The following is a 288,358-nucleotide window of genomic DNA, read 5'->3' as shown; positions in this document are numbered from 1 at the left end:
TGTAGGATGATGTGGACATAGAGAGGGGAGAAGGAAATAGACAGGAAGGGAAGGAGATGTACAAGAATAGGTGACAGGTGAAAATGGACAGAGAGAGGGGAGGGAAGGGGATGGACAGAGAAATGAAAAAGGAGGAAATTTACGGAGAGGGGAGGGACTAGGAGAGAGACAGAGAGATGAGGGAGGAAGAGATGGACAAAGAGAGGAGGAAGAACGAATGGAGCGAGAGGTGAGAAAAGGAAATGGAATGGAGAGATGAGCTACAGTAGATGAACAGGAATGTGGGTGGAGGAAGGGGCAAAGCGAGGGGAAAGGGGGAGATAGAGAGGATTGGAGAAAAAGATGGACAGAGAGCGGGGGAAGGAGGAGATGGAGAAATAGACAACTGGAATAAATACATACCTAGGCAACGTGAGGTACTGCACTTGTGCAGGGTGTAGAAGCACATGTAACCACAGGAAAGATACAAACGGCTTGGAAGAGAGTATGAATAGCAAGAGCTAAGATGGGAAATTAGTATTAAGTATAAAAGGAAAAGCTTCAAGTTGGATGGAATACATAAAGGGGCTGAACAAGGAAAATGAATTTTAAAGCAACATTACAGAAAGGGAAAAGGGCATAGACGAATATGAAATGGGGGATATGATGCAGCACTGAGCACTGAAAGATCCAGTCTAAACAGTTCCCTGGAGCAGACAGCTTCTGTCAGACTAAGTGATATCCTTGGAAGAGCCAGAAAGTACAAAACTATTCTATCTGGTGTGCAAGACGTACAAGGTAGGTGAAATACCCTCTTAATTGAAGAAGAATGTAATAATTCCAGTTCCAAAGAGCACATGCTTATGGGTGCGAATATTACCAAATTATGAGTTTAATAAGTTTTGTTGCAAAGTGTTAAAACGAATCATTTTGTTGCAAAATACTAATACGAATCCTTTATGGCATAGTGGAAACACCCTGCCAAAGATGTGTTTTTGCTACAGAGAATTGTTGTAACTCGTTTATAGCATTTGTCGATCCAGAGAAAGTTTTTATGAATGATGACTGGAATGCATCATTTGAATTTATAAAGGTGGAAGGGTTAAAACACTGGGCCCAAAAGGCTATTTACAACTTGTGTTGAAACGGTAGATACCACAGTCGAGGAGCATAAGAGGGAGGCAGTAGATGATAAAACTAGCAGGGGTAAATCACTGGGAGCGAAAGGCTATTTACAACTTGTACAGAAACGGTAGATACCACAGTCGAGAAGCATGAAAGGGAAGCAATAGTTGATAAAAGAGTGAGACAGGGTTGTAAACTATCCTCGATGTTATTCAGTCTGTGTATTGAGCAAGCAGTAAAGGGAACCAAAGAAAAATTTGTTGAGGCTACTCAAGTTCTGAAACAAAAACTCTCAAGTTTACAGACGAAATTGTCATTCTGTCAGAGACAGTAAAGGACTTGGAAAAGAAGTTGAACGGAAAGGGCAGTGTCATGATATAATATGAACACCAGCATAATCAAAACAAGAGAAATTGGACCTAGTCGAATTAAACAAGTCAATACTGAGAGAATTAGAATAGGGAAAGAGGTACTAAAAGTAGTAAAGGAGTGATGCTATGTAAACAGTAAAATGGCTAATGGTTAATGGCCGAAGTAGAAAGGATATAAAATGTTGTCTGGAAATGGAAAGAAAAAAGTTTCTGGAGAGAAGAAATCGAACATAGATTCAAGTTTTAGGAAGTATTTTCTGAAGGTATGTGTTTGGAGTGGAGTCACGTATGTAAGTGAAACATGGATAACAAACTGTTCAGACAAGAAGAGAACACAAGCTTCTGAAATGTGATGTCAAAGGTTAGGTGGATAGATCATGTAACTGATGAGGAGATACTGAACAGAATAATGGAGAAAAGAAATTTGTGGCACACCCGGACTACAAGAGGGGATAAGTTTTAACAAAAAATTCTGAGACGACAAGGACTTACTAGTTTACTACTCATTCGGAGATGAACAGGGCTGAAAACGATAGAGTAAAGATGAACAGGGCTGAAAACGATAGAGTAACGCGGACAGGTGCATCAAACCAGTCTTCGAACTAAAGGCCATAACGAAAATATCAACAACGAATTTTATTCCTACAGTTGGTCACACACAGTTTGCTGGGGCCAAAATGTGATCACGTTATAAATGTAACTTTGCACTTTCGGTCTGAAGTCCGAAAAGGAGTTACGACAGAAATACGTCCTAGCTAGCGGAATTGACCGTGCAAGATATGCCGTACGGTAGTCAACACATCATTCCTCTCTGCATTGCATATAGGTACCTAGTGCATAACAAGCAGATCAGATTTCATCACGTCAGGGAAAAGAACAACCTTAGCTCCGCGTAGGCCACGATTAATTCATCATCATCATCATCATCATTTAAGACTGATTATGCCTTTTAGCGTTCAGTCTGAAGCATAGCCCCTTATAAAATTCCTCCATGATCCCCTATTCAGTGCTAACATTGGTGCCTCTTCTGATGTTAAACCTATTACTTCAAAATCATTCTTAACCGAATCCAGGTACCTTCTCCTTGGTCTGCCCCGACTCCTCCTACCCTCTACTACTGAACCCATGAGTCTCTTGGGTAACCTTGCTTCTTCCATGCGTGTAACATTACCCCACCATCTAAGCCTGTTCATCCTGACTGCTACATCTATGGAGTTCATTCCCAGTTTTTCTTTGATTTCCTCATTGTGGACACCCTCCTGCCATTGTTCCCATCTGCTAGTACCTGCAATCATCCTAGCTACTTTCATATCCGTAACCTCAACCTTGTTGATAAGGTAACCTGAATCTCCCCAGCTTTCGCTCCCATACAACAAAGTTGGTCGAAAGATGAACGGTGCACAGATAACTTAGTCTTGGTACTGACTTCCTTCATGCAGAAGAGAGTAGATCGTAGCTGAGCGCTCACTGCATTAGCTTTGCTACACCTCTGTTCCAGTTCTTTCACTATCTTGCCATCCTGTTTGAATATGCATCCTAAGTACTTGAAACTGTCCACCTGTTCTAACTTTGTTCCTCCTATTTGGCACTCAATCCGTTTATATTTCTTTCCCACTGACATTACTTTCGTTTTGGAGATGCTAATCTTCATACCATAGTCCTTACATTTCTGATCTAGCTCTGAAATATTACTTTGCAAACTTTCAATCGAATCTGCCATCACAACTAAGTCATCCGCATATGCAAGACTGCTTATTTTGTATTCACATATCCTGATCTCACCCAGCCAGTCTATTGTTTTCAACATATGATCCATAAATAATATAAACAACAGTGGAGACAGGTTGCAGCCTTGTCTTACCCCTGAAACTACTCTGAACCATGAACTCAATTTACCATCAACTCTAACTGCTGCCTGACTATCCATGTAAAGACCTTTAATTGCTTTCAAAACTTTGCCTCATATCCCATAATCTCGTAGAACAGACGATAACTTCCTCCTAGGAACCCGGTCATATGCCTTTCTAGATCTATAAAGCATAGATACAGTTCCCTGTTCCACTCATAACACTTCTCCATTATTTGCACGAAACTAAAGATCTGGTCCTGACAACCTCTAAGAGGCCTAAACCCGCACTGATTTTCATCCAATTGGTCCTCAACTAATACTTGCACTTTCCTTTCAACAATACCTGAGAAGATTTTACCCACAATGCTGATTTAAGAGATACCTCTGTAGTTGTTACAATCTTTTCTGTTTCCATGTTTAAAGATTGGTGTGATTACTGCTTTTGTCCAGTCTGATGGCACCTGTCCCGACTCCCAGGCCATTTCAATTATCCTGTGTAGCCATTTAAGACCTGACATTCCACTGTATTTGTTGAGTTCCGACTTAATTTCATCCACCCCAGCTGTTTATTACACTGCAATCTATTGACCATTTTCTCCACTTCCTCAAATATGATCCTACTTCCATCATCATTCCTATCCCATTCTACATCGAAATCTGAAACATTGCTGATCGTATTTTCACCTACATTGAGCAACTCTTCAAAATATTCCCTCCATCTGCCCAAGGCATCCACAAGGATTCACCAGCAGTTTTCCTGACCTGTCCAAAATACTTGTCACTTCCTGCTTATCTCCCTTTCGAAGTCTGTTAATTAAACTCCAGAATGGTTTTCCAGCAGCTTGATCTGTAGTCTCCAATCTGTTTCCAATGTCTTCCCAGGTTTCTTCTTGGATGCTGCAATTATCTGTTTGGCTTTGTTTCTTTCTTCAACATAACTTTCTCTGTCTACCCGAGTTCTAAAATGTAGCCATTTTTGATACGCCTTCTTTTTCCTTTTACAGGCTGCCTTGACTGTGTCATTCCACTAAGCTGTTTGCTTCATCCTAATTTTACATACAACTGTTCCAAGACATTCTTTAGCCACTTCTAGTACTGTGTCTCTGTACCTTGTCCATTCCTTTTCCAATGACTGTAATTGACTACATTCAACTACCTGGTACCTTTCTGAGATCGCTGTTATGTACTTGTGCCTGATTTCTTTATCCTGAAGTTTCTCCACTCTTATCCTCCTACATATGGACCTGACCTCCTGCACTTTCGGCCTCACAATCCCAATTTTACTGCAGATTAAATAATGATCAGTGTCATCAAAGAATCCCCTGAATACACGTGTGTCCCTCACAGCCTTCCGGAATTCCTGACCTGTTATTATATAGTCAATGACAGATCTGGCTCCCCTGCCTTCCCAAGTACACCGGTGAATGTTCTTATGTTTAAAAAAGGTGTTTGTGAATACTAAGCCCATAGTAGCACAGAAATCCAAGAGGTCTTTCCCATTCCTGTTGGCATCTATATCCTCTCCAAATTTACCCACAACCTTTTCATACCCATCTATTCGATTTCCAATCCTGGCATTAAAATCACCCATGAGCAGAACACTGTCCTTGTCCTTTACTCTAACAACTACATCACTGAGTGCCTCATAAAAACTATCCATCTTATCTTGATCTGTCCCTTCACAATGCGAATATACTGACACAATCCTAATTTTCTTGCTAGACACTGTCAGATCTATCCACATCAGTCGTTCGTTTACATACCTTACTGCAACTACGCTGGGTTCCATCTCTTTCCTGATGTAAAGGCCTACACCCCATTGTGCTATTCCTGCTTTGACTCCTGACAGGTAGACCTTGTATTCTCCCACTTCCTCTTCTTTCTCACCCCTTACCCGAATGTCACTAACAGCTAAAACGTCCAGCCCCATTTTACTTGCAGCCCCTGCCAGCTATACCTTCTTCCCAGCTTAGCCCCCATTGATATTAATAGCTACCCATCTCATTACCATTTGTTTGCCAAGACGTATCTTAGGAGTCCCTGGTTTGTCAGTTAGAGGTGGGACTCCGTCACCTCCAAAGGTCTGAGGCATTTTGCTCTAATTGTTGCCAGCATCATATTTAAAATATCGGGGAAGCAGGTTGCTAGCCTTACTTGTGCCGAGTCCTATTGCGTTTTACCCCTAACGGTTGAGGGACTAACAGGTGGATTTAGTAGTCTTTGCTGTCTGAGCACAAAGGTGACCACGACTCAGAATATGTACGAGATGCCCAGCCTTATTCCAAAGAAACTGGTTTCCCGACTGTCGAGACCACTTACTTGCCGGCCGCGGTGGTCTCGCGGTTCCAGGCGCGCAGTCCGGAACCGTGCGACTGCTACGGTCGCGGGTTCGAATCCTGCCTCGGGCATGGATGTGTGTGATGTCCTTAGGTTAGTTAGGTTTAAGTAGTTCTAAGTTCTAGGGGACTAATGACCACAGCAGTTGAGTCCAATAGTGCTCAGAGCCATTTGAACCATTTTGAACCACTTACTTGGCCACTCATACGTTGCCCGTGGTTCATGAACTAGGACATGACTACAGGAACCCACAGTATGAACCACGCCACGATTAATTATAATGTTTAGTTATTTTCCTCTCTTCTTGATCGTTTTCGATGCACTTCTCATTACCTCTTTTTTAACCTGAATTAAAGATTCAGAACAACCATGAATCCTACTGAAACGTCCCCTTAGAAAAACTATACAAGAGTGTGCTTAAACTGACACACAACAATTTTTAGCGCAACGCAATCTGACTTTCAAAAATCCCTACAAAAGAATGGCCCTGACTAACATTAACCTATACGTTTCACATATCACTTACCTCACAAAAATCTTGGTTACTCGAACTACTGCAATACAGCGAGCACCACTACTGCGAGCTAAATAACAGATCCAAACTACGGAAGGCACTAACTACTGATAGGTATAGTTAGCAAATGAAAGATTTTAAAAGAGAATAAATAGTGTATTTGCCTTAATAGTCATAATATATATATCAGTTCATGACATCAATTCTTACAAATTTCAAAACTCCGCCATATCTCTCCCCCCGTCACCACTGGTGGCGGCTCACCTCCAACTGCGCAATGCTACGCGTTGTTAGCATCCAGCTGCCGCTGCCCAAAACTACAATGGCAGACAACAATGCAAACCAGCCATAGACTGTACACGGCACAGCCAGTGATTTTGATAAAGAGCGCTACGTGGCGGCGGCGTTACCAATAAAAAAACCTAAACAGCCAACATACACTACATACGTACACCTGTATCTCCTCGATCATCTACTCGTTCTCTCCGTTTCGCAGGTAACTGAAATGTCCCATCGTAAGATTTATTTTCGCTCTACCATTAGTATAATCTCTTTACGATGACAGCTCTGTTCTTTCTAAGTCTGCCAGATGCAAATTGTTATGAATGCCCATCTTCACCACTCAAGGAGCAACCTCTTCAGGGCTATTTATACTGACCACCCACACAGTACGGCGGCATCTCTACTTTGATGGCTGCTGTCTCATAATGCCAGCTTTATGTAGTAGAACATTTTTGGGTTATTGACATGCCCCCGGATATCCGGTTATACGGGATGGTTTTTGGATGGTTACGGAATGATCGGCTGCACAAAGCACAGATAATTTCCACATGAAAATTTCTACTTTTTTCTTGTCCTATCATTTAATCAATAACCTTGGGGATGAAATAATGAAAAATAAGAACGATTTCCCGAAATGAATTATGGTATAACGCGCAGGTGTGCTCCATCCGAACAGACCACAGAAGAACCGGTGGTACAGATCGACCACTGTGTAATCCTCAACCAGTAGTCGTCACTGGATGCGAGTGTGGAGAACAGATTCGAAACAGAGCGAGTACGAGTATAATGTTCGAGTTGCATACCTGATAAATACAGGCGGCATGTTAAATCAGTGCTAACGGGCTTTCTACGTTCCTGCTGTAGTACAGATCGCTGCTGTGGTACAGATCGACCACTGTGTAATCCTCAACCAGTAGTCGTCACTGGATGCGAGTGTGGAGTACAGATTCGAAACAGAGCGAGTACGAGTATAATGTTCGAGTTGCATACCTGATAAATAAAGGCGGCATGTTAAATCAGTGCTAACGGCCTTTCTACGCTCCTGCTGTAGTTCCCGAGTGCGACGAGTCTGAGAACTGTGGCGCGGCGTTTGCTTCCTATTCAGTGACTCGTTCTCTTACTGAAGCACGCATGAGTGTGGGGCTAGTCGTGACTTAGTACTGACGATAAGCACACATGCTTGCTGCTGTTTGCAGCACTCACAGGGTGAAATGACCGGTTGTCGGAAAGCTTGGATCTGAGCATCGTCACTGTTATAACCCTGCGACAAAACAGTGCGTTATTTCCTTGTTCCTTTGGTCGTGGCATGGTCGTGTGAAATACAAAAAATAAATAGTGATTTGCAGTTTAGTGGCAGAAATTTCGTTCAAAACTTTTGTGCATGTAGCGGGAATGCCGCAAGTCCGCGACTATACTTGCGAACTCTTGTACTCCATTTCCTTTCTGAGCGGACCGAGACCACTTGTAAAATTTGTAAATTTTTGGTAAGGTAATATGGGACCAAACTGCTGAGGTCATCGGTCCCTAAGCTTGCACACTAACTTACACAAAGGACGACACACACACCAATGCCTGAGGGAGGACTCGAACCTCTGACGGGGGGAGCCGCGCGGACCGTGACAAGACGCCCCAGACCATGCGGCTAAATCGCGCGGCCAGTCCACTTGTACCCAGCCTCGGTCTCAGGTGTGAGTGGACCGTAGTGGAGACGCACGAGTCAGTTCTACAGGCACACGGAGACGGCGAATTGGGATGTGACGTCACAGAACTCCCTGGCGAATTTAAAGCGAATATACAGGGCTCATTTCTGATCTCTGGTCTGGAATGGCACGTGGCCAGCACACCACTCTCCGGGCAGGTCGTCAGTTTTCACAACTGGAACCGCTACTTCTCAGTCAAGTAGCTCCTCGATTGGTCATACAAGGGCTGCAGCCACCCTTCAGCTAACAACTCTCGGCAAATCTCTCCGTGACCCATCCAAGTGCTAGACGATCCCGACAGCACCTAACTTCAGTTATTTTACGGCATTCGGGGTGACCACTGCGGCAACACAGTTGGTAAGCAGATGTGCACAAATGTCTTAACAAGAATCCGTGTGGAAGTTTTTATGGTCCATGTTGACAACATACGGCAGGCAGATACTGACTTTTGCCAAGAGGCGCTTCCAGCTAAGCCCAGACGTAACGCCTTCCAAACTTACAGCTCTCTTTTGCTTGATTCACTACTGAAATGGTTTTGCGACCTTCACGCTTCTTTTAGACGAAGTAACTCAGAGCAAAAGAGAAGTAGTGATAGCTAATTAATATCAGTTTACTTGAAAAATGGCACATTTTTTTAATTCTGTCAGTAGTAGGACTTTTTATGTTCTGGACCACTAGACCAATCTTATAAAAAATAAAAACATACTCGTTAACACTCGCAATTTTTTATTTTCCATAAGATTGATCTAATGATCCACAACATACAAAATCCTACTACTATCTCTTTTACCCAATAATATAATAATAATAATTATAATAATAATATAATATAATATAATATAATAATACAATAACAGCAATAATACAAAATCATTTATTTTATATACATTTTCCATAGGTGAACGTAATGTAATGAAATAAATTACAGAATTAACTAATATGTAAAAAAACTATTTTTAAAAAAGCATTTTTATAACTTTTTCTTAACCCCCAAAAAATGTCCCATTTTTGACTTTTGTGAAAAACATGTTTTTTAAAATATATTAAAGAATAAGTATATATAATTATTTACTTTCCATTTTAGCAGTCATAAGATTATTATGCACTGTTGTTTGTAAATGTTTTTTGAAAGAAGATTTATTTACAGTTCTACCACATTTACAAGAAACAATTAATTAAAATGTAATAGTTAACAAACGTAAATTTTAGTAAATTATAAATGGACAGCAAAAAGTGGGCAACAAATTATAATAAACAAACGATTTGTCTAAAATACAATACGATTAATTTAAAAAATAATATGCTTTGTAGCACAATAACATACATTAGTTAACAGAAGTAAATTTTAGTAAATTATAAATGGTCAACAAAAAATGGACAACAAATTATAATAAATAAACGATTTATCTAAAATACAATACGATTTATCTAAAAAATAATACGATTTGTAGCACAGTAACATGTATTCGTTGACAGAAGTAAATTTTACTACATTATAAATGGATAACAAAAAATGGACAACAAGAAAATAAAAAAAATAATTAGTTAGCTTAGGTAAATTGTATTGTTTGTGTAAGTAAATTTTAAGTTAACAAAAGTATATTTTAATAAAATATAAATGGACAACAAATAAAGGACAACAATAAGAAAATGAAAAATGAATTAGTTAACTAAGGTAAATTGTATTGTTAACGTAATTAAAATGCATTTGTTTACAAAAGTAAATTTTAGTAGCTTATAAATGGACAACAGTAAGAAAAAAATGAATTAGTTAGCAAAGATAAATTGCAGTGTTAGTGTAAGTAAAATATATTAGTTCACAAAAGTAAATTTTAGTAAATTATAAATGGACAACAAAATATGGACAACACTATTAGTTTTTATGTGCATTAAATAGAGAACATAGATCTAAAGAAATGTGCTAAATGCTGTATAGTTAAAGTTATTACAGAATATGGAACAAAGTTAGATAAATCAAGATCGATTTGTGAAAAGTGTATAAATAATGATGAACTTCATAGATATTATTAAAAGAAAAAATTAAGAACGATAACACATTGAACAGTACAAATGATTTAAAAATATGTACTAAATGTGAAACAGCAAAAAGTGTAACAGAATATGGAAAAAAATTAGAAAAACCTAGATCAATTTGTAAACAATGTTTAAATAATGGTCATATTAGCAGATATTCTATGAAAATGGCTAATATGAAGAATAGTATGGAAGAAATGCTGGACAGAACACAAAAAAATGTATAAAATAGTATGGACAACAAAGGCCAAAATGAACAAAATTGTATGGACACTAAAGAACAAAATGAAAAAAAATTCTACAGACAATAACTGTTCAAAAATATGCAATTTATGTAATATTAAAAGAATTTAGATTGTTTTACAAGAAATCATGGAAAGATACTATCAATCTGCACAGAATGTAGCAAATTAAGATGGTCAGAAAATAAAAAAACTAAAATATATCACCCAAATCTAGTTTTTTGTTATGGTATAATTCCATGTTGTCTAACAGAAAATGAACAAATCCAATGTAAATGTATACAAATTAAAATTTTAAAAAATGTATTGTTGAGATTGTAAAATATAATCAGACACATAAAGCTTTTAAAGAAATTGATGAAGATGATAAAAAATTATTAGAAAATTTAACCCTGTCCAATTTAAATGTATTAAAAAGGCAAAAAACACTGTATTTGTAAATAAATACATCTATTTCCTTAATTTTGTCAACAGATACATCTGTTTTCTTAGTTATGTAAATAAATTATTGATTCACTTAGTTATATAAACAAATACATCTGTTTCCTTAGTTACGTAAAACACAAGCATAATTGTATACAACAACAATAAATTAAATACAGAATATATACCAGACTATTATTGGTTGGAAGAAGAAATCGAAAATAAAAATGTAGATCTAAATTACAAGATTAAAGTTAAACTAGATAAAATTAAAACAACACCAACTAAGAATAAAGAAACACTTATGTTCGTCAGTTCATCTATATTTATGAAAACCCGGTAAATTGCCAGGTTTAACTTATAATGAAAAAAGAACTATATTTGTAAACAAATATATCTGTTTCCTTAGTTATGCAAGCAAATACATCTGTTTACTTGTTTTCATAAGCAAATGCAACTGTTTCCTTAGTTACATAAACAGAAAGGTAATTGTATATGATAACTACAAACACTAATTAAATTAAACATAGAAAATAAACTAGATTGTTATTGTGCTAATTATATAGATCCAAATTACAAGATTAAAGTTAAACTAGATAAAGTTAAAACAACACCAAGTAAACATAAAGAAAGGTTTGTGTTTGTTGTTTAATCTATTTTAATTGTTTTGAGTTTATCTGGAATACCTATATTATTCTGTTTAAAAAAGTCTAACATTAATGGTAGATATTCGTAATTAAGTCCACCTAAACTTGGTATATATTTACGAATGTATTATTTTCCAAAAGTATAAATAGAATAAATTAAATTTCCATCCTCTGCAGAATGAATATGGTAAACATTATGTCCTAAATATCTAAATAATAACAGAAACCATTCTTGTTCTATAGTTTTCTTAGTTATATATCTGTTTCCCAAGGAGCAATATCTTTAGGAATAATTAATTTATCCATTTAATCTAAATAAATTTATTTATAACTTATTAAAAATCTCTAGTAGTAAATGGAAGAAGGCAAAAACGCTAAAATTATAGATCTATTTTTTCAAAATAAAATGCATTACCAAGATACAAGAGAAAAATTAAATAATTATTAGACGAAGAATACCAAACAGAATCTTTAGATTTAGTTTTACCTACAAATGGTTGTGTAAAAATTACAGTTCACAACAATCAAAAACATGCTTTTGTAGAATTAAAAGATTTAAATAAACAAAGTAGAAAGAAATATATAAAAAAGATTCTTAAAGCAATTAATAAATGTTACTTGGAAGAAAACGATTTAGATTCTAATGACGAAAGCGAAGAAGATAGCGATAAATATTATAAAGACGATTTTCCACATAAGGAAGTTGTAAAATAATCCGCCAGTGATCGGACGATAACAGACAGAAGCCTACTTGGAAGTGAGAACTACAGCTCTCGCCCACTTATAGAGCATCGTCCAGGGCTGACTTAGACAGGGAACATCGTTTAGTGAACTCTTAAAAGGGAACAGATAGTTTTGCAAATTGCATTTGCTATTTGATGTGAAGTTCGGCTACGATTATTTTCACTTAGTCATTGAGGGGCTTTTTGTATTATATTATATGCAGTGCTGCAGGTTTCATTAATAAAAGTCACAAAGACAAATAAACCTTTTAACTCTTTTGTGTGACTTTGTTACTGATTTGTTGGAGTGTTGTAGAACCTTTGTTCTCCTGTTTTGTTACCTGACCCTGGATAGCTGTGTAATAGTCGCAGAGAGGAATTGTCTCACTTCACCAGAAGCCGTTTCACGAATTCACAAACTCGACCTACCGTAACAACAGCGACAACTCGGCCTCCACAGCAGTAGCGAAGAGGTCTTCACAAAACTGACAACGAGGATGTACAAAAACATTGTTCAAATGGCTCTGAGCACTGTGGGACATAACTTCCGAGGTCATCAGTCCCCTAGAACTTAGAACTACTTAAACCTAGCGAACGTAAGGACATCACACACATCCATGTCCGAGGCAGGATTCATACCTGCGACCGTAGTGGTAGCGCGGTTCCAGACTGTAGCGCCTTTTATCAGGCTTAACACATATCAAAGCTTTCGTGATTTCATTTTATTTTTTAATTTTAAAGGTCGTGTATAACTTTCCCGACTCGAAGAGGAAACATAGTGATCCTAAGAACACTTTTTGCTTCGAGAAGGCCCCCAAAATATAGTTCAATGGAACAAAGTACTGGGCTGTCACATCCCATTGCGTGCTCTGTAGCACAACGGTGTCTTGTAGTCCGCTCGGACGAAGCTGCTACTCCATTCGCTACACGGGCTGCATAATGCGTATTTGGCGGGAGTCCGCCGCGCCCCACACCGCGGCTGTTTATAAAGGACGCGCGCAGTGTCCATATTGACAGTGCACCTGCCACGCGCGTCCCTATTTGCACACCAACAATAATTCAATTACGGCAGAGGAAGAACGTCCCTGCACTCCGCCACTGCTCTGTCTTCTGCAGGACAAATTTACTCAGCGGAATACATTTGCCCTCAGTAATGCATTATTGCACTGCATACACAAAGTAATTTATGCGCACTATGTCCTGTGAGATTCACTAAAACCATCTCCGAATTACTGGTAAACTCGTAAACAACAATATGCTAACCTGCACGTGGACACTCCCAGCTTTTAAGCGTAAAATAATCAACTAAGACAGCTAGGTTTTGTTTCTGTACAGTGCTGTGAGTACTTCAAAGAGCCGGCCTGGGTGGCCGGGCGGTTCTAGGCGCTTCAGTCTGGAACGGCGCGACCACTACTGTCGCAGGTTCGAATCCAGCCTCCGGCATGGATGTGTGTGATGTCCTTAGGTTAGTTAGGTTTAAGCCTTTCTAAGTTTTAGGGGACTGATGACCTCCCATAGTGCTCAAAGTCATTTGAACCATACTTCAAAGAGTATGTAAACGTCGTAGACAGCCTCAATTTTATTTCATTGGGATGCAGAAATAAACTCTTTAAAGAAACTAATGGTATTAGAGATATCTCGCCGAGATTATATTCATATTATCCGGAGTAACTGTCACGTTGCAAGGGTCGTTCGGCAATATTTTTTGAGTATTTTCATATAGTAGTCCACTGGTCTCCCTTGAGTAACAGAGTCTTACATTTCGTGTGATTTCTTACACCCATTTATCAATGTATCTTGAGCCGTGCCGGAGCTGCTGTAACAGTCTTTCGAATTCCTAGCACCACTAGTTCAATCTAGAGTAAGGCCTTGGCGCAGTGGATACACCGGTTCCCGTGAGACTACCGAAGTTAAGCGCCGTCGGGGGTGGTCGGCACTTGGATGGGTGACCATCCAGGCAGCCATGCGCTATTGCATTTTTCGGGGTGCACTCAGCCTCGTGATGCCAATTGAGGAGCTACTCGACCGAAAAGTAGCGGCTTCGGTCAAGAATACCATTATACCGACCGGGGGAGCGGTGTGCTGACCCCACGCCCCTCCTATCGGCATCCTCCACTGAGAATGACACGGCGGTCGGTCCCGGTAGCCCACTTGTGGCCTGAAGACTGAGTGTTATCACTAGTTCTGTCGTATGACGTCCGTCTGGCTTGAGGCCATTGAGATCTTTCCTCGAGGTTGTTGATGGGGGCGAGACGTACTGTGCCGTGTGAGTTGAGGGGTGGAAACGCAGCGAGGAGGACGGTGTGAGAGGTCCACGCGGCGAGTAAGGCGAGCAATTGCGCAAGCGCCTTGGTCACGGAATCCGGCGAGAGATTGCTGGGCACATCTGTGGTCCGATTTGAATCCGTGGCTGACTTCAAGAACCGTCTTGGTGCGTAGCCTGGCCAGCAAGTTTGGGACGTGACACACCAATGAGATAGTTGAAGCCAGTTTCGCTGTGGTGAAGTCTGGGACCCCTTTGGAACCAGATCAAACCTATAATCACGGATAACGAGACGAAAGGTGAGAGATTAGGGCCCATGTACAATCATGCGTCATGTCCGCTAACTACGTTATTGACATAAATACCTCTCAAGCAGGGAGGCCTTTGGCAATCCCAATTTCAGTTGCTCGAACAGTCCACGGGTATACTTCCGGCTCATAGTGTCCAACGGGCACAATATTTCGACTATCAGACATGTTGCCATCGTCAGGTGCGCAGACGAACTGAGCTTCTGACGCTCACGCTGACGCTGACACTGAAAACACGAGCCTATCCTTGGCTCGAGGTGGTGCAGTTTAGACAAAATTTGTCATTCCTGCGGTTCCCGTAAAAGAGAGAAAGATATATTACCACTCTTGTTGATTGGTCCAAGCTGGTGTAACCTGAAAAAGAGAAAGACACACTCTGTTGAGGGATTAGTAAAACTTAATCCCTCGGCAGGTCAGGCCAACGCGTGGTCGGTCTGTGATGAGGTTGTTGGCCCAGTCCACGAATGAGCCGGTTGCGGGAGCGTCCCGTCTTCTCGTAGAACTTCCTGGCGATGGCGCGAAACCTGTCTCGGAGAGGCAGTACCCCGGTGTCCTCGTGGAATTGGCGCGTCGAGAAGCGCCTCGGAAGATGCATAGCATTCTTCAGGGCGAGTTACTGTATTCGCTGCAGAGTCACAATGTGAGCATCTGCGGCTTTCCCCAGACCACGGCCGCATACTCTAACAGTGAGCTCCTGATGGCGGGCGGCCGGTTTAAATCCCCTCCCCCCGCGGGCCGTTCTCTTCGCCTTCCGCGCCCGCGCTCCGGCGGCCGCGAAGACGTGGACGTCGGAATCTGTCGTAGCGTCAATGTGCTAGCTACGTCCACCCTGGTCGCCAGTTCGTACTTCTTGCTGAGAGTCTTCTTAATTACATTCAATGTCGAGTCCCAAGCCTTGCTGAGATTGTAGCCGCAATCTCGGTTGATAAGATGTTCTCTGGTGCGAATTTCGATAGCCTCCCTTATAACGCCGTCCCACTATTTAGAGGTCTGAGCCAGGATCTTGGTACGCTCATAATCCATCTTGTGTTTCCCGGACAAACAGTGCTCTCCTACCGCCAACTTATTTGGATATTTCAGTCGAGTGGGCCTTTGATGTTCTCTGCAACGAACTTCGATGGTGCGTGCTGTTTGTCCGATATAAGTCTTCCCACACTCACAGTGAATTTGGTATACGCTAGCCTTCCTCAAACCGAGGTCATTTTTCACACTTCCCAGTAATGCCCGTGTTTTATTAGACGGGCAGAAGACGGTGTTAACTCGGTGTTTCTCTAATATACGGCCGATTTTCCCCGGTAGTAGGCCATTGTACGGAATAAAGGCACTGGCTACTTCTTCTTCCGTGACTTCATTCGTCTCCACATGTTTTCTGTGGTGGTGGGACGGAGAGAGCGTCTAATCTGCCATTCCGAGCACCCATTTTTTCGGAACACGGTCTTGAGGTGTTCTAATTCCTGGAGCAGAATTTCTGCGTCTGAGATGCTGTGCGCCCTGTGTACCAGTGTTTTTAGTACTCCATTCCTCTGAGAAAGGTGGTGGCAGCTGTATGCATGCAGGTACAGGTCAGTGAGCGTTTTCTTCCTGTACACACCGTGGCTCAGAGTACCATCAGCTCTTCTCTTGACCATGACGTCCAGGAATGGTAATCTTCCTTCTGCTTCGGTCTCCATAGTGAATTTGATGTTTAGATGTATGGAGGTTAAGTGTGTAAGGAAACCCAGGAGCTTGCCCCTACCATCGGGCCAGATGGCGAACGTGGCATCGGCACAACGGAAGAAACAGGTAAGTTTCCAATTGGATGATGCCAAGGCTTCCCCCTCGAAGTACTCCATGTACAAATTCGTGACCACATCCATATCCAGCCAACTTGGTTCTCCAGATTTCTTTTAATCATGTTTTGCCCGTAATGACCTAATCGTCGACGGAACATTAAACTGCACCTCAAAAGGAAACTGTTTACATTATTCTATCCTTAACTATGGTGTTCCTGTGCAATACTTATTTGCATAAAATGTTACTATCCCCACCATTCTAAGACACCACAAGGTCTTTATTATCCAGCTAAATTATTAGTGATACGAAGTTGTTCTTCACAGAAGCTCTTTTCCTAAAAAACAAAAACTGCTGTAACTATTTAATGCTATGACCGACGTAGTTCAAGATTAAGATTCTCGATTTTCGACTTACATTCACGTAAACGTTAAGATCGCATAAGTTACAGATTCAGCAATTTGTATTTAACTGTAATCAAAGGAAACCACATTGTTGAATGCTTGGCACATGCAAGACATAAACTTTGGTTGGTAAGACTTATAACACCGGGAAATAACGGTAAGAAGGAAAGAAAATTATCAGCACTCAAGCCATTGTATCGCATGTAAAAGAATAGAGCTACCGAGTGATACCTTCTGTATGGGCTTAGTAAAGCATTCCCATAGTGCTCAGAGCCATTTGAACCTTTACAACGTGATTATGGGCACACGACAGGAATCAACAGACTTTCAGCGCGGAATGGTAGTTGGAGCTAGACGCACGAAACATTCCATTTCTGAAATAGTTTGGGAATTCAATATTCCGCGTGTCAAGACTGTGTAAGGATTCCAAATTTTAGGCATTACCTCTCACCTCGGTTCACGCATTGGCCGAAGGCCTTCACTTAACGGCTTAGAGCAGCGGCGTTTGTGTAGAGTTATCGGTGCAAAGTGTTGTCACTGCTAATAGAAAAGCAACACTGCGTGAAAGAAACGGCAGAAATCAATGTGGACAGTGCGATGAACGTATCCGTTACGACAGTGCTGCGAAATCTGGCGATAACGGGCTGTGGCAGCAGAGGACCAACGCGAGTGCCGTTGCTAACAACACAACATCGCCTACTGTGCCCCTCAATGAACCATGTCACTGGTCCCCAATGGTTCGCGATTGGTTTGAAGAACATTCTGGACAGTTCGAGAGAAAGATTCGGCCACACAGACTAACCGACAGGAATCCCAACTAACATTTATAGGATATAATCGAGAGGTTAATTTGTGCACAAAACGCTGCACCGTCAACACCTTTAAAATTATAGACAGCTATAGCCGCGGTGGGGCTCAATATTTCTGCAGGGGACTTACAACAACTTGTTGAGTCCATGAAACGTCAAGATGCTGCAGGACGCCGGGAAAAAGTCTCAGAAGAGCGTAGCGTTCCAAAGGATTGGAAAAGGGCATAGGTCATCCCCGTTTTCAAGAAGGGACGTCAAACAGATGTGCAGAACTATAGATTTATATCTCTAACGTCGATCAGTTGTAGAATCTTGGAACACGTATTATGTTCGAGTATAATGACTTTTCTGTAGGAATCAGCATGGGTTTCGAAAAAGACGATCGTGTGAAACCCAGCTCACGCTATTCGTCCACGAGACTCAGAGGGCCATAGACACGGGTTCCCAGGTGGATGCTGTGTTTCTTGACTTCCGGAAGGCGTTCGATACAGTTCCCCACAGTCGTTTAATGAACGAAGTAAGAGCATATGCATTATCAGACCAATTGTGTGATTGGATTGAGGAGTTCCTAGAAAACAGAACGCAGCATGTCATTCTCAATGGAGAGAATTCTTACGAAGTAAGAGTGATTTCAGGTGTGCCGCAGGTGAGTCTCATAGGACAGTTGCTATTCACAATATACATAAATGACTGGTGGATGACATCTGAAGTTCACTGAGGCTTTTTGCAGATGATGCTGTGGTATATCGAGAGGTTGTAACAATGGAAAATTGTACTGAAATTCAGGAAGATCTGCAGCCAGTTGACGCATGGTGCAGGGAAAGGCAATTGAATCTCAATGTAGACAAGTGTAATGTGCTGCGAATGCATAGAAAGAAAGATCCATCATCATTTAGCTACAATATAGCAGGTCAGCAACTGGAAGCAATTAATTTCATAAATTATCTTGGAGTACGCATTGTCACTCCGTCTTCAGGCCACAAGTGGCCCACCGGGACCATCCGCCCGCCGTGTCATCCTCAACTGAGAAGGTGGATAGGAGGGGCGTGTGGTCAGAACCCCGCTCTCCCGGTCGTTATGATGATTTTCTTGGACCGGAGCCGCTACTATTCGGTCGATTAGCTCCTCAATTGGCATCACGAGGCTGAGTGCACCCCGAAAAATGGCAACAACGCATGGCGGCCGGATGGTCATCCATCCAAGTGCCGGCCACGCCCGACAGTGCTTAACTTCGGTGATCTGACGGGAACCGGTGTACGCACCGAGTGCGCGTTAGGAGTGATTTAAAATGGAATGATGATATAAAGTTGATCGTCGGTAAAGGAGATGCCAGACTCAGAGTCAATGGAAGAATCCTAAGGAAACGCAATGCGAAAACAAAGGAAGTAGGTTACAGTACGCTTGTTCACCCACTGCTTGTATACTGCTCAGCAGTGTGGAATCCGTACCAGATAGGGTTGATAGAGGAGATAGAGAAGATCCAACGGAGAGCAGCACATTTCGTTACAGGATCATTTAGTAATCGCGAAAGCGTTACGGAGATGATAGATAAACTCCACTGGAAGACTCTGCAGGATTGACGCTCAGTAACTCGGCATGGGCTTTTGTTAAAGTTTCGAGAACATACCTTCACCGAGGAGACAAGCAGTGTATTGCTCCCTCCTACGTATATCTCGCGAAGAGACCGTGAGGATAAAATCAGAGAGATTAGAGCCCACACAGAGGCATACCGACAATCCTTCTTTCCACGAACTACACGAGACTGGAATAGAAGGGAGAACCGATAGCGGTACTCAAGGTACCCTCCACCACACACCGTCAGGTGGCTTGCGGAGTATGGATGTGGATGTAGATATTAGGAGGTATCCCTCCACTTTTGTAATATACGTGGTCCTCTCGCGTTAACCTGACCACCTGCCAAAGCCTGAGTAAAGTTTTCTTGTAGTGCGGACTTGCAGGCAGAGTCGGTGTGATTCTGGAAGGTCCGGACAGAGATGTGATACCGTGCCAATTCCAGTGACACTTCCAGGTGCGCTAGGTCTTTCGGTTGGGAATCCATGGCGATAACAGCTCGATCCAGATGAGCCCATTGATTCACGGCTGGCTTTAAATCCGAGGAGTTTCGTGGCCAGGGGAGTACGATGAGCTGCTGGTGCTCTTCCAATACCGCACGTACACGGCAGTTTGTACATTGCCCTGCTGGTAGAGGCGCTCATTCCGAAGAAAGAACAGATGGCATGTACGGGTGGACATGATCCCAAAGTATAGTTTCTTACTTGTAATCATGCAGTGCTCCTTTCAGAGTGACGAGATCCCTCCAGCGGAACCAGGACCATAGCACTGCCTCCTCCGGTGTATACCCTTCCAACGATTGTCGCAGGGTGTTTTCTTTCAGTCTGTTGGAGCATAAACCATGATTACATGAAAAGACGGCGTCGGCACTTAGTGGATGTCCAGTTGCGATACTGGCGTGCAAATTCCAGTCAACATGGGTGCACTAATCAGGTGCCTGCTGAGGCACATATCCCCGCAGCCATCGTTCGCCCCTGTCACCTATGGTCCGTGGTACACCATAGTTGCCTCGGCTCAAGTTATGGATAGCGCAGTTTTTCCACGCACGGTATCCTTTAATCACGTTTATAAACATAGCCGTTTCGAAAATGCTTCAACCTTTGACCCGGAAGTCAATGATGATGCCCTTTTGCATGTCAGGTAAATCGTCCCATTTCTGCATTACGACAACGACTGTACTGTTTTGTGTGTCCCTCCGGCAAGCTTTATACACCCTCCACTGCTGGTGCTGCCACCTGCCGTCTGTGAATGGTTATTACACGCTAACGTCGGATATAGGTGGTGGTACATTAATATGGCTGGACCATGTACATCAGCTGGAAATGCAGCAAGTAATTAAAAAATGTCAAGGTGATCTCTCCATTCTCTCCGTTTCCCAAATGTGACGTATCAGGAAATAAATTGTTTTGTGTTAGCAGAAGAGCCAACACCGTTTTACGAGCGGAGGCCGAAATGCACGCGTTTTTTCTCACGCAGGCTGGCGTGAGGAGGGAAGGACTATACTACCGTGAGGTCTGGAACATGACAAGGAATGAGAATTCAGAAAGCGGACGTAATTAGTTTGATACTTAACTTTAATCCATTAATGATGAACGTCGCTCTAGACGGTACATTATTAACAATATTATCTGTTCAGAATACATTCTTGAAGATATTACTTATAGTAACTGAGTATGACGCCTTGCTAGGTCGTAGCAAATGACACCTGAAGGCTATGCTAAACTGTCGTCTCTGCAAATGACAGCGTATTTAGACAGTGAACCATCTCTAGCAAAGTCGGCTGTACAACTGAGGGCGAGTGCTAGGAAGTCTCTCTAAACCTGCCATGTGGCGGCGCTCGGTCTGCAATCACTGATAGTGGCGGCACGCGGGTCCGACGTATACTAACGGACCGCGGCCGATTTAAAGGCTACCACCTAGCAAGTGTGGTGTCTGGCGGTGGCACCACAATTTGGATCTCCTGGAGGGGTAGGAGATCATTCAAAATATTGAAAACCTGTGAAAAGGACAGTGGGTGTAAGCACTATTCTGAGATGAAGAGATAATACCATGGCGTGCGAAATTGACACAGTAGAAGACTGATGACCGGAAACAAAGATTTAGAGAAATCTGAAGGACTGTCAAGCTATAAGAGATGCACGGATAGCGTATCTGGTTTGAGCGTTGTGTGTGAAACTCTAAGAATTTTGTCTCGGCTCTCTGCCAGCATGCATTTTACTCTCCAAGAAATTTCCATGTCGCCGTACAGAATGAAAGATTCTTTAGATTCTTTTCTTTCCGTTTGATAAAAAGCCACTTCTTGATATTGATAGATGACTCGCAGTTAAGTAATTCAGTAAACGTAAAGATTTTCTGTTTTCCTGTTTTCGGTTACAAGAAGGTGGAAGGGTAAACATATATCCAGAATTCAGAATATTCCCCACACACTAATACAAACTCACACATACACAACCTCTCAGATATTTTACGCACACACAAATCCTCCTAGACCTTTTGATACAAACAAATCTACAGTCTTTCATTTTCTTTCACTTCATCTAGCACTTAGCTTCCTGAGAACATTAAATGCTCATTACTCCCACGAATATCTGTTTAATAAGGTGCTTAGGAGTTATTATTGTACGCAAAGAGATCCAAATAAAAATGCAAACAGGCTTCAACTCCTCCATGTCTCTAAAATGCGTTCGGGTTATCTCTTTTAAAATGCTTTGTTCATAATGCCGTATTATCTCTGGGACCAAGTGAGAAATTATTCCGCCAAACGTATATGCAACATGTCTGTGTGAACGCCAACATTCATTAAAGCGAATTAATTCAGGGTTTGCTGATTCTATCTTAAACAAATGGCGCATGCAAAGCATCTCATTACTCTTGATGTCCACGGCGGGTTTGCTGTTTCAGATTCATTTGTAATGAGGTTAGTTCCGCTTGACTTACTTCAGACATGCTGGTTTAATTATGGCACGGCGAAAATCCCATCATTACATAACAAAGGAGTAGCATGAATCTATTTCCTTTTATTACCGCTGGAAAAAATGACATACTGCAGTGTTCCAGAAATTTTCTGTCGTTCGAAAGACGTTCATCTGAGATTAAAAAACACGGAAGCAGAAATATTGGGACTTAGATCGCTCACTTGAGAGAAAAATAAAACAAGTAAATATGAATGAATCACATACGACACTGATTTAATATTTTATAATTTTATTATTTTAGAAACCGGTTTTCGGCAATCACGCCATCATCAGGTACAAAAACAAGTACAGTATGCGTCACTGTGAAATTTTATAGGATCAAAGCTCTGAAACTATTACTTTATACAGTATCTCAGTTTATTTCCAAAGGCAACAGTTCGTAATGTTTGCTTTGGATTAAAACGAGGAGGAATTATTTCAGAGAAAAGATTCCGTAAATTATTGAACTTAGATAAAATGTGTGATACATTAAATAATGAGCTATATATCAAATTATACCGGTTGTTGTGATAAGAAAATAAATTGAACAACAAATTTTGGTGATATGTTCCAAGCGAGTGGCTGAAACAGATAATCTCATCTCTACCAGGTCCAATTTTACGAGCAGTGAGTTTAACCAGGTTAAGTGAAATAGCTGTGATTAGGCAAAGTAAAAATTTTTAACAGGTCTAATGAAACTATAGTAAATGGTTTAAAGTAAAAATATGGGTAGGAGGGGTAATTTACCACATGGTCTGCTTGGAATTATTACTAGTCCCTGAAGGTAGCAGTGGCGAGTAAGAGAAATGTATCTGATTATTGAGTACTACACTTGGGGAAAGAGCCATGCATTTATTAATTTACACGAGTTGAAGACAGTTCATCTTACTCTTACACCATCGTCGTGCGTGTTTCATTCATAATGTATAAAAGTATTCTATCAAGAACCGACGGAACAGTGAGTCAATGCAAACAAAGTAATGTTTGGTGAGCATTTTTAACTCCTCCGGACGTAATGAGTCATCGAGTAAGTTTCGTGCATGCAACCGTGGAAGTATTACTCCTTCCACTGCTATTTCGGGCACGTACCATCTGGCCATCCTCAGACAGAGTCGCAAGACTGACGATAAGGTGTCAAGCGCTGCCCTATTTGCTCTACTGTGCATGCTGCTCACAAATTTTGGTCTGCGGTAAAGAAGTTCACTTAGACACGTGCTACCTGTGGTGAAAGCGTTCAAACATTCAATCCGCTTATCGGTGCATGTTAGGTTGGCGCTAACGCCTTGATGTCTTCTCTTCAATTTAATTACATCAAGGGCCATATTCCACGCCCCATCAAAATTAAAACCATTATCTCTATTTATAAACTTACTGGTTAAGCTGATTTCTATTGCTTCTTTGAAAAGAGAATCCCAAAAGGAAGAGCTGGATGTTAAAATCGTCGTATCACTGTAGTTCGTCGAATGATCCGTATCTATAAAATGTTCTGCCACAGCTGATTTGTCTGGTTATGGTAAGCATGTGTATCTTCGGTGTTCCAAGCACCTCTCATGAACGGTGCGTGTTGTTTGACCTGTATATGACATATCACATTGCCTATAAAGAATCTGATACACACCGCCTTATGAAACCTGGAACACCGAAGATACACGCGCCCGCTACAGCCAGACAAGTCAATTGTGGCGAAACATTGTATAGACACGGGTCATCCGATGAACTACAGTGACGAGAGATTTTAACATCCACCTCACCCTTTTGGGATTCTGTTTTCAAGGAAGCGAGAAAATTAGATTAACCAATAACTTAATAAATAAGGATAATGGTTCTAATTTGGATGAGACGTTGAATCCCCCCTTGGTGTAATTAAACAGAAGGGAAGTGGATAAGGTACTACCGCCGCCGAATATACATCTATATGAGAATCGAATGTCTGAACTCTTTGACCACAGATAGCGCGTGTGTAAGTGTACCGCCGGCCGCTGTGGCCGAGCGGTTCTATGTGCTTCAGTCTGGAAGCGTGCGAACGATACGGTCATAGGTTCGAATTCTGCCTCGGGCATGGATGTGTGTGACGTCCTGAGGTTATTTAGGGGACTGATGACCTCAGGTGTTAAGTCCCACAGTGCTCAGATCCATTTGAACCATTTTTTGAAGTAATATTTCGCTGGCGGCACGCTTCAAATTTGATGGATTAAGTAATATTTCTCGTAACAAGCGACAGAAATAGCACATTCATATTCTTTAGTTGGTCTTCACTATTTCTCCTTCTCTTCAAAAATGTTATTGATTTATATATTTAATTACTGCACTATACGACTTCAAAACCAAAATATGTATATGGAATAAGGTGCCACTCCCCATATATACCACTTAGTTGCGTCAGTGACAACATCGCCAGATCTCTGGCTCTAAAGCTAACGTAGTATTCCTAACTCAGTAGTTGGTGTTAGTTTTCTATTGAGGAAACTTCAGAAGAATTATACGAAGAACAAATTTTCAGATGCAATAAACAGAATTATTCCTCGTGCAACAAGTCCTGTATATGATCCCGCGAACCTCTTATGGACGCCACCACAGGGCCTAGATCAATTGGAAACAGGCAGACCAGTTCGAGAGCTTTACTGGACATCCATCATGTACAAGCAGTACTTACTGTTTGATGGATGACACACAGATTCACATTATCTATTCTGCGCTGTGACATGTTACATGAACTCATCAACACCCTCATAATTCCAGTCCGTTCCAACACGGCGAGAGGCGATAAATATGTCGAAGACTCGCATTCCGAAGGTGTGAGCAACGAAATTCCACATGGGAAAATATTTTTCGTTGTTTGCCGAAAATACTTAAGTCGGATGCCAGAATGGGTCTTTTCATAAGCTAGTGGTGCTGTCCCTCATAATGTCTTTGCCAAGACGGCAAACTTTAATCCTCTTTCCGCCCTTCGTTCAACATGTTGATCACAAATGTGATAAATTCTTAACGTTCAGTTAGTGCGCCAGGGTATGAGGTCTATTACAGCTTGTTGTAGAAGTAGATTGAGGTATTGCCAGTTTCCCATTTGCTCTGCGCTTCATTGTGTTGATACTTTAGTCCCTGTGGATTAATATCAGTTCATTATCATAATTCAGTAATGAAGTCCTCCCCGCATTTGCCATCACTTCTCACACAGGTGTTCACCGTTCACATCACATTACATTTCCCCCGACGGGCGGCTCCCTAACAACTTGCCTATGGATGGTAATCAAAGATTTCTCCCAATTTTTTCGAGCATTTCTTTATCTTCCGTCCGTCACTTTTGCGACGGTATGGTGCTTTACTACACAAATGAAAAAAAGTTTTGCATCACCCCGCTTCTCTGAACTCCTGAAGATATATGTTGACTGTGGATATTGTATCACAGATACAGTCCCTTTGACCGTTCAGAGATAGGTGGCTGGGGTGGCCGAGCGGTTCTAGGCGCTACACTCTGGAACCACGCGACCGCTACGGTCGCAAATTCGAATCCTGCCTTGGGCATGGATGTGTGTGATGTCCCCAGGTTAGTTAGGTTTAAGTAGTTCTAAGTCCAAGAGACTGATGACCTCAGCAGTTAAGACCCATAGTGCTCAGAGCCATTTGAACTGTTCAGAGATATCACTATACCTGCCCAAAGACGTAAACAACCATGCATGAGCAGCGCCTATTACACGGAGAGGGTCAAACAGCCGATCAGTTCCAGTCATTCCACCACGAAGGAGGTACACGGTTCATGTTGCCTGTAGTTCAACCATGCCTAGACGCCCAATATCGCGGTTCGATCGCGTCCGCATTGTTACTTTGTGCTAGGAAGGGCGTCTCGGAGTGAATCAAAGCGATGTTGTTCGGACATGGAGAAGATACAGAGAGACAGGAACTGTCGATGACATGCCTCGCTTAGGTCTCCCAAGGGCTACTACTGCAGTGGATGGCTACTACCTATGGATTATGTCTCGGAGAAACCCTGACAGCAACGTCAAATAAAAATTAGGGTAATTGCTGGTAATCTGTTCAAATAGTTTCAATTAAGTGTCCATGAAGAAAATTTCGATTGGTGTAAGCAATAAATAGTATGTATCTTCGTTGAATAACGCTTTTCATGCGACCACATGACGTCATGTTACGATCCGAACTGTGCGCAATATGCTGCATGATGGGCAGATTCACTCCCGGCGTCCATGGCAAGGTCCATCTTTGTAACCATGACAGTATGCAGCGCGGTACAGATTTGTCCAACAACATGTCTAATGGGCCGCTCACAATTGGCATCACAGTTCTCTTCACCGATGAGTGTCGCATATGCCTTCAACCAGACAATCGTCGAACACATCTTTGGAGGCATACCGGTCAGGCTGAACGCCTTAGATACATTGCCCATCCAGTGCAGCAAGGTGGAGGTTCCCTGCTGTTTTGGGGTGGCATTATGTAGGGCCGACGTACGCCGCTGGTGGTCATGGAAGGTGCCGTAACGGTTGTGCGATATGTGAATGCCATCCTCCGACCGATAGTGCAACTATAAAGGCAGCACATTGGTGATGCATTCGTGTTTATGAACGACAATTCGCGCCCCATCGGACACATCTTGTGAATGACTTCCTTCAGGATAACGATATAGCTCGACTGGAGTGGTCAGCATGTTCTCCAGATATGAACCCTAAGGAACATGCCTGGGATGGATTGAATAGGGCTGTTCATGGACGTCGTGACCCATCAACTACCCTGAGGGATCTACGCCGAATCTCTGTTGAGGAGTGGAACAATCTGGACCAACTGTGCCTTGACGAACTAGTGAATAGTATGCCACGACGAATTCAGACATGCATCAATGCAAGAGGATGTGCTATGGGGTTTTAGAGATACATGTGTATACAGCAATCTGGAGCACCACCTCTGAAGGTCTCGCTGTATTTTGGTACAACACTGAAGGTGTGGTTTTCATGAGCAATAAAAAGGGCAGAAATGATGTTTATGTTGATCTCTATTCCAATTTCCTGTACAGGTTCTGGAAGTCTCTGAAGCGTGATGATGCAAAAGTCTTTTTGATGTGTGTATGGAAGTCGTTTAGCAGGCAACTGGTGGTAGCGCAGACAGTTTGAAAGGAGCGAGGATGGTAGTAGGGAACTAGGTGACACCGCTGGGGGTTGTAAAACGTTTTTTCAGACGAAACAGAATTGGTGTGAGGAAACAAGCAGTATTGGTTGCAGTGTTAAGACTTTTTATTTCCCAGTGACGCATTTCACTTTTATTTGGGTATCTTCGGATTGTCTGAGATTTGGTAGCGATGGATACGTCAGGTACGAATCATCAAATATCCCAGCAGGTAAACGCTCGTTGTCAAATGTTTAAAAACAGTGTGGGGTGTCCTTATTACGGCATGTGGCCCAGACCATTGCAAACCAAACTGCATGAGGCCTATAGTAAATCCTTATATCATAAAGATGCAGAGCTGTAGTGCATATTCTGGTAACACATCCAATCCGAAGATTTCGTAAATAAAGGTGAAAACTGCAACCAAGAGTGCTTCTTTCTTCGTATCATAACTACTGGTTGCTGCACCGGCTCCGTAATGAACTGGAAAAAGAAACTACATTGACCGATACACGTGGTTGAAAGGCTGTGCGGTAGAATGTGTCAGATTGTGTATGTTATTCAGAGGTATAATTTTATTATTGCTGTGTTACGATGAAATCGACGATGAGATATACAGAAATCACAGAGGTAAAAGGTACAAAATTTACTCTTCATTCGATACGTAGACATGGTTTAGCATTTAACTTAGCGTGAAGTTTCGATGACCTTTTCTCCGTGTCACTAGCCGGCCGTGGTGACCGAGCGGTTCTAGGCGCTTCAATCCGGAACCGCGGGACTGCTAGGGTCGCAGGTTCGAATCCTGCCTCAGGCATGGATGTGCGTGATGTCCTTAAGTTAGTCAGGTTTAAGTAGTTCTAAGTTCTAGGGGACTGCTTACCTCAGAAGGTAAGTCCCATAGTCCTCAGAGCCATTTGATTTGATTGTATAGTACCTTTGAAACAATCGTGACTCCTTAGGATGCGCTGAACTCTCTGCTCTCCTTAGCCGAAGACGCCACGTCTGAACAGACGCCTTAATTTCCTACTCCATGGTATCAGTTTGTACACGTGTGCGACCTGGTTCAGTTTTACCAAATAAGGAAAGCGGAAAAACCATATAGGTTTAGTGAAGAATAAAGAGATTGAATTGATTAATTCAGTTAGTTTAGAAGAGTATTTTAGTTTTGTGGCGAACTACAGATTTCATTTATTGTCTGTCATTCAAGCAGACCTTCGGCCCGTCCATCCAATGAAAGATTCTAGGCTTCTCGTGTCCTGACACAGAGGTAAGATAAGGTTTTTAAGGTCAGTCTGCACTTTCTGAGCGGTGAGGATCAAATGCAGAAGGGCTATGTTGCAGTGAAAGCAGGTTTATGGCTTGTATGAGCACTGTCACAGGGCAAATCTAGAGGATACTTGCAGCAGAAGACTCATGGAATTCAGGGGTCTGATTAATACTGTTTATAATGAAGGCTAATTCTAAATATTCGAAATAGCAAAGGAGGGTTCAGTGTCTGAAATCACGGGGGCAGGTGCTAACAGAAGTAGCGAACACCGACAGCAACTTGAGAGCAGCACTGCAAATGAGAAAAACGGACATGGCGCAGCTTACCGAGATTGGCCACGAGCGACACGGAGTGGGCGCCCAAGCAATTTGGCTGAGCAATCTCTCTGTGTGGGTTTTTAAAGAATCGTGGCGGCACACCATTTCTCCCTTTCTACAGTCCACCTACCAATCCACTGGCACTTAACAAGCTTCGGCTAGTCTGGCGAGTCGTTCTGCTCCTCCAAAACGCCTCAGGCTAATCAAATTTAGATTCCTTCCCTACTCCTACTCGGTAGGTAGGGATGATTCTGAATTTTACATTAATAAACTCCAAGTTCGGCATCAACAGCTAAACGTCACTGCCACTCCTATTATGGCCAGCAACAACAGTGTTTTACGTCACTTGGCTACTTCCTCCGTCCTTCTCTAGGTAGGGACTGCTGTAGAAGCATTCTAATCTGTGTAAATCTACTGACGTTGCAGTTCTCAGGAGCAGGTATCAAGCTTAGTGCCTCTGCTAAGACGTGCCTTTTAGTGGCCAACATCAACAGTGATTTCTTACGACAGGGTCTAGGCGATGGATGGAGTTGGCAGTTAATTCTCTGAAGTGAAACTTCCCCCTGGGACAGCTGCCCTGAGCGCCTGCAATTTTCACGACCCTAGTGATGCTATTTATCTCCGGTAAAATAAACGCTACCACTTTTCCTGCTTTCTGCGTTGTTGTCTCTGATTTCTTATTTTGGAGTGCCCTTGAGGGCTCCATATAGCCTTTTTGAAAAAAAAAAGGAGAAAAAAATTGTTCAAATGGCTCTGAGCACTATACAAATTAACTTCTGAGGTCATCAGTCGCCTACAACTTAGAACTAATGAAACCTAACTAACCTAACGACATCAGACACATCCACGCCCGGGGCAGGATTCGAACCTGCGACCGTAGCGATCGCTTGGTTCCAACCTGTAGCGCCTAGAACCGCACGGCCACTCCGGCCGGCTAGCCTTTTGCACAACAACATACAAGTCATTTTGTTGACGATATATGACAGGCTGCACATTCAACGAGCACCATCCAAGCGCACTACAAGTATTGAGTGTTTGGCTTTCATCGTAAGTTCGTATTCTGTCTGCTTCCGCAATAACTATAACACCTTGTAACCTCCCCTCTCCTCATCGGCCCACTGGACTGCGATGTAATTGACAGTGATTAAATATGCCTAATGAAATTCTACATTGATTAAGGGTATCGTTACCGAAGGAAAATAACACTGGTTAGTTGGAGGAAAGTGTACAATTGACTCTTCAGAAGGAAGACTATTTAAACTAAACTTTGTAATGTGTGGAATATAGTGAAGTCGCTCGCGAACCACCCAAAGGGGAGAGTGGATGGGAGAGTAGCACGTAACATTTACTACAAAAAATTCTCATAATACAATGAAAACATTGATTCGATAAAAAGGGGATAATTAAACGGTAGCCAGCCAGCTAGGGCAATTAATCTGCAGAATGTTAAGAAAAGTAATGGTAAAGAAATTTAAGCAAATAATCATAGAATGTTGTCACGCTTTTCCACAGCACAATAGTTGACGAGAAAATAAATGAATCAGAAAGCAGTGAATTTGCACTTACTTATTCGGAAATACTAAATTTTGGTGGAGCTACTGGTTAAATAAATGACTGGCTTAATTTAAACTTATGTAATATATGACTTTCAGTAACCTCAGTGCAAATTTTAGAAAAAGGCAAACGATTTACTTTTGATTACTGAAAGACTGAAGTGAATTTATTTTAAACAAACAAGCAACTGATTTTACTTTTAATGCAACAATAACATACATAGGAAGCCCGCAGAAATCATTCTCTAAGCTAAATATAGAATGAATGAAATATGCACTCTTAATTTGTGCTGTATCTTTAGTTATTAGTTTTGCCAGTGAAATTTTAAGTTACTTTACGTGAATGGCGTTATACGCAAAATTGCAAATTATTTAAGCCTCTGTCATGCAATACAAGAATGAACAGTTGCTGAGGCCGAAAATTTAGACTGAAACTGGTCATTATCAAACACACGAAACTGGCAGTGAACAGTTAATCAGTTATCATATTCTTACGCCACACGGTGATTGCATGGGAAGGAAATGGACCCTGCCCGGTAACAACGTCTGAGGACAAAGACAACACAGACGCCCTACAAGTTTGCAAGTTATTATTCAAGTCAGTCAAACTTCGTGACAGAAAATCAACTGGGTAAAACCTCTACACTGATGTACCCTTCATTTAACAATATTAGGATGTTTTAGCTGTACGGACGAAGAAGAAGATAGCTGACGTCAATGCTGAGCTGCTGCTGCTGCTGTTTGAGAACTCCGAGTCGTCTCCAGAGCCACGGGCAATCACGGGACAGGCAATAGGATTACAGCTTCCTCCGCCTGTCCACTCCTGCCGTGCGCTCGATACTCGAGGGTTAACGAGTCCGGCGCGTCGGTTAACGAGTCCGGCGCGTCTACTTTGCCGCGAGCATAGCTGCAAACCGCGACTGCGGGAGCGCCCACCAAATACTTCGCACTATTTCATGACTCAAGCTGCTCTGCCACTTGTCTGCTCGCAACGCGGCAGAGAGGCTCCATACGCAAAGATAAACAACGGCAGAGCTACTGCCATTTCGTCGTTGCTATCGATGCATTGAAATACAGTTCTCTTGGCTATTACCCAGCAATTTACAATATTTTCATTATAATTACAATAAGTTACATACAATCGGATATATATACACTATTACATCCCTTACGTATTATATATGCTTTCTGTAAAAATGCTTACAGATTCAGAATCTAAAGTACAGTTGAAGCTATTAACTGGTGTTAAAATGACGAACATCTTGGATGGTGCGGAAGGTATTTTATTTGGATTTTCCGTGTTACAACTTGTCTGCTATAGGTTCGTTGCAAGAACAGTTTCAGTGTTTTTTGTTACGATGTCTGGTGTCGAATACATCATTCGTTTTGCCAGAGTGGCTCCAGATTTTGAGATACCATAGGATCTCTACGATCCAAAGGTGCGTGATCCGATACACCAGCAGTACATTTTATTCCAGATGAGGAACCACCCGTGGATCCGTGGCCTAGGGGTAGCTTCTTTGAATAGTAATCGAAACGTCCTCGGTCCTGGGTTCGAAACGCGCCACCGCACAAAGTATGATTAATAATCAGCATTTACGGCAGAAGACTTCCGGCATAAGAAGTCAGCCTCATTCTGCGAACGGCCTTGTCAAAGAGGGCGGAGGAGCGGACAGAGGTTCAGGGCACTCTCTTGTCCTTTGGGTGGGAAACTGCCCCTAAAGGCGGAAGAATCACTAATAATCAAAGGCATGAGGATGCAGAAGGCAATGGAAACAACTGAATTCAAGACACATAATTTATATCCACAGGACATGTCGCCTGTGATTGGAAAACTGTCATGATGGTCTCTCTATTGGAAAAAGGTTACAGAATAGTCCCCCATTCGTATCTCTGGGAGCAGACTGCCAAGGGGGAGATGACCATGAGAAAAGCACTGAATAATCAACGGAAGGATAACGTTCTTACAAGTCGGGGACCGGGATGTCAGAAGCTTGAAAGTGGTAGAGACGCTAGAAAATCTGAAAAGGGAAATGCAAAGACTCAGTCTAGATACAGTACAGGTCAGTGAAGTGAAATGGAAAGGACAAGGACTTCTGGTCAGATACGCATCTGCAATATTAACAGCAGAAGAAAATGCTATAACAGGAATAGGATTCATTATGAATAGGAAGGTAGGGCAGTGAGTGTGTTACAATGAACAGTTCAAGGACAGGGTTGTTCTTGTCAGAATCGACAGCAAACCTACACCGACAACGATAGTTACAGGCTGACAATGAAGAGATAGAGGAAGTGTACGCGAATACTGAAAGGCTAATACTGTGTGCAAAGGTTCATGAAAATTAGTCGTGAGGGACTGGAATGTAGTTGTAGGGGAAGGACTAGAAGAAAAGGTTGCAGGAGAATATAGGCTTGGGACAAGGACTTGGAGAGGAGAAACACTGAGTCCTGTAATAAATTTTAGTTAGCAATAGCTAATACTCTCTTCAGGAATCACATGAGGATTAGGCATACTTGGAAAAGGGCGGGCTGATAAGGGAATATTATAGTTAGATTGCATAATGAGCAGACAGAGATTCCGAAATGAGATACTGGACTGCAAAGGGTACTCAGGAGCAGATATAGACTCAGATGACGATGTAATAGTGATGAAGAGTAGGCTGAAATTTAAGAGATTAGTGAAGAATAATCAACATACAAAGAAGTGGAATGCGAAAGTACTAATGAATGACTAGATACGCTTCAAGTTCTCTAAGGTTATAATACAGCAATAAACCATAGCTCAGTAGGCAGCACAGTTGATGAGGAATGGACATCTCTAAAAAGGGCAATTACAGAAGCTGGAAAAAAAGACATAGGTACAAAGAAGGTAGCTGTGAAGAAACTATGGGTAACAGAAGAAATACTTCATCTGATTGATGAAAGAAGGAAGTTCAAAAATCTTCATGGAAATTCAGGAATACAGAAATAGAAGCCGCTGAGAGAGGAAATAAATAGGAAGTGCAGCGAAGCTAAGACGCAAAGCTGCATGAAAAATGTGAAGAAATTGAAAAAGAAATGATTGTAGCTAGGACTCATTCAGCAGATAGCAAAGTTAAAACAACTTTCATTGAAATTAAAGGCCAGGGTGGTATCATTAAGAGCGTGACGGGAATGCCACTGTTAAATGCAGAGGAGAGAGCGGATAGGTGGAAAGAGTACATTGGAGGTCTCAGTGAGGGGAGATCTGTCATATGTGATAGAAGAAGAAACAGGAGTCGATTTAGAAAAGATTGGGGATCCAGTATTAGAAGCAGAATTTAAGTGAACTTTGGAGAACCTAATTGGGGATCCAGTATTAGAAACAGAATTTAAGTGAACTTTGGAGAACCTAAGATCAAATAAGGCAGAAGGGTACAAAATATTCCACCAGAATATCTAAAGTCGTTGGGGGAAGTGGCTACAAAACAACTATTCACGTTGGTGTGTAGAATGTATGAGTCTGGAGATATACCGTCTCATACCTATCATCGACACAATCCGAATGACTGCAAGAGCTGACAAGTGCGAGAATTATCGCACAATGAGCTTAACAGCTCATGCTTCCAAGTTGCTGACAAGAAGAATGGACAGAAAAATTAAGGATATGTTAGAAGACGATCAGTTTGACTTTAGAGAAGGTAACGGCACCAGAGAGGCAATTCTGACGTTGCGGCTGATAATGAAAGCAAGACTAAAGAAAAAGCAGCACACTTTCATAGGATTTGTCGACCTGTAAGAAACTTTCGACAATGTAAAATAGTGTAAGATGTTCGAAATTCTGAGAAAAATAGGGGTAGGCTATAGGGAGATACAATATGTGCAAGACAAAAGAGGGATTAACAAGAGTGGACAACCAAGAACGAAGTACTCGTTTAAATAAGGTGTAAGACGGGGATGTAGTCTTTCTCCCCTACTGTTCAATCTGTAAATCGAAGAAGGAATGATGGAAATAAAAAAAACGGTTCGGGACTCTAATTAACGTTGAAGGTGAAAGGATATCAATGATACGATTCGCTGATGACATTGCTATCCGCAGTGAAAGTAAAGAAGAATTACAGGATCTGTTGTATGGAATGAACTGCCTAATGGGTACAGAATATGGACTAAGAGTAAATCGAAGACAGACGAAAGTAATGAGTAGTAGCAGAATTGAGAACAGCGAGAAACTTAACATCAGGCTTCATGGTGACAAAGTATGAAGTTAAGGGATTCTAATAACTAGGCATCAAAATAACCAATGGCGGAAGCAGCAAGGAGGACATCAAAAGCGGACTAGCAATGGCAGACAAGCCATTCCTGGCCAAGAGAAATCTGTTAGTATCAAACATGACTCGAGGATGAAATTTCTGAGAATTTATGTGCTGAGTACAGCGTTTTATGGTAATAATAGATAATGATAAAAGGATGTGACCAGAGTATAAATTTCTAATGGTGCTTAATACAAACTTTGCACGCTTGACAATGACTTTTTGGGTAAGGTCCATTCATTGCAAGTCTGACCGTGAGAGACTCTTCTGAAAATACACTCCTGGAAATGGAAAAAAGAACACATTGACACCGGTGTGTCAGACCCACCATACTTGCTCCGGACACTGCGAGAGGGATGTACAAGCAATGATCACACGCACGGCACAGCGGACACACCAGGAACCGCGGTGTTGGCCGTCGAATGGCGCTAGCTGCGCAGCATTTGTGCACCGCCGCCGTCAGTGTCAGCCAGTTTGCCGTGGAATACGGAGCTCCACCGCAGTCTTTAACACTGGTAGCATGCCGCGACAGCGTGGATGTGAACCGTATGTGCAGTTGACGGACTTTGAGCAAGGGGGTGTAGTGGGCATGCGGGAGGCCGGGTGGACGTACCGCCGAATTGCTCAACACGTGGGGCGTGAGGTCTCCACAGTACATCGATGTTGTCGCCAGTGGTCGGCGGAAGGTGCACGTGCCCGTCGACCTGGGACTGGACCGCAGCGACGCACGGATGCACGCCAAGACCGTAGGATCCTACGCAGTGCCGTAGGGGACCGCACCGCCACTTCCCAGCAAATTAGGGACACTGTTGCTCCTGGGGTATCGGCGAGGACCATTCGCAACCGTCTCCATGAAGCTGCGCTACCGTCCCGCACACCGTTAGGCCGTCTTCCGCTCACGCCCTAACATCGTGCAGCCCGCCTCCAGTGGTGTCACGACAGGCGTGAATGGAGGGACGAATGGAGACGTGTCGTCTTCAGCGATGAGAGTCGCTTCTGCCTTGGTGCCAATGATGGTCGTATGCGTGTTTGGCGCCGTGCAGGTGAGCGCCACAATCAGGACTGCATACGACGGAGGCACACAGGGCCAACACCCGGCATCATGGTTTGGGGAGCGATCTCCTACATTGGCCGTACACCTCTGGTGATCGTCGAGGGGACACTGAATAGTGCACGGTACATCCAAACCGTCATCGAACCCATCGTTCTACCATTCCTAGACCGGCAAGGAAACTTTCTGTTCCAACAGGACAATGCACGTCCGCATGTATCCCGTGCCACCCAACGTGCTCTAGAAGGTGTAAGTCAACTACCCTGGCCAGCAAGATCTCCGGATCTGTCCCCTATTGAGCATGTTTGGGACTGGATGAAGCGTCGTCTCACGCGTTCTGCACGTCCAGCACGAACGCTGGTCCAACTGAGGCGCCAGATGGAAATGGCATGGCAAACCGTTCCACAGGACTACATCCAGCATCTCTACGATCGTCTCCATGGGAGAATAGCAGCCTGCATTGCTGCGAAAGGTCGGTATACACTGTACTAGTGCCGACTTTTTTGCATGCTCTGTTGCCTGTGTCTATGTGCCTGTGGTTCTTTCAGTGTGATCATGTGATGTATCTGACCCCAGGAATGTGTCAATAAAGTTTCCCCTTCCTGGAACAATGAATTCACGGTGTTCTTATTTCAATTTCCAGGAGTGTATTTCTTTAACGGACTTCATAGATTCAATAATTCCAAAGCATTGGCTCGTGAAGGACCATTCATAAGATTTGTAAAACGCAACCTTTATCCATGCCAAGATGCCGTTTAATTGGCACAATAGCTTGCAACGTAACTGAAATACAAGATTAAATAATCTCTCTGTATTCACAAAATATTACATTAAATTAAATTACATAGACGCTGACATTAATTCTGTTTCTGTGGGTAACTAGGAGTACGCCTAATGAGACTGCGTCTCAGTGAAATAATAATAGTAATAATGGCGGTGTGCCAAATAATCTGCAGCGAAGGCAGATATGCGTCCGATCAGGACGGCTTCCAGAACAAAAAAAGGTGGCGTCTTCTCCGAAAGACAACTGAACTGCGTAATTATTCTAATGTTTCAGCAATTTCACGTCACAATCGATACAACCGCTTATACTAATTAAGATCTTAAGAAATTCTTTATTTATGTTCTCAACTTATATCTACATTTTTCCAATATATCAACGCCCGTCCTGCAAGTATGCCTTTAAAATTCATAATAAAGTCTTTCACTACTGTCTCATTTGTTTTCCTGTGCCTCTTACATATTTCCAAGAAGCATCTCTCCATTAGCCTATGAGTAAATTTTAGTTTTTAACCGTTTCCACGTTGAGAGTTCATGTTTCCATGTGAGGAAATTGGTAATCCATACTGTTTTTACGTCTTCCTTTTAAGTTGCATCTAAAGTTTATTCTTGAAACCTCTATTCATACAATGGGTATGCATGTGTAAACCTCAGATAGGTCGCGAATTAGAAACCAAGCGGGAGTCAATAATTTTTTATCTGCAACCATGAAGTACATTGTTACTCTACATAGTCGCCACACCGACTGAGACTGATGACTTAACGTGTGCTCACTTTCCAGTACCCTCGTCACAGAAAGCAGCCGCCTCTGATTTTTGCCAATTCCCTATGTTCGACTGCAGCTCGTTGTCTGTAGCAAGATGCTGACATCATAGCCAGCAATTCACGTGAGAGAAGAGATGAAAATCAGAATGAGTCAAGTCCGGGCTGTACAATGGGCGGTAAAACATCTCCCATCGAAAAGGCTGCAGGAGCGTCTTCATTGCACCTGCCCTGCGTGGCTGAGATTTCTCATGAAGAAACACATGCCAGTTAACTTATACAGGCTGCATGAAATCAGTCGAAACCAGTCGGTAGGAGCTTCACACTTGATGGGAGACAGTACTGTTACAGGCATCCTTATGCGCTCGCTGTCCCCCCAGAACTGGATAGTGCTGTTTGACACTACAGATGTGCAACACATATGCATAAACCATAACTGCTGTTCTAATTTCGCGACCAATTGGTGGTTGAAGAAAATAGCCCTCGTATTACTCAACAGTATTTTTCCTCTTCTGTTTATTTCTTTTATGTTTAATCAGCCGTTGTCTTCAACAGTCATAAGTACGAAAACTTGTGAACTATTTCTAAGTCACATTGTTAGTTTCTATTTCCTTCTGGCCTTCTATTTCCTTCCAGCCCAATTAACTAACTTACACTATTAAATTCTTCAACTGGTTGTAGATCTTTATCAGCAAGAGATGCAGTTAGTACCACATACTTAGTAAAATGAAGATGCTTCAGATACATCCTTTAATGCCTATTCTTTCTTCGTTACTCCAACAAGATTCTTGTTCAGATACGTGGAAAATTACATCTAATGCAAGCAAACATAGTATCGACTCCTTTTGTTTCACCTCCATCGGAAATAGGCACATCTTCATGAAAAGAGTAGCTTCTGTAAGGATGAGTCGGATGCTAATGTAGCAGAGTGTCTGAATGAACAGAACAAGAGTTGATTGTAAGCTGAATTTTGTTAGGGCAAAACTTATTGCTTTACTCATACACATAAAGTGAGTCATTTATGTTGTCTTCACACACACCACGCCATCAACACAAGCAAAGAAATAGCATTTCCAGAGATGGATGCTAGGGCAATCTGCAGCGAAATACCTCTGGTCTTCAGTCCTCGAGAGGTATGCTAACATACTCACAGATTACTGCAAATCAGGTACCGGGTATTGTGAAACGGCAGCATTGGTATCAGCGGAGGTTATAAAATTAGTAATAGCTATCGTCATGCAGCATGTCTTGTGGTTCATACCTCGTATACATGGGCCTTCCTTATATTCGCTGTTACCAACAGCGGCATATCTGCAACATATTATACAGGACTTCGCAATGAGAGGCCGCCCTCAAACAGCTGTAAAATGCGACCACGCTGTTTCTTGTCTTCCTGATTGGGTTATTCTGTAATTCATTTGCCAGGTATATCGCACTTTACAGTGAGAGCGCCCACACAATATCACCTCTTGCAATAGAAAACAAGGCCTTTGTGATGCTCCCATACATCTCTCTAGGAAGCGTTGTGTGTCTGTATACAAACCAAATCAAGTGTCGTCAGTGATAAGAGCTGCTGCCCCTATAAAACTTTTTATTTTCTAAAAGGAAAGCACAGCCCACTTTCGGGGCCTGTGTCCAATCTTCAGGTGCATAGAAAATGTGAGCCCAAAAAAAGTGGAACTAAGGGTGCACTATTTTAACTTAATTTAAATTTTATGGACTCACCTTTTATAAGCACCTGAAAATGGGGCACAGGTCCCCAAACCGTGTTGTGCTTTCCTTTTAGAAACTAAAACATTTGACAGTTGTAGCAGATCTTATCACTGATGTTGAACATCAATACTTGTCGATGATCCGTCAAGAGAAACATGTGTCGCATCACGAGGTTTGGTTACACTTCTGTTATCTGTTTCTGCGTTCAGCGAGGAGGACAAGTTGGAATTTTGAGTCTGACCGTGGCAAAACGCTCTTTAGGACAAGACCGTCTTACAGTTTTCGAAGTAGTCCGCTTTCAGATCAACGCACGTCGTATAAACTTTTACCTGTGAGAGTTAGTAGTGAGAGCTGTGTTTCTCCCGCCTTATACAATGTTCAAATACCTTAGAATGCAGCCAGGTAACGTTGTCAACACCCCCGATGTATCGACAGGAGACAACCTTGTCATTTTCAAGGCAAAACCTCGGCAAGTAAGTTCTGTGCAAGGAAATTTAAAATCTCGGTATGCAAAGCAATAACGGAAATATGACGCACACACACACACACACACACACACACACACACACACACACACACACAGACACACACTCACACGCAAGCACGCACAGACGCACTATAAACGCTACCGCCGCCAAACAACAAAAGGTGGCAAACATCAGAAGTTATCGATAGTGAAAATTATTCAACAATGGTTGAGGTAGTGTAAACTCTTCCCTCTGTTTTTTACAAGTGGGAGAGCAGGGTTCCATGCAGAATTCAAACAAACCCACAATCACTATTTATTAGGTCACTTGCCAATTTAGTTTCAGCAGCCTCCTTAATAACACGTTCTCAAGAGCTGAAAGTGCACGCACAATCTCTGTATAGTTATATTCCAAAGAATGTTCGGTGCCAAGACAATGTTCTGCAGTAGCCGATTTGCTCAACTGTTGGAAGCGTGCTTGACGCTTAAGCTCAGTACGTCGGTCTTTCAAGGTCCTCATAGTCTGACCAATGTATGACATGGCACGACTGCAAGGGATATGACAGGTACCCGCTTTCTGCAAACCAAGATCATTCTTAACGGAACCGAGAAAGCCCCTAATTTTAAATGGAGACCAGAAAATATTTTATATGTTTTCGCAAAAATTCGACCAATCTTATTGGTAATCCTCCCTGCGTAATGCAGAAAGGCCGTAACCTTGGAGCCAACATGGTATTTTCGTCACCCGGTGCGCGTTGGTCGATAGAGCAAAGCACGTCGGGTCTGTTTTCCATGATATCCATGTTGACGAAAGATGATCCAAAGATGGATTACTAAGGAAGCAGTTCGAATGAAATTAAAAAGTAACCTTATAAATAAAGATGGAGGTCTTTGCTTAAATTCTGAGTGGAATCTCGCTTTCTTTCCTGTCAAAAAATAGAGGGACTGTGTTAATTCTACCTCAGCCGTGGCTGAATAATTTTCACTATCGATAAATGCTAACGTCACTAATCTTTGGTTAGTGTGGTCGTGCTAGTGTTAACAGGGTTCGCACGTGCGTGCGTGTGTGTGTGTGTGTGTGTGTGTGTGTGTGTGTGTGTGTGTGTGTGTGTGTGTGTGTGTTGCCTTTGCGCAATTGTTCTGCAAACCGAGATTTTAAATTTCCATGTAGTACAGAGCTTTCCTGCTGCAGTTTTGCCTTGAAAATGACAGGGTGATCTGCCGAAATATAGGCGGTTGTCGTCAACAACACCCGGCTGTATTCAATGAGTTATCTGAAAATCAGTAAAGTCCCTATGACCACATGGCATCCTCATTGGTCTCAAAACGTCTGATCCTTTGAAAAGTACAAGATAATGATTTTAGAGGAATATGGTGAATAGGGCTAACGTTCCAATAATGTTTTCCATACTAAACCACCTTTCACTGAACTGGTGGAGGATGTTCGTGTTTCTTTTGTAATCCTTCCCTATTCACCTCTTTTTTTCATCCCACTGATTCAATACCTTTATCAAGCTACCACAAGTTATAGTTTACCTGTTCTAAACATAATCCAAACGAATACTTTTCGCATCCAACGAAATGCTGTCCGTGCTTCTTTCTAGTATTTGAAAGTGATAACACCGAATCAACGGTATAAAGGTGTATATAAAAATGAGTTCGTAAAATAGGCTTCGTTTCAGTGTTTACATTTTGTCTCCATTCAACAGATGGAGTGCCTATTATGTACAAATTTTTTTCCCTGCTAATTCATCCGATATGGCTATTGTGTCATGTTTCACAAGATCAGAGCAGAATTTCACTGATTCATCCGTGTCAGGCCAAGAACTTTTCAACTTGTCCTCCTATTGCTAAAACGGAGAGTGTAATAATCTCATGTAGCAAACAGTATTTCAGCGTCGTATTAATTCCACAGAACTGTGATGTTGGCTGAATAGGGATGAGACGTGATGCACATTCACGGTTTGGGCCCTCTGAGGACGGCAATGCGGAAGCAACCAGTGCGGGCACTTCAGAGGCGAGCAGGTGGCATTTGTGCGCGTCTACGCTTTCTTCGGCCATCCGAAGGGAAATTCCAGGAGGCAGAACGCAGTCGCGGGTGAAGACAATGCGGAGCGGCCCGTTCGGTTTTACGGCGTCTCGGCGCTGATAGGAGCAGCGTGCGACGCACGTGATCACAGGGAACGACGCCGCGGTCGGGATGTGGACTGAGCGCTGCGGGCGCGCCGGCGGCGGGCTCGGCGAACGTCGACCCCAGCCAGGGCTCTCTCTGGTGCGCGCCACCCAGGCAAGGACAGAGCGGCTGAAGAGGACGGTCAACGGGAGAGAAGAAAAAGAGTGCGACGTTGAAGGTCACGTCGACAGCAACGGAGCACTTAGGTCGGATTGGAGAAGAGTACGGAAAGAAATCTCTCATGAGCTAATCCAGTCTTTCCACTCCCAGTTCTTTCTTCAGAGTGAAAGAGGTTAACATATGGCTGTCAGTTAATATCGTAGCCAGAAGTAACATGTTCGTGTATGAAAAAATACTTCCCATCTTTCAGTTTTTTAATGCAGAGATTGGTAGGGCATCCAGGATTTGTGTAAGTGCCCCTAGTATTTCAGAAGATGACTGTTCAAAAACTTCAGGAAATACGTAAAACAGACACACATCAGAGGATAGTGCATCACTCCAAGTTTTAAACTCACATTAGAGGTGTTAAACGTGAGTACCGTTAGTGTCGTCGCAAATGCTGATACGTGCGTGCAGTCCATTCACACAGTACGAAGAGGTACGTAACAGTGTTCTTCCGTAGATGCATGCATGTCCGAAGGAGCATTGCATCGTATTTCTTAAAAACACAGACTCTGCCACTTCGTATTTACTTGCACATACTATGCCCTCACTTGTTAATAAGAATGTCTTTTCTGGACGGGAATATAGGTAACGTACGACTTACAAATGGACGACGATATATGTAAGTTTCGGTCTGGTCGATTTTGGTGGATGAGCAGCCGAGGCGGTTAGGGCGGCTGCTCGCGTAAAGCGGGAAGTCCGGGATCGAGCCCCGGTCCGGCACAAATTTTCATTGTCATACCAGCCCATAGGCGATGGTTGGTCATATTGGCCGTTGCGAATACATTTCCTGTATCACTGACACAAATTTTGGGGAACACGCGACAGCAGCCCACTTCGCAAATAGGCTCATTAGGTTGGCTACCTAATGGAGTGAATTAATTCGATGCAGTAGTAGCGTGTGGAGGGTGACAATGAAGCTTCAAAGCAGCACAAACTGCAATGAGTTCAAATGGCTTTGAGCACTATGGGACTTAACTTCTGAGGTCATCAGTCCCCTAGAACTTAGAACTACTTAAACCTAACTAACCTAAGGACATCACACACATCCATGCACGAGGCGTGATTTGAACCTGCGACCGTAGCGGTCGAGCGGTTTCACACTGTAGCGCCTAGAACCGATCGGCCACTCTGGCCGGCCGCAAACTACACGTGAAAGGTGTAAACACAAGAATTCTGTAAATCATAACCAGTCTTCCTTTTACTAGGGAGACATTAAGACATAGAAACAACATGTAGCTAATTCTCACTGGTTCCTTGATTACATGCCGTTGGACACTTATGTCCCAATGGCAGTGGCAGTCTTAAGAATCATACCTAAATAGGGATTCGACAGACGATCAGACGAGTATTTAGGACCGATTTATTTCGAATGGAGATCAGCTCAAACTAGAAACGGATCCGCACATATACTTTTGATGGAACAGTCCCTTCACTCAACAGAGGATACTTACAGAAAGCATAGGAAACCAAAATCTGAAAGGCTACACGGAATTTAAACCCAGCTGTTCCCAAACATTAATTCGGTGTCTTAAACACTGTTTTTCGCAGTTTCTCTGCCACAGAATCACTCTTCTTTCCCCTTTATACAGAGTAAATTTATGTAGGCTTACCAATAGAAGTATTTATCATCCCTTTAAGGACACTTGTCTCTTTTTCGGCTTCATATTTGTGAAAATCGGCACACACTTTTTCCAGGCGTCATTTCTTTCATATATGTTTTACACTGTTGTAGTTTATCACGATTAGTGCAGAATACTTTCTAAACAATTTAGGAATTAGTAGTGTTTATAAGAAACAGTAATTAAAAGTTGATTACTTAAAATGCTTCTTCAAATTCAAAATTACACTTCAGAAGGAGACCAAAGTAGTGCCGTATGTGTTTGTAATGTTGGCTGAAATCCCAGCCGTATTTAATTGTACGGATTAAGTATATTAACGGGAATAGACTTATGAGAAATTGCGAATTAAGATGTGAGTCTTATTAAAATGTGTCTCAGTACATTACTGAAGCATCATCTTCATGCTGCTGCATTTCTTCATAGTCGAGCTTCCTCGTCTTTGTAGTACTTATTACTTCAGTAGTGAATGTATATTAATTATATTTATGTCCACATACTTCAGCAAAAAACTATTCAATTTTTTTGCTCCATAAGGTTAGTATGGAGATAAATACATTTTACATAAATGAATATGTAATTGCTCAAAAGAGCTTGTATCTGCTCACGAATAGAACTCTACATTTAATTCATTATTATGCACAGATTTCTGTGTGGTATTGCGAGATAATATCAGAATCAGTTACTGATAATCGAACTACATTCTTTGATAAAGGAAGTAGCAAAATATAAACAAGGTGATGTGACAGGTTGCCTGGCACTAACTGAACATCAAAATAGTCGAAATCCTCTACAAACAGCATCACTGTTAACGCTAAGGTTTGAATCATCCCTTAAGAGTTGATGCATAGAATTTCTTAATCATATGGACTGCTTTGTCTGTAAACTAGTTAACCTTGAATTTTTCTTTATCAAATTTCTTGATGTGTAGCATTGTTGCTATTTATTGCACAATAATGGACATCTCGAATCACATATGTCTACGGCACTCTGGCAACAAATTTTCAGTAGGATGAAAGCAAAACGCTTCAACGGAGCGAAAATAAATACGAGCAAATACTATCACTTTCAGACGCTGGAAACCAGCAACATTCCGAACATATACAAAATATCCCAAACAGAACTGTTAGGAGCAAATATTTTCCCGCCTTTTTTTCGAAATAATAATGACTTGCTATAATTTAAATAATGGTGGTGTGGCAGAGTACACGACAGTGACTGTAAAATCCAGTACGTAGTGGTCATTTTTCCTTCTAAACCCACTATGTTAAATATCAATGTAATCAACAAAGCCTATAGAATATATTAATAAAAAATTTCGAATTATCCATCGTTGGAAGATACCACGTATCCTTAAAAGGATATACTGTTCGCAATGGATCACTATAGATACTGTACAACTGGTACGATGTGGTCAAGAGACGCAAGTCATGATAGTGAACTGCTGTGTATCTTCCAGTCCACTGTATGAAATCAATGCAGTAGGTTGCCTTGATATGGAGACGCGAAAGAAAGAATGTGTCGTGATTGGACGTGCTCGTCATCACATCGCAATTGAAGCGGCCATATTTGTTGGTGTACTAATCAGGTCTGTCCACTGTGTCTAAAAGGAATGCTATACCACTTGTAGCCATGTAACATGTAAGAACAGCGGCCGTAAAAACATCGAAACCGGAGATGGGTGTCTCACCTTTTCAGCCACAGTCTGTTTCAAAGCAAACATGAACTGCTGCTCTCTGCGAATGTAGGTTCGCCTCAACTAGTTTCGGAGCGGACATTTTCAAAGGAACTGCACGCGAAAGAGATTTGGAGGCGAGTAACTCGTAAAAGGCGACTCTGCTCATAGTGGCAGATAAAACTGTTCGTCTTCAGTAGACTTAATACTCTAATTACGCACACTTTTGTAATTAATGATGTATCTTTCTCTATACAGAATGGTGAATTTGAAAAAAGAAATTTACCTATGGATTACTATTTGTACTCTTACTTTTACTGTTGAAAGTCCACAATATATTAAATGTATACAAACAGTCACAAAGATGCGTTGCGTATTGTTAACAGAGATGTTAACAGATCTACCACGTGGTAGACATGGCGGTCAGAAATAGTCTGAAAAGCTTGTAAGGGTGTAGCAGGGAAAGTTGTGCCGATAGACAAGAAAAAATTCTATACGTTGCGCCATTTGCGAGTTAATTAGCAATGAAGTTAGCCAATCAGAAGACTACACTCGCGCAAATACAAGCGTCCCACCAGCAGTGTCAGTTGTTCTCATAGCGCAGTTGACAGCCTATACTCAGTTTCGGAAATGGTTTCTTGTTCGGTTTTAGGAAACCTTTAGGAAACCAAACGAATCACACGTTTCACGACAGCGTTTCTGGCCGAAACCTTGAATTTGTACGCGTACGATCGTGACTGGCCAACTTCAGTGCTATTGAACTTGGAAACTGCGCAACGTACCAATTTTTTTTTTTCTTAAGAGTTATTTCTTCTTTAATGTGTCTGAAGACGGCCGGGACAGTTGTGGGATACCAACCTGACTATTGATCGCCGTACTGCTAGACAACCAGGGGTGATGTCCTGAGGTGCAGTCGCGCCGGATTAGCGGGCGGTTAGCCAGTATGGTAACTCAGCGTGTTCGGTCAGAGGGTTAACAGCTCTCTGTAGTAAAAAAACTGAGCTAATCGATCAACGACGAACTTCAAACGGATGTCTTACGACGTCCACCCCGAGCAGATGCAACGAACAAAAGCGAACAAAATGCGATTAAAAAAAAAAAAAAGGCCGGGTAAGGCGCTGCAGTCGTGGACTATGCGGCTGGTCCCGGCGGAGGTTCGAGTCCTCCCTCGGGCATTGGTGTGTGTGTTTGCCCTTAGGATGATTTAGGTTTAGTAGTGTGTGAGCTTATGGACTGATGACCTTAGCAGTTAAGTCCCATAAGATTTCACACACATTTGACCTTTTTTCCCCTGAGGTGCGGTTTCTTTTGATAGCAAGGCACTTTTGGCTATCGTACGCAGCACCGTTACAGCACAGCGGTACATCGTTGATATTCTACGTCACTTTTCTTTTCCCCCTTTATGGTAAGCCATCCTTGGCTTACATTTCAGTAAGATAACGGACGCCCACACACGGAGAGTGTTTCTACTGTTTGGCCTCGTGGTTGCCAGAGCCTACGTTAGCCAGCAAGGTCGCTGGGTCTCTCTCCAATTGACAACGACTGCAGCATTATGGGCAGGGCCCTCCAACCAGAGCGGGATACTGACGGTCTACTGAGGCAATTGGACAGAATTTGGCACGATATCTCTTAGGTGGAGATGCAATAACTCTGTCAGTCAATGCCAAGCAGAATAACTGCTTGCATAAGGGCCAGAGGTGGACCTACACGTTATTGACTTGTTCAGTCTGTGAAACTCTTTTTGTTGAATAACTGGTCCGCTTTTTCTCAAATCGTTATCATTTCTTTGTCTGTAAGTGTACATCAAATCTAGCAGTTTCCATTCCATAGGGATAATTTCTTCATTAAAAATCTTTTTTCTTAGAGTATATAAAACCATTATTATCAAATCTAAAATTAAAAAAACCTTAAAAACTATCTGTAAAACTTATTAACATTTTCAGTTTTTTTCTGCTTATTTTGAAGAATTGATAATTGTAAAAATGTTTAAAATTTGTATAATTTTACGTTTGATTATCTCCTTACAGCCGCTTCCTCCTATTTTAACTATGTGTGATATATAAAAAAAATTATTTTAACTATGTGTGATATATTAAAAAAATTATTTACTTCTGTGTATCACTAATTCAATTTCCTAATTTAGGAATAAAGGTGATTCATCTAAGCTGTCCGCCTCAAATATTTTCGGAAGCGCTTTAGACAGTGTTTCTTGATAGCTACATAAGTTACATAGGTATCGGTATTAACATTTATCATTCATGTGCAGCTATAGTAATTTCTGCTACTAGTATCGCAGGTCTAAAAGAGACGAATTTAACAGTAATTCTGTATTCGAAATCCGATTACCGTATTTGGAGTAGTTATATAGTGCGAACTTGGTATTTACCTGAAACTTCCTGACAGATTAAAACTATGTGCCGGACCGAGACTCGAAAGACAGAGATTTAGGAACCAGGTTTTAAGTTGTAAGACATTTCCAGGGGCAGATGTGGACTCTGACCACAATCTGTTGGTTATGACCTGTAGATTAAAACTGAAGAAACTGCAAAAAGGTGGGAATTTAAGGAGATGGGACCTGGATAAACTAAAAGAACCAGTGGTTGTACAGAGTTTCAGGGAGAGCATAAGGGAACAATTGACAGGAATAGGGGAAAGAAATACAGTAGAAGAAGAATGGGTAGCTCTGAGGTATGAAGTAGTGAAGGCAGCAGAGCATAAAGTAGGTAAAAAGACGAGGGCTGCTAGAAATCCTCGGGTAACAGAAGAAATATTGAATTTAATTGATGAAAGGAGAAAATATAAAAATGCAGTAAATGAAGCAGGCAAAAGCAATACGAATGTCTCAAAAATGAGATCGACAGGAAGTGCAAAATGGCTAAGCAGGGATGGCTAGAGGACAAATGTAAGGATGTAGAAGCTTATCTCACTAGGGGTAAGATAGATACTGCCTACAGGAAAATTAAAGAGACCTTTGGAGAGAAGAGAACCACGTGTATGAATATCAAGAGCTCAGATGGCAACCCAGTTCTAAGCAAAGAAGGGAATGCAGAAAGGTGGAAGGAGTATATAGAAGGTTTATACAAGGGCGATGTACTTGAGGACAATATTATGGAAATGGAAGAGGATGTAGATGAAGACGAAATGGGAGATACGATACTACGTGAAGAGTTTGACAGAGCACTGAAAGACCTGAGCCGAAACAAGGCCCCCGGAGTAGACAACATTCCATTAGAACTACTGACGGCCTTGGGAGAGCCAGTCATGACAAAACTCTACCAGCTGGTGAGCAAGATGTATGAGACAGGCGTAATACCCTCAGACTTCAAGAAGAATATAATAATTCCAATCCCAAAGAAAGCAGGTGCTGACAGATGTGAAAATTATCGAACTATCAGTTTAATAAGTCACAGCTGCGAAATACTAACGCGAATTCTTTACAGACGAATAGAAAAACTGGTAGATGCGGAACTCGGGGAGGATCAGTTTGGATTCCGTAGAATTGTTGAAACACGTGAGGCAATACTGACCTTACGACTTATCTTAGAAGCTAGATTAAGGAAGGGGAAACCTACGTTTCTAGCATTTGTAGACTTAGAGAAAGCTTTTGACAATGTTGACTGGAATACTCTTTTTCAAATTCTAAAGGTGGCAGGGGTAAAATACAGGGAGCGAAAGGCTATTTACAATTTGTACAGAAACCAGATGGCGGTCGTAAGAGTCGAGGGGCATGAAAGGGAAGCAGTGGTTGGGAAAGGAGTGAGACAGGGTTGTAGCCTGTCCCCGATGTTATTCAATCTGTATATTGAGCAAGCAGTAAAGGAAACAAAAGAAAAATTTGGAGTAGGTATTAAAATTCACGGAGAAGATATAAAAACTTTCAGGTTCGCGGATGACATTGTAATTCTGTCAGAGACGGCAAAGGACTTGGAAGAGCAGTTTAACGGAATGGACAGTGTCTTGAAAGGAGGATATAAGATGAACATCAACAAAAGCAAAACGAGGATAATGAAATGTAGTCAAATTAAATCGGGTGATGCTGAGGGAATTAGATTAGGAAATGAGACACTTAAAGCAGTAAAGGAGTTTTGCTATTTAGGAAGTAAAATAACTGATGATGGTCGAAGTAGAGAGGATATAAAATGTAGACTGGCAATGGCAAGGAAAGCGTTTCTCAAGAAGAGAAATTTGTTAACATCGAATATAGATTTATGTATCAGGAAGTCGTTTCTGAAAGTATTTGTTTGGAGTGTAGCCATGTATGGAAGTGAAACATGGACGATAACTAGTTTTGACAAGAAGAGAATAGAAGCTTTCGAAATGTGGTGCTACAGAAGAATACTAATGATAAGGTGGATAGATCACGTAACTAATGAGGAGGTATTGAATAGGATTGGGGAGAAGAGAAGTTTGTGGCACAACTTGACTAGAAGAAGGGATCGGTTGGTAGGACATGTTTTGAGGCATCAAGGGATCACAAATTTAGCATTGGAGAGCGTGGAGGGTAAAAATCGTAGAGGGAGACCGAGAGATGAGTACACTAAGCAGATTCAGAAGGATGTAGGCTGCAGTAGGTACTGGGTGATGAAGAAGCTTGCACAGGATAGAGTAGCATGGAGAGCTGCATCAAACCAGTCTCAGGACTGAAGACAACAACAACAACAACAACAACGAGACTCGACCTCGGTACCTTTGCCTTTCGTGGGCAAGTGCTCTACCAACTGAGCTACCCAAGCACGACTCAAGCCCCGTCCTCACAGCTTTAATTCCGCCAGTAGCTCGTCTCCTACCTTCCAAACTTCACAGAATCTCTCCTGCAAATCTTGCAGATCTAGCACTCTTGGAAGAAAGGATAATACGGAGACATGGCTTAGCCGGATGTTTCTAGAATGAAATTTTCACTCTACAGCGGAGTGTGCGCTGATATGAAAATTCTTGGCAGATTAAAACTGTGCGCCGGACCGAGACTCGAACTCGGGACCTTTGCCTTTCGCGGGTAAGTGCTCTACCGACATTTTTTTTTTTTGCTTTTTTTCTTTTTTTCTTTTTATCAGAACCTAATGTTAGGAAAAAAATTGGTTGTGTAAGGAGGCGAACCACCGGCCCAACAAAAATACTCATTACGGGACAGCGACGCTATTCATTACGCTTTTTTTTAATGGGTTAAAGGTGGTTTGAAGCTCAGACTGAGACTTCAACGCTACTCTTTTTTATTTTTTTATTGTTTTTTAAATTTTTTTAATGTCACACTTACAACCTTTGCTGACATACATTTTGTTGTACTACCGCATAAATAGTATCTACAATGTCCAAATGTTGACAAATAGTGGCTAATTAGAAAATTAATTAATTTAGGAAGTGAACAAAACTGAAAAAGTCCAAATGAAAGACATGAAGACATTGCGGATAATACAAATACAAAAGAAACATGCTCCTGTGGCAATGAAATGAAATTCGTGTCGGGGGCGACACCTGCTCCCGACCCGACGTTCGATAGAGCAAGAGAGCCATCTATCGACTCGTTCTCCAGACGTTGGTGTAAGACTGGGTCGTCTTCTAGAAATTAACTAAGGGTCCGTAAGTGTGATCGATGTCTATCTCCGCTTCTTCGTCTATCTCATCTCTCACCCGTCACACCCCATCTGGCCTGCGGGTCGGTAAATGTAAGTCGCAAGTAATTAGCGAAGTCTTGCCCATATTTCTTATGCTGTTGCAGCTTCGTGTGTCCATCCAGGAGAAAATGCCAAAAATCCATTTTGTCCTTTCCCGATTCGTTATAGACGTAGCCCACCACCATTCCCCTTACCCATGTCACTACATTGGTTTTTTAGGACCGGAAAATAAGATTCTTGGGTGAAAAAAGTGTGTGCGATGAAATTGTGTGAGGGGCGGAGCGTAACCTGGAACGCCAATATCTGTTGTGCCAAGTGCCACTCCGGAGCAGTGCCACTACACGCTAAACGATGTTCATCAGTGTCCACTGTTGCGCAGCCTAAACATAGTGGAGTGTCTGCCAAACGAATCGCGTGCCGCCGTTGATTCGTCGCGAACTTCCTGTTTACCACCACATACCATGTTGAGCGTACCGACGTTGGGTAGTAAACGTTCCTTATAACGCACCATATCTGTCGCCAGTTCTTGTCTGTGTACTTCTATTCCATGGTATTCCTGGGACACTGGCGCGTTAAGAGTTGGTATACATCTCGCGTCGTCGGTTGTCGTGTTGCTGGGAAGGATGCTCTGACATAGCTCCCCCCCCCCCCCCCCCAATATATATATATATATATATATATATATATATATATATATATATAAAACACTAAAATTGGTAATGGATATTTACAAAAGAAGACAGAAAGAAATGATTATAACTTTCGTGGACTTTAAAAAAGCATATGATAGTATTCACAGACCTTCAATGTTGAAAATACTACGAAATCTTGGATTACATCCTAAACTAGTGAAAATGATAAGCTTAACTTTAACAAATACTAAATCAAAGGTGAAGTTCAGAAGTGAAATGTCTGAACCCTTCACAATTAAAACAGTACTAAGACAAGGTGATGTATTATCACCCCTCCTGTTCAACTGTACTCTGGAATATTTAATGAGAGAATGGTATAAAAAAATAAAAATTTATAAAAATTGGGTACAATAAAGACAAAATTAGCCTAAATTGTTTGGGATTTGCAGATGATCTGGCGCTACTAGCCAACAACATTGAAGAGGCTAGGGATCAACTCACAAATCTCCAAAATATTGCAGGAAAAGTAGGATTAACAATTTCATTTGAAAAAACAAAAATAATAGCAACAGACCCCCTTGTAATAAATAGTGTACAGATGTGTGGGACTGACATAGAAATTGTAAAACAATTTAAATACCTTGGAGAAAATATAACCTATAACTTAAATGAAAAAATGTCCTGGACAGAGAGAACTAATAAATTATCAAGAGCCCAAAAAGTATCCAGAAACACATACAACAAAAAATGTTTGTCAATAAATACAAAATTAAAACATTACAAGAATGTTGTCCAACCAGAAATAACCTATGGAAGTGAAACCCTGTTTAAGCTAAATCAAAGGAACAACACAGACAAAATTCTAAAAATAGAAAGAAGAATAATGACATGCCTCAATAAAAAGTACCAAAAAGCAGGAGAATGGCGTATTGTCCCAAATTCAGTAGTATATCAGGAGACAGAACCAGTAACGGATGCCCTGAGAAAGAAGAGAATATCATTTTTTGGCATTCTATTGAGAACACCTGAAGACAGATTAATACGCAAAATTTTGGGGAAACTCTGGAAACAAAAACAACAACCTGTCTGGATAAAGGAAATAAAAGAAGACATGAAAGAACTAGACATAACGCTGGAGGACTTGAAAACCAAATCAAAACAAGTAAATAAATTAAAAAATAGAAATATTAGATTCTTGCCAAAAAGTGATAAAAGAGAAACAACTAAAAGGGTATTTTCAGAAGAGGAACGAAAACAAAGATCGGATAGAATGAAGAAATACTGGAAAGCCAAGAAGGAAAAAACAATGAGAAATCTTAGGAAGACCGGAAAGAAATTGACTGAAGTGGTCCAATGAGGCCGTAAAAGCACAATAATATATATTCTTCGGTGAAATATGGGCCACATTCTCTAGGGGCAGCATTGAAGTGGGCGCTAGTACATCGGCCAACACACCCGAGATATTGCGAAATTGACCGCGCCACTGTCGTAAAATCTTACTGACGAATAACACCCGTGCCTTTTCATATACATTCTCTAGACCAAGTCCACCCTCTCCAGGTGGCAGCGTAAGCGTTGTGTATTGGATCTTAAACAGGTGCTCCACATTCACGTAGGTTCCGAAAGTTGCTTGTATCCGTGATCCCATTGTGCGCGTTAAAGGCAGAACATGCGCTACGTGAGTGAGTCTCGGTGCTAGGTATACGTTAACATAGACCACCCTCTGAATCATGTCCAACGCTCTTAATTTCTGTAACAGCACCATTGTCCGCATCAGCTTCAATATGCGTCGGTAGTTATCCGCTGCTGTCCGCTGCACATCCGTGTGGAACGTAACACCGAGACATTTTATGGTCTTAACTAACATGAGCCATGCCTTCCTCCCCTGGTTGTAATCCTCGACCGACATTTATGCAGCGTGACTTCTGTAGATTAAGCACGCTTCCTGCCGCCATCCCGTATCGCTGTATCCATGCCAACGCCGTACGTACTTCGTCGCCTGCCCTTGCCACCAGCATCACATCGCCAGCACAAGCGCGCCAACGAAATTTCAGTTGTGTCAACGGCACTCCCCCAGCCCTCTTCGGAGACCATATAGACAGGGTTCCAAAGCCATTGCATACAAAAATATCGAAAGGGGGCAACCTTGACGAACTGACGTTGAAATAACAATGTAGTCAGTGCCCCTCCCATTCACCGAGACCTTTGATCGCACGCCGTGTAACAGTCGCATGATCACTAGAATGAAGGCCTGTGGGATTCCCAATCTGCCCATCACTGCGTGCAAAAGGATATGATCCACTTTGTCGAACGCATGATCGAAGTCAATAGCAACTAGTGCCCCAGGCACTCGGCATGCCGCTGCTAATGCGATAATATGTCGGTAGTCACCGAGCGCAGTATGTACGTTACTCTTACCGCCGACGCAAGTTTGATCTATGAGGAGTGTGTCAGAAATGGAGGACCGCAGGCGAGCCCCAAGCCTGAGGGCGAAAATCTTATAGTCGCACTTCAAGAGAGTGAGCGGTCTATAATCTCCTGGCCTTCTGCAACCGCGTGTGGTTTGGGTATTGGGATGATCTTACCCTCCGTGAATTCGGCAGGTATCTCAGTCTGCGGTAACAGGAGTTCGTTGTACATCTGAATCTAGGTCCGTCCCATGAGATATGCAAAGGCGCGGTAAAATTCAATTGGGAAGCCGTCCTATCCTGGGGACTTGTTCAGAGTCCCCCTGGCAATTGCGTCGGTCAGCTCGTCCTCCGTTATCGATGTGATGAAAGTCTCTGCATCCAGTGGCGGTCCTCTATCTGGCATTTCGGAGACGACATCGTGTAGTGTCTCGTGGTTCACTTGTACAGGTCCATATAACTGGCGGAAATAGACAGAAAACACATGCGCAGTATCATGCTGGTTCACAACTTGCTGGCCAGTTTCAGAGATTAGATCCCTGATCAATGTCCTTCGTCGTCGTTGGCGTTCACGTACTACATGGTGCATGGAGGGGGTTTCGGCAGCAACTGTGTCCGCCAATCTCGCCCGCACCATTATACCTTCCATTCTTAGTCTCGTCAGCTGTAATAACTTGGCTTTTATCCTGCACATGGCCGTGTTCCTTTCCGGCGATGGTTGTTGGGTCATCAGCTCCCTCAGGACTGTAAAAAAAAATCAGCCGTCGTGCGGTTCCACTACTATTTGTCCTGCCCGTATTGTATCAACGTTCTCCGTAACGTTGGTTTTGCGCATTTGATCCACCACTGGAGAACGGAGGTGTATGCTCGTTGGCGGCGAACGCTGGTCTCCCAGACCGCCTCTATCGACCGGTGAAATGCAGCGTCACGTAAAAGTGCACCTTTCATTTTCCAGTGACTCAGCCATATCTTCTGACGCGTTAGTGAAAACGTACAGACGTACGCCGTATGATCCGTAAAAGCCGCTGGCCATATTTCGGCATCCAGTATCGCCGTCCGTAGAGCTCATGTCACTTAAACTCTATCAAGGCTACTCGCCGAGTGTCCCGTTACAAACGTATAACGCGGTCTGTCGCCATGCTGCAGTTCCCAGGTATCCAGAAGCGCCATTTCGGTAATCAAAGCACGCAGTTCCATGCATGGCACATAATGAGGTACTTGGTCCTTTTGGTCGACGACAAAATTAAAGTCACTGCCCACTATATAGTTATCATAGCGTCCAGCGAACAACGGTGCTATCTCTTCGGTGTAAAAGGTCGCCCTTTCTCTCCGTTTTGTGGAGCCAAATAACGCGTATAGATTGATGAAACGAACGCCGTCGACAGTGATCGCTATGCCACGTGCCGAAGGGAGAGACATGATTTCCTCAGTCCTATTCCTTCCCTGGTGAGGATCGCCACACCGCATCCACTTTCATCGTGCACTGGATAATTTGCTTCGTAGCCGTAAAACTCTGGCGGCGATGTGAAACGCACTTCTCACATACCTTCCATATACCTTCTCCTAAAGGGACAATTAGTTCGCAATCCAACTGTCAGGATAGACGGCTCACCAGTTCTCAGGTGACGTGAGACTCGCTATCTCGGTATCATCATTGATGAAAGGTGGTCATTCGGCAGGCACATCGAAACGGTAACTCAAAGAGCCCTACAAGTACTCAATAACCTCATCTCCATTGGACACAAACAATTTCATCTCCCACCACACCTCATAAAACTTTATCACAATAGCATACTCACATCTATAGTGGGTTACGGCTCGGGAGTCTGGGCACACAGGCTCACGAGGGTGGTGCCCGCCATGACAGTGAGAAGAATGCAGAGAAATATGATTTTGAGATCAGTGGGGGCATACAGGACTACACCGGGAGGAGCCCTGTTAGTCATAATAGGGCTCTGCCCCTTGGATATCAAAATTCGAGAGCAGGCCGCTTGGTACTGGGCAAAGAAGGGGAATTTGGAGAAAAAAGAGGAAATTCTAGGCAGCAGGACTGAGAATAAAGTTGAGATTAGGCAAAAAGGGGATCAGCTATGGCAACACTCGTGGGAAAGCGAAGAAACAGGGCGTCGAAACTTTGATTTCTTACCAGATGTCAGGGAAAGGATGGGAATGTCATATTTCGAACCAACCAGGGGACTAATCCACTTTCTCACTGGACATGGACCCTACTCGACATACCTATGTCGATTCGGGAAAAAGGCGACACCTGCGTGTGACTGAGGTGTTCCGGAGGGTACTCCTGACGATGTAGTCTACGAGTGCCCCCTTTTCAATGATGTGGCCTCAGTGTTACGTGACCAACTATCGCACAATGACACATATAGACTGCTCAGACAACACGACACTTTTCAGACCATTAATGAACTGGCTAACGCGGTATCACAGAAAGTCTTAAGGGACTAATTGAGAGAATTAAATTAGCACCTTCAAGAGACCTACCTAAACACTGATAGAGCCTGGTACCCTACTCCCAAACCGCCTGGGCGCGGAAAGGCCGACTTCCTCAGTCTTGAATCCGCTGCGCCTCGGTATTTTGGGGGAGTGGGGTGCAACCTTACTGATTTGGACAACGCACCTGATTTGACCTTAGGATAAGTTAGTTGTAGGACTTAGTTTTAGACACTATCCTTAGAAACCTGCAGCGATCAACATCTTGGCCTGCCCAGTGTCAGGGGCACGCTCATTGGGGTTAGCTCAATGAGCAAGGCTCTATAGTAGGTTTGTATTGTTCATCTGACACATCTGTAACGCTGTAGGACTTAGTGACTAGTCTTTACTTAGGTTACCTGCTTTGTAGTAAATTAACACATTAATTTTGCCCATTGCTTTCTCCTCATAGCTTATCTACTAACTAGTTACTAAAATATGACTTAGAATTAGCTGCAACTTATATCTCTGTATCATTATTTTTGGCCCACTAATCACATAAGGCAGTGGGCTAGATGTATAATTAACATTTTTTCAGGAAATAAAGAATTTAAAAAATATATATATCCAAGTCCGCAGCGCGTAACGTATCTTTCAGCATTTGAATTTTAAGCGCTGTCCGAATGCCATTAATGTTTATCGTTGCAATGCGGTACGCCTGGCGTGTGTTCATCAGTTGTAGGGGTGTGTCATCAAGCGATGATGTTGAAAACCAGACTGCTGTCATCTATCTGCACCCCCGGCGCTCCTCTCCATACTAAGTTGTACAACATTCCCCGGACCCTCCAGGCGTCTGGCCGGGATTATGCTCAATCATCGCGTTCGTATTTTCATTCTGTTCCTGTTGGTCCATTTCTTGCGCCCAGTCCCCCAGCATATTTCCAGAACTGGCCGAAGGATGGTAGGCAACGTTGTCACCGCTCTGATGTTGGACAATTGTCATCTCCACTTCTGCCTTCCAGTCACCAGAAGGAGAGCTCAAGTTATCGTCGCTGTGCAATTTCTGCACCGTCATCTCGGTATCTGTTGAATCCACTGGTGTCAGGTCGATACTGTCGTTGTCGTCCACTGTCCCCTCGGGACTATGGCTATCGTCAGCAGAAGTCAGTCGACGCTTCTTTCTTCTCTGCGGCAAACGCTGTTTCCGTTGCCTTGCTTCCGCATCGGCTGTTTGGGCTGCGTATCCTCCGTCTTGGTCCTGGCCTATCACGCTCCTTGTGGAAGCACTGGCAGCCACCACGGATGAGCCTGGAGCGGCCGTCAGCTCCGTCTCTCGTGTGGTGTCCTGTGTCTGCTGCGGTGGAACCGGTGGTCGGAGTTCCAGTCCGTTGGTGTCCATGTTCTCTATAGGGCGGAGCTGCTGGCGCCCATCGGAAATCTCCCTCACGTCTCCTCTCAGGGCTTCCAAAAAGGTCAACAGTAAGACAGTCATCTGTTGTGGCTCCTGAACGTCATCCCGTGGGGTTTTGCACTAAACGTCGCTGGAGGCATTCCGAGCGGAGGTGACCTTCTTTCGTGCACCCCGAGCAAGTGTGAGGTTGTCCATCATAGATTATAATCGCTCGACAACCTCCTATGTACAAATAAGAGGGGACGTGCTTTCGCAGTTCTATCCGTATTTGTCTCACCCCATTTAGGACGGGGTACGTCGTAAAACCCTCCCATTTTTCGGCCACATGGGATAGAACTGTACCGTATGGTCGAAGGGCGTCGGTAACAAGGTCAGACGGGACCTCAAACGGAAGTTCGAAGACTCGTATAGTGCGGATCCCCATTCCCGCGTGATCGACCGTAACCGCACCAACATTCCCGTCGGCATGACAGAAACGATATCCGCTCGGTGATCGTTGTAGAAGTCTTTCGCAAGCATCCTCGTCAACAAGCTTGACGTAGACGACGCTTGAAACGATCGATAAATTGATTCCCACGATTTCTTGTGGATCGATTTGTACCTCTTCTGTGCCTTTGGTTGTGTATAGTCGTTTTTCTGTACGAGTGTGCCATCTCGTTCTAGACTCACAACACCGCACACGCGAAGCTGCTCCGGCGTAAACAAACAGGCGCACGCACCACAGCGTGGCCTGCAGGCAACACGGTCCGCTCTGTGTCACTGCCGAAGGCAGACTGCCGACTGAGCTTGTTTGGTATTTACCTGTTTCGGAGATGCAACCGATCCACTGTCTTTCACGTAAATGCGTGATTTCATGCCCAGATAAGGAAATGTACCACCTCGCTACCACGATGCCAGTATAAAAAAGACACAGAGGAAATTTGTCTTTCATCCTGTCTGCGTCACTCACTTGTATTTTTGAACACATTACGGACTTTCACAAAACAAGAGTAGTAGAACTTTACAAAAAATGCAGAAATAACTCGAGAACAGTTGAGATTTACTGAGTACAGGTGTTTTCTAGCAAGAATAGCATTTCCGGGAATTTATAACAAAAACGTTTTGGAAGGACACAGGAATAGTATGCAGGGATTGCGCGCAAGCTGGTAAAGAGTGAAGAACGAAATATATGTTCTGAGGACTGTTGTTGTTAATCCGCTTGGTAGCAACAGAGAAAAGGCGGGTACCTCTGAAATGACAGCCCACATTGTTTCCATTTTGCAAGCAAACACCTTCCCATGTATACCATGCGTCACTTCCCTAGAAGATTAAACGGCGGTGCTGCAGAAGAAGCATGCCATTCTGTCACTCGGTTCTGATGTGACATCGGGACCACGAGTTCTTTCTTCAAAGTATTGTGTTTATCGATGAAGCTACCTTTACATACCATGGAAAACTGGTTGTCACAAATATGCATTATTGGATCGCTGAGAATCCACAAGGATTGTGGCAGGCTGAACATCAGAAGTAATGAAGTGTGGAAACTTGTTTCGGTATTGTTGGTGACTACGTGATTGGTCCTCACATCATATGAAAACTTTAAAGCATAAAATGCAAGCATAATTTGTTATTGAAGTCCAATCGGGTATCCTAGAGAAAGTCTTACTTGTAATTTAATTTGTGGTAGCAACATGATCAGTGCCTGGCACACTATTAGCTTGTGGCTTGCAAAGTTCTCAGCGAGCTCTTTTCCAGTCGCTGATAGGTTTCTCATTTTGTCTGCATGTTTACCTGATATGACACACTAGATTTTTTAAAGCAAACGATTCAGTCCGTACACAAGTTCCTACAATGCAAGGACATTTAAAACGCCGTATTTTTCAAAATGTGCAATGGTGTCGAGGTAACCTCTTCATTTTGTCCAGAAGTCCTTGCACCACCGACGTATTACTGTAAACAAAGGGCATTTTTGACACTTGATAACATAAATGGAATTTTATGGAAGTGTTTATGATCACATGCTTCTCTGTTTTTTCCTGTAATTTTGCAGTGTTTGTGTCTTGACTTGAGGTTATCATTTAACAATACTTATACTTCACCTGTTCGCAGCTCGTGGTTGTGCGGTAGCGTTCTCGCTTCCCACGCACGGGTTCCCGGGTTCGATTCCCGGCGGGGTCAGGGATTTCCTCTGCCTTGTGATGACTGGGTGTTTTGTGATGTAGTTAGGTTTAAGTAGTTCTAAGTTCTAGGGGACTGATGACCATAGATAGTGCTCAGAGCCATTTTTTTATACCTCAACTCTCTGTTCTACAAATCCATTCGATGTTTGAAATGCACCGTTCTTTCAAGGCTTTGACAGAAAAAGAGCATAGCAGTGTAATTAACTGGTGAACCATCCTTAGTTGCACGTCATTTGCCATGTAGTTGGTTTGTCTGCCCCATCACTTAAACCCAAGAGTGATCAATGCAAGTTCTAAATTTGCACTGAAAAAATTTTGAGAGCCGAAATCGCATTAGTTAATAATTATTATTGACGACTTTTCTCGGCAGTTCAAACTGTCATCTTCTGAACTTCAAAAAAAATTTGGTTATAAATTTAGTTGCATTATGGGTTTACCACTCGTGCCATGTCGTCATTAAGGTGGAGAATGTACAGCATATTACACACATGTCTGTCAAAAGCAAAACGATATACAGATTAAAAACACCACGTGCAAATTATCATGTTCACACATTTACCACACCACTGACGCTTGTTGCTTCTTACAATGTACGATATATAGTAAAAACTGACAGTTCTACAAATGATCACGTTTACATGACATGCTGTATACAACATAGAGACATTTCAGTCAAAGTCAGTTGCATACGTGTGCGTGTGTGAAAGTGCTCATTTGCATAAGGTGCTTTTTATCTGTATAACCGGCCGCTGTGGCCGAGGGGTTCTGGCGCCTCAGTCTGGAGCCGCGCGAACGCTACGGTCGCAGGTTCGAATCCTGCCTCGGGCATGGATGGGTGTGATATCCTTACGTTAGTTAGGTTTAAGTACTTCTAAGTTCTAGGGGACTGACGACCTTAGATGTTCAATCCCATAATGCTCCGAGCCATTTGAACCATTTTTTTATCTCTATATAGTTTTACTTTTAACAAACCTAGTTATAATGTGCTTCATATTGTTCACCATAATGACGATATAGCATGACTGATATACGCAAAAGGGAACATGATTTATAACAAAAAAGTTTTGAAATTTAAAAGACGACAGTTTCATCTGTCAAAACCGATCATCACTAATACATGTTACTTAACGCTCTCATGACTATATGAAGTTTTTTAAAGTTAAATACAGATCACTCCTTCCATTTTGTCATAATGAGAAACTTCAGTCTAAATTTGTAGTTACCAGATTTTGAATAGTGTATCAACTGATTTTGTCTCTTTTAGAACGACGATACCACCATACGATATCGCAGCGCGTGTTTTACCCCGAATTACGAATCAGAGTTCCTACGGGCACGAATGCAAGTGCGAAGGAACAGGCACTGCCTCGACTACAGCCGCAGTGAAATACACGAAATGTACCCGCAGATGTGGATCTGGACTACTGTCAGCGTTGTAGTTGTTCGATTATACAGCTGCTGGTAGTCGCTATAGCTGCCGCAGTGCCTGTTTCTTCGGACTTGCGTGCTCTCAAAATTTATCCGCCGACACAGGGCAAGCGGCTTTCAACTAAAATGTTTCCCCTGTATGGGAACATACATAATGGGAGTATGAGTACAGGTCGTGTATACATGGTTGACAACATATTGAAGCTTGGCCGTGAGTCGCTCTCGGAGTGCCAAATGATAAACGGGATATCCGTGTTCGAGTCCCGGTCCAGAACAAATTTTCACTGTAGTCATTCCATTATATAGTTCATGGTACTCCTTATTGTCTCTACTGTAGTTCTATTTTTTTTAAAAAAAAGCGATACTGGTACTGATATATCTGTAGGTGATATAGCTACTGAGCCGTGGCGCCATTGGCTTTTCTGGAATGTTCTGTCTGGCGCCACTGGTGACTACACCTCTTGCTGCCCAATTTCCAATATCTATGAGTAAGAGTTGTAATTTGTGAATTCTGCTCTTAAAAGGTCTTTGCTTACCGATATATATATATATATATATATATATATATATATATATATACTCCTGGAAATGGAAAAAAGAACACATTGACACCGGTGTGTCAGACCCACCATACTTGCTCCCGACACTGTGAGAGGGCTCTACAAGCAATGGTCACACGCACGGCACAGTGGACACACCAGGAACCGCGGTGTTGGCCGTCGAATGGGGCTAGCTGCGCAGCATTTGTGCACCGCCGCCGTCAGTGTCAGCCAGTTTGCCGTGGCATACGGAGCTCCATCGCAGTCTTTAACACTGGTAGCATGCCGCTACAGCGTGGACGTGAACCGTATGTGCAGTTGACGGACATTGAGCGAGGGCGTATAGTGGGCATGCGGGAGGCCGGGTAGACGTACCGCCGAATTGCTCAACACGAGGGGCGTGAGGTCTCCACAGTACATCGATGTTCTCGCCAGTGGTCGGCGGAAGGTGCACGTGCCCGTCGACCTGGGACCGGACCGCAGCGACTCACGGATGCACTCCAAGACCGTAGGATCCTACGCAGTGCCGTAGGGGACCGCACCGCCACTTCCCAGCAAATTAGGGACACTGTTGCTCCTGGGGTATCGGCGAGGACCATTCGCAACCGTCTCCATGAAGCTGGGTTACGGTCCCGCACACCGTTAGGCCGTCTTCCGCTCACGCCCCAACATCGTGCAGCCCGCCTCCAGTGGTGCCGCGACAGGCGTGAATGGAGGGACGAATGGAGACGTTTCGTCTTCAGCGATGAGAGTCGCTTCTGCCTTGGTGCCAATGATGGTAGTATGCGTGTTTGGCGCCGTGCAGGTGAGCGCCACAATCAGGACTGCATACGACCGAAGCACACAGGGCCAACACCCGGCATCATGGTATGGGGAGCGATCTCCTACACTGGCCGTACACCTCTGGTGATCGTCGAGGGGACACTGAATAGTGCACGGTACATCCAAACCGTCATCGATCCCATCGTTCTAACATTCCTAGACCGGCAAGGGAACTTGCTGTTCCAACAGTGCAATGCACGTCCGCATGTATCCCGTGCCACCCAACGTGCTCTAGAAGGTGTAAGTCAACTACCCTGGCCAGCAAGATCTCCGGATCTGTCCCCCATTGAGCATGTTTGGGACTGGATGAAGCGTCGTCTCACGCGGTCTGCACGTCCAGCACGAACGCTGGTCCAACTGAGGCGCCAGGTGGAAATGGCATGGCAAGCCGTTCCACAGGACTACATCCAGCATCTCTACGATCGTCTCCATGGGAGAACAGCAGCCTGCATTGCTGCGAAAGGTGGATATACACAGTACTAGTGCCGACATTGTGCATGCTCTGTTGCCTGTGTCTATGTGCCTGTGGTTCTGTCAGTGTGATCATGTGATGTATCTGACCCCAGGAATGTGTCAATAAAGTTTCCCCTTCCTGGGACAATGAATTCACGGTGTTCTTATTTCAATTTCCAGGAGTGTATATACGGGGTTCGCTGGTCCGAGGCGGAGGCACGAAGTTCGGGGATTGCGGTAGCGTCGCGATGAGGGGTTTCCACGAGATTCGAGTGGTTGAAGGCACGAGCTGCGTAAGGAGGGCCTGCGCAGAGCGAAGATACCGGAGTACTTCACCGGGATCAGCGTCGACTACGAGCAGCTGGCCGACATCCCGTCGGTTGGTTGGCAACATTCGTATCGGACTACCGCTCGTGGTCTCGCTGCCCTCTTCTGCCTGCCTTTCATCGACCGCTGCGACGCAACGTGGGTCCATGGAACTTCTTGCTGATAAAGGGGAGTAACATTCTGTAGTCCTCAGGTGGTTTGTTTCAGTGTCTATGTGCCCTCCTTATTATTTTCTAGTTTGCACCCGACCCTCCGAGTTTTACTCGGTCGGCTCTTTGGTCGTGGTTCAAATGGTTCAAATGGCTCTGAGAACTATGGGACTTAACTACTGTGGTGATCAGTCCCCTAGAACTTAGAACTACTTAAACCTAACTTACCTAAGGACATCACACACATCCATGCCTGAGGCAGGATTCGAACCTGCGACCGTAGCAGTCGCGCGGTTCCGGACTGCGCGCCTAGAACCGCTAGACCACGGCGGCCGGCTCTTTGGTCGTAAATATAGGCAGTAGTATTGTACTAAGACACTAGTTGCCATTTGAAAATTAGGCCCACTGTTATATTGCCTTTCCTTTCTAGTTTGTGCCCGATCATCGATGTTCTAATTAATGAGCTCTTGGTCATACACTATGTGATCAAAAGTATCCCGGCACCTGGCTAAAAATGACCTACAAGTTCGTGGCACCCAATGTCGGTAATGGTGGAATTCAGTATGGTGTTGACAGCTTCCACTCTCGCAGACATACGTTCAGTCACGTGCTGGAAGGTTTCTTGGTGATTCGCAGCCCGTTCTTCACGGAGTGCTGCACTGCGGAGAGGTATCGATGTCGGTAGGTGAGGCCCGGCACAAAGTCAGCTTTCCAAAACATGTAGGATTCAGGTCAGGACTCTGTGAGGGCCAGTCCATTATAGGGATATTATTGTTGTGTAACCACCTCGTAACAGACCGTAAATTATGAACAGGTGCTCGATCGTGTTGAAAGATGCAATCGCCATGCCCGACTTGCTCATCAACAGTGGAAAGCCAGAAGTTGCTCAAAACATCAATGTAGGCCTGTGCTGTGATAGTGCCACGCAAAAGAACGAGGAGTGCTAGCCTCCTCCATGAAAAGCACATCCACATCACAGCACCACCGCCTCCAAATTTTACTGTTGGCACTGGACACACTGACAGATGAGGTTCACCGGCCATCCACCACACCCACACCCTGCCATCGGATCGTCACATTGTTTACCGTGATTCGTCACTCCACACAATATTTTTCCACTGTTCAATCGTCCAATGGTTACGCTCCTTACACCAAGCGAAGCGTCGTTTGGCATTTACCGGCGTGATGTGTGGCTTATGAGCAGCCGCTCGACCATGAAATCCGTTTTCTCACCTCCCGCCAAACTGTCATAGTACTTGCAGTGGATCCTGATGCAGTATGGAATTCCTATTTGATGGTCTGCATAGATGTCTGCCTATTACACAATACAATTCTCTTAAACTATCAGCGGTCTCTGTCAGTCAACAGCCGACGTCGGCCTGTACCCTTTTGTGCTGTACGTTCCCCCTTCACGTTTCCACTTCAATATCACATGGTGATATCTGTTCAGAGATACTAACCTTCCGGCGCTTGTGAGTCGGTAGCTTGGTGGCGCGGCAGTGAGCGAACCGAAGGGCGAGCGCGAGTGAGTTTAGTTGGGAGATGGAGATAAGATGCGGCAGTTGCCCAAGGAAGGGAGGTAACCCGGTCGGTGAAGAGGTGTGTCGAAAAGGCATTGTCAGCCGACAGTTGTAACGGCTGTGTCTTGAGATTGTGTGCGCAGCCAAGAAGTTGGTTGCCGTTAACCGATTACATCTTACTGGGAGATTGTAGTAGCAACCTATTTCTCTGATGCAGTTGGACGATTATTTCGCTGACCTGATAAGGTGACATTATTCCAGTTATGTCTTCCACTGGCCATGCACTTTCTCCCTTTCGTATTGCTAGTGTACCTCACCTGTTGGCCGTTACGCAGGACGTTCGTGTCCGCACTTGGCAGATCCCGTGAGCTAGTTGGCAATCTGTAGGTAAAATTACTCTTTCTTTTAAATGAATATATTTGAGCTAGGTTTTAAAATATTCTGGAAGTGAACTTACGATAGTCCTTTGGGCACGGCGTGTTTCGTATTTTCTATGAAAGGGTATTACCTGTCTCATTTGAAAAGTTGTTATACATTTGTTAGAAACTAAAGTCAACTGATAGGCTTCATGTATAAATGTTCTCTAACTAGGAGTTTATTATTACAAATCTTGTTTCTTCACTATTTGTTAATGCAAAATACAGTTATTCACAGTTCATGTCCAAGGTTACTCTTTCTTTTAAATGAATATATTTGGGCAAGTTTTTAAAACTAAGTGAACTTACTGTAGCCCTTTAGACGTTCAGTGTAATTATTTTTTTTTTTTTATAAAAAGGTATTATCTTTCTCATCTGAAAAGTTGTTATATTTGCTTTGCTATCGAAAGCTAACTGATGTGTTTCATGTACAGATGTTCTCACTTGAAGTTTATGACAATTGTTATCTGTTGAATGACTTTAATAAATATTGTGAACAATAAAAGTTGAACGCTCGCCCCGCCGTAAGTTCCAGTCTTTCCGCTTAGTCCATTGGCGTTTTGATACGCCGAGGTACTACAGGTTTCAAATGCGAAGCAGTGGACCTAGGGATGTTCAGTAGTGTGGAAATCTCGCGTACAGACGTAGGACACAAGTAACGCCCAATCACCTGACCACGTTCGAAGTTCGTGAGTTCCGCAGAGCGCCCAATTCTGCTCTCCCGCGATGTCTAATGACTATTGACGTCGCTGGTATTAAGTACCTGAGAGTAGGTGGCAGCACAATGCACCTAATATAAAAAAGTACGTTTTTGGGGATGTCCAGATACATTTTATCGCATAGTGTAAATAGAACCGGAACAATTGAACTAACGCAGAGGTTGCCGTTAAACAAAGGAGTGTCCTTGTTGTTAGATTCAGCTGTTAACCGTTTAAATTCTTTGATTAGAATTGCATTCCTCAGTCATTAGTTATAATCTGAACAACCTTTTGTACTGAGCCGTTCGTTTCCCTGTTTGAAAGACCTGGTCACTATTGATTCCGTCGAGTGAGATCTCTTGTAATAAGTATTCACAGGCGATGTTTTAAGACGTTCCTTCTGAGCGGGATTAATAACTGACAATAAGTTTAACCTTGAAAATATTAACAGCCAACTGCCACCAGGCTTTAGTCGATTGTCAGAATGGACGGATTGGGATCCAGTCGCACCTTGGTTGCCGATTGAAATTAAGAGGTTGGTTGCTTTGAAATAACCCTTATCATTGTCATATTGTTTGCTAATCTGTTAAACCTTTAAGCACATGTGCGCATCTTAACCCCGAACCTTTCAACATACAGCTTTTAGATTAAAAGTGAAGCCATTTATTTTGAATAATTGACTCACCCTTGTCATCAGTGGTGCTTATATAGTTTTCATGTGTTGTAGAAGCGCATTTAATAAGACAGACTGTGTCCAGCGCGGTAGTAAACACCGCTGTTTCACCCGATAACGGGCGGGCTGCAGGTCCGGTCGTCTTGTAATCATTGTCATATTGTTTCCTGTTTTGCAATACAGTGCTTAAGAACTCCTTTTTTTAAAAAAAAATTGTTCAAATAGCTCTGAGCACTATGGGACTCAACGTCTGAGGTCATTAATCCCCTAAAACTTAGAACTAGTTAAACCTAACTAACCTGAGGACATCACACACATCCATGCCCGAGGCAGTATTCGAACCAGCGACCGTCACGGTCTCACGGTGCCAGACTGCAGCGCCTAGAACAGCACGGCCACTTCAGCCGCCTCAGATTTCCTTGGCAAAGGTTAAACACTTATTCAACTTAAGGTAAAAGTATTTTGCAAATTAGTTCGTTTGTTAAAGAAACTTTTATGGCTAAATGCTTCGATTATCTGTAAAACACTGTATATATATTCTGAAATAAACAGTTTTTGTGTAAACAAAGTTATATTGGTGCCCCCCCCTCTTCTCACGTTTCCCTTAATTCCAGTAAGTACCATGCATCAACTACGAGAAGAGACAATACGTCTTATAGCTACGACTTTATCATAATTTAACTGGATAAAAAAAGTATTACGATGTGTAAACAGTTTAGGACAAATCTTTTGTCAACTGCTTGGCTGTACAAACGATTCATCTGAAAGAATTCACATATTCAGTTAGGACTATTTCCTACATGAAGATAAGTAAGAACGACCTCCTCTTCCGTATTTTTGGAAGTACGTACGCAAAGGAAGCATTGTTTTAGCACCCACTGCGTACAGTCTGTCTCTTCTGGACGTTCTCCACACCATTGGATTTGTGTGTTATGCAGACTGAACAGCCAGACACATAGCTCATTAACGTCTCAGCGTCCGATGGTGACGCATCAGATGGGTAACAAATTGCAGATTTAGAATTCTGTGCCTCCCCGTGCACCGAACGTGGTGGATCCGTCCTCACATCTGGGTGAGTGCATCGCCCGAGGCGCAGGGTCAATGTGAGGATTGGCCGCCTGGGCTTGTCCATTTACCAGAGAGTGTACAGGTAGCCACGCATTCAGTAGGGTCCGAGCAGGCACACGGTGCAGGGGTATAGTAGTTATCGGAAGCTCCAACGTTAGGGGCGTTATGGAGTCCGTTAGGCAGATAGTGTTCAGGGCTGGAAAGAAAACCAGTGTGCACTTGGTATCTCTGCCGTGGGCATCATCCGAGATATGGAGGTTATCGGGCGTGCAGGATGCAGTCATCTGCAAGTTGTGGCTCACGTCGGTACCAACGACCCCTGTCGCATGGTTTCTGAGGCCATCCTCAGTTCATACAGGTGGAAGTGGGGAGGATTTCTGGCCTCGTGTTAGGGATGCAAGCAGAGTTCTCAACTTGGAGCATCGGCCCCAGAGTTCATTGGTTTGAAGCCCAGTGGAGGGTCTCAACCAAAGGCTTTGTTGACACTTTGACGGTCTTGGCTGTACATTTCTAGACTGGCGTCATTGGGTGGGGATTTGTAGCACTCCCCTTAACAAGACAGGAGTTCACTACACAAAGGAAGCAGCCACTCCGGTAGCAGGGTAATTTTGGAGTGCACTTGAGGTTTTTTTCAGGCTAGACAGTAGTTCGAGGTGCTCTCATGAACACTCGCCAGACGATACGCAGCAAGGGAAGTCAGCGTTCAGAGTAAAACTACGATTCTCAAAATTTTATCACTAAGCTGTCAAAATACGAGCTTATAATAAAGTTCAAGAATTTACTCCCCTCCAGGAATGTGCTTGCACCCAAATCATTCTTGGGGCCGACAGCTGGATGAAACCTGAAGTGGGACGTTCTTAGATATTTAGCGAGTTGTGAAACGTACATCGTAAAAACAGATTAGAGGCCACAGCAGAAGGAGTGTTTATTGTAGTTCATAAAAATATTGTCTCTGTTGAGATCGAAGTTGAGTGTGACAGTAAAGTTATCTGAAATTACAATGAAATCCAGACTATCAGCTGCTGACAGGCGTTTAAAAATATCACCGGGGACAGTTGAAAATGTGTGACCCAACCGGGACTCGAACCCGGGATCTCCTGCTTACATGGAAGATGTTCTATTCGAGTTTTTCTTTGCCATTCTTATGCATGGGTAAGGGTGTTGCATCATTTGACGGCTAGGCATAGCACACACCAGCTTTGAGGGGGACAAGGAAGACGCTGCGGATATAACAGGCAAAAGTTTGTCGGTAAGATGGTTTTCGGGTGACGGTGCTATGCGCGGTCACAACTTTGTACCAGAAGTCTAGGACTGTATGCCGACCACTCTGAAAGAGGTATTATAAAGCATGTCCTCGAAACCAGATGAGTGTTTGGTGCTTAACAAGCATCTGAGGTCATCAGTCCCCTAGAACTTAGAACTAATTAAGTTAACTAACCTAAGGACATCACACACATCCATGCCCGAGGCAAGATTCGAACCAGCGACTGTAGCGGTAGCGCGGTTCCAGACAAGCGCCTAGAACCGCTTGGTCACCAAGCGCCTGCGCCGAAATACGTCCATACTGGTGGATCCATTGGATGGCGTCATTGAGTTCCGTGGAGGAGCAGGTAAGAAAGAGGAGGTCGTCCGCAAAAGTCCTGCAATGAAAGGTGCAGTCACGTAAAGTGAGACCCTGCAGTCTAGAGGTAAGATCAGTGATGAGGTGCTCAAGTGCAATGGCATATAGTAAACTAGACATTGGGCATCCTTGACGCACAGAGCGGCTTATAGGAACCGGTCCTACAACCCTCCCATTGACTTGTACCATCTAAACCGAAAGAAGTAGTAACCAGCGAATGGCATCGCCACCATACGCCACCATGAGGAAAAAATGGGTGTCGAACGCTATCAAAGGCACTCGTGTAGTCGATGGATACCAGTGCTTCACGAAGGCGACAAACTGCTGCCAGCGCGATGAGGTCACGGCATTCTTCTAGGGCTGTTTGTAGGGTAGCTCCACAACCATGTGCACTCTGCTCCGGTGAAAGGGCCATAGGTAAGACGGTGTGTTTGCGCGCTGCTAACAGGTGTGCGTAGGTTTTTTATAGTCTGCTTTCACTAATGTAATGGGGCGATATGCAGAAACATGAAACCCTCCCTGCGGCTTAGGCACAGTTAGAAGAATGCCAGTGACGAATTCAGGTGGAAATGAGAAGGATGGACTAAAGAGTTCCTGAATCATTCCCGTCCAGCGAGGAAGCATAAACGCCCGGTAAAACTCCACGGGGAGACCATCCTTTCCTGGTAACTTGTCCTTCCCTCCCCCCCCCCCCCCTCCCCCCTGTTGATCACATCTATTGCCTCTTCTGCGGTGATTGCAGACATCATGAACGTTGACTCCGCCTCGGTGAGGGTCCGATAAGGGGGAGAATGGAGATCATCAGGAAGTGGCGTTGCCATCGGTTCGTCTTCATTAAATTGGCAATAATGTTCGGCAAAGGCAGACACCACTGCCGTGTGTGTTGTGTGGTGAACACAGTCAGAGGTAGTGATGCTGGGGACGAAAAGTCGACTCGACGACGATGGTCGGATGTGGCATGGATTGTGGATGGTGTTTCGTCGTGGAGGAGGTCCTGTCGTCGGAAACGCACCACGACACATTACAGTCGTGCACTTTGGAGAGAGAGGAGACGAGCTTTAGTACGCTGTCATTCCCTATGGGTGTCAGGTGATGGAGGGAGCGCATCGAGCTCATGGAGAATGGCGTAGTGAAAATTTGTAATGTCTCGATGCCATGCTGGTGCTTCCTTGCCACATTGCATGAAGATCCATCTGATCGCAGGTTTGGCACATTTGAGCCACCAATGGAACGTGGATATGTGCTGCGGGAGGCGTCTTTCGCAAGACGCCCATTTAGTGGCAATACATTGTCAGCAGCGAGTATCATTAAGGAGGGAGGCATTAAACTTCCATTAACCTCTGCTGCGCCATACTGTCTAGGGTGGCAAAGCCAGCGAGCAAATGATGGCGCAATGGCCATCGTTCTGCTTGGGAGACTTCGTTGTCAAGGTGGACAGAGACATAAAACCGGTTCAGTCTCCTCGCAGAATGTGTTGTATAATGGGTAAAACCGGGGATATTGCGATGAATTTTCTCCCAAAAGTCCACTAGATGAAAATCTTCGATTAATGTGAGCAGTGCTGGGCATGGCGAATAGCCAGGCATTTGGTGCTGCGGATAGAGGACGCAGTTGAAATTTCATCCCTTGAGAAGACGATGATAGCGCCCAGAAAACAGGGGTACCACGTCATGTCCGAAAAAAGTCGACCGCTGCTGACGGTTCGTGGAGCCAGACGGAGCGTAGATATTGAAGACGAACGTTTCGAAGATGATAAACGCAATTCCCCTACCAGAGGGACGGATTGTCCCACGCGAATGGGATTTCATCGCGTATGTAGAAAGCCACTCAAGGCACTGATTGATCACATGTGGACGTGTATGAGTCGTAGCCGTAGACCAGTGGTAGTGTGGCAACGCTAACTTCCTGCAGAAGGACGACGTCGACGTCAGAGGCCCGAAGCATGCCATATAGGAGCTGCAGCTTGGGTGCAGTGCCGATCGTGCTTATGTTCAGTGTGGCAAACCGGTACGTTTGTTTCAGTGGTGGTGGATGGGCATCTACCATCACCAAAGGGAGTATGAGGGCACCGACAGGAAGTCCAGTCCCGTCTGCTGCAATGCCCCGTCCTGGGGAGGCAACTCATCTCATCCGGAGGAGGGGGCGTAACTTCCTCAACATCGCCGACCCATGCTCCTGTGCAGTGGGTCTGTCCAATGTCCATAGGAATTGCATCGTGTTGAGAGAGATCTAGAACTGCCGGCGGGGAGACAGGCGTCTCAACCTCCGCACTGATCGTTTCATTGAGCGTGGTGACCTCCGTGGTGGTTCCGTCCTGCGAAACGTCTTGTTCATCGTGACCTCTGTGTGGAAATGTCGGCTGGGTGGGTGTCGTCTTCTCGTCTTGGTCGGCGACGCTTTGAGAGCCCGTGGGTGAACGGTGGCGGCGTTTGCGCCTACGTGGCGAGCGTTGTTTGCGCACGTGTTCCTCGGTGTCTAACGACGGCAAGGAGAAGCGTGACTTGGTTTGAAGGCATCGTTGGGTACAATGAAATTGTCTAACAGGTTTTGTGAAGAAGTACTGTCCTCCTCAGCGTCCGGTGCGGGAGCCTGTTCGGCGGCAGGGTTGTCAGGTAGGACTTCTGCACCAGCCGTAGGTGAATGGGTCGGAGGGACTTGCCGATCGGAGGCACCAGTCGACGGGCTGGACGAAACTGTGGACGTGGCGAGAGCAACTACCTATGTGACTGGTAGGGCGGTCATCATGGGTGTAACAGACGCATCCGATAACGGGAGCTGCGCGACACGTCGTTGAATGCACACCGTAAATTACCTCCTTTCCCGCAACCGGAACAGGTGCGAGGTTGGGAAGCACGTGTTTCTGCAAATTTATGCTGACCTGTCTGACACCGTTTAAAACGGGATATGTTTTAAATTGTGCCCATCGTTCGGCGACATGTTCCAGAACGTTGCCATAGGGACGGAGCGCCACGATGACGACGTCTGCAGGTAGTTCGAACGGCAGTGCAAAGATCCTTATCGTTCGTGTGCCGATACCTGCGTGATCGACGGTAACGGGTCCGATGTTGTCGTCGGAATGACAGAAACGCAGTCCACGTTTTGCCTCTTCAAGCACCTTGTCGCACACCGCATCGTTCATCATTTTGACGTATACCGTACTACCGAGCGAGGTGGCGCATTAGTTAGCACACTGGACTCGCATTCGGGAGGACGACGGTTCAATCCCGTCTCCGGCCATCCTGATTTAGGTTTTCCGTGATTTCCTTAAATCGTTTCAGGCAAATGCCGGGATGGTTCCTTTGAAAGGGCACTGCCGCTTTCCTTCCCAATCCTTCCCTAACCCGAGCTTGCTCTCCGTCTCTAATGACCTCGTTGTCGATGGGACGTTAAACACTACCCACCACCACCACCACCGTATACAGTACTGCTAACTGTGGACAGGTGGGTACCAATTAGATCCGTTAGCGGTATTTTGATTTCGTCGCGAATAAAGTGTTCTGTCTCCAGGGCCTTAGGTCGGGCAAAATTTGAACAAAAGTTGAAAAGGAATTTCTTTTCCGATAGTTGTACGCAATGGTGGTCTAGAAGGAAAACGGCACTCACAGCGACCGAAGTAAACCCAAACACACGGTGCTCGCCTTGCCTGCAGAGCTCTGGCGCGTGACCGCCTCGCAGCAGTGCCGGTGGCAGACCGACTGAGCCACCGAGGGCACAAAGGATAGCTCGACTGCAGGGACTTATCTCTGGCTCGCTCCCCGTGAGACCCACACTTCCAACTTACTGTCCACACACTACATTTGTAGTGCCCCTGCCCACTATAATCATTACTCGCGACGGTCAATCTACCGATTCCCATAAGAGTTCGGGATATGTGAGATATCCGCACTGAAGGAGATGATTTGCTGTTAAGCCTTATCTATATGAAGATGTTATCTGTTCTTTCAGACATGTCGGAAAGAACAGATACCGTTAGTGATCTCGCAGCTCTCGAAGAATGAAAGGTAAGTCCCTGCAGTCATACTATCCTCTGCGTCCTTGGTGGCTCAGTCACACAGAGCGTCTGACCTGTAAGCGGGAGATATTAGGTTCGAGTCCCGGTCAGAGCACACATTTTCAACTGTCCCCGTAGATATTTATCAACGCCTGTCAGCAGCTAATGGTCTGCATTTTGTTGTAATTGCATTCTTCGAGAACTGCAAGATCACTAATGATATCTATTCTTTCGGACAAGAAGAAGCCATCTTCATACATGTAAAGTTATCTGGCGCATATAACAGGTATAGGCGAAACCAAGTTAGTTGTTAAATTTTTTAACCGGCTACATGACTCCTCTGTTACAGCTCTAGAGTCATTCAAAGAAAGTGTATGGTCAGTAGCGCGGAAATACGCAGATCATGCGACAATAGCTGGAGGTGACTAACTTACTGAGTAGAGATTGGGATGTCTTTGGATTCATTGCGAAGGGTATGGACAGACAGTCATGTGAAATTCTTTGGAATATGCTACCTGAAAATTGTCTTGAGCAGGTAGTTAGGTAGCCCATTCACAATGGAAATATCTTAGATCTCTTAGCTACAAATAGGTGGGACCATGTCGACAATTTCAGTATAGAAAAGGGGATTAGCGATCATGATGTCATTATAGCAAAATGTTTACGAAATTTAATAAATCAGTCAAGAAAGCTAGGAGAGTGTTCCTGCTAGACAGAGCAGATAAACAGTCGTTAACATCTCACACAATGATCTGATATCACTTAGTTCTAGTAAGATGGGCGTACAGGAATCAAGGACGAAGGTTAAGCAGATTGTAAATCATAGTCTGGAAACTTATGTAACTAGTAGGTGGATGATGGACCGAAAGTACCCACCATGGGTTAATAACGAAATTCGGAAGATGCTGAGTAAGCAGAGGCTGTAACACCCTCGGCTCAAAAGAGAACGCAAAAATGACAACAAGAAAAGGTTTTCGTGAGCTAGTAATTCGTCAATTAACTGAAGTAATCGAGAACTGGACTCGTTGGGTAGCCTGGGTACACTATCGGGTGATGGTAGTACCACGGGTACCTCAAGTAAATAAAGTAAAAGGGGTCCGAGGCTCAAATTTTTCACTTGTGTTAGGTGTGCTGACAGTTTGACAGCAGGTGTTATTAAATCACAGGATGACATGTTGAACAGTAATCCACTGTTTTCTAGTGTGAAACGATACGTCCGAGACACGAAAACATGCTCATAGCATATTAAAGCAATTGTAGATGTTTGAGATACAAAATATAATGAACTATCCCCTACTGGTTTAAACTAAGGCTCACGCAAGTTCGATAACATACGAGGACAGGGGGTTTTTTTGTTTCCTCTAAAAACAAGGCCACCTCACAGCCCTTAGTTCCCTTAGTTCCAGTATGAATGGATAAGTTTGAACACATACAGTAATTAATGTGAAGGCACTGATGAAGGTCAATCGGCTGCATGACAGAATCTCTTTGGCGATCTTTGCTAATAGCTAAGATATCATTAGTTTGCCAAGTCACTTGCTTTCGTAGGGCAACCCATGTAGCGGAAAAGGTGTGTAATAAGTAGCATTCAAACTCGCAGTTGGCGCATGTGATGGGTAGAGAAATCTGTGCGTACAGTCCTTGAGAAGTTCGCACAAGATGTACTGTAGCTGCCGCATACTGATGGGGTTACGAAGATTCCCATACAGGGTAAAGCACTTGCATTGGCGATGCCAGATGAAACGAAACATTAGCCAGAGTTTGAAGGAACATTTCTGCAGGCATTAACGTAGGGTTAAGCTTATGCTGTAGAAAATTCCGTAGGCCCTTTATCTACGGAGTTTTTATTGCCGGGGTAACTGTCCAGCTCGCTGCAGCTACCCTAGACCACACATTGCGCACTATGTTGAAAAGCGTTTTCTGCGCGGACTATAACAGGTTTTCCCGGTGAGAAGTACTTAACGAATAATTCTCTCAAAATAAAGTGAGTAGATGCAAAAGCGATAACGAGATAGAGGGTTTAACCGCCAGAAATGCAAACAAAACAAGTGCAGTTGAACCCTTTTAATACATCTCCTGTAGTAGAGTTTATACTCTCCCTTTCAGGGTGGGGTGAGTATGACTGTATACGTATCACGTGGATGAGGTGCCTGTGAATGTGTAAGTAACGTTGTGCGTGCGTTCATGAAGCGATAACATGTAGTTCCCACACTACGTCTGACAATATGTGGCTATTCTTCGCTATGGGTTGCCAAAGCGAGATGGGACTTCATCATCATATAAGCACCAGACGTAATGAAAGGAAAAACCGACGATAGCGGCGGTGAAAGAGATTCTTGTGTACAAGGTTGCGATTGCCAGGTGGGCTGAGTAGTAACTAACTTGAAGAAGGACTTGCTACTGCTGTTATTCAGTGGCCGAGATTCGTGAATTAAGCAAACCAGTGCATATTTACGAGAATAACAAAATGTTTCCTGGCATCAGGTAAAAGTAAGGCAGAGCATGGCAGAAAAGGACGTAATAGCAAGCATTTGCGAAGAGATGGTTACGTGAGAAATATTGGCAACAACCAAGGACCATACTCGTTATGCTATCAAGGCATTAAGCAATTAACAGCATGACTGAAGCGATGACTACACCCCGATTGCTTCAGGCAAATTGGGAACAGCAACTTAACAAAACAGATACTTCAGCTCTTTACTTCTATGAAAACTCGAGATTCGCTGACGTGAATGTTGGAGAAATGTGCCAACATCTGGCATAATACTCGGGTTGTAAGAAGGCAGCGAAATAACGCAGTATGTAATGACTGTAATACAAGAAAAGGTGGATCAACATTGTAGTAATGTGTAGCATTTTAAAGCTCAGAGTGACTTGCTGCCCATTCTGTGGATAAAGATTCTGAGAGGTGAGGCGTAGCTGCACAGTAAAGTCTGCCGGTTACAAAACGTAGGCGCGTGGCCGCTGATGAGGCAGCTCGTGCCCGCACGTACACCTGTGTTGCGCGCTGCACGGCTTCACACTAGTAAGCGCGGATAATAAAACGTCCCTCTTACACGACCGAGTATTGGCGTACTTAGTTTAGCGAGTTACGCTGAGAGATAATTTATGTTGGAACTAAGAACTGTGTGGTGGCTCTTCCATGTACGTATCGTATCGTTGCTACGACGCAAATTACGCGTTGCACTTGTATTTAGTGTCATGAAAAGTCACGAGCAGCAAGGAGAAGTGAAAATGCGAACACGATGATTGTATTTATGTACTTTAAGGGAGGGACAAAGCTCTCCTTAGGAACAACCAAGTAATGCCCATGATTACGTCTTTAAAAATTTCCAACGTCGATTTTCGCCTACTTTTGAAGGACACTGATTCTTCGCTTGGCTAGATAGCAGAGACACGATTCTCACTTCGCAATAGATCGCCGGAGAATAGCCTATATGGAGGAGCGATACCTCGATTGGAAAAATGGCTGGAAAGACGGATACGAGCGGTATTGTTGGAGTAATTTACAGTACCACTGCAGACTCATCAACAAAAGAAGAAAGACAGGATAGATCCGAGGGCACAGCAGTAGAGTAAGTAATAAAAGGGGAGGGCTTCAAAAATTAACTGCAAACACAGGTGACTGCAGGTATCCACCGATTCGGCAGCATGTCGTGTGTTGTCAGTAGCGTGAAGAAACCGAGCCAACGAAATAGTTGTCCCTATTACCCGTTGGCCATTGTGAGTGCGAATCTGTCTCTCGCTGAACTAGCCAGTTGGGATTCAGGCCAACTGAGCAGGCGTTCCTTTACCCTTGGTCAATTACTACGTAGCGCTTGAGCCCATTCCTGAGTAGTTCCCATAATTTACTGAGTCCAACCTATCAATCTGGCACGTCAGTGACAGTGTCACATAGTCTTCCATCGCCGCGGTGGCAGCGAAACATTCCCACAGACAAACAGGTGTATTAGTCTTTATCGCGGAGCCGCTCCTTGTTATGCAAGGTAGCAGGGTCACCGGCATGGCTTAGGTGCTATTTCATTCATAAAGGAAAGATAATAGTAAGTAACTATCCCTTAATACAGTGAGGGGAGGGGGAGGGTTGGGACATGGCCCCGTGTCCCCTGCGTATACAAACTGAAAGTATACAACATAAAATGACCAAAAAATGCACACATACAACATAATAAACTGACATGAGACATAATGCGAATAGCACCACAATGAAATAATACAGAACAATAAAACTAAACACACAGCATAAATTAGCTTATGACTTAGATCAGCGAGCAAGCATTGCAAAGCGACTGGAAGGTAGTATAGTCGTCTGAGGACTAATAGAAGTGCAATCTGCTACGAGTTGGCATTAAGACATTTAACTCCGGACGAATTACGTCACTTGAAAGGTGACTGTCATGATCCATGGCTATGAATACTAAGGACATCCATTACTGGGTGTGTGAAAACATTACTTGTAATGCAAGGTGGCGTGATCGGTACAAACTGCGTAAATGACGGTAATAGCAAATAGGAGCGAGTGGAACTGTGGTGATGTGAGTCAAATGTAATTCATCGAGGTGTTAAGTTGTAATAAAATCGTGGCAGTGAAATGACGAGAATCTCTCACTTGTTTTGTACCACCTATAACTCCTGCCACACTCTCTAATAAATGGTTCTTTCTTTAAATCCACTTACTCTGTTATGGTAAAGTATGCATTGTTTATCTATAGTTATACTATTCCGTGCTGAATAACGACGACTGTCTGGATACGTGAGGGTCTCGTCTTTTAATTAGTGACGCGCATGAATGGATTGACGAGATCCTCGCTTCTTATCCACTATCTAGCGGGACCACTGCCAAAGGAACAGACTGGAAAACGTTGGTGAAGAAAGAATGCCCTATTAAGCTTGACTCGAAGTATAGACTTGCATGAGTAATTATGCACACCAGCTGTCATTAACTCTGCCTCTGCCCGCATCTCGTGGTCGTGCGGTACCATTCTCGCTTCCCACGCCCGGGTTCCCGGGTTCGATTCCCGGCGGGGTCAGGGATTTTCTCTGCCTCGTGATGGCTGGGTGTTGTGTGATGTCCTAAGGTTAGTTAGGTTTAAGTAGTTCTAAGTTCTAGGGGACTGATGACCATAGATGTTAAGTCCCATAGTGCTCAGAGCCATTTGAACTATGCCTCTATTTTGTCAGTAGGTGTGTGTGTCAAGCCCTATCTTCTTTCTATCGTGTATCTCCCTAATCCTGGAGACTTACCTGAGTACGTACTATAGCACCACGGCGACATCTCGACGATCCATGACTTACCTGTGGCGTCTGCTCGGTGAGCCGCTGTTGCGATCAGTAAGACATAATTTTATAGGTGTGTCGTATGTAAACAGTGAATAATTCTCTGAGTTAACCTTCTATAATGATCACTTGTATGAAAGCTAATAGTGTTCTAGTCTTCATTAGCTAAGGAAAATGATTATCTGCATTGTAGAAGACCGCAAATGTGTATATGTGAGACGTATTTACACTAGTAGTGCAGAACCCGTTTCACGGCGTATCACGGCATTGTCTATCCTGTAATTCTCATACATGCTTGTTGAACGCCCTTGGTTGCATTTAAGACATAAGAGTGTGAATTAGTTACAAGGCTGTAGATAAGGTAGGAATAATTTCGTTTACTAGTGTGTTTTATGTAATTTGCGTTTGGTTAGGTATAAGATACCACGTGTAGTAGTGTAATTCATCAACTAGGACGTGTGTGGTTCATTAGATGACGTAAGAAATGACAAAATGTGGTGCAGTGATTCATTCGACGTAATTCATTCGACGTAGTGTGTACTGGTGTGTGGGCGTGGGTGCGGCTGCGTATCTAACGGAATGCGCTGCTCTGGCGCCTCCAGTAAGGACGCTCTATCAGTCAGCTGTGCTGCCTGCGATGGCGTGGCCTGTTATTTGTCACTATGTGGGTGAATGACTTTAGTACACTAGTGTTTGACTATGCCAAACTAGTGAAGTTGCGGTACTCAATAATTCAACTCCAACTACGATTCTGATTCTATTCTTTTTAAAGTAGTGCTCTCCATCGGACGATTCCGAGCCCAGCTCCCTTCCGTGCATAGCCAGGTTGGATACAGAAATGCACATCGTAGTGGCCGGCTACACTAAGCTATGTATATCCACCAATTCCTGAATGTGTATGGTGAAGGAGTACGCCCGAAGACGCCCAACAGCGGCACTACTTCCTCTAACGTGCAACCGCGAATACCAATACTCTCTTTAACGGTGGAGCACAAAAACTTTTGATCCCTGTTTTCCAAGATAGCGGAAAAATGTTATTGGGCGCTATATGAATTGAGATACATTACATTAGAAATGATTATGTCCTCTACCAGTTACGTAGTAGTGCCAATATCTTTCTATGTGATCGTTGACTAAATAAGTTACTTTTTCATCACACAGTATTGAAGAATTTACATTGAATATTCACTTGGTTTGTAATCTGGGAAAAGTTTTCACTAGCCTCTGCTAGGCAATCACTAAAAGTTCTCTTAAAAGATAGCAATTTGTGTTGTGTACGTCCACAGACATTATGAAAAGGTGTACTTTATTTGAGCATTAGGCAAAATGATTTGTGGTTAATAGCTATTGCAGCGATATTCAAAAGGGAAGTTACCAGTACTGTCGTATGGAGGATGAATGGCATAAATACTACAAGTATAGTCCCCAGTAACCAGGTACCATAACACAGATCACTCCTCTTCACAGAACACTTACCCTTCAACGTTCTTTGTCGTACTCTCCACCATTTCGGTGCAATTACCAGCTCTCTTTCATTACACTGACACTAGTGAGTGTATTTTGTTACTGATAGTCATACGTACTTTGCATAGGTGTAGATGGACAGGGCAACGAGTGAAAAGAAATATCATTAAAATTGCTGTGTCCTTCCCGGCTGAATGTTAGGTTTGTATGTACTGTGTAATTATTTCTTTCGATAATAAATGATTCCGCACTATTCTCGTCCTGTTATCTTATTGCTACATAGATTAAATTCTGGGGTAATTTCCATGGTTCCAGCATGGATTTGTACTCTCAGGCTGGGAAACAGAGAGAGATGTGGTGTGATATTTACGACGAGGCAGATGAAGCTAGTATGAGAGTGACCCAGCGATTACAAACATTGTGTCTGATATCCTCTAGTGTGATACACAGGAACTGCAGAAAATGTGGGCGGTTGCAATCATTCCGTTACCTTAAGCTCTGGAGAATTTAATTACATGGAAGGTACAAACAGTGGTTATAACTGATCTAATATTCCAGGATTGAGTTTTAAACTCGTGTTAGTGTAGGATCATGATAGTCTCGTATTATTTGTCAATTACTTTTTCCATTCAGGAAGTGGTTAGGAGCCCTTGCGATTACTTATCGTACTATTTGAACAGATGCCTCCTAATCGAATATAATTATACTGCCGTTCCAACCCATACTTCCAGCACTTTGCTTGCTCGCTACTTACTCTACACTTTGCACTTACATATTATGGTTCAAATGGCTCTGAGCACTATAGGACTTAACATCTATGGTCATCAGTCTCCTAGAACTTAGAACTACTTAAATCTAACTAACCTAAGTACATCACACAACACCCAGTCATCACGAGGCAGAGAAGCACTTACATATTAGTAAGCTACACTTAAGGCTGCAGCAGCGCATGCAACTGAACAAGTATTACATGAAACTTCAAATGAATATGAGTTAATAGCTACGCTTGATACACTACAAGACAAGATACAAAGTCTCTCGACCTCAATGCATAAGGATGCTTGTTTCTTAAGGAATATCTAGGTCTGGCAGGTAAAGGTTTTACCTTCTTTTTCTTTACTTTAGTCACTGTAGGTCTTGGCATAGTTGATACACTATTAGGAGATGGATCAGGCAAAACTGTCGGAATGGAAGGTGCTTTTCCAATGAAAGTGTTTCAGACGATCAAAATGTACTATCACTAACCGATCTGGCAACTGGATTTCAGTATTTACTGGAGAGGTTAACCGAATGATAGGGTACGGTCCCTCATATTGAGGTGCAAACTTCTTTGTTCTACCTCGTCTTACTGTTGGGTTATGCAACAAGATTAAATCTCCAGGCTTGTAAAGGGGCATTACTGCATTCTTATTACTCCGCTGTAATTGTTTTTGGTGGCTTTGGAATTATTGGTTTGAACTTGTTTCCAATTTGACTTGAAACGGCGAGCTAAGCCTTTGACTTCAGTTATGTCCACACCTGGTAGCAATTTGTCCAATTCAAAAGGTGAGTTCATAGGTTTGCCAAAAACTACCTCATAAGGACTATAGCCTGTTGACTCATGGACACAGCTATTTTAGGTTGAAGCGACTATATTGATATAACGGTCCCAATCTGAATGCGTTCTGTTTACATAGTAACTTAACATTTTCTTAATTGTCCTGTGGACACGTTCCAGGCGGCTATTTGCCTTTGGATGAAAGGGGATGGTTCTCCACTTTTTGATTCCTAGAAGCTTGCACACTTGAACGAATCAAGCCGACATAAAGTTGTCCCTTGGTATGTTAAAACAGCGTCAAGGCTGCCGAAAGGCAAAACTAAGTGATTGACAAATTCTCTTACGAATCAGAACGACTGGGGACGACCAGGGGCTGGCAGAGGGTTGAACGATCCCTGCTGCCAGCTGCTGTTGAACTGTGTCTTCCACTATTGGTTGTAAATGATAAGGGATCCTATATGCCTTTTGAGATATAGGTCTAGCATCCCCGGTAGGAATCTCGTGCTGTATGAGGTCAGTAGCAGGCAAATATTGCTTTTCCTCAAACAACCATGCAAATTCTTTCAATACGGGCCATATTAGCCTCTGCTCTGCTTTACTCAAATGCTCTAACTTCTCATTAAATTGCTTTTGCAAAGAGGGTATCAGGATAAGCACACTTCTAATAGGGAACTGATTCCTATTTTGACTCTTCATTTACCACTGAAAAATCATCATCTCTTATTTCCTGACCACTTGCTAAAACTGTTCCACGTGGAATCTCTATCTTTCTCAAACCAAAATTATCGACACATACAGGTACACAAAACTTCTTCCCTTTTCTCTCTACAGCACATAAACCTCTCTTCACATGAACTTGTAACCTGTCCAACACATCGTTTTGACGGAGCGGATCCACAAAAACGATTGAACTAGTAGGCAATGGAGCTTTGATATCAATCCATAGAACCTTGCCTGTCCACTCTCAATGGTAACCGGGCGTAACGATTTAATGGGCCATGTACGCGGCTCTGTCGGATCCTGTGAGAGCGGCCGACCCTCACAGTTTCCTTGCGCGCTTTCGGTCCGAAAGTCGCCGAAAAAGTGAGTTTCCTCACCAAATCGGACAGTGTGAATCCTATAATCGATTGCCCCTTGGTAATCACGAGGAAATCATTGCCTAGAATGATATCAAAGTCCCTCTTACGTTTCCGTACAACCTCCACATTAAAACCATATGTTTTTTTTACTTAACTGAAAACTAACGAAAGATGACCCGGCATGAATTATCAGTCCCTCACCCAATCCAGCAATGTGATAGCGGGGCGGTTTCAACCTCCGCTTATCGTGATAGGGGACAAACAGCACGCTAATTTGTTCTCCCGTAGCTACTAACACTAATTGTTCTACCCCTGAGTTTACCCTCTAGCAAAACAGTTGCCACCTCATCGTTCTGCTGTTTTTTATACACCGGTTTCATTACTTTTATCGGGGGCAAGGGTTGGTGGCTGAGCCTGCTCCCCGACCATTTCTCTGTTGGTAACTACCCCGTTGCCTATTTGTCTCTGGAACATTTTGCTGCCTTTGTCTGGTTACATTCTTTTGGGGGCATGTGGCATTACTATGCCCGATCTTGTGGTATCTGCCACAACACGGTGCGTGGCAGCGCGCGGCAGTATAATTAAACTTCCCGCAGCGCTGACATTTTGCATCATTAAGAAACACGCGCCACGACTTGTTACTTCGCGATGGGTTAGTAACAAATCTCCCTGCTTCCTCACGTAGCATTGCAATTCGCTCAGCTTCGTGCAATGTAGCAGGGGAAGCCATTTTCACTTCTGTACCAGTTTCCGGGTTAATCTCTCGAATGAACACATTTATAGCCCTTGCTTCTGCTTCCTCCATTAAAACCTCATTACGGGCCTGGCATCCACAAGTCCTGCCTACATCTTTGACACACCGCAAAAATGTCGTTACATTTTCGTTAGTTTTACCCGCGAAGGTCGGGATGAAATTTACGGCAGGGAAACTGCCAACAACAGTAGACATAGGCAGAGCTGTGCTAACTGCAGAGGCGCGACTAGCGTTTGCAGCTGCTTGTTCAATTGTAACTTTTTTGTTGCTCTCCGGCGCAAGCGCATTGCACTGCTCTTGCAATTCCATCTTTTGCACAGTTAACAGCCTTATCTGTTCTTCTAACATAGTGAAAGGGTCTGCGCCAGAAATTTCGCCAGCAGCTCCTGCTTGCTTATTTGAACGGGTGTCAGCCATGTTTACAAAATGACTTCACAAACAACTCAAGGAATTGCTACAAAGATAGCGAGGCCAAGCTACTGCAATTTCTCGCGACTTACACTGCTTCATTATACTGGAGGCGGCGACGTCGGCGGCGGCGGCGAAGGCCACGTTGGCGACGGCGGCGAAGGCACACAAAGCGGCAGCCGGGCGTCGGCTGCAGGCTGCGCAGCGACGCTACAGCGGCGGTGAGAAGTGCTGCCCCGGCAGCATCTGATACAGTGGCATCCGGCTGACTGCGAATCAGCTGGCAGCGTGATGGTCAACGAGCGGCAATGTCGCTGTATCGTGTGCGTTAATGCTGAAATAAAACGGTCCACCAGGGCCGACGCGACGGGACATGGACAGCCGCATGTAATAGTGCAGTATCGTATCGGTGCTTCCAGCACCACAAGAAATTAATTTACTGCATGGCCCCCAGGTCAAAGAAAGTGTCCCGGCATCTAGCCGTAATTTACATACTTGTTATACAGCATGGTGGGTCAGATCCCACTTCACTGACACCAGTTGCACATGTCAGGATGTGGCTGAGGTGGAAGTGGGTTCTAAAGAAGAACAAGTGTTAATTTTTCAACTCCGGTCGCAAACTGCCTCCCGTTTATTGAGAGAAAACATTTACTGATGATCTAGCCGGGGTACATTATGTGAGTTTAGCGGCCCTAAGGCGCAAACAGATTGAGCCAGGGCTCTAAAAGTGCACGGAGGCAACCGGCCAATGCATCTCATCTCGTCAGGGGCCTGTCGGTAAAAGACAGCGATCCACACGCCTCGTTCGCGCAGCTCGGCGCGGTGAGCGCTCACACGTGATCTCCTCTACCTTCCTGATTGGCTGCTGTAGGAGCTCTGCCTAGGCAAGCGACGCTTCCTTAAGCATCACCCCGTCAGCAGAAAGGTTCTTTGTTCGTCGAGCACGTGAACAAGCAGTGGGATAGCGGCACATAAAGGAAAAATCTGATGTTTCGGCAACCCAGGGCCCGTGCACGGCTTTGTGAAGATCCATTGCCATCCATAGCTCACGCATTTAAAAAAATCCCTTTTCTTTTATTCAAAATTAAGGACTCCCGTACTCAATCTGTCAGCACCTGCACAGTGATCAGTTTATTCTCACATAGCGTGTTAACCAGAAGGAGGTACAAGACGACAAAATGTATTCTAACATGTTACGTTTCGATCTTGGCAGATTACAACTTTCATACTGGGATTCGAGTCTGGAATCTTGCCTTTCACGGACATTGCTCTTATCGACTATGCTATTCAGGGACGATTTCCTCTCCCCTATTTTTGGCACTTAACAACAACACGGCAAACACAATGATGTATGTTGCAGTTGTTATCGTTGTCTAAAATATTCATAGTAAAAAATGGTTCAAATGGCTCTGAGCACTATGGGACTTAACTTCGGACGACATCAGTCCCCTAAAAGTTAGAACCACTTAAACCTAACTAACCTAAAGGCATCACACACATCCATGCCCAAGCCAGGATTCGAACCTGCGACCGTAGCGGTCGCACGGTTCCAGAGTGAAGCGCCTACAACGGCTCGGCCACACCAGCCGGCTATTCACAGTAAGTGAGAGACGGATGCGGCTGTTGGTAACAAGGACTCCCCAGTTCATGTCAAATATGATCAATGGCATCTAAGCTAAGAGTTTGGAGTTGGCATTCCATGCGTTGAATTGCTTTTTGTTATAGCCTCTTGTGTTCATTGTTTGTCATATAGGACAGGATTTTCGTAGTCCACAAGCAGATATGTTGTTTTCTATTCATCCTCTTAATGATATTCCACTAAACACATGGCAACTGCGTAACATGAAACCTAGGTTTCTACAGTTATCTAAATGCCCGTTCGTATTCAAGTAATACTAAGTGTCCACTTAAATCAGACAAGCAGGAGTCTTTAATTTTATACATTGCAACATTTATTTTAGATGCAGGAGCTCGTATACGGTACCTAGTCTGTACCTGATGAGTATTTGGTCATTTTATGTATGATATTCGTTCCAGTGGCTAGATGCTAATCGCAAAGCCTCAGATTTATAATAATGGAATGAGGTAATAGCGACACCATTCGTTTGTTTGTTTGCGAGCAAATGCCCTTATCAATCGCTTTGTCCCAGTTTGAGTCCCAGTGGGTTCAAATGGCTCTGAGCATTATGGGACTTAATATCTGAGTTCATCAGTACCCTAGAACTTAGAACCACTTAAACCTAACTAACCTAAGGACATCACCCACATCCATGTCAGAGACAGGATTCAAACCTGCGACCGTAGCTGTCGCGCGGTTCCAGACTGTAGGGCCTAGAACCGCTCAGTCGCCGGCAGTCCCAGTAGGCATACAGTTTTAATCTACCAGATTTTTTCAAAGGGAGCGCAGACTCCGCTGTAGTGTGGAAAGTTCGTTCTTGTTCTGTGTGTTTTCACGCACGTAAAAGTTACAGAACTGTGTTTGTCTTATTATTATTGAGACGAGAAATGAGTTCAAGCATCACCCAGGCTGATGCTGGGAAATTGCCTGATGCCTTAACCATTTAGATAGAGAAGTGAATAATTATAGATTTTTTGTGCAATACATGCAACATGATCATTAGAAACTATATTAATACCACTTAACTTCATGGTTCACTTTGTAACTTCCCACACTCAACGTAGTCCACGTATCACAACGTCTTACGCTAGCTCCTTTGTGTCTCATTTATAAATGGATACCTTGTAAGAGGTCCATGCCTAAGGAAATTATTGCTAGCGCACTGGAGCAGATTTAATTTCGATGGATTGCTCTCGCGCTGCCTGCGATATGTAAGCTGAATCTCAGACCAGAGAGCACTGTTGTAAGCATTAGGAACTGAGTGCGGCAGTAGGAGTAAGTAGTAGCTAGCAGTCGTGTGTATCGAGTTGACTGGGCCGGTCGTGGGAAGCGATGACGGTGCCTGAGCGATGTAGTATAAGGTAAAAGAAGCCTCGTGCATATGTAGTATTGTTATATCAAGTCCCATGTAAATGTTTTTTAAAAAAATCTTAATAATAATCTTTCTTATAAAAATTAACTTGTAACAATCATTCATCTCAATTTAAAGAATTTACTTATTTCTCCAATCCATGGTCATCCCGATTATTGTGAAGAAAAATCAGTTATTTCTTTTTATACAAGACAAATCTATCGGCCAGCATTGCACTGGGCTGTGCCACAAAAATTTCTTGTAGGAGCAGATATATATGCGTTATCCGGCGAACTTATTGAGGTAAGAATTTTCAACTTATTCAGGATGCATTTTCAGGGCCATGACGCAGCACTGCTGACGTCCAAAATTTACCACTATAAATTCACAGTCAGTTAATAAATGAAATGTAAGTGAGCCACAATTTTATTGAGAGATTAGTTACATTTTATTATTGGTAGGTTACGGAATTTATTTATTGGGAGGTTACGTTAAATGTCAATGTTATAATTATATTTTCTGCTGTTGGGAGGTTATTATAAATATTATTTATCTGTTGGGAGGTTACTACGTGCTTCTTCCAGAAAAAGGAAAATACTGGCATAGTTCGTTGTGACGACTGCTACTGTTGTACCGATTTACAGGCACCCGAGACAGACCTCAGAGTGGCTACAGCAGTCTGCGCAGAACTTCAGGAGTATCAGACCCGGCCGCCTGAGTGGTAAGTTTGTGGGTGTCACGCCACAGCTGGTGGGCGGTTGCGGGCAGTAGGGACGTGACAAGCTGCAGCGGCCGGCGCACGTTCCAGCCAGCCGTTGGTCGCCGGACAAGTCTGTGTGGGCGGTCAGCTGTTGCCAGGGCTGGGGTAGCGCGCTGAGCAGATGGCGCGCCGCTCAGGCTGCTGCATCTACCGTAAGCGTCGTCGTAATAAAGCGCAACACTTGTTGAAGACGGCGTCCTTACAGAAGATACCTCAATTTCTGAGAGATTTGTAAAAGAGCGTCATAAAGGATTTGTTTGATGGTTTCGTTTCCTGATCAACAAACTTTCTGACCTCCTACACTAGATTAGTAGAGGTGGAGCTCGGCAGTGTGGGTGCCGTACGAACCTGCCCCAGCCCTAGGGTAGCCCCGCATGATACTCTCTGTGAAACGAACTGGTGTCGTCAGTTCACGAAGATCTGAGATGAAGTGGCTAATAATTGTTTGGACGTGTTCTGACAACTTTGAGGGCATAACGAACAATATTTTTGCGTTTAGTCTGCTACTTGTTACTGATTTCATTTAATAAAGTTATTGGCGTTTAAACATTGTGTCGAACTGCAGACGTCCAATTTCCCATTCCTGAGATCGACTATACGGGACGTCTCACGGCTAGCAAGCAATGAAACTGATTAACCACTGAGTGGCTTTTACGAGGCGTTCCCTGATGATCACTTTCAAGCAGTTACCCTCCAACAGTGTCGATGATGACTGAGCTCATTTGCGTATGAATGGTACCAATATAAATGCAACGCAGTAACTTCTATGTGAGTGAAAATACATATAATATGAACGAATCTTTCATTTGCAGTGGAGTGTGCGGTGCTTTTAAATCATTCCGGCGGATTAATACTGTATGATCCCGGGTCTCGAACCCCGAATGCAGCTATTCGTGGAAAACTCAGTCGATATGGTCATTGCCCGCGAAGGGCAAAGTTCACCGACGTATGGTTTCTATATTACCTCATTCCAAAACTACGATTCTGTCGCATTACAGTGACATCTGGCTACTGCGTCATACGTAAGATGACCAGATTTCTCATCAGGTACAGACCCTTTAGTGCATCTGAGCTCCTCGTTAAAGACTCATACACATAACCTTAAACGCTAAGTCTCGATGAATAATGTACGATGATAAGCAACGTTTAAGTAGTGGAAGTCTGATTTAAATAGGCAATTAGTGTCACGTTTGCAACTACTTCGTGTGATAAATATCACGTAATGTCTCCTCAGATGAGGTATAGGGAGCGTCCCTGCTTTACACTCCTCTTCCTTATGGCTCTTTCACTCACTTTGTCGTGCCGTATCATCTTTACCCAGTTGGATAAAGTGGGTAACTTAAAATGTAGGGTCTAACAGTTTTCTGCTGTCCTCTGAAATAGATACTGAGTACACTGCAATGCATGTTATGACACGATATGGCTCACAGTTCTACAGTAAAGGTCCGTTCACTTGAACAGATATCGTAATACGTCACAAACAATCACATATTGGTGAAAAATGTAACCTTCGGTATAGACAGTATCAATGTGTAGAGAAGAATATCCTTAAGAATACGTACAGATCATCACACGTTTGCATGCGGACCACGGAAGTCTCTAGACAGTTTTGTAGTACTTGACAAATAATGATCACACCAGGCTATAAAAGAAAACAGTTCGACACACAGAATGTGAACTCCGAACCCCTGATCTGGGGAGCCCTCCCGTTATCGACAGCCGCGTCTCGTCTCTCAGACTCTGGTCGTGCGAGGTCAGCTTTGCAAGATGGATACCAGTAGCATACCCCTCTGCGCTTAATATTACCATGAATGCTTTTGGCATCATCAACAACTGCACCATATATCCAGAATGAGATTTTCACTCTGCAGCGGAGTGTGCGCTGATAGGAGACGAGGTACTGGCAGAACTGAAGCCGTGAGGATAGGCCGTGAGTCGTGCTTAGGTAGCTCAGATGATAGAGCACTTGCCAGCGAAAGGCAAAGGTCTCGAGTTCGAGTCTCGGTCCGGCACACAGTTTTAAGCTGCACCATATATTATTGTGCGTGTAGTGATGCTGTTATATTTGAAAAAAAAATAGTAGAGAGAAATTGGCAAAACTGAAGTCGTCTCTGAATAACTTAACCGATAAGATGAATCCCCGTGAAAAACGAGATTGCATACTCGAATCCCAGAATGACAAACAGTTGTAATCTGGTAGGATCGAAACACTGCATGTTAAAATACGTCCTGTGATTTTGTCTTTCTTCTAGTTAATGCTCTCCACATGTTACTTTCTACCCCTATTCTGCGGTGAACCATTTCATTTCTGACATTCTCAATCCATTTACTGTTCAACATTCTTCTGCAGCCTCACATTTAAAATGCTTCGTGCTATTCCCTCCCTACCTTTGTCACAATACACGGCTCACTTTCATAAAATTCTGTGTTGGACACATACGTTTCTACACTTTTTTCTCGTGTTAAAGCCTATATTAAATACTGGTACACTTCTTTTGGTGGGAAATACTCCCCTCACCCGTGCAATCTGTTTCTTATGTCCTCCTAGCTTTTTCGGCCATACTTTATTCTGCATCCACATCATCATAATCATCCACTCATCCAGGGATTCAACTTAACTGTCTGTTCCATGTTCAAAGATTATTTATGAGATCATGTCTTTTCTTTTTGAGCTTACCTGATTCCCTCCTTACTCTCGGTCTATATCTCAATAGTTGTTTCACCTGTCTTTCTTTAGTCATTCGGTTCACTCGCTCTTTCAGACGATCTCTGTATTTGAAGACCTCGACTGTTAATAATGGCAAGGGACAAGTTGTATGCTTTGAGAATTTGTTTAGTACAGTTTTAAAAAAATTTATAAATAAGATATACAAGTATATCTCTTGTAAGGCTTTTATTCAGGTATATCATGAGTTCATTTAAGATAGGTTAATGTTGAATTAGATTTTGTACTTGCTGGGCAAGTTGACGAAACGTTATTGTGAAATCTGTGAAAAACAGAAATTTACAAGGTCCGAATTTTTGTTTATGTTACTACGATTTTAATAGAAAAACTTAGTCTATGATACAGCACAATATAAAATTAATTATTTACTACACCATGTAAACAATTTTAAGGATGGCCCTTATCATTTCTACCACCAAAGAGCAACTTAATACACGTAAATTATGATACAGAACACAATGTAACATTGTTTACTTGCTTAAATAATTATTTACATTTACCTTATTAGCAACAACGTTTCAAACCCATTTGCGTTCAGAAGCTTAACGGTAAGCTTAATATGAATTGTAGTCATCCACATCACCTCCAAATTTGAACAAATCGTCCGTGGAATGCATGTTCTTGACACGAACACCACTACATTACTACTAGTAATAGTCCCGGTTTTCACACTTGAACTGTTTATATTCAGACATCCTCACGAAGTTGCCATTAGTAAGAATCTGAAATCAGAGACAGAGCTGCCATTTTTCGTTCATTGTGGAACTATCAACTAATATTAACAAAGAGCACCACATGCTATAACACTCTTTCTCATGTACTGCCCTTAACCATTGATTACAGCTGAGGTCTTCATTTCATAGTTTTTCACAGTCCCTTGAATCCTTCTCACGTGTTTCCCAATCTTATTCTGATATTGAATTTATATTGGCTACATCCTTCTCCGTCTTCATTACTTTATAAGCTATAATTTGTCAGCTCTGTAGGTCTTATTCGATATTACTAATAAATCTATCCCTGGCTGGTTTTTCAGCTTCCCTTGTGACTCTTTTTACTATGTTTCTCTTTTTATTATATTTATCTTTATCGATATCCGTTTTTGTCTGTAAATATACATGCTGTGTTTTCTGTTTCTCCTCTATTTCCTAATTCCCATCCTAATACCTCTCGTATTCCTTGTTTTAGGCATTTTCCAAGTGCTCCGAATGCAGAATTGTGGATACGACTGCTAATGCTTTCCAATTTTTTTCAGTATTTTGATTCTTTAAGTAAGCTATACAGCTTATTGCTGCATAGACCCATAATTCCTTGGTTCTGTAGTAGGTATAGCCCATACATTTCCTCACACTCTTAGTTTTATGAATCATCCTTGTCTTTCTCCGTCTAGGTAGTAAAGCAATTTTTGACACCAACAGGAAGTGATCTGAATTTTGTCGCTGCCAGGAAAAAGATTTTCTATCTGTGTAATGATCTTGCTTATTTTCAGAGGCATAATTTGTTACTGACCTCCTACAATAAGCGCTCCAAGCGAACTCCTAAGTCTCATTCTTATTTAAAAAAAGAATGTGTATTAGCAGTTCTTAGGAGTAGACAACATTCCATTGGAACTACTGACGGCCTTGTGAGAGCCAGTCCTGACAAAACTCTACCATCTGGTGAGCAAGATGTATGAGACAGACGAAATATCCTCAGACTTGAAGAAGAATATAATAATTCCAATACCAAAGAAAGCAGGTGTTGACAGATGTGAAAATTACCGAACTATCAGTTTAATAACTCACAGCTGCAAAATACTAACGAGAATTCTTTACAAACGAATGGAAAAACTGGTAGATGCAGACCTCGGGGAGGATCAGTTTGGATTCCGTAGGAATATTGGAACACGAGAGGCAATACTGACCCTACGACTTATCTTAGAAGCTAGATTAAGGAAAGGCAAACCTACGTTTCTAGCATTTGTAGACTTAGAGAAAGCTTTTGACAATGTTGATTGGAATACTCTCATTCGAATTCTGAAGGTAGCAGGGGTAAAATACAGGGAGCGAAAGGCTATTTACAATTTGTACAGAAACCAGATGGCAGTTATAAGAGTCGAGGGACGTGAAAGGGAAGCAGTGGTTGGGAAGGGAGTGAAACAGGGTTGCAGTCTCTCCCCGATGTTATTCAATCTGTATATTGAGCAAGCAGTGAAGGAAACAAAAGAAAAATTCGGAGTAGGTATTAAAATCCATGGAGAAGAAATAAAAATGTTGAGGTTCGCCGATGACATCGTAATTCTGTCAGAGACAGCAAAGGACTTGGAAGAGCAGTTGAACGGAATGGATAGTGTCTTGAAAGGAGGATATAAGATGAACATCAACAAAAGCAAAACGAGGATAATGGAATGTAGTCGAATAAAGTCGGGTGATGCTGAGGGAATTAGATTAGGAAATGGGACGATTAAAGTAGTAAAGGAGTTTTGCTATTTGGGGAGCAAAAAAATTGATGATGGTCGAAGTAGAGAGGATATAAAATGTAGACTGACAATGGCAAGGAAAGCGTTTCTGAAGAAGAGAAATTTGTTAACATCGAGTATAGATTCAAGTGTCAGGTAGTCTTTTCGGAAAGTATTTGTATGGAGTGTAGCCATGTATGGAAGTGAAACATGGACGATAACTAGTTTGGACAAGAAGAGAATAGAAGCTTTCGAAATATGGTGCTACAGAAGAATGCTGAAGATTAGATGGGTAGATCACATAACTAATGAGGAAGTATTGAATAGGATTGGAGAGTAGAGAAGTTTGTGGCACAATTAGACCAGAAGAAGGCATCGGTTGGTATAGACATGTTATGAGGTATCAAGAGATCACCAATTTAGTATTGGAGGGCAGCGTGGAGGGTAAAAATCGTAGAGGGAGACCAAGAGATGAATACGCTAAGCAGATTCAGAAGGATGTATGTTGCAGTAGGTACTGGGAGATGAAGAAGCTGGCACAAGATAGAGTAGCATAGAGAGCTGCATCAAACCAGTCTCAGGACTGAAGACCACAACAACAAAAGATTTTTGCTAGCTGCGAAATGAATTATAATTTTCTGTTTTCGTTGATATGCTGTTCTACATTACAGCTCATTCGAATTGATTCTGGAATATTCCCTTTTGTCGGATTTAGATCCTCACTTACGCTATTAGGATCTGTGTCGTTATACTTGTTCAGCTTTATCGAGTTACAGTATTTTCGTGTTTAATCGTCTTTCCGTTCCAGAGGGGTAAATACTCCCATATCTGTTAGATGATCTCAGTAAATCTGACTGTAATCATTCTTTAACTTACATAACTTTCCATATTCTGCCCATTGACATTGTCACTCCTCCACATGATCGTCCAGTAATTTCAACACCGCTATACATCATTATGCAACCTTCTTTCATACCATTCAGCTTCTTCTTGTTTCAAGTTAATGTGCCTGTTTGCACTTTCATATCGTTAAACTCCTTGAACAGCTCTGCCTCCCACCTACACAACCTTCTCACATTACAAGTTGCTTGTTTAAGGCATTCTTTTATTTTAAAAGTCTTATCGTTCTCAAGTTTATGTGTCTGACAGTGGTCAGTTGTAGAATCTTGAAATCCGTTTTATGTTCGCGTATTATGACATTCCTGGAGGCCGAAAATCTCCTCTGTAGGAACCAAAATCTATTCGGAAAACAATTATCGTATGAAACGCAGGTCGCTCTGTTCTTTCAAATGATCCATAAAGCAGTAGGTACAGCCCCCCAGGCAGATGCCGTGCTCCTTGACTTCCGTAAGGCGATCAATACAGTTCCCAATTGCCACTAATGAACAGATTACGAGCGTACGGATTATCAAACCAGCTGTGTTATTGGACTGAACTTTCTAGCAGACAACACAATATTGAGAGAAGTCTTCAGACAGAAAAGTAACTTAGGGCGTACGCCAGAGAGTACTGTAGGAGTGGGACCAATACTTTTCACAGCTCATATAATTGACATCATAGGTAACGTCGGAAGTTCCACAATGCTTTTTGCAGATGATACTGTTGTATAAAGAGAAGTGGCGACGCTAGAAACTTGTAGCAAAATGTAGAAATACCCGCAGAAGACCGACGTTTGGGGCAGGGAGTGGCGACTTATCCTCAACATAAACAAATGTAGCACACTGCGAATACATAGACAGAAACACCCTTATATTCTATTATACTTCCGTAGGCTTGCGCTACCAGAGTCAGTTGACATAAAGGTTTTATGAGTAACGTGCGGCGCCATAATTTAAAACACTATACTGGAGAATCCAACTTTTCAGTCACATTTACAGTGGCCTCCTTCTGGGTGTAAGTGTAGTGGGCCCAGAACAAGGACACCGTAACCTTGGCCGGAACGCTGGTTTCTCCAATATTGCTTTTTGCACTATGACACGGTACGATCAGTACCAGACAGGACTGATCTAAGGAATATGGAAGATCCAAAAAAGAACAGTGCGTTTCGTTGCAGGTTCATTTAGCAAGCACAAAAGCGTCACAGGAACTATCAACCACATCCAGTAGAAGTCGCTGCATCAGGGTAGTTTATTATTAGAGTTCCGAGAGCGTACCGTCTTTTATGAGTCAACAACTGTATTGCTTCCTCAGCGTACATCTCTTGAAAAGACCATGAAGATAGAGATATTCGAGACCATATGGAGGCATACCGGCAATCTTTCTTTCCGCGAACTATTCGCGACTGGAACACGAAAGAAGTACCCTCTGCCACACACCACAAGAAGTTTTTCGGAGTGTAGATGTCGATTCAGATGTAGGCCTTGGTTGTACCCGTTGAAATCCATCCCGGTTTGTATTCCTTTGAAGATCAGTTCAGAGTCCCCTGAGTGGGTTATGGCGTCGTGCAGCTTTATCCCAGTTGTGAGACCGCCACTGCCCCTGAGCTGACAGGACTGTGTCTTCGGGTTTTCTCCCCCAGAGTGGTTCGCTTTTCTACGCCTATAGAGCCCATCCAGCCTCCACTTTCTCTTCTTCTCCTGCTGACTACCTCCTGTTTTTCAGCCTCGTTCCGTGGCTGCACTGCACCAACTGCTGTCCCATCTCTTGGGTGATCATCCGGGCAGTCACTTTCCTTCCAATGGTCCATGTTTACACATCTGAACGTCTTGTAGGTCCATTGTATCCGCATGATCCTCCCAATTTTTTGCCTTGTCTTTATCGATTTATTCGTATCTCATATTTGACACCGTCTTCCCATCGACACATTTATTCTTTTGTTCCACGTTGTTACTCCATGTATCATTCGTAGTACCTTCATTTCCACTGCGTTAATTTTTGTTTTATCTTTTCCGTTGCTGCTCGTTTATGTCATACATATGTCACAACGGGATGCACCATCGTTCTATGGTGTGTAAAATTTGTTTCTCAATGTAACATTTTGCAGGGAACCCTCTATCATTACTATCTTTATCACTTGGTTTTTCACTTTTTAGCTGGTGGTAACAATCTCTATATAATTAAAATTCATCACTTGTTCAGTGAACACACCATCTCCTTCTAATTTACACTGGTACACCTGCCTAATATCGTCTAGTGCCCCCGCGAGAACGCAAAAATGCCGCAGCACGACGTTGTATGCATTCGACTAATCTCTGAAGTAGTGCTGGAGGGAACTGACTCCATGAATCCTCCAGGGCCGTCCATATATCCGTTAGAGTACGACGGGGTGGAGATCTCTTCTCAACAGCATGTTGCAAGGCACCCCAGATACACTCAATAATGTTCAGGTCTGGGACGTTTTGTGGCTAGCGGAAGTGTTTAAGCTCAAAAGAGTGCTCCTGGAGTCACTCTGTAGCAAATTCTGGACGTCTGGGGTGTCGCATTGTTCCGCTGAAACTGTCCCAGTCCGTCGGAATGCACAATGAACATGAACGGACGCAGGTGATCACATAGGACGCTTGCGCACGTGTCACCTGTCAGTGGTCCCATATTACTCCAACTGTACACTCCTCACACAATTACAGAACCTCCAACAGATTCAACAGTCCCCTGCTGACATGCAGGGTCTATGCTTTCGGGGGGTTGTCTCCCTGCGCGCACATCTTCATCCACTCGATACAATCTGAAACGAGACTCGTCCGACCAGGAAAACCTGTTTCCAGACATCAACAATCCAATGTCGGTGTTGACGGGCAGAGGCGAAGCGTAAAACTTTGTGCCCTGCAGTCATCAAGCCGGCCGCGGTGGTCTCGCGGATCTAGGCGGGCAGTCCGTAACCGTGCGACTGCTACGGTCGCAGGTTCGAATCCTGCCTCGGGCATGGATGTGTGTGATGTCCTTAGGTTGATTAGGTTTAAGTAGTTCTAAGTTCTAGGGGACTAATGACCGCAGCAGTTGAGTCCCATAGTGCTCAGAGCCATTTGAACCATTTGCAGTCATCAAGGGTACACGAATGGGCCCTCCGCCCCGAAAGCCCATAACGACGCTGACTTGTTAATGGCCAGGTATTGAATTCTTCAGCAATTTGAGAAAGGGTTCTATCATGTTGAACAATTCTCTTCAGTTGCCGTTGGTCCCGTTCTTGCAGTCGTAGCGATGTCGGAGATTTGATGTTCTGCCAGATTCCTAATATTCACGGTACACTCGTGAAATGGCCGTACGCGAAAATCCCCACTTCATCGCTACCTGGGAAATGCTGCGTCCCATCGCTCGTGCGCCAACTGAAATACTGCCGTTCAAACTCATTTAAATCTTGATAACCTGCCATTGTAGCAGCAGTAACCGATCTAACAACTGTGCCAGACACTTGTTCTCTTATACAGGCGTTGCCGACCGCAATGCCGTATTCTGCCTGGTTACATATCTCTGTACTGGAATAGGCATGCCTATACCAGTTTCTTTATCTCTTCAGTGTACATTTTAAAGGTTTTTTTAATATCACCATACTCTTAGTTTTCTTAGATGAGAACTCAAAGCTATATAGGTTAGCTAATTTATTAGTTTGGTGAAATCACGTTTGCAAACTATTCTCGTTATTTGCTGTAAGTATAGCATCATCAGCATAGAATGTAATATTTACCACTTTATTCCCGATTTTATAGTCTGGTTTCCCTGTATGGGATCAGTGATGTGATCCACTATTATGTTAAACAGAAGCAGGGTTAGTGAGTGTCCTTGTACTATTTCTATATCTATTAGAATTGCATCTGTAAATCCTTCGTGTCTTTTAATTCTCATTCACTATCTGTGTATTCTCTAATATCTTCTCTGGCTTTCATTAAAGTCTTTAGTATTCTCCTGACGATTAAGGTCTGAAGTCCTAGCAAAGGATTTTGACAAGTTAGTGAAACGCAGGGGTCATCACTGAAGACGTGTCTGGTGAGACCCCAGACTACAGTAGGATCCCATTCTGATTGTCGCCCGCCATACGGTCCGACAAGCAGGAATGGTGGACTGGGGTACCATTTCGTTTCATGGACCGCTTTGGCTGTCATCCACAGCAGCATCTTACCAACTGAGAACGTCTGGAGCATAACCGGTGGTGCTGTCCAATCAACTGGGGAGTTTGACGATCTAACGCACCAATTGTACAGAATTTGGCACGATATTCCTCAGCATGACATCCAACAAATTTATAGATCAATGCCAAAATGAGTAACTGCTTGCATAAGTGCCAGAGGGTGGCCAACTTTTTATTGGCTTGTTTAATTTGTGAAGCCCATGCTCTTGAATAAATTATCCAATTTTTCAGAAATTATAATTATTTGCTTGTCTCTATATGTATATCACATCCACAGGTTTCCGACCTATTCGGATGGATCCTTCGTGGTGCGCCGTTTTTCTTCCTTTCTGTTTTTCTCTAAGAGTTCATATTACCAAATTTTCCTACAGCGTGTATCTGTATTTCCGAAGATTCAAATATTTTGCACCAATTTAAATTGTCGTACGCTTTTCTGGGTCGACAATTGACAAAAATTCAGTTTTTTCCCCCATTTTGCTAGTCTGGTTGTGTCAGCTTCCAAACCGTTTGAACAACAGATCTTGAATTTATCTGCCCCTGTTATTCTAAAGTCCAATGGTTTGGTACAGTTTCATTTAGCACATTCTCTTGAATATTCATTTAGTTGCTATTTCTTTTAATGATTTTAGAAATTCTTAAGGAATGCTAATTTTCCCTTCCGCCTTGTTTGATAGCTAGTCTTCGCAGATTCTTTCACACTGAGACTAACAATGACTGTCCTATGCCTTTCAAATTGATACTCATTTCGTCCTTTATCACTTCACCAGGCACTTCCTGCTCCTCATACAAGCCACTGATGTATTCTTTCCAGTCAGTTTTCTTCTCTGCTTTTAACAGTGGTATTCCTTTTGTACTTCTAACATTGATGCCCTTGCTGTTATTTTCATCGAACGTTTTTGTCTTTGCTGTACACTGAGTCCGTCCTTCCGACGACCATTTCCTTCCAGGTTTTTCACATTTTACAGCAGCCATTTCAAATTAACTTCCTTGCGGTTTCTAATGATTTCATTTCTAGGTGACGTATATTGATCCACATATTTCTTTTTCTGAACATCAGCTGTGACTATGTGTCCTATTACTAGTGGAATGCCTCCTGCAACTGGCGAGTGCTGGAGAAAAATTTGTTAAACAAGACTTCTACCTACACAGAAATGTAAGGCAGGTGGTACGTAGAAGTGATGGTGAAAGTCCGCCGACCAGATGGCGCCATGAATCCAGTGCTGCCACTGAAAATGGTCCTGCCTTGTGCACCTAGTGTAATGGAGTGAGCCAAAAGTCGAAAGCTATGATCACAACTTGGTATTTGAAATGTGCTTTCGTGTTTGCTATAAAGAATAATAATGGTATTCAATAGATGTAGGCAAAGAAGATCAGTCTCCTATCAAGTTCTTAATTATTTTTCCAACCCACAGTTACTATAAAATGACATTAAAAGGTGAGATAGCGAGGAGAGAAGTCTCGGACCCTGATTGGTTGACGCAAACACTCATTATATGCACCAGGAGGGAAAAGATATGGTTCGGAAACGACACTTCTTCTTGTCCCCGTATCAGCAGGTGGACAAGTTTAGTATACTGATACACAACACCGCTAAGATGGTGCGTATCAGTTACTTTCTTCCACTAGCGTTGGGTTTCCCTATCCAAAGTCAGTTCATGGACTGGCCGTTTTAGTGTAAATAATTAGCGTAATTGGGCTTGATACAAGGAACCCTTTTCTTTTTATCTTCTGACTGGTTTGATGTGGCCCACCATGAATTCTTCTCATATGCCAACCTCTTCATTTCAGAATAGCACTTGCAACTTACGTCCTCAGTGATTTGCTGCATATATTCCAATCGCTGCTTTTCTCTACAGATGTTGACCTCTACAGCTCCCTCTAGTACCGTGGAAGTCATTCCCTGATGTCTTAACGGATGCTCCATCATCCTGTCCCTTCTTCTTGTCAGTATTTTCCACATATTCCTTTTCTCTCCGATATTGCGCAGAACTTCCTCATTCCTTACCTTATCAACCCACTTAATTTTAAACATTCGTATTTGGCATCACACATCAAATGCTTCGAGTCTTTTCTGTTCCGGTTTTCCCACAGTCCAGGTTTCACAAACATACAATGTTGTGCTCCAAACGTAAATTCTCAGAAATTTCTCCCTCACTTTAAGACCTGCTTTTGGTACTAGTAAACCTCTGCTGTCCATTCCATTCAACAGATCATCTAATTCCTTCACTCAGGTAGCATCGTCATCAGCGAATCTTATCACCTTGAATTTTAATCCCACTCCTGAACCTTTGTTTTATTTCCATCATTGCTTCCTCGATGTATAGATTGAACAGTAGGGGCGGAAGACTACATCCTTTTCTTAGATCCTTTTAATCGGAGCACTTCATTCTTGGTCGTCCACTCTATCATTCCCTCTTGGCTCCTGTACATACTGAATATTACTCCTTTACCCTTATAGCTTACCCTACTTTCCACAGAATTTCGGACATCTTACACAGTTTTAAATTGTGGAATGCTTTTTCCAGGTCGAGGTATCCTAAGAACATGCCTTGATATTTCTTTAGTCTTGCTTCCATTATCAACCGCAACGTCATCATTGCCTCTCTGGTGCCTTTACCTTCCCTAAAACCAACTGATCGTTATCTAACACATCCTCAATTTTCTTTTCCATTCTTTTGCATATTAGTCTTATCAGCAACTTGAATGATGAGCTTTGAAGCTGTCCGATAATTCTCACAATTGTCAGCTCTCGCGGTCTTCGGAATTGCATGGATGATATTTTTTCGGAGTCAGATGGTATGTCGCCAGACTCTGACATTCTACACACCAACGTGAATAGTCGTTTTGTTGCCACTTCCCCCATTTATTTAGAAATTCTGATGGAATTTAAGAAAGCTCTGTAGGACTTAAGATCAAATAAGGCTGAAGTGTCCGCCTTATTTGATCTTAAGTCCTACAGAGCTTTCTTAAATTCTCATTCTACTACTGGATTCGCCATCTCTTCTAAATCGACTCCCCTTGTTCCTTCTATCACATGAAACAAATCTTCCCCCTCATTGAGGCCTTCAGTGTAATCTTTCCACCTACACGCTCTCTCCTTCTAAATCTACTCCCCTTTTTCCTTCTATCACATGAAACAAATTTTCCGCCTCATTGAGGCTTTCAGTGCAATCTTTCCACCTACACGCTCTCTCCTTCACTTTCAGCAATGGAATTCCTGTTACATTCTTTATGTTACCGCCCTTGCTTTTAATTTCACCGAATGTTGCTTTGGCTTTCCTATATACTGAGTCAGTTCTTCCGACGACCATTAGTGTGATGCAAGTAGTCTGTGATTGCTGAAATAAAATCCAGTCCAAGCTTTGTCTTTTTCAATCCAGGTTGAGACCTGGTGGCAACCTTGGTATCAAAATAAATCCTGCTGCTGTTGTCCTTTCTGTATGCAGAGTGTTGGGTGTATCCATTTTTGAACAGGGCACTAGAAATGAGGTTATAGCATTTGTCGGCCCGCTGGATTCCGCAGGTTACAAAATCGGCACCTATTCGTAGCACAATACAGCTACAGCATTTCGATCACTTAGCACCTATGGTGGAGTAAGTGATTTTAGCAGGATCATCAGTAACAGTAATATTTTGCTTTATTTTGGAGTATAATAGGCAACGGTATTACCGCAGTGGATACACCGGTTCCCGTTAGATCATCGAAGTTACGCGCTATTGAGCGTGGCCGGCACTTTGATGGGTGACCATCCGGGCCGCCAAACGCTGTTGCCATTATCCAGGGTGCACTCAGCCTAGTGATGCCAATTGGGGAGCCGTCGACCGAATAGTAGCGGCCCCGGTCAATGAAAACCATCATAACGATCGGGAGAGCGGTGTGCTGCCCACACGCCCCCACATCCTGCCCCATATTCGCATCCTTAACTGAGGATGACACGGCGGTCGGGTGGTTCCGGTGGGCCAGTTGTGCCCTGAAGACGGAGTGCCTTGAAGTATAATGCCTTACTATTTAACTTAAAGTGATTGGGGAGTAGAACTGTAGCCAAAAGAACAGACGAGTTCAAGCAGGACTCGCCATCAGAGGTCTCCATACAAACTGTATTATGTATATGGATATTACATCTATAGGTTTTGGTGAGTGAGTTCGCAAGTATCAAAATATGTGACATAAATTAGCGTTGCATTGACAAGTTAACGGCCGAATTATGATAGGTTGCCAGAAAAAAAAAATTAAGTATAAAGGTTAGCTGTAAGCCTTGTAACTCAGGTAGAGACGTGCAGTCCAAACCTGTTTCGTCAGTCCATTAAGAGTTCACACACACTGAGAAAGCGCTGATTTCAAGCTCACTGATTGTAAACTGGCGGTAAAAAGCAACACAATCACCTATCATCTCCAAGAAAACACCTCAAAAAGGCGTGTGTAGGGGCCCTCAAACGTCAAGAAAAACCAGAGAGCAGCCAGTAGAAGAGTTCCAGCAAGCACCAGTAGTTCCAGACCGACAAGATTCCAGATCCAGCAGCCTCGGAAGAGAAGAAATACTTTAGTTGATCGATGAAAGGCAGAAGTACAAAAATGTTCAGGGAAATACAGGGATACACAAGTAAAAGTCACTTAGGGATGAAATAAATCGGAAATGCAGGAAAGCCAAGGCGAAATGGCTGAACGAAAAATGTGAAGGAATCGAAAAAGATATGTTTGCCCGAGCGACTGACTTAGCATACAGTGAAGTCAGAACAGCTTTCAGTGAAATTAAAATCCAAAGGTGATAACATTAAGAATGCAATGGGAATTTCATTGTTAAATGCAGAGAAGAGAACGGATGGGTAGAAAGAGTACACTGAAGGCCTCTATGAGGGGGTAGAGTTGCCTGATGAAGTGATAGAAGAAGAAACAGAAGTCGATGTAGAAGAGATAGGAGATCCATTATTAGAATAAGAATTTGAAAGAGGTTTGGAAGACTTAAAATCGAATAGGGCAGCAAAGATGAATAACATTCCGTCCGAATTTCTTAAATCACTGGCGGAAGTGGCACAAAACGACTATTCACGTTGGTGTGCAGAATCTATGAGTCTGGCGAATACCATCTGACTGTTGCAATAACATCATCCACACAATTTCGAACATTGCAAAAGCCTAAAATTGTGAGAACTATTGCACAATCAGATTAACAGTTCATGCATACAAGTAACAACAATAAGACACAGAAGAACAGAAAAATATAGGGTACGTTAAATGACGACCAGTTTGGCTGCAGAGAAGGTAAAGGCAACAGAGAGGCGGTTCTAACATTGCTGTTGATAATGCAAGTAACACTGAAGACAAATCAAGACACGTTCATAGGATTTCTCGACCTGAAAAAGCGTTCGGCAGTGAAAATGGTGTAAGATGTTCGAAATTCTAAGAAAAGTAGGGGTAAACTAGAGGGAAAATTGGTAATACAGAATACATACAAGAGCCAAGAGGAAAAGGTAAGAGTGGAAGCCCAAGAACGGTGTCCTCGGACTGAGATGGATGTAAGAAGGAATGTAGTATTTCGCCCCTATTGTTCAACCCATACATCGAAGAGGCAATGACGGAAATAAAAATAAAAAATAAATTAAAAAAAGGTTGAAGAGTAAAACAAACATCCAAGGTGGAAGGATATCAGTGATAAGATTCGATGATAACATTGATGTCCTCAGTGAAACTGAAGAAGAATTACAGGCTGAGTGGAATGGAATGAATTGTCTAATGAGTACAGAACATAGATTGAGAGTAAGAAAGACGAAATCAATGAGAAGCAACAGAAATGAGAAAAGAGAGGAACTTAACATCTACGTAGATTGGTGATCACAAAGTGAAGGAATTCAGCCACCTAGGCCAGCACAGGGAAGGATATCTGTTCATCAGAGAATAACTCCCAGGCTACTAGAGGGAGACAGAGGAAGACAAAGATTGGAATAACTGTAGCAAATAGTTGAGGACGTAGGTTGCAAGTGTTATTGCGAGATGAGAATTATGGCACACGAGAGGAATTCGTGGCGGGCCACAACAACCCAGTCAAAATAAAATTGACCTGTAGTTAATATGCTATAACACAAAACTACTAAATTTTGTTATAAGGTACCAAGGAGTCGAGGTGTAGAGGCAATAGCGAAAAATGGGAGCAAAGCATAAGAATGGGGACATTGGAGTATCATGAAAGAAACCCTGTATCTGAATCAAGAACCCAAGGTTCAATTTCTATGAAAATCTAACTCACCTAACAGTGAAATAAATCTCAGATGATGAAAGAATACGCTTGAATAGCCGTCTGCCACTCTGCAACTTTAATCTCAGAGGGCAGTTACTTGCGTTGCGGACGGAAAAGCAAAGCAACAGTGCTTGTCAAATGAGACAGCTCACAACTCAGCTCTCTGGCGTTCGTCGTGTTCCGTGTGTGTCGGTGGCAGCAGCAGACTGGCTGCAAAGCTTAGTTACTTAGGGGTGGGATGAGGTGGCGCCCAGCCAGCGGTGGTGGGGAGCAGTTCACGTGCTGCGAGTGTGAACACGTGAATGCACTTCTCCCAACATGTTGGCTACCGGTGTCTCTGCGGCTCATCACGGAGCCCTCTCCAGGGTCGCAGCTTCGAGTCCTCCGACTTGCCAGCGGTACCTTCTGTACTGAAATGCAGCAAATTATCCAGCACTAGTGACGGAGCGAGAAGCACAGCTTGCATTGGATGTATAAACCTAGTTGCCCCTAGCATTACGGATTAAAATAATAACCCTGAAAGAATGATGCAGGACAGAATGCCAAATAACGAAAACTCTATGAAAGGAAGCACGTCAGAAGCAATAAAATTTAAATAATGTTAATTAGGAAACACTTTCTAATTTTATGCAAAATTATATTTATTTGGTCACGATCCGGCTTTCGGCTTCTCAGGCCATCGTCCGGTGACAACTGAATGTCACAGACATAGACAAAATTAAGTGCAACACTCACTGTGGTGTGGGTTCCTGTAGTCATGACTTAGTTCATGAACCACGGGCAATATATGAGTGGCCAAGTAAGTGGTCCCGACAGTCGGGATACCAGTTACTTTGGGATAAGACTGGGCATCTCGGACATATTCTGAGTCGTGGTCACCTTTGTGCTCAGACGGCAAAGACTACCAAATCCACCGGTCAGTCCCTCAACCCTTAGGGGTAAAACTCAGTGGGACTCGGGGCAAGTAAGGCTAGCAACCTGCTTCCCCCGTACTTTAAATATGATGCTGGCAACAATCAGAGCAAAATTCCTCGGACTTTTGGAGGTGACGGAGTCCCACCTCTAACTGACAAACCAGAGACTCCTAAGATACGTCTTGGCAAACAAATGGTAATGAGATGGGGAGCTATTAATATCAATGGGGGCTACTCTGGGAAGAAGGTAGAGCTGGCAGAGGCTGCAAGTAAGATGGAGCTGAACGTTTTAGCTGTTAGTACATTCGGGTAAGGGGTGAGAAAGAAGAGGAAGTGGGAGAATACAAGGTCTACCTGTCAGGAGTCAAAGCAGGAATAGCACAATGGGGTGTAGGACTTTACATCAGGAAAGAAATGCAACCCAGCGTAGTTGCAGTAAGGTATGTAAACGAACGACTGATGTGGATAGATTTGACAGTGTCTAGCAAGAAAATTAGGATTGTGTCAGTATATTCGCATTGTGAAGGGACAGATCAAGATAAGATGGATAGTTTTTATGAGGCAGTAAGTGATGTAGATGTTAGAGTAAAGGACAAGGACAGTGTTCTGCTCATGGGTGATTTTAATGCCAGGATTGGAAATCGAACAGAAGGATATGAAAAGGTTATGGGTAAATTTGGAGAGGATATGGAGGCCAACAGGAACGGGAAACAACTCTTGGATTTCTGTACCAGTATGGGTTTAGTAATCACAAACTCCTTTTTTAAACATAAGAACATTCACCGGTATATTTGGGAAGGCAGGGGAACCAGATCTGTCATTGACTATATAATAACAGATCAGGAATTCAGGAAGGCTGTCAGGGACACACGTGTATTCAGGGGATTCTTTGATGACACTGATCATTATTTAATCTGCAGTGAAATTGGGATTGTGAGGCCGAAAGTGCAGGAGGTCAGGTCCATATGTAGGAGGATAAGAGTGGAGAAACTTCAGGATACGGAAATCAGGCACAAGTACATAACAGCGATCTCAGAAAGGTACCAGTTAGTTGAATGTAGTCAATTACAGTCATTGGAAAAGGAATAGACAAGATACAGGGGCACAGTACTAGAAGTGGCTAAGGAATGTCTTCGAACAGTAGTGTGTAAAAGTAGGATGAAGCAAACAGCTTGTAGGAATGACACAGTCAAGGCAGCTTGTAAAAGGAAAAAGAAGGCGTATCAAAAATGGCTACATACTAGAACTCAGGTAGACAGAGAAAGTTATGTTGAAGAAAGAAACAAAGCCTAACAGATAATTGCAGCATCCAAGAAGAAATCTTGGGAAGACTTTGGAAACAGGTTGGAGACTATGGGTCAAGCTGCTGGAAAACCATTCTGGACTGTAATTACCAGTCTTCGAAGGGTAGGTAAGCAGGAAATGACAAGTGTTTTGGACAGGTCAGGAAAACTGCTGGTGAATCCTGTGGATGCCTTGGGTAGATGGAGGGAATATTTTGAAGAGTTGCTCAACGTAGTTGAAAATACGATCAGTAATGTTTCAGATTTCGAGGTAGAATTGGATAGGAATGATGATGGAAATAGGATCACATTTGAGGAAGTGGAGAAAATGGTCAATAGATTGCAGTGCAATAAAGCAGCTGGGGTGGATGAAATTAAGTCGGAACTCATCAAATACAGTGGAATGTCAGGTCTTAAATGGCTGCACAAGATAACTGAAATGGCCTGGGAGTCGGGACAGGTTCCATCAGACTGGACAAAAGCAGAAATCACACCAATCTTTAAACATGGAATCAGAAAGGATTGTAACAACTACAGAGGTATCTCTTTAATCAGCGTTTTGGTTACAATCTTCTGAGGTATTGTTGAAAGGAAAGTGCGAGTATTAGTTGAGGACCAATTGGATGAAAATCAGTGTGGGTTTAGGGCTCTTAGAGGTTGTCAGGACCAGATCTTTAGCTTACGGCAAATAATGGAGAAGTGTTATGAGTGGAACAGGGAACTGTATTTATGCTTTATAGATCTAGAAAAGGCATATGAACAGGTTCGTAGGAGGAAGTTATTGTCTGTTCTATGCGATTATGGAATAGGAGGCAAGCTTTTGCAAGCAATTAAAGGTCTTTACATGGATAGTCAGGCAGCAGTTAGAGTTGACGGTAAACTGAGTTCATGGTTCAGAGTAGTTTCAGGGGTAAGACAAGGCAGCAACCTGTCTCCACTGTTGTTCAAATTATTTATGGATCATATGTTGAAAACAATAGACTGGCTGGGTGAGATCAAGTTAAGTGAACACAAAATAAGCAGTCTTGCATATGCGGATGACTTAGTTGTGATGGCAGATTCGATTGAAAGTTTGCAAAGTAATATTTCAGAGCTAGATCAGAAATGTAAGGACTGTGGTATGAAGATTAGCATCTCCAAAACGAAAGTAATGTCAGTGGGAAAGAAATATAAACGGATTGAATGCCAAATAGGAGGAACAAAGTTAGAACAGGTGGACGGTTTCAAGTTCTTCGGATGCATATTCTCACAGGATGGCAACATAGTGAAAGAACTGGAAGCGAGGTGTAGCAAAGCTAATGCAGTGAGCGCTCAGCTACGATCTACTCTCTTCTGCAAGAAGGAAGTCAGTACCAAGACTAAGTTATCTGTGCACCTTCAATCTTTCGACCAACTTTGTTGTAGGGGAGCGAAAGCTGAGTGGATTCAGGTTACCTTATCAACAAGGTTGAGGTTACGTATATGAAAGTAGCTAGGATGATTGCAGGTACTCGTAGATGGGAACAATGGCAGGAGGGTGTCCACAATAAGGAAATCAAAGAAAAACTGGGAATGAACTCTATAGATGTAGCAGTCAGGGCGAACAGGCTTAGATGGTAGGGTCATGTTACAGGCATGGGAGAAGCAAGGTTACCGAAGAGACTCATGGGTTCAGCAGTAGAGGGTAGGAGGTGTCGGGGCAGACCAAGGAGAAGGTACCTGGATTCGGATAAGAATGATTTTGAAGTAATAGATTTAACATCAGAAGAGGCACCAATGTTAGCACTGAATAGGGGATCATGGAGAAATTTTATAAGGGGGCTATGCTCCAGACTGAACGCTGAAAGGCATAATCAGTCTTAAATGATTATGATGATGATGATGATGATGATGATGATGAATCACTGATTTTTTCATACAAAAGATACGAAAGACGCTGGCCGATATGAACCAGTCACTACTTACAAAAACTGGTGAATCATCCCACACTTCAGACAACCTCGCAAGAAAGTTATTTTTGCAACTACAGACCTGTATTTTATAGCACCAACAGCATATAAGAACTTTTATTCAATAGTAAAGATAATATGTAAACCTTGGCACAGGACAGTGAGTATAAAATCACATGGTGGCACTGTGGAAAAATACAGAATGTCCAGGTTAAGATGCATACAAATACATCTTTGTACTGCAGTATCTGTTAAGGTTTATAACTTTGTTTGTCCAACATTGTACACGGGAGCTCAAACATTTTTGTTCGTGTCGGTACAATTCTATTTGGGCACCGCTTGTAGCTCGATAGATACCGAAACATATGTTTAAGCATGATAAGTATTATGGCCTCCACTGTGGTGTAGATCCGGGGTAGGGATTTGGGTTGATTTTGAGGAGGAGACCAAACAGCGAGTCCATCTGTCTCATTGGATTAGGGAAGGATGGGGAAGGAAGTCGGCCGTGCCCTTTCAAAAGGACCATCCCGGTATTTGCCTGAAGAATGGCCGGACACGAGATTGAACGGTCGTCCTCCCGAATGCGAGTCCAGTGTGCTAATCACTGCGCCACCTCGCTCGGTATAGATCCCGTAAACAATTTCAGTGATAAACCCCACGTACTGAAATCCACCGGAGTTAAATCGCGAGACCCAGGGGACCAGGCAACGGCACTCCCCTTTTCCCTTCGGACCCGACGCTGAGGAAACGTCTCATGGAGGAATGTGGTTGCATCCCAATTACTGTTGTGGTGATGGGGGGGACATCACCTACCGTAGAACCCATAGTTCGCCAACATGTCGAGATAGACATGCATTGTCAGTGGAGTTCGCCAACATGTCGAGATAGATATGCATTGTCAGTGGCGCGCATGCAACGTACAATGTGAAGTTTTATATTCTGTTAATAAAACTATGGAGAACACTAGATATCAGTAAACAGTTTGCTTAGAATGCCAGCTTAGTATGAAATGACCATACTAAATTTCCTTTTTCACTTTCTCTTAGATTTTAGTTGTACCGGTACGAACATTAGATTAAAAATTTTGCATTAGGAAGTGTTTCCGATTACATTGTTATTGTGTTCTGCCACGCATCGACGGAAAATTCAGTTGATGTTAAAATTTAAATACGGAACCACTGAAGAAAAACAGTGAGGGAGAAGGAAAATAATCGCAAACAGAAGAATAAACAAAGCAAAATGGAGAAGAAAGTAGGAAATAGAAGAAAAAGAAGCAACTGTCTAATAATTCATTCCAGAAACACAAAACTGAAGGAAAATTAGTTGATACCCCTTCGATATTTGTTCCGAAGTGCCTGCGCCCTCGCCTAGTTTGTCTTACTATCACGCTAGTTGACCTTGCTGGCAGGTCCAGACAAAAGGTATTGTATTTGGGGTAGTGTTAGCACCATTAATCTGCAAAAAAAAAAGAAAAAATGGGGAGTGATAATGTCTATTGATGAGACAATGAAAGGATGTCAAATGATGAGTATGTTGTCAGATGTACACTCCTGGAAATTGAAATAAGAACACCTTGAATTCATTATCCCAGGAAGGGGAAACTTTATTGACACATTCCTGGGGTCAGATACATCACATGATCACACTGACAGAACCACAGGCACATAGACACAGGCATCAGAGCATGCACAATGTCGGCACTAGTACAGTGTATATCCACCTTTCGCAGCAATGAAGGCTGCTATTCTCCCATGGAGACGATCGTAGAGATGCTGGATGTAGTCCTGTGGAACGGTTTGCCATGCCATTTCCACCTGGCGCCTCAGTTGGACCAGCGTTCGTGCTGGACGTGCAGAACGCGTGAGACGACGCTTCATCCAGTCCCAAACATGCTCAATGGGGGACAGATCCGGAGATCTTGCTGGCCAGGGTAGTTGACTTACACCTTCTAGAGCACGTTGGGTGGCACGGGATACATGCGGACGTGCATTGTCCTGTTGGAACAGCAAGTTCCCTTGACGGTCTAGGAATGGTAGAACGATGGGTTCGATGACGGTTTGGATGTACCGTGCACTATTCAGTGTCCCCTCGACGATCACCAGAGGTGTACGGCCAGTGTAGGAGATCGCTCCCCACACCATGATGCCGGGTGTTGGCCCTGTGTGCCTCGGTCGTATGCAGTCCTGATTGTGGCGCTCACCTGCACGGCGCCAAACACGCATACGACCATCATTGGCACCAAGGCAGAAGCGACTCTCATCGATGAATACGACACGTCTCCATTCGTCCCTCCATCCACGCCTGTCGCGACACCACTGGAGGCGGGCTGCACGATGTTGGGGCGTGAGCGGAAGACGGCCTAACGGCGTGCGGGACCGTAGCCCAGCTTCATGGAGACGGTTGCGAATGGTCCTCGCCGATACCCCAGGAGCAACAGTGTCCCTAATTTGCTGGGAAGTGGCGGTGCGGTCCCCTACGGCACTGCGTAGGATCCTACGGTCTTGGCGTGCATCCGTGCGTCGCTGCGGTCCGGTCCCAGGTCGACGGGCACGTGCACCTTCCGCCGACCACTGGCGACAACATCCATGCACTGTGGAGACCTCACGCCCCACGTGTTGAGCAGTTCGGCGGTACGTCCACCCGGCCTCCCGCATGCCCACTATACGCCCTCGCTCAAAGTCCGTCAAGTGCACATACGGTTCACGTCCACGCTGTCGCGGCATGCTACCAGTGTTAAAGACTGCGATGGAGCTCCGTATGCCACGACAAACTGGCTGACACTGACGGCTGCGGTGCACAAATGCTGCGGAGCTAGCGCCATTCGACGGCCAACACCGCGGTTCCTGGTGTGTCCGCTGTGCCGTGCGTGTGATCATTGCTTGTACAGCCCTCTCGCAGTGTCCGGAGCAAGTATGGTGGGTCTGACACACCGGTGTCAATGTGTTCTTTTTTCCATTTCCAGGAGTGTATTTAAGTGAATGTGTCGCATCTGATATCTGAAAATAATGGAGTCAGTACTGACTTTATGTCAACAACGCTACATGTCTGCGAAACCATAAGAATCATAATCAATGCAATAAAACCGTTATCTTCCGTTATCTTCCGAGGATTCTTCCTTCCTCGTGTCGCGGCTGTGCTACAAATAACCGTCTTGATTAACGTGATCAGACGTTACATTTCTTCCCCGAACGGTGTCAAAGTACTAGATGTAGGTTGCTTCCCACATCCGACGCACTTCTTAATGCAGGTATGCAGTAACACCGCTTCATAGAAACGTAAACCTAGGATGAGCTCGGAAATCTACCAACACACACTTAACAAACATCTCCAAAACTTGCGGAATCTTATGTACTGAAACCGAAAAAGGAAACAGCGACAGAATTAGCTGAGGTTCACTTGCGCAGCAGTGTGCTTTACACAAGGATATTACATGATAGTTAAACGATGGAGATACAACGGCGAAATATTGCATTCGGTCTTCCGAATTTGTTTCATTAGTGAAGATCTATAATACGGTTTCATCTTTCATTCATCGCTCGAACGCCGAAATGGCATACATGAATGTAATTGGTCATGAAATAGAAACAGGGCTAAAACTGTTCAAGAGTGGATGGCACTCGTAATTTTTTACAGAGATTATACGAAAGATCTTGCTCCACATCCAGCAAATAGTTTATTGTACGTCACTGGCGCAACCGAAGGATAGCTAGAGATTGTAAAAGAAGTTAATGATTTTCTTTTTTCAGGATATGTTGTTGAATTGTTGTTTATAATTACTGATATTCTGCACTGACATCAATCTGTTGTACAGTTATAGAATATGTTTTATGTCCGTTCATTACAACAATCTTCTCTACGAAATGCAACACGGATTCCCTACACATAATCTTGCGATATCTTGCCCTTCATGAATCGAAGCGTGGAATTTAGATCCATTAATTGCGTCGGTTGGTTAGAGAACTTCAAGACAGAAGTAGGTGAGTTCAAGTTATGATGAATATATAAAAGTAGATGAGTTTAATTAAAATGGATATTAGTGAAGTGTGATGTGATGACGAACAGTATTTTTGATGAGATGAGTGCAGCGTTGTCGATACAAACTCAAATATAGGTACTGTCAGCGTTGGTTAAATCTCAAAACTTGAGATGAACATGTCTAGTACAAACGGTAATCACATGCTAGCATCATCTCATGTCAATATAGTAATTCACAACTAGTCCTTGTGTGGTCTGTAATACTCAGGACGTAAGAGTATCCACTATAAATATCAATCATACTTTCAAAATCACCATACGACGGCTACAGCATAAATCGAAATAACGATATCAAATATGTCATAAACAAATCTGAAGCAACCATTTCAGCACAGCTTAATTTCAGCAATGGTATTATTGGTGATTTCGATTAATTAGTTACGAAAAATATGAACAGCTTAATTTCCTCAACGTTGTAGTAATGGGGCCCGACATCTACCTAAAAAAAAAAATAATCGAGTCTCTGACACAGTCATTTTTCCACTGTTTTTCTCGTTTTATATCAATGATTTTTCATGTGTCTTACATTCGTGTAGCTAGCGCTTACTTGATGGTAACATCCAGTTGTATCTAAGCACCATCCCTAAGAATACTGCTGCTCCTGTATCAGATACGACTCCAAAACTAAATCCTGAGAAGAACATGCCATGCTCACAGGCCTATCAGTCCGAAATTTGATCAGCTGAAACAGTTCCGTCTACACCCGATGATGGTGTCTAATTACCCTATCAAAAAACAATGAAGCATTTGACATAATTTAGAATAAACATTTAAACGGAGAAGAACAAACTCTCGCAGCATACCGGAAATTCATTTCTTGCTTACATGCAACTGAATAATTCAGAAAAATACACACATCAAAAAAAGTTTAGCATCCCCCCGGTTCCCAGAACTCCTGAAGCTAGATGACTGTGTATATTGTATCACAGACACAGTCCCTTCGACTGTTCAGAGATGTCACTAAGCCCGCCCAAAGATGTAAACAATCATGCATGATCAGCGCCTATTAGACGGAGGGGATTCGACAGCTGATCAGTTCCAGTCAGGAGGTACACGGCTTGTGTTGTCTGTAGTTCAACCATGCCTAGACGGTCAATACCGCAGTTCTATCGCGTCCGCGTTTTGCCAGGAAGGGCTCTCAACAAGGGAAGTGTCCAGGCGTTTCGGAATAACCAAAGCGATGTTGTTCGGACATGGAGGAGCTACAGAGAGACAGGAATTTTCGATGACATGCCTCGCTCAGGCCGCGAAAGGGCTACTACTGCATTGGATGAGCGCTACCTAACGATTATGGCTCGGAGGAACCCTGACAGCGACGTCATAATGTCGAATAATGCTTTTCGAGCAGCAACAGGACGTCGTGTTACGACTCAAACCGTACGTAATAGGCTGCATGATGCGCAACTTCACTCCCGGCGTCCATGGCGAGGTCCATCTTTGCAACCACGAAACCATGCAGCGCGGTACAGATTACAACACGCCCGAATGGACCGCTCAGGATTGAAATCACGTACTCTTCACCGATGAGTGTCGCATATGCCTTCAACCGGACAATAGTCGGAGACGTGTTTGAAGGCATCCCGGTCCGGCTGAACGCCTTAGACACACTGTACAGCGAGTGCAGCAAGATGGAGGTTCCCTGCTCTTTTGGGGTGGCTGACGTATGCCGCTGGTGGATATGGAAGATGCCGTAACGGCTGTACGATACATTAATGTCAACCTCCGGCCGATAGTACAACCATATCGACAGCATATTGAGGAGGCATTCCTCTTCATGAACGACAATTCGCGCCCCCATCGTGCACATCTTGTGAATGACTTCCTTCAGGATAACGTCATTGCTCTACTAGAGTGGCCCGCATGTTCTCCAGACATGAACGCTATGAAACACGCCCGGGATAGATTGGAAAGGGCTGTTTATGGACGATGTGACCCACCAACCACTCTTAGGGATCCAAGCCGAATCGCCGTTGAGGAGTGGGACAATCTGGACCAACAGTGCCTTGGTGAACTTGTGGATAGTATGCCACGACGGATACAGGCATGCATCAATGCAAGAGGACGTTCTACTGTGTACTATAAGTACCGGTGTGTACAGCAATCTGGACCACCAACTCTGAAGGTCTCACTGTATGATGGTATAACGTGCAATGTGTGGTTTTCATGAGCAATAAAAAGGGCGGAAATGATGTTTATGTTGATCTCTATTCCAATTTTCTGTACAGGTTCCGGAACTCTCGGAACCGAGGTGATGCAAAACTTTTTTGACTTGTGTATTTCGACCTGCTGAATTTTTGCTACTGCGATTTAGTTCGACCTCCACCACAAGAAGACAAGTGGTGATTCAACAAGGCACAAATAGTGAAATCTCCACCCGAATGAAGTTAATCAGGAATTCTTGCGTAAAATAAGTATACAGTGACATACGTGTACAGTGACATTCGGCTGTTCGAACACGCAGTTCGGATGGATGCGAGCGGTTAGGCGAGCAACGTTTTTTTACCTATTTCTGTTTTCCTCTGTTCTTAGCACTGCTGCCTTCAACACTTCTCCTCGTGCATAAAATGCCTACAGAGAGATCCAGAAAAATGTAGACACTCTTTGATAGTTAGTATCTATGCAACAAAATGACATGTCGTTGCAATTTTGGGCAGTAGAGTAGTCCATTTTTTGTCAACAGATCTTGGCCCGCGATTTCCAGCAAATAACAGTGCAGCAATTTATGAAGTAAGATCGTCGTTTGAACAATGCAAGGCCGTATTGAAGTGGTACTGGAAATCCGAAAAAATAATTGAGGTAAAGCGGCAGAGGTATATGTGTATGGCACTTAGCCACCAACAATTTATCGTACTCGGGATAAATTTGAAGCAGACGGTTCTTTCCAGGATGTGCATAAGGAAAGTCTGGCTGACCAAAAGCATCAACAAGTCCAGCTTCGAGCACAGCTGTGTTACAAGGTTTTAGCAGGACACTTCAAAAATATTTGAAACAGGGTCCACGTGATAGCAGGGGTAAACCGATGAAGCTACGACAAATTTTGAAAGCTGCAAAGTGGGAAGTGAACATTCCAAGATCGCTGCACTCTGTGAACGAGGTAGACCCTGATCGAAGGATGGAGTACTGCAAGTGGTTTGGAGACGTGCTTCGCGAGGATGAACGGTGTGCAGGGATGGCTGTCTGATCTGACGAGGTGCAGTTCCAACTGAACGGTAAACTTCACAACTGCATGTACTGGGGTCCTGAAAACCCTCACATTCACATAGATAAGCATGTTGATCTATCGGATGTCAACGTGTAGTGTGGTCTGTCTCCTTTCTCTTTGACTAGCCCTAACTTCTTCGAAGGTACCGTAGTTGGTGAGGTGTATCTTCATATCCTGCATGCATCAATTTTATCTGCCATTCGAGAGGTGTTTGGAAATGAAAGATTTTACTTACAACAAGATGGCGCTCCACCTCACTACCAACAGATGTCAGACACAACTTAGGTGAAAAACAACCTGGACGTGGTCAGATCAATGAGGAGATGTTGAGTACCCACCACGGTCTCCAGACCTTACACCTTTTGACTTCTACATGCGGAGACACTGAAAAATGAAGTTTATCAACACAAGCCAGCTACACTGATCCAGCTACAAGAAACCATCGAGGCGTCCTGCGCGGCTATCACTCCGGCAACACCGACACCCGTAGTTCGGCCTTCAGTTCAGCACAATCGACCTTGTTTGGTTGCTAATGGGGGTTGCTTAGAACACATAAAATAACTTTCCCACCGTACAAGAACTGTAACGGCATGTCACTTTGTTCCATTAATATTGACTATCACAGAGAGTCTACATTTTTCTAGACTCCTCCTTAGTATCATCCCATAACTTCAATACAAGGAATGATACGTCGAGCATCTTGGTTCTACCTATGTAACACTAAATCTCTCTCCGTCTCCTCCATTTCATCAGTACAACTCTGTGTCAAACGACGCAAAAACCTCCGTCTTATACAAAACCACTTTCAGGGCAAAAAAAGATAAATCATCAGCGTAGACTCATTTTCGGCAGGTTCCAACTGTTGTCCTTCTGTCTAATAGAAGAGGACAAGTGTATCTGGCGCATCGTGAACGCTGTTCACACAAACTCTTTCTATTTATAGCTCCATTCTTCCATTTTATCTGCCATCTAAACCACATTATATCTCGCTCTTCCATCTGTAACATAAAGACCTTAGCCAGACTCACCACGTCTCTGTACCCGTACATGTCCGTTCGTTTAAGGCTTCTAAGAATAAGACCCCGAGTAATTAATGCTTCATGCAGATTCCGGACCCATTCTTAAAGACTACCTTGCTGTTGAACTTCTTACCATACCGTAAGTTTTAGGTTAGGTTTCCCCAAAGCTCAAATGAGGACTGTAAACTTCCGAAGAAAGGAGAGCATAATAGACAGATTCCTGATCTACTGAGCAACAGTAGCCAGAATCTGATTTTGGATGCGATCATTTTGATAGAATTTAGGTACTTGTAGTAGGTGGCGCAAACATTAAATTCATATAAGTCGCAGCAGGTAGTCCTTGGACACTGCTTCTCCCATCCTACATTTTCAGGCTGGAATCTCACTGTAGGTGGACAGTCGGAGGTAATAAAAACCCAGTGTCCGACCGCTTCAGTTTCACTTTTCACCAAATCCTCTTTGGATCAAACTCTGCCGCTAGACGGCTTCGAAACGAACACTATCTGATTTTGGCCTCTGCCCTCTTGAGACAAATCATAATTTATGTGCTTTTACCTGGAATATAAGGAAGTAATGTCCCTAGCGTATAGGAGTCATCAATTCGCCTTTGTGAGAAAGTCTATGTCACGCTCTTGCAGTGAGATGACATCTTCATCAATGTACTCGTAGTATGAATTCACCACAATCGCTTCCCACACCATCTTTCGGACGTCCATCGTTATCTGAAGATAATCATTAAGAATGGGTTACACTGTTGTTGTGGTCTTCAGTCCTGAGACTGGTTTGATGCAGCTCTCCATGCTACTCTATCCTGTGCAAGCTTCTTCATCTCCCAGTACCTACTGCAACCTACATCCTTCTGAATCTGCTTGGTGTATTCATCTCTTGGTCTCCCTCTACGATTTTTACCCCCCACGCTGCCCTCCAATACTAAATTGGTGATCCCTTGATGCCTCAGAACATGTCCTACCAACCGATCCCTTCTTATGGTCAAGTTGTGCCACAAACTTCTCTTCTCCCCAATCCTATTCAGTACTTCCTCATTAGTTATGCGATCTACCCATCTAATCTTCACCATTCTTCTGTAGCGCCACATTTCGAAAGCTTCTATTCTCTTCTTGTCCAAACTATTTGTCGTCCATGTTTCACTTCCATACATGGCTACACTCCATACAAATACTTTCAGAAAAGACTTCCTGACATTTAAATCTATACTCGATGTTTACAAATTTTTCTTCTTCAGAAAAGCTTTCCTTGCCATTGCCAGTCTACATTTTATATCCTCTCTACTTCGACCATCATCAGTTATTTTGCTCCCCAAATAGCAATACTTCTTTACTACCTTAAGTGTCTCATTTCCTAATCTAATTCCCTCAGCATCACCCGACTTAATTCGACTACATTCCATTATCCTCGTTTTGCTTTTGTTGATGTTCATCTTATATACTCCTCTCAAGACACTGTCCATTCCATTCAACTGCTCTTCCAAGTCCATTGCTGTCTCTGACAGAATTACAATGTCATCGGCGAACCTCCAAGTTTTTATTTCTTCTCCATGAATTTTAATACCTACTCCGAATTTTTCTTTTGTTTCCTTTACTGCTTGCTCAATATACAGATTGAATAACATCGGGGAGAGGCTACAACCCTGTCTCACTCTCTTCCCAACCACTGCTTCCCTTTCATATCCCTCGACTCTTATAAGTGCCATCTGGTTTCTGTACAAATTGTAAATAGCCTTTCGCCCCCTGTATTTTACCCCTGCCACATTTAGAATTTGAAAGAGAGTATTCCAATCAACATTGTCAAAAGCTTTCTCTAAGTCTACAAATGCTAGAAACGTAGGTTTGCCTTTCCTTAATCTTTCTTCTAAGATAAGTCGTAAGGTCAGTATTGCCTGAGGTGTTCCAGTATTTCTACAGCTTCTGCTAGTTTCTCCATTCGTCTGTAAAGAACTCGTGTTAGTATTTTGCAGCTGTGGCTTATTAAACTGATAGTTCGGTAATTTTGACATCTGTCAACACCTGCTTTCTTTGGGATTGGAATTATTATATTTTTCTTGAAGTCTGAGGGCATTTCGCCTGTCTCATACATCTTGCTCACCAGATGGTGGAGTATTGCAGGACTGGCTCTCCCAAGTCCATCAGTACTTCTAATGGAATGTTGTCTACTCCGGGGGCCTTGTTTCGACTCAGGTCTTTCAGTGCTCTGTCAAACTCTTCGCGCAGAATCGTATCTCCCATTTTATCTTCATCTATGTTGTGGTTGGCAGGAGAGCCAACCGTGTTCCTAAAGGAGGCCGAAATGCACGCGTTTTAGGTCACGCAGGCTGGCGTGAGGTCTGGAACATGACAAGGGAATTAGAATTGAAAAAAACGGACGTAGCTGGTGGAATACTTAACTTTAATCCATTAACGGAGAACGTCGCTCTTTATGGTACATGATTCACAATATCAATAGGTCGTAGCAAATAACGTAGCTGAAGGCTATGCTAACTATCGTCTCGGCAAATGAGAGCGTAGAAGTCAGTGAACCATCGCTAGCAAAGTCGGCTGTACAACTGGGGCGAGTGCTAGGAAGTCTCTCTAGACCTGCCGTGTGGCGGCGCTCGGTCTGCAATCACTGATAGTGGCGACACGCGGGTCCGACGTATACTAACGGACCGCGGCCGATTTAAAGGCTACCACCTAGCAAGTGTGGTGTCTGGCGGTGACACCACAATCAACATCCTCTTCCATTTCCATAATATTGTCCTGAAGTACATCGCCCTTGTATAGACCCTCTATATACTCCTTCCACCTTCCTGTTTTCCCTTCTTTGCTTAGAACTGGGTTTCCATCTGAGTTCTTGATGTTCATACAAGTGGTTCTCTTATCTCCAAAGGTCTCTTTAATTTTCCTGTAGGCAGTATCTATCTTACCCCTAGTGAGATAAGCCTCTACATCCTTACATTTGTCCTCTGGCCATTCCTGCTTAGCCATTTTGCACTTCCTATCGATCTCATTTTTGAGACTTTTGTATTCCTTTTTGCCTGCTCCATTTATTACATTTTTATATTTTCTCCTTTCATCAATTAAATTCAATATTTCTTCTGTTACCCAAGGATTTGTACTAGCCCTCGTCTTTTTACCTACTTGATCCTCTGCTGCCTTCACTACTTCTTCCCTCAAAGCTACCCATTCTTCTTCTATTGTATTTCTTTCCCCAATTCCTGTAAATTGTTCCCTTATGCTCTCCCTGAAACTCTGTACAACCTCTGGTTATTTCAGTTTATCCAGGTCCCATCTCCTTAAATTCCCACCTTTTAGCAGTTTCTTCAGTTTTAATCTACATGTCATAACCAATAGATTGTGGTCAGAGTCCACATCTGCCCCTGGAAATGTCTTACAATTTAAAACCTGGTTCCTAAATCTCTGTCTTACCATTATATAATCTATCTGATACCTTTTAGTATCTCCAGGGTTCTTACCTGTGTACAACCTCCTTTTATGATTCTTGACCCAAGTGTTAGCTATGATGAAGTTGTGCTCTGTGCAAAATTCTACCAAGCGTCTTCCTCTTTCATTTCTTAGCCCCAATCCATATCCACCTACTACATTTCCTTCTCTCCCTTTTCCTACACTCGAATTCCAGTCACCCATGACTATTAAATTTTCATCTCCCTTCACTATCTGAATAATTTCTTTTATTTCATCATACATTTATGGGTTACACTATGTGATCAAAAGTATCCGGACACACCCAAAACAATACGTTTGTCATATTAGGTGCATTTTGCTGCCACGTACTGCCAGGTACTCATAACAGCGACCTCAATACTCGTCAGACATTGTGAGAAAGCAGAATGGGGCGCTCCGGGGAACTCACGGACTTCAAATATGGTCACGTGATTGGGTGTCACTTGTGTCATACGTCTGTGCGCGAGATTTCTGCACTCCTAAACATCCCTAGGTCCACTGCTTCCGATGTGATAGTGAAGTCGTATCACGCCGGTAAATGTCAAGCCACGCCTCGCTTGGTGTGACGAGCGTAAACATTGGACGTCTGAACAGTGTAAAAACTTTGTGTGGAGTGACGGATCACGGTACACAAAGTGACGATCCGATGGCAGGGTGTGGGTATGGGGAATGCCCGGTGAACGTCATCTGCCAGCGTGTGTAGAGGCAACATTAAATTCTGAGGCGGTGGTGTAATGGTGTGGTCGTATTTTTCACGGAAGGGGCTTGTACCTCTTGTTGTTTTTCATGTCACTACCACAGCACAAGCCTACATTGATCGTTTTAAGCACCTTTTTGCTGCCCACTCTTGAACAGCAATTCGGGGATGGTGATTGCATCTTTCAACACGATCGAGCACCTGTTCGTAATGCACGGCCTATGGCGAAGTGATTACACGACAATAACATCCCTGTAACGGACTGGCCTGCACAGAGTCCTGACCTGAATCCTATAGAGAACCTTTGTGATGTCTTGGAACGCCGACATCGTGCCACACCCCACCGACATCGATACCTCTCCTCAGTGATGGGCCGCTGTGGCCGAGTGGTTCTAGACGCTTCAGTCCGGAACCGCGCTCTTGCTGCAGTCGCAGGTTCGAATGCTGCCTCGAGCATGGATGTGTGTGATGGCCTTTGGTTAGTTAGGTTAAAGTAGTTCTAAGTCTAGCGGACTGGTGATCTTAGATGTTAGGTCCCATTTGAACCATCTGAATTTTCTCCCCAGTGCAGCACTCCGTGAAGAATGGGGTGTCATTCCCCAAGAAACCTTCCATTGAACGTATGCCTGCGAGAGTGGACACAGTCGTCAAGGCCAAGGGTGGGCCAACACCATATTGAATTCCACCATTACCGATGTAGGGCTCCACGAACTTGTAAGCCATTTTCAGCCAGGTGTCTGGATACTTTTGATCATATAGTGGATATGTACATAACGTTAGTTATTCGGGGTCTCATTCTGAGAGACCATAAGCGAAGGGATGCGTACGGGTCCAGGGACGTGATGAGCGTGGCTAGGGTCGTTGTATTACAGGCTGAAGAGTCATAAATAATGTGGTTAAGTTGGCAAATGAAATTGTAGAATGGAAATGTAAACAAGAAACAGATTGCATGAATAGCGTTCACAATGTCTCCGATACACTTGTCTGCTGTTAGACAGAAGGACGCCAGTTGTCATCTGCCGAAAAATAATCTAAGCTGATGATTAATCTCCTTCTGTACTGAAAGCAGTTTTGTGTAAGACGGAGGTTTCTTTTGCGTAGTTCGACGCAGAGCCTTACGGTTGAGCTCTCTCACGATTCTCACATGCCATCAACACTTCCCAGCACATTACTAACGCAAATGGTGTTTAAAGTTTTTGTATTTTTTGTGGTGATCCTTCTATTCATTTGTCGTTGTCTCTATCAATATATCCATCGCATGAAAGTGATTTTAGAAGGCTGCGAATGCTGTTTTCAGCCCTGTGAATGCTGCTATACATCTCAGAAAGGCACGCTGAAAGGTAAATGGAATCTATGATAATAGGGATATACGATGGAAATTAATTTGAAAGCGACACTATTGAAAGGGAAAAATTACATGCAGCCGTGTTGGGAGATATGATACTGCGAAGAGATTCTGATAAAGCACCAAAAAGTTTACGTGAAAATAAGGGCCCTGGAACAGACTACAATCCATCACGGTTATTGAGGTCTTTGGAAGAGCTAGCCATAATAAAATTATTACACGTCGTGTGCAAGGTCTACGAGACAGGCGAAATACAGACTACAAGAAGACTCGACTAATTCTAATTTCAAAAAAGATAGGTGGTGTCAGGTGCGAATACTACAGAACTATCATCATAATAAGTCATGGTTGCGAAGAGGAATGAAGAAATGATACTAACAGACTTCAGGGATGATCGTTCGGGTTCTGGAGAAATGTAGGAACACAGATCTTAGAAAAGCAGTTGAATGAAATGGGTACTTTCTTCAAAAGAGTTTATAAGATGACCGGCAACACAGTAAAACAACAGCAATGGAATGTAGTCAAATTTAATTAGTTTATGCTGAAGGAATTAGATTCGGAAATTGAACTCTTAGAACACTGAAAGTAGGAGACGAGTTTTGCTATCTTGGCGGAAAAATACCTGACGATGGCCAAAGTAGAGAGGATATAACATGAAGAGAAACAACAACACAATAATCACCTTTCGAGCAGACTAAGGCGCTGCAGTCATGGACTGTGCGGCTGTGTTTGTCCTTAGGATAATTTAGTTTAAGTAGTGTGTAATCTTAGGGACTGATGACGTTAGCAGTTAAGTCCTATAAGATTTCACACACATTTGAACATTTGAATAATCACCTTTGAAAACCGGGTATTTGTAAATATCTAATACAAATTTTTGTGTTAGGGAGCGTTTTTAAGATATTTATTTGGAGTGTAGCTTCCTTCGGAAGTGAAATGTGAACAATAAGCAGTTCTGAAAGAGAAAATAGAAGCTTTCTAAATGTGGTACTACATTAGAATGCTGATGATTAGATGGGTATATAGTGTAACTAATGATGAAATACTCAGTCGAATCGGAGAAAAAGAAATGTGAGACACAGCTTTACTAAAAGATAGTCTCAGGTGGTAGGACACTTCCTGGGGCGTCAAGGAATTGTCTGTTTAGTAATTGTGGGGAGGTAAAAATTGTAGAGGGAGAACAATGGATATATATATATATATATATATATATATATATATATATATATATATATATATATATATACAGTACATAGGTAAAAATCGATATAGACTGCAGTAATTAATAGGAGATTAAAAGCCTTGCATGCGTTTAGCGTGGAGAGCTTCAGCGGACCAATCTTCATACTGCAGACCTCAACAACAACAACAGCGTCAACTATATATTAATCTTTAATCTGTTTTGTTATTGTCGAATCCCTTGTAAATATTTTTTCAGTTTCTTAATTAATTAGTACCTCCTGTTAATAGGAATTAAGTCGTTTGCCACCCACAGTCGAAATGAAATGAGATATAATAAATAAATCCCTTGCTGATTGCAAAATTTCTTTTTCTTCTCCTGCATGCGTTAGACATTTTCATGTTATACCCTTGAAGCTTTCTGATCAAATCCCTTACGTGACGATAAAAACAGACATCGTAAGGTTTCACTAGTGCAGTGAATTTGGGAGGTATCACTGTAATATTGCACTATGGCAATCCTTCACTTTGAAAAATCGCGTCGTATAGTCGTGGACTTGTTTGTCCTCCCCACGATCTAATTAACAGAAATTTGTTCTCCTGCACGTAGGGCTTTTGCATATCAAATGTTCAAATGTATGTGAGTTCTTAAGGGACCAAACTGCAGAGATCATCCGTCCCTAGGCTTACACACTACTTAAACTAACCTAAGCTAAGAACAACACACACACACCCATGCCCGAGGGACGACTCGAACCTTCTTCATATTAGTAAAAAAAATTGTCCAGCTGTTGCAATTTTTCCAGATTTTGATGATATAATGACATTCATATAGTTTACCCCGTACTCATCGACCGTTTCCTTGAATCCTCGGTCCAAAATCTTTCTTTGTCTCTTACGAAAATATTAATAAATACAACGTTTTGAGCGTTAATTCGGTTTATTTGCGCTATAAGTATTATAAAAAGAGAAAAAAGTATTCCGTACATGGATCCGACGCGACAACCCTCAGATTAGAATTCTGTACTCTTCCCGTTCTGCCAACCACAGCCTGGAACCTACGCTAAAGGTAATAACTAATTTCTCTCAAGACACGCGCCAGAAATCTACTTTATCTAATTGCTTGGCGATCTGGAGCTTCCATTTCTGTTACATTTATTTCTGGACAAGCCCCGCAAATTCCAACAATATGGAGGAAACAAGTGGTGACAAGTACCCGCGGTCCTCTTGTTACTCAGAAAGCATTATCTTTGAGACGTGAGGAACTCAAGTTCGTCATCTCCCGTCTGCTGTTCTCCCAGGAAGTGCGCTGCCCTAGGGCTGCCGTCTTCGTGGACGTGCAAGTAGAAGCTGCTATCCGGGCTGCTCAGAGATCCGAGAGGCCTTTCGCAACGATTTATTATCTTGACATCCGGCATTTTCTTATTCAGTTATTCTCTGCGAATCCTTAGATTACGCAAGAGGCGGTACTTTTTATACATGGTTCACTCCCATTAACGTAACCACCGCCTATGTTCTACATCTACATAAATTGTCCGCCATCCACCATACGGTGCGTGGCAGAGGGTACCTCGTACTACAACTAGCATCTTCTCTCCCTGTTCCACGCCCAAACAGAACGAGGGAAAAATGACTGCCTATAAGCCTCTGTACGAGCCCTAATCTCTCTTATCTTTGTGGTCTTTCCCCGAAATATAAGTTGGCGGCAGTAAAATTGTACTGCAGTCAGCCTCAAATGCTGGTTCTCTAAATTTCCTCAGTAGCGATTCACGAAAAGAACGCCTCCTTTCCTCCAGAGACTCCCACCCGAGTTCCTGAAGCATTTCCGTAACACCCGCGTGATGATCAAACCTACCAGTAACAAACCTAGCAGCCCGCCTCTGAATTGCTTCTATGTCCTCCCTCAATCCGACCTGATGGGGATCCAAAACGCTTGAGCAGTACTCAAGAATAGGTCGTATTAGTGTCTTATAAGCGGTCTCCGTTACAGATGAACCACATCTACCCAAAATTCTACCAATGAACCACCTTTCCCGCAACTTCCATTACATGCTTGTCCCACTTCATATCGCTCTGCAGTGTTACGCCCAAATATTTAATCGACGTGACTGTGTCAAGCGCTACACTACTAATGGAGTATTCAAACATTACAGGATTCTTTTTCCTATTCATCTGCATTAATTTACATTTATCTATATTTAGTGTTAGTTGCCATTCTTTACACCAATCCCAAATCCTGTCCAAGTCATATTGTATCCTCCTACAGTCACTCAACGACAACACATTCCCGTACACCACAGCATCATCAGTAAACAGCCGCACATTGCTATCCACCCCATCCAAAAGAAAATTTATGTAGATAGAAAACAACAGCTGACCTAACACACTTCCCTGGGGCACTCCAAATGGTACCCTCACCTCCGATGAACACTCACCTCCAAGGACAACGTACTGAGTTCTATTACGAAGTCTTCGAGCCACTCACATATTTGGGAACCAATCCCATATGCTCGTACCTTAGTTAGGAGTCTGCAATGGGGCACCAAGTCAAACGCTTTCCGGATGTCAAGGAATATGGCATCCGTCTGATACCCTTCATCCATGGTTCGCAAGATATCATGTGGAAAAAGGGCGAGTTTCGTTTCGCAGGATCGATGCTTTCTAAAGCCGTGCTGATGCATGTACAGCAACTTCTATGCCTCAAGGAAACTGAGAATATGTTCGAGAATCCTGCAACAAAACGATGTTAACGATATTGGTCTGTAATTTTGAGGCTCCGTTCTTCTACCCTTCTTGTATACAGGCATCACCTGCGCTTTTTTCCAGTCACTCGGGACTTTAGGTTGGGCAAGAGATTCGCCATAAATGCAAACTAAGTAAGGAGCCAATGCTGTAGAGTATTCTTTGTAAAACTGAATTGGAATCCCATCAGGACCTGGCGATTTATTTATTTTCAACCCACTCAGCTGCTTCACAACCCCAGGGATGTCTATCACTATGTCCTCCGTACGGAAATCTGTACGAGACTCAAACGGCGGTACGGCGGTGCGTGAAAGATTTCTCAAATGCTAAATTTAAAATTTCAGCTTTCGTTTTGCTATCTTCCGTTGCCAGGCCAGACTGATCAGTGAGTGACTGGATGGAAGCCATCGACCCGCATACCGATTTTACGTAAGACCAGAATTTCCTTAAGTTTTCAGCAATATATTTTGATAAGGTATGACGTTGGTAGTGGTTGTATGTTTCGCGCATCGCTCTTTCTACAGCAGAAAGAATCTCTACTAGCTTTTGCCTGTCCTCATTCTCCCGATCTTACTTGTACCGCTAGTGCAACTGTCTTTGCTTCTTCAGCATTCTCCGAATTGCGCTGTTAAACCACGGTGGGTCTTTTCCGTCCGTAACCCACTTTTTCGGCACACACTCTTTCAATGCGTGATTTACAATGTGTTTAAAATTTGCCCATAATTCTTCCACGTTCATCGTACCGGAAGTAAATGAAGTCGATTCATTTACTAAGTGGGATGCTAACAACTGCTTATCTGCTCTTTCTGGTAAGAATACTCTCCTAGCCTTCTTGACCTACTTTTTAACTTTCGTAAACATAGTTGTAATGACAACATCATGATCACTAATCCCTGTCTCAAGATCGAAGTGCAACGACCACTCACAGACGAGAAGTGACAACACTAACAGTGGAGGGTAAATAAAGCGTGTCCGGGGGGAAGGGCGCGCGAAAACTAGAGCAGTTGCTGTCGTAATTCAAAAACGAAGCAATTTACCTGACGTCCTGAAGCGCATCATCATCGGTTTTCGGGCCAAGCTTGGAAGCATTTTCAAAACGGCTATGTTTATAAACTGTCCGCCTTGGTTAAACTATAATGTGTGTGGCAAATTGCCGCTGTCAAAAACCGCCGTCGAAGGAACTGTAGTGCACAACGGGCCACAAACGGGGTGAACGACGGTGGGCGAATAGACGTGCAACTATTCAGTAACTGACCACTCAGATGACCAAAGGAGCTACAAACAATGTCTCGTCAGTGACTGTTCAGCGAGCGTTGATGTGTATGGGCCTCCGCAGCCGGTGCCTGGTTCATGCACCCATACTGACTGCTGCTCAGCGCCCACGAAGGCTGGATTTTGCAAGCCAATAGCGTCACTGGTCGCCCAGCCAATGGCGACAGGTGGGATTTTCAGGTGACTGATGGCGGTCACTGCGTGAAACGTCTGAAAGTGAACACCCTGTAACAATCGTCGGAAGAGTCCAGGCCGCAGCAAGCACCGTCATTAACTGCGGAATATTTTCATGGCATTCCCTAAGTGATCTTGTCATTCTGGAAGGCATAACAGGTCAACACATGCATGCCTCTACCTTTGGGAGCCATGTCGACCCCTACATGCCGTTTTCCTTTCTCCTTGACAAGACGGCATGTACAAGCAAGACAATGAAACCTGTCATACAGCTCGCAGAGTACGTGCGTGGTTCGAAAAGTGACAGCGTGAATTGACGGTACTCCACTGGCCACCAGACTTCCAGAATTTAAAGCCAATAGATAATTTGTAGGACCACCTCGATCGGGTTTCCTAGAAACCTAGCGCATCTGGCCATCACACTGGAGATGTCATGGTTTCACATTCTTGTCGGTACCTTCCAGAATTTCACTGAATCTTTTCCTGCACATGTCACAGGTTTCTGACAGGTGCTCACATTAATTTGAATGGACAAGGTACTCTTACTATAGTTACGTACAGTTCATGCAGTATGCAAACTGAAACATGAACGTTCTAAGAATGTTTAGTTAGATGTAATAGAGATACTGCAGGGCCAAATATTGCTGAATGGAATAAGTTCACATCTAAGATAATAAATAAAACATTTGTTCGAGAGGGAAGCAATTTGGTTCACCTTAGTGCCTACAGTAGATGTTACTGAGCATCCCGTCAGTAACTTTCTTTAAAGTGATCGATCGAGATTATTACTGTGTGGGTACAAGCAGTTACAAGGCATGCATGTCAGGCTTAGCCACTGGAGTCTATGGTGATCTGTTCTAAGATGTAATTAGCGGCTTTCCTCCCGGCTGTAAGTACATTTTGTAAGAAAAATATAAATTGTACCACAAAATTTAAATGAATTGATGAATGACTTGAGTATCACTAAGTATATAAGAGTCAAATAAATGGAAATAGCATCCACGCCCGATCCAAATGTATAAAATTTCCTTCAAACTGGAAAATGTAGTGTTACAACGGGTTACAACTGGCAACTTGGAAAAAAAACCTAGGAGGTAGAAAACACGGATACAGCGTAAAAATGCATACCTTAGTTCTAAGTCAATATAAAACCAGTCAGTCGACTGCTGTTTCCATTTTTGATTCAAATTCAGAGACGTCAGCTTCCGGCGTGGCAGGCCTAATGCCGTAGAGGTGGTGTGCGACCAGGAGATGCGGGCGATAGAGACGTCTTTATAACAGCCATGGTGACTTTTAGCTTTGTTTCGAAATGGGGGAGTGAATGCCGGTGATAGAGATATAATTTTGAAGGAAATGGACTGCGTCAGGAGGAGAGAGATTTCAGGGAACGCCGGCTACATAAGTACTAGTTTAGTTACAAATGTCAACCAGTGTACTTAGTTTCAGCGTGCGTTTTTAGCTAATACTTATGGAGATATTAGATACACAAATCCCAACTTATAACTAAAGCACAGGAAATTATAATGGAATAAGTGGTGTTTTGTGATTGTTACAGATTTCTAAGCACATCTAATAGTTACACCGTTTGACAGGAATGAATATTCTCGCAGTTCGCAATGAAACAGGAAAAGCACTAGCTGCGTAAAATTAAACCTAGTTCTAAACGTTAAACATTCAGGGAATGCATCAGATGAGTGGTTGAGGTACACAGCGTAACATGTTTGCCATCCCGTTAATCAAGTTGTTCCTGCAGTCAGTAGCAACACTTGTGGCGTTCCAAGCACGGAAACATAAAGCACTGCAGTGCATCGCATCTGCTGCCCTGTTGGGAATTGTCGCTTTGCTCCGCAGATGGGGCCATTAGCTGAGTTACGTCCAGCCATCGCACTGTACTTTAGTGGAACACTAATCCAACAAAGCTGATGAAAACGTCCTGAGGAGTAAAGGCTTTCATGAAATAGGGATCGTCGTACAGAATATTCGAGCAGAGTAGCGAGAACAGCCGGTGAAACATACTGTGGACCCAGGCCGTGTTCCTGCACTAGGACGCTGGATAATTTATCGGCGAGGTAACATCCGACCCCGTTGCGTCTTTTTGTCCATTCAACATCATTGCGTTACACCTAGATCCTAATTATTTTTCTTTTACTTTTTATAATGGATTCCTATGTATACAATTATATTATAAATTCCTATTTATTGCGAACTTGTGGAAACGCAAATGTATTTTGTTAGTTATTTTATTTCAGAACAAAATTTAACTCTAACCAGAATACCTTTATCCACAAGTAATGTGCCAGATACTAAGGCACTGTAATAAAATAAGAGTAAAACATACTCAAACACTAAAATTCATGAATAAAATAATCTTTAAAAAAATAAACACCTGTTGCCTAGGTTGTTTCGACTACACTGTAGAGGTTTCGCAGGGAAGCCCTCACACGGTCTCCATACCGTACATATCTCTTCTCACGCGATTTCCATATTTTTTGAGCCCTGACGAAAGACATTCGTGGCCATCGATTTCTTTTGGACGAAGAAATGCACGCCTTGCTACAGTCAAGGGTCGATAGGCAACAGCAAACATTTTTCGATGAATGCCTTGACCGTGTTTTCTCACAATGGGACAAATTTATCAACAGCTATAGCGATTATTTTTGAAATAATAAAGTATACTTATTTTTCCATCTCTCTCGTATTTATTTGACTGCCCCTTATATTTAATAATTTCAAGTGTGTTACTTTTATTTCACTATCAATCAAAAACGACGCTGTACAATCAAATGGCTCGTATATTTAGCTGCAGTATCGCCAACAGCATGCCGCAGTAAGCAAACAGATAATGCTGTGCTTTCACATAATATCAGGTCAAAGTTGTTCAGATTAACAGTGATTCGTGAACAACCTAACAGTAGCATGTTTTGTCACTTTGTGTTAAAGAGGATTACAGTTTGTGTTAAAGAGGATTACATAAGAACGAGGTTTAATTTCGGTATAGATATGGCTCGAAACCACCAGGACACGCTATATGGAAATAAAATATTTAAAAGTTTGCCACACTGTTCTTAAATGAGCACAGTCGTCTTGCATTATGTTCTGAACAAAATGGTTTCACATTGCTGACAACCGATCGGTGCGGTGTAGTGGTAAAACACTGGACACGTATTTTGGAGAAAGACAGTACAAATCAGGTCAATCCATTCAAAATTCAGGTTTTCCGTGGTTTCTCTAAATACACTTCTGGCCATTAAAACTGATACACCACGAAGATGACATGCTACAGACGCGAAATTTAACCGACAGGAAGAAGATGCTGTGATATGCAAATGATTAGCTTTTCAGAGCATTCACACAAGGTTGGCGCCGGTGGCGACACCTACTACGTGCTGACATGAGAAAAGTTTCCAATCGATTTCTCATACATAAACAGCAATTGACCAGCGTTGCCTGGTGAAACGTTGTTGTGATGCCTCGTATAAAGAGGAGAAATGCGTACCACCACGTTTCCGACTTTGATACAAGTCGGATTGTGGCCATCGCGTTTGCGGTTTATCGTATCGCGACACTGCTACTCACGTTGGTAGAGATCCAATGACTGTTAGCAAAATATGGAATCGTTGGGTTCAGGAGAGTTATACGGAATGCCGTGCTGGATCCCAACGGCCTCGTATCAATAGCAGTCGGGATGACAGGCATCTTATCCGCATGGCTGTAACGGATCCTGCAGCCACGTCTCGACCACTGAGTCAACCGAGGGGGACGTTTTCAAGACAACAACCATCTGCACGAACAGTTCGAAGACGTTTGCAGGAGCATGGACTATCAGCTCGGAGACCATGGCTGCGGTTACCCTTCACGCTGCACCACAGCAGGAGCGCCTGCGATGGTGTACTCAACGACGAACCTGGGTGTACGAACGGTAAAACGTCATTTTTTCGGATGAATCCAGGTTCTGTTTACAGCATCATGATGGTCGCTTCCGTGTTTGGCGACTTCGCGGTGAACGCACATTGGAAGCGTGTATTCGTCATCCCCATACTGGCGTATCACCCGGCGTGATGGTACGGTACGGGGTGCCATTGTATACACGTCTCGGTCACCTCTTGTTCGCATTGACGGCAGTATGAACAGTGGACGTTGCACTTCAGATGTGTTACGACCCGTGGCTCTACCATTCATTAGATCCCTGCGAAACCCTACATTTCAGCAGGATAATGCACGACCGCATGTTGTACGTCCTATACGGGCCTTTCTGGATACAGAAAATGTTCGATTTCTGTCCTGGCCAGCACGTTCTCTAGAGCTCTCACCATTTGGAAACGTCTGGTCAATATTGGCCGAGCAACTGGCTGCATGGGCAGCTCTACCTCTACACGCCATCCAAGCTCTGTTTGACTCAATGCCCAGGTTATGTATCAACGTCGTTATTACGGTCAGAGGTGGTTGTTCCGGTTACTGATTTCTCAGGATCTATGCACCCGAATTGCGTGAAAATGTAATCACATGTCATTTCTAGTATAATATATTTATCCAATGAATACCAGTTTATCATCTGCATTTCTTCTTGGTGTAGAAATTTTAATGGCCAGTAGTGTATTAGTGGCGGAGTGGTGCCTTCGGAAAGGACACGGGCAATTTCCATTGTTTCCTCACACCGAGCTTGTGGTCTGTCACTAATGAACACGTTGTCGATTTGACCCTAATCTTCCTCCTCAGATTAGCAGTAAATCTGACGGGACATGAACCAGTAATTCTCTTGCGTTCCTGCACGGTGTGTGTGTGTGTGTGTGTGTGTGTGTGTGTGTAAGAGAGAGAAAGAGAGAGAGAGAGAGAGAGAGAGAGAGAGATCCGTATTCCTCACTGGAAAGAGGCGTGTGTATGCTAATCCGTAAGCCACTGTCTATACTGACAGCAGCGAGGATACACCGATTACGTAGGCTATAGCGCTTCGAGGCTGCGTCAACAGTCGCTGGAGAGCTCCGCCCACCACCGCCGCTGCGTTGATAAGCAGTCCGTCATTCGGAGCAGACACCACGATTCGCGGTCCACCGCCTGATATACGCACCACTGTCACACCCACGGCTTCCGCACATCCGTCACAGCAGCAGCTTTACCCTCAGTACGTGGTACGATTTCGACTGAGTACAGTCATGAACTCCGACATTCCGCTTTGCTAATTTTGGAAAACGGTGACGTTGTACTCAGTTTTAAAACGTCAGATATTTTCTGCATTGACATACGGTCACAAGGAGTTCCTGTAATAAAGATTAGCGTGTTTCTTTAGCCCTGTTAAGCAAAGAGATACAGACTTCGAAATTTTGGTTTTTATATAAATTTTTGCACATTTATCTTTCTTTTTGTTCCATGATACCACTTAAGGATATTAATAATTTATTACAGTGGCTTATGTCGTACTTAATTATCATATTTGTAAGTAAACATGAACTTTGAATTTTGTTTCCGGTTTGGTGCGTCGTACGCCGTTTTTGTTGGTATACCGCGAGTAAATGCCTGTCCTCTCAACGGCAAAATGCTTTCTCAAAATAGGAAAATTTACTTAAATCAACTTCTTTTCGGACGACAGGCCTTTTTTATCAATTTCAGTATGACTCACACGTACACCACCTCCAAGTCTAAAAACTGGTAAAAAAATAACACAAATCATACATGCAGCGAATGAATATGTTACTGTTGATACTCAAATAATTTCAATGAACATAAATCAAAGGACAAATACTGTGTCATGCAAAATTATATAGTGTCAATGTGATGTACAATGGTTTCCGCAAATGTTATAAAACACTACATTTTCTTTTATTTTTTATTTGGCTTGAGTTTATTCAAACCTACTCCCATCAACAGTGAACAACTATAGAAACAAATACAGAGAAATCACAATATAAATTATTTTAACAAAGATTTATAATTATTTTACAATATTCGCGCAGGTTCAATACTTGCAGCTAGACTCCTGATGTACCACGTATTACTAAAAATAGACGATAAAGAACTTAAAAACTAAACAGAAAGCGGCGGACGATATTTTTTTCATGTGTTACCATGTAGGTATTTCGATTCCCGCCGCAAGCGTGTGGTTCACTGTCACTGCCAATGAAAGTGGTGATGTCCACCTTTTTGTAGCTGAGATCCTCCTCCACCGCAGTGATCTTGCACCTCACTCTCGTTATTGGGTATTTCTGACCGTATCTTTTCCAGTTTCTGTCCTTCAAACACGCCTCATTTTTGCGGACCTCTGATCTATCTTGCGGCTGTACTGCCTTTATTCAGATTTTTTCTAACAAAACTAGGACTAGTTTTCTGGCCTCGCTTCCGCCAATTTCTCTCAGATCCTATCACTACTCAGTTTAATTTCTCCTGTTAGTACCGTTATGGCAGCATTTTCCTGCCTAATTTCCATCAACTGCGCTGCGGTCTTCGTCAACATCGCGAGTATAAGATCTAACAAAATTAGAATAGGCATTTCTCCAACAGGATCGTCGGAGCAGCTTCCCCAACACCCACACTGGCGTCAAGCGGTTTATTGGACTCCGTATCCACATATTCTAAGTACATCAACCTCTCCCGCTTGCAGCTCATTCGACGCACATTAATCACACACACACACACACACACACACACACACACACACACACACACATATGCACACACACCATCCATGCGCTTATGGCTGTGAACTGCGTAGTTATTATGTGATAATATACTACAAGGAGAGGAATTTCACCTCACGCAAGAAACCGTCTAGTAATTCTGTTTTCATCCAGACATGTTTCACGGCGTTTTGTGCTGTATTTAGGGCGCTTATTTGTTTATTTCCTTTCTGCAAAACCGTCATTAGATGTGATTCTGAAGAAACTTTTGATACAAAATATTAACATTCGTAAAATGAGAAATTACTGTCAACTATATTATATCAGTTTTCATAGAGTATAGAGATGGGATACGTATCACTGAGTTGAGGCATTCGATGTTATTCATTTACGATATATCTAAAGGTTATAGTTTTATAGTATATTTTTATAGTAAATTGTCGCGAAATTGAAGTAGATAGTTCCTGTGAGTTACTATGGGCAGAGGTCACTGTGGGCAACCGGAATAACATAATTGGATCCTTTTACCGACCTCCCACTTCAGTTGAGACAGTTGCTGAAAGGTTCAAAGAAAACTTGTGTTTGATTTCAAACACGTACCCGACTCCTATGATTATAGTTGCTGGTGACTTTAAATTACCCTCGATATGTTGCCGAAAATACATATTTAATTCCGTAGGCAAGCATAAAACATCATCCGAAATTATGCTAAACGCATTCTCTGCAAATTAATTCGAACAGTTAGTTCATGAGCGAACGCGAATAGTAAACGGTTGTGAAAACACACTTGACCTCCTAGCAACAAATATACCTGAGTTAATAACGAGCATCAAAACAGATACACTGGGCTGTCGTAGCTAGATTAAATATTGTAACCCCAAATCCACAAAAATAAACGAAAGATATACCTATTCGAAAAGGCAGACAAAAATTCTCTTGACGCCTTACTGAGAGACAATCGCCAATCATTCCAAATTAATAATATAAGTCTAGACCAGATGTGGCTTGAATTCAAAGAAATAGTATTGGCAGCAGTTGAGAGATTTATACCAAATAAATTAACAAACGATAGAGCCGATCCTCCTTGGTACACAAAATTGGTCAGAACACTTTTGCAGAAACCAAGAAACAAATATGCCAAATTTAAACAGATGCAAAATCCCCAAGATTGGCGACCTTTCACAGAAGGTCAAAATTTAGCGCGGACTTCAATGCGAGCTGCCTATAACAGTTTCTACAACGAAACGTTATCTCGAAATCTGGCAGAAAATCCAAAGAGGTTCTGGTCGTATGTGAAGTATGTTAGCGGCAAGAAACAATCAATGCCTTCTCTGCGCGATAGCAATGGAGATACTAACGAAGACAGTGCTGCCAAAGCAGAGTTACTAAACACACCCTTCCGAAATAACTTCACAAAATAACACGAGGTAAATATTCCATAATTCGAATCAAAAACAGCTGTCAACATGAGTAAGATAGAAGTAAATAACCTCGGAGTAGTGAAGTAACTTAAATCACTCAATTAAATCCATCTTCTGGGCCCCACTGTATACCAATTAGGCTCCTTTCAGAGTCTGCTGATGCATTAGCTCCATACTTAACAATTATATACAACCATTCGCTCGACGGCAGAACGGTAACCAAAGACTGAAAAGTTGCACGGGTCGTACCAATATTATAGAAAGGTAGTAGAAGTAATCCACTTAATTACAGGTCCATATCGTTAACGTCATACGCAGCAGAATTTTGGAACATATATTGTGTTCGAACATTATGAATTACCTCGAAGAAAACGGTCTATTGACAGACAGTCAACTTGGTTTCAGAAAACATCGTTCTTGTGAAACATAACTAGCGCTTTACTCGCGTAAAGTGTTGAGTGCTATTGACAAGGGATTTCAGATCGATTCCGTATTTCTGGATTTCCGGAAGGCTTTTCACACTGTACCACACATGCGGATTCTACTGAAATTGCGTGCATATGGAATATCGTCTCAGTTATGTGATAGGACTTGTGATTTCCAGTCAGAGAGGTCACAGTTCGTAGTAAATGACGGAAAGTCATCGAGTGAAACGGAAGTAATTTCTGGCGTTCCCCAATGTAGTGCTATAGGCCTTTCCTGTTCCTTATCTATATGAATGATTTGGGAGGCAATCTGAGCAGCCGTCTTAGGTTGTTTGCAGATGACGCTGTCGTTTATAGACTAATAAACTCATCAGTAGATCAAAACAAACTGCAAAACGGTTTAAAAAAGATATCTGAATGATGCTAAAATTGGCATTTGACCCTAAATAACGAAAAGTGTGAGGTCATCCATATGAGTGCTAAAATGAATTCGTTAAACTTCGGTTACACGATAAATCAGTCAAATCTAAAGGCCGTAACTTCAAATAAATTCCTAGAAATTGCAATTACGAACAACTTAAATTGGAAGGAACACATACAAAATGTTGTGGGGAAGGTTAATCAAAGACTGCGGTTTGTTGGCAGGACACTTAGAAAATGTAGCAGATCTACTAACGATACTGCCTACACTACGTGTCAGTCCTCTTTTAGAATACTACCGCGCGGTGTGGGATCCTTTCCAGGTAGGACTGTTGGAGTACATCGAAAAACTTCAAAGAAGGGAAGCGCATTTTGTATTATCGCGAAATATGAGAGAGAGTGTCACTGAAATGATACAGGAATTGGGCTGGACATCATTAAAATAAATGCGCTTTTCGTTGCGACGGAATCCTCTCACGAAATTCCAATCACCAACTTTCTCTTCCGAATGCAAAAATATTTTGTTGATACCGAACTACATAGGAAGAAACAATCACCACGATAAAATAAGGGAATCAGAGCTCGTACGGAGAGATATACACTCCTGGAAATGGAAAAAAGAACACATTGACACAGGTGTGTCAGACCCACCATACTTCCTCCGGACACTGCGAGAGGGCTGTACAAGCAATGATCACACGCACGGCACAGCGGACACACCAGGAACCGCGGTGTTGGCCGTCGAATGGCGCTACCTGCGCAGCATTTGTGCACCGCCGCCGTCAGTGTCAGCCAGTTTGTCGTGACATAAGGGGATTCCATCGCAGTCTTTAAGACTGGTAGCATGCCGCGACAGCGTGGACGTGAACCGTATGTGCAGTTGACGGACTTTGAGCGAGGGCGTATAGTGGGCATGCGGGAGGCCGGGTGGACGTACCGCCGAATTGCTCAACACGTGGGGCATGAGGTCTCCACAGTACATCGATGTTGTCGCCAGTGGTCGGCGAAAGGTGCACGTGCCCGTCGACCTGGGACCGGACCGCAGCGACGCACGGATGCACGCCAAGACCGTAGGATCCTACGCAGTGCCGTAGGGGACCGCACCGCCACTTCCCAGCAATTTAGGGACACTGTTGCTCCTGGGGTATCGGCGAGGACCATTCGCAACCGTCTCCATGAAGCTGGGCTACGGTCCCGCACACCGTTAGGCCGTCTTCCGCTCACGCCCCAACATCGTGCAGCCCGCCTCCAGTGGTGCCGCGACAGGCGTGAATGGAGGGACGAATGGAGACGTGTCGTCTTCAGCGATGAGAGTCGCTTCTGCCTTGGTGCCAATGATGATCGTATGCGTGTTTGGCGCCGTGCAGGTGAGCGCCACCATCAGGACTGCATACGACCGAGGCACACAGGGCCAACACCCGGCATCATGGTGTGGGGAGCGATCTCCTACACTGGCCGTACACCTCTGGTGATCGTCGAGGGGACAATGAATAGTGCATGGTACATCCAAACCGTCATCGAACCCATCGTTCTACCATTCCTAGACCGGCAAGGGAACTTGCTGTTCCAACAGGACAATACACGTCCGCATGTATCCTGTGCCACCCAACGTGCTCTAGAAGGTGTAAGTCAACTACCCTGGCCAGCAAGATCTCCGGATCTGTCCCCCATTGAGCATGTTTGGGACTGGATGAAGCGTCGTCTCACGCGGTCTGCACGTCCAGCACGAACGCTGGTCCAACTAAGGTGCCAGGTGGAAATGGCATGGCAAGCCGTTCCACAGGACTACATCCAGCATCTCTACGATCGTCTCCATGGGAGAATAGCAGCCTGCATTGCTGCGAAAGGTGGATATACACTGTACTAGTGCCGACATTGTGCATGCTCTGTTGCCTGTGTCTATGTGCCTGTGGTTCTGTCAGTGTGATCATGGGATGTATCTGACACCAGGAATGTGTCAATAAAGTTTCCCCTTCCTGGGACAATGAATTCACGGTGTTCTTATTTCAATTTTCAGGAGTGTAGGTGTTCGTTTCCTCCGTGAGATTGGAAATATGGAGAATTGTGAAGGTGGTTTGATGAACCCTCTGCCAGGCACTTAAATGTGATTTGCAGAGTATCCACGTAGATGTAGATGTAGATGTAAATTTGTTACATAACTCACATGAAGCTATCGGTTGTTAATGTTGGTAGCCTTAAATCTACTACACAATCTACAGCTTGTTATCTGAAAACAGCAAAATGTTTCTTTTATTTGTCTGTATACGCCATTACCGACTGAGATACACTAAATATCAGGTTATTTAGCGTGTTACTTACAGGCTTAATGTTGTGAAGTTTTTTTCTCATGTTTGTATCGAGTTAGCACGCTCATTTCTTTCGCTGTTGTCGTTACACATATTTTCTGACATATGTCAGCCAAGCACAGTTTCCTCGTCATTACGTATTGTTGGGGGTCTGTGATGTACATTTGTTTCGTGGCGTGTTTGTTTAGGATGTGGTGCGCGAATGTGAATCCTTGATGCTTCTCATGTTTAACTCCCATATGTTTTTGTGTCCGAGATAGATAGAAAAAGAGAGAGGGGGGGGGGGGGTGGGAGGGGAAGGGAGAATGGGAGGAAGTTATTGAAAAGCAAGTGGAGTGCTTGGTGTAGTGTATAATGGAGAGAAATTTAATTTTAGAGGGTGATCATATGCAGTTTTGGGGTGGGGGTTATTCCATAGTTCTTCTTTTGTGGCAAAGAGGGTTTTATTGTACAATGATGTGATTTCGTTAGTACTTTCTTTTCTTGGGGCAGAGAGGATCCAGCAAAGCAACGCCGACCCTAAATGACGTGGGAAAAGGCTGAGGTGATGATCTTGAATTTTCTTTCATTGTTAATTTTTGGTATAGGCTGTTACCAATTTTAAGAATTTGTAAATCAGATTATAGGTTCGTTGGTTAGTGATCTGCAAATGTTGAGTGTGAGCTACTACTTTCCAAGGGTCTGATTCTAAAATTCCTTCATGTTTGACCTACATACACACATTGACAGCAGTTGCAGATTAGTTGACATATACCAGACTGGTTGTATTTGTCCAATAGTTCTGTTATATATTGTGTTGTTGATTCTGTATGCTATGTTCTGTCCTTGTTTCTTTACCGAACTGCCCACCCTGTGAGTGGTTTTGTTGTAAGTCATTACGTGCCATTTTTTTGCTTACTGTCTGCCGATTTGTCGTGAGTTGCGTTGAGTGTGTATATGTGTGTTTCCTCCAACTGTCACAACCCTATTATGCAACAAGGGGTTGATATTACGAATACCGGATGAGTCGTAAATAAAGAAAAATACACTCCTGGAAATGGAAAAAAGAACACATTGACACCGGTGTGTCAGACCCACCATACTTGCTCCGGACACTGCGAGAGGGCTGTACAAGCAATGATCACACGCACGGCACAGCGGACACACCAGGAACCGCGGTGTTGGCCGTCGAATGGCGCTACCTGCGCAGCATTTGTGCACCGCCGCCGTCAAGGTCAGCCAGTTTGCTGTGGCATACGGAGCTCCATCGCAGTCTTTAACACTGGTAGCATGCCGCGACAGCGTGGGCGTGAACCGTATGTGCAGTTGACGGACTTTGAGCGAGGGCGTATAGTGGGCATGCGGGAGGCCGGGTGGACGTACCGCCGAATTACTCAACACGTGGGGCGTGAAGTCTCCACAGTACATCGATGTTGTCGCCAGTGGTCGGCGGAAGGTGCACGTGCCCGTCGACCTGGGACCGGACCGCAGCGACGCACGGATGCACGCCAAGACCGTAGGATCCTACGCAGTGCCGTAGGGGACCGCACCGCCACTTCCCAGCAAATTAGGGACACTGTTGCTCCTGGGGTATCGGCGAGGGCCATTCGCAACCGTCTCCATGAAGCTGGGCTACGGTCCCGCACACCGTTAGGCCGTCTTCCGCTCACGCCCCAACATCGTGCAGCCCGCCTCCAGTGGTGTCGCGACAGGCGTGAATGGAGGGACGAATGGAGACGTGTCGTCTTCAGCGATGAGAGTCGCTTCTGCCTTGGTGCCAATGATGGTCGTATGCGTGTTTGGCGCCGTGCAGGTGAGCGCCACAATCAGGACTGCATACGACCGAGGCACACAGGGCCAACAACCGGCATCATGGTGTGGGGAGCGATCTCCTACACTGGCCGTACACCTCTGGTGATCGTCGAGGGGACACTGAATAGTGCACGGTACATCCAAACCGTCATCGAACCCATCGTTCTACCATTCCTAGACCGGCAAGGGAACTTGTTGTTCCAACAGAACAATGCACGTCCGCATGTATCCCGTGCCACCCAACGTGCTCTAGAAGGTGTAAGTCAACTACCCTGGCCAGCAAGATCTCCGGATCTGTCCCCCATTGAGCATGTTTGGGACTGGATGAAGCGTCGTCTCACGCGGTCTGCATGTCCAGCACGAACGCTGGTCCAGCTGAGGCGCCAGGTGGAAATGGCATGGCAAGCCGTTCCACAGGACTACATCCAGCATCTCTACGATCGTCTCCATGGGAGAATAGCAGCCTGCATTGCTGCGAAAGGTGGATATACACTGTGCTAGTGCCGACATTGTGCATGCTCTGTTGCCTGTGTCTATGTGCCTGTGGTTCTGTCAGTGTGATCATGTGATGTATCTGACCCCAGGAATGTGTCAATAAAGTTTCCCCTTCCTGGGACAATGAATTCACGGTGTTCTTATTTCAATTTCCAGGAGTGTATTTCGTACGAAGTGTCACACATTCAGATGCAAACGTATATTCGTTTTCCCCGTGTTCCTATGTTACTAAGTGGCAGTCCAGCTGAATGCTATAAAATCGATAAAAGTGAAGCGGTCTTTGGATGCTCCTGTGTGTCGACGTATGCCGCGGGGAAAGGTCAGCAATATCGCACAACACGCGAGTGTTGTAGGTAGCCGATGCAGCCGGTTGGAAGGCGAGGCCTGCCACGCCAAGCGACGGTCTGTGTGACAAGGCGAGCAATGACGGCGTCGACATCTATCTCATTCCGTTTTCGTTAGCCGTTATTTTATATTGTGGTTAGGTGGCATAGGGAAATGAAATTGAGAAGGGACTGTTAATGTGTATGCATGTTTTATTATTTTTTTTTTGTCTCAGGGTTTAGTCTTAATAAACAAGCACAAAGAATGGGAATACAAAAACGACTACTCAGCACAGTCTCATTAAGCCTAAAGAATGCAACGTACAAATCTACAGCAACATAGAAACACACGATAAGGAGCTGCTGTAGCGTTTCATAAGTACTGTCCGATATGACGGCCATGGTGTGTCTATGGCAAAGTTTGCCTCTTCGCAGAAAAGATTACTGAAAACGATCCATCATGTCGTTTCTCTTGGTGTAACACCACAGGCATTTTGTATTCTGCGTCGTAGATTGCTTTGACATCAACAATATCTCCCTCATAAGTCACAGATTTCAGATGGCCACCCAAAAGTAAATCCAGTGGATTAAGGGATTGGGTAGTTGTGGGGGAGGAGACCAGACAGCGAGGTCGTCGGTCTCATCGGATTAGGGAAGGAGGGGGAAGGAAGTCGGCCGTGTCCTTTCTAAGAACCATCCCAGCATTTGCCTGGAGCGATTCAGGGAAATCACGGAAAACCTAAATCAGGATGACAGGACGCGGGACGTCCTCCCGAATGCGAGTCCAGTGTGCTAACCATTGCACCACCTCGCTCGGTTTCCAGTGGATTAAGGTCTGGCAATGATACATGATCTCTACGACCAATCCTTTTGGAAGGGATGGAAATGTCCTGGTGACTTCGCAGTGTGCCACTGAAGTGAATTGGGGTTCCATCATTCATGTACCACAGGTTCATACAAGAAGCCAAACTAATGTCTTCCAACAATTCTGGTAACATAGCATCCAGGAAAATCAGATATCACTCTGCTATCAGTGATAGTACATGTGGCCCTATACGATGCCGATCGATAATACCACACCACATATTGACACTGTGCTGTGGGGGTTTCCTTCTGCCTACTCATGCCAGTTATGCGAATTCACTATATCCTCCTTCGTGAAATCGGCTTCGTCGATGAACAATAGTGTTCGTGAAAAATGCTGGTCGTGCCTCTGACACCATAGGTTGAATCTATCGATGTCCATCCTCTGCAGGCAGTCTCCAGGCGACAATGCATTTGAAAGGGTTGGTAATGGTTTCCTTGCAGTACTCACGAAACAGTAGGTTATGCATCTTCAATTTTTGTAGTCCAGTCTTCCTCAGTTGCATGTAATACTACGGTATACTGATAATTTTTACTTTACGGACCGTCTGACTACAACTGAATGAAACACAATTTTCGTATCATACACGTTTCGCCTTTATTTTCTGCAACGCATCTTCGGTAGCCTGGAATATGTACATATTTTTTTCTATTTTGTTAACATTTTCGTCAGGTTATAAACAGTTCTGGTATTTGGTTTTTGCTATTATGTAGTAATATTTTGAACTGTACTTACAGGTTGCGTGGACTATTTTCTATATATTACACTCGTGTTGCATTTTTGGTGTTGTTTCTCTTCTTATAAGTGACAATTTGCAGTTTTTTCCCCACATTTCATAGCACTAGAAACTGAACACTTGTTTTGATGCAATGTTTTCGTTTGTGTTGGCGACTGTCAGATGTTATTGCCAAACATCGATTGTTATTGCCAACTTTCGAGTGTAATTATTGAGGTATCTGTAATCGGTCAGTGTATGCATTTTTTGTGGGCTGAGTGTGTGTTTGGGGGGGGGGGGGGGGGTCCAAAAGACGAACGGGGGGGGGGGGGGATTTTTTTTCTGGTTATGTGAGGGACGATTTTTATCTTATTATTTCTTTTATGAAATATAGTAGGGAGCCTGACGTGTGTGTGTTTGTTCATGTATCACATATTTGGATTTAAATGACCTACAAATGTGGAACGGTTTGTTTCGTACTTCCAACTCCTAATATGTTCTTTGTATCGTGTTTTAAAACTCCTGCATGTCATGCCTACATATACTGCGTCACAGCTTTGACATTAAAGTTTATATATTCCTGATTGTTGGAATTTGTCCCTCTTGGTACGTGGTTGGCTTAGGGGTAATTGGATGGTTTCACCAGTCTTGTATGCTATTTGGAATCCCTGTCTCTTTAGGATGTTTGCGACTCTGTGTGTTAATTTCTATGTGTAAGTCATGGTGTACCATCTGGTTCTTTCCTGTGTCGTGTTGTCATTGGGTGTGTTTGTAAGTTTGCAACTTGTGAGTTCTCTTGTAATCTGGAACTGTTGGATTTGTTTTTTATTTGTGTTTTTGTTTTTTGATTGAGCCTGTGTACTAAATTGGTGTCACATCCACTGTTCCTAGTTACGTGTATGATTGTACTCATTTCTTTTTCATACTTTCTCTTGTTGAGTGGGATTCTGTTAATCTATGTAACATATCTCTTAGTGCTACAAGTGTCTGGTTGTGGGGTGGTTTCACGTGGAATGTATTATTGTGTCTGTGGCTGTTGGTTATCTAAAGATGTTAAAAGTATGTTTTCCGTTTTCTTTTTTTATTGTAACGTCAAAAAAATTTATTCGATTTTCTTTTTCTTCGTCAAGTGTGAATTTTATGTTCTGTAAGCTTTGTTGATTTCCGAGTAGAGTTTGCCTATTCTTTTCACTTGGCTTGTCTACCAGACAAGTAATGTAGTCCACATATCTGTACCAATCTATGATTTTGAAACTTTCATTAGTGGTTATCTTTTCAGATATCTGATTTTCTAGATGACTGATGAAAGTGTTAGATAATATTCGTGGTATTGGGGATCCCATGGACAGTCCATCAGTTTGTAGATGATATTTATTCGCAAACTGAAAGTAATTTTGTTCAGTTGTCAGTCTGAGCATATTTGTCATTTCTTTTATTCATTCTGTGGTGACGTTGCTGTGCGATGAGAGATTTTGTAATGTGATTTCTATTGTTTCTGTGATAGGGATGGAGGTGTACACATTTTCTATGTCGAATGAAATCAGTGATGTTATGTGTGGTACCTGTATGTTCTATATGTGCTCTATTAGGTTTCTTGTGTTTATCACTTTTCTGTCGTTTTCTACTTTATATTGTTTTGTAACTAACTTTTGGAGGTGTTTGGCTAAGTGACATGTTGAGGCTATCTTGAAGGTGATAACAGCTCTCATTGGCATTCCATCTTTATGTGCCTTTGGTTGACTGCGGATTGTTGGTGCTCGTAGGTTCTTCTGTGTTATGTAATATTTCTGTTTGTCTGTGAGTGTGTGTTCAGTGTTCTTCAGTGTTCGTTTCAGATTTGTCTGGAATCGTGAACTTGAATCTGACTTCAGTTTTTGTATGGCGTTGGTATTTGTGTATTCCTTGGTTTTTGTGATGTATTGCTCTTTGTTCATTAGTACTGTTGCATTTATCTTGTCTGCTCTTTTTATTAAAATATTGTTGTTTTTTTTTTTGTTTTAATCTTTTCATGGTGGCTGCTTCTGTTTGGGTTTTCTTATTGTGTGTCTACTGTGTTTGCTTTATTGTGCCTTTTATTTCTTTTTTTACTAGTTCTCTCGTCAGTACTATGCCTATATTACAATTATTTTGTTGTTCTTCACATGTGAGGATGCGTTCAGTTTCCAGTATGAGATTTTCCATGTATTAGTTGTTTGCTATTGGTACAGTGTTTCAACCCTTTTTCCAAGACAATTTGTTTTTGGTGTAGTTCTGTCTCTGTTAGGTTAACTAAACGTGGATGGAATGTGTGTTGGTGTTCTTGTGGTTTCATGTTTAAAAGGTAAATGTATTTTTGTGTCTTTTTTACTGTCAGTTTCATTATCTTCTGTTTATGCTTGTTTTGCAAATGTTTCACTGCTATGTGTGTGTTATGTTCAGTATATTCAATTAGTACCATGTGACCTGTGCCACCCCTCTCTGCCAAATCATACCTCTCGACCGTTCTGACATATTACAACCCTTCAGCTGCGGGGGTTGTAACGATACACTAACGGTAAAACAACGAGTAGACGTGAAGGTAGTAGACGTCCACCGTTTTTTCACAAACGGTGGAGCTCGCAAACTTGCTCGCTCTTTAAAACGAGAAAGGCGACGATTTGCGGCTGATCTGGTGGCAGAGTAAACAATGCTGATACAGGTAGAAGTCTTTCGGAGCACACCGTTCACTGCATATTATGAACATGGGACTCTGTAGCAGACAGTCACTAACTGTTCCCATGTTTATTCAATGAAATCATCAGTTACGATTGGAGTGGCCACGGGATCATCGAGGTTAGACCACTGCTCAACGAAAACGCGTCTTCTGGTAGGGTGGACAGTCTTTCTAGTTACACAAGGTCGTGTCCAGACAAGCCATAATCCAAGCAAATGTACACCGCAACACGGACACTGGCAGTGAGGAAATTATTGCGGTATGACTTTCCATAGAAACTGTAGATGGCTGTGAATTACGCAAACACTGTTGTCGACAACTTGCAACCCTTGATGCTTGACGTTTGCCCCTACGGCTATGGCACCTTCTATCAGAAAAAGTGTCCCAACCACAAGGCCACTATCGTGCTATAATACGTGGAGGAGTATGATTGTGAACTGACGATGTCTTAACCACCAAATTCGACTGATCTGAACGCGATGATACGCATTTGGGAAGCTCACAAACAACTGATTCGTAATTTACGGGAAACGCATTCCAAATGTGGACTCAGACGCTTTAAGCAATCAATGTTTTGGCTCACTAGTGTACGAAGATATGAAATTGGTTTGTTGCTTAGAGAAAAAAATATTACTGTTTTGGGTGACTAGTTGCTGCTGTCCGAAAAACGTTTCTAGTTTAAGACAAACTAAATAAAATTGGCATTTAGGAAGATGTACGTATTCATTTACAACAACAGCAGTGTAAACTCCGACATGTCAGCATTCATTACCTTCCACCGAGTTGAAGCAGAAAAACAAGTACTGAATATTATATATGGGAGAGGATCCTGCTCAGTGAGATGAAAAGAGGTCGACAGCAATTACAGAATTTGAAGTGCACCTACAAAGGTTTGGCAATTTCTTCCAGGCTGCCACATTTCATCCTTTTTAGCGGTCGGATGGCAGCAACTTCGATATACAGTGGTTTGCACTTCACCTTCAGTCGAGATTTTAGCGGATTTGTCGCACTGCTTTGGATAAAGGTGAAGTAAATTTCCCAGGGGACACCTCACTGGTGCCGTCAGACGTATTGCGTTTATATTGCGGCTTCCGAGGCAGCGAAGCTTCTTCCGCCGGTTTTCACTTCAGACACTCAAACAGAACGTCATTTCGTAGATTCTTCCGGTTATTTCTACAAATATTTACTTTTCCCTCTTCAACGTCGAAATCGGATCCGAAATTACAGTAGAAAAACCAGCGAGCAGCTATAGTTTTGTTGAAGCAGCGGAATGGCAGTGATCGAATGGTGACTAGGATTACAGGCTGTAAATAACGATCACATGCATCTGTGGACCGGTTGCATTGCTCCTCATTCCCGACTGTCGTGACATAAATCAAGGGAACATATATTATGGGTAGTTAGTAGTATTTACTTGTCTCTGTCCCTCTCCCCCGCCCTCCTATCCTTAAAATGTCGTGAGAGTACTTATTCTTTTATGTTTTAATCTTTACATTAAGATCTCTTTTACTGTAAATTCAATACTAATAGCTACATATATGATGTTAAGAGAGAGTAAAACTTATTTGTTATCATTTGTCGAGGATTTTATCGCCCGGATTTTTGCATACGCTAATCAATTTACTACACCAAACTTGAAAGAAGTGAATTTCATCCCACTCATTAGATACAGTATAAGAGAGAGAACTGTACATGAACTCTGACTGGATGTTAACATAGTGTAGATAATAGAATTTCCCGGAGAATATCACGTTCACGTTAGAAAGGCGAAGGTAACCTATACATTACGAGTGACTAAAATGAAGAATTTACAACCTGCATTCAGTTCGGATCAGGCAACGTAGACGCCATATTGGATTTCATTGTATTTTGTTGTTTTCGTATTTTATCTTGATAGTTACGATAACATGGCGTTTCACTGCAATGGCACATTGAAGATTTATCACAAACACGTCATTTATAGTAACGTGCGTTAGAACTAATTCTCAGTTAATGAGACAAAAGTAGTAAAAGCCTTTAGCGGATTCTAAGTTATAATAATTGAATTATGTTCTGTAATATTCGATGTTATTTACATATGAGTTCCCTCTCTGAGTAATGAGTTTCTTCTAGTTTGTGACTTCAGTCTGAATGAAAAACGAAACATCAAATTCCAATATGACGCGATTTTCGAATATGTAGTCAGGCAGGATTGTAAGAGTACAGTATATACACTGAAGAAAAACAAAACGCAGCACCTAGGAGTTGTGCGATATAAACGAAAGTTGGTAGGCGTGTTTCTACATTTTAAAGATGATGTCTGTTGCAATTTCGCTCCAGTCACGCTAGTAACTCCTCTGCGAGGATGTAAATCATGTTTGCTTTAAATACACGAAGTAAGGGTCGTGAGCATTAGCTTCCTTTGAGATTGGACGTGGTGAGTTGACGTTACTCAAGAATGCCTTTAAGGAGGCGAAGACGCCTTTATCAGCGCATCAGTGAGTTTGAATCATGAAGCTGCATGTTCATTCCGCGTTATTGCAAAAGACTTGGCAGGAATGTAGCCACTGTATATGAATGCTGTCAGCGCACGGTCACGAGCATGTACCTTTGCAGGAAGACCAGGCTCCGGACAACCACGTGGCACTACCGAGAGGGTGGACCATTGTGTTCGGCGTGTGGCTCTGGCGCATCGTCCTACATCTGCAAACGAGCTTCTTCGAGGACGGCTCCGATACAGACTTCCTGTAACGTGCATTCCGCTAACCCCGAATCACCGCCACTTGCGACTTCTGTGGTGTCAAGTGAGAGCTCATTGGAGGGTAGGGTGGAGGCCTGTTGTGTTTGCTGAAGAAAGGTGGTTCTGACTCGGTGCCAGTGATGGCCTTGAGTTGGAGGGAGCTGCAGGCACCCTGTCTGCGTGGCAGACACACTGGAACTACAAAACTCCACCCCACAAAATGACATCCGGCACCTGTACAACACGACGCTGGCAGATTAGTATGCCTGCGGTTATACCGTTTATTAATGTACCAGCGTTTCACATTTTCATTGGCTTAAAAATGGTTCAAATGGCTCTGAGCACTATGGGACTTAACAGCTGAGGTCATCAGTCCCCTAGAACTAGAACTACTTAAACCTCACTAACCTAAGGACATCACACACATCCATGCCCGAGACAGGATTCGACCCTGCGACCGTAGCTGTCACGCGGTTCCAGACTGAAGCGCCAAGAACCGCACGGTCACACCGGCCGGCTCACTGGCTTACCTCTGCTTACATAAACCTGTTGTTTTGCAATGTTAATCACTTAAATATGTTACCTACACCAATGTATTCCCGAGAACCCATTATTCTATATAAATTATTTATTTGGTATTATTGAATTTTTTCCATCAGTTTAGTTGCTTTTACAAGCATTTAGTTGCGATCGAATCGTTGACTACACTTCTGTAAATTCGCTGGTGAAGACCAAGATTGCACCATACAGCAAGCGAGTGACGTCACGTGACACAAACGACAGCCGAACACCGAACGCCGGCTGCACTTCCCTCACGTTGGCAACTCGTTTATATCCAGGCTGTACGAAGAAAGACTCTTTTATAAATCTAGACAGTTAAATTCAGAGCACAGATTGTGACAGCTGATGAAATTACAAAGCTAATCTCCGCAAACGCCCTTTGCTTTAGGGACAACGTGGCTTCGCCTGTTCACGGTCAGCTCTTTGTTCCATTTAGCGGCTCTGTTTAAACAAGAAATGCAGTCACTTTGCAGTGCAGCACATTATTCTTTTTTTACGCAGTTTCGCGTAAATTTTTGTGTTATAGTTTGCTGATATGTGCTGTTCCCACGGCGGCTCTGTTTTTAAAATCGGACCTCTTAATAAGAACGTGGAGGTTAATGGTGTTGGAGGCTGGTTCAGTTTGCATGGATGTCATACACATACGACTTTGAGTGTACAACAGGTTTTATTCCGCAGTTTAGATATCGGCCTTAGGCCATTTTCAAGTGTTACATGTATCAAAAATCATTACATTGAAATAGAACACAAAGCATCGACCAAATATATATCTTCGATTATGTAAACCAATTTTGTCAAAGTAAGTGCGACAACATTTGTGTAATAAGCTAATTTACTGGTAATTAGCATTACTTATTCACTTGATACAGTTGTAGACTAACATGGACGACTAAATCATAGATTACTAGGATGATGGCGAAGCGAAGAGTTCGTGATTAAATAATTTTAAATGGGAGGATTTTGCATACCTAAAGGAGGTTTCGTGGTTATATACAAGAATGTTTCGTCATCTTGGACGTACGATGTTAGCTGTAACTCATTGTTGCCACTAGCGGCTTAACTAAGGATCACACGCTCGTAGACACCCCTCTGGAAGGCAGTGGCATACAGATTCGAACCGTGAATGTCACAACATTTACGGTGTTAGCACAAAAGTTTGACATGAGTAAAGCAAAACTGTCAACTAGGACCAAAAGGGGCCTTTTACTGAAGCTTGTCCATAAGAAAGGATGCCAACTGGCGAGCTTTCTCCTATACATTTTTACGGTATATCTCGACTCCAAAGATTAAGATAAAGGTGTAACAGGAGGATTCAGTGGAGGGAAGTTGTTCCTCTCAGAAAAGATTCTCAGCGGCGGCGAACGATTTTTCGATTGAGCTCATTGCTCTCGATCGATAGGAGGACTTTGGTGGTTGTCACAAGGGGGGAAGACGGAAGATGGGGGATGTAGAGGCTCGCAAGCACGGATAGTGACCTGTGGCGACAGTGCTCTTGGAGCGGCAACAAGTGGTAGTGCATTGGTCAACAAGTGGTGTGAACGTAATAACATTCTGCTGTTCAGGTTTGGTCTAGTTCAGAAGAGTCCTAGTGCAGCGTGGAATGCAGTTGATAGCTGCAACACGGCTCAGTCTTGCGACAAGAGAGTTCGCTAACCAGGGCCAGAGCGGACGGATTTACCGCTACAGCGGTGTGCATTAGGAGGAGCCGTTGCGAATACAGCACGGCACTGAGGACGTATATTCAAAGTAGCATTCCGTCTCGCTGTGATTCTTACTATAATACTTGACCAGCTTACTTAGGGCAGTTTGCGTCGTTGTTCAGACGGTATCTGTTTTATTACGTTATTTCAATAAGTGATCAGTTTGTTCTATGGAGTCTATCAATCTATACCTACCAGGTTTCTGGTCTTTTGTATGGTGGTTTTCTAAGAGTTGACCAAGAGTGCAGCGCAATGTAAGTTGCATTTAGAATAAATAATATATGTTCCTCTGCCCTACGCGTAAAAAAGAGTTGTATTTATCAAAAGTTGCTGTGCAATTCTGACCCTAGTGAGTGCTATTGCCTTTAAGCTATAGTAATAGTGAGTCAGTATTTCTTTGTTACTGGCCTTTAAATCTCTTGAGCCCTTATAAAATTATTTCAAGCAAAATACTTTGAAGTTGGCATCTCATTCAGCTGTGGCCGTTGTGACGTCGTCAAGTATTAAGTACTTTCGGCAGCAGAAGTTAGCAATGGTTATTTTATTGTTTCTGTGTGTTAACTGCATGATGTGTTTATATATATTTGATATGTTTCAAGTAGCTGATTTATGTGTTTGTAAAAGCCTTGAAACTACAAGCGGTTGCCGGCCTCGGTGGCCGAGTGGTTCTAGGCGCTTCAGTCCGGAACCGCGAGACTGCTACGGTCGCAGGTTCGAATCCTGCCTCGGGCATGGATGTGTGTGGTGTCCTTAGGTTAGTTAGGTTTAAGTAGTTCTAAGCTCTAGGGGACTGATTACCTCAGATGTTAAGTCCCATAGTGCTCAGAGCCATACAAGCTGTTACATGGAGGCTGTGGCAAAGGTGGTTCGTTGAGACTACATTGCCACTGGGTCTCACATCATACATGGGCCGCGGGTTCTGGAAATTACAACTATAAATCTGTATTTGTTGTTAAATAAACTATGTTTAAACATTAAAGGTTTATGTTGTTAAACTTCAAGCACTACCACTTGTTGTAGAATTTACTTAAATACCGTAAGATTTTAATTGTTACTTTCATAATTTCCTTTGGTTGGAATCGTTAGAATTACTTTAATTTTGATCAAACTAATTGGCTCAAATGGCTCTGAGCACTATGTGTCTTAACTGCTGAGGTCATCAGTCCCCTAGAACTTAGAACTACTTAAACCTAACTAACCTAAGGACACCACACACATCCATGCCCGAGGCAGGATTCGAACCTGCGACCGTAGCGACTGTAGCGCCTAGAACCGCTCGGACACCCCGTCCGGCCGATCAAGATTATTATTTCCAATTGTTCATGATGAACATGTTTTTCTTTTTTCTTTTTTTTTTACAAAAGAAAAGGTCTAATTTGTTTCCACACTCTGTGGTTTTTATACATTTTAAATAATTTGTTTAAAAGTACTACGTTTTTCACTGAAGCCCAGCTCCCTACCATTACAGATTCTGCCTTGGGGTAGCACAGGTCTTTTACGAGGATGATGTCAAGCATGAGAGCAAGAGTTATCAGAGTGCATCAGGCAGAGATCTGTAGGAACAAGTGAGAGGACAATGATCAGAGAATGGGGCATCGAGAAAATCATGCAGCTGTTTCGGTTGCAGATGTTCCATTCCAACAGGACAGACTTTCAGCCACACCTCCGCGATGTTATCAATTGCACTCGCCCGTACCATGACCAAATATTTCCAACAGAGTATTTGTGCAGCTTGAAAAAGTTACCAGTAACCACGCTGTTGAGCTAAAACATCACGACCGCTTCCTGCCATAAGACTCGACGCCACTTAGTGGCACTGCAGGAACTGGAGGAGATAAGAGAATACAAAAGCAGAGATGAATAGGGAAGCATTCTAGTGACAATAAAAGCCGCAAATAATGGAATAGATTGATATTAGCGACTTCGACAAAGGATAGATTGTCATGACACTGCGAATAGGAACGAGAATCTCGGAAATGTTGATACTGATTGGTTTTTCAGATGCTACTCTCTTTAACATCTGTGTAGAGCGCCTAAAGGATGGTGAAACTGCGAGTGGGCGACAAGGTGTCGCACGTCCACACCTCATTTCGGAAGGTGGAGGTCGGAGGTTTGCCCGCTCTGTAATGCGAGCCAGGCAGCGATCTGTGGCAGACCTGCCGACAGAGTAGAGTGTTGGTGCAGGCACAAAGTTTCATCTTCGCAACCATGTTGTCCAAAAATCTAAGAGCTGTTAGGCCTGGCTAGCATTTCGATGGGTGACCGTTCGGATCAGCCGAGCTCTGTTGGCAGGTGGAGTTCACTGAAGCCTTGCGAGGCCAATTGATGAGGCACTTGATTGTGAAGTAGCGGCTTCGGTCATGAAAACTGACAACGTCCAGGAGAACGGTGTGCTGACCACGTGCCCCTCCACATCGGCGTCCAGTGAGGATGGCACGTCGGACTGTCCGTACCGTTCGGCCATCCGAGGCCTGTTCCAAACCTACCACGAAATTCATATACTAAGGCAAGTAGCGAAAACCAACAGTTTTAAAATTAAAATAGTAGATTCATTGTTTACAAAATTACTGAAAACATATGTCAATGCAGAACATATAGAGAAGAAATATACCGTATAAGTATGATCTATAGGGGCAACATATGAGGCAAAGTAAGTAGATTATTCAAAACCATTTCTCTCACTGAGGTCTCCACTGTTGACAGTACTTTACAGAATAAACTACACCACTCAATAAAAAAACGTGATAAATTATTTTTTAAATATAGAGTTTACAAAGAAGTATGCGGTACGTGTGACAAACCATGTATCGAACAAACAGGACGTAACTTCCGCATCAGATTTCATGAACAGAGATTAGGTACACCTAGCAGCAAATAGTTATTCGGGCAGCATACAGTAAAGAATAAAAAGTCTTATGGATGGAATCAAGAGAGTCTCAAGATTTTACATAATGCCTCTAAGGGTATGCGCTAAAAGAAACTGAAATTTTCATGCATCACAAAACAAATCGGCCAGTATTATTCAACGAACAAACAGGATTAAAAGACAGATATTTTTTCTGTCTGTTCGAGGATTTGCTGTAAAAGTTTGCATCGTCCCTATATATTTTACTTGACATTGAGGACCAAGTATTTTATGAAATATATTTAGAATTTTATTTTACACACCTGTGTATTTTAGCCCCAACGCAGAAAACGTTTTCAAAGAGCTACTTGTTATTATTCAAAACAATTATTACACAGAAATCTGTAGATGTTACTAAGGTGTCTATACGACTGGTAATGCCGGACAATGCTCACATATGTTTTATACACAGTATAACACAGCATGCATTGTAGCGCTCGGCGCTAAATGACGCAACCAGAACAGATATGAAGACCATACGAGGTCGAACTGAATGAAGTTCGATCGCTATAATAAGTTGTCCGCGTTGCTAAGCAATCAACGGCGTCCTGCAGCCTGTCTTCAGTGTACACAAAGTCCCGCAGAGAGGGTCCACAAAGATGTCACCTGATGGAATTGGCTGGTCAGTCATACGTTTCTTGTGTCATGTATAACGTATAAGTTGTTATTTAGATGTAATTTATGGCCAATCTGAGTGGCCGAGAAAAAGAAAAACGGTTCTAGGCGCTTCAGTCTGGAACAGCGTGACCGCTACGGTCGCAGGTTCGAATCCTGCCTTGGGCATGGATGTGTGTGATGTCCTTAGGTTAGTTAGGTTTAAGTAGTTCTAATTTCTAGGGGACTGATGACCTCGAAAGTTAAGTCCCATTCAGCTCAGAGCCATTTGATAATACGCAGCACAGTATTAAGATTTATATTCATGTAATGTGACATGGTTGCGTACATAGTATCTTGTTGGCTAAAAACGGTGAAGAGTAAAGGGCAAGAGGCGAGGCATCTGCTCCATTACACATTCACATAGCAGTCGACATCAGTGGGTGGTTTCCATAGTTCCTACTCCGTGTCATCGTTTCCACACATCATCACTGGATGGAATATCATGCATTTTATTTTTAACTTAGTTCTTACTATATAACATGTTTCCCTCAATTCTGTTGTACTCTAAACTACAGATCATTGTCATGAGCCGTGTCGGGTTCGATATGTCGCGTCACGCTCTCGCAGTCGTTATCTTGCGCAAGAGAAAAGGGCACGTGGTGTGGCGGGAGTGAGTCGAGAGAGTGAGAGTGACTTGTGCAGTGACCTGCGTAGTGCGGGGAGAGGGAGTGGCTTAACGGAGACAGTAACGGTCGAGTCGGTCAGTGTCCCGGCCGTGTGGGCCTCTTTATAGATCCGTGGGTTTGCTGCCTGGTGTTGGCCCGAGTACGTGGAGCGTGCTTCGTTGGCGGTTAAGGAAGGCAATATAAACGGATTGAGTTGTGACCCTCTGGTCAGCAGTAAGACATTCTCCGTTTGTCTACGGAATTTTTCCGCGGGACGTCCTTTTGTAACACAGTTTAATCCCGAGCAAATGGGAGCACGTAGCGCCTCTGCAAGCTCCTCCGTCTCCGCCGTCACCTTCCTGCATTACGCCGGGTGAGCAACTTCTGTAGCGTTCTTCCTTGTAAATGTTCATGTTCGCCGTTAAGCCGTCTGACACGGTATCGTTGTGTGCGTGTGTGTACTCCTTTGCCAGTGGTCGTTTTTAGTACTATTTCCACGGCCTATCTTCAGTTTAATTTTGAAACTATTGATTCCGTGTTATCTAGAATCTGACAATAACAACATTAACGGTCAAATTGCATTCACAGCGCAGCTTTCCTAACCTGAAGTGCCATTTACGTGCGTATTTGCAAAGCGTTAGTTTTAGAGTTTTCTTTTGTATTCGAGGAAAAATTGATACGAGGATTGTGTATTCTGGCCAACTGTCTTATCGCAGGCGGTGTTTCCTGTTTACCTTCAGTTTTATGATATCTTGCTGGCAGTTATATTTTGGCAACGGTTCCGTAAACATGATTTGGTCTTAATTGCGAGTTGCTTGTGGCTACTCAAGTTCTGTTCGCTCGTGCCACAGCATAAGTTTTGTAACTCTTTGGTTGTCACACATGCCGGCTTACGCGGATTTGCATAAAGTAGTTAACAGACGCATTAAGCCTTGAAGCGAACTGTGTTGTTGTGCCGCCTTGTTGGCTGGCCAGCGTTTATGTCGCCTTTTGAGATCGTAAAAGTGACAAGAATTAATAACGTTTTCTGGCCTCCAGTGCAATTGCCAGCTGTTAAATTCGCGAAACGAACTGCTCCTTTCCCAGGTTTAAGTTAGTTCCTAAAGCCGGGGTCTCACCTTTTGGGTGCATGTGGCGCCGATCTTTAACCTGGATGTGTTTAATGAGTTATTATGTTTTGAAATAGTTATTATTCTGTTTTGCCTTTATCATGTGCGAGTGCTTTATTAATTCTGTCCTTATGGGGTCCAGTAGTGTTTGAAGTAAAAGACTTGTCGTTGTAAATGTGTTCGACACCTTTAATTAGGTCGAAAATAATTGTTTTGTTCCGGTCTACAGCCTTAAAAACTTGACGACATTTGGTCTTTCATTTCTTGTCGTCACTCAAAAATATTTGGACTTCGGGACGGGTCCCGCAATGGCTGTAGATGTTCATGTATGTGATACATTGGTATTTATCTAACGACTTTTTGTCCTGTTCTTGCTATGTGCTTTGCTAAGTTGACTAACTTTTGACCACTGACGTTTTCAGTGATTGTCCTTAAGCAAATGTTAGGAACTCAAGTGTTAATCTTTTGAATAATTTTCCTTTAATAATTGTTTTAAGTAAAAGCATTGGTTTTGTGATTTTACGTGAAACACATTTTCATCATTCTGTATTTGAGATCCGTATTCTGTCAGTCCTTATAAACATTGTGGAGCAACGCCTAGAGTTTTAACTGATTTGATTTATGTATGTTCAACAAGTTTATGTTCAATACCCCCTTGGCCAAGTCCTTCCTACCCCAAGTAAACAGGCAGGGAAAGCCATGTACCAGGTTCGAAGATGATCCACACCACATCGAAACCGGTCATCACTTGTAAATAAAAGTTATTTATGCGACCAAGACTATTGTATATAATACTTTATTCCATACAGATGTGGCCAAATGAATGCTGAAGGCACAAAAAACAACCCAACCGTTAGCAGGTGAATAAGGGTACAAAACTCCCGAGATCACATCTGATACTTGACTTATCATATGATTGGCAACACTGCAGGACTACATTGTAACTAGAGGAGGTTTTGCAATGTACTGATATTGCTTTCTTATAATATTCCATAGCCTCGATCACACTGCAATACAACCGTAACTATATTAATCATTTAGGTTGACTGCCAAGAATCTGGAAGTTGCGATGACGAACGGAAACCTAGTTGCTGCTAGAACGTGTTACGAAGTCGAGGTCCTGATTATTGAAAACTAATAAATATCACAGATCACCTGACAATACCAAGTCCTGAAAACTATCCATATTTGAATGATCATTCGATGAAAACCGTATACAGTATACAATGTTTGTACTATGTGAGCAGAATTTTATTTATTTGAGGCAGTTGTTTGTGGGCGTACATTTTACCGAGAAATTTGTTTGCCGCCGTAAGCAGAATCTCTTTTCCAACCGCCCTGTACATAAGGTTGTGAATGAAGTACGAATTTTGTGAATTTGCACCGGAGCAAAGAGTTTGCTGAGTACCTCTGTTAAAGAACGGGCCAATAACGGCACAAGTAGGCTGGGAACCAACTAAGATGCACGCCGACAGCGAACAAATCACTCCAGAATTTTTCTGAAAGTTACTGGAAACAGTGCAATACTCATTCGAGATGGCGGTATTTCGTATTTACTGTCAGCTGATGCTTTATACATTGTTTCAGTAACACGAGAATCCATTCGATGGAAGAAGACGGTTTTGGAGTATTTGTAATTTGACGAATGTAATGTCAGCCTTAGTTCAAGATGAATCAGAACTTTACAGAATCCTTAATGCCCTCTGAGAATATATTACTGTTGGCACATTTGAAAAAACTCTTATATTACGTTTACAGAATAAATGACGCTTTACTTGAATAATAAACAGGTAAGTCCCATCAGCCATTTATGAAATAGTTACTTATTTCCATAAACTAGTTTTCGAGCGGGTTGGGGTATTTTCAGGACGAAATAGCCTGAAGGTGGTCGAAAACTAGTTTATAATGATTATTTCGTATGTGGTCACAACTGTAAACAATGTACAACTGCACAACTGTAAAAAATGAGACTGACAGCAAGTACAAAATGGAAAATCAATAACGAAGGGAAAGGTGAAGGTCTTCATCGTGATTGGCTGAGTTAGAACGAGGCACCATCTGTGACAGCTCCGGCTGGTCGATGAGTGCAGGTCGCAGGCTGGACCAGACTTCATGGGAGTGGGTGCCGGATGGGGTGGAGATAGGATCAACGGTTCGGCCGCCATGGGCGCCATAGGCCGAAAGCGCTCAACGTCCCTCGACGGCGAAGGGCGGAGCTTGTAGCGGCAAGACGCAGGCTAGTGAGCTGGCTTGTATCGGGATTCGAAGCGAAGGTCATGCCGAGTCGGCAGTGGAGGGGAATGGAGCCGCTACGTCATGTTACGACCGAAGGTGATTCTGATGCACGAGCATCTGCTCCTGACTGACCGAAAATTCAAACATGTGCCATCCTCACTGTCGACGACGTCATCATGGGTCAAGTGGGTTATTGCCAAAATTGCGAGCCCAGAAATGGGAGTCCGCGTTAGGCCCTCTGCTTTGGACGCACCATGTCGAATAAGCTGTGGGTTCTGCGCCCGTGTAAAAGTTTCGGATGGGCTACGTGTTTTTACGGGGATGGACCAGTAAGTGGCGAGGATGCTGGTGAGTGCTCTGCCGGAGTCGCTTGTCAACATTATTTTGCGCATCTGCGTCTTGAATTTCCTGATAATCCGCTCGGCTTCTGAATTGGATGCCGGTGGAAAGAAGTGATGATCAGATGCTCAATGTCATTTCGCGGGAATGCAGATGCTGCGAACACGAGGCCATTGTCAGGAAGAAGGGAAGGTCCACTCTATTGTAAATAAGATGGACAGGGCATGGATAGTAGCTCTCGTAGTAGTTGTAGCCATTTGTGCGATATACGGAAAGCTAGAGGACATCGACAAGAACTGCCATATTGATCCCCAGAATGGAACAGTGAAATCAATGTGAACTCTTTGCCAGGGGTGGTCAGGTTATGGCCAAGGATTGAAGCGCTGAGCTCGGTCAGACTGGCTATTGGTGCAGGTATGGCAGATGCAGACGGTGCGTTCAATGGCGGCGTCAACATCAGGCAGCGCTATTTCTTTATTTCTGCAAATTCCTCAAGGTGCAGTGTGGATGAGCTTCAGTTCGACGGGGCTGGAGCGTGGGAGGCGTTCAGCATCGTCCGTAGCTAAGAAAAAGACACCCTTAGTGACGCAATCCTGTGCAGCAAAGAAAAATGGTGCGCATTCCCGGGTCACCGATATTAGACAAGTGCTCCGACCAACCCCGCCGTACAGCATACACATCCTTTCGGAGGAGTGGATCACGGACCGTTTCTGCAGCTTCTTCGCGCACAGTAGTAGAAAATCCGTTAAGGGTGTGTCTATGGTTCGCATCTAAGGCAAAACACAGCAGCTTATGCTTATCAAATTCGACATCTGTTCCACATAAGCGGGAAACGATCAGCGTTGGAGTGCTGTGTGATGGGCCGATAATGGCTCTCATGGGTATAGGTACTTGAGAACAACGCTCACCATTTTAGCGGCTGCGCGATTTTATCCGAATGTTTTGAATGGGGACCGAACAGCGAAATAAGGGGCCCGTGATCGGTGATCAGGTGAAACTTAGTACCTCAGAGATACATGTTAAACTTACGGACACAATATATGATTGACAAAACTTTTTCCCATATTGCGAATAATTCCTCTGTACCGAATTTAATAATTTCGATGCAAATTCAATGGGCTTTACTGTGCCGTCGCCGTTTTGGGCATACTCCAAAGCATCAGCTAGTGTTAAACGCAAGCTGTAATGGAAATTCGATAGCAAACGGGTCGATTTAAGGCAGTTTTTAACTTGCACGAAAGCCTTCTGGTACACTTCAGACTACACAAATTTATCACCTTCTTTACGCAGCTGATTGACCGAATAGTAAATGTGGGCTGCATTAGGAATAAACTTATTTTATCCATTGTTTGCAGTGACGCAAGCCTGTGCAACAAAGAGAAATTGTGCGGATTCCCGGGTCAACGATCTTAGACAAGTGCTCCGACCAACCCCGTAATACAAAACAACCGTCTTCAGCCACAAATTGTTATATCATTAAAATGCCCTGGGGCTCATCTTCAGGTGCTTTGATAGTCTAAATCAACTTCATTTCTTTTAATTCTGGGCTGTTTCTAGTTGTAGCTGTTTGGTTCTGGAGACTGTTTATATATAAATACACACGTTCTATTAAACAGCACATTTGAAGAAACATTTTGACACAGCACATTTTGTTCAACAATGTGTTGTGTCAAAATATTAGTGCGGCATCCACTTTTGAAAAATAATCTCCCCCAGAAAATTTAGCCAATAATTCCTTCAGCGAGAAACTGTATACAAATAGACATTTTTGGTGCATTAACGGTAGGCTTAGAGTCACCACAAATGCGAAGTGATCCGTTAGGTTTTTAACTATGAGCATGAGCGTAGTCCACTGGCTAGTGGATACTGGGGATTTAAAACCGACGCTTTGCAGTCCACCTAGTTGCTCGGGCATGGCAAAAGGCACTGGAGGAGCTCTAAAGAAACTTAGGCACTGCAGTTTACTTTAAGGATACGTGGACCTGGACCCATTTTGCACAACCTAATATAGGTTCAAACAGTTGCTTAAATTGTGCATACAACGAATCAAGTTCCATGAGTGTGATCGCAGGTGAAAATAGATTTAACTGGTCCTGAATTTGTAATGAAAAAAGCGCAAATGCCTCTAAACAAAAATGTTTGTCGTCGTCCAAGAGGTGACTACTACCAAGGTTAGTTGCCGTGTTATATTCTTACAACTAGTTTGGACTACGATACGGTACAAAAACGGAATCGACTGACCATTGTACGAGGTGCGACAATAAAGTAATGATACTGATGTGAAGAAAGTATTGCTTACCGTTTTAGTCAAGTTTAGTGTTGTCTCCTTCAAAGTAGTCCCCTTCTGATTGCACACACTTTTTCCAGCTCTTCTGCCATTGATGGTAACATTTCTGGAACTCATCTTTTATAATATCCTCCAAGACGCTCGCCACAGCTTTTTGGGCATCTTGTGTTGTTTGAAAATGGTGTCCCTTGGCTGCCGTTTTGACTCTTGGACATAGAAAAAAGTCGCACGGAGCGATATCTGGTGAATAAGGTGGCTATGGCAGTACTGAAACTTGTTTTGAGGTTAAAAATTGCTGTACTGGCGGAGCAGTATGGGATGGCGCATTATCGTGATCCGGCATCATAGCAAGATCTTCAGTTATTATTAGACGAACCGTTTCTCGATTGATGTTCAGTTCTTCTGCAATAGTTTTCACGGATAATCTTCGATCAGATCGAACGAGTTCACGCACCCTGGCCGAGTTGACATCCGTCCGTGAGGTTGATGGTCGTTCACTGCGGTCTTCATCTTCAACGTTCGTTCTGCCTTCACTAAACATTTTATGCCAACGAAGAACTTGAGCTCTTGACGTAACCTCCTCTCCAAAAGCCTTCTGAAGCTTGTCGTAAGTTGTCATCGTTTTTTCACCCAATTTAACGCAAAAACAAATGGCATACCATTGCGCAATATTATGTGGTTCCATTTCCGTGACGAGATGCACAAACACGTGTTAACTTATTATGGCACAACTCATAACTGAGCAGTTGCATCGATTTGCCGCGTAGACTAGAAGCAGCTCATAGACCAAGGTCAAAGATATTGTACTTACGCAAGCCTGCAGACTTGCCACATCTTGCAAAGAAAATCAGTCTCATTACTTTCCACATCTTGCAAAGAAAATCAGTCTCATTACTTTATTGTCGCACCTCGACTTTGCGCAGAGGAGACTGCAGCTGCGGGAAGCCAATGTGCTGGTATTGCTCCCTATTAACCAGACACACAACGTGCCTGTATCAGACAGGAAATCCTCACTCGCCACATTGATGTTCAGTTGCAACGTGAGACGCTGCTGCCTTGGATGTCAACAACACGGCGTGTAACGCGCTGACGGCCGGAGTTGTTGACGCACGTCGGCTGTTGCAGACACTCACAAGGTGCCTCGGTTTGCGGCATGCGAAATAGCTGACCACGGAAAGGGCAGCGGCGCCGTTGATGCTGTTTGCTGCAATCTGGACACGATTTGAGGGCACGAACTTTTTTGGATCCTTTGATAACGACAGGGAGGAAAACGTTGAATGAGCCTCCACTGGGGACAAGCCGATGGCGAACAAAGCGCTTCCGTTTGTGCGATTCTGCCGACGATGAGTTTGGGCGATCGCTAGCTACTCCCATACTACTGATTCCCGAGGTGCCATACTACCGGACGAACGAGAGCTCGGTAAAACGGAAGATGACGTGGACTGGACGCCATCTGTTGATCGTAGAACACAACGACGACAAATATTACTTACGATGTCGACACCATAGGAATCGTGAAACAAAGCCTGCGCTGATGCAGCTACATCCTGACCATGACAATTTTTAACACTTCACTCAAGACGGATCAGACGCCTCTAAATCCTTCACACAAATTTCTCGGTCAGGAGAGAGACGAACAATAAACTCACGGATTAAGGAGTCCACGTACGAGTACCACGTGTCACACTGCTTACGGGAAAAATAACACTTGTGGGCCACACCTTGTATGTCAGCAGCCCATTCTGCGTAGGGTTTCTTAGGTTGCTTGAGTAATCTTAAGCCTAGCTACAACGACGTGAGTTTCGTGACCATGAGTGTCAGTGAGCAAACAATAAATATCAGGAAAAAGTCAAACTACTAGGGTCGGAGAGTGGGTGTAATTCTTGCACCACTTTTTACTGTTTACGAAGAGAAGGCAGTTCAGAGACAGTTATTTGAATTTTCGTTGCAGTGAAGAATAAAACGACCTACATCTCCCACCTCTCGATTGCCTTGTCGAAACAAATGAAAGGCGGAATGGGTGGCGAGCAAACTTCAGCCGCTGACTGTTGTTGGTTTTGCCTCAGCTGTAACAGCAATGTCTGCTGTTGCTCGTGGAATTCCCACTGTTTTTGCCCCTGTCGCTGCTGTTGTTCCAACTGCTGCTGCCACAACTTCAGAAACTCGGGATCAGCTCTTCACTGCAATAGTTTGCACGGTGAGAAAGTTCTCGTCACCACTTTTCTATCTTATTTCCGTCCTATCCTATGTTAGAAAACAGTTTCTGATATCTCGCACTGATGGTAAAGTAGAGACCGGCAGAACGAAACAGGCGGTTCCCCAGGAAATGATAGTTGAGTTCATGAAGTGAACAGATAACCAAAACAAGTCAGAGCTTAGCAAAGTCCTCTTAAGCGCATAGAACAATAAAGGGAGCAATACAAACTGCAAACTTAAATCAGGCAAGGCCAAAATTCTGATATTGGATGGTGCGTAACTAAAGGCATCAGAGGGTAACGAGATGTTTTCTACTAATAGCCGGGCCGCAGATTTTAGTGCTAAGCACTCGTCAGAAGGTGAAACGAGCTGACGTGCCTGCCGCGGCTGCTGCTCCTGGAGCGGGTACAAACTCCGGCCGTCGTCTGTACCTCAAATGTGGCGTTTATGCCTCGTCACTGCCTAGGTTTATAACATTTTTGTTGCAATGTTTTAATGCAATGTACAAGAAGATTTTGTTGAGGGAAGCTATCGAGTATGTAGAATCACAAGGCAGACTCATCGAAAGACGCGCCAGATGGCCACATAGGAAGAGCCGTATCGTACTGGAGCAGAGAGAGACAATGGGGATTTGCCCACCATGTGGGGTGCCAAGAAGGGCCCATTTATTGTTCATATTTACTATTTAAATATGAATATACAGCTCCGACCGGGCTGATGACGTTAGTTGCACTGAGAATTTGTTAATAATAATGCCAATATCACCCAGTTCATCAGTTAATGGTAATTACAAATTTTAGTTACTGTCAGTGGTTATTCACGACAGGCGCCAAACTGCTAAGATAGCTCATTAGGCAGTCTAAAATTGTCTGAAGCTTTTTTGTGACATTTGCGGCGCTAGGGAATTAATGATTAATGACCGGGAATGTTTCTTATGAGTATTAATGATAGACTGCCTCTAGAAATCGTTTACTAATCGCGCGATTGGTAAAATAAAACAAAATTATTTGGCATGCCAACATTTTTAGATTCTTTTTATGCTCACCATTTAAACTCCCTTCCCCCCTCCCCCCCCCCCACACCCCCACCCGCTGTTATGTCTCAGTCACGACCAACGGAGGCGAAACCAATTGCGGCAACATCTACGAGACGCAATATAAGCAAATTGGTTTCCATTCATTTACGAGAAGTAGTGGGCGGACGCACTAGACTTTCATCTGTTAATCATAAATAGCATTATTGTGCGTGCCCGTGTACATATAGTGACAGACTATATTTCGAACGTTAATTTCCCTGTCTGCTGTGACAGTGTTACACTAGTATCTGACCTGTTCTGCTTGTCGATAATCAAGTTAGGCGGGGAATATGAATCACCTTCGGATACGAAAATGAAAAAACTATTCCACAGGTGTGCAAGATGTATGAGACACTCGAAATACCGTCGGTATTCAATAACAATGTAATAGTTCCATTTTCACACAAAGCTGGTTTTTACATGTGCCGATATTACCGAGCTGTCAGTTAAGAACAATGGTTGCAAAATATTGATATGGATTATATACAGAAGAATGTAAAAATGATGGAGGTTGACATCAGGGAAAATCAGTTTGGTTTTCGGAGAAATGTAGGAATACACTAGACAATATTGATCCTAAGCCTTATCCTAGAAAATATGTTAAAGAAAGACAAACCTATGTTGAAAGCATTTGTAGACTTACAGATAGCTTTCGACAATGTCAGTTGGAACACATTCTCTGAAACTCTAAAGGTATTGGTATTAAAATTCTGGGAACCGAAGGGAATACACAACTTATCCAGAAACCAGACGACAGTTATAAAAATCGAAGGGCATGAAACGGAAGCAGCGGTTGAGAACAGAATGAGACAAGTTTGTCGCCTATGCACGATGTTATTGATTCTGGACGATGAGCAAGTAGTAAAGGATACTAAAGAAGAATTTGGAGAAGGAAATTATGTTTAAGGAGAAGAAATAAAAACTTTGTGGTTAGTAGAAATATTGTAATTGTCTCAGAGACGGTGAACGACTTGGAAGAGCAATTGAGCGGACTACATAGTGTCTTGAATGAAGGACATAAGATGAACATCAACGAAAGCAAAATGAGGGCAAGGGGATTTAGCCAAATTAAAGAAGGCAGTGTTGAGAGAATTAGATTAGTAAATAATAGTAAGTAGTAGATAGATTTTGTTATTTGGAATAGGCGAGTAGAGAGGGTATAAATGTAGGCTTGTATTGGCAACAAAAGCGTTTCTGAAGAAGGGAAATGCGTTAACATCGAATATAAATTTAAGTGCTAACAAGACTTTACTGAAGGTAATTGTCTGAAGTGTGGACATATGGGAATGAAACGTAGCACCACAGAGAAGAACAAGAGCTTTTGAAAGTAGTGCTACAGAAGAAATCTGAGGATTTGATACGTGGATCGCGTGACTAATGAGAAAGTAAGCAGCAGAGCTGGGGAGGAAAAAATGTTCCTGTCATAACCTGACTGAAAGATGAGATCAGTTGATAGGGCACATTCTGAGACGTCGAGAAATCATTATTTTAGTACGTGAGGTAACTGTGGGGAACAAAAATCGCACAGACAGACCGAGAGAAGAATACAGTAACCAGGTTCAAATGGTTAGTAGTTATTCGGGGAAAAAGTGGATTCCACGGAAATAAGATGAGGTGTATGGGAAAGCGATACGCAGGTATCCAGATGGCGGTAGCATCACATACACAAGGTATAAAGGGCAGTGCGTTGACGGAGCTGTACTCAGATGATTCAGGTGGAAAGGTTTCCGTCCAACTTGATAATGGCCGCACGATGGGATTGATAAGTTTTGAACCGAGAATGGTGGTTGGAGTTACGCTTGGGACATGCCATTTTGGAAATCCTTTGGGAATTCGGTATCCCGAAAGCCACAGTGACAAGAGTGTGGCAAGAATAAGACATTTCGGGCATTACCTCTCACCACGGACAACGCAGTGTCCCGCAGCCTTCGCTTGACAAGCGAGAGCAGCGGCGTTTTGCGTAGCGTTGTCAGTCTGTGAAATAACCGCAGAAATGAATGTGGGACGTACGAGGAACATATCCGTTAGGACAGTAGGGATAAATCTGACATATGTGGCTGTGGCAGCAGACGACTGACGCAAGTGCCCTTGTTAACAGCTCGACATCGCTTACAGGGCCTCTCCTGGGCTCAGGGCCATAACAGTTGGATCCTAGACGGTTGGGTAACCTTGGCCTGGTCCGATGAGTTCCGCTTTCAGTTGTGAGAGCTTGTGGTAGGTTTCTGATGTGGAGCAGATCGCACGAAGCCACGGACCCAAGTCGTCTACAAAGCACTGTGCAAGCTGATGGTGGCTCCATAATAGTGTGGGCAGTGTTCATGTGGAATGGACTTATTTCTCTGGTCCAGCCTAATCGATCATTGACTGGAAATGATTGAGTTCGGTTACTTGGAGACCATTTGCAGCCATTCATGAACTGCATGTTCCCAAACAACGGTGGAATTTTCATGGATGACAATGCGCCATGTCACCGGACACAATTGTTTGAAGTTGGTTTGAAGAACATTCTGGACAATTCGAGGGGATGATTTGGTCACCAAAATCGCCCGACGTGAATAAGACATTATCGAGAGGTCTGTTCGTGCACAAAATCCTACACTGGCAACAGTTACCACAATTATGTACCGCTAAGAGAGGCAGCATGGCTTAATATTTCTGCAAGGGGCTTCCAACGACTTGTTGTGTCCATGCCACGTCGATATGCCGGGAAAAGGAGGTCCGCCATGATACTAGGAGGAATCCATGGCTTTAGTCTCCTCAGCGTGAAGAGCTGCAAAATAAAAGAAATAAAAAGGTTCAGATGGCTCTGAGCACTATGGGACTTAACTTCTGAGGTCATCAGTCCCCTACTTAAACCTAACCAACCTAAGGACATCACACACATCCATGCCCACGGCAGGATTCGAACCTCCGACCGTAGCGGTCGCGCGGCTCCAGACTGTAGCTCCTAAATGAGCTGAAACAAAGTATTTTTCGAACTAAAGACCACAACAAAAATTACATGTTCAGTATATACGGTTGCAGTGTTCTACAATATGCAGCTTAATCTGTTAGTTTATTATCAACAAAGAAAAGTTAGTAAAATTTATTTCTGAAAGGTCCGCAAGAGACTGTTTGGTTAACGCGCTCTGAAAAGCGGCTGGAATGAATGGCCCTGATGGCTCGACACGCTACGCTGAACGGTCTAGTAAGCAGACAGCTGAATGGAGGGTCTGAAGGCAAATTGACAGATTTTAATGCGGTTTTATGGAGCCCTAGGGGCGCCTTTCCGCGAACTCGTAGGCTGGCGGGGCGGGGATTAGCGTCGGGCCGCGTGTGTGTCTGCGCGCGGCGCCTCGTGCGGAAGTAACGCCGCGCCACGGCCGCGATAAGCAGCTTAGCGCTGCTCCGTTCTGCATGAGGGCCCAGCACGGCGCGGCTGCGTTCTCGAGAACACGTACCGACTTCTGCGCAGAGCCGCTGACATCTAACTGCCTTGAAGCGGAGCTCGGTGCCGCTATGCCACCGATGCTGTAGAAAGGCTCGTTCTTCTGGCCAGCAGTCATGAATTAATCACCAAAGTTAAATTTGTGAATACATGTAACTGAAGATTGATATTGTAAAATTTCCCAATTGAATGACCGCTTACTGATTAGAATAATATGTTGACGGACTTAATAAACAACATTTAATACTCCTCTAGCAGTATTTCAAAAAATTCACAGCCAGAAAACAAACTAGTACATTTGGAAAGACAACGTCGATCTTGATCCAGTATCGGCATATGCCAACTGCGGGACAATAGATGCACTGACAACGGTTTCCGCATCCTTCACCAATAATTACACTACTGGCCATTAAAATTGTTACACCAAGAAGAACTGCAGATGATAAACTGGTATTCATTGGACAAATATACACTCCTGGAAATTGAAATAAGAACACCATGAATTCATTGTCCCAGGAAGGGTAAACTTTATTGACACATTCCTGGGGTCAGATACATCACATGATCACACTGACAGAACCACAGCCACATAGACACAGGCAACAGAGCATGCACAATGTCGGCAATAGCACAGTGTATATCCACCTTTCGCAGCAATGCAGGCTGCTATTCTCCCATGGAGACGATCTTAGAGATGCTGGATGTAGTCCTGTGGAACGGCTTGCCATCACATTTCCAGCTGGCGCCTCAGTTGTACCAGCGTTCGTGCTGGACATGCAGACCGTGTGAGACGACGCTTCATCCAGTCCCAAACATGCTCAATGGGGGACAGATCCGGAGATCTTGCTGGCCAGGGTAGTTGACTTACACCTTCTAGAGCACGTTGGGTGGCACGGGATACATGCGGACGTGCATTGTCCTGTTGGAACAGCAAGTTCCCTTGCCGGTCTAGGGATGGTAGAACGATGGGTTCGATGACGGTTTGGATGTACCGTGCACTATTCAGTGTCCCCTCGACGATTACCAGAGGTGTACGGCCAGTGTAGGAGATCGCTCCCCACACCATGATGCCGGGTGTTGGCCCTGTGTGCCTCGGTCGTATGCAGTCCTGATTGTGCCACTCACCTGCACGGCGCCAGACACGCATACGACCATCATTGGCACCAAGGCAGAAGCGACTCTCATCGCTGAAGAGGACACGTCTCCATTCGTCCCTCCATTCACGCCTGTCGCGACACCACTGGAGGCGGGCTGCACGATGTTGGGGCGTGAGCGGAAGACGGCCTAACGGTGTGCGGGACCGTAGCCCAGCTTCATGGAGACGGTTGCGAATGGCCCTCGCCGATACCCCAGGAGCAACAGTGTCCCTAATTTGCTGGGAAGTGGCGGTGCGGTCCCCTACGGCACTGCGTAGGTCTTGGCGTGCATCCGTGCGTCGCTGCGGTCCGGTCCCAGGTCGACGGGCACGTGCACCTTCCACCGACCACCGGCGACAACATCGATGTACTGTGGAGACCTCACGCCCTACGTGTTGAGCAAATCGGCGGTACGTCCACCCGGCCTCCCGCGTGCCCACTATACGCCCTCGCTCAAAGTCCGTCAACTGCACATACTGTTCACGTCCACGCTGTCGCGGCATGCTACCAGTGTTAAAGACTGCGATGGAGCTCCGTATGCCATGGCAAACTGGCTGACACTGACGGTGGCGGTGCACAAATGCTGCGCAGCTAGCGCCATTCGACGACCAACACCGCGGTTCCTGGTGTGTCCGCTGTGCCGTGCGTGTGATCATTGCTTGTACAGCCCTCTCGCAGTGTCCGGAGCAAGTATGGTGGGTCTGACACACTGGTGTCAATGTGTTCTTTTTTCCATTTCGAGGAGTGTATTATATTCGAACTGATGTGTGATTACATTTTCACGCAATTTGGGTGCATAGATCCTGAGAAATCAGTACCCAGAAAAACCACCTTTGGCCATAATAAAGGCCTTGATATGCCTGGGCATTGAATCAAACGGAGCTGGATGGCGTGTACAGGTACTGCTAGTTGCCCATGCAGCTTCAACACGATACCACAGTTCATGAAGAGTAGTGACTGTCGTATTGTGATGAGCCAGTTGCTCGGCCACCATTGACCAGACGTTTTCAGTTGGTGAGAGATCTGGAGAATGTGCTGGCCAGGGCAGCAGTCGAACATTTTCTGTATCCAGAAAGGCCCGTACAGGACTTGCAACATGCGGTCGTGCATTATCCTGCAGAAATGTAGGGTTTCGCAGGGATTGAATGAAGGGTGGAGCCACGGGTCGTAACACATCTGAAATGTAACTTCCACTGTTCAAAGTGTCGTCAGTGCGAGCAAGAGGTGACAGAGACGTGTAACAAATGGCACCCCATGCCATCACGCCGGGTGATACGCCAGTATGGCCTTCACCGCGATGTCGCCAAACACGGGTGCGCCCATCAGGATGCTGTTAACAGATCCTGGATTCATCCGAAAAAATGACGTTTTTCCATTCGTGCACCCAGGTTCGTCGTTGAGTATACCATTGCAGGCGCTCCTGTCTGTGATGCAGCATCAATGGTAACCGCAGCCATGGTCTCCGAGCTGATAGTCCATGCAAACGTCGTCGAACTGTTCGTGCAGATGGTTGTTGTCTTGAAAACGTCCCCCTCTGTTGACTCAGTGATCGAGACGTAGCTGCACGATCCCTTACAGCCATGCGGATAAGATGTCTGTCGTCTCGACTGCTTGAGATACGAGGCCGTTGGGATCCAGCACGGCGTTCCCTATTACCCTCCTGAAACCACCGATTCCATATTCTGCTAACAGTCGTTGGATCTCGACCAACGCGAGCAGCAATCTCGCGATACGATAAACCGAAAACGCGATAGGCTACAATCGGACCTTCATCAAAGTAGGAAACATGGTACGCATTTCTCCTCCTTACACGAGGCATCACAACAACTTTTCACCAGGCAACGCCGGTTAACTGCTGTTTGTGTGTGAGAAATCGGTTGGAAACTTTCGTCATGTCAGCACGTTGTAGGTGTCGCCACCGGCACCAACCTTGTGTGAATGTTCTGAAAAGCTACTCATTTACATATCACAGCATCTTCTTCCTGTCGGTTAAATTTGTAGCACGTCATCTTCGTGGTGTAGCAATTTCTATGGCCTGTAGCGTAGCTTAGTGGCATAGCTACCAGAGCGCCATCTGTGTCTATTCTATACGGAGTGCTCACAGCCAGAAGGTTCAGCTTGGCGGAAAACTGTGAAGCAAGCAAGCAACCATGACACAGAGGCACACTCGTGCTTCCCACAGCCAACTGCGTGGGTTTGAAAGGGTTCAAATATTACTCTTCCTAGAGGCGGAATGGTCCTTTAGGAGAACTGCCACACAAGTTGGACGTTCTGCGTCATTTGTGCAATGATGCTGGTATCAGTGAGCACGTGAACATTCTTACACCCGTAGACGAGGTTCTGGATGTCCGCGCAGCACAGATGCCTACCAGGATTGTCGTAATGCAAGGGCAGCAGTGGCAGATCGTACAGCTGCCACAACACAGGTAAGAAGTCTTGTGAGCCCAGAGGTGCCGACATGGACTCTTGCGAAGCCGTTATTAGCAGTGGGACTATGGGCATGCTCACATCTAGCCCGTCTTTCCCTCAGGCCACAGTGCGTGGCTCCACTAGTGACGTCAGAAGATCAATTGGAAGATGGAATGGCGCGTCGTGGTCTTCAGCGATGAAAGCAGATTCTGTCTGCACCAAGTAATGCTCGTTTACGCGTGCGACGTAGACCTGATGGGCGCCGCCTCAGAGTTCATCCGTGGAAGACACACGGGTTCCACCCGAGCCCTAGTGGTCCGGGATGCGATAAGCTACACCTTTCGCACAGCTTTGGTGTTTCTGGAGGGGGCGCCAACCAGCACTCGTTACAATCACAATGTTGTTACACCCGTTATTTCGCCGTCATTGCACTAGGAAGGTGATGTGTACTCGTTTCCACACTGCCCGTGAAAATCAACGTGCTTTCCAAGACGTGCAGCAGCTTTCCTGGCCAGCACGATCTCCGGATATGTCTCCAAGCGAACGCGTGTGGGATATGATGGGACGATTCGCTACCCAACAACTCTTACATATCTACGTGAACAGGTCGAGCTGGCGTGGCATAACGTATGTCAGGGCAGTATTCGCTATATCTCGATCGACTGAATGCCAGAGTCAGCGCCTGCGTTGCCTCCCGTGGAGGCTACATCACGTATTAATATGAGCGATACCTGATACCTCAGACCCGCTTGTGCTATTGATCAGTAAATGTAATCATTTCATGTACTCCTTATGCACTGTTATAATAATAAACGATGAGTGATTTGGGAACCTCTAAAAGAATCTAGTAAGTTTTTATAGCAGAGTGTTTTGGGGAGAACGTTGAAAGTTTTAGCTCGGTTCGTGATCCATCCGTGTATTTGAAACATCTGCCGAATAATTTAAGTTTAAGCTTAGAAGGCTGATTTGAAACCAGAAAGAACATCGAATTCAAAAGTTTTTGAAGTCCCTCTTGATAAATTTTGATTGTCAGTTCGCAGTGAATACTCAGCTACCTCCGTGATGGCAGTTAATATGTTATTACCAATTGTAACTACACATATGTGTAAAATGGGCTTTTTGATGTTGACTGAAATTAAAACATCTCAGAGCCAGAGAGAGAGAGATTCAAAACCATTGATGAAGAAATAAAGGCTTGCTTTGTCAACTATCCCGCTGCGAATAAGCCGTCTGTGTGCAGCTAAGCAAGCTTAAGTACCACGTTAAAGGTATAAATGTAGTTAGATACGTTAAAATTCGCTTTAGAAAAGTCCAAATTGAATTCAAGCTAATAATTTGTGAATTACTGCTTCAGTCTATTCCTGTTTACTACTAATAATAACAATAATGACAATAGTAACTGGTCACATAGCGACGTAATCATTCATAGTTATGTTGAGATCTACATGATTTTAAACGGACAGACATTTTGGTTCCGTGTTGAGTCTAGGTCCGTCTGGGTATGTGTAATAAGAAGTTGGGCAACATTTGTGTAAATGAAGTTCAAATGGTTCAAATGGATCTGAGCACTATGGGACTCAATATCTGAGATCATCAGTCCCCTAGACATAGTACTTAAACCTAACTAACCTAAGGACATCACACACACCCATGCCCGAGGCAGGATTCGAACCTGCGATCGTTGCAGCAGCGCGGTTCCGGACTGAAGCGCTCGGCCACGGCGGCGGCGGAAGTATTCACGGCACTCTTGCCCTATTTTTTGTTACAACACTGCACTGTATTGCGTTGTGGGGCCCCTTAGGGACAGGGGGGAGGGGGAGAAGAAAGCCAAAGTGTACTCCGTGTGCATACCTGGTGAGTTATTCCAGACACTACAATTATAGTTGGCGATGACTTCGATTTACCGTCGCTATGTTAGCGAATACACGTGTTTGAAGCGGGATGTACGCACAAAACATCATCCGGAATTGTGCTCAGAACATTAGGCGAGCAATTAGTTGATTAGCCGATTCGAACAGTCAACGGTTGTGAAAACACATTTGACCTCTTAACAACATATAATCCTGAGCTAAGAATGGTCCTCAAAGGGGATACAGGAATAAGTGAACAAACGACTGTCATAGCGAGACTGAATACCGTAACTCTCAACTCCGTCAAAAACAAACCAATACATACCTAATCAAACAAGCAGATAAAAATTCGCTTCACGCCTTCCTGAGAAACTACTTCCACTCCTTCCAAATTAATAATGTAAGTATAGACCAGACGTGGCTTGAATTCGAAGAAAGAGTATTGACAGAAACTGAGAAATTTATAACAAATAAATTAACAAACGACCGAGATGATCATCTATGGTACACAAAACACGTCAGAACACTGTTACAGAAACAACGAAAAAGCATGCAAATTCAAATGAAAGCAAAACCCCCCAAGATTTGTGATGTTTACAAAAGCTCCAAATTTAGCGCTGATATCAATTAGAGATGCTTATATGGTTTCCACAACAGAACATTGTCTCAAAACCGGGCAGAAAATCCAAAGAGATTCTGGTTGTATGTAAAGTATGTTAGGGAAAAGGCACAATCAAGGCCTTCTCTGCACGGTAGGAATGGAAATACCTTCGATGACTGCGTTACTAAAGCAGAGCACAGCCTTCCGAAAGTCATTCACCAAAGAAGACGAAGTTTCTATTCCAGAACTGGAATCAAGACCAACTGTCAACATGAGTAACTTAGAAGTAGATATCGTAGGAGTTGTGAAACAATTTAAATCACTTAATAAAATCAAATATTCCTGTCCACAATGTATACCAATTATGTTCCTTTTAGAGTGTGCTGATGCAATAGCTCCAGCCATAACAATCATTTACAACCGATCGCTCAACCAAAGATCCACGCCCAAAGCGTAGAAAGTTGCACAGGTCACACCAATCTGCAAGAAAGGCAATAGGAGTAATCCACCAAATTACAGCCCCGTATCATTAACGTAGATATGCAGAACGATTTTGGAACATATATCGTGTTCAAACATTACGAATTACCTAGAGGAGAAAGGTCTATTGATACATAGTCAAAGTGGATTTACAAAACATCGTTCTTCTGAAATACAACTATCTTTTAACTCATACGAAATGTCGAGTGCTATCGACAACGGATTTCAAATTTATTCCGTATATCTAGGTTTCCAGAAGGCTTTATACAAGTACCTCACAAGCAGCTTGTAATCAAATTGCGTGCTTATGAATTAACGCCTCATTGAAGCGACTGGATTCGTGATTTCCTGTCAGAGAGATCAGAGTTCGTAAAACACTAGCGATTTCTGGCGTTCCCCAAGGTAGTGTTACAGGCCGTCTGTTGTTCCTTATCTATATAAAGGACTTAGCAGACAATATGAGCAGCCGTCGTAAGTTATTTGCAGATGATGGTGTCGTTTATTGTTTAGTAAAGCCAGCAGAAGATCAAAACAAATTGTAAAATGATTTAGAAAAGATATCTGTATCGTGCGAAAACTGGCAGTTGACGCTACACTATGAAAAGTGTAAGTCATAGACGCGAATGCTAAAACGAATCCGTTAAACTTCGGTTGCACTATAAACCAATCAAATCTAAAGGCCGTAAATTTAAATAAATACCTAGGAATTACAATTCCAACAACTTAAATTGAAAGAACCCACAGAAAAAATGTTGTGGGGAACTGGGTTTTCCTGGCAGAACACCTAGACGATGCAACAGATCAACTAAAGAGATTGCCTACACTAAGCTTGTCAGGCCACCTTTGGAGTACTTCTGCACGGTGTGGGATCCTTGCCACATACGATTAGCTGAGTACATCGAGAAAGTTCAAAGAAGGGCTCACGTTTTGTATTATCGAGAAGTAGGGGAGAGAGTGTCACGGACATGATACAGAATTTGGGGTGGCCGTCATTAGAACAAGGGCTTTCTCGTTGCTGGAGGATACTCTCACGAAATTTCAATCACCAACTTTCTCTTCCGAATGCGAAAATATTTTGTTGACGCCGACCTACGTGGGGAGAAACGATCAACATAATAAAGTAATAGGAATCACTGTTCCCACGGAAAGATATAAGTTTTCGTTTTTTGCGCACACTCTTCGAGAGTGGAATAGCAGAGAATTATTGTGAAGATTTCGATGCATCTTTCGTGATTTTCAGAGTAGCATGTAGATGTAGATGTGTTGAATATTAATACTTTAGGATCACTGCCTATCCGCTACCATAACACAACGTATTTGTGCGATACCAGGCAGTCAGCAGCTGCCAGATTCACATCAATACACAGAAGTCACAGGCCTACAATTATGTCATACTAAAGTACTGTACTGTTACACATTCGTTAGCACACTTTAACACATAGTCAACTGACGTCACTCAAATTACATTGCAGCATAAATATTAAGTATTATAAAAGACAAGGTTTGATTTTAAAAGTTCTATTTCCCCCTAACAGAATACAAGTGCAACTGGTATTAGCTTTTCTTTCATTGTCACTCCCATATAAAACTAATATTATTCAATGATTCATTTAGTGGATCATGAATAATATCTTCTCTCAGCTCTTAACCAATGGGTTATTGCTACATAAATGATGGTCTCTGCGAGTGTAGGTGATTAAAGTCCTCACTTCTTCCCTTTACAAAAATCTATCATAGCGTTACATAAGCCAACACGCAAGAAGAGCACTTGTCCAGTTTCCACATATATTATATATTATATATAGGTTTCTTATGAGAAAAGGAATAATTGTACTTAATTTAGTTTTCCTTAAATCAACTCTGGGAAATATTATATAGCGCAATGGCTCTTCAACTCACAGTTAGCTACGTGCATTATTATATAATTACATACATTTGGACCGAAAACGCTGGTGTAAGAAAATGTTTCTAAATCAAAATACTATTTGTTTCCCAATCTTATTGTCAGATCTTTCATGGAAGTGTTAATCTTATATCTTGTAATCATGTTTTATGTTATCCATACGATAAGTACCAGAATGAAACAGGTTCCTCTCAAATATTTCGTATACAGACAATTTCTGTCATGAGAGGTAAAGACTTTTTAAAGTTTTTCAGAACGAGGAAAGCTTGGTGAGAGCGGAAACAGCTGCAGCAGGTGCAGCTACTACATAGTGTTTAGTTTAAAAAGAGCGCACATAGATCCCAAACTTTGCAGTGATGACTACAATATGATAAACAAGTTACTGTAGAAATCTGTTTGATACTAAAATATTAACCACTGTCTTGAGTCACAGGAAATAAATTACACAATAGAACAAATGCACTGCAGACACAATGATGAGCATTACAAATCAGTCCATGCATCAGGATGCGTCTTATAAAGGCAATATGTTGAGGAGCAGTTTTCATCTATTCCGTCCAGCACGTCGTTACAGTAACCTTTTCTTTTCCGACTTTACAACAACAAATTTATCGAACGAACCATTTTTTACTGCCATATAGTATGTTACGCAAGTAGTCCATCACCAAAGGAGGTAGCTTAAAAAATCCATAATCATCACGCCGTCTCAAGTGAGAGCTGTAAGCCATTCGAACCAGCAATCCTGTTCCAGATCTGACTATGAAGCGTACGAACCCCAACACTCCGCATTAAGTTTACCTCTTGCCTCTTCGCGTTCGCCTGGTCGGCACACCGAGAAACCCGTCACCCAGTGAAGGAATCACGAAGAATCTGGTGCACTCGCAACTCTTCGATAAAAGCCGGTGCACGGCTCAGTCAGTACTGAACGGTTAGTTGTGACCCGCCACGACTTCATCTCTTATATCGACCTTTAAATCGCAGAGTATTATTAGTCGACCACAAAATAATTCAACTTGGGGGCGAGGGCGGTTCGGTCGGCTTATCATGAGTATTTATCACGATAGTTCACGAGAGCAGGTCTAACCATTAGATACAACATGGGGTGATTCAGTTGCCAGTACCTATGGGTTTTGTGGGGCCTTCAACACCTTCAAACACCAAGCACAAAGTTTCAAATCCCAGTATAAAACTGCACTAAGTTTCCTACAAAACTGTCTTGCTTATTTTTTCCTGTAGGACTAATAGTTTGTCGGTATCGAGCGAGAGAATATGAAAATCTCTCCAGTAATTTTTGAAGGCACTGCAGGTTGCTTAAAAACCATAGGTAGGGAGCATCTGAATCAACGTGTATGCACAAGGGTCTTGAAATCATTGACAGTGCGATGCGTCTTCTTTCGTCGCTACTGTACTTGTTTATTGTACATGCTGTTTCGCATAATGGGCACAGGAGCCAAGTGCGATAATATCGTGGTCGGTTAATAGTTGCTCACTATGCCCTCACTTATTGTTACTTGTATTCCAATTTCTGTATTTCCCTGATATTTTTACACTTTACAGCTCTCTCTAGTACCATGTTTGTTATTCCCGATGTCTTAACACGTGCCCTAACCTTTCTTGACCTCACTGTCTCCCACATATTTTGTCTTTGCTCATTCTGCGGAGGACCAACTCATACCTTATCAGTTCATCTAATTTTCACTATTCTTATAAGTGAGTAACCTTTACTGGTATGTGTGTTATCCTAAATACAAACCTGGAAATATGAACTGTCAACCTAAATGTGCTACTGAGCTCAAAGCCACATCACGTACATCAAATTGAAAAAAAATCCTGTGTGTGCGAAAACTGACCTTATTCGCAAGCAAACAAATAAGCAAACCAATAATTTCATGCTCAGTAGACTTGGTCAGTGCAAACTATTCAACAAAAAAAAGAAAAAGAAAAAAAGAAAAAAACGTAACTCTGTAAAAGAATGTAACCTGAAACACATGAAAATTTTTACACAGAAATATGACTCTGGTAAAATAAAAAAGTGACAGAACCTACATTGCGCAAAGGAATCGAAACAAGCACATATTAGGAATGTCACCTGCAAAATGAATTACTGACGGAAATAACAACACAGCAAGATTCCGCAACAACTAAAACTATACTGCTAAAAACTAACTACAGTTGGTCTAGAGAAACTGGATTCTTAATCTTGACACGGGATGCCATTTAAACACACGACTCAAACCTTTAAGTACTGAAATTTCAGTTAGGAAAGAATTTATCAAAGAAAAACAATTATAGAAACTAATATGAAAATTCATTTTATCTAGTAACTTCCAGGCTACAGTAAATTAACTTAGAAGGCCAATCAATAGGATAATTATCAAAAACTCGAATGTGACGAGAATGAAGTGGACCAACAATACAGGTCTACGAAATAAAAATGAACTTTTTACCTCATCAGAAAATGCCTTGTTCTTCATTTCAAAAACTTTTTTATGTCCAAATGCTATCCAACCATTGTTCTGACTCATAATTCCTCCTCATCATAAATCTACAACTCACATAGTTCCAGAAGTGCGTCCATGATTTACACTGTACACTCAACGAATCCCCAGCTGTTGCCCACCACTGCTATCCACTACAGACTGTCAATGATTCTATGACTGCACTGTGCTTCCAATGCAGTAACAGATACTGTTGGCTAACGACTGTTTCTCTGACCACAACTTTTCTACTACATAATTTTTCCTTTACAAATATTAACACATATAACAACATCATCAAACAAATAGCGATCTTACATCCATCCACTGACCTCATCTCATATGCTCAACTGTCTTCGTTTCCTACTCCTCCACAGGCCACGAGCTACGTCCATACAGCGCACTCTCAGAAATTTCTTCCTGAAATTAAGGTCTATTAGCAGACTTAGTTTCACGTGGGACATATATTACATAAACACTTGTTCGATAGATCATGGACACAACATTTCGTAATAGTATGGAATGTGTCAGTTTTTAAATAAGGTTTCTTTACATGATATATTATTATTATTATTATTATTGTTATTATTATTATTATTCACAATTACTTCTTCATATCTAAAAACTCATCTATTGAGCAGAAGTTGTCATTGAGAAATTCTTTTAATTTGTTTTTAAATGCTGATTGGTTACCTGTCAGACTTTTAATGCTATTTGACAATTGACCAAAGAATTTTGTGGCAGCATAATTCACCCTTTCTGTGCCAAAGTCAGATTTAACCCAGAATAGTGAATATCAACCTTTGTTGTCCTTTTATAGCTATGCATTTTGCCGTTATTTTTGTACCACCATGGGTTATTAATAACAAATTTCATGACCGAATATATGTATTGTGGAGGTAGTGAGAATATCTCGAGTCCCTTAGATAAATGTCTGTAAAGTGACCTTGGGTGGGTTCCAGCTATTATTTTAATTACACACTGATTCTAATTACACAGAAATTTCGAATATTTTGCCTTAGCTACAGACCTCTGTTCAAAGACTATATTTATCAATAGCGTTATGCCATTTACTATACAGAACTGTATATACTGTGTATTCTCAAAATTTAGTGATAGTCCATTTGCATAGGACCACTTAATAATTTTCTGAAAGACATTATTTACAATTTCCTCAGCTAACTCTTATTTTTTGGAGTGATTACTATACATGCATGATCACCAAAATAAACTAGTTTTGTGTCTTCATGAATATACAGTGGCAAGTCATTAATATATATTCAGAGTAATAAGAAACCCAAGGCTGGACCCTGTGGAACGCCATTCTTGATACCTTACTGGTTACAGCACTACGCTGACTTTTGCCTACTATCTGTACAGTTAATTTCAACCTTCTGCATTCTGCCAGTTAAATATGAATTAAACCATTTGTGCACTGTCCCTCTCGTACCACAATACTTGTGATACGCAGTCAAAAGCGATTGGCAAATCACACAAAAAATCCCAGTGGAGGTGTTTGGTTATTCAGAGCATTTAATATTTGATCAGTGTAAGCATATATAGCATCTCCTGTTGAAAAGCCTTTCTGAAAACCAAGTTGACATTTTGTTAGTACTTCAGTTTTACAAGTGTGTGCAGCTACTCCTGAATAATTACTTTTCAAGAATTTTCAGAATTGAAATTGTGCAGTAGTTCTTAGCATCTGACCTATCCTCCTTTTTATGCAATGCTTTATCAATAGCATATTTCAGTCTATCTAGAAATATGTTCAGTTTCACTGAGGTTCTTCATACGTTGGTGAGCAACCCACATATCTCTTGGGAACAAACTTTTAGTACTATGTTGAGAATGCCACCAACTTCATGTGAGCTTTCACTTTTGAGTGAGTTTATTATGTTCCCAGTTTCAGTAGAAAAGATGGGTCGATTTCAGTTTTATAAGATTGCATAGGTATTTCTTCTTCCATAAACAATCTTGTATTTTCTAATGAACAGCTAGAGTCTATTTTTCCCTATAACACATAAAAATAATTGTTGAAAATATTTTCTACTTCTGACCTTTTATCAACAAATTTTTCACTCATCACTCATAGAAATATATGATTCCTTTGCTCTCAGTTTCCCTGTTCCACTTTTAACAATATTGCATTTTGTTTTCATTTTATTACCAGAAGTGTTAATCTCGGACATAATGCACAATACTGTTGGACTTTTTAATATCTTATCATAACACAGTGCAGCAGTTTTTATAACATTTGACTGTTTGTGAATTTTCACTCTTCCTAGCTACATCATAAATTTACATGATTTTTCATCTGTTTAGTAAGCCTAGGTTTTGTAGGCGGCTTCTTACAACTATATTCCACTCTTTACTAATGAAAATTATTTTTAAATATACTCACAAAGTTATTATGAAATAGGTTCAATTTTAAATTAGCCACAGTTCCCTGTACCCCCAATCCCAGTGTAGCTGCTGCAAGCTTTTCACAAAATCTGCCTTTGTTAAATTGTTGATTGAACACACTATTTTGAGGGACAGTTCACATTACTGTATGTAGCTATGTCATATACTGTAACTAGCTGTCCATCATTATCAGAAAGACCATTCTTAACAGGACAAATTTTAATTCGATTAAATTTATGTTGGTCTATAAAAACATTTTCTATCAGTGTGCTGCTTTCCTCTCCTACCTGAGCAAGAAAATCAATCACTGATGTCAGATTGAAAGACCTAAGTAATACTCCCAGGACCTTCTTCAAACCAGAATCTTGCAGAAAACTGCGATGCCCCACGCTGTTTTATCCTTAGGTGAATAATTGTTTTGGACCTAAAACTGACTGTGGGTGACTATCGGATTCGTTCATAAATGTGTGTGGACAATCTTGTGTAGTACAGTACTCAGCATACAACCAACGTTAATCGCTCTACCAAACCCATAGCAAGTACTTTACCACATGAAAATAATTGTTGCAAAAGCAACAGATTAATTACTGTTGTAAAGTCAATACCATAATCATGTATGCACAACTACTTGTGACTAGCTTTGAAATGACAACATTTATCAGTTTCGTGACTAACATGGAAGGAAAACAGACTTAAAACTACCCAGCGTATATTTCATTGTTGGCATAAGCTCAAAAACATACATTCGATGACAAAATACATTAATTATGCAAACATAATCTGCACTATTACTTTAATATAAAAACCTGTTAAGTATTGAAGATGCTTAGCCACTGTGGTGGTAAATTTTGAAAAGTGTACAATCTTTGGATATAAACATAAGCATCTCTTTGTTGTAATTCGCTTATATTAGTTTTAAGGCAATTCTCAAGGATTACTCAAGCATGATCTTTTATACAACAGATAACCTATGTTGAAACAATTACATTTTCAGGAAATATTATCACTTTGACTTTCACTTGATAACTTTGAGAAAAAAGGTCAACACGTGCAAAAATATCTCATAAAACTGTGTATGTAGCTTTAATATCAGCCACAGTCGTTAAGTTTCTTAATAAAAATTCACAGTACCTTTTGTTGTCTTTGTCTGCTACACAGCGTCCTATTCATGCAGCATGTTCTAGTGATTTTAGATGGTAAATACCATTCACTTATCTTACGTTTTCGTTCCATGTGTTCACCATAAATAATCAATGCTATGACTCACATTCAGCCAACTGCTTTATCTGAAACGTATTCTGCTATATATATACAATTTTGGAAACAGTTATTGGTGCACTCAAAGTTTTTAATGAAATAAAGAAATTGTTAAACTCGTTTACTTTGTCTAAAAATCAGAAATATATATTACTTAACTTCTACATTTTGTCACTGATCGTGGCTTTCACACGATGGGTTTCTATCCCATAGTACATGATACATTAAACTTCACAAATGGAATTAAACTTGAGTCTTTTATTTCGTGCAGAGAACCGTTTATCATTGCCATCGAGTAAAATTACCCGACGAATAATTTGCAGCAAATAATAGTGGAACTGTTACTATTTGGACAGTATAACATTTGTAGAAGTTTCATACTACGTACAGCAAGCCAGTACACACAATTTCCAATTGGCAAATAAATATAACCACTTCTTCTTACTCGGAATTCTACTGATCAATGCACTGTAGTGGTATTGGCAGCTACTTTTAACTCGTTCATCCGAGGCGTTGTTCATAAAAGCTCACTTTACCACCAAACACAGTTTTACATATTCACTCTTAGAAAGTTATACTCGAACAGTACAAAAACTTTCCTCTTAGACAAAAGCAGCGGTAACCTTTCTTGCCGCCAATTCATATGCAGTGGTTCCCCACATCTTCATAACTTTACGTTAAAGCCACGAACATTTACATAATTGTTTACGTAGTCACAAAACATTTAGAAGTAGGAAAACTTTTTACAAAACATATTACACATTAGACAAGTGGTTGGTTAAACAATATCGTTTCTAAATAGTCGTCAGCGTTTGAATTGCACTTTTTTCTTTACGTGGCAGCACTGTTCAGCAACTTATACTCATTTGGTTAAATTCTATACCTCTACTGCTAGATGGAAGATTATTACTCTAGGCACTCACTGTAGACTCGCTGCCTGCTGTATTTCAGCATCCTCTAATGCCTGGCGAACTCTCGTAATAAATAATGTTATGGCGAAGACTTATTTCCATCGACTGGAACTATCTGTTGGGTTGTAATGGTAACTGTATCGTTTAAAAATGTACAGGAATCTTAACAAACAATAATTTGCTTTTCTCTGTCTGACAGACAGCACAACGAAGAATCAACTTTTTTTCCGAAACAGCTGGATTTGCCTGTGGTGACCTACACACCGCTGCAATTTTAAATGTACCATTATTTAGTTTAAGCTCACATGCTTTTATATGTTGCTCTAGAAGGAAGTTTTGAGTTTCTAACTTTTTCACACTATGATAATTTTAACATATACGTATGCCAACTCCTCCCCTCTCGGTAGTGTCTTTTACTTACAAGAGCTGATAGACAGGCTGATAGACAGGCACAGTACATGTATTCCACCCTCAGTTTCTAAGTCTTCGAAACAAACAAGAAGCTCATTTTTGTTTTCTTTTTTAAAACCCTGATGTTCCGATGCAATACACTCGTACTAGCGCTTGTTTTTACTTTACTTTTATGATAATCTTGCGATATTTTAACATGTCTAGTAGCTGCCTGTCTGAGTTTCTCATGAACCTTAATTTCATTATATGTTGAATCACTGGACACTGATCTTAGCCTAAAAAAGAGGTACTCTCGTGAATTTTAGTGCTCCCTTCCCTTAAAGATTTTGTTATCATCCTGGAAAATCTACCTTTTCCTTCCTAGTGAGATTTGGGCCATTCCTGGTGAAGCCCCACCTGTCAATGGCGTCAACAGGAACCAAACTCATTCCTGACCGAGTAGACACCAGAAGCAGCTGATCTAACACCACACTGACCGTAATGACAGAGTTGTTCAATTGAGGCCGATCATACTGTATGAAAGCAGAAACCAACTCAACATTTTTATAGTTCGTTTCAGATCCTACTTTCTCCAGATCACACTCAATATTGTAGTCCGGATCTCTGTCAACACTGTTTCCTGCTCCACCCACTACCTCAACATGTTCCTGCTTTGTAAAACTCTTGCACAGTGATCCTGCATCCATTATCACTTGGCTAGGACTTGGACTGGGCTTAATAAAAAACTTGTGACCTGGCATCCGTCATCTAATTTTTCCTGCAAAATCTGGCCCACATCTGTTACACAGTTACTACATAACTATATAACTATACTACATAACTATATAACTACATAACTACATAACTATATAACTATCCTCCTACTTTCCACTCTTTCTGGAACGGTTGGTTTCCTGGTGAAATTCATTGAATATTAATTATTCTTACATCTATTGATTCTCTTCCTTGGTTTACTGACATAGCAAGGCAAATCTGTTGTTTCTGCCTGTGATGTAACTGTCAGATACTGCTCTTTCTCTGCGGCCCCTGTTTCTTGCATGGAATGCCCTGTCTGCCTGTGCCAGACTTCTATGTCCAACTTCCTCCATCCAAGGAAGCAGAATTACTTAACTTCGTCGATTTTGTTGTTACCGAACTTGGTATTGGGAGTACCGCTCACAACATTTGTGCTACTAGGCTTACTCATTATTTTCGTCTTTCTTCGGCTTACTTTCAGTCCATTTTCTGCACTCATCAGACTGTACACTCCATTCAACAGGTCTTGTAAAAACTCACCTTTACTGAAATTGGCAGCATCATCATCAAATTTTATCAATGATATCCATTCAACCGGAATTTTAATCGCTATCTCCGACTCTTCTTTGATATCCGTCATTGCTACTTAAATAAACAAATCGAACAGACTCAAAGTTACGGTGTATATTCCCCGTCTTTCCTAATAGCTTACTCCTTTTCTTCTTAGAAATTCAAAAATCTTCCGCCATTTTACAGTGTCTGTTTCTAGGTCAACAAATCCTATGAATCCGCCTGTTCTATTCCAAGTGCATTGTTCTAATTGCGTCTCTTCTTTACCCGTCCGAAAGCCAAGCTATCTAACGACTCTCAAATTTCTTTCCAGTTTTCCGTATATTATTCATATGAGTAACATAAATGCGCGTATCTGACCTTGCTATCTTCGGGAGGATGTGGATGATATTTTTTACGAATGTCTGATGGCATGTCACGGATTCCACGGACCAACATAAATAGTTGCTTGGCTGCCACTATCCCCAATATTTTAAACATTCCAAGGGCATGTCATTTGTCCCTTCTATCTTATTTAATCGCACGTCTTGCAGACCTCTGTTAAACTGGATTCCCTATCTGTTCCATATCGACTCCCATTTCTCTTTGACTCCATCGTCAGATAAGTCTTCCACTTCGCAGAAGACTTCAGTATATTCTTCACACCTATAATCTCTCTCCTCTGCGTTTACAGCAGAAATACCATTACACTTTTAAGTTGGCTTTTCTACTTTTTTTTCGTATGGTTCATTAATTCGCTTTAGATTCCTTGAACTGTCTTTCTTAGAGTGTACTGCAGACTATTTGTCAGCAGTTCGTTATCAGAATATGATTTCAAATATTCTTCGTAACGAACCCTTATTTCTGACGCGAATACAATCTTCGTCCCTACGCAACTACAAGCATCTGTTTGAGGTAACCGAAAAACTGACGTCTAGGCAACGGAACGGGTGTGAGCATTATCATCAATCACAGATGTACCCAGAGGAGAACAAACGTCAATATAACGTCGCTTCGCGTAACCCAGAATTAAATAGCAAACGTTCGGTTATGAGATACTACAATTGACACAAGAAATCGGATTACAGTCGCAGAATTATGGATCTAGCAATGACAGTGAAGTTTATTTGTGCCCAGAACAAAATTCGTATTGGACTATTTTGTCATAGGTTGTATCGTAAATTTTACATGTTGCCGGTATGTTATGCAATAGGAAAGTGTTGTCCAAACATGTCACAACATAAACATTTATTTATTAGAGAAAATATATACACCCAAATATATTAACTAATATTTACAAGACAATACATAGCGTCTTTTTACTTGATCCGTTGTTGTTTGTTTTCTTTTTGACTCCCAAATAATGTAATAAAACAATTACATCTATATATACATCTACGTGATTACTCTGCTATTCACAATTAAGTGCCTGACAGAAGGTTCAATGAACCACCTTCAAACTGTCTCTCTACTGTTCCACTCTCGAATGGCGTGCGGGAAAAACGAGCACTTAAATTTGTCTGTGCGAGTCCTGATTTCTCTTATTTTATCGTGATGATAAATTCTTCCTTGTAGGTGGGTGCCAACAGTATGTTTTCGCAATCGAAGGAGAAAAGTGGTGATTGAAATTTCATGAGAAGATCCCGACGTAGCGAAAAACGCCTTTGTTTTAAGAGGACCACACCCTGCCTATATAACCCATGTCAATTTAGGCAAGTATTTGACCCATTTCTGAAAAACCAATTTGATGCAGGACCTTAATATTTTTCCTGTATGTTACATGATGCTAATAGAGTCAACTGTACTAAAATCTACTTTATCCATTTTATAGTTTTTAAGAAATAATTTTTTTTAAATTTATTAACAAAAAATATTAAGTTTTTTCTGCAGAAAATATTTTTTGTGAACTTTCTAATGGGGAAATATTAATGATTGTAGTACCAGAGGTGTATTTTTTGTTATACAGAGTTTCTGAAAATTTCATTCATTTATCTATGATACTTCCTGATATAATGGGGCATATGTACTGAACATTTAGTTTGCAGGAAATTGACTTTAAAGAAAAAACTTTTGAAATTTGTTACTTACAGTTCATTAAAACTGTCCTGCTGCATATGACGGCCCTTCTTTGGCCTCTAGCAGGTCTTTCAGCTTCTTTTTCACCTTCCTGAATGTTTGTCTTGCTTTCTCGGCCATACTAGAAGCAGACTTGTCTGCATTGGCTGTCCTCATTTTATCGCAGTGTTGCAGCCCAGTGATCATATTTTCACCAGGATAAATTCCCAGCTTTTTCAGTACCCAACACTTTCCAATATTACCACAATTGAATGCAATAACAGCATCATGAACTCATAGTTTCATTGTATGCATGCCTGCAAATACAGTTTTAGGCAGGCGGTAACACATTATGCTGTTGAAACATTCGTTTGGGTTCTGTGTCCGCCCATGCAGACATTTCCTTAGAAGGTTAGGATGAGCCAAGTCTCTGAAAATAGGTTTAATTGCTGTAATAATAGCAGTAGGAGAGAATGCTGGTGAGAATAAGATTCTCCAGTTGCCTGAGTCCTATTGTATTTGCACCACGAATTTTCTCCTGATGGACACAATCCACGACATACCACCACTTGTTCCTCTAAAATTAGCGACACAATTGTGTTCTTATGTTCATCGACTTTACAACATTTCCAATATTTAGACATTATCTCCACGTCTAACACTTTACCAGTGTCTACACTCGTGGCAGTCCCTACTCCATTCTGAGAAGTAGGTCCTCTTTTCTCTCAACTTCCATCAAGTGCAAATGCAATACCTGAACAACCATTATTTTCTTCCACTGCTTCCCTAGAAACCTGTTTCATGCTGTTCTCACTGACCTCACATACAGCTTTCTCTAATTTTGCAGTCAGTTTTTCAAATTTATTTGTTGGTTGATGTAAGTTCATCACTGTTCTCCCTGCAGCCATGCCCTTGCCAATGGATCGTAAGGCATAAACTAATCTTGTATTGATTACATAAGGGCCACTTGCATCCTTCGGTGAGCGAGTGGTTGTATATACACTCCTGGAAATGGAAAAAAGAACACATTGACACCGGTGTGTCAGACCCACCATACTTGCTCCGGACACTGCGAGAGAGCTGTACAAGCAATGATCACATTCACGCACAGCGGACACACCAGGAACCGCGGTGTTGGGCGTCGAATGGCGCTAGCTGCGTAGCATTTGTGCACCGCCACCGTCAGTGTCAGCCAGTTTGCCGTGGCATACGGAGCTCCATCGCAGTCTTTAACACTGGTAGCATGCCGCGACAGCGTGGACGTGAACCGTATGTGCAGTTGACGGACTTTGAGCGAGGGCGTATAGTGGGCATGCGGGAGGCCGGGTGGACGTACCGCCGAATTGCTCAACACGTGGGGCGTGAGGCCTCCACAGTACATCGATGTTGTCGCCAGTGGTCGGCGGAAGGTGCACGTGCCCGTCGACCTGGGACCGGACCGCAGCGACGCACGGATGCACGCCAAGACCGTAGGATCCTACGCAGTGCCGTAGGGGACCGCACCGCCACTTCCCAGCAAATTAGGGACACTGTTGCTCCTGGGGTATCGGCGAGGACCATTCGCAACCGTCTCCATGAAGCTGGGCTACGGTCCCGCACACCGTTAGGCTGTCTTCCGCTCACGCCCCAACATCGTGCAGCCCGCCTCCAGTGGTGTCGCGACTGGCGTGAATGGAGGGACGAATGGAGACGTGTCGTCTTCAGCGATGAGAGTCGCTTCTGCCTTGGTGCCAATGATGGTCGTATGCGTGTTTGGCGCCGTGCAGGTGAGTGGCACAATCAGGACTGCATACGATCGAGGCACACAGGGCCAACACCCGGCATCATGGTGTGGGGAGCGATCTCCTACACTGGCCGTACACCTCTGGTGATCGTCGAGGGGACACTGAATAGTGCACGGTACATCCAAACCGTCATCGAACCCATCGTTCTACCATCCCTAGACCGGCAAGGGAACTTGCTGTTCCAACAGGACAATGCACGTCCGCATGTATCCCGTGCCACCCAACGTGCTCTAGAAGGTGTAAGTCAACTACCCTGGCCAGCAAGATCTCCGGATCTGTCCCCCATTGAGCATGTTTGGGACTGGATGAAGCGTCGTCTCACGCGGTCTGCACGTCCAGCACGAACGCTGGTCCAAATGAGGCGCCAGGTGGAAATGGCATGGCAAGCCGTTCCACAGGACTACATCCAGCATCTCTACGATCGTCTCCATGGGAGGATAGCAGCCTGCATTGCTGCGAAAGGTGGATATACACTGTACTAGTGCCGACATTGTGCATGCTCTGTTGCCTGTGTCTATGTGGCTGTGGTTCTGTCAGTGTGATCATGTGATGTATCTGACCCCAGGAATGTGTCAATAAAGTTTCCCCTTCCTGGGACAATGAATTCACGGTGTTCTTATTTCAATTTCCAGGAGTGTAATTGCTAAATATGGAGCTATTGTATCAGCATACTATGAGAGGAACCGGAATGGTATACAACCTGGAACGGTAGCGTTGCTTTTATTAAATGCTTTTAGCTGCTCTGCGACATCAAAGATATCTAGTTCTGTGTTGTAATTCTTCAATTTCTCCAGGCTTATTTCATGACGAAATAAATCTCGGGTGAACAGCCTGGTGTGCTTTATGTATGGCCAGAATCTCTTTGGGTCTTCTGCCATATTTCGAGACAGAGTTTCGTTGTGTAAATTACTGAAAGCATCTCGCATTGAAGTACGCGCTAGATTTCGAACTTCCGCAAAACTTTGCCAGTATAGATATTTTGCATTCTTTTAAATTTGTATGCTTTTTTCGCTGCTTCTGAAATAGTGAATTGACCCGTTTTGTGTACCATGAAGGATTAGTACCATCACTTCATAATTTATGTGGTATATATCTCTCAATTTCTGTCGATACTATCTCTTTGAAATCATTCCACAACTATTCCACGCTTGCATGATCAGATCGTGAGTGCAGACTGTCTCTTAACACGGTGTTAAGAGCATTGTCATCAGCTTTTTTAAACAGATATACTTTGCGTTTCTTTTTGATAGTTGTAGGAGTTACTGCCTTGTGGTTGCTAATCCTTGTATTCGTCACGATACTCACTATTTGTCCAGAACTATTTGTCACTAAGAGGTCAAGTATGCTTTCGCAACCATTTAAGATTCGAGTGGGCTCATGAACTAGTTGTTCAAAATAATTTTCTGAGAAAACAGTACAATTTCGGATGACGTATTATGCCTGCCGCCGGATTTAAACGAATAATTTTTCCAGCATATCGTGGGTAGATTAAAGTCACTACCGACTATAATTATATGAGTAGGGTACCTATTTGAAATGAGACTCAGGTTTTCTTGGAACTGTTCAGCAACTATATCTTCTGAGTTGGGAGGGACGGTAGAACGATCACGTTAATAATTTAATCCGATTGTCAAGTATGACCGCTACCTATACTATTTCGCAGGAACTATCTACTTCAATTTCACTACAAGGCAAACTACTTCTGAGAGCAATAAATACTCCACCATCAATAGTATTTAATTTATTCTTTCTGAACACTGTTAGATCGCTTGAAAAAATTTCTGCTGAACTTATTTCCGGCTTTAGCCAGCTGTCTGTATCGATAACTGTTTGGTCTTCAGTGCTTTCTATTAGGGCTTGGAGCCCTGGTTCTTTCTCAACACAGCTACGTCAATTTACAACTACAATACTAATCGTTTCTACAACTAACTTACTATGTTTTACCTGCCCCTTTTAGACGGACGCCCTCTTTGTGGTTCCCTGAGGCCCTCTAACCTAAAAAACCGTCCAGTTCCTTCCACAAAGCCCCCGCCATCCGTGTAGCTGCTTCCTGTGTTTATTGGACTCCTGACCTATTAAGCGGAACCCGGAAATCCACCACCCGATGGTGCAAGTCAAGGAATCTGCAGTCTATACGGTTACAGAAACGCCTGACCCTCTGATTCATACCCTCCACTCGGCTCTGCACCAAAGGACCACAGCTGGTTCTATCGACGATGCTTCTGATGGTGAACGCCTGGCAGTCTTTACCATTCCAGCTAGCCTCCCGAAACCAGAGAGAATCTGCTCCGATCCAAAGCGATATTCGTCATTGGTGCAGACATGAGCCACCGCCTGCAGTTGGCTGCACCCTGTACACTTCATGGCATTTTCTCATCCAACCAGCTGAATTATTCAGTCTTAGAAAAAGGTGTTTTAATGAAAATTATGATTATTTCATATCTTTAAGTTCTTATTTATGCAGTTTAGGGTATCTTTTCTAGGCCTTTTCGATTTCAGGTATTTGAACTCTTTTAAGGACAGCACCCACAGCAAGAATACCCAAGTTCTCGTGCAGTGTTTGAAAGGTGTTACCAAAACTATTAATAAGATGACGCTTTGCACAAGCGGTTGTTGATAGCCGTACTATATTTGAGGACTTTACTTGTATGTACAACAGTTTCACTTATTTCTATTTATTTATTACTCAGCAACTTTTTCGTTCTGTATTGGATCATCTTACTTTGTATCAAACTGCAGAGCAGTATACAAACCACGTCCTTGCATTATGACCACTTCATGGAATACAAAACTTGGCAAAAGTGGCTTGTGGGTTCCACCATAGACTGATTTTTAAATAATAAATGAAAAAGAAAAGCAGTTGTACATGGAATTAAATTCCTCAACTATGAGATGCATTCAATAAGAAATGATCTGGAGACTATATAATGATCGTAACGTCATTGCTCGAAAAAGAAGGTGCTATCGCTATAAGAGCTCCGAAGTCCCGAACTCGCCTCTAGAGCAGTAATCACAACCCCCAGAAAGGTAAAATAAATTTGATGAGTGGTAAAAATAAAAGGGTTCGATTGCGTTTCAGACACGGAGCTACATCTTTTGTAAAATATCATTGACAGATTGACAACACAACAGACTTGTAATTATGTAATGACTACCACGTTGCTGTGGAGTATGATTATAGTTAGGGCAGCACTGTTGCTTACGTCCGCACATACTACCTTTCTACTGCCTTGCACGTGCTCCCCACGCAGTGCTAAGCGAGCAACAACTATCAGGATGAGGCTGAACTGCCTTAAGGAATGATACACGAAGAGGTCCTTCTCAGGACTCTCATGTTCGTAAGATTGGACCTTCAATATCAGTTTATCAAGTGAACATAGCAGGCATAAGTCACGGTGAAGACGATGTACAACTTAGGAGCATAGGAAAGATTCCAGGCTTGTAATTGCTAAAAGTTAACCTAAATATGGCATGGAAACTCACGTTAGAAAAAAACATTAGTATTTCTGAAGTCTTGCCATCTTCAAATGACAACGTTTTCACTGCTACAGTTAGAGTGGGGAACTTGCCGACAATCAACCTGTACAAACCACCAGGATGCAACAGGCCTTCTCCGCCTTTCCCTCACCACAACACCCATTATCATCGCTGGACACATCAACAGCCACTATATTCTATAGCCATATCAAGAACGTGACAAAAATAGACAAAACTTGTCTACTGGATGGAAACAGAAAAACTCAAACTTACATACGATGCAGAAGATAGGGAAACTTGTTTCGGCCGATGTAACAATGGCTGCACATCTGTTCTATGCTTCATCGTGCTGTCTCTATTCGTTCCCAGATTCAATCGTCCAATAACATGGGATTTTTCATACCCATCAACGACTCCTACCCAAAACCAAGATAAAATTTTAAAAAAGACAGCTGGTACTAATTTTCCAAGTAACACATTTCAACATAAGGTGGATTAACAGCTTCAATATTTGTTTATCGTAAAGTGCAGCAAAACGATGTCTACTAAGACGTTATCCCAAAGAATACTTTTCTCGATCGAGGGTTGGGTTGTTTAGGGGAAGAGACCAAACAGCGAGGTCATCGGTCTCATCGGATTAGGCAAGGACGGGGAAGGAAGTCGGCCGTGCCCTTTCAAAGGAACCATCCCGGCATTAGCCTGGAGCTATGTAGGGAAATCATGGAAAACCTAAATCAGGATGATCGGATGCGGGATTCAACCGTCGTCGTCCCGAATGTGAGTCCAGTGTGACCTCGCTCGAATGAAGACAAAGTCTTCTCAAGGAATTCGAAGATAGTGGTAATCCTGCTACTGCCTCCGACCTTCTACGGTCACTAAAAGAGAGCAGACGAAACAGATGCAAAGAACAGTAGCTTTCTTGGAGAATGCTCACTCCAGCAGAAATTTCTGGTGCTTAAGCAGGTAGCTGGATACAGCAAACATCACCAACCGCAAAAATGCAACATAAATTTAGAAGATACGGCCAATTACATGATCTCCAAGAGATAACATATCGAAGACGTAGTTAGACATCTCTCAAAAGTAAAGATATGATTTATTTCACAAAAATTTGAGTTTTCCGTACCATTTGACTTGGAAGAGATCACAGAAGCTATGAACAATATGAAACATAGGACGGCAGCAGGGGTTGATGGCATTTACCTTGGGTTTCTGTTGCACTGTGGGCCTTTTATTGTCAAATGGCGGAAAACTTCCTTTTCAAATATCGATGATTCAGGTAATTTGCCATCTCTATTTAAGAAAATTAAAATCATTTCTCTGCTAAAGCCTAACAAACAACCATCCAAAGTTGGAACCCTTCGCCCTATTGCTCTCCTCCGTGTCACACTGGAGCTCCGGGAGAGGCACATTCATAAAACAATCTGCTCACCCATCAAAAAACACGTTCCAATAGAGCAAGCCGGGTTTAGATAAGTAAGCGATTGTGAGGAATAGTTATTTGCTAACAATATTACCTAATATGGGGAACAACTTTAAGTAGCAGAAGATAAACATGGGTCTTCTTAGATAAAACAATTTGGCGTGACAAGCTCCTGCTCATATCCATAAGTATTTCCTTTACAGAAACTAACCATCTAATTGGCAACAGGCAGAACAATAGATACTTTCAGATGTTCTCAGAGAACTCCAAAAGCAGAGTTCACAAAATAGATGATGGTCTCTCACATAATTCTGTTTTGCCCCACGCCTTTTTAATTTTTATGCATACGATCGTCCAGAAACAAAGTCCTGAAAATTTATTGACGCTGATGATATTGCCCTGAGCGCTCAGGAACAAAGGCTTAGGGAACTTGAAGCAACACTAACATCAGACCTGAAGATATTGGATGATTACTTCAAATTCTCTCCGATCAAATCCTGAAAATACAGTTGAGTCAACTTTCCACCTATGAAATAAACAAGTAAACTACAAACTTAACACCACATTTAAAGATCAGACCCTCCAATATTGTAACACCCTGAGATACCTAGATGTGACCCTAGGCAGGTCATTGACACAAAAACCCATCTCCGTAATGTGGCAGCTAAAATCAAAACTCGGAACAGTATACCCCAGAAGTTAACAGGAACCGCCTGGGGCGCCACTGCACCTCTAGCTCTTTGATACTCAGTCGCAAAACACTGCTGTTTCATCTGACTAAACAGTGCTCACATTTTAATAATTGGCTCCCAGTTCAGTCAAGCAATGTGCCTCATCACTGGTTGTATTTGTCTCACAAACACGCACTGGCTACATGTACTTTGCAATATTCCACCACCATCCATAAGAAGATCACTGTCATTGCTGAACGTGTGGACAAGAACAAAAAACAACTCAGAATTACCAGTTCATTCAGAAATTTCATCATCAGAACCCCGGCTACCAAAATCTCGGAAACCATCGTCACGTACAGAAGTCAGCCTGCAGAACAGTAACTTCAACATGCAAGAAGCCTGGAACAATCATTGGCAGGAGAAATCTTCCACGAAGCTTCACCAACTAATAGGATCTCCCTGGGAGCGACTAACGGTTTTTCATCTACCCCGACAACATAGATCATGACAGAACTGACCTGGGCATGTATGGAAACCTTGCTATGCTACGCCAGTGGGGATGGAAACACACCCCTGAAAGTGACTGCAGTGAAGAGCAGCAGGCCATACATCACATAACATTTGAATGTTCGAACAGAGCGTCCAAAGGGAGATTGGAAGACCTTCACAATTTCTTTGCAGAAATTTCTGACTGTGTTTCCAACCTGGTATTAGAGCTGTGAACCCATTACGAACTTGAGTATTATTATTATAATTGTTATTATTATTATTATTATTATTATTAGTAGTAGTAGTAGTAGTAGTAGTAGCGGCAATAGTCATACTCAAAGTAATGGCAGCCATTTCTGCCGTTTTAGAAGTAAGCGCTCAAGTGATTTACTAACAGTAAGAGCAGTGCACACATGTTATCTAGGTTGATTTTAAATGGGTGTGGAGGACTTGGATGAAGTAAGTGTCACTAGGGATAAGAAAGGTGAAATGGAAATGCGTTTTGCAAGTGTATAGCCTCACTGTGGTTAGTTCTCAATTCTGAGGAGGAGTTGTAGGCAGCAGCCGCTATGCACTGAAAATTGTTGTGTCATTCTGTAAAATAGGTTGTTAAAAATAAGCAGTACCACTTATCTCACTGACACATTAGTTTGTGGTTTAATAAAACACGAACAAAAAATAAATTTCGTTTATCTACAACCATATGAAAAATAAAAGTTTTCAAAGGAAATTCTTTTTTCGTTGTAAAGTTTAGATAGGCACTAAAGTGGACGATGGTGTTGTAAAAGCGGGGAGGGACTAGCTAATATCTGACTGCACTCAGAGGTAATGGTCTCAGAAAGTTTGGGACGAACTGCTCTAGAGAGGGATGAGTGTGCACCCACATGAAGACTGAGCGAGCTTGCGGAAAGGTCGACCAACAGCTGCATCCGGTTGTGCTGTACATTCTGAAATGCAGGCTTCAGAAGAGCAGTAAAGGGGTGCAGTGAGCTTCCTTAAAGCGTGAGGAGTGCTGGGATGTTAAATTCATCGGAGAATGGCAGAAATACACGGACAGCACTATACGTAACTTGGAATTCCGACGCTCTGCCCGACATTTGTGGGTAATGTGTGCCACCGTAACTCGCCGGTCTTGAGTAATGAGAGCATCCACCTCCTGGATAATAGCATGAGTAATGCCATTTTGGAGTTCCAGATGGTACATCATCGGCCGACGGCATACCTTTTTCCCTGAATCACTTGTCTCATGCCTTGACCGCTGCAAACGGACACGCAGTGCTCACCGCACACTTGTGTCATCCTTTGGTGAATTTTCATTCTCCGGACGCCCTCCGCTGTCAGCAAACACACCACACACCTTTTCACTTCCTTTAAAGCCTCCACTTCACTGTTTTCAGCACTACAGTGAATGGTCGATGCGTGTGCATGCTCGCTCTGTCGTGACGTGGGTGTGCATTCGTGCTCCTCTAGTGGTGAGTTTGGGCCTCGGCGCTCTTAAAGGGCAATAACATTACGACCCTTTCGCCAGGTTTCATTTTACAGTCCCCGTCTCGATTCTTTTCGTTTACAACTGATAAAATAAATATTAAAAAGACACAAAAGCTCGTAACACGGCTAGAATACATTAACATCAGCAGTCAACGCCGCTGTCCCCTATCTGTTCACCGCCGAAGTTACATACAAACTTACTCCACGCAAATTTTTCAACGTTGACGTTCCACTTCGGCACGTTTTGTTGCGTTCCATTGACGGTTGTGTGAATTCAATAATTTGAAATACATTATTGTATATTTCACAATTCCGTTCCGCGACGTCCAGCGTAAAGGCTTGCAAGTTTGTGCAATGTGTAAAAATGAGGAAAATCACGAAGCGCTAGAGATGCGAGAAGTACTGTGGAGTCTCCGCTCAGACGAGTAGCTACGTCCCGAGCGACCTCGTATTTGTCGCAAGGGGTGTTGGATGGGAGTTTGTGGAGGGGGGGGGGGGGGGGGTTAGGGGGATCCGAGGGCTAGTGAGGGGACGCGCCCTGCTCGCCTCACTTCGAAGTTGCCGGTCTGTTCGACAGCCTACGTCGCGCCCGCCACCCACATTAATCATGGCACTTAGTTATTCACGAGCTGCGCTTTGCTGAGCTCACCTCTGCTACGTAGGAAACTTTCCGCGGATCCGTAAATTTGTTGGCGGCACGCCTGCCAACAGGCTAGAGCTTGCCCTGGGCGTGAAATTTCTGGCGTGAACTCGGCTCACTTCCTCGGGAGTGGTGCGAATGCCAGGGCAGCCTACGCTAATGCTCCTACCACCTGACACGTTTCCTCCAGCAACTGGCTGCTGTTCCAAGGTAGCCTTCGAGTGTATGCGCACACCGCGAAGTAGAATATTAAACAAATGAAATCACACAATACAGGATCTATCATAGGTAACAACGAATAGTGACACGGGTAAAAGCAAACGAAAGAAAAATCAAGTAATTTGCGGTGCTGCAGCCGGGTGACGTCGTGGACAACCGCCGTTATTTCGACAGGAGCGCACCCTCCCATTTTGAACTGCCGGCCGTGGTGACCGAGCGGTTCTAGGCGCTACAGTCTGGAACCGGGCGACTGGTGCGGTCGCAGGTTCGAATCCGGCCTCGGGCATGGATGTGTGTGATGTCCTTAGGTTAGTTAGGTTTAAGTAGTTCTGTTCTAGGCGAGTGATAGCCTTTGAAGTTAAGTCCCATAGTGCTCAGAGCCATTTGAACCATTTTGAAGGCAAAACTTCAGCAAGTAAGAGCTGTACAGGAATTTAATGCTCAGTTTTCAGTGAATTTCCGTAAATTTAAAACGCATACATACAAGCTGTAAACACTAACTCCATTGTAAACAATAGATGACCGACGTCAGTAGTTATCGATAGTGAAATTAATAATCACCCGGAGAACTAGCATAAACTCTACGCAAGAATCCAAGAAGAATTAAAAAAAAAAAGAAACTACCATCTCTATTTATAAGGAGGACTGGTGTACTGAGTATAAGCGGCATGCACGCGTAGAATAGCTAGTCAAATCCACCACAGCAACAAATTGTCTTGGTACCGGTCATCCTATTGAATATAAAAACACAGCGATACTGGCGTGCACTTCCAGCTATTGGGGTAGTATTATTAAGGAAGCTGTTTAAATTAAATTAGCAAGTAACTTTATAAATAAAGATGGTGGTTTTTGTTTAAATTCTGCATCGAATCCAATTGTGTCCCTTGACAAAAAAGAGGGACAGAATTTACGCCAGCTCATCCCTTTATTATTAATTTCACTATCGATAACTTCTGACGTCAAACATAGTTGGTTTCTGATGCACCTGCTGTTTACAGTGCGTGTGTGTGTGTGTGTGTGTTTTTTTTTCTCTGAAAACCGAGTTATTAAATTTCCTTGCACAGCGCTTACTTGTTGCAATTTTGCCTTCGAAACTGTAGGTGTGCTTCTGTAGACTTGTAGGCCGTTGTCGACGTCGTCACCCGGCTGCCTTCCCCAATGTATTTGATTCCAGAAGAAACTCAGGCCTCACAGAAGAAAAATCGTGGTAATAAAAGTTGAGCCAAACGAGCCGTTTGCTAGATAATAGCGAATGTGTGACGACAAGCCACCACTGTCTACAGTATGAAACATCGCCCCACGTACTGTAAATGGACTTAAAATGTAAACTCTTCGTTAAAGTCATCATCTAACTGGACTCCAATGAGACGCAAACCGAGATGCCATTCATGAGTCATGATGTTATCAACATTTGTCTTTGACTATGTGTGTAGGTTTAGTAGATGATCGTCTGAAGGAGCAACACATATTTGCAATACAATTTTGTGGGCCAGAGTATCTTTGGTCTCTGCAGCGTCATCTAACACGAACACAGTGTCGTATTTAGTGTTCCAAACTTACAAGTAGTAATGGCCTTCTTGTTAATTGAAGAGACGAGCAGTAATGGCGTTCCTATTAGTTGAAGAGACGATCCTAGAATCATTTATGTAAAAATTGTACTCTGTCGGTATGTGAATTGTTTCAGATTGCGCGGCGTTACGTAGCGGGAAAAAACTGCATGAGCTAATTTACGAACAGCCCCAAACTTATATTAGGAGCCTTTCATGCAAATTCATTATAAATTAAGTAACCAATACAAACTGTATATTTTTCAAGTAACTCCCTTTGCATAAAGAAGTCTGTGTTGATGTATACTGCTCCTAGTGTGATACATTATGGTTACCACGGACACATATAAGTGGCCTGGTAACAGTTATGGTTTGTTAAATTACGGTGTGTATCGCCTTTCTTATACTTCCAGAGAACAGAGACGTCGATTCCATGGAACTCTCAAATCTGCGTGTAACTATCTTATACAACATTATAGGGCACGCCACTATCTCAAATTGTTTCTATCATTATAATGATCCGTTGGAGGTACCAATTTATTGTGTTTCGAGAAATGCTGAAAAACTAGATGCAGCTGGGAAACTCTGGGTTTCAGACAAACACAAATGGATTCCATAGAGAAACACGTATTCCAAAAAATGAGGCGTAAGGTAGTCATCATTCAGAGATTACAGAAAACCAAAAAATTTAGCCTCGCGGGATTAGCCGAGCGGTCTGACGCGCTGCAGTCATGAACTGTGCGGCTGGTCCCGGCGGAGGTTCGAGTCCTCTCTCGGGCACGGGTGTGTGTGTTTGTCCCTAGGATAATTTAGGTTAAGTAGTGTACAAGCTTAGGGACTGATGACCTTATCAGTTAAGTCACATAACATTTCACACACATTTGAACAATAAATTTAATCTAATTATTCTTGTTTCATAAATGGAAGTCTCGAAATAAGTGCTTATCAAGTAGGCGTCACAGCAGACACCGAACGGACCAGGAGATGTACTGCTAGTCTAATGTAGCTGTGTGAGGAAGTTAAAAGGAGATTTTTGGAAGAAATCGAACCCTTGTTCACGGAATTGGTAATCGAGGGAGACAATTCTGTTGCCACCCTCTTATATCATTCGTAGGGGTCACGAGTATAAGATGAAGTGGTTTAGGTAGCCCCCGCTCAATAAGCAAATGGAAAAGAGCGGCAGTCTCTAGAATTTATACGAAGGGCCCTTCGCCATGATCTGTACAGTGGTTTGCGGAGTATTTATGTAGATGAAGAACTTTGTAACAAACGAGAAAAGAGAAGGAGGCCACGAGGATACATTTTGCCAGAACAGCGGTTCTCAGTTACTGCTGCAGCGTAGTTTCTGTAACTCAGTGGTGGCTTCCAAGTCAACGCTGGAACCCCAGCAGGAACACAATAGGAACCAGCGAAGAGGAGCTCGGCGTCCTAATTGCTGCAACGGTGATCTGGACCAGGAGACCGTGGATGCCTCTGCTCGGGGTAGCGACAGTCCGTGCGCCACGCGAGGCCGACCCAGCGCCGCGTGGAGAGGCTATTTACCGCCGGCCGTCGCACGAGGCAAGGCTGCGCCCCTCTGTGGGGCCCACTAAATCGGCTCTCAGCGGCCACGCATTTCCGCGCCAGAGGAGGCAGCATGCCAGCCGGCTGGCGTGCCGGCGCTGCCACTGGCGCCAGCACGTGATTAGCGGCCGCGGTGGGGTGGGCTGACGCCCGATTGCGCCACCCGCCCCCCCCCCCCCCCCATCCTCCCCAGCCGTGGCGTGGCCGGCGCTCCCGGAATGTAGGGGCTGTCGTTAGCATGCTCCAGACACGCCTCCCTATTCGGCCGGCCATCCCTTGATTAGCTGCGGACTCCTGCGCCACTGTGGCACACCGCGCACCTCCATGCTCTTTTGGAAGTTCATCTCCACGTTCCACTGTGCATAGGGAACTGAATTAAACTAGTTAAGGATTGAATTAATTCAAGAGAGATGTGATTGTATATATCTGGCCATCGACTACATTTGGAAGGAATATTAGCAATGGCAATCAACATATATAAAGTTCGAATGCTTCGTCTCACGTTGACATAAACAAACTAATGAACCCGGCTATGCTTGGCAGTTGTTAAGTATGCCTATATAAGTTTGTATGTAAGTTCTACTTTCCCCATTTCTCTGCCCATCTGCTCTTCCCTCTTCTTTTTGTCCATCTCCTACACCTTCCCTTCTCTCTCTCAATCTCCTCCACCCCTCTACATCTTCCTATATCCTCGCCCGTCCCTCTCCTCCTTCCTCCTCTGTATGTCCATTTCCTCCCCTTCCTCCCCTCTCTCTGACTTTAGCTTTTGTTTATCGTTATTACAATTGAGACCTTGATTGGGAAGTGAAGTCGCTGAAAATGAATCGATAAATCGGCTAGTACCATGGTTTACAGGGTGTCAGATATATCTCCTGCTGCTGAATCTGTGACGATATTGACTTCAACGACAGTATTTCACTTATATCTTAAAAATGACGTAATTCCTCCAGCTGTTTTAAGGTGCTGGCTTTATTGGCAACTACTTTCAATGTTGTTACATCATCATCTTCAGGCCCGTAGTTACTACCTGCCTTCCACATGGAACACGCCTATCTCACCACTGACTACTAGTGTTAGACACATACGGTTACTGTCAACAAGTATGGGCCTGACGATGATGTAACAACATCGAAACTAGTTGCAATAAAACCAAGACCTTAATACAGAGGGAGGAATTACATCATTTTTTAACATATATTATGCCACTGACGTCCCAAGTCGTCCGTTTTAATTATGGATATACGAAGAGTATTTCACTTAGTCTAAATCGGAAAATGTATAGGATTACAAACTTTCGGACAACTGACATTCAATAGTCGCCTTCTAGTTAAAAGATAAAAAGCCACAACTACAATTTTCCTGTTTTCTATGAAAACTGACTGTGAGGAAGAAAAAACTGCACATAGTTGTGGTTATAGTTTTTGTTTAAAATTATGTACATAAGCGGCGTTGAAAAAAGCCGGAGTCTGGAATGCGCAAACCGATGACTGGAGGGTAATATCATGGCGCGTGTAACTAGGTGTGGTCCCGACCAGCGACCAGAGCGTGGAAGTTCACAAACAGTCGCTAGAGGGCACGCGTGCAGGTTACGTGACTATACAGAACTACCAGCAGCATGCATCAATCGTCCAACGCTGCCAGTAGCATTGCAAACAGTGACATAGAGGAGTCAACAGATGACCAAGTTGGCCCCCTTCTACATCACTTCCTGTAGCACGGGAGAACAGTGAATGCCCAGCGTTACTCGCAGAACCTTGACCACCCTTCGCCAAGCGATCAAATGAAAACTAGCACGCAGTCTCACCCATGGGGTCATTCTGCTCCAAGAAAATGCAGAGCCTCATGCGGCCAACACAGTCGCGGCACTCCTGCAGAAATTCAAATGGGAGGTTCTCGGCCTCCCTCCATACAGTCCAGACCTCTCTCCCTTGGATACGCCGTTTTTGGTCCCCTTAAAAAGGCTCCGAGGGACAAACGATTCACCTCGGACGACGACATCCAGCTGTACGTGTGGAACTGGTTAACATCGCAGCCTCGGGAATTTTATAAGACAGCCGTTCACCGCCTTGTGTCACCGTAGGACAGTTCCTAACAGCCATGGTCAATTATTCTAACATACAGGTACCGGTTTCTGAAATTATCCCTCCAGTTCGTTTCTCCTTGAACGCCCCTCATATATATAAGACAAATAATATACATGGGTGAAGCAATTTTTAATGGTTTAAATGCAGTGCTATTGCAGATATAATTGACTGAGAGAAATAAAACAAAAAGAATATTTTTACAGCATAGTATAGCACAGCATTTTCGTTCCCACAATCGATTTTAACAGCAAACCTGTGCACTGTTGTTTAAAAAAGTATGTATCCTATGACTCATTCAAATTTTATTAGAGTATCATATAAGAATTTCAAGTACATCGATCAACAACATTTAGAGATTTTCGCTAACAACTTTCCCCCTTTGTATATTTTATTTATATACGCTTATATTAAGAGCTATAGCTTATATCCAGCTGAACGTTTCAACATTTGAAGTAAATTGGTCAAGGACTCTTTGGGATTTTTCCTAAAAATGCCTAAAAATATGTAACCAACACTTTTATTACAGTATCATATAGAACCTGAATTAAATTGGTCAGGAACTTTTCCCTTTTATATATCTGCCCCTGAACCTTTGAAAGGTTGTTTCTTACGTTGATCTGCCGCAAGAAGTTTTTCCATGAACTACTAGTCTGTAAGTTACAGACGCAAATACTGTTACTGAAAATATATGTATATGTTTGCATCTGTAACTTACAAACAACAGATGATAGGAAAATTGCATGCAGTAGTTCAACATATAAAATGTTACACTTTCTGCGGAGCTATGAACATAGTTTATTGCGTTGTTTTGCAAAGAGTAACAGCAAAGAGATACAATTTCCAAGTGGAACAATAGTTATTTCTGTCAATGACTGGAATCATTGAAACCAGCTGCGTACAAATCAGGTTAAATCACATTCCTATCACGTATATTTTGGGAGCTACAACCATTCAAAATTTCAGGGGCAGATACCACACGCTGTACACAACGCAAAGCACTTTTTTCCTTTTTTTTTTTTGCCTTTGAGTGTGTACTCAATTTATCCAACGGCAACACATAGTGACAATTCACACATAATTGAATAAACAAATACAGAAATGCATATTTACAAGAATAAAAAGCTTAACTGTTACAGTTTTGTACATAATGTTTTAAAAATTGAATTGAATTGAATTGGAAAATAATTAAAAGTGTCTTGGCTTACAATTCACACCACTTCTGAAATATCTTCATCAGCAAGACATATTTATAATTTATGTACACCATTAAAACCTACAGATTGTAACCAGTACTCTTGATGAAGTTAACTATCACTTTATATAGACGAACGTCTTTAGTACACAAAAGGGAAGAAGCTGATTGAGGAAGATGGTAGCCCATACTCAGCAATGTCTTCAGAAAGATCAACCGCTCATGGTCAAATTTGGGGCGCACCTTTCACAGGTATACGCGACAGGTCGAACCACAAAAACAAATGAAGTTCAGTGAGGTCGAATGAAGATGGCACAAACGTCCAACGTGTACGTTGTCATGGTGAAGATGCTCGACAAATATCGACACGATGCCACTGAAACAGACTTGGCGAACGCCTTGAGACGTCCTTAGAGAAGTGCTCCAGCAGTCATTATGTTGTTAAGCACTGAACTACGACTTTGAGAAACAGGCAGCTTGGGAACGCGCAGCAGAGGAAACGAAGACCTGCAAGAATTGAGGAGATAGAGGTGTTTTTTTAGCTGCAATACACCACGATCCAATGTCAGCTTACGACACGTTGTTGCAATCGATGGTATTAGCCTTGTATCTGTGTCGCGTATAGTACCGGGTCACAGGTTTCAACTATACCGCCTGTTGCTCTCCCAGGAGCTGCACGGGAGCGGTTTCAATCGGAGGGTTACTTTCTGTGAATGGGCCTTACATAATTTCACTCTGCAGACCATACATTAAAAACCGCCGACGTTGACGTTGACAGGTCTTACCCACCGAGACAATCCTTGATGGGTACGACATGACAGGTCGGTGGTCTATTAATGTACGGTGTGCAATCCTTGGGGATGAAATAATCGATCCACACAACTTCACAAGGTGAGGTGTATCTTTTATAATCGACGGTTTGGATGGCCTCCTTGTGTGTCAAGACATCAGAGTCAACATATGGATACAGCACTATGGCCAGCCACCCCATTCTGCTCATACTGTTGTAGAAGAGCAGAACAACAGATTCCCTGGAAGATGGTTGGAGTGCAGTGGTCCTCGCGAATGGCCCGCACAGTCACCTAAATTAACATTAGTAAATTTCCTTTTTGTGGGCATGTATAGGGTAACACCTGTATGTCACCGAGCCCACAACCCCAGATGATCTAAAACGGTGCATCGAGGAAGCATGTAGTTTCGTGACAACGGCGACGTTACATCTCGTCCGCGGATCCTTTAGAACGCGCATTGGTTGAAAATTCAGGGACATGACCACACATTTGAACACCTCACTGAAATCAACATTTCGTAGCCAAAACATCCATCACCATGTAAGGTGTCAGAATTTGAGCACTTACACGTTAGCTTGTCAATATTAGTATTAATAATACAGGGACTGTCAAGGGCATCAGGTCATGACTTTATTGACTTATGACGAATATGAGGCACTCTCGAGTAGTATTCCCTGCATGTGTGCTTGATTAAGTAACTACCTTAAAACATTGGTGAAGTTAAGAATTCTAGAATATTTTGCAGCTGGCCATAGCTGGCCGGGCCGCCGTGGCCGGCAGGTAGCGGTCACCGGAAAATACATCACCTTTGGGGTTAGCCCGGCCTCCGGGCCACCTCTACTGGTCAGCACGTGGCGAAGACGGAAATTTAGTTTGCCTAGGGACGATGTGACTGACAAGATCATTACGCAGAATCTTGAAAATAGCTTTGGAGGGATTTCGACGATGCTAGAGCGTTCGACATTGGTTGGAACTGAGTATACTTCCTCCGGGTTTTCGTACGCATCGAAGACGGGAGAGTTGTGAAACAGAGGATTTCGCCTTCAGCCATCGAGCGTCTTGGCCATCGTCTTCGAAGGGAGCGGATTTCGACTTGGACGTCGGCGAGTTAGAACGCATCCCGCGAAAGCTAAGACGCGAATTGTCCCTCTATGCAAAATATTGCAGAGAGGGAGTTTTCTCGTGTTCGAGTTATGGGTTTTTTTCAAAAGAAAGTTTGCATCTGATTTCTAACTTGCAGGATTTGTGCTGTCCTGTGGGGTGGATGTTTGAGAAGCAACTTTCAGTTGACTCCCAGACTGGGAGTGCTGTGATTCGGAGACGGATGAGTCATCCGAATTACCGGTATCTTCACCATAGGGCCAGTTTGAGTGATTGCCTTCACTACAGGTGTAGGATTTTGCATTTTTTTAGATCTACACGACGAAGTTCAGCGCGGGAGATAAACGGTCTGTATCGTAGCACTGCAGAATGCGCGTTCCATGCAGAGTTCTGCGGCAAGAGCTCTTTGCGTGCTCAGAAGCGAGATTTTCACCAACGCTTAACACTTCCAACAACTTATCTAGTATTCTTGACCCTGTAGTTATCCTTGCGAGGTGCCGACTATTCATCAACGTAGCCGTCGGTAATCGGGGCGCGTAATTGCAGATTAGTTAATGTGCCATTCTCAGGAGTGAGTGGGTGGTCAAAAAAAGTTCACATTTTTGTAATTTTTGTCACCGGTGGGAAAAACCAAAATTAAATACCAGTATTACAATCGAATTATCGAGTTCATTGTAGCTAGGATTTAACCTGTCCCAATAAGCTTTACATGTACACTAGTCAATGCACAGTTTGCCCAGACAGGATGGAAACAAGGTTTGCGATCATCTATGTCAGCGACGGACAAATAAGCTTACAATCATACAGTCACGCAGTGTGTACGACGTGTCGTATGCGCCCATGAAACTCTGAAGGGTTATAGCTCCCAAGTTAAACGTGATAGGAATGGAACCAAAATTGATTTGTACGCAGTTGGTTTAAATAGTCCCAGTGTATGATGGAAACAACTATTATTCCAATTAAAAATTGTGACTCTTTGCTGTAACTTTGGAAAATAACAGAAACTATTTTCATAACCCTGCTTAAAGGGTAACGTTTCTTATGTTTACCTACCGCAATAAATTTTCCTGTAACCTATTACTTTGTAAGTTACAGAGGCATTAACTTTTAGTTGGTCATGAGCCCCCAGGGGCTCAGCATTCATTTGCTGGGTATGGGCTTGGCGACACCGGGTTTCCTGAGCTGGGGCTGGTAAGCGCCGCCAGTCCCCTGTCACTGTAAGCTCTGGGCATGCTTCAGCGACCACTGTGCGGCGCGGCGGTGGAATGTTGTGTGTCTCAGGGAGTGGGGATCTTGGCTTGGCCGCCCGGATCGCGAGGATGGATTAAACCTCTATAAACAACCCCTAAATCTCAAGGTGTGCTGCGCGCCGATGAGATGCATGGCTGTTGAGGTGGAACAGTCATTAGCCGGCAACCTCTGGGGAACCTGCCGCATCTCAGTTGTATAAGGCTTACCTAGGCACGCGGGGCTCTGTCTAGGTGGACTTCTTGTTCCCTATCTGCTCGTGGGACCGAGATGGATCCTTCGAAATCCTCTTTTCGTCCTCCCAGCGGAAAGGGTGGGCCGCTGGAAGGTTCTAACACCCAGTCTCTGAAGAGGGGTCGTGCAGTCAGTCCCCCTGACTCCGGCACTTCTTTGACAAGTGAAGCCTTTAGTAACAGAATTCATTCTGGTACTCAGAATGTGTTTCTCATTGTGAAACGGAAGGACGGTAGTTTTGAGAAGGTTTCGCCCTTTTATATACAGAAGGGTCTGGAGGGCATCTGTGGCTCCTTAAAATCAGTGAAGCGTTTGTGTAATGGGACCTTGCTCGTGGAAACTTTCACTTCCCAGCAAGCCACTAACCTGCAAGCTGCTAAATGCCTTGGGGAGTATGCCATAGACACTGAACTGCACAACACCTTGAATTATAGCAAAGGTGTTGTGACATGCCGGGATCTAGTCGACATTCCCAAAGACGAACTGCAACGTGAGTGGGCTCTGGAAGGTATCGTTGATGTTCAACATATCATGTAGAGGGTTGATGTCAATCTTGTGAAATCCGACTCTTTTATTCTGACCTTCAGTAGCACGACACTTCCAGAACATATTAAAGCTGGCTTCCTTCGCCTTAGTGTGCGCCCTTATTTCCCGTCACCAATGCGCTGTTTTAAATGCCAGCGTTTTGGGCATACCACCTTAGGGTGTAAAGGTGAAGCGACTTGTGGCAACTGTGGTAAGGCTGCTCATGAAGGAGTTGGTTGCTCGTCTCCAGCCAGATGTATTAATTGCTCTGGGAACCACCCAGTTTGGAGTAGGAACTCCCGAATATTTTCAGAGGAACGCAAAATCCAGGAAATAAAAACAACCAAGCGTATCCCCTACGGTGAGGCCAAGAAGACCTATAAGTCGATGCAACCTCCCACATTTGCTACATCTTTCGCATCCCTAGTTCAGAAGCCTACTCCAAAAGTCGATGCCTCAACGCAGACCGAGGTGGTGAGTGTTGGCACTAACACCTGCAGCTGTCAGTGCACTTGCAACGCAGCCAATGTTTCAGAGCCGGTAGCCCCTACTCGAACGCCAGACAAGGGTACAATGGCGAACTTGGGCCAGCCCCTGTCGCCTCCAACAGCTGAGGCTGTTCCCAAGCCCCGTGCGCCAATTACCACTGCCACATCAGCTCCCCCAAAGCCCACCAAACCACAGAAAGCTCCTGTACAGTAGCAACACCGGGTCAAATCCCGTGGTAAGCCGTCTGACCAATGCGGCTGTTGTTTTACGTGAGGCTTCATCTGACTCTTCCCCAGAGTTGATGGAATACGACGTATGTGTGGGGCAATCATCTCGCCTCATACCTGCCCCTCCACCTGCTGCGGTCTCACCGCCCCGTCGGAGAGACAGGATGAAGGTGCTACCCCCAACATAGATGGCTCCCATACTTCAGTGGAACTTGAAAGGGTTCAGGACGCATGTGGAGGAACTTCGTCTCCTCTCTCAGGGTAGATCACTGTGTCTCTGTCTCCAGGAGACTTACTTCCATCCCTCATACTCCCCTGAGCTGCGAGGCTATACACTCTACAAAAAGGACGACCTGCGTGGAGAGAGAACTAGAGGAGGTGTAGGTATTTCCGTCAGGACTGACTACCACTCCTCGCCTCTCTCGCTTATGACGACTTTACAGGCTATCGCTGTGTCTGTGCAAGTACGTCATCCACTGACTGTCTGTTCACTTTACTTGCCCCCACATGACGCACTTGATGAAGTGGCCCTCACCGACCTTCTTACACAGCTCCCCCAACCAATTATTATTTGTGGTGATTTTAATGCCCACAATGTGCTTTGGGGCTCTGCAATTACCAGCCCCAGAGGTAGAGCAATTGAGAGGCTTCTCCTTTCATCCTGTGCCTGCTTGCTCAATGGAGGACAGAGTACTCATTTCTGTACAGCGACTGGGTCGTTCTCTGCCATTGATCCCTCGCTTTGCTCTCCAGCTCTTGCCGCCAATGCTCACTCGGAAGTGACTTGCATGGCAGTGATCATTTCCCCATCTGGATTCACCTGCCAGATGGCGTGGGCCCCGAAAGGAGACCACCACGATGGGTGCTCAGTGGAGCTGACTGGACACTTTATAGCCAGCTGGCCCAATTAGAACACTGTGCGACTGTTGAGGTGTGGGTGGATCATATTACCGAAACGGTCCACCACGCCGCTGCAGCATCCATTCCATAGTCCACAGGCCCCCGGAAGAGGCCACCTGTGCCTTGGTGGAGTGCCGAATGCCGCTCTGCAATCAGGACCAGGCGTGCGGCTCTGCGTCGGTTCAAGTCTTGGCCGACTGCTGAGAATCTTGCAGTATTTCTGGTGGCGAGGGCAAGGTGTGGCCGCATTATTCGTGAGAGCAAAAAGAGGTCATGGCAACAGTTCCTGAACACCATTAATCGTCCCACTAAAAGTTCCATTGTGTGGGAGACCATCAGGAGAATTTCTGGCAGAGGAGGAAGGTGTCCCATAGCTGCTGTAATGAATAACGGCACTCTCCACACGGATCCGCGAGACATTGCCCAGACTATGGCAGCGTATTTTGCCACAGTTACTGCAACAACCAGTCAGGATCCAGGTTTCCAGCGCCATAGGGTAGTTGCTGAGAGATGTAGTCTGGACTTCCAGTCTACCTCTCATGAAGTTTACAACTGCCCAGTTTCTATGTGGGAGCTGGATTCTGCATTGTCTGGAGCTCGTGACACATCCCCTGGTCACGACAGGATTCATTACAGTATGCTATGGCACCTCACAATGCGCAACAAAGAAATCCACCTCGTACTTTTTAATACAATTTGGGCGTTGGGTCACTTTCCTGAATCGTGGCGTGAGGCAGTTTTAATCCCTTTTTTAAAACCTGGGAACGACCGCACGAGCCCAAGTAGCTACCGTAGTGTTGCCCTCACTATTTGCATAGGGAAGACCTTGGAGCGGATGGTCAACCGCGGCCTTGTCTGGATGTTAGAATCCCGGCAACTCCTTAGTCGCTTTCGGTGTGGGTTCAGGAGGTTTCGTTCCACCTTCGATAACCTGGCCCTACTGGAGGCGGCTATGCAACAAGCTTTCCTAAGCCGTCATCACCTTCTAGGTGTATTTTTCATTGAGAAGGCGTACGATACCACTTGAAGGCGTCTCATCCTGGAGCAACTTCACGAATGGGGTTTTCGGGGTTGTCTTCCTCTTTTTATTCAATCCTTCCTCTCGCCACTATATTTTAGATACCGAATTGGTGACGTCCTGTCTGATCGCTTTGAGCAGGAGAACGGTGTCCCTCAGGGTAGCCTTTTAAGTGTGACTCTCTTTGCCATCGCTATTAATAGCATTACGTCCATAGTGAAAAGTCCTGTCCAGTTTTCTTTGTTTGTGGATGATTTCTGTTTGTTTTGGTCTTCTTCAAGCCTTGCAACGACAACTCGTCAGTTGCAACTTACGATTAGACGTTTGGATGACTGGGCGCGGAAGAGTGGTTTTAAGTTTTCCACCGAGAAGTCTGTATGTGTTCTTTTTAACCGTTCTCGTTCGATTTTAACCTTTCCTGAGTTGCGGATGAGGGACACTATTCTTACTTTTAAAGACACGGTGAGGTTTCTAGCGCTCATTTTTGACTCGAAGCTCACGTAGTTACCTCATCTTAAAGACCTGAAATGGCGGTCGCTTAAGGCTTTAAGTATTTTAAAATGTCTTAGCCACAGTACTTGGGGAGCTGACAGGACTTGTCTGCTCCAGTTTTACAGGGCGTTTGTGCGATCTCGGCTCGATTATGGGTGCACTGTGAATGGGTCTGCGAGGCCTTCTTACTTAAAGATGTTGGACGTTGTGCACCATGAAGGGCTTCGGTTGGCCACTGGGGCATTCCGAACTAGCCCCATACCAAGCCTCTGTGCAGAGGCTGGTGAACCGCCACTTCATATGCGGCGACGGCTACTTACAGTGCGCCAGGCGTATAAAATTTGTCCACACCATACACCCCTGCATACCCTGCCGTTGCTCAGCCTCCTGTGGCACAGCTATTTCATAACCGGCAACGTGCGACGCAGCCCTATGGGATTCGCGCACATGATTGCCTCGCTGCGATGTCTATGGCTGGTCTTCGTGTTTTGCGTCGCGGTTGGAGCAGATCCCCACCTTGGCTCCTCCGGAGACCCAAACTTATTTTAGATTTGACTAAATTTAAGAATGATCGCACACCAGATTTTACATTCCAATCTCTGTTTTTTAACATTTTAGATGTGCATCACGGTTTCACTGTCGTGTACACTGATGGCTCCAAACAGGAGAATTTCCTTGGCTGTTCTGTAGTGTTCCCTGATCAAGTTACCCGGATTCGCCTCCCTGCTGAATATACCGTTTTCGCAGCGGAGCTCCACGCGATCCTGAAGGCACTGGAGCAGATGAATCGTGTTCGGGCGATCGATTTCTTCTCTGCTCCGATTCTCTAAGTGCCTTACAATCACTGCAGAACCTGTACCCGACTGAGGAGATGGTCCAGCTGATACATAACCAACTGTACTTGCTCCAACGGCGGGGTACAGAAGTATCCTTCTGCTGGGTGCGTGGTCATGTTGGCATCTGGGGCAATGAACAGGCCGATCGGGATGCCAAGGAGGCCTGCAGAGAGCAGGATGTGGTCCAGTGTCCTATTCTCTTGCAGTCAGTCATCGCTGCACTCCACAGGAAGTGCGTGGAGTTGTGGGAGGACGAATGGCTGGCGGTGACGGCCAATAAACTGCGGTTGATAAAGTCAACCACTCGGCCGTGGCGTTCCTCCTGCCGGTTGCTCAGGCGGGAGGAGGTGGCCCTCACACGTCTTCGGATCGGGCACTGTCCTCTCACACATAGCTTTTTATTACGGCGGGAGGATCCACCGTTTTGTGATGCTTGTGGTGTGCACATCTCTGTCCGGTACATTTTAACAGACTGCATTTTATACCGTGATGCACGGGCAGAAGCACAAGTTGATGGGGATCTGCCTTCTGTTTTAGCTAATGATGAGACGTGTGTGTCTAGGGTTTTTAAGTTTTGTGATGTGTCTGGACTCTGGCCTAAAATTTTAGGCTGGAGGTTTTAGTGTATTGCAGAGTGGCTGACTCCTCCCCTTTTTTCCTTGCGGTCAGCCAGCCACTTCCATCTGCTACATTGTTTTAGCTTCTTCTATCATTTTCTTCCTGTGTTGTCCTGTTACTGCAGACGCTCCGCTTCATCCCACGCTTTGGTGTGGGTGAGCACATGTTTTTCAACGATTGTTACCCATGTTTTCTATTCCGTTTTATATTCCTGTTCTGGGATTTTTCTTGACACCCGTCTCACTAAGTTACTGAACGGGCGCTGAAGACCTTGCTTTCGTGCGCCCAAGACCCCTCTACTACTACTACTAACTTTTAGTGAAACACGCCACGTATACTAAATGAAGATTCGTTATTTAACGTTGTTACCAAAAATCTCGAAAATTACTTCACCGATTTACTTCACATTTTTCCTTAGTACTAATAACCGTTCATACGGACATAGGTTACAATGTATAAGTGTGGCATATGTTCGTCTGTACCTTTATTAGACGATTAGGGGTAAAAATTTGAAGTAAATCGGTGACAAAATTATCGAGTTTTTTGGTAACGACGTTGAACGACTTGTCTTCGTTAAACAACTACTTGTCTTCATTTAGTAGCAGAGATTTTATACGCATATTTATATACCATACCTATTAAACAAATATGTAGACAATGTCCATCTAAAACTCTACTAGAATATCTTTCAAAAGTTTAAAGTAAATCGGGCAACAATTTTTCTAGGGTGAAGCCAAATTCGCGCACTAGGGCTTCGCAGCGCGATTCCTCACATGCCAGCGATATGAAAGTCTCTCCCAGAAATTTTCGCGCAGTGAATACATCTGGCAGAAAAAGACGTTGAAGAGTGGCAATCTGGCAACACTGTAACCACATGTATCGTAACTATCTCTGCTAGCACAAATTACTTATGGTGTACAGTTGGTGCGGTGGAGAGAGTTTTGGGTTAGCATGCAGGAGGTCGAGGGTTCCTCGAGTGTGGAACTTTTTTTTAATTCCTAATTTCATTGACATTTAATACTGTAATATACACCGTTTCTTAGGTCACTCGTATCCTAAATTTGTAACATTTTCAACACTGAACATAACAAATACGTGGTTAGACAAATAGGAAATAGACAGTTGAAATAAATGACCTGTTATAGGACAGAGTGACTACAAAAACAACATCAATTTAGAAATGCTAAAGATAACAGCACAGTAAAATAACACAACATCTACTTGTTACTTATACTACATGTAATATGAGTGCTCAGATGCCACGCATTAGCAACCAGTGACAGTAGTAATGTCCATATTAATGACCGCATGACCTTCACAACAGAATACATGGTCCTCAGAACAACAGATGCTCAAAGCGACTTCCCTGCACGTCCAAACACAACGCAACTCGCCGGATCATTCAGATCGTGACCCTTCGCAGCAAAGCTGCGTCCACAGTAACAAGAGCAGCATGAACACGTGCTACCAGTTCTTCCACATTTTCGGCGGAATAGAGTACACGTGCTCCTTCAGGTGTCCCCACAGGAATAAATCCAGGAGATTTAGGTCAGGTGAACTTTATGGCCTTACAACTGGACCTCCACGTCCAAGCCGTTTCCTGGAAAATGTTCTGTCCAAACACTGTCGAAAATTAATTCCAGAGTGTGGAGGTGCACCATCATGCTGGAACCATATCCTCTGTCGAACATGTAGTGGAACATCTTCCAGCCCATCAGGGAGATAGTCTGAGAGGAATTCATGATACCTTCATACAGTCAACAAGTCAGGGAACATGGAGAGACCCAAATATCTGTCGCCCAATATTCCAGCCCAGAAGCTGATACCAAAGCAAACTTGATATCCACGGCTGCAGGTGACGTGTGGGTTTACCTCACATCAGCGGTGGGCATTGTGCATATTGAAGACACCCTCACGAGTGAATGCTGCTTCAGCTGGCCATATTAAGGTGTTCACAAAATCATCGTTCGCTTCCTGTTGTTGTTGGAACCATTTACAGAATTTCATCCGCTGAAGGCGTTCTGTAGGATGCATATGTTGTGTGAAAGCCTAATGATAGGGGAGCAGCCCATGCTCGTGCAGCACGATAGCAACCGTGCGTTGCAAGACACGCAGCTGCCTTGCTACGCTACATGTCCTTCTCTGACGTTCTTGGTGTATGACCTCCAGAACTCCTTCCTCAGTAGCTGGAGTATGGCGAGTCCACGGACGACTTCTGTCACACGATGGTGGAAGGAGAGAACCTAACTTCCGAAGGCGCAGCTCCAGATAATGAAACTCGCTTTTATTTGGATGGCGTCGATGAGGATATCTAGGAGCATATTCACGAGCGGCAAAACCAGCCTAGTTATCAGATGCTCCAAGGTCCAGAAGCATATCATATATTCATCGTTTGTATATGCCATACGTTTGCCACAATGATTTAAAGGTTTACAGTGCGAAAATTCGATACATGTACACATGTACATTGGAGTCTGTCAAGGGCGCGTTACTCCTTTCACTTTCTGGTGGACAGCACTTACAGTATAAACACGCCGTCAGTCCTGCACCCTGTTCCACATAAAGCGAATTACGCACCTGAGAGATAGTGTTGCGCATGATTCAATCCGACACTGCTAACTGTGAAATGTTCGATTTCAAATTACACTGTTTCTCTAAAGGTAATAGACGTGATGTTTCCACAATCACATCGATAGAATAATAATAATAAGGTATTGAGATACGTACTAAACAGACTCAATGTTGAAAGACATAATTATGGGAACCATGGTAATAACGCACACAAACAGAAACAGAGTTTGTATATTATTCACAAAGCACATTGCTAGTCCTACTGGTAACTCAAGGCCCAAATGAAACGTAATGGACTTGAACGAGGCAAGAATAACATTTGGTACTAATCTATGGGACGATTGGCGGAGGGTACAAAGAAAACAGGCGTCGCATCTAGTAGATGAAGTGGTTGAAGCGTAGCGCTTTCGCATTGCTCCTGTCATTTGTTAGGACGATATCGTTACAGGCATGAGTCATCGACAGTTGTCACCAGCTGACATGGACCTGAGTTACAGAGCTGCACGTAGTTGTACTAGTAGGCGGCAGAGGTCAGCAGTTGACGGACAGTGCTGGCATTCGTAGTCAAAACAATGTCGTAAAGTTATGTTTGATTAATATTTAATGTATTTGCATAATTATAATTGTTTTATATGTGTAGTAATTAGCAGTGTGAGTGTGGTATGAGTGAAGAAGAACAGAAGTAAATGAAAATTGTTTTGTTTATTCACGAAATACCAGTTAAACTATACAGGGGATTAACTATAATTAGCCGGCCGCGGTGGTCTCGCGGTTCTAGGCGCGCAGTCCGGAGGCGTGCAACTGCTACGGTCGCAGGTTCGAATCCTTCCTCGGGCATGGATGTATGTGATGTCCTTAGGTTAGTTAGGTTTAATTCGTTTTAAGTTCTAGGGGACTGATGGCCTCAGCTGTTAAGTCCAATAGTGCTCAGAGCCATTTGAACCATTTTACTATAGTTAAATGTGCAGTCAGTTTATGGTACTACTAAATCGTGAGTAGAGTACAAATTGATCGGTAATTTCAGAAGCAGTAATTTTATATTTGATACTTTTCTAAATTTATTTATTTAGCAATTCCCATAGAACGAAATGTTTTATTATGATTGGTCATTGAAGTAAAGCGCGGGTTAGCGCGGGATAATACTGCAACCTGATTTGCTGTTTGTGATATCAGCCAATCAGAAAAATGCTGGGAACAAAGCCTTTGGTGTGGTCTAGGGGGGTCGGGGCTGAGAGTCGGAACTAGTAACATCTCACTGAAAGCAGCTCCGACGAAAGTACTGTAAAATCGCGGAGAAATGCTAATTATAAGTTCGCGAAGTAGTACAAAGTGTATTTAAGTGAACGGTATAGTGGAGGTAATGTGGAATTTCGGACGGAATATCAAAATTATTTCTTTTGACTGTTAGTTAAAACCGCGTGGCGTGTTGTGCGGTCTAAGACTGGAACAGGTATTACGTGTAGAGTAGAGAGCGCAACATTTGAGAGAGCATTTTCATAACTAAACGATCTAGTGAACGCTATTAACTTCGGTAACGGGTGTAAGTACCATAAACTGGCTACGTGTGTGATTGTAGTGTGATTGTAGTACGGCCTTGGCATTATTAACTGCGATCTTTATCGTAAAAATACACCTGAATATTTACATTGCCAAGTGAAAACTATTTATTTCAGTAGCTAGCCACATCCCGTTTACCGGACAATTGTATGTATGTTGCGACCTGCAATAGACAGAAGTTGTCTAGTATTTTCTACTACAGCTTTTAGCTAGACAAATGAACATTGCTGGACACTGGCAGGGCGGTAAGAAGTAGCGTGCCGCGCCGCATGGAGTGAATAAATTCACGCCCGCAACGTGGAAGAGGCTTCTTTCAAAGCTGACCAATCTTCGATTTCTACGATTGTAATATGTAACTGCAAATATTTTATAGAGGAGCTGCTGCAAATGCTAGTGACGATTAAGATGTCAGATACCGTACCACCTGGACCACATTTACCAAATAAAAACATATGCCACAACCCCGAATCAACCCATCGACCTCCTGCAAGCTAACCCAAAACTCGAGCCACTGCACCAACTGTACAGCAGAAGTAATTTGTGCTGACAGAGGTAGTTACCATACACGTTGTTACAGTGTTGCCAGGCTGCCACTCTTTAAAGTCCTTTTTCTGCCAGATGTACTCACCAGACGAAATTTTGTGAGAGATATTTTTTTATCGCTGGCATGTGAGGAATCGCGCTGCGAGGCCTGAATGCACGAATTTCGCTTTACCCTGTATAGCACATATACTGGGTGGAGAAAAATTGCCACAAAATTTTAACCCTGGATAGCTGATGCCAGTAGCAACCAGAATTACTAATGTTGTGTAGGTCGACAACGCACAATTTTTAAACTACAGAAACTTGGTGCCACGCGCCCCGATTGGCTACGGGATTTCCCTGTTACCGGATGTTCTGGACAACACATGGCTGCCAATGCTTTGCCTGTCGAAGATCGCGATGTATCCATGACAGAACGTACCGGGAACAAACCCGTCAATAGCTGTCAGTTCGCGTTCTTCAAACCAATACTGTGCCGCCATGCTTACTGTATGACTAAATCGCAGGTGACGTGTGTGTGCTTCGAAGGGAAGCTTACGTGTGAATGCCTCTAACGTGAGGTGGAGACAGACAGCAAGACCTATTCGATACGTGTGCGTATCACGTTGGGGCAGTGCCGGGGCGAGGGACGTTTGTATGTGTGAACCGACAACTATAGTGCTGCCAATCAACCGACGAACGACAACAGGGCAATCATACGACCTGCCGGAGTTTCCGTAGTTTAAACATGGTGCGTTGTCGACCTACTCAACATTAGTAATTTTGGTTTCCACTGCGATCAGCCACCCAGGGTTAAAATTTCGTGACACAAGGTTTCCCCACTCCGCATATTTTTACACTGTAAATATTTTAAAAAATAAGTTGACTATGTCCGTCCGAACGCGTATTAGAGCATCGGGTAAAAAGTTGAAATAAATCAGTGAAGGACTTTTCGAACTTTTTAGTACCAACGTTAAACAACGACTTGTCTGTTTATAGTCAACAACGTAGGAGAAGACTGATCGCTACTTACCGTAAAGAAGACACGTCAGACTGCAGACAGCCGCAATTAAAAGATACTTACACATAGCTTTCGGCTACAGCCTTAATCAGTAAAAGACACAGACACACACACAGAGAGAGAGAGAGAGAGAGAGAGAGAGAGAGCAGCATCTCCGGCCAGAGATGCTGCATTTAGCGGTCGTGTGTGCCTGAAGTGTGCTTGCTTGCTTGTGTGTGTGCGTGAATGGTGTGTTTGTCTCTCTTTTACGGATGACGGCTGTGGCCTAAATCTATGTGTAAGTGTCTTTTAATTGTGGCTGTCTACAGCTTGACGTGTCTTCTTCACGGTAAGCAGCAATTTGTCTTTTTCCACATTGTTGATGTTTGTAATTGGCATTTCCATTGTTTGATTTTTGTCTTTGTACAGTGGTACAGACTACATTTTATCGAGCTTCCAGCCACTTTGAATGGTTAAAAACCCACAAGCTTTCGGACGAGTGCTCCACTACCGTCAAGTGGTAGGTACCATATGGTCCTCGTATACCCGTGTGGCGCCATTGGTGCCCTGTCTGGCACGATACAAGGAAATACTTACGTAAGTTAATATTTAAAGAAGGCCCACCCGGAAAACACATAGAAACAAATTTCCTAAGTTATCACACTAAATATACGTAAACCATCCACCCGTTAGAGAGGCATTACGAAACGTGTTTATAACATACAATCACTCAGTGGCAGGCAAAATTAGTCTACTCTTGAGGCACAATATCGATTTTCGTAATGCCTCCAGAAAAATTTCCATGATTGATGAGGGCTGTGGGAGGTGATGTAGGCTTCAGAGCGCCTAAGACATACAGAATGCCGTGTCAGAGTGCATTTTTTTATGCCGGACAGAACAGCTCGCTCTGTTGGTTAGCACCATATAAAACAAGGGAGGCGTTTAGGCCTACAGTATCTCGATAAATCAGCGATAGTAGAAAATGCTCTGGAAACAAATGCTGAATTATATTTGACGAAACTTCTATCATCAAGGGACAAAAGGTTTCTGCAAGGGCTCACAGGAAAAGAGACACAAATAAAAATACCAGGTTACACGCCCAGTAAAGACGGCGGCCTGGCTAAGTTCAAATGGCACGTAACAGTTTAGCTCCTGACTGGACAGTAGTGACGTCAAAGGCGGTAGCACGGTTATGTAAGAAAGGAAGCAGTAACTGTAAGACGATTACAGCTTGAACAGAGCTTGGATACGAGGCTTGTTTTTTAAGTAAGTACCGTTTTGAAATTTTAAAAAAAGACGTGCTAAGATATCTGAATAATTTTATTTTTACATGAAAGCCTGTACCTTAATCTACACACTGACGCCATTACAGTCTGATTCTTCCTTGTTTGCGTTGCTTACTGAGTGTTGAAGATGCCTCCGACAATCGTGAGTTCCGCCGACTGTGAAGTACGGGCTGTTATAAGATTTCTTACTGCTAAAAGCCTAAAAGGATTAGCCTAACGGTCTAGGGCGCTGCAGTCATGGACTGTGCGGCTGGTCCCAGCGAAGGTTCGAATCCTCCCTCGGGCATGGGTGTGTGTGTGTATGTGTGTGTGTGTGTGTGTGTGTGTGTGTGTATGTATGTCCTTAGGATAATTAAGGTTAAGTAGTGTGTAAGCTTATCTTAGCAGTTAAGTCCCATAAGATTTCACACAAATGTGAACATCTGAAAGGCCTAAAAGCAATCGATATTCATCGTGGGATCTGTGCAGTTTACGAAGAAAACATTATGAGTGGTGGAATGGTAAGAAAGTGGGTGAGAGCGTTTAAAGATGGCCGCACAAATGTGCATGATGAACAACGGATTAGGCGTCCTGCCGTCGTTAATGAAAGTGTGGTATAGGAAGTGGACAATAAGGTAAGAGAAAACAGACGCTTTACGATTTCCTCCTTGCGGGATGACTTTCCTAATGTTTCTCGTAGTGTTTTGTGTGGCATTCAGACCGAGCACTTGAATTACCGAAAATTGTGCGCATGTTGGGTACGGATGTGCACAAAACCAAACGTTTAGACAGTGCATTGACTTTCCTTGAGCGGTACCACAACGACTGTGATGATTTCTTAAGGCAAATTGTTACAGGCGATGAAACATGGTTGGCCTACGTCACACCAGAATCAAAGTAACAGTCCATGGTGCCATTCAGATTCACCCAGAAAAGTGAAGTTTAAGCAAACAATTTCTGCCCGGAAAATCATGTGCACAGTTTTTGGGGCAGAAAAGGAGCATTGCTTTAGGAATTTCTGCCTCGTAAAGAGACATTGCACAATCTGGCCGTTCAATTCAGAACAAAAGACGTGGCAAGTTGAGCAAGGGCACCGTTATGCTGCAAGGCAAAGTCCGTCCGCATGTGGCGAATCAGACCGAAGACCTCATCACATTCTTTTGACGGGAAACTCTAGATCATCCTCCGTGCAGCCCCGATCTTACGCCCAGTGACTACCATCCATACCTGCACTTGAAGGAACACCTGGGCGTCAGCGCCTTCAAGACGATGACGAAGTCAAAACAGTGGTGGTGCAGTGGATGACAAGTCAGGCGGTAGACTTATATGAGGAGGGTATTAAAAAACTGGTACAACGTTATCACAAGTGCCTTAATATTGACGGAAATTATGTAGAAAAGTAGATTAAGGTACAGGCTTTCATGTAAAAATAAAATTATTGAGATATCATACGATCTCTTTTGTTTAATTTCAAAACGGTACTTACTTAAAAAATCACGCCTCGTATTTAACCATTTGAAGCAGACGGAAGCTCGAGAAAATTTTGTTAACAACTATAAACTTCATAAATTAGGAGCACAACAAAATATTTACGAGGCTATCACTACATTGCTACAACACTATGAACATCGATTTCGCTATAGAAAAACTTAAATCGTCTAAAACTTCGTTAATTCGTGACAGACGTAACACAAATATTTCTTCATATACAGGAAAGCAAATGCTGACGACATATTTAAGAGCAAAATTTTGGAAATTTGTGTTAAGGTCTTATCGGACCAAACTGCTGAGGTCATCGGTCCCTAAGCTTACACACTACTTAATCCAACTTAAACTTACGCTAAGGACAACACACACACCCATGGCCCAGAGAAGACTCGAACCTCCGACGGGGAGAGCCGGGTGAGGCGCGTCAGATCGCTCGGCTACCCCGCGCGGCTGAGACCAAAAGATTACTAAGTAATCTTTATGAAAAGTAACAATAAATCTATCACGCTACAGAAATAATTACAGAAGCTGTCACGACCTACGACCCAAATAGTTATCCAGAAAATCCATTAGAGAAACAAGTGAGCCATGGACAAGTAAAAGAATAAAAAGGTCATGTGAGAGAAAGAGGAAAATTCGCATGAAGAGAAACAAATTAAGATCCGACGTTACTTGCATATCACCAAACATACTGCAGTATTTTAAAGAAAGTCATTGTGATGTCCAGAAAAGTGCACGTTCTGACGGAAAAGAATAAAACAAATAATAAGATTAAAACCACATGGGATTTTGTCAGTCGGGAGACAATACAGACAGTCAGTGAGCGATATACCACGACAAACTAATTACGATTTTGTGACTGGCAATTAATAAGCTGTGAGTACTCTTAACAGACACTTTCTAAATGTAACAGCAAAACTAGGATTAAATCGTTCGGCTGAAGAAGCAGGAGAATATATTAAAATCTTATTCCACAAAACTTTAAGCTGTAAGGTTTCTATGAAATTTATCTGTGTATGAAATACTGAATATATTTCTTTTTTCATAAAATTTCTCCTCGTGTAAGGTATCCTTAAGATATCGCATTCAACTGTTGGGCGCTACTGACTGTTGGTTGGCTCTGTATTGTGCTTATGGACAGTGTTGTAAAACAAAATGTTAATCTTAGTACAATCCTGAATTTTAAGTAATGAAAATGAATAAAATTAAATCCAAAAACAAACTAACTATGTACTCAGCGGAAACTATTTAACATTATGAAAGTTAAGTACAAGAAGTGCAATGTCTGACTTGAAATACCCACAAAGTAAAATACTGGTCACCTCCGAACAAAAAAAATGTTTAAGATTACCTCCACTGTTCACTAAAAAATATTCTCACTACGTACTGTTCGCGTACAAGAAAACAAAGTGGGATCTACCCTGAAAGAAAAGTAACATACCGCTTGCTCAGCATGCTGTTTTGTGTGTGGTGCACTGACGCTCTCGAAAGCAAATTGACATCAGCAAGTGCAGCAGCTAAGGAAGATAGTCTACTCACTACTAAATATTTCACTGTTTGTCAGAAACAATCTGTGGTTGTCTTTGGCGTAAGGTGTAGTTCACACTCGAAAAAATAGTTCAGGCCTTACTTAGAATGATGAAGGAGGGTTTCACTTCAAGGAAAAGCATTCTTCAGAAATTAAACTGTTATTATTGTCAAAAAAAGACTGTAGACTATAAAATTGATCTAAAAATTACGAAATTCTCTCGTTTCACAAATTACAGACGTTTAAACCAACTATGTTATTTTCAACGTAATGAACACAAAGAGATCAAATTAACATTAATCATGAATGTTATTAATTATTTAAGAGACAAAGATTTCCCTGATACATTAGTTCTGAGAAGCAAACATTTCATTTTTGCGGTGCTATAATTTAGCTTGAAATACTACTCCAGAAATATTCTCCATCCATTTCAAGAAAATGTCTTTACAAACAAGTTTTCATTTCTGTAGTGAAGTATTCCATATAGTTTCTTCCAGAGTCTCAAATATCAGTTCTCTTTCTCTAAAAACCAATTGCTCGCCAGTGTGCCTCTAATAAAAATGCCATAGTGCTGCTCAACTGACTGACGGCCAAGCGCAACACGTATTACACGAAACACAGAGTCAAGTACCTTATCTATTACTCGTGCAGTGCTCTCGTGCATCTCTGTCCCAGTACAGCTAAGGTGAAGTATTCACAATGGTAGAAAACATATGGAAACCACATCAACCGACCAAAAGTAGCATCAACATCCATCGCTGAAATTAATCGAATTCAAAAAATTGTAAAATATAATTGATGGAATTTCAAACGAAATTCTGAAATGTTGCTCTAAGGCATACATATTGCTCGATGATAAAGAAGAAAAATGCAAGAAGTTCGAAGCTGTAGAAATGTACTTTCTAAGACGTGCATCAAGGTTCTCCCGTTTGGAACATAGAACAAAAGAGGATGTACGTGAAGTAATTCACATGAAAGATACCACAGTGGATGAAGCAGAAGTCAGACAACTTTCTGGTTAGTACCTTACTGAGAATGATTGATGGAGATCCTACTGCTCAATATCCGTACCTTCACAATAACGTATTTTTTGTGTCAATTGCCACGTTTCTGTTGGTCGTACTGCTTCCTATCCCTTGTATCCATTTAAGCTGCGGTCTTCCTCTGTGCCATCTATTTGACGGTCTATGTACAAATACTTTCTTGGGTAATCTTTATTGTCCCATTCTCTTTAAGGTCTGAATTATAAATTTGCTTGATTTCTACTTCATCCATTGCAGTATCTTTCTTGTGTGTTATTTCCCGTACAACGTCATTTGTCCTAGCTTCCAAATGGCAGATCTTGGATGCATGTCTTGGAAAGTGTGTTTGTACTGTTTCGATATTCTTGCGGTTTATCTCCGCAATCGTCCAGCACTCAGAACCATAAGTGGTAAATGGCTCAATAATGGCTTCATATATATTGACTTTTATTTTCAAATCTGTTTTTGTGGACCACAAATTGGAGTTCAGTTTTGACATTGCTCGCCTGCATGAGCTCAGTCTGTTCCACCTTTATTAATTACGCTCCCTAGGTATTTATAGGTTTCACAGTTACTGGTGGTTACACTGTTTGATATTTCTAGATCTATTGATTGCGGTCCTATCGTTGAGCGTTCTATCTTCTTGATGTTCAACTCCAGTCCTCAATTTCTGCTTTATTCTATAAATTTTCTCTTCATATGGGAGACATTTATTTCCACGGTCGCAATCACCACTTGGTCATCTGTGAATAAACGGATATACACTCAGTGGTCTTCCATTTGCACTCCCATTTCACTGCATTTATTTTTCCAGTTCTGCAAGGCGATTTCTAGATATATTTTGAACAATGCTGGGGATAAACAGCACCCTTGTTTCTGTTCTTTACTTCTTTTAAACAATTTAAAGATGACAAATCCTACGCTTATCCTTCCGTGCACGTCTCTGTATATGTTATATATAATTCCTATTAATAATGGGTCAGTGTCATATCATTCCCTGCTACAAACAGCTTGCGTAGTGGGACGTTGTTACAAGGTTTTTCGATCTTTCAGATCTTTCTTCTGTCAACTGGCATAGGGAAAATGTATTATCAACACACGACATGCCTGATCTGAATCCTGTTCTTCGGTGTCTACAGTTTTTACTTCGATTCTTTTTTTTACCAAACTTTACAACCTTCCTACTGAGGTTGTTCCTCTGATTCCTCTACAGTAATTACGATCCTGTGTGCTTCCTCTTCTGTAAAGAGAATTTATTACAGAAATATTAAAAACGACTGGTAGCTCCCACCGCTCATCGTAAGTTTATTAAAGAAGCGTATCAGTATTTCCCATAGTATAGGTAGTCCATATTTCAGTAACTGAATAGGAACGTCTCCCGGTGGAGTAGATTTATCATGTTTCATCCATTTAACAGAACTTTTAATTCGTTCTGCGTCACTGGTGCCATATATTAACTACCTGCCTCTTTCAGCGGACGTACTGCGTCTTTGTATTCATTTCTGATCTCGCTAAATAGCTTTCTGTAATGCTCGTCCAACATCTGTAGACTAATTACTGCGGCATTACCTTTTGCAATTCTACCTGCTCTAAGCCATTTTTTTGTTTTTCAGACATCTCTTACTTTGGTACTTCCCACATACCTGTTGATCTCCTTACGCTGTTTGTACCACATCTCCTGTTTTGCTCATTCAGTCTCTTTTTAATATGTCTGTTGCATCTTGCAAAGGGCTTCCCACGCTCACTGTCCTACATATTTAACAACTTCTGATATAATTGTTTCTTCTGCTCCACCATTTGCTAAATATCATTTGTCACCCATTCTTAGAACATAGGCACTGTGAATGCACTCTTTTATCTCATTCTTTGATGTCCATAACGTCATTTCATTTGTAGGCTAATCTCGTCTTGCATAGGAATTTCACAGAATCTTGTTGTAAAATTTCTAAATGATACCTGGTAACTTCAGTTATTTTAGTATTCCCTTCATTCTTACCATGGATGTTTTTTCTCTGATAGTCCATAAGACCTTCCGCTTTGACTACAAAACGGTGTGATCCACACTCTGCAGTTCTGTAGACTCTAACATCTCGCTTGGTTATTGCGGAATTTTGCGCTTGTTTCATATAATCTCGTGTTGTTTTTGTTGTGATCTTCAGTCCAAAGAGTGGTACTGAATCTGCTTACTATATTCATTTGCTGGTCTCCCTCTACGATCCCCCCCCCCCTCCCACGCTTCCCGCCAGTACTAAATTGGTGATCCCTTAATGCCTCTGTGTCCTACCAACCGATCCCTTCTCCTAGTCAGGTTGTGCCATAAATATCTCTTCTCGCGAATTCTTTCAGTACCTCCTCATTAGTTATGTAATCTACCCAGCTGATCTTCAGCATTTTTCTGTACCACCACTAAATTCTTTATCATCCATGTTTCTCTTCCATACATGGCTACACTCCATACTAATACTTTCAGAAAGATTGTCCTGACGCTTAATCTATACTTGACGTTAACAAATTTCTCTTCTTCAGAAACGCTTTTCTTGCCATCGCCAGTCTACATTTCATACCCTCCCTACTTAGACCGTCACGAGTTATTTTGCTTCCCAAATAGCAAAACTCATCTACTACTTTAAGTGTCTCATTTACTAATCTAGTTCCCTCAACATCACCTTACTTAATTGGTCTACATACCATTAACCTCGTTTTGATTTTATTGATGCTTATCTTAGATCCTCCTTTCAACGTCGATTCCAGTCAATTGCTCTTCCAAGTCCTTTACTGTCTCTGACAGATTTACAACGTCATCGGCAAACCTCAAAGTACTTACTTCTTCTCCTTAGACAAATTTTCTTTTTTTTCCTGCTTGCTCAGTATACAGATTGAATAACATCGAGGATATTCTACAACACTGTCTCACTCCCTTCGATTCTTATAACTGCCATCTGCTTTCTGTCCAAATTGTAAACAGCCTTTCTCTTCCTTTATTTTAGCCCTGCCAGCATTATAATTTGAAAGAGAGTATCGATTTTAAATTCCTTGCAGGTTGCACCTATATATATTTATGTATTTCTTTGTGGAGAAGGCAGCCGTTTTGTTAATGAGAGCTCTCTACAAAAATCAACCAGTCACTTTCCACTTTTGTTCTTCGTTCCTTCCTTGGATGTCCCTACGACCTCGTTTGTTTTTAGTTTATCCTGTCTGGGCATTTAAGACGTCGATGACACTTGTAGTGAATTAGTGGCGAAGGGAATTTTTCCATAAAGATGGATACAACAAATTGTTGAACTACCTTACAAGAAAGGTTACGAAAAAATGACACGTTTTCTTCGAAACATTCAAATAACTAGTTTACTCAAGCGTACTCTCAATTTTAAGTGGAAACAATTTAACTTATCATATAACAGTCTGTATTACAGAAGGTTTGCTCAATTGACATGCAATTTTTGCACCCACCCACCATATATTTCAAGCTCTAAATAGCAAAATATCGCCACTGTATTTTATGTGATCTTTCCAAGGCTTCCAATAGTACTGGTCATGTTACACTCTTAGAAAAACTGGTTTAATGAAACTGATGACTTTTCACGCAACTTGTTTGAACACACAAGTGGGGTAGGCCGTCAAACGGGCCCACTTGGAGCAGGAGAGGCACCACAGAGCATTTGAATTTCCACTGTCTATACTTTTACAAATAAATTCATAAAAATTTATCAGCTTCACCAGGAAGGATTCAGGATTCACACTCGTAGCAGTGTAAGTTCAAAAACATTACAAAATAAATTTTTTACATGTGAAATTTCGTTTTTTCGCTTATTATTTGCTGCATTTGTTGGTGCACGTACACTTTTCTTCATAATTGAGAGAGATTCTTCGATGAATTTTGGACAGCATACAAACCATACTTATAGGTGTATGAAAATCTAGAATTTATTCAATTTATGAAAAAATGAATGAGCTATTACAATTTAAACTTCATGTTTAAAAAAGTTAAATTTATTTTAGTAAGTTTTTTTTAATTTCCACTGCTATGAGTGGGACTTCCTGGTTATGCTGACAAAGATTTATGAATTTATTTATAAAAGTGTAGACAATGGAAATAAAAATTATCTGTGGTGCCTCTCTCGCTCAAAGCTGTGCTGAATAATTCAATGTTGGGAAGATTGCAAATGTAAGTGGCTGGCGATAAATCTAACGGAATTCCCGCACAGTTCAGTTTTTTGTCCATTCTTATTAGTCATGTGAATGACCCTTCACTAAACATTCAACAAGCAGAATTGATACTATTTTGCAGAAGATACTAGTGTTATAATAAATCCTTTTAGAGAGAAAGCAAGAGATCCTTAATGATTTGTTTCAAAGAATTATTCGTCTTGAACTGCGCTGGACAAGTTCAGAGACGTTGCCGACTTTGAAAGACTCAACAGAGAAGCCACACCTCCAAGACGCCGAGTTTCGTGGAGTACAGCGTTATACCCCGAAAGGCTTACCAGCAGCAATGTCATCCGGTCACGGAAGCCTTCGTTCTAACTCTATATTCAGTGCTGTAGAAAAATAGAAAGATACATACAACTGATGTAACACATGAACAGAAGCCAGTAAACAGGTCAGAACGCTACAAATTTTTAGGTGTACACATTGATGAAAACTTCAACCGGAATAAGCATATTAAACAATGAAGTTCAAGCGCCTTTGTTCTTCGTATAATTGGTTGTCTTGGAAACAAATGAATCAACCTCATGACATATTTTGCATATGTCCTCTCAGTAATGTCTTATGAAATAATTCTCTGATATGATTCACCCAACTATGCACTTTACCTGCACCATTACAGTACATCTGCTCGCTAATGAAATAAATAATGCATCCACACCGGCAACAATAGAGGAAATAGTGACCTTTATTACCTATTATTAAAGCTGCAAGTGGCTCAGAAAGGAGTTCAGTATGCAGAAACAAAAATTTTTGATGATTTTCCTAATAATCTAACATGTGCGACAGGTAGCAAAGCAAGTTTTATATCTAATCTAAAGTCTGGACAGCTCCTTATATTCCATGGACGAATTTCTATTTCAAAACTGGTGATAGTAAATGGCTTCAAAAATAAAAAAGTAACTGCTCAAGACCGACTACAATTTACGCTCCCATAAACGGAGAGAATAAGAGCAATGAAAATTTTAAACTGTCTCTCATCAACGAAACATTGCAAACATCGTCTAACAAAAAATCTGTGAGGGGGTACGAAAAGGAACAGTAATTCAAGAAGGACTCATTACAGATAAATCAGCGTTCAAAATTCTTATTTCAAACATCCCGAGAAGCCCATCCAAAATTGCATGATGCACAGAGGAACGTTAAGAAGGATATAAATATACGGGAGCAAAAGAAGAAAACGATGCCGTAAGTTTTCAAACCCCTTCCTCACATAACCGTAAAAAACAAAATAGTAAAACGAGACGCTTTTAACTGTAATGGGCTTTTTACAGGTGGAGAAAATTGTAATGTCAAGAAAGATTGACAGAAGAAGTCGAAACTAGGCACACATGTACAATAGTGTGCCAACATATAGGTTGCAAACAGACAGCAAACAGTTAGTTCCGAGCAATGTGATAACAAAGGTTTGCGTTCCATATAATTCATCCTGTGAATAGCAGTCAGTCTAGGTATACATGTGAAACCAAGTATTATTCTACCTCTATGACGTCAAAGGACGCTATACAGCCATTTGAATAAGTTAAAACAGACAGAATGATTAGTCCCTGACGAATGTGTTTGTCATGCAATGACATTTCGACTCATGCACTGTATGCCCTTATGAAATATACACAAACTCTGTTATAATTAATAGGGAAACCTGACGAGGTCAAAGTTCACGATAATAGAAGCAAAAACTATCTATTACGAGTACGCAATCGACGTGTTTGCCGGGTAATTGTAAAAGTATTGTTACGAACTGCTACAGGCTCTATTCGCTGTAGACATCATATTTCCATTATTCATCTCTCTACAGAGAGCTATTGCAGTGTTGTCTGGTTATATTGTCCTTTTGCAAGATTGGTAAATCCATGTTAGAGCACCGGTGCAATTTTTTGTTGGCGTAAGACGACAACTATTGTGCCTACATGGTCCAAGTGGATAGGCCTATCTTAGCCTCCAGCATCACCTAACATCAGTCCTTGGGCTTTTAACGTCTAGGCTCATCAAAATCGAGAAGTGTGAAACACTCCCGTCGAAACAGTTGACAAACTGAAGCAGTGAATGGCACATTTTTGTGAAGGTTTATTAGGCGATGGGAGTCTGCAGAGCCAAGTAATAGTATTCCATCCAAATGTGAGGAAGATATGCGGAACGCCTCCATTGAGATGTAGGACTGTATACTGCAACATGCTGAAACAGTAGAGTTTCGTATTGGAGTGCAATTAAATGAGGACTAATCCAAAAACCGAGAGAGGTGGCGCAGTGGTTAGACACTGGACTCGCATTCGGGAGGACGACGGTTCAATCCCGCGTCCGGCCATCCTGATTTAGGTTTTCCGTGATTTCCCTAAATCGGTCCAGGCAAATGCCGGGATGGTTCCTTTCAAAGGGCACGGCCGACTTCCTTCCCCGACCTTCCCTAATCCGATGAGACCGATGACCTCGCTGTCTGGTCTCCTTCCCCAAAACAACCAACCAACTAATCCAAAAGTTTAAATCTGAAATACATATGCACTAAAAAAAGAACATAGCTGCCATTAGTGGCTCATTCTACACATTCACAATTAGCTCGTAAAATGCTTGCTTGCCGAGCCATCTATACGTGGAATAGAGATATATACCAGGCGTTTGTTATTAAAGTCCAGTTAATCACAGAGGTCCAGTCTGAGCTGTAATTATCGTATGACAGCAAAATATGGGAGATATTGTAATGCGTTGACCATCTACATCGTAATGTGCCAGTCACTCATTACTCGCGCACACTAAGGTGACGATTCCCGTAAAACTTCGGGCAAACTGTGCGCATTCGAACAGGCGAAGGTCAATGGCTGGGTAGCCTTTAACTATATATATGAAGATAGTAACTGTTCTCGAAAGAACAGACACCACTGATGACCGTGAGCTTCTCTAGAATAAATGATAATTAATTGAAAACCTCAGATGCCGACAGGTGTTGGTGATACACCTCGAAGGGGACAGATGAAAATGTTTCTTTCGTGAACAGTTACTATCTTCCTATATATAGTTAAAGGCTACCCAGCCACTGACCTTCGCCTGTTCGAATGCGCACAGGTTGCCCGAACTCTTACGGGAATCGTCACCTTAGCGTGCGCGAGTAATGAGTGGATGGGTACGTATCTATTACGTACATTACGTATGTAGATTGTGGACAGTTTGGAATGTGGGTCTCGCGGGAAGCGGGCGAGGGGTAAGTCCCTGCAGTTGCGCTGTTCATCTGTGTCCTCTGTGGCTCAGATGGATAGAGCGTCTGCCATGTAAGCAGGAGATCCAGGGTTCGAGTCACGGTCGGAGCACACACTTCAGCTGTCCCCATCGAGGTATATCAACAACACCTGTCGGCAGCTGAGGGTTTCAATTAATTATCATTTCCTCTAGAGAAGCTACACAGTCATCAGTGGTATCTGTTCTTTCGATAACAGTTACTATCTTCATGTATATAGTAATACTTCTGCAGTATGACGCGCTGCCTCACCCAGAAAACTTTTACGTCAACTGCAATAAGTTTGTTTCCAAACCGTCGTCATTTGCACTGTTGTGCAGATTTTTCGTAGTTATGCAGAAACTGGCATGGGAGTAAGAAATGAAACGATATACGGTTACGAGATGTTAGAAGTAAAATGCAATGTTTCTTCGTCTTAATAACATCGGCACTACTATTCTCTATTTATTCGCCAATACCAGGCCCTAGACTCTCAGTTAACAACTGCAAGAAAAAAATAGTACACCCCCTTAGAGATTTCCAATTCACTCAGTATTTATTGATGCAACAGTGCATATTGAGTACATTAAATGAAAACTTTTACAGATCAATAGCACAAGCGATTCTGATGTACGAGGTATTCACCTATGCTGAAACAATCGTGTTAGTACGTGATGAAGCCCTCCATTGGCGGCAATTGAGGCATCCACTCGATGGTATAGATGAGGAGTACTGTCGTACGACACGCCATGCCACACGTGCTCGGACTGTTCACGTGGTTCTCCAGGAGTTGTTGCTACACGAGTGGCACGAGTCACTCCTCGTCCCATCATATCCCACTAGCGCTCGATCTGAGACAAGTCTATGCTGGGCATGGAAATACGATTACTCAGTAACCAGCTGTCAGAGACCATAGGTCCCTTAAACCAAAATACTCACAAAACATCTCTGAACAGGCCTTGAAATCTTTCTAGTAGTGTTTCGGTTCAGAGCTCTGCAATGGCTGCAGAATGGTCTTTACTTTGTGAACAAACCTGTCTGGATCGTTTCAGATGTTACTTTATTTATAACGTTGCTCCAGAGAATGCCATCATCAGATGCGATGGTAAAAATAAAGTACTATCTTAAGCGATCGAGAAGGTTTTGTTCACCTTTGCTCAGTCCAAACTCGCCATATTCAGGAATGATGATGAAATGATGAGGACAACACAAACACCCAGTCATCTCGAGGCAGGTGAAAGTCCCTGACCCTGCCGGAAATCGAACCCTGGATCCCGTGCTCGGAAAGCGAGAAAGCGACCGCGAGACTACTAACTGCGGACATCGACAGTGAGCGCAGACTCATTCAAGAAATGCATTTTATTTTTCAATATTTCCAGTGCACACAAAGCACTAACTTCTAAGGACACGAGAACGATGTCGCTAGCTTGCTGAGTGGTCGTCCCATAATGGTCACCTAAGCCTACTTCAGTATGTCAGTGTCCGCATTTCTGAGTGGCACAGCTCACAAACACCGACTCAAACGGCTCGTTGCGCCTCATCTAAGGCATGCGGTCTTGTGTCCTACTTTTTGAAGCTAATACAAACAACATTTGCTTTAAAAGGTATCTTCAATAGAGACTGTTATGACCCCGAAGTGCCGTCCGTTCTTCAGGCAACTACATGCCCATACTCGTATTTCATCAGGACAGTGGTTATCAGCAGAAGGCGACAAACGTCCAAGCCTTTCCCCAGAATTGACGGGTACCATAGCTTTCTTAATCTGAAAATGGTGTTGACTTGTCTCCCATGATTCGTATCTACGGTATGGTTTGTTCATAATGTATTCGTAACCAGCAACCAGTGTTGCCGCATTAGTGAAATCGTATAAGCGACACATGGAACGGTCGTTCCCCAGAAAACCTATCAAGGTCCTCCTCCATTTCATATCATAACGTTCCGGGACTTACTGCACCACACAGCTCCTTTACACAATACAGAATTCTCCGTATAAGATTTTGTTCTCTTCCATAATTTAATGAGAGGAAAAAAAATTATTATGTAAAAGAATGGATGAAAATGGGGAAGAAATGGCTTTAATTTTTTTGTTATTTACTCTTTCTGTACGAACTTTGTTGTAGAACCCCTTTTTTTACGTGTGGTAAAAAATTCATTTAGGCAGAATTTAGCACATTTAAAATTACGTGAACCTTAGCAACCCTCTCATGCTGATAAATTCAAACTAACTGATTAATAACATTTATTTGAAACTTATTGAAATTAAATTGTTTTTTCGTAATACGGCCTTGGCACGAATTTTCTAGATGCAGTGGGTTTTTAAATATTTACTGAATTCTTTCCCGGCTTTAGCTATGGAACACAAGACTGTCTCTGCTAGCATAAAATGGTTAAATATTGCCAAGTCGACCTGAACGTTTAATTATCATTGACAAAACACACTTCACTATACGTTTAAGTTATTTGCTTTAGAAATGGAAAGAACCAACAGATTAACAACTTCAACGTTAATTATCCGCCTATGAATGAACAAATGTAATACCAGTAATAAATTCAGTCAGTCTCAGGATCGCTGTAAAAGAAAAATATTTCGTAATTCGCTCCTAATTTTACCTGCCCCTGATTTACGGGTTTGGTTAATTTTATAGCGGAACAATTTTTTTAATGTGTCGCCGCTGCAAATCGTTCGGTCGCGGCACAGCCCAGCAACACCAAAGATAATCGTTAAAAGTACTGAAAATTCCTTAAAGAAATATTATAGATGACATGGGCAAGCTAATTTACATTAGTAATACACAATTTTGATAAATTATAATGTATTTAGACCATAACAATAATTAAAATTACGCACTTTTACAATTTCTTCTCTAATGGCGGCAAAGATAGATACAGACAAACGAAGTCTACTCATTCATATAATGCAACGTCACAGGTTCCTCTCTCTCTCAGCTCTCAAGGAAGACGACAATGAATACACATTATGTAGCGCTATTTATATTACTACTGATTGTGAATGTCTTTTTGTAATCTTACAACATTATTTTCCTCTGTGGCTATATTTTAAATTTTTTCATCGCAGATATTAACATATTTCGTAATTACATTATAAGTATAGAAATATTACAATCGTAAATCCATCGAGAATATTATTACAGAAAATATTACAGTAATTACCAACGTCCTTTACACCAAATTAAATAACATTTTTTGTTAAACAATTACAGTACATACGAATTTCTTCATAGCGGCGTACGTAGTACAATTAAATGTCATTTCATTTTATTAATAGTGTGTATGCTGCCAGGGAACGTTACAATAATCTTAACCATATGTGTACTGCTAACGGATACACAGTCCATTTCAGTCATATGTGTCCTCCTTGGTAGTGCTAGTTTTACAGATGTTACCGACCAATTCTCTCAAGAGCAGTTGTTATTCACAAAGTTGAACGGTTTCCTTTCTGAAATGTTTAAATGTTTATCTTTCAACGGAACTTGCGTTTGCGATTGTATATTTTATTAAATGAAGGGAAAAGCTTACAGTTTAGCATCCATTCGACAGCGCAATTTAGCACAGTATTCTTGCAGGAACCATCCTGTCAGTTCTCTGATTTGACATAAGGAAAGCTGACATACATAACTGCGGACGCTCGGTCATAGGTTTTAGTCCTGATCCTCCAGAACAGCAGTTGGGTATAGTAACCACTTTGCCACAAGGGTCATCTAGTATATAATTAAATTTATTACATTAATTTCCCATCCCAAGTGGCTAGGCCTTCTAAAGAGAAGCAAAAGTTGTATTTATTTGTTATAATGGCACGCAAGTATAATCAACTAACAAAATATTCTTGCAAATGTCTTAAGGCCGTTCGTAATGTTCGTTAGATCTCATCGAATTACAAGACCATCGAGTATTGTAAACGTCGTGTGACTAGGGCCTCCCGTCGGGGAGACCGTTCGCCAGGTGCAATTCTATCGATTTGACGACACTTCGGCGACTTGCACGTCGACGCGGATGAAATGTTGATGATTAGGACAACACCCTGTCCCTAGGCGAAGAAAATCTCCGACCCAGCCGGGAATCGAACCTGGACTCTTAGGACTGACATTCTGTCGCGCTGACTACTCAGCTACCGGAGGCGGATACCATCCAGTATTACTCACGATGTATTCGATATGACTTAGCCCCAGTTCTCACTTCAAAGATAGTGAGCTCAATTATCTTTCTAGAGGGTCTATTTCATAAACAGTTCGGTCTATCACAATAACTTGACTACCGACGAACTGTGTTCGGTGGTGGAATATTTTGGACTTTCGTTATCAACGTGATCATTATCTTCCCTAATCGGTGAAACACCAAATCTCCGACATCACTGTAGCTGAAAAAGGATCCTGCAAGAACGGGACCACGGCGGCTGAAGAGAATCGTGCAACCCTTCCGCAAATTGCTGCAGATTTCAGTACTGGGCTATCAACAAGTATCAGTGTACGAACCATTCAACGAAACATCATCGATATGAGCTTTAGGAGCCGAAGACCACTCATGTACCCCTGATGTTTGAACGACAAAAAGCTTTATGTCTAGCCAGCGACCGTCATCACCTGACATTGGACTGCTCATGACTGGAAACATGTTGCCTGGTCGGACGAGTCACATTTCAAACTGTATCGTGTGGATGGATGTTCACGGGTATGGAAACAGCCTCATGAGTCCATGGACCCCACATGTCAGCAAGAGACTCTTCAAGCTGGTGGAGGCTCTGTAATAGTGTGGGGCAGGTGCAGTTGGAGTGACATGGACCCCTGATACGTCTAGATACGACTCTGCCAGATGACACGCACGTAAGCATCCTGTCTGATCACCTACAACCATTCATGTCCATTGTGCATTCCGATGGACTTGGGCAATTCCAGCAGGACAATGCGACACCCCACACGTCCAGAATTGCTACAGAGTGGCTCCAAGAACACTCTTCCGAGTTTCTCCGCTGTTCATCAAACTCCCCAGACATGAACATTATTGAGATAGTGAGAAGAATCCGAACGGTACGTAAGTCCACTACAAAAAAATGGCGCTGAGCACTATGGGACTTAACAGCTGAGGTCATCAGTACCCTAGAACTTAGAACTACTTAAACCTAACGAACCTAAGGACACCACATACATCCATGCTCGAGGCAGGATCCGAACCTGCGACCGTAGTGGTCGGGCAGTTCCAGACTGAAGCGCCTAGAACCGCTCAGCCACACCGGACGGCTAAGTCCACTACACTGCCCATAACATCGTTATAAGCCAGTCACATGAACACCTAAACACGTCACTACTGCCTTGGCGACACAATGAGGAAAACTTGATCGCGACCGCATAAAGAGCTCAAAACTACTAGTTAGTTATGTACAGAAGCAAGTTCCGCCAGAGCAAACCTCTCTCTCTCTCTCTCTCTCTCTTCCCTCCGAGGACGATTCACGCGTGATGTCGCGAAAGCAGCCGTCCGTGATCTTCACACATCGTTTATGACGTCATATCTCTTGAACCACGTATCTTACAGTGATCTACATCTACATGAGTATGCAATTCACATTTAAGTGCTTGGCAGGGGGGTTCATCGAACCACAATGATACTATCTCTCTACCGTTCCGCTCCCGACAGCGCGTGGGAGAAACGAACACCTACACCTTTCTGTTCGAGCTCTGATTTCGCTTATTTTATTTTGATGATCATTCCTCAACAAAATATTTTCGCATTCGGAAGAGAAAGTTGGTGACTGAAATTTCGTAAATAGATCTCGCCGCGACGAAAAACGTCTTTGGTTTAATGACTTCCATCCCAGCTCGCGTATCATATCTGCCACACTATCTCCCCTATTACGTGATAATACAAAACGAGCTGCCCATTTTTGCACCCTTTCCATGTCTTCCGTCAATCCCACCTGGTAAGGATCCCACACTGCGCAGCAATATTCTAACAGAGGACGAGCGAGTGTAATGTAAGCTGTCTCTTTAGTGGACTTGTTGCATCTTCTAAGTGTCCTGCCAATGAAAGGCAACCCAGGTACTTAGTTGAATCGACAGTCTTGAGAATTGTACTATTTATCGAGTAATCGAATTCCAATGGATTTCTTTTGGAACTCACGTGGATCACCTGACACTTTTCGTTATTTAGCGTCAACTGCCACCTGCCACACCATACAGCAATCTTTTCTAAATCGCTTTGCTACTGATACTGGTCTTCGGTTGACCTTACTAGACGGTAAATTACAGCATCATCTGCGAACAACCTAAGAGAACTGCTCAGATTGTCACCCAGGTCATTTATATAGATCAGGAACAGAAGAGGTCCCAGGACGCTTCCCTGGTGTAGGTACATTCACTGGCATATGTGGACACCTCTGCGAAATATATTGCGAATACAGGTAGCAGCAAAGAAGAAATATACCGAACGAGGTGGCGCAGTGGTTAGCACACTGGACTCGCATTCGGCAGGAGCGGTAGCGGATTTTTCAAATGTGCGTAAGGCATACGCCTAAGGCAATGTATACCGGCTTCTACAATTGCTGTACAACGGCATGCCAGTGTCATCTAACATCGAATGGAAAACAGTGAGCTAGTCAGAAAGAAATATGAGCTAAAGCTAATGTCTCTGTGTTCTCGAAAATTTTAAGAACGACTCAGCACACATTTTCAGCTTTAACACTTCTGACCCTTGGCTTTTCTAGCAGAGAGAAGTCGGCTACTTACGAAGAAAAAAGAACGGAAAAATTACATGTCAGTAACTGAAGGCGACAATCTGTTAGGCATTAATGCTAATGAAACGACATAAAATTTCAGTGCAGAGGGACTAAAAGCAAACATTTAGAGAACAGCTCGTCAGGCGCCAGTCGCAGCCTTAATACGTTCGGCAAACTGAATTACCGCCGAAGAGATAAGAACCGCAAGGGGTCTGGATACTCCTGGAAAAGTAGTACGCGGCTTATATAATGAATAATGGCGATGTTGCGTGCCGTGCGAGAGAGACGGCATTTACATAACGCAAACCCCCCTGCCAGAGACCGGCGCGCTCCGTCAACGCGGCGTCCGACCTGTTCTAAGCGGGGCAGCAGTGAGTGTCGTTATCGCGTAGAGATACTGTGGGTATTACTTACTGAGCCGTAAAAATGCTTGTATCGTCTGGATATGACTGAGTGCCTCGACGGCGCGATCTACCTGCCTATATATTGGCCACGAAATTTTGGTAGATGATTAGTGCAGTGTCTGTGCGCTTATGGGTTGCATTTTTTCATATGACTTGTCAAGCCAATGGCAGCACGGCATCTCTTGCCGCAATTGTCACAAGTATGTCTGGCTGCTAAGGCAGGAGCAGTGGTAGCACTGCGAAGGTTTTTCTGCCTTAATCTGTCTAACAAGCCTTCATCATGCCTCGACATTCCAGATGATATATCATCACGCCACTCTGATCTCAGGCTAGCCCGTGCCTCCCATCTCTTTGCGTCGATTCCAAAGCTCTCCATATCTCGTTTCAGGAGTCCTTGAACCTACAGGTCTTTTGGCTATAGAGATCTCTCCAACCATCACCTCACGTGGTAATCTGTCAGAATACATACGGTGGACGTGTCCGAGCCAGTCCATGCTAACAATAACATTGCAAAGACGTCGTGTCTGTCTGTTGGTCTCTTTGGACACCCTAACCTCTTAAATTACTAGACGAGTTTTCATGGGATTTTCACAGGTGACTTGAGTTTAGCTTGGTGCAATATATAGGCTTTATTTCATCAAAATCTGAACATTAAAAAAGAAATTTTAATTTAAATTTTTATCTAATTTCATAAGGTTAATCATCACAGTGTCGTACACCAAAGAACCGGTAGATGCCACTGTTTACATCAGTGGCATAAATGAGTTCAAATGGTTCAAATGGCTCTGAGCACTAAGGGACTTAACTTCTGAGGTCATCAATCCCCTAGAACTTAGAACTCCTTAAACCTAACTAACCTAAGGACATCACACGCATCCATGCCCAAGGCAGGATTCGAACCTGCGACCGTAGCGGTCGGATGGTTCCAGACTGTAGCACCTAGAACCGCTCGTCCACTCCGAAAGGCAGAAACAGTTCCCCAATCTTAGCTTTACGAATAAAAACTAATGGCGAATTTACTTGGCTAGGATATATACATTTACTGATGTCGTTTTCTGTATTAAAAACTTAATGATATTTCTTTCCTTCTCTCGACAGATTTTATTTACATTCTTTGTTAGAAAAAAGGGTTTATAGGTTTATTTGTGATGTGGGTGCCTACTCTTTACAGTCTCATTTTGTTTCATTGATTAGTACTATTATTATTATTTTGGTATCCAGGAGAGTACAGTACAGTTAATTACGAATTTCGAACACATGAAAAATGTGTAATAAGTCTTTGCACATAACAAAATTTGGCAGTCTTGAATGCTGAGTCGGCCGCTGTGGCCGAGCTGATCTAGGCGCTTCAGTCAGGTACCACGCTGCTGCTACGGTCGCAGGTTCGAATCTTGCCCCGGCATGGATGTGTGTGATGTCCTTAGTTTAGTTAGGTTTAAGTAGTTCTAAGTCTAGGGGACTGATGACCTTAGATGTTAAGCCTCATAGTGCTTAGAGCCATTTGAATCATTATTAATTGCTGGAACATTTGTTAAAACCTGGCCTTGAAACCTGACCCTCCATCGTACAGACTTCAGGCAACTTCAGGCAGACCAGGGAGGGTTCAGTATCTTGAAATCCTCCGCATTTCCAGATTGCATGGCCAGTAATGCAGATCCAGGTCTCCAATTTTTGCTGGCACAGTGCCACTTCCGTTCGTAGAATGTTAGAAAGTCTTCCATAACCAGTAGAGTAGTCGAAAACCTGCAGCGTGCTCTTCGTTTACGTTTTGGTTATTACTTCCAGATGCCTCGTTTTCCCACAGGAAACGGTAGGGTCTAAATACAATAGAATGGTTACAAGACTGTGGACTATGCAGTCTCAAGAATCCAATGAAGGTCGTGACGTGAGACTTGCTGTTGCTCGAAAACATCAGGCTTTATGTCGCTCTTTGGAACCTCCTTCCAAAAGCGAAGCACGACGTAACTCTGACCGAGAGCGTCACGCAATACCTCGCTCCTCAAAGCCCTGCACTCATAGAGGCTTCTCTCCAACATAACGACATAGAAGCAGATTTTTTACGGGGAATGGTGCACGAGAGCGAGTTTTTATGCACCAAAACTCCCTTATTCCTAAAATTTTATCATTTCGCTTTAAATGTGTACAATTCCTGGTGAGCTTATGTTACGTCATGACCATAAAAAAAGCAAAATGTCAGACTGCGTGTTGCGGGTGTGAAACTTGGTATCAATTGCTCTTCACACGGTGTAGCTCTCCTATGGTAGTGAAGCAAAAAGGTCCTTCGTTCATATTTACAATCATACTACTTCAAACATTGTATTTAATGAAATTTTATAATTCTAAAATAAAATCCACACATATGAAGTCTGGGATACCTCTGGGTTTCTCAATTAGAATCTAATAATTTTGTAAGGATTTTATAAGCGAATAGAAGAGAAATTAACAAACTTGTTACGGGGAATAATGATGTAATTTTATTTTTCTACGTGAAAGTGAATAAGAGTAATTACATTACACAGGTTTAGTAAAACCTTTAAACTCAAGTTAATTTTTATTTCACGAAAAGTAAATACTATATGATTTATCTACGTACAGATGGAAAAAGTTAGTTTTTAAGTTTATAAGATTCATTTTGTTTTTGTTGTTTTCAATGTGTCTTTGTGCTACACTTGCTAAGGGTCAGCATAGTTATTAACGGATTTGCATGGTTAATTTAGGAGCTGGCTGGATGCCCTTCCTGTCTGCTCATCCGACCAGAAATGAGTCTTTTTTTCTATTTAAGTTCTCTCAAAGCTATTCAGCTTTAAAATTTTCGTAATTTCTCCCGTAAGTACTTATTTCCAAAAAGCGTTTAGATTTCATATCCTGTGGATAGATGTTTAGTGTATTCAGTTCAATGGCTGTCGATGTGTTCTGCATCCCCAAATGGTTGATGATTGTTTACGGAAGTTTCCTACTGTATGAGCATGAGACTGTTTTAAATCTCTATCCATCCTGCCTTTATCATTTGACAAGCTTGTTGGTGGAACGTAAGCGTCTAGTACACTGGAAATCTCCAGCACAATAGCTCAACATTTTTATTCATAGTATAAGTAGTCACTGATGTCTAATTCAGTGCCTATGTAGTGGTAACGAAAGACATAAAGGAATAGATTAGTTACGAGACTCAAACATGTACATTTTCAAATAAGCAGTCATTTTGGGTAAACAAAGTTAATTATCCATATATATTATAAAAACAGGCCTGTGTGTGTGTGTTGAAAGATCTCTGTTGGATTCCTTTCATGTCAATTCCTTAAATCTGTCGTGATTTACGGCATAAATTCCTCTTCTAAATTTACTGTGGTGTTTCTGACTATCTGGGAGGAGACTGAGCAGTGAAGTGTGTTACTTTTACATATAAACAAGAACGATCTGTCACACTACTACACTTTAAAACACAGTTTATATGTAATTCATGTCACACCGTCTCATACGGAACCTACATCCGCTTTCTTTTATATACTGTATATGATAAGATACTGTCATCCCCCTTCCCTTCTGTGTGAGAGGATGAATTAGCAAATCTATTTCTAGTTGCATGCTGGATGGTAGCAGACAAGCCTGTCTGCTAGAGAACAGTAGGACCAACGTCGGAACAGGTAGCTACGCTTTCTAAAAGCAAAGAGGTTTCTATCCGTAGTATTGTCCTGTCCGTCCCTTGTCATGTTGGCATAGGAAGCTGCCTCTCTGGTCACTCCGTTTTGTATACGGAAGCACGCTCGGTAGGAGCCCGACAGGGCAGTCTGTCCGCGGCGAGCGTCTGAAGTGGTAAGCTCTCCGGCTAAGCGCGTGTCTGCTAAGTCCGTAGGACAATGGATTTCTTAAGTTCAGCCGAACTGAAAATTTAATCACCTTTATTTCAGGTTTAGCTCTAAAATATCTAATGTTATCTTAAATTGCTACGCAGTGTAATTCGAGTGTGAATTTCAGAATATATTCCGGTAGTTGCTTTGTCACTACTTTGTGAGTAAAGTGGAACCACGTGTTGATCTGTAACTCTAACTAAGATCATCAATCTTAAATGCGAATGTGCGTGAGATTATAACGTCTCGTCTTAACAATATTTTTTCAATATAGCAACTTTTCTTTATGTTCAACCCACGTGGGGTGTACTTTGTGAGACCAGTAAAACGTGCTTATACAATTGTTTGACCCATTAGGTTAATAGTAAGACGATAGTAACCAGTTCGAGGTTTTTCTTTTGTAAATTGCTTTTCGATCTAATTTATTTTAATTATCAACATTATTGTGGAGTTACACTCTTAGTGTAAACCAAGTTGACCACGTGAAGCACGTGGTGTAATCATCAAAGTAGCCCTCAGCTATTCTTTTCGGGAAGATTTACAGAGAGTTGGTATGAATTTAGTATACCAGTGTGTAGTAATTACATGACGGACAGGATTGCCCAACGAACGTAACTTCTTTGGGTGAAAATTGAATCGGTTGGTTGTGGTTAATTTCCTCTTGCATATGTTTCAACGTTCTTCGTGTGTTATTTTATGAATGCAGTGTTGTATGCAGTCTCCCAATCTTGGCTCCATATTTGATGTTTTCCGTAAGATTACAATCTCACATTTTCCAGTCCTAAATAAGGCACCATTTTAGTTATGAATCAAGTTTAATATGCTGAAATTTCAATGATCAAAGTTAAAATTAATTTCCAAATATAAACTGATTTATTTCTTTTTATTTAAATCCTCTTATATATATATATATAATCACCGGTTGTCGTATGACTATTAAAAGATTATAATTAATGTTAGTCTGGTTGTTAATTTGGTAAGCTAGACTGGATACCTGGTGAAACAGTTGCACAGTAATGCAAGGTTAACTTCCCCAGACAGCTCACAGCTTTGAACCCGCTTTTATTGTCTATCAGCACCGCAATCAGGACAAATTAAAGCAACAACATTACAGTGTGTGTGTGTGTGTGTGTGTGTGTGTGTGTGTGTGTGTGTGTTCCACATCTCCTCCTAATCCACTGGATCGATTACAACCACAATTGTTGCACGTATCCCTTACTGTCAGGCAAGAATCGCTACGGGGTAAGAACCACCTACTTCACATAGTTCAGAAGATGTGACATCATAAAAATTTAGATGCGTGAAAGACTGCTGCAGTGCGCTTGATGGTTAAATTTACTACTTTGCACACAGTATCCCCATATGCCGATAAATATACCTAAAACATTATATCATGATACTACACATTGTTCAGGATACATGACGTCATAAACATTGAGACCACTGAGAAACTGCGGCAGTGTGCATGAGGTTTCAATTTATTACTTCTTTTCACTTTCACTGTTATCTACGGAAAAAAGGTAGGTTGGGTTGGGTTGATTTTGGGGAAGAGACCAAACAGCCAGGTCATCGATCTCATCGTATTAGGGAAGGATGAGGAAGGAAGCCGGCCGTGCGCTGGCGAAGGAACCATCCCGGCATTTACCTGAAGCGATTTAGGGAAATCACGGGAAACCTAAATTAGGATGGTCGGATGCGGGATTGAATCGTCGTCCTCCGTGATAACCACTGCGCCATCTCGCTCGTATATTTCTTCTTTGCTGCTACCTATATTCGCAACGTATTTCGCAGAGTGTATCCACATACACCAGTGAATGTACCTACACGAATTCATCGCTCTAAGATCCACAGTTCAAGAGATATGACGACATAAACACAGAGATGCATGAAAAAATACCGCATTATGCATGACGTTTTATTACATTTTCTCTTTATTACTAAAACTCTCCTAAGTCGAGTGAACTTAAGAAAATTCCTAACACCTGGGAGCGCTTTAACCGGCTTAATTTATGAAGTGCAAGCGCAAGCGCAATACAACAGCCGTCTGCAGAGCTATGAAGAGGCGTAGACCCGTGGACACGTATACAAAATCGTGTTGAAGACAAGCGAAATAGAGTCGCCCAGCGTACAGAAAGTGTCCGGGATATTACTCAACAAAAACAGTTTTTTGTTCAGAAGATTGTCGACATGAATACCCGGGCAATTTTGGGTTTGTCAGCTAATTATTGAATATAATTTGTCGAATAATGGATATTATACAGATGAAACATGCACAACAACAACAACTCTGTTTCCTGGTACAACATAAAACATTTTGGGAAATGCAGCTTAGTACTACCATCTGTATATACTTTAGACCATTAAATTACGACACCTAGAAAGATAGCAAAAAACTAAATTGCACTTATTGTGCGTGCACGGTATAGTAGGATGAGATCATGGTATGGGGATTTACGGGTGCAAAAATTGGTACAAAGAGTAGGCACGTCTGTCGCCAGTAAAGACTCTAAACCAGATGCGAATCGGGCCAGACTGAACTTGGACAACGGATACGGGTACGTCAGTCCTTGTTGCTTCTGACTCAGAGGCAGAGTTTTTAAATCATAGTGGCTAGCGATCAGTGGTGTGCTAGACTTTCGGCAACAAATGACCAGATTTTTCCAGTGTGTGAGAAATCTGTAGAACGTGCTGGCCAGGTCAACAGTGTTGATGTAGATGCGGACAGCACAAAAACGTGTGGTCTGCATTAGTATCTTGATAGAGAACGTGGTAGATACGTCGTATGTAGAGGTACAGCCGTGGTCTAGCAGGAACAACATTCAATGCCTGCTCTCCTAATTACCAGCTACGTCATGCTCCGAGCCCTAGCGAAGATAACCTTGCACTCTGACAATGTTCGTTTTCCTCGGAACCTCCACACACGGATTTGTCCTTTGCAGAACTGGCATTTTTTTTAAAAAAGACAACATTTTCGCCCTCCTGTGTGCAGTGTTATCACTGTTTGCACCCCTGTCGGGGCGCCGTTCTCAGCTGCCATCTCTGCGGAGGAAAGCACGTCACTGGTTCCGGTGTTGACAGCACATGGTACGCCAGACGTCACACTGTCCGCGAGGATACAAGTCTTGCTGCAAACTGGCGCATTTTCTGACTCTAGTTAATTGACGTGACATGCATAGCTGAACGAACAACGCATCTGTCACCTTTGGCGGTAGCCGCGTGGGGTAGTTGAGATCCTGCTTGGCACTGAACACATCTACACTGTACTTGCCTGACAGCCATAGGATTCCGACCAACGCAAGCAGCGATACTGTGCAACACTAAAAGCGCTGTTTCGATGGCCCATCGTCCTACTGCTATCATATTCCGACATGTACTGGTAGATGGTTCCTCTTGTAACACGAGACGTAACACGATCTTCTCAAAACAACCATTGTTCAAAGTCGATCCTGAACGAGAAAGCCAATGTGTAATCTTTACTTCCACACAACATACATACTTATTTTCGTGATTGCACATAATTGCCAACAGCTGTTGTATCGAATCATGCATCACTCTTCGCACCAACTTAATTCTGTTGTATGCTGCCTTGATGGTGAATTACAATCTCGACAGTATGTTACACATTGTCAAGTCACCCTAAATGCCTGAATAACCATATTTTGCGGCTTTACCGCTCTGAGACGTGCACGAAGTCAGTCAGTTTGGTTCTGGAAGCAACCGAAAGAGTTGTGGAGCAATTCCGAACCTAGTGCCGTGGCCAGCTACATTAGGTTTCTCGGTTGAGGATCCATGGCGTGTACTGCTGGATCGAGGTGGTCCCATAGCTTCTCGATTGGGAGTTTTGTGGCCAGACGAGTGCCATAACCTCGTCCTGCTTCTCTCTGAATCCAGCATGTACAATGCGAACTGTGTGACACATTCAAATGTCCTGCTGGTAGACTCCAGTGTGACAAGCAAAAACAAATTACACCTAGGGGTGGACTTCGTCCACAAGGATAGAAGCATACTTTTGTCGAACCATTGTGTCTTCCACAACGAGATCACCCAGTGAATGCTACAGAACATTTTTCCAAACCGTAACGCCCCCTTCTCGTTCCTGGGCCTCTGCTTTCAGACGTTATGCTACAGAACATTTTTCCAAACCGTAACGCCCCCTTCTCGTTCCTGGGCCTCTGCTTTCAGACGTTAACGTTTTGTACCGTACACGCCAACAGCCATCTGTCCAACAGAGAGTAAAACATGATTCATCTGAGGAGGCCATCTGTCGACAAGCAGTGGGGGTTCACTTGCGGTACTGGCGTGCAAATACCAGCCTTCATCGCCGATAAACAGCAGCCGTCATGGGTGAGCGAACCAGGCAGCTGCTGCAGAGTATCGTGTAAAATTCGAAAGTAAATCGGTCAAGAACTTTTCGAGATTTTTGGTATCGGCGTTAAAGAACGTCTGTCCTTTATATAGTAGTATAGAAATATAATATAGATATATAATAATAATTCGAGATAAAGTGAAAAATAAAAATACATGTAGTATCTTGTTATGGATGTAAGACATGTCGACATCTATTGCACCACTGGACACTCAAATATCGACTCTGTATTAGCTCATGCTTCGTACGTCAAAAATGGACCAGTTTCGTTCGTACGGGGCGTGTAAACATCCACTCCTTCCGTGTGAGAGAAGTAAAATTAAAAAGATACTGTTTAAAAAAGTATAACGGAATCCTTAGTCTTCATTTTTAGCAGTAATAACCCACAGTTCAGAGCAGTGAAAGTAACTTATGTGATTGGGATACGAAACGAACATATTCACCACTGTAATCAGCGAGCATACAAAACTATAAGAAAAGCGAAGGAAATAAAAACTAGCACCGTGATTACTAACATGGGACCGTTAGTTGAAATCCAACTTAGGGGGCAGAATCACAATGTTATGCACATCCCACCCAAGTAGGATTGTAGTGAATATGCACATATTGTGTAACGCGATTTTAGAATGGTCCTCACATAAACCCCAAGTGGGGTGACCAGCTTCTCATATAATTTATTCATTGAATTAAGCCATCTCCCCTTCAAAAGTGATGATGGGAAGGCATTCTGATGAGTGTGACTGTTTAACAATTAAATGCAACCCTAAAAATTATAATTAAGTTTATTATCTTTAAATGGAATGCAAAATTGATCACAAATTTGTACAAGGAACAATTTCTACACATAAAAAGCAATATACCGACTCCCAGCCCCAGGATAGAAGCTTGTTGATCTCATACAGTAGGCGTCGTTAAAGAAGAAATTGTTCGACAGTCCACTCCTAAGAGGGTGAAACAGGCGATGAAAGGCTTTTTGAAAATATGTCGCTATTAAGACAATTTTGAAGTTAGAATTACGAAAACTGATTTCTCCGTTAGGAACAAAAAGATACGTATTTCAGCATTTTTTGAAAATAAATCATTATTAAAGAAAATACTTAAGGTTTTAAAGCTACAACTATGAAAATTGGTATTTGCGTTATTGGTTAGAAATTTAAAAAATACTTGTTTCGGTGCATTTGGAAATTCAATCCCTAAAGGTGTCAAATAGGGAATGAAGAGTTTTACGAAACTACTTCACTATGAAAGTATTTTCAGAGCTAAATGTATGAAATTAGTATTTGGCTTCTCTGGTAGAAATAAAAAAAATGTGTTTCACTGCTTTTGTAAATTCAACCCCTAAGGGAGTGAGAAAGGGGACCAAATTTGTAAGAAAATATTAGGTTGTATTAAGAAATTTTAAAGCTAAATCTATGAAATTTAATACCTCACTTCTCGGTTGAATATATGTGTTAGGGGATGAAAGTTTCTATGTAAATATCTCCACAAAAATGCAAAAGGCCATTCAGAATAAAAACTTTGGACTCCAGCTACTAAAAGCGCCTTTTAGTCAGAAGTGCATTCGGGAAAGACCATGCTTCTATGGCCTCAATTAGCGTGAAAAGTTTAGAAGGTCTTGCAATTTGTAAACATCATAAAACTTTGATTAAAGAAAAACAATAAGAAAAAAATCTGTGCGGACCATACAGACTAGGCGAGTGAAGCAAGTTATGTATACGACTGTAAACAGTCCTCATCTGATAGAGGTGTTGGCAAGAACCCAGTATAAACCTCAATTCATGGAATGGGTGTCCTTGCCTACTTCGAGAATGGGGAGAAAAGAGTGTAGGTGAAATGTGTAATACCGATAAAGAAGTAGGTAATCGGATGCAGCACCAGGATATCACTTAAAGAGGCAAAGTTGCAGGTGGGACCGATCGAAGCGCGATCGTGAAAGATTTCTAAGTATTTGTCCGAGTGGTCGGACGAGTAAAACCGTGAATGAAATTACTCGGCAGCAAAGGCTTAAAGTACGTGACGTACTCCTGCGGCGGCCGGGCACCAACAGTTCAAATTCTCTCCCTCCACGCGCCCAGAGCGATTACTGCCCTGTGCCATAACTCGACTAATTGTCGCTGATTAACAACGCTTTCGCCAATGAAGGCCCTACTACAAACTCTGCTACAATCTGAATACATACTCCATCAACATACGTCCAGTACCATTCCTTCCTGCCAATTCCCGGCGGCGACTGAAAATGTATTCTGATGTAACAGAATTTAGCCAGAAAGGACCAATAGATTGAAAGTGGATAAAGATGACAAATATTCAATGTAGCCACCAGGATTCGTGGTACTCAGGTGTGCACTTGTCTCCCTGTGATTCTTTCCAGTTTGACTTGTGAACAATTCTGCGATATCCTGCACGCTGGCAGAACGTGAGGGCGGGGGGGGGGGGGGGGGGGGGGGGGGTAGCGTCGAATCTTGTGCACCATGGAAGTAACATAACTATCCTCTGATGACGGACTGTGTTCCATAATGCGCGAAACAGACTGCGACCAAGGCATCACGAGAAAATGATCTCTTCGAAAACGTTTTTAAGCAAAAGGTTTATTTACATTCTCTTTGTTCATTTAAGATTTGGCTTGGTTTTATCTCCAGTTCTTATACCATACTGAGAAACCTATTGTAATTTTCTTCTGGTCAAAAGGACATTGTGCATTAGAGAACAATCAAATTAGGTAGTGGAGTTGATTAGACACCCACTTCATCATGTTCGGGAGGATGGAATTTATTTTGTCTGGCCATCTTGACTTAGGTTTTCCGTGGACTTCATACATCATTTCAGGCTAATACTGGGATGGTCCCTTCAATTAGGTCATGGTCAGCCACCTGTCCTGTCATAGCACGTAAATATTCTGTGTGTATGTGTTAGAAATGTTATTTTCATAGTATTATTATAGCAAATACAACATTATAGTGAGATGATTCCGGGATGAATAAATAAATTAATCAGTAAGCAAATCGAATACAAAATGGAGCGAGAGACAGAAATGCTCGATTTGTATGAATAAACTATTTATCAGCTAGTGTGATAGTACGTGTTCTCGGCAAGAGCAGTTACTGAAATCCATTCGGTTCGATTTCACGTAGCCTATATAATGTATCACTGAATCTCTAATGCTGAAAAAAGTGGCACAGTATTCAGGAACAAGGAACGAATTTTTAAGAAAAAATAACACCCTTCACCGATGTAGAACTTTTGGTAATGGGCAGTGTTCACAGTTATTATTCATTTATTAGCATTAACGAGTTCCTCCAGCATAGATACTGTGTTTACGGATACTTAAGCTATTGTACTCAAGTACTTCTGGGTAGTGTTTTGAGGTATGTGACAGTTCTAGTGAAATACATGGACAGGGGCATTTCACCTTGAGACAGAATTACGATAAGTTGCCGAAACACAGGCAGAAAAATAATAGAGTGAAATTGTCTTATTAATACACTGTAGTGTTTTTTTTCCTTACGAGATACTTTAACAGCCTACGGCCTTGCCGCAGTGAATACAACGGTTCCTGTCAGATCACCGAAAATAAGCACTGTCGGGCGTGACCGGCACTTCGATGGGTGACCATCCGGGTCGTCATGCACTGTTGCCATTTTTGGGGGTGCACTTAGCCTCGTGATGCCATTTGAGGAGCTACTCGACCGATTAGCAGCAGCTCCGGCCACAGAACACCATCATAACGACCGGGAGAGCTCTGTGCTGACCACACGCCCCTCCTAACTGCATCCTCAGTGAGGATGACACGGCGGTCGAATGGTCCCGATGGGCCACTTGTGGCCTGACGACGGAGTGAGTGATGCTTTAACACTTCAGTTGCATTTTCACACTTCAACATTTACCTCTTTCCCTATGTGAGCTCCCTACATTTTCCTTGAAAGTAGGTTCAACGTCCCGTCGACAACGGGGTCATTGGAGATGGACGAATTCGCATTGGATAGTAACTCGGCCGTTCCCTATGAATGAACCAATTTAAGGAAATTAGAAAAAACTTAAATCTGTCCGGCCTCCAGGTATTGTAGCCTCAGGTCTACCTAAAACTCGATCGTCCCTCTTGGCCACTATGAATGACTGCATCACTTGTGGATAATCGGTTGTCGGTAATTAACTCTGCTTCCTGCAGCTACTGGAAGGCATTTGTTATTTTATTGTCTCCATTTCTATAAAGCATTTGCCAATGATTTTCATCGCTTCTTCCCCCATCTAACCCACAGCTTTTATTTAATGTGAGTAAATGTGATTTGAGTCTCTTAAGTCCCGCAGATTTATATGATTTTGTACAATAGAGCAACATTCCATGATCCTGCATTCCAAGAAAATGAAATGAAAGTTACTCGATCTATATAATAAGTTCTTCGTTGCTATTCCACATTCGTACCTTGTTGTGCCAAAAGCTCTCCTGAAAATTTGTACGATTCTCTCCCACTCACTAAACAAATACTAAGACGAAGAGTACTTCTCCGATATTCCTCAGTCCATTCCGTCAGTCCGCTTTGACAAAAGTTCCCAGAGAATTACAGAAGAATTCGTTGACTGGTGGTTTTGTAAGCGGCCTCTTTCGTGGCTGAATTATGCTGCTTTAAGATTCGTCTGGTAAATTTAAGCTACACACCTACCTTCCGCATTACTTAATTTATGTAGTCGTTACATCTGAAACCGCTCCTAAAAGATGCTCCTCGATTACTGATAATGCTTTTGAACATTTTCAGGTCGTTTCCCATATTTAGGTGCATTATATTTCACTTGTTTTTTTTTCTGGGACCTGCAAACATTTTTTCACTAAACGCATTCAATTTTCAAGTCATAGAGCATTTTTTATTAATTTACACGAACTCCCTGCATGCAATTGTTGCCTGTGAACAACATCGGAGAGCTTCAGATGTTACTTGCTAGATGTGTATTTGCATCATGAATACAAACCATCCTCTCGAACTTTTCTCGGCAGGACCTACATTCCATTTGACAGCATCTCCCCGTTAAGAACAGTTCACTGGTCTCTGCTTGCTCGGAAATTTTCAATGTGTGTGGGTACCTGTATGTTTTCTTGTTTTCGAAATGATGGTCTAGAAACACTGTATCAAGCTGGAATCCACTATTCAGACTTGCAGGTCGTATGAAAATACACAATGAACTGAGTTTCATACTATCAGTAATTGCGGGATCCGTGATTATTGACAAAGGAAAGTCTTCTGGCCTCCAAAACGACGCAACACAACAACACAAAAAACATCCATAATTATATAACAATCTGAGATCAATAACCTTTAAGCCTGTTAAGCGACCTTCATTAAAGATTGGAATAACTTGGCCTTTTTCTGAATTACGTTGGCCTCTCCGAGCTGCAGGGGTTGGACGAAAATGTATAAACCCCGCGGAAAATGCATGCTTGAACACAAATTCAGTGCTAGCTGAGCGTTATCCGTGGTCAGAAGAATATTCTGCGTAGTTGTGCATCCAAGCGAATTCGAACGTGGACAGACTTTTCTTGCCTATATGGTGGGTGCTTCCGTAACCGAGGGTGCCAAACTGCTTAGTGTTTCAGGAGGCACCGTATGGAATATTTATACTCCATGTGGGACGGCAGAAAAACATCAAAGTAATATCGTGAACGAAAGTGTGTGTTAAGTGATCTTAATAGATGATTAAAGAGGATTTCGACGAGAAATAGACGGCAGCTGCGAAAGACACGGCAGATGTCCCACTCGTGAATCCTGTACTGGTACTACAGAACCAAAAATCAGTCATGGAAATGCTCGTATCAAACGTGGTGCCAAAGCCATAAAATCTGAATTATGGAACAATGGAAGAAAGTAATTTGTTCTGATGAGCTGTTTCAGTCCGTTTCAAGACTGAAACATGGCAAGGGTTCTTCGATGATTTAGGCATTTGTATTGAGTTGTTCCATGGGCCCCATGACTGCTCTGCAAAGTCGCATTACTGCCAAGGAATATTTGATCACTTTGGACGATCAAATGAGTACCATGCTATAATGGTTGTTCCCCTATGGTGCTGCACTTTTCCCAGATGACTAGGCCGCTGTTCACACAGCTCGCATCGTCCAGGACTGCTTTGGTCAGCACGAGGATGAGCTGTCGCATCTTCCGTGGCTACCACTGGCACTATTATTGACCTTTTCTGGTCTACTTTGGGGAGATGAGGCCATGACCTCAACTTGTCACTATTTTGCAAGAAGAATGGTAACATGTACGATTAACTTGAAAAGCGTGCAGGATCGATGTTTATCCTTTCTGATACGATTGGAAGCTCGTTTGAATGCCAAGGGTTTCCTACACCGCATTAGGCAGCTAAAGTGTTGCCTTTTTGGTCTTACCCTGTATACTGGATAATCTGTTGTTAGAAAAGAAGCTAGAATCTGATAAGTAATACATTAAGTGCAATAGCCTTCCTTTTAACGAGTATTAAAGAAAAAACCTAGAACGTTGTCCAAAATCCGGAAACACCTATTGTGGAGAAATTATGCAGAAATTTTACGAGTCTTTTAACACTATGCAAACTTGTTTAATTTTTCCAGATACTGTCACAGGACAGTGCAAAAAATTTTATTTCCTTGTAACAGTAACACCGGTCGCCTTTAAACGACAATCGAGACTAACGTTATACCTCTGGGAGGAATTCTTTTAGAATTAGACCGTGAGATAAAGTAATGAAACAGAACAATCAAACTGGCATTCGTTTCCGAAACAATCAAGCAGAGAATAACTAACAGTAAACAAGTGGGTCAGGAACAGATGTTCTCCCAGCACAAAAGCAACTTGTAACATTACATATTAATGTCAGTCGCCAGCCTAATCGGACATTCTTGTGTCAAGCAATACAATAAAGCAGGAGGCACTGCTAAGGTTAACCTAACCTTCCTTGACACACATACTAAACTCTTTCTTTATATCTGTTCACACTGCAACACAGTAATCTAACTTTTGCAGATAAATGTCTGCTGAGTTGGAAGTGAGACAAACAAATGTCCAATAAGATACTAGCAAACAGCAACAGATGCCTCTCAACAACTCGTACCTTAAATGAACTGGACGCAATAATTAATAGAACCAATCACCAATATACACGAAACAACTCGCAATAATAAACAGGCAGAAGCAGAAAATGATTCTGATTTAAATCAGGGGGTTTGTTATTGGTCATACTCTTTAACTTCATTTCTTAGTACAGGCTCTCTATGCCTGTGTATTAACCAATTTGCATTAGAATAGCTATCACAGTAAATATGTCTTGCTTAAATTCGGTTTGAAGCAATTCAAAAGAATGGAAATCGAACTACAATGGCTCCGAAGGAGCCCTTGCTTTGCTTCATTATTAATTATGTAAAGCACAACAAACTATAACACTCAAATGTATTTTGATAAGTAGTCTTTTAACATCGTCAAAATGTAATTGTCTGTGCAAATGCCAACACAGCATTGAATTCAAGTTCAACCACTTTCTCATTAAATGAACACAGGCAAACTTCGTAATTCTGATCAAGCTGCATAAATGTACCAATTAATAATCTTTTTCATTGGAGATTAACTTTATTGTTTTCACTAAGCTTTTCAAGTAAGGCAAATTATTTAAGAAAATGGCTGCAATTTTTTCTAAAAATGTACTGGAAGTGGAGTACTTCTCAAACTATAAAACTGAACTTTAAATACGATAACTCCACACATTAGAAAGCAATCATAGCTAATTTACAGCTGCCAAACAAGTCCTTCCATAATAACTCAGGATACTCGAAATTAAATTCACTAGGATAGACCGACAAATACAAACAATTTAATGGAAGGCTGGAGGTATTGGTGGCGCAATTTGCAGTGGCTGTTAACATGGGCAGCGATGCAGTCATGGCAGGTCTTCCTGGGGTTGGAATTATATTTTTGCTGGGCCAAAAAACTATGCCATGATAATAGATTGACTAAATACAGTATCCCAAGTCCATAAATAGCGCTGTTAAAATCTTCTAGCCTAAATACTCCAAGTATATGAGCCACAATGATCCACTACTGCTAGCGAGATGCTAACAACAACACGGCTCAGCCTCAATACTCCAAGTATATGAGCCACAATGATCCACTACTGCTAGCGAGATGCTAACAACAACACGGCTCAGGTGAGACTCCTTACTCATCACAAAGGGCGAGTTGCCTTTTCCACTCCACCAGACAACTTCAGTAGATGCAGGGCTTCTCCACATCTTTTACATTCAACTCTACGTCCAGATAGAAATATCGACACAGGTACAAAATAGGACGGAAACAGGAGTTAAAAAATGGTTAAAATGGCTCTGAGCACTATGAGACTTAACTTCTGAGGTCATCAGTCCCCTATAACTTAGAACTACTTAAATCTAACTAACCTAGGGACATCACACACATTCATGCCCGAGGCAGGATTCGAACCTGCGACCGTAGTGGTCGCGCGGTTCCATACTGAAGCGCCTAGAAACGCTCGGCCACTCCGGCCGGCAGGTGTGAAACTGTGACAGAAAGTGAAAATAATAGAAATTAGTGAATCATGTTGCTGGTACTCGCTCCTACAATATGCTGGAACTTCATAACGCTTTTGTTTTGATTTAAACACCATCAATTCTGGTGCGGTAAGCATTTCTGAGCCAACGAACGTATGCAGTAATGGTAAAGGATCATAGACTTGTATTAAAAAATTTTAAGACTTTTGATCGTGATTGACACATCAGAAGTCAGTATAAGTTTAAACAGCCCTTGAAATGTTTCTCACCGACATTCTTCTCGAACTCGAACTCCTAGCTCTTGAAGTAAACATTAACCTTACAGACATGATAAGCAGCCACCACGTTTCGGAAGTACAAGCCGCTGTACCAAGCAACCCCGGCGGATCACGCCTGAGCTGCCTGAATGCATAAATACCACCCATGGCGGCAAGAAACCTGTAGCTAAGCAACGCTAGGCAAAGAGTTTCCTCGATCACAGGAATAGATATAACCACGCACATGGCACAATATCCTCTTAACGTTTAATAAGAAACCCGACAATAGCTGTAAGATGACAGTTACACAAGTAACACTACATGTGGTATTAGTCATAACTCCCAAACTTAAATTACTTTGCTGTGTTTGTCATGCTACATTAAAACAATACCCCTCGAAACTATGACAATGATATATTCTTTACCCTGGCTTGGGTGGCCGAGCGGTTCTAGGCGCTAGAGTCTGGAACCGCACGACCGCTATTGTCGCAGGTTCGAATCCTGTCTCGGGCATGGATGTGTGTGATGTCTTTAGGTTAGTTAGGTTTAAGTAGTTCTAAGTCCTAGGGGACTGATGACGTCAGAAGTTAAGTTCCATAGTGCTCAGAGCCATCAGATTTTTATATTTTTTACAACTGGTATAGCAGCTTGTAAGTGTTACTGATTCTTTTTTTTTGTGTTGCTGAGCAACAGTCTCAAATTAAATTTTAAATGAACAAACCACCATTTGACAGTATTGTTGTTTATTTAATTACGACCCAGGTTACGGCCTTTTATATCATTTTCAAGTAATTTTCATTAACATATATTGCAGGACATCAAGCTCAAAACTGGCCATAAATTAAGAAAAAAAGCCAGATGTAAAATCATCATCTTGTAAAATGATCAACAAAGAATAGTGAAAGGCCGTCATATTTAATAGAAACAGGCATAAAATGCCGAAACTTTGGTCTTAATTAAATAAACAACAATATAGACAATTGGCGGTGTGTTCATTAAAACATATTGAAATATGTTTCTAACGAGGCAACAAAGGGAACATTTCTTTAACTAACTTTCATCGGCTGTCATTCGTTTAGTCGGAAATCAACTGAATTTATTGTTCACAAAAATGCAGTTTCAATGTTTTTACAGTAAATGCATAGGGAAAAGAATGCAGTTTCATTTACGATCACGTGCAATTGATGAAGAGTTCTCTGTCTCAAGACGAGACATTTCATCGTGTTCACTTTCGGGTACATTCATTTCATGTGTGAACCAGGAATTTCTGTAAATTATGTATTTCGCTTTGCCATTTTCTCTTTACTATACTGGAAATGTTCTAAAGCAGGAAATTTCTCTATGTTTGGAGATGGGAAGAAGTAATAAGGAGAGCTTTTACTCCAGATCCCTATTTCCGATTGCGAAAGCAACATTGTGGTATGGTGGATTCTCTTGATTTCTTTCTTTCCCACTCTTTTCCTAGTCTAGTTTATTTATTTCATCCAAACTTTCCAGACGATTTCCGTAAAAGATTGTCTTTCGCATCTAAGAAACTGTTGGATATAAATTTTCAGGCAGGTGAAGATTTTAAATTTTTTGCTGCAGGACTTCCGGTTGCCATTCATTGCCTTCACAGGTGTTTCATTTAGTCTCACATTATGGGCATACCTAAATTGCAGTAATACATCGCCCGACTAAGACAACTGGATTGTCCCTAAGAAGTTTCAAATATTACACATGATTTCGTTTTCACACATGCTATCAAAGGCATCACCCGCCCTTGCACATGGCTTTCTCATAGATTACTCTTTATATAAAATGTGCCATATTCTTTCATACATCTATGGTCCGTAACAGTTTATACTGGAATACTATACACTTTCGCGTTGTCATTGTCCGTAATTTCAATTTTTAGACCCCCTAGCATGAATAATCTTTTAGAGCAATACTGCCATTCCTGAAATAGGCCGCACTTTCTTTTTGCTGCGAAAGAGCAAACTCTGAATGGACCGTTACCATCTTTGGACGAATTCCGTTGGCGACAAAACGCCCTAAAGAAAGAATTTTAAGTCATCACTATATTTAGGTCCATTCTTTTAACGCATCTTACTCAAAAGTAATAAAAATAGTGAGTATTTTTCAAATATAACCTAATTTATTAATCTATGCGCAATGTGTAACAACAAAAAATATCATTAGTATAAAACCTATCAGCGAACAAGTAAGTAGTGTTTTTTTAGCACTGGAAAAACAATTTTTATATCTCTGTCATTCAAATCTCTACGTCTCTTCGGTCTCGCTTCTCTTTTCAACCACTTGTTTCTTTCTTTAAGAGTAATCTACTTGTATAATTTCGCATGTCAATGTAGTATTCATTGTTTCTTATTAAATAAGTAGATATGTATTCTCATTATTGTTGTCTTCGTTTTGTAAGACGCTAAATAGGATAAAATTTGCGACTATCTGCAAAAGGATGCATGTGGTTTACATTCCGACGATATTGAAATCATAAGAGGTAATAGGTACCGAATTGACATTCACTTGGAGTATGCAAAGGTATGACGAGAAACCTGAAGTACGAAATTGAGTGTCTAAACTCTGGCGTCAAATCGCTCATTCTCAATGCCACGCTTTTCTCAACTAGTGTTTAATTTATATCTCTCTCTTGGGGCAAGTTTGAAAGTAGAAGAGCGAGTTGGTGTGAAATTGAGAAGCCCTGTTGCTAACTTCTCCTGCAATACAGTTGTTAATGGTGTATTAAAACTAGAGGGAGAGGCACGTTTATCATTAATCAGAACTCTTCCTCCTGAAAGCTGCGGGAAGCGAGCTGTGCACCAAGTGTTCTGGTTAAGTTCTAAGAAGATCTGGACGTTATTTCAAATCTCCAATGAATGCTTCCGTTTATTAACATTACCTAAGTAATGTTCTTGAAGTTTTAATTACTTTTTGGTTGTTATCATTGTCCCTGTCAATACTAAGTTCATTATAAAATGTCTCCTAACTTCACTTCATTTACTCATTAGAAGTTTCCGCAGAGCTTAAGCCACTTGTTTCAGGTATTCCTATTGGAACAGACTTTCATTATGCACGCTGAGATACCATTATTCTGTATGTTAATTCCGTAGAAACATTCTTTGTGGTGTGAACAAGACACTTCTCCGACGCGTTGCGGAAACACTGCTTCTGTTTTTTTTTTTTTCAGTGATTTATGAAGCTTTGTCTACACCTTAAGGTAAACTAGTTGTTTCTGAAAACCTGAAGTAAGATTCCGAAGCATTCTTTTTTACTGTACTCATCATAATTATTTTAGTAGACTATGTACATAAATCTTTCTAAGCTTGCATTTATTAATGTGCGATACGTTTACGACTGTTTTGAATTCATATCGAACTAAGGTATCATACAGTGACAGTAAGTGAAAATCAGAAAAGTTGTAAGATGAATAACCGATAGTTTTTCATCCACTGAGATAGTGATTTAAATTTTTAGACGAAGATCGAATCGTTGATTTTGATTAGTCTGTGACTAAGCTCGTGTAAAAGGATAGCTGTGGTATATCTGACGCTGACGTTTCCAGTGAAACGTTTCGCAAAAATGACTAACAAGTGTCTTCGGTGCTAGAAAGAAGTGTTGCCGGTAGAGCACAGTTGTACCATCACGACCAATGAAGAAAAAAAAAGAAAGATTAAGAAGCGTCTAATGCAAAGCAAATATCGGCAGCGCTGCCATACATTTTACAGTTATTTCTACAAAAAGTTTGACAGACGTACGTTATCTGACTTTTTCGCATGTGCTTTCCCTCTGGAATAAAATCGTTCAGTCAGTCAGTATCGCAGTGGGTAAAATGATTGACAAAATATTAGTTTCATAACGTGTTGATGTTCATTTATTTCTGTGCTTACTTGTTACCACCACATGAGAACCTAATAGAATTTTGTTGGAAATGGCTTTTTACAATCAGATGCAGAACGGGGTTACAGACATCTATTGCTTTTGCTTGCCATGGAAAATGTGGCCCTAACACGTATTAGATCAGTGACGGATGCGACGGCACACATCAAACGCAAATAGTGCCGGACGGTAACGTACATTATCGCCTGAAAACGCAGCACCGCTTAATCCTCCATTAACTGCTTTTTGCTCAATTTAACGTTTGCAACACCGTGTGTCAGAAACTGGAAATAGAAGGGCGAGTTAATGCAAGCTATTTCGAAAGTTTGCCCTTTTTATAGTGCACATTCTCACGTACAAAACATTTCATTCCTGAAGAATATTCTACGAATTTAACTATCAGGGCACAAAATATTATTCCTGGTTAATACAATATAATTGTAGCAGGGAACTATTCCCTGGAACAAAGTGAATTGGCAAATAAAAAATTTGTCTACAATCGTCACTCATGGCGCTATGAAAAATTGTTACATTGAAATTCTTACAAAAAGATCGAATGATGTTTGAGTTGCAAACCTGAATGTGGCTGGAAATCGTAGAAAACAATCAATATTTCAGCAATGAACCGCTCTCAAAAGAAGGAAAAACCAGTCCAAGCTGCAAATACATTTTGTCATTCGATGACTAGTATCGGGACGAGACTCATTTTCAAATCAAAGTAACGAAGTCGAAACTAGTCATCGAAAGAAGAAATAAAATATTTGCGACTTGTAGTGGTTTTTCGTCCTATTGATTAACAGAAGTTCTTGACCCAGGTTTCTCCAGCATGCTGGAATTTCGTAATGAATCACTGTGTTAGTGTCAAGGCAAGAACCGAATTTTCACCAGTGCTCACTATGGACGGGGCGGCCCCAAAGCAAACAATGAAAAATCATTCAGGAAGAAAAACTAAAAATTTCTACCACCAATTCGTTACTCTTCAGTATGTTAATGTTGCACCGTCTGTAACTGCCGTTTATTTAAGGGAGCGGTTTAAACTTTTATGGGCTATACTCTTTTTTTAGTAGCTATCTCTTCACATCATTCACATTCGTTCAAAATGGTTCAAATGCCCCTGAGAACTATGGGACTTAACTTCTGAGATCATCAATCCCCTAGGACTTAGAACTACTTAAAACTAACTAACCTAAGGACATCACACACATCCATGCCCGAGGCAGGATTCGAACCTGCGACCGTAGCGGTCGCGCGGTTCCAGATTGTAGCGCCTAGAACCGCTCGGCCACCCCGGCCGGCTCACATTGGTTCTTTAAATATTCAGTGTCATTTCCTACCGAAGTCTATTTACACCCCTTCGACAACATAGAAGTTTCATTTTTAAGTTTGTCATTGACCGTTAAATATGTTTTAACATCTTTCTACTACTTTGCGTTCCATAATGCTTTCCCTCATGTTGCATCACGGTCTGTTACTGTATCAATGAAATAAAGAAAAGGATATTCTTAGGTAAGTTATGCGGTTTTAAGTGAAATGATATGAAGTGGAATAATGAAATAATTTTATAAATTACCTTAAAGCGAAAGACAAGCATCGTTATCCAATCAACAGTACCGAGCGCAGTTTTATCACATGTAATCATTATTGCATATTATTCTCAAAAAAGTTGCATCTCCTTTCTGCCTATCTCACTAATTTTGTCGTACTGTAGTAGTCCCTAATCCGAAGTCTGATTTGGTGCAGCTCTCCACGGCAGCCACTCCGCGAACGTCTTTACCTCTGAATGAGAGCTGCAGCCAACATCCATTTTAGCCTGGTCATTTCTTACAGCCATCACCTCTATCTTCACCCTCTCCACCCCCCTAATCCCACTCCACCCACCACTCCCCATCATCAAATTGACTGTTGCTTAATTTTGCCTTAAGAATATAATATTCTAAAAAAATCTTTATGCATGTTCTACATTATTTATGCCCAACACCAGGTTAATTTCTTACAAAAAGACGAGCTATTCTATTTCTTTTCCTTATCCTATCGCAGCCTGAGCTCTCTGTCTAAGGCTTGGTCATTAGTGGAACGTTCAGAGTAAATCATCCTTCCATTACTTTCAATATAACTTGGGAACATAAAGTTATTGATTTACTTTTATTTATAATCTTTCATACCTGTATTATTCGTTATAAAAATATAAGCATACTTATATACACACATCAAAAACGTTTTGCATCACCTCGGTTCCGAGGGTTCCGGGACCCGTACAGAAAATTGGAATAGCGATGAACATAAACATCATTTCTGCCCTTTTTATTGCTCATGAAAACCATACTTAGCATGTTGCACCAACATACAGCTAGACCTTCAGCTGTTTGCTGTACACACCGGTACCTCAAATAGCCAGTGGCATGTCGTCTTGCATTGCTGTATGCCTGCATTCGACGTGGTACACTATGCACAAGTCTGCTGTTGGTCCAGTTTGTTCCACTCCTCAACGGCGATTCGGCGTAGATCCCTCAGAATGGTTGCTGGGTCACGTCGTCCATAAACAACCCTTTTCAATCCATCCCAGGCATGTTCGCATGCTGGCCACTCTAGTCAAGCGAAGTCGTTATCCAGAAGGAAATCATTCACAAGATGTGCACGATGGGGGCGTGAATTGTCGTCCATGAAGATAAATGCCTCACCATTATGCTGCCGATACGGTTGCAGTATCGGTCGAAGGATGACTTCACGTATCGCACAGCCGTTACGGCGCCTTCCATGACCAACAGCGGCGAATTTCGGCCCCATATAATGCCACCCCACAACAACAGGGACCTCAACCTTACTGCTCTCGTTGGACAGTGTGTCTAAGGCGTTCAGCGTGACCAGGTTGCCTCCTAACATGTCTCCGACTATTTTCTGGTTGAAGGCATATGAGACTCTCATCGGTGAAGAGAACATAAAGCCCATCTTAAGCGGTCCATTCGGCATGTTGTTGGACCCAAATGTACCTCTCTGCATGGTGTCGTGGCTGCAAACATGGAACTGGCCATGGACGTCGGGAGAGAAGTTGCATGCACGCAGCCTATTGCACACAGACTGGTTCGTAACACGACGTCCTGTGGCTGCACTAATAGGATTTTTCAACATGGTGCGTTACTGTTGAAACCTTCCCGTCTAATATTGGATGAACGTTTGCTTGCTGACTGAACGCTGCGTCTCTTAAAATCTTTTAACTGCTGCTCTGTCAAGACTACCTGCTGATTATTACGACGAAACATAAAATGTGTTGTCGCCTTGACCCTCAGTCGTTACCTGAAATTATTAAGACTGATTCTTACCTTTAATTATTTATACTGGATCGCCATCTGACTGCTACAGCAAACTGTGGAATGAATATACTTACTTCTCTTTAACATAATTATAAGCTGCTGGTGGAGTTTCATAATACTTTGTGACTGGAATTCTTTAAGTTGAAGTTAATTTAGATTTGATAAAAGCTGAAGCTCAGTTTAGACTTTTCTTTTAAGATAACAATAAATTCCGTAAAGCATTTACGTGAATGATTTTGGGATAGAAAATTCTTAATGCATTTAATCTGGTAGAAGTTAACTATATTCTGAGAACGATCTTGACAAACAATTACAAGGGGTATAGTTCTTTACAAAAATTCTTAAAAAAGTAGCGTTGCGCTACATACCTAATTTTCCATCAAAATTACATAACTATATTCTGAGAACGATCTTGACAAACAATTACAAGGGGCATAGTTCTTTACAAAAATTCTTAAAAACTAGCATTGCGCTACATATAGCGAGTGGCTGGCGAGCACACCGCTTCTTTCAAAGTGTTAATTCATACCTCGCTTACAGCGACCTCCTCTCATGTCTCGCTAGCCACGACTGCCTCGTCTCACATCTTACTCGCAACTGCTCGCTTCCAACGCTCAATGCTACAAAAGTGCGGTCTCGCCGCCAACAATGGTTTTTGGTGCAGACAATCCCTGCTACCATTACAGATGTATTACTGCGCGCTGTTTCCCGCTCTTTCTCAAAATGTATCTATGCGCGGTTTCCCGCTCTTTCTCAATAATACACAATGCAATTTAATTAACAAGACAATTTAAATAAGAAACAGTTCAGATAATTACATGCTAAAACAGTTTAAATACGCCTATTACATAATTACATATGCCGCTACTCGGCTTTCTTAAAATTTTACTACGTTGTTGAGTCATATGGACTCAACATAAGTATAAAATTTGATTATAGAAAATAGTTTGAACAAAGTGTATACACAAATGCTGTCATACGAAATGATTTGTCTATCTCTAATAAAGAGAATATGTAAATAGAAAGGGTTTTAGTAGGAATTGTACATCAAGTAAAATTTGGTTCCCTTAAATTTAACAACAAGAATAAGAGTAAATGTGAAAATCAATATACAGATCATATGAAGCAATTGAAAGTTTACATTATGAAACATTTAATTCAAATTGGCATCTCTTAGTACCACAATTAAGGAAGGTACAAAAGGAATTGGATAGCATGGTCAAAGCACTGGCAACTGTCTGTGAATGCACTCAAAAGTCTGTTCCTTTCCCTCACATAGCACAACACCAGGTTTCGCCATGTGGTTCCATCATCGCCTTGCTCCATAGTTTTAGTGTACCCAAACACTAAGTACGTCGTCGAATAGCCTGAGTTGCCGCAGCCACATCAGGATTAAGTTCCATCTCCAATGGTCCATTAATGTTGGTGGTGTGCATCTTGGTATGCAAACACCTATTGTCGTACATCATACTGTGGTGTGTATCTAGGTATGCAGGCACCAATTGACATACATCGGGCTGTGGTGTGCATCTAGGTATGCAAACACCTCGTCGAGAACATCATTGGTTGAAGTCACGTGTTTCACAATTCACTGATTCTGTGCTCAATAACCATGGGGATGCACAGGGATTAAGGTACGGGTAAAATTGTTTTGGCAATGGGTTCACGGACATTGTTGGTACCATAATTTGACTACCAAATAATTTTCCCTATGACAAAATATGTTGTGTCGTAATTTGTAACAATATGTAGTTTTAATCTAAGAATTCTTCCAGAAAATTATTCCCATATATAAAAGACATAAAAGTTCCTACTTATTCAGTATTTGATAGTATACAGATTTGTTATAGACAAGTACATTATTACTTATTCTGTATTTACATATCTTAGTTTCTTACATCATTAATTATAAATTTTGTTGACAATGCATTTCTTGACTTACTGTCCTAAAATTTTATCTTCCATTCAGGGGTGTAGTCGTCAGTTATGAGTCGTCAAATGTCAGGTCATAATATACAATAAAATTACTGTCATAAAATTATTTAAAGTATTCTTTTGCAGTTGAAAATTAAGGTAAACATTATTCTGGTTAGACATTGTAATGTATGGTCCCCATCCATAGTGTTGCAATGTGTCACATGCTAGCAAAATTATTTCTTAACATTATACATTTCTTATATACTAACATAACATACACATTCTTCTTCTGCATCTGTGTCAATTCTCTGCATAACCTGTTATAAACATTCAGCATTAATTAACGTCAGCGCACGGCATGACTTATTATAAAACATTCAGTATTAATTATCGTCAGTGCACGGCATGACTTCAATAAACATCTTCTGGTACTTCTCGTCCGCTCCTGGCATGACCTATAAAACACTTTATCATAATATTAACTGCTGCAAAATCACGTCAGCTCCCGGCATGACCTATAAAATTTCTGTAATGACAATTAGCGTCAGCTATCTGCGTGACCTAAAGATTCACATCCTTATTCTAACTAAAACTACGTTTCATTTTGATGACGTGTGACAACAATGCTGCATTCTGGAATAAAGAGTACATGTTAATGTTACCACTAAAATAATTGATTAATGAACGATCTATATTATCAGTTTAGCTATTGCAAAAATCGACATTTTCTTAAGTAATTATGTCACGTTATAAAAAAATTTCTTTCATTTATGAGCTCTCAGTGCACAAATTCATACGTCGTGTCGTTGTCTGCATGTTCTCTTTAAGTTAGGAAATGTTTCTCGTGTTTTTATTTGTCTTGGCTGGCGTAGCATCATTAAGTACTGCTGTGTTCTTTAAGGTACGGTGAAATATTGGCGGCCCGCTGCGTGTCGCGGCTTTGTTTGTTACTGAAGCGCGCTGAAACTACCATTGTTGCATACTTACGTGTCACGCCGTCCTTTCGTCAGCTGAAATGCAAAAATTTAAGTCAAGAAATGTTTCACGTTGGATACATGATGATTCCCTAATGATTTCTTCTTACATATCGTTTCCACATGCACTACATTAGCGTGTGGAATATTACGAACTCTGTAAGGGCCTGCATACAGAAGTTCGAATTTACGGCATCTGTGCTTACCTTTGTTGGAAAGAAAATGAGTGCGAATCAGTACTTTGTCGCCAATCTCGTACTTCTGTAGTCGACTTACCTGCTTCTGTTGTTTCTTCCGCCGATCTGCAGCTCTTTTAGTGTTTGCTAATGCTGTGTCTATTATTTCACAATGTCGAAGCCTACGCGTCTTAGGAAAAGTAATTAGTTCGGTAATTTTGTTCGGTGGGTCTTTATTTGTCAGTATTACGGTTGGTGATAGCATCGTAGATTCATTGGGTATTGCATTTATCACTTCTTGAAACTGTAAAATATATTTATCCCATGTTGTATGTCTTTTATGACAATAAATTCTGCATAACTTCCCGATCTCTTTCATTATTCTTTCTGATGGGTTGGAAGAACTGTGATATCTTGATATGTAAATAGGTGTTATGTTCTTACTTTCTAACATTTTCTTCCATACGTCTGACCTAAACTGCGGACCGTTATCCGAAATAACCTTCTGTACACGTCCTACTACTGATAGAAAATCTCTTACAAACGCTCTTGATACTGTTCTTGCTGTTGATTTCCTTAGTGGAGAAAATGTTACAAATTTGGATGTTAGTTCTACAGCTACAAAAATATAACTATAACCATTATTTGTTCTGGGGATTGGACCGAAAAGATCCACTGCTGCCATGTGTCTTAACTTGACCGGTATGATGGGATACAATGGTGGAATGTGTGACACTGTTGATGATTTAGCTTTTTGACATATCTTGCATGATGCTATTACTTTTCTTATGTGTTTTTCCATGTTATTAAAGTGGCAATTTTGTCGCAGAATCAGAAAGCATTTCCTCGCTCCGTAGTGTCCATAACTTAGATGTGTATACCATATCAGTTTATTTACGATCCCTTCCGGAATGCATAAAAGCCAATTATTACCGTCTCGGTATGATCGAATAAAGAGTATATTTTGATGTACAGTGTAATGAAGTCTGACTTTAGCGTTACTTCTGTCTTTCCAAAGCGTTACAATCTCTTTCAGTGTTTCATCTTTCTGCTGTTCTCTCTCTATATCCTGTAATGCTGCTGATATAAAGTTTTCGAAAGCTACTTGTTTAATATACATAATACTATGGTTGTTGTAGCAAAAGGTATTTTCTTTCTCCATGCGTTTATTGTGAATGGACCTCGACAATGCGTCGGCAACAGTATTCTGCGTGCCTGGAATGTGTATACTGGTAAAATCAAACTCTTGTAAGTATAATTTCCAGCGGCTTAATCTATCGTGCGTAAGTTTTGCTGACAATAAAAACTGGATTGCTCGGTGATCGGTATATATTGTTGTATGTCGGCCATATAGAAAATGACGGAATCGCTTAAAAGCGTAAATTACACATAGTGTCTCTAATTCTGTTACAGAATAATTGCGCTCTGCTGGAGAAAGTATCCTGCTTGCAAAAGCAATGTGTTTCACGACTGTCTTATCTTCTTCCTTTATTTCTTGGAAAATATGTACTCCTAGTGCTGTGGTTGAACTATCTGTTGCAACGGAAAAGTTTTGTGTTGGGTCAGGGTGTGATAACAAAGGTGCTTTTAATAATGCTTCTTTCAAGTTCTCGAATTCAGCTTCAACGTCTTCATTCCATGACCAAAGTGTGTTTTTACTTGTAAGCTGGTATAGCAAGGGCGTGTCTAATGCTTTGTAGTGGATAAATTTTCTAAAATAATTGATAAGACCTAAAAAGCTCCGAAGTTCCTTTTTGTTTGTTGGCACGTCGATGTCTTTCAGTGCTTGCAATTTGTCAGGGTCTGGTGCGATACCTGTTTGTGAGATAATGTGCCCTAGAAATTTTATTGACGCTTTACCAAATTCAGATTTACGCAAGTTTATAGTTATACCATTCTGCTCGAATGTATTCAGTAATTGTTGAAGAGTATGATTGTGTTGTTCCCAGTTTTCTGCTGCAATTAAAATGTCATCGACATATGTAGTAATTTTGTTTTTCAGATCTTGTGGTAGAATAGTATTCATGCCTCGTATAAAGGCGGCAGACGAAATCGTTAGTCCAAACGGAAGTTTACAAAATTGATAGCATTCCCCAAAGCAAAGGAATGCCGTATATTTTCGGCAATTTGGGTGTAGTTGGATTTGCCAAAACCCTGATTTGAGGTCAAGTGTAGTATAAATGGAGGTGCCATGAAATTTTTGCAGTAACTCTTCTAACGTCTGTGGTCGGTCGGTTTCTGTAATGATTATTTTATTAACTTGATGTGAATCTAAAACTAAACGTAGTGATCCATCCTTCTTCTCAACAATGTGTAGTGGATTTATATATTGGCTGGCTGCTGGTTCTATTATTCCTTGATCGATCATTGCTCGTAATTCTTTCTTAACTGCTTCTGTGTGTATGTGTGGGATTGGATAATGCTTTGCTTTGAAAGTCTCGTGTGGTTTCACCTGAAATTCGTACATAAATCCTGTCATTGTTCCTGGAACATTGGCAAAAACTGCTTTGTGTTGTACCAGAATATTTTCAAGTTCTGTGCGTTCTGCGTCGCATTTTGCTACACTATTGTCTACCTTGCGTGTAATTGTCTCGAACATATTGTACTCCTGTTCCTCTACCAAGTCATTATTAAGTGTGTTCGTGTATAGTGCGATATAACAATCGTTATCTTGAGAATCAGTAATAATCTCGATCCTGTGCATATTTTGTTCTTCGGAGGATACTGTGTTTTGAAATCTTACGATCACTTCCTTGTTTTCCTTTTGTAGTGTGAGGTATGACGATTTGAAGTCAATCTTCGCATCGTACTGAACAAGAAAATTTATTCCTAATATCATGTCTGTTGTTAAATTCGGAACTATCCAACAATCACTGTGGAACGTTTCCCCTGCAAAAACAAATGTTAATTGTGTCTGTCTTTTAACTTCAATGCCTTTTCCTGCAAAAGCTCCCTTGACCTTCGTTCTGTTTAAAGGAAATACTGGGTAATCATTATTGCTATTGCATCTGTTAAATGTGTCTTCGTTAATTACGCACATAGGTGAACCTGAATCAATTATCGCTAAAATATTGTGCGACTGTAAATTTATCTCTATTATTGGGTGATATATTGTTTTCTGTAGGATTGGTTTTTCCTGTAACAATGTGTCTCTCACGTCGTCAAATGTAATGGCATTTTCGGTCGTTATGTTTTCTCTGTGTGATTTCATAGTATCGACATTAAGAGATTCATTGCAGGTTTTCTCTAGTCATAATTCTTCCGATATGTGATTTTCAGCTTGGGAGTTTGGTATGTGTTCTATCAACTGTACAGTTCTGCCGTTTTGATTATTAGCAGTGTCTGGTGGATGAAATCTGGTGTCTGGTACATTCATACGGTAACGCATCTGTTGGGCCCTGTTGTAGTTTCCGTTAAAATTGTCATTGTGGAACGTCCTCGGCGGTCTGTGTTCGTTTTCTTTTCTCCTGTCGTTATAACTGTGACTGTACGGCAGCCCACCTGCACCCCGTAGAAACGTTTGTTTTTGTTCATTTTGCGGTCGACCCGCGTAATGGCCTTCCCCGGTCGCATTATCTGAGCGATGATTCATATGGAAATTTGACCTATTCGGTTGCGTGTTAAGTCTCGGATTCTGTTTCTGTCCTGAATATAAATTTACCGTGTCAGTATAATGTTTTTCATTACTCCTGTTTTCGTTGTCATTTTCGCTGCGAAAGCGTTTACTCGGATTGTTATTACCAAATCGTGTTTGTTCAAAAGTAGCTGAGTTTGTTTGTTTTCCGTTCTGTCGTGAAAAATTTTTGTTAACAAATGCGTAGTCTGCCTGGTGTGCTTCTAATAGTTGTAAGATGTCTCTAAAAGCGGATACATTGTCCTTTTGTTGCCCTGTCAGTAATGACACTTTCAAAGCTCTGGGCAGTTTTGAAATGCAAAGCTGTATTAATGCCGATTGACTGTATGGCTCGGTGAGGTACTGGTTCTGTTCCACCATGTACTCGAAAAATTGTGTGATTGTTGGAAAGGTAGAATTTTCAAAGTTTGGCAAACTAAGTAGCCGATCTTTGATGCTGTTTTGTGTAGTGTCAGACCAATATGCTGATAAAAATGCTTCCTCAAATGCTTCTACGGAAAAACATTGTCTAGCAATTGGTCGCATTCGTCGTGCTGGTTCTCCTTCAAGAAAACTGACAATAAATTCTAACTTATGTTGTACTGGCCATGATGGTGGAAGTGCTCCCCTGAACTGTTGGATAAAATCCAATGGATGTATTTGCGCCCTGTCGTTTTTAAATGTTTTAAACTTTCTAACTGAAAGGAAATGTTTGTGATCAAAACTGTCATGTCTGTGTGTGTAAGTGTTGTCGTATTGTCTTGAATATGGATTCGGGTGTCTTTCTTCCTGGGTAAAATCTCTTACTCTCTGAAGTCTACCAACATTATATGTATTATGGATCTGAGGCATTTCGTAACGGTGTGTGTTCTGTTGAAAATGATTATGTGCGGCGGTTTCTTGTGCGTCCGCTATCTCTTGCTGTAGAGAATTTATTTGCTGATGCAATGAATCATTACGCGATTTTAGATCTGTGATAGTTTGTTGTATATTTATCAATGGCGTGTTATTACTATTAGAGTTCTGTTGCACTGGGACTGGTGCAGTGTCGTCTGATCTCTCGTCATTGTTAGTATCTAAAAGATCTATTCTTGTAGTGAGTTCATTGATCTTTTCTGTCAGTTCGTTTCGTAATTTACGGTTGCTTTTGGTGACTTTCTTAAAATCTGCCTTTAAATTTTCTGTGTCATGGTTAATTTCTATGTGTTCTATTTTGTCAGTTAGTGTCTGAACGTCCTCTGTTAATTTATCTTTAACATTCTGGATTTCAGTGTCTGTAGAAGTTTTCACATCGATTGTCTGTGTTTGGATTTCTGTAAGCCTGTCTTGTATTTGATTATTTGTTTCTTTGACCGTTTCGATTTCTTCCGAGATCGACTGTATGTGATTGTCTACATATGTTTTGCCCTGGGCAAACGCTTTCTTTTTGTCGTCCTGACGCTGTTAGTGATTGTTTGTAGTAATTCTTTTCGTTCTTTATCCTGCGATCGCACCAGTTTACCGTGACGTATCAAACAGTTTTCTGTGTGATTGTTAAAACGTTCATCAATCTGAGCGTTTTGTTTAGCAAAGTTTTCTGTCATTGTTTCCCGTATACTAACTGCAAATGTTGCTTGGTTATCGGATATTTCTTGAATTTTGTCGCGTAATTCTTGTGTTGATTGTGAACATTTTTCAGCGACTGTTTGAATTTCTACTTTGATTTCGTGTTTTAGATTTTGGTACATGTTGTCTAATTTCTGATCTGTGTGTGCGTGTTCTGCCTTAATTTCGTTTTTTAGATCTTGTGACCTTTTTTCTAATTCTTGTGACCCTCTGTTAAAGTTTTGATTCATGTCTTGTCTCATTTGTAGCAAAAATGCCATTATTGGATCCGTTTCGGATTGACTTCTGTGTGTATTTGTATTCGTTGTTAAAGGCTGTAGATCTGTGTTCATTTGAACATCGTCAGATGATTGTGACTGCGTCACGTTTTCCGTAATTTCGGAATTTTGGTCATGAGAACTGTTGGATCTGCTACGCAGGTTGTGTAGCTGTGTACCGTTTGAATCTAAATCAGTGCTTAATGGAGTCTCTCTGTCTGACTGCATTGTAGTGGTTTCGTTACTGAAACTGTTATGTCTACTATGCGGAATTTGTGACTGTGTACCGTCTGTTGCATTTAATGCCAAATTATTTTGCACTACCGTTTCATTGTCTGTGGGCATTTCTGAAGTTCGTTAAACGCTTCCATATTGTTACAGTTATTAAATGTCTGTTCACCTAACGTTTCAGAATCAGGGTTTTCACACGTATTATTACTGCCTATTCCAGAAAAGAATCTCTCGTCAGTATTTTGTACAGTTTTATCAGTTTGAGAACGAGTAATTATTCTGCGGGACATTGTCTATAATCATCACACGCAACAAAAAGTTTTACCAGTTTGAGAACGAGTAATTATTCTGCGGGACATTGTCTATAATCATCACACGCAACAAAATATATCACTGTTCAAAGCGGATTCAACACTGAACAAACACTTTTCAACGCCGAATCAATAAAGCAAACAGAATTGCCGATGACCTGTGAATAAAAGTTATACACTTTAGTATATGCGTTGCGCCACTTAACAGTAACTTATTCACACTATTATCAAAGTCAGTATATTCATATCCACAGTAGATTCACTAAAATGTCGTACTGAATGGATATCGCCAAGTGAAACCTTCCCGTCTAATATTGGATGAACGTTTGCTTGCTGACTGAACGCTGCGTCTCTTAAAATCTTTTAACTGCTGCTCTGTCAAGACTACCTGCTGATTATTACGACGAAACATAAAATGTGTTGTCGCCTTGACCCTCAGTCGTTACCTGAAATTATTAAGACTGATTCTTACCTTTAATTATTTATACTGGATCGTCATCTGACTGCTACAGCAAACTGTGGAATGAATATACTTACTTCTCTTTAACACAATTATAAGCTGCTGGTGGAGTTTCATAATACTTTGTGACTGGAATTCTTTAAGTTGAAGTTAATTTAGATTTGATAAAAGCTGAAGCTCAGTTTAGACTTTTCTTTTAAGATAACAATAAATTCCGTAAAGCATTTACGTGAATGATTTTGGGATAGAAAATTCTTAATGCATTTAATCTGGTAGAAGTTAACTATATTCTGAGAACGATCTTGACAAACAATTACAAGGGGTATAGTTCTTTACAAAAATTCTTAAAAAAGTAGCGTTGCGCTACATACCTAATTTTCCATCAAAATTACATAACTATATTCTGAGAACGATCTTGACAAACAATTACAAGGGGCATAGTTCTTTACAAAAATTCTTAAAAACTAGCATTGCGCTACATATAGCGAGTGGCTGGCGAGCACACCGCTTCTTTCAAAGTGTTAATTCATACCTCTCTTACAGCGACCTCCTCTCATGTCTCGCTAGCTACGACTGCCTCGTCTCACATCTTACTCGCAACTGCTCGCTTCCAACGCTCAATGCTACAAAAGTGCGGTCTCGCCGCCAACAATGGTTTATGGTGCAGACAATCCCTGCTACCATTACAGATGTATTACTGCGCGCTGTTTCCCGCTCTTTCTCAAAATGTATCTATGCGCGGTTTCCCGCTCTTTCTCAATAATACACAATGCAATTTAATTAACAAAACAATTTAAATAAGAAACAGTTCAGATAATTACATGCTAAAATAGTTTAAATACGCCTAGTACATAATTACACTGTCAGGGTTTCTCCGAGCCATTATGCGTAGGTAGCGGTCATCCACTGCAGTAGCAGCCCTGAGCGAGGCATGTCATCCACTGTTCCTGTTTCTCTGTATCTCCTCCATGTCATAACAACATCGCTTTGGTCACTTCGAGACGCCTGGACACTTCCCTTGTTGAGAGCCCTTCCTGGCACAAAGTAACAATGAGGACGTGATCAAACCGCGATATTGACCGTCTAGGCATGGCTGAACTACAGACAACACAAGCTGTGTACCTCCCTCCTGGTGGAATGACTGGAACTGATCGACTGTCGGACCACCTCCTTCTAATAGGCGCTGCTCATTAATGTTTGTTTACATCTTTGGGTGGGTTAAGTGACATCTCTGAACAGTCAGAGGGACTCTGTCTGTGATACAATATCCACACTCAACGTCTGTCTTCAGGAGTTCCTAATAATATCGTGCAGTAGTCCGTCAGTACTATCCCAGTCACCACTAGCTAATTTATTGCTGATTGTAATACCGAGAGACATTAACTTACAGTCTGTGCTTGCCACGTTCAAATGATTCAAATAACTCTGAGCACTATGGGACTTAACATCTGAGGTCATCAGTCCCCTAGAACTTAGAACTACTGAAACCTAACTAACCTAAGGACATCACCACACATCCATGCCCAAGGCAGAATTCGAACCTGCGACCGTAGCGGTAGCGTGGTTCCAGACTGAAGCATCTAGAACCGCTCGACCACATAGGTTGGCGCTTGCCACGTTCCGGCGGGTATGTTGAATCTGCTCTCGTAGTAAAGTCTCTTTCGAAAATCCGCTGCGACGTATAGAAACTGTAAGAGTATCGACTCGCGCAACACCTCCAAAAAGTAATTTAGGTGTGGGTGAGAAGAATACCATAAAAATCCTAAATGAGAACGACAGTCTCATTTTTCTCCCTGCTGTCATGGGAAATTCGAAGGTTGTTTTAAATGTGACCAACTGTGATTGTAAGATTAACGACTTATTAGTTCCGAAAACATATAGGAAACTGAGTAAAAACTCCACTGACAAAGATAACTGTTACGCGGTTGATAGAGACGTCTTCTATCGAGCAGAGCGTTCAGTTCAGTTGCGCTACCACCAAGACTTTATGGATTGTCAAATGTACACAAAGAACAGGTTCCTCTAAGGTTCGTCTACCTATTCGATTGGCAAGTTCTTGACAACGTTATTACGACCGTATGTGGGCCGATCGGATTCGTATATCAAGAATTAAGCACATTTTATCAGTAAATTAAACGGAATAGTGGTACAGCCGGAGGATATAGTAGTTACTTTTGTATCGCTGTCCGTGCTTAGGTTGATGCTGTGTTGCTTGACTTCAGGAAGGCTTTTGACACTGTCGAGAGAAAAAAAAACCTTACCGAGAATATATCGGACCAGATTTGGGAATGGCTTATGACTTCCTTGTATACAAGACTCACTATGTCGCTCTTAACGGAATAAAATCTACAGGCGTAAAGGTAATTTCTGGAGTACCCAAGAAAGAGTGAAAGGACCGTTATTGTTCACAAGGTGCATAAATGATCTAGTAGAAAGCGTCGGAAGCTCTTTAAGACAGTTCTTAGATGATGTGGTTGTCTTTAAGAAAGTAGCAACGTCAGAGGATTGTATCTAATTGCGAAGTAACCTGCAGAAGACTGATGAACGGTACAGTCTCAGGCAGTTCACCCCGAACGTAAATAAATGTAAGTTATTGTGCAAACGTAGCATAAGAGAATCAGTACTGTGTAACTACACTATTCATGACAAATTGCTGAAAACATAATATACTGTAAAATATTTAGTGGTACTCTTAGCGACTTTAAGTGGACTGACCACATAAAACTATCAGTGGGAAAAAACAGACGTCAGAATGGCATGGTGCACATTGAGTGAGAGATCGCAAAAGACCAACGATGGTTACGGTATTCGACACCTTACATAATATCTACCATGCAACCACAGTAATGGCTGCTAATGGCAAAAGGGGGTGGGACTAGAGGTTTCCAATGGTGAGAACAATATGAAACTACGGAGCGCAGTTCAGCTGCTTAATCGACGAGTAACTCACGACATTGCTACAGTGCTAGAGGTGTAGATACAAAGCAGTGCAATGGCAACGCTAGACAAAGCAGAATTGCCTTATATCTGCAGCAACTGCCAGAAAGGGCAAAGAATTTCGCAAAGCGTAAAAGAAGTGGTAGATGACATATTGGCGTTTGTGCAATATAAGTCAGTGAAATATGGTCTTGTATACTCTCGACTGTGCGGACATTTTACATGAGGAGTACAGTGATGATAATACGTGCTTAACGAGTGAAAAGGATACGAAAACAGGTGTTGACCCATGTAGTTCATCATCCTTGTAGGACATAGAGCCACAAATCCCGCGTCCAGTGAAATGTAGTAAGGGAAAATCGTTGTTGAAGGAGCAGGTACTAAATATAATTACGTACATGGAAGATCATCCGCAGCCGAGTAAAACAAAAAAAAATTATAAACAGATTCCGAATAAACCCGTACAATAAGAATGCGCAGTGACTACGAAAAACTACGGATATTCAAGGGAGAACAAGGATCACTTGTCACAAAAAGTGGTGTTTTTTGCGCGTCACTTGTCACAAAAAGTGGTGTTTTTTGCGCGTTTCAAGGGTCCTCGATACAGTTAACAGGATGTGCATGATAGTTACCCACTATATTATGCACATCACATTGCGCGCGACATAGACATGGCAGAGCAGAAAAAGGGGAGGAGGAAATGGAGACGCCTCGGGCACGGCTATATGCGATGTCCTTAGGTTAGTTATATTTAAGTAGTTCTAAGTTCTATGGGACTGATGACCTCAGATGTTAAGAGCCATTTGAACCATTTTTGAAATGGAGAGACAGAGGGGACAAAAGGAAATGGGCAAAGCGTGAGGGGCAGGAGGAGGTAGACATATAAAAAATAGGGAAGAGGTAGGAAGAGAGGACAGGAGAGAGTGGGAACGAGGAATAGGTCAGAAAGAGGGGGAGGACGAGGCAGAGACTGGGAGGACAGGGGGAGGAAGATGAGGTGGACAGACGAGTTGGTCAAGATGAACAGAGGGGTGAGGGTGAGATGGACAGAGATGGGGGAGATGGATACAAAGAGGTAGGGAACATAGAGAGGCTGAGGAGGGGGACAGAAAGAGAGGGAGGACGAGGCAGAGACTGGGGGGCAGGGGGAGGAAGATGAGGTGGACAGACGAGTTGGTCAAGATGAACAGAGGGGTGAGGGTGAGATGGACAGAGATGGGGGAGATGGATACAAAGAGGTAGGGAACATAGAGAGGCTGAGGAGCGGGACAGAAAGAGAGGGAGGACGAGGCAGAGACTGGGGGGAAGGGGGAGGAAGATGAGGTGGACAGACGAGTTGGTCAAGATGAACAGAGGGGTGAGGGTGAGATGGACAGAGATGGGGGAGATGGATACAAAGAGGTAGGGAACATAGAGAGGCTGAGGAGGGGGAGATGGATAGAGGATGGGGCTGAAGGAGATGGAAGACACGTGGTACATGTAAAAGTGAACCGTGGATAGATACACCAAGACGATAATACATCCCAATGGTCGATACAGAGTAAGGAAAGAGAGAGGTTGAAACGGTATATATACTACGAATACCACTTATTCCCTTTCATGTTCAGAATGCTGCCATTTTCCGTGCGTCTAGTATTTTCGATTACTATTTATGAGGTCCAGGGCAATCTATTACACACAGCTGAGTGAATTTGTCGTCTCCGTGTTTCTCCAATGGACATTTATAAGTCGCTTGCTGTAGGGTGGGCTCAGCCCAGAATTTATATGTTCTAGCACCTGGAGAAATCATTGTGCACAATCAAGCCTTGCATTAAATATATGTTACAATCACTTGTGTATTTTTCTCACTACTTTCCTCAATGTGGACGATGAACCTTCAAATGTGCTCTTTAGTAGACATAACGATGGGAATGGGAGGACGGGGGGAGAAGGGGAGGGAAGAGGACATGTATCCAATACACATGTCGAATGCAGTGGCATTTATATCCCATGTCGACCCGGGTGCTATTAGACTTCCTCATACAGTGTAGGAAGGCTTACGCTGTTGTACGCCAACAAGAAGCTAAGTTCGGCAGCAGTCCCCATCCCATTAAATGTCAGACGGTCACGGAGCGCAAGAACGGATATGCAAATAGGAGCCACGTCTTATCAGGGTGTGCAGAGAACACAGTGATTTGCACCACAAGGCTTGGTAGCAAAAGTGTGATATGTTTCTATTTTTTTAGTAATTAACTGTATAACTCCAAAATCAAGCTGATATTTTAACTAGAAAAAAATATCGTCAATAGTTGGACAAATAAACCGACCTACTAAAAACGAGCCCTGTGCAGGCAGGTACGGAACAGCGAATCTAGCTCCTCAGGCAGTTTATATCGATCTTACACACAGTGCACTGAAAGACAGCTCCGACTAGTATTCAGGGCGCCAATACAAGTAAATATTTTGTTTTGTTCAAATTAAGTTAATGTACGAGTATTAGTCAGCCTAGGGAGCCTTTATGTCTTCGACTGCTGACAACTTTTAATTACAGCAAGTGTATATTTTATGTTCTTCAACTTAAGTGAAAGCCTTATTCGGCCCTGGAAGACATTTATGTGCGCTCTTGCATGTGTGCGATCTCTTGTGGTCGTTAAAGTCGTGTGAAATTTTTGTGAGTTTACGCTGGTGCTCGATAAACGAAGATTAGGCTCCGCGAACTTAGATCAAGCGTTACCTATAAACTGGCACTATTAACTATTATTTTCATTAAAACGGTGTGCCGTCCATTCATTTCGAGAGTTTCATCGAAGTAGTATTGAGACTTTCCCACTTGCCTTTCTATCACTCACAGTCAACTGTATACCTGTTTAGCGTCAATTAGGACATCTAAAGAACTTCACAAGACACAAGGTAAGCCTATCTCTTAATGCTGAATTAGAGAACAAGCAGGAGTGCTGAACCTTCGCTTTACGTGATGATCTACTTAACGCTACACATACAAGAATTGTTAGAATATCCAACGCAACAATGTTTCACGGCAGGAACTTTTCTCATACCACATCCTAATTAATTAATTTAGGGGACAGGGTAATAAATTCAGAAGGTGCCGCTACATGTGGCATACCTTGTGTGGGAAAAATACCTTGAACAGTGTTGAATTCTTAAAAGGGTCTGTTGCATCCGGTACACAGGCGGAGCTGTGGAGAAAATGCTTGTATATACATATAATAAAGGAGAAATGTTAACAAAACACTCGAAAAGCACTTGACCAATATATTTCAACGTTTTACACCATTCTCTAAGTCCAGACAGACAGAGGTTACATATGAGGACTATTTGTAAACTAAGATCTGATAGGGTGCGAAATGAAAGCCACAGTGAAAATTCGATGATGCTGTGGGCAGTTGCGTTGGGAAGTGTGTGCCCATCGATCGAGTCAAGTCATTCTTTTTAGTTCTGAGCGCACGTTGAGCACGTAATGATGCCTACAAAATAGCTTCCCCCGCCAATTATGATGGCCTGATCTCATGCAGCCCACATAACAACTGTCGTATGTTTCCTTCTTCATGTCAATTCTCGGCCGTATTCTGCAGGGGCTATGAAGATGGCCCTATAGCGATTTAGATGGGAAGAGTTCGATTACCTACAATACAACCTGATATTGGTTCCCACTAAGATTCATCTGTGCTCACACGCTGTAGACCAGCGATGAGAATTGTTGAATAGCACAGGCGGCTGCCTTCTATGGCGAGGGTATTGGAAATACCTGAATAGGAGTGGCAACTATGTAGAGAATAGCTGGAAGGCGTAGCTAACTGTTGCTAATAAAACAGTTTTGATTTTTACAGTGGTTCCCATTCCGCGACCGTGGCGTGTGGGTATGTATGTGAGTGCGTGTGTGTGTGTAAAAGGGAAACCTTAACAAAAGATCTCGAAATACTCCTGACTAATTTACTTCAAATGTTTATATGATACTGTATTAACCATTCAGACAAACATAAGCTACAGTTATTTTAAACAACATTGTATAAGTGTTCTGTTAAAACAGAATGTGAGAAATTCTATACCGTCCTGTGCTTCGAAAATGTGTGGTTTCTTTTCCTTTCTCAGTTTTGTTCCAACCCGGCCCTGGGGCTGTGCTGTAATCGGGATGTCGGGCTAGGTGTGACGGTGAGTGGTCAAGTGCGCGTCAGGAGGCGTCAGTGAGACAGCATTGTCTGTAAACACGTTTGTTGTCACACAGAGTTTACAAAGGTTTTAGCTTCTTCAGAAATGCAGTTGAGCATGATGCGCACATGCCGTGAAGGAATACTAGCCCCCTGTCAGCTACTGTGATGTTGCTACTGTTGATCAGTACATCGGTCGCGTGGAGAGCAGGCGTTGGCAGCAGCGGAAAAAGACACTGCCCGCCTCGCATGCACCGGTGAGCCTGATAGGCTTCCATCTCAGCATCCCCGATGCTCAGGTAGACCCTGATGATGGCTGATGGTGGTCCAGGATGCCGGTCGTAGTGCAGAGAGTGTCCCTGGTCACACAGCATGGACTGAAGTAGACGTTTACAAGTCGCCAGGAGGCTGCGCAGAAGAGTCTCGACTGCTCAGCGTGAAAAAGGCAGCTCATAGACCATCTAGATGACCCAATGAAGAAGGAGGGATGGCCGTCATCAGTCTTCTCATTTACGATGACCCAGTATGCGGCAGCAACAGACTAATGCTGTGGTATGCACCAGGTTTGGCTGCCCCGAAGTCAGCCTGGCCATCATCTAACATCTCATTGTGGTTTCACTGGAACTTAGACTGTCATTCTCTCTGGTTCTTCGACACGGAAAGAACGTGCCTCATTCTCCTAAAGGTGCTTTACAAGAGCTGAGGCCCCGCCTATGATACATAAGTACATAACCTTATTTGTCAGCAGTCCTTGCCTCATTGTGGTAAATTTCGGTAATGATTCTAGACCACTGAGCTTGGGTTTTCTGTCGACGTTTTACTTTGTAGTGTTGCTTGGTAATAGAGTTACACAGTTTTTATCTCACAGTGCCTTGCTAAGTAGTTCAGTGGTGCTTACATTTCCGTTTGTCCCAGTCCCCAAGTGTTGCTTTCAATGCCTTCCATGTTGACATAACAATTGGCACATCAGTTTAGTCCAATCAATTCCATTCCAAGTCTACATGATGGAACATTAATAACAATTCTAAGCTTGCACAACAAAGTCAACTGCAATAGCAGGGTATTTGAACTATTAGACAAAATGTTAATATATTTTTATGCATCCGTCCTCCTTACACACCATTTTAAATGAAAATTCTATACACCACAATGTGTCGTTTTCATTTCTTCCCTGCAGTCATTTTTAATAAACATTACAGGAAAATTGTACTTCTGGTTTGCCGGCTTATGATTATACTACTATAGATGAATCTGAACCATCTGGAATCTTTTTATTCTGTAACGTTACAAGTAAACAGGTGATCGAATTGGTACGAGATGAGGTGAATTTATTTGTGAAGTTATACAGCCCCACCGCCGAGCTAAGCAATCAGTACAGACCAGCCAGGAAAAAAGGCATAAAATGTGGTTGGGAACGCAGAAAATCCTGGAAGAGGGATCCGGTAAGTGGTCAACCATCTACAGCTACATCCATACTCCGCAAGCCACCTGACGGTGTGTGGAGGAGGGTACCCTGAGTACCTCTATCGGTTCTCCCTTCTATTCCAGTCTCGTATTGTACTTTGAAAGAAGGATTGTAGGTATGCTTCTGTGTGGGCTCTAATCTCTCTGATTTTATCCTCATGGTCTCTTCGCGAGATATACGTAGGAGGGAGCAATATACTGCTTGACTCTTCGGTGAAGGTATGTTCTCGAAACTTTAACAAAAGCCCGTACCGAGCTACTGAGCGTCTCTCCTGCAGAGTCTTCCACTGGAGTTTATCATCTCCGTAACGCTTTCGCAATTACTAAATGATCCTGTAACGAAGCGCGCTGCTCTCCGTTGGATCTTCTCTATCTCTTCTATCAACCCTATCTGGTGCGGATCCCACACTGCTGAGCAGCATTCAAGCAGTGGGCGAACAAGCGTACTGTAACCCACTTCCTTTGTTGTCGGATTGCATTTCCTTAGGATTCTTCCAATGAATCTCAATCTGACATCTGCTTTACCGACGATCAACTTTATATGATCACTCCATTTTAAATCACTCCTAATGCGGACTCCTAGATAATTTATGGAATTAACTGCTTCCAGTTGCTGACCTGCTATTTTGTAGCTAAATGATAAGGGACCTATCTTTCTATGTATTCGCATCACATTACACTTGTCTACATTGAGATTCAATTGCCATTCCGTGCACCATGCGTCAATTCGCTGCAGATCCTCCTGCATTTCAGTACAATTTTCCTTTGTTGCAACCTCTCGATACACCACAGCATCATCTGCAAAAAGCCTCAGTGAACTTCCGATGTCATCCACCAGGTCATTTATGTATATTGTGAATAGCAACGGTCCTATGACACTCCCCTGCGGCACAGCTGCGTTCTGTTATCTAGCAACTCCTCAATCCAATCACACAATTGATCTGATAGTCGGTATGCTCTTACTTTGTTCATTAAACGACTGTGGGGAACTGTGTCAAACGCCTTGCGGAAGTCAAGAAACAAGGCATCTACCTGTGAACCCGTGTCTAAGGCCCTCTGAGTCTCGTGGACGAATAGCGCGAGCTGGGTTTCACACGACCGTCTTTTTCGACACCCATGCTGATTCCTACAGAGTAGATTTCTAGTCTCCAGAAAAGACATTATACTCGAACATAATAAGTGTTCCAAAATTCTACAACTGATCGACGTTAGAGATATAGGTCTATAGTTCTGCACATCTGTTCGACGTCCCTTCTTGAAAACGGGGATGACCTGTGCCCTTTTCCAATCCTTTGGAACGCTTCGCTCTTCTAGAGACCTACGGTACACCGCTGCAAGAAGGGGGGCAAGTTCCTTCGCGTACTCTGTGTTAAATCGAACTGGTATCCCATCAGGACCAGCGGCCTTTCCTCTTTTGAGCGATTTTAATTGTTTCTCTATCCCTCTGTCGTCTATTTCGAAATCTACCATTTTGTCAACTGTGCGACAATCTAGAGAAGGAAGCACAATGCAGTCTTCCTCTGTGAAACAGCTTTGGAAGAAGACATTTAGTATTTCGGCATTTAGTCTGTCATCCTCTGTTTCAGTACAATTTTGGTCACAGAGTGTCTGGACATTTTGTTTTGATCCACCTACCGCTTTGACATAGGACCAAAATTTCTTAGGATTTTCTGCCAAGTCAGTACATAGAACTTTACTTTCGAATTCATTGAAAGCCTCTCGCAAAGCCCTCCTCACACTACATTTCGCTTAGCGTAATTTTCACATAACAGAATGCAGAATGCACCGGCGATGGAGGAGTGACAGACAAGCTGAAAGTTGGTTTCTCAAAGCGCTTAGAAATTCGACAATAAATCACAGTTACATGATAAAGCAAATCTGAACACATCTGTGACATCAGAATGTCTGTTCTTTCGGACATACACAAACAGCAGTTGACCGGCGTTACCTGATGAAACGTTGTTGTGATGCCTCGTGTAAGGAGGAGAAATGCGTACTATCACGTTTCCGACTTTGATAAAGGTCGATCGTAGCCCATCCAGTTTGCGGTTTATCGTATCGCGACATTGGTGCTAGCGTTGGTCGAGATCCAGTTGCCGTTAGAAGAATGTATAATCGGTGGGTTCAGGAGGGTAATACGGAATCCATGTTCTGTTTACAGCATCATGATGGTCGTATCCGTGTTTGGTGACACCGCGGTCAACGCACATTGGAAGCGTGTATTCGTCATCGTTCGCATTGACGGCACTTTGAGCAGACGTGTTACGACTAGTGGCTCTACCCTTCATTCGATCCCTTCTGGATACAGAAAATGTTCGACTGCTGCCCTGACCAGCTCATTCTCCAGATCTCTCACCAATTGAAAATGTTTGGCCAATGGTAGTCGAGCAACTGGCTCGTCACAATACGCCAGTCACTACTCTTGATGAACTGTGGTATCGTGTTGAAGCTGCATGGGCAGCTGTACCTGTATACGCCATCCAAGCTCTGTTTGACTCAATGCCCGTGCGTATCAAGGCCGTTATTACGGCCAGAGGTGGTTGTTCTGGGTACTGTTTTCTCAGGATTTATGCACCCAAATTGCATGAAATTGTAATCACATATCATTTCTCGTATAATATATTTGTCCAATGAATACCCGTTTATCATCTGCATTTCTTCTTGGTGTAGCAATTTTAATGGGCATTAGTGTATGTAAATTGAAAGTGGGGAGGGGAAGAACGGAAAGGAAAAGGGAGGTATCACTGCTGTCACCTGCATTCATATAATCTGATAGGCCTAGCTGGCCTAGCCACCTTCTTCAATGTGGATGCACAAATACGTCCGACCTCCTGTGGGAATCTGGGAAGAGCGGATATGGAGGAAATGGACAGGGTTACGGATAGGTGTCGTTCGATAGGAGTGTGGGGCAGCCATGCAGTTGAAATATCACTCACTGTGTCCCGAATGGCGCAGTTGTTACCACACCTACCTAGTGAACAGGAGATCCGGGGTTCGAATCCCGGTCCGGCACGCATTTGCATTCGTCGCCGCCGATTCCGCGTAATGTCCCATTGCAACTGGCAGCAGTGATTCTTCACCTTTCCTTTCCTTTCTCTCTTCCCCAACCTTCAATTTATGCATATATCACATTGTCACTGACATGACATTATTAAAAATGTAATACAAAATTGACTTCGACTCTCACATAACAACACACAGTGCATATATCAGGGCCAAACTAACTCGTTAAATTTGTGTAGTTATCAGTGCACAAAAGAAAACGGAGCTAAAATGCAGGATTTGCTGCTATACCCACTGACATAACTGCAGACGGTTCTGGAAATAATTTCCATGCTATTCTAAGTGCTAGTGTAAATTATAAGGATGGAACTGAAGACATTTAGAATGTGATGCAAAAAAATGGTTCAAATGGCTCTGAGCACTATGGGACTTAACATCTCTGGTCATCAGTCCCCTAGAACTTAGAACTACTTAAACCTAACTAACCTAAGGACATCACACACATCCACGCCCGAGGCAGGATTCGAACCTGCGACCGTAGCAGTCGCGCGGTTCCGATGTCATGCACACTGCTTTTAGGAATAGCTATTTCCTGTTCAAGCTGCCGTGTGCCGTCGTTTGGAAATCACGACAGCAGAAGCAAGAACTGTAACCCTGGCGGTTTCGTTTGCACGAGTTATACGACTATTCAGTAGCTTCGAGCTAAATTTCCAGTTTCCTGAAGCGCCACACCAAGACACGAAAACACCCATCGGGAAGGAGGGCCTTTGTCAGGATATCGTTCTATGTAGAATTACTCTCTCGGAGTAGCATTACGCTCATTTTCAAATAAAATAAAAGAAATCATGGACAGCCCTTAGTGTACATTACGTATCGTTTAAAAGTACTTCAGTAGTGTTTTGACTATACTCATAGCCAAAAAACATTACCGCAATCATTATTCAGCTAACTAATATTTTGCATAGATGAGTAGCATTTTTTTCTACTCTCCGCTGGTTGACATTGTACTCACGCAAACCTCCAACTGAAGCCGCTGCCAGTGGTACATTTTCCTTTTGTATAGTGTAACTCTATCTCGTGCCTGACTTAAGTTTCTCTGGACACATACGCTGTATGCTGGTACAACAAAATCAAGGTAAATGTTGAGAGACGTTTTAAATAACTTCATTTTTACATAACCGGGTACAGTGGAAAAGGTATTGAAGAAAGAAAGTGAATTACTGAATTAAATACGAGTATAAGGAGTGCTATTTCAAAAAGACATACTGCTGCTAGTATCTTCGCAACAAACAAGGATACAAAAAGATAACGATAACTATGCGTCCTGATACTATTATGTATGCAATTCCTGTTAGATAAACTGACATTACTGTGTGAATTGTGCCTTAGCGCATAACGTAGAAGTGGACAGTGCACAAAGTTATATAACGCCTTTCTCCAGCGTCAAGTGCAGGTCCTACTTACTCAGAAGCCGCTGTTACATTAGTATGTAACGGCTCTGGTAACTGCGCTACGCGTCGTAATGCTACCTTAGGAATGGCTGCAGTCTGTAGGTCAACAGAACGCCGCGGCTGGCCAACAACGAACGTCGTCGAGGAGTGCCACTAAGTCAGCGCGAGTGGGCGACACAGCGCCTTGCAGCTCTGGTGGAACACTGAATACCCTCACCGCGCTGATACGCAGACGGCAGCCGGAACTCAGCAGACTGTAGAGAGGAAGCCTGAGTAGAAGATACCTTATGTATGACACATGGAAAACGTAACAAAGTAACTGTCAACGTAGCGAGTAAGTACTAGGGATGTGGTTCCTGGCGCAGCTTGCATTTTAGTCCAGTGTGAGTGATTTAGAAGCGTGGAATGTCCGTCAGTGGAGGAAATCGTAGATGCTTCTTCGCAAACGCAGGAACCGTGCCGTAACTAAGCGTGCACTGGAAATGTACCTCAACATACGGGCGACAAAGGAGGTTATGATTCGCTCGTTGCTCTTGAAAAATAAGGTATCTGCTTTTCAAATAAACGGCCTTGCTGCAGTGGATACACCGGTTCCCGTGAGATCACCGAAGTTAAGCGCTGTCGGGCGTGGTCGGCACTTGGGTGACCGTCTGGACCGCCATGCACTGTTGCCATTTTTCGGGGTGTACTCAGCTTCGTGATGCCAATTGAGGAACTACTCGACCGAATAGTAGCGGCTTCGGTCAAGAATACCATCATAACGACCGGGAGAGCGGTGTGCTGACCCCACGCCCCTCCTATCCGCATCCTCCACGGAGGATGACACGGCGGTCGTGTGGTCCCGGTAAGCCACTCGTGGCCTGAAGACGGAGTGTTTTTCATATAAATTTTAGAAGTTCACCCCTTTCATAGTTCCCATCCGCTTTTTTTCTTTTCTTTGCGTTACAGCTATATTCAAGAGACATATACGAGAGACAGTAATTAGGTTTTATTATTACCTCGATAAGTTCAAGCTGCAATTCTGAAACCTTGTGATGATTACAGCCCTTCTCCACACTCTCTTCCATCAATGCTTCACATGTTTTCTAACGACTGATGACTTGCGCGGAAACCTTGTTTCTAGAAATTTGTATTTTGGTTGTTGTTCAGGGAATGCTCCACCTAACAACCATCTCATCGTCGTTCTAGAAACGCAACTATTTCTTCATCTGAGGAAACAGAAGGAAGTCAGTGGGTGGCGTGAGAAGGGGATTGGGGGGATTGGGGGGGGGGGGGGGGGGGGGAGCGGAGGCGGCATTTGATACTCTGGAGAAGCAGCTGTACAGTATGAGCTGGTACGTCGTCGTGGAGCGAGACCCTGTCGGCGGTGACCTTCGTTATGTTTAAAATGAAAAGAGCGTTGAAACCGTATGCATCACTGATTTTCACTATTTCCACTACCGCCTCGACTGTAACCCGCAGGTTTTGCCGTAATAGAATCTCCACTTCACTTGCGACTTGCGATTCAAGTTCTCTGCCGCTTCGTTCTTTGTCGTTCAAAATCGTTTTTTCCACACCGGGCCTCCACCTAATGACTTTCATACAACGGTGCATTATTTCCGAGCAGTTCCATAGAGTTCTGATGCGATGTTCCCCTTCAAGTACAGGAAACGAGCGATCGCACCATATTACACTTTATGCATGGGTGCGCCATTTTATGCCTCTACCGCTGTGCCACCATGTCTTGGAGGAATTTTATGTATTGTAAGTTTCCGGTGGGATCCCCCTGCACTAGTTACCTCGCTCGCTCGTTCATTACCCCACGTGCGACACGTAGATATGCTAACAACTCAATAACTAAAGACGTTTAGCGTTTTCCATTTCGTCAGGTACAATTCAGTTACAACTGTGTTGCATGACTTTCGACAAGCCTACGGTACCGCTAGGATTGATCACCTGTAGGGGTGCCTGGATCACGCATTGTACAATTGACGCCAGGGTCACCCGATCTCGAGGTATCGCCTGTACTTTTTTGGTGGGGGGGGGGGGGGGGAGGTGGAGGGGGAGTGGGGGGGGGGGAGGAATTCTGAATGGCCCCCCCTAAGAGGTTCCTCTTACAAAAACTCTGGGTGAACCGTGGCGCCGCATGACAGCAACAGCCCTGACACCACTGAATCCAGACATGCTTGCAATCGTATGGGACGAGATCTGATATCGTCTGCATGTTAGCGCGCTTTCGTTGGAATGACACATCTAACTTTAAAAAGTACGAGTACGTCAATGTTGTATGTGCATACATGCCGAAGAATAATCCTTGTGAAAGTGTATGTGAGTAGACCCATACACATCTTTCATTCAGAACCACTTTGATGTTGGTTGTTGCGGGAAGATAGTGTTTTGCCTCGTGTAAGATGGAGAAATAACCAGCGCGTGTCAGAACCCGACAGCGGCAGGATAGTAGCCAGTCGAGATTGTGGTTTATTGTTTCGTGATATCGCTGCTAGCAATGGTCGGGATACCAAGAGTGTCCTGGCGATTTGGAATCGATGGCCTAGAAGGCCCGTACAAAACGCCATACGCCAATGATGATCGAGCTAGCTGGCTGACGTCCGCAGTCGATGGATTCACCCGTTGTCGACTGCACTGTGACCGTATCCTTATCTACCGTGTGCAGTGCAAAATCTGTCCTGCGTCTCTCGATGCCTCGTTACAGACTTTCAGACTTCGTGAGGAAGACTTGACTGCACTATAAAGAGGTTTCCGGCTGGTGACAGACTTGAAGGCACCAGTGATCCATTAACTGGCAGATGGGAGAGAGATACTCCAAAGGCAAAAACGAGAAGGTGTGATGAGAACCATTTATTGCTAAGCTTCACAAAAACTACAATCAATGGTAAAGAACATCCGCTGTTTGCAATTTGTTTAACCATTTTAGCTACTCATAGATGAAGCGTAAGAGGTTAAAGAGGCACCTTTAAACCAAACATCGTGACTTAACGGGAAAACCCAAACAATTTTTTGTCAGGAAACTAGACGTTCTATTGTCTGCCCAGAAGGACTTTCCTAAAACAACGAATATGACTTATAAGGAGCTTTAAACGCCTTACCAGATTTTTCATAGGATTGCTAAATGCAAGAAGCCATGCGCGGTTGCAGAAACAGTGGTCCTGCCAGCTCCGAGTGATATGGTATCAACAGTATTTCGTAATGCATTTGCTCAGCAGTTGAAAAGTATTCTTATGGCTAATGACACAGACCATAGAAGAATTTTAGACATTTCTGACGATTTACTCTAGCTTGATTTCATCGTGCATTGCAAGCGAAGGTTAAACGTGTAGCTCTTGATGTAGCATGGGCTCACTGTATGATACATTGGGAGGATCTGGCTGCTAAAGAATTAGGCCACTCCTTCGTGAAGTGACGCAGATGGTTACAGAAACAGTTAATATTGTTAAGGCAAAATCTATAAATTCTAGGCTTCTTAAAGCCTTTATGAGGCGATAGGTGTTGCATGCACTTAGTTGCTCTCTTTTAGTAATTGTCGATGGCTTTCATTGTGTGGAGTACTAAAAAGAATGTCTGAACTACGGACGGAGGTATTCTGGTTCTTAAAGGCGAAGATCCACTCTCTAGCAGACTGTTTCGGCAACGAAACTTTTTTATTGAAAATGGCTTACCTTACTAACATTTTAGAAGAACTAAATATTCTGAACATTTCAGGTAACCAGGAGACTGTGCTATTTCGGAATGAAAACGTGAAAGCATTCGTATTGAAATTACAGCGGTGGCAGTGGGATGTGATATGCTAGATACATTGCCCCACTATAGTGCGACTGTTAAAGAACAGGATAATCCGATAGTTCCGACTGAGATAAATGCCTGCCGTCTTCATCATCTTACAACGCTAAAAGTTCAGTTCCAAAAATATTTGGGCGACGATTTTGATACATTTCATTGAATTAAAAATACATCCAAAAATTCTCTAGGACCATAATGTTTAAGTACACTATTAAAATGGCAAGAAGAGCTTACAGATCTTACCGATTTAATGAAGTGTCTTTGCAATACTTTTAGATATACACTCCTGGAAATTGAAATAAGAACACCGTGAACTCATTGTCCCAGGAAGGGGAAACTTTATTGACACATTCCTGGGGTCAGATACATCACATGATCACACTGACAGAACCACAGGCACATAGACACAGGCAACAGAGCATGCACAATGTCGGCACTAGTACAGTGTATATCCACCTTTCGCAGCAATGCAGGCTGCTATTCTCCCATGGAGACGATCGTAGAGATGCTGGATGCAGTCCTGTGGAACGGCTTGCCATACCATTTCCACCTGGCGCCTCAGTTGGACCAGCGTTCGTGCTGGACGTGGAGACCGCGTGAGACGACGCTTCATCCAGTCCCAAACATGCTCAATGGGGGACAGATCTGGAGATCTTGCTGGCCAGGGTAGTTGACTTACACCTTCTAGAGCACGTTGGGTGGCACGGGATACATGCGGACGTGCATTGTCCTGTTGGAACAGCAAGTT

Source organism: Schistocerca gregaria, chromosome 2, assembly GCF_023897955.1.
Source record: "Schistocerca gregaria isolate iqSchGreg1 chromosome 2, iqSchGreg1.2, whole genome shotgun sequence".
Classification (NCBI taxonomy): domain Eukaryota; kingdom Metazoa; phylum Arthropoda; class Insecta; order Orthoptera; family Acrididae; genus Schistocerca; species Schistocerca gregaria.
Note: the sequence above shows the minus strand (reverse complement) of the source record.